The following is a 288,358-nucleotide window of genomic DNA, read 5'->3' on the forward strand; positions in this document are numbered from 1 at the left end:
TGGAGTCATTTCTCAAAAGGAGACACATATTTTACGTAATTATCAAGCAGCTAATTAAAAATTGATAAAACAAGTGAACCTAAATTTGTATCAAGTTGGTGGCATAACCACATAAGTAGGAACTGTTTCACATAGCTGTGACAGAGTAGTCTTACTATACATCGTTAAAGGAGATGCTGAAACCAGAAACTCTACCAATTCTTACGATGTTGTTATGATAGTTATTCTGAGATTATGGAGAATGTAGTGTTGAACAAAGTAAATAAATAATTTTTGCTTTGAGAATTGAGATTTTTGGTATGACAGAGATTTAAGGTTAATAGGGTCCAAAGTATCTGTATGATCTACTGAGATAATTTTTACTAAAAAAAATTTCTAGTTTTGTGCGTCGAAAGTTGTAGAAACAATGATCATCAGCCTAGTACCAGTAAATGTTACAGGTGTCCAGATTGTGGACTCTAAATACCATTTTCCACCAAAAAGAAACAGAGCACCTGGAGAAACAACAGATTACAGGTCTGGGTTAGAAAATGTACAAGTTTAGCTTAGCAACTCTTTTTACACTACAAAGTAAGAATAATATATGACTAATCTGATCATGTCTAAAGGATGAAAAAGATCATCCAAATACATTTCCATTGGTCAAAGAAGGTACACCATGAAGTTAAACACACTAAATATATATTTTTAAGTTACTATTAATTAATCTATTAACAACATATATTACGCTTTCGGATTTCAAAATCTTTCTATACAGCTATACAGTAATCAAGACAGTAAACTACTGTCGTAAGAATAGCCATATAGATCAATGGAATAGAATTGAGAGTTCCAAAGTAAAATTGTACGTCTATAGTCAATTGGTTTTCCACAAGGGTGCCAAGACAATTCAATGGGAAAAGAAGAGTCTTCAACAAGTACTGCTGTGACAACTCGATATCCATCTGAAAAAAATGAATTTGGTCTAATACAATATTTAAAAAACTCAAACATGTTAAAAAAAACTTAACTGTAAGACCCCAAAGGATAAAACTCTTAAAAGAAAACATGCATATAATTCTCTGTCATCTGGCATAAACCAATGGTTCCTTGCTATGAAACCAAAGAACAAGGAACCCAAATAAAAATAGAAGAACTGGGATTCATCAAAATTGAAAACTTTTGTGATTCAATGTATACTGTCAAGAAAGTGAAGACAACCCACAAACTAGCAGAAAATATTTAACAATCATATATTTAAAAAGGGCCTTGTATCTATAATATATAAAGAACAATTACAACACAATAATTAAAAGTCAAATAACCCGATGTTTTAAAAAAATTGGCAATATGATCTAGCACTTTCATTTCTAGGTAAAGATCCAAAGAAATTGAAATCAATATGTTGAAGAGAGACCTGCATACCCATGTCCATTGCACTATTATTAACAATAGCCGAGATATGAAATCAACACCTGTTTCCATCAACAGATGAATGAAAAGAAAATGTCACACACACCCCCCACACACACACGAATACAATTCAGCAGTCTGTCACTCGTGACAACATGGATGAACCTGGAGGACATTATGGTAAATGACATAGGCCAGGCATAGAAAGACAAATACTGCATGATCTGACTTATAAGTGGAATCTAAGAAAGTTGAATTTATAAAAGTAGAGAATAGAATGCTGGTACTGGAGGGTTGGGGGTGGAGGAAATGGGGAGATATTGCTCAAAGGATATAAAGTTTTGGTTAGACAGGAGGAAAACGTTTTTGAGATCTACTGCACAGCAGGGTGACTCTAGTCAATAATAATACATCCTATATTTCAAAATAGCCTAGTAAATTTCAAGTGTCTCATCACAAAAAATGATAAGTAAATGAGGTGATGGATATATTGATTCGCTTGATTTAATCATTCCACATTATGTACATATGTCAAAAAATCACACTATACCCCATAAGTGTATACAATTGAGATTTGTCAATTAAAAATAATATTAATAAAGAATAAAAATTTTAAATGCATAAGATATTTGAAAAGTAATTTCTGTAGAGAAAATATACAAATGGCCAACAAACAAATGAAAAGATACTAAAAGATGACATCATTAGTCACTAGGTTAATGCAATTTGAAAACACAATGAGATACCACTTTCTACCCACTAGAATGGCTAGAATAAAAACCAGGGACAATAACACGTGTTAATGAGAATGTGGAGAAATTGAAATCTTCATACATTTCTGGATAAAATATATTGCTAGTGAAAATGTAAAACAGCGCAGGCACTTTAAAAAATGGCTTTGCTTTCCTAAAGAACCTAAACATAGTTACCACGTGACCTAGCAATTCGACTCCTAGTATATATCTAGAGAACTGAAAAAACATGGTCACACAAAAACTTGTACAAAATGTTCATAGTAACAGTATTTATAATAGCTAAGAGGTAGAAACAGCTCAAAGTCCATGAACTGACGAATGAATGAACAAAATGATGTACAGTCATATGATGAAATATTGTCAGCTATAAAAAGAACAAAGTTTTGATACATGCTACAACATGGATGGAACTTGAAAGCATCATGTTAAGTGAAAGAAACCAGTCGCAAAGGGCTACATATTATATAAATCTATTTTTAATATAATTTTTATTGATACATAATAGATGTACACATTTTGGGAGTATTGTAATAATTAGATACATTCATATAATGTGTAAAATAATGTGTAAAAATTAGGATATCATAGGTAATCATGATATCCATCACCTAAAATATTTATCTTTACTTTATGCTAAAAACAATTAAATTATTCTCTCCTGGCTATTTTGAAGTTTACAATCGATTGATGTTCACTGTATCACCCTTCTGATTTATTGAACACTAGGCTTTATTTTTCCTAATTTACTGTGTATTTGTGCCCATTAATCAACTTCTATTTATCCTCTACCTCCCCTCTACCTTTCTGGCCTCTGGTAACCATTAATCTACTCTCAATCTTAATAAGATCTGCTTTTGTTTTAGCTCTCACATGTGAGTGAGAACATGCGATATTTATCTTTCAGTGATTGACATATTTCAAGTAAAAACCTCCAGTTCCATTCATATTGCTGCAAATGACAGGATTTCATTATTTTTACATCTAAATAACATTCCATTGTATATATGTATCAATTTTCTTTATCCATTCATCCATTGATGGGCACTTAGATTGATTCCCTATCTTGGCTATCATGAATAGTGCTGCAATAAACATTGGAGTGCAGATGTCTCTTTGATACACCAGTTTTCTTTCTTTTGGATATACACCCTGTAGTGGAATTGCTGGGTTATATATGGTAGTTCTATTTTTAGTCTTTTGAGGAACCTCCACATCATTCTCCATAGTGGCTGTACTGATCTACATTTCCACCAACAGTGTATAAGAGTTCTCCTTTTGCTTCACCCTTGTTAGCATCCATTATTGCCAGACTTTTTGATAAAAGTCATTTTTATTGGAGTGAGATAATATCTTGAGGTGGTTTTGATTTACATTTCTCTGATGATTAGTGATGTTGAGCACTTTTTTAGTATATTTGTTGCTCATTTGTTGGTCTTCTGAGAAATTTATATTCAGAACTTTTGCTCATTTTAAACTAGATTATTTGTGTTTTCACTATTGAGTTGAGCTCCTTACATATTCTGGTTATTAGTAGTACCTTGTCAAATGGATTGTTTGCATTTTTTTCTCTCATTATGTGGGTTGTCTATTCATTTTGTTCATTGTTTCCTTTGCAGTGCAGAAGCTTTTTAGCTTGATGTAATCTCATTTGTCTATCTTTGCTTTTGTTGCCCATGCTTTTGAGCTCTTACTCAAGAAATTTTTGCCCAGACCAATGTCCTAGAGCATTATCCCAATGTTTTATTCTAGTTGGTTCATAGTTTCAAGCCTTAGATTTAAGTCTTTAGTCCATTTTGATTTGATTTTTAAATAAGGTGAGAGATAGGAGCCTAGTTTCATTCTTCTGCATATGGTTGCATAATTTTTCCACCGCTGTTTACTGAAGACTTTCCCTTCCCCATTTTTGTATTCTTGGCGCCTTTGTCAAAAATGAGTTGGCTTTAAATATGTGAATTTATATCTGTGTTCTCAATTCTGTTCCATTGGTGTATGTGTCTGTTTTTATGCCATTACCATGCTCTTTTGGTTACTACAGCTTTGTAATAAATTTTGAAGTCAATGATGACTTCCAGCTTTGGACTTTTTGCTCAGGACTGCTCTGGCTACTTGGGGTCTTTTGTGGTTCTACATAAATTTTAAATTTTTTTCCAATTCTGGGAAGAAGATAAATAGTATTTTGATAGAGATTACATTGAATCTGTAAACTATTTTGGGTGGTATTGTCATTTTAGCAATACTAATTTTTCTAATCTATGAGCGTGGAATGCCTTTCTATTTTTTTGTATTCTGTTCAATTTCTTTTTTCAGAGTTTTATAGTTTTCCTTGTACAGGGCTTTCACTTCTTTGATTAAATTGATTCCTAGATATTTTGCATTTTATATTCTTTGTAGCTATTATAAGTGGGTTTCTTTTCTTAATTTCTTTTTCAGATTGTTCACCATTGGTGTATATAAATGCTACTAATTTTTTTGTTTATTTTGTATCCTGCAACTATATTATATTTCTTAATCAGTTCTAACAATTTTTTTTGGTGGTATCTTTAGGTTTTTCTAAATATAAAATCACATCACCTGCAAATAAGGCTAACTTGACTTCTTTTCTTCCAACCTGATGCCCTTTCTTTTTTTTTTTTTTGCTTAATTGTTCAGGTCAGGAATTTCAGTATTATGTTAAATAAAAGTGGTAAAAATTGGCATTCTTGTATTGTTTCAGATCTTAGAGGAAAGGCTTTCAGTGTTTACCTATTTAGTATGATGTTGGCTGTGGGTTTTCCATATATGGCTTTTAATATTTTGAGGTTTCTCCCTCTATACCCAGTTTGTTGAGTTTTTTTTTTTTTAAATCACAATGAGGTGTTGAATTTTATTGAATGCTTTTTCAGCATCTATTGAAATAATTATATGTTTTTTGTTCTTGGTTCTATTAATGTAATATGTCACATTTATTGAGCTGCATATGTTGAGCCATCCTTCCCATCCCTAAGATAAATCCCACTTGGTCATGATGAATGATATTTTTAATGTAATGTTGAATTCAGTTTTCTAGGATTTTGTTAAGGATTTTTACATCTATGGTCATCAGTGCAATTAGCCTGCAGTTATCTTTGTGTGTGTGTGTATTTTTGTCTGGTTTTGGTATCAGCATATTCAATATTTTTGAAGAGTTTGAGTAGAATTTGTGTTAGTTCTTTAAATGTTTGGTAGATTTCAGCAGTGAAGTCATTAGATCCTGGGATTTTCTTTGATGGGAGACTTTTTATTATGGCTTTGATCTTGTTACACAGTATTAATTTATTGAGATTTTCTATTTTTTCATGGTTCAATATTGATAGATTGTATGTATCCAGGAATTTACCCATTTCTTCTAGGTTTTCTGATTTTTTGGTGTATAGATATTCATGACATTAAAAACCACAATTACTTTTGCACCAACCTAATAATCTCTGATGATTATTTGTATTTCTGTAGTCTCAGCTGTTATGTCTACTTTTTAATTTTTCATTTTATTATTTGGGCTTCCTGTCTCTTTTTTCATGTTAGTTCAGATAAAAGTTTGTTGATTTCATTTACATTTTCAAAAACCAACTTTTCTTTTTATTGTTCTGTGTTGGTTTTGCTGTCACAATCTCATTTACTTTTGCTCTGATGTTTATTGTTTCTTTATTTCTACTAATTTTGGTTTGGTTGTTGTTGCTTTCCTAGCTACCTGAGGTGCAATATTATTTGAAGTCTTCCTGCTTTTCTGATATAGGTGTTTATTGTTATAAACTTCCTTCCTAGGAAGCTTTTGCTGTGTGTTCCATAGATTTTGGTATGTGTGTTTACATTTTTATTTGTTTCAAGAAAGTTGTTTTCTTTCTAATTTCTTCATGGATTTATTGGTCATTCGGAAGCATGTTTAATCTTCATGTGTTTGTACATTTTCTGTTTTTATTGATTTCTACTTCTAGTCCATTATGGTCGAAAAAGATACTTGAGAGAAAATGGAGCAGGATAGTCAAATAGAAGGCTCCACTGACTGCCTCCCCAGTAAAAACACCAAAAAGGACCAGAATAGCCAAAGCTATCCTAAGCAAAAAGAAAAAAAAATACTGTAGGAATAACATTACTTGACTTCAGTTTATACTACAGAGTTATAGTAACCGAAATGTCATTGTACTGGCATAAAAACAGACACATAGACTGGTGGAACAGAATAGAAAATTCAGAAATAAATTCATACATCTATAGTGGTGGAGAAGAATGAAATTAGACCCTTATCTCTCACCATGTACAAAAATCAAATCAAAATGGAACAGAGACTTAAATCTAATACCTCAAACTGAAACTATTATGAGAAAACTTTGGGAAAACTCTCTAGGACATTGGACCAGGCAAAGATTTTTTTAGTAGTACCTCACAAGCACAGGTAGCCAAGGCAAAAATGGACAAGTGGGATCATGTCAAGTTAAAAAGTTGCACAGCAAAAGAAACAATCAACAAAACGAAGAAACAACCCACAGAAGGAAAAAATATTTGCAAATTACCCATCTGACAAGGGACTAACAACCAGAATATATAAAGAGCTCAAACAACTCTATAGGAAAATATCTAATAATCCGATTAAAAAAGGGACAAAAGACATTTCTTGAAAGGAGACACACAAATGCCAAACAGGTATATGAAAAGATGCTCAACATAATTGATCATCAGAGAAATGCAAATCAAAACTATAATATCATCTCACCCCTATTAAAATAAATTTCATTCAAAAAACAGGCAATAACAAATGCTGTGAGGATGTGGGAAAGAGAACCCTGGTATGCTGTTGGCGGAGATGTAAATTAGCACAACCACTATGGAGAACAGTTTGGAAGTTTCTCAAAATACTAAAAATAGATCTACCATGCGACCCTGCAATCCCACTGCTAGGTATATACCCAAAGGATGGAAAATCAGTATATCAGAGACATCTGCACTGCCATGTTTATTGAAGCATTATTCACAATGGCCAATATTTGGAAGCAACCTGAGTCCACAAATAGATGAATTGAAGAGAAAATATGGTACATATATACAATCGAGTACTGTTCAGCCACAAAAAGAATGAGATCCTGTCATTTGCAACAACATAGAACTGGAGGTCACTATATTAAGCGAAATAAGACAGGTGCAGAAAGACAAATGTTTCATGGTCTCACTTATTTTGTGATTTTGTGGAAGCCAAAAATGAAAACAGTTGTACTCATAAAGACAGAAAGTAGAAGGATGGTTACCAAAGGATAGGAAGGGTAGTGAGTGGCTGCGGGAGATGTCGAGATGGTTAATGTGTACTAAAAAAAAGTTAGAAATAATGAGTAAGACGTAACATTTGCCAGCACAACAGGGTGACTATAGTAAAAAATAATGTAGCTGTACATTAAAAAATAACTGAAAGAGTAAAATTGGATTGTTTGTAATATAAAGGATAAATTGGGTGATGGATATCCCATTTGCCCTGATGTGATTATTATGCATTGCCTGCCTGTATCAATATATTTCATGTAACCCATACATATACACAGTCACTATGTACCCACAAAAGTTAAACATTTAAAAAGATACTTGATAGAATTTCTACTTTTAAAAATTTGTTGCAACTTGTTTTGTAGCCCAAGGTATGGTCTATCCTGGAGAATGTTTTATGAGCTGATGAAAAGTATGTGTATTCTGTAGCAGTGGAGTGAAATATTTTGTAAATGTGTATTAGGTCCCTTTGATCTAGTGTGTAGTGTAAATCTGATGTTTCTTTGTTTATTTTCTCTCTGAATGATGTCTTCATTACTGCAAATGGGGTGTTAAATGCCCCTACTATTATTGCATTACAGTCTGTCTCTCCCCTTATATATATTAATGTTTGCTTTATATACTTGGGTGTTCCCTTGATGGGAGCGTATGTACTTATAATTGTTATATCCTCTTACTTGTAATATCCTTCATGATAACATAATGACCTTTTTCGTCTCTTTTACAGTCTTCGACTTGTAATCTATTTCATTTAATATAAGTTTAGCTATTACTGCTCTTTTGTAGTTTCTACTTCCATGGAATATCTTCTTCCATACCTTCCCTTTCAGTCTATGTGTGTCTTCATATGTGACGTGTGTTTCTTGGAGGCAGTATATAGTTGGGTCTTGTTTCTTTGCCTATTCAGCCACCCTATGCATTTTAATTAGAGAATCCTGCTCATTTACATTGCAATGTTATTGATAAGTAAGGACTTATTATTGCTTTTTTTTTTCTGGTTATTTTGTAACTCCTCACTTCCTGTCTTCCTTTTTTACTGTCTTCCTTTGGGGATACTTTTTTTTCCTGGTAGTTCTTTTAATTTGTTGCTTTTTATGTTTAGTATATAAATATGTATTAGTCTGTTCTCACGCTGCTATAAGGATATACCTGAGACTAGGTAATTTATAAAGAAAAAGAGGTTTAATAGACTCACAGTTTTACATGGCTGGGAAGGCCTCACAGGGCAGAAAGCAAAGGAGTAGCAAAGGCGTGTCTTACATGCAGGCAGGCAAGTGAGTGTGTGCAGGGGAACCGACCTTTATAAAACCATCAGATCTTGTGAGACTTATTCACTATCACGAGAACAGCATGGAAAAAACTTTCCCCCATGATTCAATTATCTCCCACCAGCTTCCTCCCATGACACTGGGGATTATGGGTGCTACAATTCAAAATGAGATTTGGGTGGGGAAAACCAAGCCATATCAATGCATATTGTTGGTTTTTGTACTGTGGTTACCACGAGGCTTACAGAATACATCTTATAGATATAAAAAGTTATTTCAAAGAGATGACAGCTTATATTTGATGAGAAAAAAGGGAAAAACAAAAGAACTTAAAAATACCTCTACACTTTAACTCTATTTTTCCTACGATTTGACTTTTGGTTGTCTCAATTTATATATTTTTGCTGTTTATCTCTTAAGAGGTTGCTATAGCTATTGTTTTTGAGATATTTGTCTTTTATATGTCATAGTAGAATTATACGTGAATTGCAAACCACAATTACAGTATTAGATAATTCTGGGTTTGTCTGTGTACTTAATTTTCCCACTGAGTTTTATACCTTCAAATGTTTTCTTTTTGCAAATTAATATTTTCTTTCTTTCAGATTGAAGAATTCCCTTTAGCATTTCTTGTAGAACAAGTCTGGTGGTGGTGAATTATCTCAGCTTTTGTTTGCCTTGGAAAGACTTTATCTCTCCCTCATATTTGGAGAGCTTTTCTGGATATAGTATTCTTAGATAGAGTTTTTTTTTTTCCTTTCAGCACCTTGATAATGTGATCACTCCCTCCTAGCATGTATGGTTTCTGTTGAGAAGCTGGTTGTCAGAAAAATTGGAACTACTTTACATGTTAATTTTTATATGTTATTTGTCTTTTCTCTTGTTGCCTTTAAGATCCTCTCCAACCCCTTGACCTTTGAGAGTGTGATTATTAAATGCCTTAGAGTAGTCTCATTTGGGTCAAATCTGTTTGGTGTTCTCTGGCTTTCCTGTACCTGGATATTTATGTCCTTCTCAAGTTTTGGAAAGTTTTCTATTAATATTCCTTTGAATAATATTTTTACTCCTTGCTCTCAGTCAGCTTCCTCTTGAATACCAATAATTCCCACATTTGGTCTTTTGAGGTGATTTTCTATATGTTGTAGGTAATTTTTGTTGCTTTCCATTCTCTTTTTGTTTTTCTTCTCTGACTATATTTTCAAATAGCCTTCTTCAAGTGCATCAATTCATTCCCATAATCAATCCGTTTCTGCTGCTGAGAGTCTCTAATGAATTTTTCAGCTGAGTAATTCTGAGTATTTCTCAGGTCCAAGACTTCTGTTTGATTTTTAAAACTTATTTTAATCTCTTTGTTAAACTGCCCTGACAAACTTCTGCATTGTTTTTTCTGTGCTATTTTGGCAGTTATTGACTTTCCTTAACACTTCTATTTTGAATTATTGGTCAGAGAGGTCACATACCACCACTTCATTGGGGTCAGTTACTGGTTCCTTGCCTTGTCTATTTAACGAGGTCGTGGCTCCCTGGTTGCTGTTTTTTTTTTGTGTGTGTGTATGTAAATATACATTGTTGCTTGGAGGGTTTATTCCAGTCTGTCTGGCTTGTTGTTTTTCTTTTTTGGATATAGTTGCTTAGAGATTCTTTGTAATTTACTTGAATTTATTTTACTTTTCCCACTAGGTGTCTGCCTCTTGTTGCCACTAGAAGGCGCTGTAGGTTCAGGCTTGCCTTGTCTACAGTAAAGGATCGGAGTACTGGCCCTCCTGAATGGGGGAGGTCGCAAAAGGGACATCCTGGCAGTGTGGGAAGGCTGGCTAGGGATTTCCAGGGGGATTTCTGAAGTGTACCTCCTACATTGTGGTGCTGCTAAAATATCAGTCTGATTTGGTAACTTCTTTTACGTAGCAGAGTTTCCAGGCCTGAGGATAGTAGTCCGACCTCCCTTCTTTGTCTCCGACTGTCCTCAGGGCTTTTTCTCCCTTCAGGTACTTGCATGCTTTCTGTGTGCTGAGGCAGGGACAGGTCTCCTGTCAGGGAGCCCAGGGTGGTATAGAAGCTGGTTGTCCATCTCAATCTCATTTTTTTTCCAGTGTAGAAACTGGAATTGGGGGAATATTTTCCATACACTTGTTGCTGACCAAATTGCAGGAAGAGGCCTCACGGATGTGGAAGTCTGATTTTCTTACCAGGAGTTTTTTTTATTCCCTGTAGCCCCAGGATCTGTTTTATCATCATATTTGAATTCTGGGACATTACCGGTGGTAATCTCAGTGCTGTATCTTTGTTTTTGGTTTTCAGTGTGAGGAAGTTAAGCTAGTTTGCTTATCCGCTACCATATGAATCTATTTATATGAAATGTTCAGAAAAGGCAAATCTATGGAGACAGAAAATTGATCTGTGGTTTCCAGAGCTGGAGGAAGGAGGGACTGGACTGGAAAATAACTACTAATGGTTTCTTTGGGGGGATGATGAAAATGTTCCTGAATTAGTGACAGTGGTTGCACAGCCTTGTGGATATATTAAAAACCACATTGTACACTTGGGAAGGGTGAGTTTTATGGCATATGAATTATAACTCTATGATATCTATCTATAATATCTATTTACCTGCCTATCTTTCATAACAATACTAAAAAAGAAACCCTCAGTCATTTTTAGAGATGCCAAATTACTCTGTAAGCAGATATATAAGAAAAAGATCAGGAAAAACAATTTAAGATGGAAATTCAACAAGCCATGTCTATCATACATTTGACAGACATTACACAGTATTGAAAAGACTATTTTGTAAAAAGGATTGAAGTTGGGGGGATATTTTTCCTGTCAAATATTAAAATTCCATTTTATTTACATAATTGAAACAGAGTGGTATTAGTAAAAGTTCGTAGAAATAAATCAATAAAATGATTTACAAAGCTAAGTAGATATAAACATGAATATTCATATATATGAAAAATATAAATATATAAAGTATAATGTATTACATATTTTATAGAACAAAAAATATATAAATACATATAATTATATCATATAAAATATATTTATAACATTTTTATGAAAGTTTAGTTTGTAATTTCAATGCAGTGAAGAAATTATTCATCCTTCACTCCTGAAAGGTAGTATTTATTTTATTTATTTTAATTTTAAGTTCAGAGGTACATGTGCAGGATGTGCACATTTGTTACATAAGTAAATGCATGCCATGGTGGTTTGCTGCATAGATCGTGCCATCACCTAGGTATTAAGCCCAGCATCCATTAGCTATCCTTCTTGATGCTCTCCCTCTTCCCCCACCACCCACAGATAGGCCTTAGTGTGTGTTGTTGTTCCCTACCATGTGTCCATGTGTTCTCATTGTTCAGCTTCTACTTATAAGTGAGAACATGCAGTGTTTGGCTTTCTGATCCCGCGTTAGTTTGCTGAGGATAATGGGATCTAGCTCCATCCATGTCCCTGCAAAGGACTTGATCTCATTCTTTTTTATGGCTGCATAGTATTCTGTGATGTATATGTATCATATTTTCTTTATCCAATCTATCATTCATGGGCATTTTGGTTGATATCATGTCTTTGTTATTGTAAAGGGCATTGCAGTGAACATATGTGTACATGTGTCTTCATAATAGAATGATTCATATTCCTTTGGGTAATGGGATTGCTGAGTCAAATAGTATTTCTGTTTCTAGGTCTTTGAGGAATTGCCACATTGTATTCCACAATCGTGAAACTAATTTACACTCCTACCAAAGTGTAAAAGCATTCCTTTTTCTCCACAACCACGTCAGCATCTGTTGTTTTTTGACTTTTTAATGATAACCATTCTGATTGCTATGAGATGGCATCTCATTATGGTTTTGATTTGCATTTCTCCAATGATAAGAGATGGCATGCTATTTTTCATATTTTTTTGGTCACATGTATGTCTTCTTTTGTTAAGTGTCTGTTCATATCATTTTCCCACTTTTTAATGTTTTTTGTTCTTGTAAATTTGTTTAAGTTCCTTGTATATGATGAATATTAGAACTTTGTCACTTGGATCGATTGCAAACATTTTCTCCCATTCTGTGTGTTGTCTGTTCACTCTGATGATAGTTTTTGGCTGTGCAGAACCTCTTTAGTTTAACTAGACCCCATTTGTCAATTTTTGCCTTTGTTGTGATTGATTTTGGTGTCTTTGTCATGAAAACTTTCCCTATACCTATGTCCTAAATGGCATTGCCTAGGTTGTCTTTCAGGATTTTTATAGTTGTTGGGTTTTACTTTTAAGTCTTTAACCCATCTTGAGTTGATTTTTGTATACAGTGTAAGGAATGAGTCCAGTTTCATTCAGTCTCCATGTGGCTAACCAGTTATCCCAGCAGCATTTATTGAATAGAGAATCCTTTCCCAATTGCTTGTTTTTGTCAGGTTTGTTGAAAATCAGATAGCTGTAGGTGTATGGTGTTATTTCTGGGCTCTCTGTTCTGTTCCATTGGTCTATGTGTCTGTTTTTGTACAAGTACCATGTTGTTTTGGTCACGGTAGCTCTGTTGCATAGTTTGAAGTCTGGTAACATGATGCCTTCAGCTTTGTTCTTTTTGCTTCCGATTGTCTTGGCTATTCGTTCTCTTGTTTGGTTCCACAGGAATTTTAAAATGGCTTTTTCTAATTCTGTGAAGAATGTCAATGGTAGTTTAATGGGAATAGCATTGAATCTATAAATTACCTTGGGTAGTATGGCCATTTTCACAATACTAATTCTTCCTATACATGAGCATGGAATGTTTTTCCATTTGTTTGTGTTATCTCTGATTTCTTTGAGCAGTAGTTTGTAGTTCTCCTTGAAGAGGTTCTTCCCTTCCTTTGTTAGCTGTATTTCTAGGTATTTGATTCTTTTTGTGGCAACTGTGAATGGGAGTTCATTCATGATTCACCTCTTGGCTTGCCTATTGTTGGAGTATAGAAATGCTAACAATTTTTGCACACTGATTTTGTATCCTGAGACTTTGCTGCAGTTGTATACCAACTTAAGAAGCTTTTGGGCTGAGACAATGGGGTTTTCTAGCTATGGGATCATGTCATCTGCAAACAAAGATAGTTTGACTTGAAATGGAGCATTTAAAAAAACAAAAAATAAAGTATTCATTAATGTTAGTACAATTACCATGGATTTTAAAAATAAAAGTAGACCCTTACTTCAAACCACACACAATACATTTTAGATAAAAGAACTAAATGTAAACCATAAACAAACCAAAATCAAATAAATGCTAACTATAGCCATATCATAACAAAAGCACAAAAAATTAACATAGGATTGTGATGAGGAAAGCCCACTTCACCAACACTCGCTTGTTTTGTTAAGTCATTAAGGAAAAGTCTAATCAATATAATCTCATTAAAACAAACACTGCTTATGGAAAACAAATAAATGTTGGGAAAATATTTGCAACATGGAAGTAAAAAGAAATTTAAAAAATTACTACACATCATTGAGAAAAGCTCATCAAAAGATGATATGCAGACTAGGGAATTCAGTATCAAATGTAAGAATAAGGAATATTCAGGACAGACAATTGGAATACTAAAGGGATTATGGAATCAGGTTTTTGGCAGCGACATCACTCTTTTTAAAATGACATCTATTCTTAGAACAAAGAAGCTAATTTTAAATAAGAAGCGCAAATTATCTTTCAAAAAAGCCTTATTCTCCACCTTTGTCAATGGTCAAACGAGGGAATTGACCAAATCCTATTTAATGCAACCAAAATTTGATATGAAAAAACAAAAGTGTAAAGCTGTTAGAAGAGGCTTCTGGAAATTCCATTCCAGGAAGATTTTTAAGAAGATAATTTATAACCATTTATGCATTATAATAGATCTTTAAAATGGAACTAAAAATATATTTTTTCCAGTGCATGACATGTTTACAGGTAAGGAGTTATATAGATTGTATCTCAAGATCCCTCCAAGACATCGTCATATCAATAATCTTTATTCCCAGATTCTGGCCTACACGATCAAGTGTCAATTTTCCAATCTAATGGAAGTCTACATGTGTGCATATGTGCAAAGATAACAATAGCTTCACTATCCAAATTATATTTTATTCATGTTATTAACATTAGTTTATACTCCTACAGCTAACCACTGGTAATAAATGTACCTTAAACTATTACCTATCAAAGCATGATCTCATTCTATGTAAAGAAGAAATGAGCTAGATGCATCCTGATGGAATGAGACATGAACATGCAATATTATGTTTTTCTTGGAAAATTCTAAGGAAATGTATTTGAGTTGGAAGTGCTTAGCATTGGGGCTTAATATATGCAAGGTTTAAAAAATGTTTTTTATTAGAGACAGGGTCTCTCTCTGTTACCCAGGCCTAAGTGCAATGGCATGACCACAGCTCGCTGCTGCCTTAGACTTCTGGGCTCAAGGTATCCTCCTGCCTCAGTCTCCTGAGTAGCTGGAACTAACTACAGACACTTGCTACCATGCCTGGCTAATATTTTATTTTTTGTAGAGATGGGGTCTCACTATGTTGCCCAGACTGGTCTCAAATTCCTGGGCTGAAGTGATGCTCCTGCCTTGGCCTCCCAAAGTGCTGGGATTACAGGTGTGAGATAACATGTCCAGCTCAAGTTTCAATTATAGCATTACCATTGACTAACTTGGAATTTTCACTACCTATAAATAAAATTGAAGTCATTTTCCTCTTTGAAGAAAATACTTATATCTTAATGTAGAGAACTGTATTTTTTTTTCAATAGTTGTATTTTAGTGTGAACTAACACATATTTGACTTTTCAAAAGGTTTTTATGCCTTTCAAATATTGAAAACGAGATTTAGAATGAAACTGAGTAAGTCAATTAAAGCTTTATTAAGGAAAGACTTGGGAAAACCTTGAAATGCCAGAAAGCCCTGTAAGAAAAAGTGCATAAATGGAATGGAAATCTGCAGAAGAGCATCTGCCACTGTCATGAATAAATTTTCTTTGGCATAATCAAATAAAGTTTTCAATACAGCTTTGTTCGTGTCATTGTGCTTGGCACTGAATAAGTCAGACTGAACAGCCTCTTGTTTGTGTCTCTCTAGTCTTGCAATCAGAGTTGACCATACTGTCTACAAAGGACATCAAAGTACGTTAATTGGAACATATCTATAGTAAATTAGTAAATGCCATATGTATTTGATACAAGTAAAAATAGTTAACCCATTACTTTCAACATGATCATGTTTGGTCTTTTTTTTAAAAAAAAAACTTCAGCTTTTATTTTAGATACAGGGGTACGTGTGCAGGTTTTTACATGGGTATATTGCATCCAGATAGTGAGCATAATATCCAATAGGTAGTTTTTCAACAATTGACCTCCTCTCCCCTACCTGTAGTCTGTAGTGTCTACTATCCCCATGTTTATGTCTCTGTGTGCTAAATGTTTAGCTCCCACTAATAAGTAATAACATGAGGTATTTAGTTTTCTGTTGCTGCATTAGTTCGCCTAAGATTATGGACTGTAGCTCCAAACATGTTGCTGCAAAAGGCATGATTTCACTCTTTTTTATGGCTGCATAATATTTCATGTTGTATATATACCACATTTTCTTTGTCCAATCCATCATAGGCACCTAGGTTGTTTCTATATCTTTGATATTGTGAATAGCACTGTGATGAACATAACAGTGCATGTGTCTTTTTGGTAAAATGGTCTATTCTCCTTTGGATATATACACAGAAATTGGATTGCTGAGTTGAATGGTAGTTCTGTTTTAAGTTCTTTAAGAAATGTTCAAACTGCTTTCCACAGTGTGCATCGCGTCCTTTCCTTTACAAAGCTTTCTCAACAGAGTGAGGCACTTTTTATTTTTCAGATAAGCTCCTAACAAGTTACCGAGTATTAAGAAAATCACATTGCTATCCTCATTTGTTTATGAAGTACCAAGAAAGTTGGAAATCTTTTTCTTTTTTCTTTTTATTATACTTTAAGTTCTAGGGTACATGTATACAACGTGCAGGAAATCTTTTTCTAAGAAAATCTATTATTTCTACAATGACTTTGACACAATTGAACAACCCTATTTAGTTTAATTGAGGAAACTATGTCATATGGTTTGGCTCTGTGTCCCCACATCTCATGTTGATTTGTCATCCCCAGTGTTGGAGGTAGGGCCTGGTGGGAGGTGATTGGATCATGGGGGTGGTTTCTGATGGTTTAACACCATCCCCTAGTCCTATCTTGTGATAGAATTCTCACAAGATCTGGTTGTTTAAAAGTGTGTGACGTCTCCCTCTGTACTCTCTGTCTTCCTCCTACTCCAACCATTTAGGACATGCTGGTTTTCCATTTGCCTTCTGCTCTGGTTGTAAGTTTCCTAAGTCCTCTCCAGCCATGCTTCCTGTACAACCTGTGGAACTGTAAGCCAATTAAAACCTGTTTCTTCATAAATTATGCAGTCTCAAGTAGGTCTCTATAGCAATGTGAAAATGAACTAATACATAGGTATTAAAATATGTGACTATTTATAATGCCATAGACATTTTCTCTTTACAATTGTGTATAGTAAGCTTATTAATATATTTGATTACCATGGAATTGAACTAGGGTGAAGTCTGTTTTAGGACTATAAAAAAATATGTTTCACTACCTATAAATAAACTAAAACACTAAATGTGTGTGAGGAAGTTAGCTCATTGATTTTTTATTTGACAGTGAAGACTGACCACCTTAGGTCTCTAATGACTGCCAAAGTATAATGGTTCCTGTCCTCTGGGAAGTTCTTCAATTTAAGTCAGAGGAGCTCCTTTCGTGGTAGTTCCTTTCATAAACTGCCTGTGACTGAACCTGACCCAAACCACAAAGAACATATACATCACTCTCCTGTCCACCTCCAGTGACAGTTTTCTAGCCAGTTAGGTAATACCATCCAGTTTACTGTTCAGGTTTCTGCATCTTTCACAACACTTAAATTGTCCACCTACTTTTCATTTAGGGTTGCCACATTATTTTCAGTGAAAGGTGAAATGTTTAATAATTTCTTTCAGTAATATTTAACCTGCAATTATCCTTCAGCCAGAATCAAACTGTTTCTCAAATAGAGTCTTATTATATGTGTTTAACTTTCCACAGACTACTTGATTTCTTTCTTGTAATTCTGTAGAGCAGTGTAAGCACAAGTACACAGAACTCTCACTGCATCATTTATGCGTAAATATAATAGGTTATGAAAGGCTGGCCTAATGTAGTGAAACATCCCTTCACCCTCCAGGTGGTTCTAGAGCATTTAACATGCTTTATCTTAGGTGGTCTAGTGGCTTGTTTGAAGGCTAACACTGTAAGGTACCAGATATATAGATACTTACGTCACTTTTTTAACAATGAAGAAAGAATTAACTCAAGAATATATGATTATTAAGAAGCCAAATTTAGCCTTTAATAATCGTAAGAAGATTGCTGTAAGTCCGGTTGAATTCTTTGAAAACTTAGAACTCATAGAATTCTTACTTAATTTAAAAAAGGAATCACAATACAAAATGAAATCTAGTCAAGATTTGTCTCTAAACCAATGAGTATGATGAGTACCTCTCAGAATTCCTGAGAGATTTGGGATATGTCTATCCTTTGAAACTCCCAATATCTTAAAAATAGGGAGCTACCAAACCAGGGTAGCCAACAACATTGTGATATGCTTTACATACTTATATTTGTCAAATGAAGACTTTTAATACATATACAAGTCTCTGACTATGTCTATGAAAACCCCTTTGGTAATAATGGCAAAAGGCTACATCTGAGGCTCCTTGACCCTGTGGTTGTGTTTAGCACGAAACCTAGCACCCAGGCTTAATGTCCTCTGCTGCTTGCTCAGAATATATCAATAGGCAAGGGGCCTTGTTTATCTTGCTTTCTGCTGGTGTAAGAGTGAACTTGGAATAAAATACTTGACATTCTTGAAAAGAACTGAACCATTTGAACCATGTGTGGCATATGATCATTCTTATACAAAGACTCTAGGACCCTGGGCACTTAGCCTTTCCCTTCTGATTTCCGTCCAAATGACTATGTTTGAGTAAAAGAGGTAAGGCCATTCCAATTAGGAAGTTATATGATTTATTTGAATTGAAAGTGTTTAGTATTGGGGCTTAATATATATTTATATATTTTAAGAATAGATTTTCTCATAATGGATAGTTTATGACTAAAAATAAGAATAATAGGATCATGTAGGATAATAAATAAATAATAATATATAGGATAATTTTTTGGAAATATTATTTAATTGATGTCTCAAGAAAACAAGATTAAAATTACTTCAGCACAAGGCATTGATGTTCTGTTTGGTTGTTTGCTTATTAATTTAATTATAAGCAATATAGTTAGGGAAGCAAATTTATCACCGTATTTAAAGAGCTGACATTAAAATATAGCGTTTATAATAAAAGTAATCATCAGTCTAGAAGTGAGAGTAAAATTAATCTTTTATAAGGGATTTTCAGCAGCCATGACCATCACTGCTACGTAGAAAAATTTCTACGTATTTATAATGAAATTAGAAATACACAACCAATGAACCACAAAAGTTAACCTCATTGGCTCAGTGTCCCCTTGGCCAATCACTTCCTGAGAGGACAGTAGAGTTTGCAAGGACACCGTAAAAGTATTCCTTATGAACAATATTAAGTACTGATTTAGAGGTGTTCTGCAGATAAGAGGTTAAACTAGATTAGCCTACTTGAAATCTGTTTTAGAGAAATATGTTTAATCATTGAATACCTTCTATGGTCAATGGCACATTTTTTCAAACTAGAATAAATTTTAGAATGTGCACTATGTAATATCAAAAATTTGAAAAATGTTTTCTTTCTTCTGTTTTTAATTAGTCTGGGTGTTAAGACAAAGAGGAAAGTATAGTAGTCCTTGTTTAAGTAACTCTAGATTGTCTAAGCTATGGCAAAATCCAAGTTATATCTCCAATGAAGGAATATAAATGAAGGAAATAAAACATACATCTCACCTCCTACAAATGAAGCTTAGATATGTTTAGTTATTATATTGTCCTTTACGTTCCTTTTAATGACCAGGAGGGTTATATGTAACAAAAACATAATTGGTGCAATGAATAAAATTGAGGCTAAATATTTGGGTATATTGATTATCATTTCCTTGGAGTAATTTTTAGAAACAGAGTTGATGCATCCAAAATATGCATATTTTAAAACAGTAAATCCAAATGGATAAACCATACTTCTGAGAATTTTAATCATTTTATGTTCTCTCCAGATTGTGTGAGATAGCCATCTCTCTGGACAAAGTGTGGGCATTTTTTGATCATATTAATTTAAATTTGGACAGTATATAAAAAGATAAATAACAGAAAACTGGCTGGCCACATGCAGAAAACAGAAACTGGACACCTTTTTTACACCATATACAAAAATTAACTCAAGATGGATTAAAGACTTAAACATAAGACCTAAAACTACAAAAACCCTAGAAGAAAACCTAGGCAATATCATTCAGGACATAGACATGAGCAAAGACTTCATGACTAAAACACCAAAAGCAATGGCAACAAAAGCCAAAATTGACAAATGAGATCTAATTAAACTACAAAGCTTCTGCACAGCAAAAGAAACTATCATCAGAGTGAACAGCAACTTACAGAATGGGAGAAAATTTGTGCAATCTACCCACCTGACAAAGGGCTAATATCCAGAATCTACAAAGAACTTAAACAAATTTACAAGAAAAAAACAACCCCATCAAAAGTAGGCAAAGGATATAAACAGACACTTCTCAAAAGAAGGCATTCACATGGCCAATGAGCATACAAAAAAAGCTCATCGTCACTGCTTATTAGAGAAATGCAAATCAAAACCACAATGAGATACCATCTCATGCCAGTTAGAATGGTGATCATTAAAAAGTCAGAAAACAACTGATGCTGGAGAGAATGTGGAGAAATAGGAACGCTTTTACACTGTTGGTTGGAGTGTAAATTAGTTCAACCATTGTGGAAGACAATGTGGCAATTACCCAAGGATCTAGAACCAGAAATACCATTTGATCCGACAATCCCATTACTGGGTACATACCCAAAGGATTATAAATCATTCTACTATAAAGACACATGCACATGTATGTTTATTGCAGCACTATTCACAATAGCAAAGACTTGGAACTAACCCAAATGTCCATCAATGATACACTGGATAAAGGAAATGTGGCACATACATACCATGGAATATTATACAGTCATAAAAAAGGATGAGTTCATGCCCTTTGCAGGGACATGGATGAAACTGGAAACCCTCATTCTCAGCAAACTATCACAAGGACAGAAAACCAAACACCACATGTTCTCACTGATAAGTGGGAGTTGAATAGTGAGAACACATGGACACAGGGAGGGGAACATCACACACTGGGGCCTGTTAGGGGGTTGGGGGCTAGGGGAGGGATAGCATTAGGAGAAATACTTAATGTAGATGACAGGTTAATGGGTGCAGCAAACCACCGTGGCATGTGTATAACTATGTAACAAACCTGCACGTTCTGCACATGTATCCCAGAACTTAAAGTATAATTTTAAAAATGTTTTTAAAAGAAGAGAACAGAAAAAAAGATGTTTTACCATTGTTAGTAATATATTATACCTCAGGGAAAAGAGATGTATTGAAGAGAATATTCAATGCACTCAGAGGATGTGCTAATGACTATAAAATGTTCATAAGAAGCTAAAGGAGAAAAATCACTCATTTTAATGGATTTGCTATATTGCATCTACCTGGAAAGAGACAGCGGTACTCCTTACTTTGTTTTATGTTAATACATGAGTACCCTTTAATGAATGAAATAGCCTCTGCTAAATATCATAAGCATAAAATATTAAAAATAGAGATATTTACTGTTTGCTTCAGAGCTATGAAAATGACATTTCATTGCTGGCTATTATCTGGTTTTATATGATAGAAGTAAACCAAATATGAGACTATAAATACTGAATTGTGTTAATGTGAAGAGAATAGAAAAATTTGTGCTTTTAATTCACAGATATGCAGCTCTGTTAAAGACTGCATTTTAGTTTTAGGTGGCTTATTATTCAGAGCTTAATGCTGAAAACTAGAAAATCTTTCTTGTTATCTTAGTTTGGCAAAAATCAACACTTCCCTTACTTTTCAGTTCTTCTTCCATTGAAATAAGTATGGGAGTTGTGTGATGTGGGGCAGTAAAAAGATGCCGGGATTTGGAATCAGAAAATCTTGGGTACAAATTTTGAACCTGGTATTTATTAAATGTGTAAATTTTATCAATCTTGTATGTAAATAGCACATTAATACATACTGATTTACCAAGATTTGTTTGTAAATCAGAATAGGTAAAAGTTTATGATTCTTAAGTGATGCAAAATTGACTATATTAATCAAGGTAGGGTAACTTATATAAATAGAAAATCCTAAAATTTCGGTTACTTAATACAATAAAAGCTTGTGGTATGGTTTAACTCTGTGTCCCCACCCAAATCTCATCTCAAATTATGATCCCCATAATCTCCACATGTCAAGGTGGGAAGTGGTTGGATCATAGGGGCGGCTTCTCCCATGCTGTTCTTGTGACGGTGAGTGAGTTATCATGAGATCTGGTTGTTTTGTAAAACAATTTCTCTGCTCTTGCTTGCTTTCTCTTTCCTGCCACCATGTAAGAAGTGCCTGCTTTTCCTCCCACCAAGATTGTAAGTTTCCCGAGGCCTCCCCAGCCATGTGGAACTGTGAGTCAACTAAACCTCATCTCTTTATAAATTACCCAGTCCCAGGTAGTTCTTAGAGCAGTGTGATAATGGACTAATACAGCTTATTTCTTGGTTATGTGATGGATGTAAACCACTAGGTTGAGGGAGGCATCTGTTGGCTCTGTCGTTCCCTGAAAACATGGAATCAGGTGGGAGGTTTTCGTGGGCCAAGCCTGAATGTTGCATGTATCACATGCATTTATCTTCCATTAGCCAAATTCAGTCACATGGCCATACAAATAGACTAGCTGTGTACTCAATAAAAAGATGAAATAATTTCAGTCTCTGCTCATTGACTAAGTGACCTGAGCAAATTTAACTGATGTAAGTAATCTAAGGTGATTGACCTAAACTAGTTTAGCTATTCACAAATATTAGTTTTCTCCCTTCCCTTCCCTTCCCTTCCCTCCCCTTCCCTTCCCTTCCCTTCCCTTCCCCTCCCTTCCCTTCCCCTTCCCTTCCCCTCCCCTCCCCTCCCCTCCCCTCCCCTCCCCTCCCCTCCCCTCCCCTCCCCTCCCCTCCCCTCCCCTCCCCTCCCCTCCCCTCCCCTCCCCTCCCCTCCCCTCCCCTCCCCTCCCCTCCCCTCCCCTTCCCTTCCCTTCCCTTCCCTTCCCTTCCCTTCCCTTCCCTCCCCTCCCCTCCCCTCCCCTCCCCTCCCCTCCCCTCCCCTTCCCTTCCCTTCCCTTCCCTTCCCTTCCCTTCCCTTCCCTTCCCTTCCCTTCCCTTCCCTTCCCTTCCCTTCCCTTCCCTTCCCTTCCCTTCCCTTCCCTTCCCTTCCCTTCCCTTCCCTTCCCTTCCCTTCCCTTCCCTTCCCTTCCCTTCCCTTCCCTTCCCTTCTTTCTTGTCAGCAGAGTTTCACTGTCGCCCAGGCTGGCATGATATCAGCTCACTGCAACCTCTGCCTCCCGGGTTCAAGCGATCCTCCCACTTCAGTCTCCCTAGTAGCTGGGATTACAGGCACTGGCCACCATGCCCAGTTAATTTTTGTATTTTTAGTATAGTCGGGATTTCACCATGTTGGCCAGGATAATCTCGAACTCCTGACCTCAGGTGATCCTCCCACCTCAGCCTCCCAAAGTGCTGGGATTACAGGTGTGAGCCACCACGCCTGGCTAGTTTTCTTAAAATTAGATGTTACTAGTCTATAATCATAGTGATTATAAGTGAGAACAGGTGGTATAGGTTTTCTGTTCCTATGTGAATTAGCTTAGGACGATGGCCTGCTAAGCTAGAGAGCTGCATCCATGTTGCTGCAAAGAACATGATTTAGCATTTCGTATGGCTGCATAGCATTCCATTTTTTATATATATCACATGTTTTTTATCCAATCCACTGTTGATGGGCATCTAGGTTGATTTACTGGAGTTAATTCTTAAAAGATGTATTTCTATATCTTCTGGTTTTAATGTTCTGGAGACCTGATTCAGATAAAGATTTGCTAGTTTGTATTTATTTCTTTGTACTCCTTCTACTTTCCCCCAAATTTCAAGTAATTAATATCAGGTATTAGATTATGTTACATACTGCTATTTGAAAGCACTAATCTTGTCATTAATTTTTTTACTTTTTCTTCCTAATGAAAGAATATGTGAAAAAGAATCATAAATTCAACAACTATTTATTGAGTGCCTACTGTGTGGTAGGAATTGCTTTATATGCTGGGAAGTTAGCAATGAGCAAGAGAGTGAAGAATTTTACTTTCATGGGGCTCACTTTCTACTGACAGGAGGTGGAAAAGGAACAGCATATAAGTGAGCAGGCATGAGCACTAAATGCTAGAACATAAAATGCTAGAACATAAAATAAAATACAGTGAAGTGTCAAAGGAACTTGTTGAAGGTGAATGCTGCTTGAGGAAGAAATAATTAACCTGAGACGTGCATGATAAGAAGTCAGGTATGTGAAGGTAGATGGGGGAAACCGCTAATGCAAAAGCTATAAGGGAGGCATAGTACAGGAATGACAGTCATCCCTTTTCTCAAGCGAAAAGGGGTAGAAAGTAAAAAACAGAAATGTGGCTGAGTGGAGCAATGTAGGAGATGCATTGGAAGCAGGTGTCAGATGATATAAGAGCATTGTAATCTATCTTCCAAAACACTCTTCTGGACAATTGCACAATTTAACCAACACTTCCTTTTTAGGATATGTTAATGTGAATGCTTTCACTGTTCCTTGTGCACTTTATAGATACCATTATCTCCTTATGGCTGCATTTTCTTGGATTGTTAATTTATGTCCAGTTTTGAATGTCTGAAAGCTCTGTGACCTGATGAACACATTTACATATCATTCCCAGTCACTTCTTGGCTCATTTACACCTATCAAAAGATGGTGAGCATTAGACATCTGTGCACCTTATTGATACATATTATACATATTATCATAATCACTTTTCACACTGAGTTGAAAGGTTCGTGATGTGACACTGGTTCTTTAGTCTATAAGCAAAGTTTGGCTCTTGTACTTAAATAAATGCATGACTGGCTAGATTCTATGCATATTACATATGTTCATTGGCAGTCTTAAGCTCCTAAAGGATTGAGACAGTTTAGCTCTGACTACCCTTAATATTACTGCCTTAATAGCAGGTGTGAATATGCATATTATGCTGTAGCTGATGATGAAAAACAGAGACGGTTAACATCTGAAGTGTAACACCAGCTGTAAGTGCCTCTATATTAAGAAAGTGTTTCTTTTCTAGAACAACTATGAATGGGAAAACAGAACACATTTTTGTGTCCATCTGTTTGTGACACAGCTTAGAAAAATATTGTTAAGAGATTTGAGCCTCTTCCACACTGTTTCATGTATTTCATAATTTGGCAGCTATTTAGAATACTTTGAATGTTATTGGCTTAAATAGCTAATTTATACTTGTTCTAGAATATCGAACTATTCCAAAGAGCAACATTCTATTCCTATAGTCATACTTCATAACCCCTCTTGTTAATTCCAAGAAACAAACTCCCACATGCTGAACAGTCTGAGCTATTTGCATCATTATACTCTGAAGCTTGCAGTAAATTTTCTTCCTCTCAGCTAACAAAACAAATACATTTTTATTGATGATGTGAACAATTAAAGAGATAAATTTAGAGATAAATAAAGTAAATTAAAATAAATATTTTAAAGGAATGCTACCTTCTAGATAAAACTATTAGTGAGGTTCTCAAAATCCTCATTCTATCAACATCGTTCAAGATTGGACAGAAATTCCAGAAGTTGAATCTCTCATACTTAACTGCCAAAAGGTAAATATTGGCTTGAAAAAATGTGTTTAAAGTTTTACAGAGGCAATGATGCTTCTAGAAGGATTCCTTATTCTGTCCTAAGTATTATAGAACAAATGTAAAAGCTCACAGTCTGACTCTGCCAAGATTCCTCATTTGTGAAATTTACTTTACTTCACAGAATGAACAAAAATGCTTTCCAAAAGATTATCTGCAAATGATCCAAAAATGCCTTTGTGAGTACTTTTATTTAATTTTTGAGATCACCACTCATAGCTGTGATTTGGCAAGTGTTTCTCTTTTCCAAATACCTCATCATCTTTCACAGGTTGTGAAAAATGAGTTTGAGACCAATCTTAGCTGTGAATTTTGTTACCTTTCTTTAATGTTAAGAGCAACTTTTTGTGAGAACAACTGGCTGAGACTCTAGATGAGGGTTTTTTTTTTCAAAAAAGCTAAGAGTAGTGAAAGATTATTTGTTGATATCCTATTACATGGTAGACATGTTGAATGAGATAATATTCTTGCCCTCAGGTAGTTTATACTATATTGAAGGACTGGAGCATATAAAAAGGAAATTCAATATAATCTTATGTTTGTGTATTAGAGGCTGGGAGAGGGGAAATGCAATCAGAGAAAAGATTTCCTGAAGGAAATAATATCTAAGTTGAGATATGAATAATATACATGGTTGCCCAGAAGAATAGGGATATTGAAAGGAAAGATGTCTCAGGTAAAGGGCCTAGCATTTGTAGAGCCCTTGGGTTGAGAGAACACAGTCCATTCTGAGAACTGAAAATAAATAGTTCAATATGATTAAATCATCAACTGTGCTTTGTTAAGACACAATGGTGTCTTAGTCAGCTTGGGCTGCTATAACAAAACCCCATATATTGGTGTCTCAATCAATAGACACTTCTTTGTCACAGTTCTGGAGCCTGGGAAGTCCAAGATCAAGGCACTGGCAAATTTGCGTCTTGGTGAAACCCTTTTCCTGACTTGCAAAGTTGTAGCCTTTTTGTTGTATCATTACATGGCAGTGAGGGGAAGCTCTGGTATCTCCTCCTTTTATTATGAGGGCACTAATCCCATCATGGGGGTTCTACCTTCATGACCTTATCTAAACCTGATTACTTCTCAAAGGTCTTACTCCTAATACCATCACTTTTAGGGATAGGGCTTTACTGTATGAATTTTGGGGCAGAGCACAAACATATAGTCCACACAAATGCAATTTTTCTTAAGATATAATATATATTAAATTTCAAATTTTTGTTAAATTATTAATTTGTATTAACTTAACAATAGTGTATAGGACTTCATTCCTAAGTGCTTCCTAAAAATCTTCAGGTGGAATAAGAAACCTATAAAATGATTTTTATATCCAGTTCTCCCCAGAAACCTTGAAACTGGTATTTCTAAAAGGACTTTCTTAGTATTTCCTCTGGACAAAATATATTTCGATTTTGACTGAAAAGAACGTGCAAACTCTGGAGAGGGGTGTTTTGTTGAGCTAGAATTCTTCTTAGTAGACACAGGCCAGGACCAGAAACAAACCACTTTTAACTGCTCGACTTTTATATTAGTCAAATAAAGATAATTATCCTTAGCTGTCTCCTTTCCTGCTTCCTTCCAAACTCAATTTTCTTAGTAGTGAGGAAAGTCACATTAAAATTCTACTTTATGAAGGCTAGATGGCATAGTCTAGATATGCTTTATTTGAAAAATAACAAAGAGATTGAATCAGTGAGAGTCCAAGAGGAGACAGAGAGAAGCCACAAAATAATTTGAAGAAGAAAAGTTTAATATAAGAACCAACTATAAATTATAACTATAATTATTAATTATGACTCATAACTATTAACTATAACTTAATAGTTTGGGAACTAACTATTAAGATGTCAAGAGAACCCTGAAGCCTATCCTAGGGTTTAGAGAGTATAAGGAAGAAATAAACTTGGAAGGGTGGCCTCTCCCTGTGTCTGGGATTCAGGCCTCATTAGAGAAGGTGTGGTTGTAGCCCAGTAGATGACAGAGAAGTTCATGGGGGTTGCGTGGCCCAAGCTGGTCTACAGTCTCGAGGCAGTAGGGCCGATGTTGCACAGGGGGTACACAGAGGAGCTGAGATGTTAGAGTCAGCAGATGTGTGATGCCTGTGTATGGAGCGCTGCAGCAAAGCAGTCACCAGACTGGACTTGGGACTGAGAGTGCACCAAGTGGTCGCATGTTATGGGCCAGCGGTAGGATGTCCACTGCATATCCCCACCCATACTCCTCTGGCTGCCAGTGGTAGGGACAAGAAGAAAAAAACAGGCCATATAAGCAACAGAACGAGAAGCTCTTTTTTCCTGTAATGTCCTTCTAGCCCTCTCTACTGAAAAAAACATAACTGAACTGTTATGTAACTGTAGTTACTGAAAAGGAGATTGCTTAAATAGATTCACTCCATTGTCACAGAGCAGATCATAAAGCATGTATTTGGATCTGAGAAGCAATGATTTGATAAATGACACAGAAAAAAATGGAAGATAAGTTGGCAAAGGCAAATTGTAATCTTAACTAAGGGAAATATGTAGATGCCTGTACAACTTCTTGCACTCTCTAGAACAACATACTTAGAATTCGATCCTGAAGAAATATTGCAGTAGTGAAAACTTCATTGATTTGGCCCTTATTTTTCTTCATTCTGCCACCCCCACCTACATATATGCATGTGGGTGCGCGCGCACACACACACACACACACACACACACACACACACACACACACACACCTTACCTGAATTCTGATTCCTGATCTGCCAAATCATAAATCTCTAAAACAATCTGCCTATTTGTAAAGTAGCAATTAAAATATGTCTTCACAGTATTGTAAGGGTTCAAAAATGATGTTTGTGAAAACTCAGCCCATTGCAGACACTAAGAAAATGTTTGTTAAATTCAAATCCTTTGTAATTTTTGACTCAAGGACTTTTTTAACAGAATACAAATGAGAAGGACTAGAGCTGGTGTTTCATTTCATATATGTGGAGGAAACTTCACAGAAGATCCTGATGGAAACAGTTCCAAGAAAACATTAGAATAATATCTATGCTCTACAATTAAATTGATTTAGACTTTGTAAACTGAAATTACAAACTCATTTTGTAAAGGTCTCAGACTTCTATACTTCTGTGAGAAGATAACAATTATTAATTGCTACCCTACTTACACAGATGTTTGAAAGTTACAATTGTAGGGTTGATCAATCAATGTGGTTATTTTTAATAAAGTTTCTCCTTTCTGCTGCATGATTACTTTTCACATTCAATATGTATTCCTAGCTAAACACACTTCCACGTGTGTGTGCAGACGCCCACACATTTATTTATTTATTCCAGCTAGCAGAAAATACTCTTAGTTGAAACATGAATAAAGCTACTTACTTCCAAACTCCAGCATTAGTCATATTTTGTGCTCTTTTATGCCTTACAGTTCTTGGTGTTTCCCAATCATATACCATTTTATGTCGTCAAATCATAACATTTCTGCTACCTGGAATGTTTTTGAAAGGTAATGCATCATTCAAGGCTTTACTGAGTGTAAACAAGAATTGGTCTTTCTGTCCTTCGATCTATCCCACTGCCAACCCCTCCACCCACCCCAGCATGTGGTCTACGTACACCTTTCATGGTGTATTTTCGTGTGTTGCAGGCTTGTATATGTCTGCTGTATCCAAATAAATGCTCTTGAATGAGAGGTGCAATATCTCCTTTGTGTATTATGTAGGGGAGGGGAGATGTCTTTTTCTCACCAATCCTAGGTTCATGGCTAAGTCCCCTATTACAAAAACAGATTAACAAGAGAAAGCATACAGATTTATTTAATATAAATTTCATGGAACACAAAGCCTTCATAGGAAATACAAAATAAAGACCAGAAGAAACAGTTAAACCTGTTTTTGTTGTTGTTGTTTTTTGTTTGTTTGTTTTTCTGATACAGAGTCTCTCTCTGTCGCCCAGGCTGGAGTGCAGTGGTGTGAAGTTAGCTTACTGTAACCTCTGCCTCCCAGATTCAAGTCATTGTCCTGTCTCAGCCTCCTGAGTAGCTGAGACTACAGGGGCACACCACCACACCCGGCTAATTTTTTTATTTTTAGTATAGACGGGGTTTCACCATGTTGGCCAGGCTGGTCTTGAATTCCTGACCTCAGATGGTCCACCGGCCTCGGCTCCCAAAATTCTGGGATTACAGGCATGAGCCACCGCACCGGGCCCTGAGTGTGTTTTTTATACCAAGTTTGATAAAGAGTGGATTGTCATGGAGAAAGGGCAAAGAGTACATCCTAGTGGTGGTAAACTGGGGGGAAACTTAGCGAAGCCTTTTTTTCAGATTCTTCTCTGTGCTGTGTGTCTTCAGAGGTAAGAATACTCCTTTCCTCCGCATATGGGATGGGAAGGCATATCTCACATGAAGGCCTTACAACCTTCTTCAGCAGAAGGTCAGAAATCCTTCCTAGTTATTATGACCTGCTTCAGGGGAGAAGGATGGGGGAAAGGTCAGAGACACCTTTTCATAAATCCTGTTTCTCAAATTTCTTCATCTTAAAATATTCAATATGCCAAGGTGCCATATTTTTGGATAACATGTCTTGAACCCCACTGAATACATTGTGTATTATGGTATATCATAATTGCTACCCAATATTTGATTAGGATAATAATAGCAATAAGGTAAGTGATATCAATTTGATTGTAATAATAATATTAACTCTATCTTAAAATTTAATTGCTGAACAGTTAATACATTTGGAAGACTCAAAATTCAAAAAAGCATGAAGAGTCCTACAATGAAAACTCTCTCTCCACCTTCGACTCAATTCCCCTCCAGCTAGGTAATTAATGTTATTAGTTTCTTAGCAATTCTTGCAGAGAAATTTTATATGTGTGTAAGTAAAAATAAAATGTGAAATTCCCCTATATGTTTCAGGTATGCAGCACTTTGCTTTTTCACCTTAACAACACATTTAGGATAGCTTTTTACATAACCTGTAAATAATTATAGCTAACAAGTTTATTGTTTTCTATGTACCAGATTTTGTTCCCAATGTTTTATATATATTAACTTATTTAATGCTTACAATAGCCCTAAAAAGTAAGTACTATTATTATCCCCCTTTCACTAATGAAGAAACTCAAGCACCAAAAGTAAAATAAACTGCCCATGGTCACATGATAGTAAGCACATGACTCAATATTAGAATACTGGTAGTCTGGCTCTATCATTCATGTTTTTACCCCTATGCTACACTGACATTTGTAGAACTTCCTCATTCTTGTTTACAGCAGAGGATGGGACATTGACTATTTAACAACTGCCATTTTTAATCTCACTGTATACCAAGCACAGGGCTAGTCACATTATTGACTGAAGGAGGCACAATTTATATGGAGTTCTGTGTGACTAGATCATCCCTGGTATTATTTGATATGAGTATTCTGGAGGCCCTTTCAATAATGCGAAGAAGATGAGATATAGATTGGCAATTTGGTCAAGATTACATAAAGCTCTGTTAAGTGGCCGAATTGGGATTTACTTGTGAATCTACCTGACATCAATGTTTGAATACCAATGTTTGCCCTTTCTCCATGACAATCCAGTCTTTATCAAATTTGGTATAAAAAACACACTGAGGGCTGGGTGTGGTGGTTCATGCTTGTAATCCCAGTACTTTGGGAACCTAGGTGGGTGGATCATCTGAGGTCAGGAATTCAAGACCAGCTTGGCTAACATGGTGAAACCCTGTCTACACTAAAAATTAAAAAATTAGCCGGGTGTGATGGTGTGCCCCTATAGTCTCAGCTACTCAGGAGGCTGAGACAGGACAATCACTTGAATCTGGGAGGCAGAGGTTACAGTAGTCAAATCTGAAAGCACTTCCTCAGATGCTCTTAGGCTTAAAATCCATAGCAAAGGGAAAATGTACCTTTTAGCTCCTAGGTGGTATTGCAACTGCCTGTAACAGAAATCTAACCTCACTTACTCCATCTTGCTTACAACTTCCAAACTGCCCTAGTACATTCCTGGGTGTGAGTAGGCCAAGTTAACTATTCGAAGAATTTAGTTTAGAGTGTAACTTTAAAACAAAGATAATAAGAGCTCCTTCCCAAAGCCAGCCCCCTCCTTGCTCAGAGACCAAAACCTCTTTGTAAAACTAACAAATTAGCCAGAAGGTTAAAATTAGGCTTCAGGAGCCATGTAGCCGGAGGTCACAAGATGTGTAACCTCCTGCCTTGCTCCTATAGATAACATCATTATTGTAAAACCTAAGATTGGTAGTTTCCAGACCCTGTACTCTGATGGGCCAGCTGCCTCCACCCGAACCGGGAACCCATACCAAAAAACTGGCTCATCTTGTCATGTGGTCCCCAGCCAGGAACCAACTTAGTGCAAGAAGACAGCTTTGACAACCTATGATTTCATCCCCAATACAACCGGTCAGAATTCTTCATTCCCTAGTCCCCTGCCTACCAACCGTCCTTGGAAAACCCTAGTCTCAAAGTATTCAGGGAGGCTGATTTGCGTAATTAGTCCCATCCTTTCATTTGGCTAACCCTGGGATTATAAAAGTCTCTCTACTGCAATATTGCTATCTCAGTGAACTGGTTTTATCTGTGCAGTGGGCAAGAAGAACCGACTGGCCAATTACAGTTTTGAAGAAAAAACAGTGATGCCGTCTCTGCTGAGCTTTCTTTTTGATACACCTATGGATTCTCTGCAAATACTTACTTTCTTGTCCACCACCCCTTTCCCAAACTTGCCTTATCTATTTCATTCAAACATAAGAGGAGGCATAACAGGAATTCCTATGGGTAACATAAATGTTCAGCTTATGATATGGATTGTGGTTGACTCAGTCTTCAGAAAGAAAGTACAAAAGAAATAATGACAAACTGTATTAATTTGCTTTTTAATCTTTTTTTTCCCATCCAGCTCAAATCTGATGGCCCTTACCCTTATGATGTTGGTTTTTCTTTGCATTTCATTTGAGTGACTCACAATTCTGGAAATTGGTGAAAATTTGTGAAGTGTCTGAACAGGCTTTTTAACTCTCCCTTTAACCTTTGAAAAGGGATTACTCTTCTGGGGGAAGATGAGCAGATGGTACCTAAAACAGTTGGCCAAATATCTGTAACAACTCTGTTACTTGACTGTATGTTATCAGCTGGAGCATCTGTCAGGAAGAAGAGTTACGCTTCTGTGCTTCTCTGTCTTGACAATTAATCACACCACTCCTCCATTTCTCACTGTTCAACATGTTGTCTTTTTCAGAACCTGGTGCCAAGAGATTTCAGTGACTCTGACATAATTCAAAAAAGATACCACAACAATAGCATTATTGCAAGTCCTATGAGACAGAGACTTCACTAGAAGAGAGGCTGACATTTGTTCAGTTATTTCTGACAAGACTATATAGAATCAGTCACTTAATCTCAAGCGAATTATGATCTATGATGATATCTCAGTAAGGAAAAAAATCTAATATGCTATGGAAACTCTACAACTTCATTCTCCTTCATCATTCTGACTTATTTCCAGTCAGCCTATATTCAAACGTATACATGGTGAAGAAAATCCATCATTAATCCTCATGGTGATAATATGTCATTATTACCACTCGAGATGCCTGAGTCAAAGATCAAGTGTCTGAATGCAATAGTATATATAATATTGTCTGTGTCAGTGTATTAGTCAGGGTTCTCCAGAGCAACACCGCAAATAGGATATATGAAAAAATATGTATCCATATATCCTATTGGCTCTGTTTCATATATCCAATTGGCTCTGTTGCTCTGGAGAACCCTGAATAATACATTGACATATATATATATATATATATATATATATATATATATATATATATATATACACAACCACACATATATATATGTATATTTATATAAGGAGATTTATTATAGGAATTGGCTTACATAATTATGGAGACTGAGGTATCCTATAATATGTCATATTTAAGCTGGAGAACAGGGAAAGCTGGCAATGTAATTTAGTCTGAGTCAGAAGTCCTGTGTAGCAGAGAAGGGGTTGATGGTGTCAGTCCTGGCTTGAGTCCAAAGACCTGAGAACCAGGAGCACAGATGTCTGAGGACAGGAGAAGATAGATATCCCAGCACAAGCAGAGAGAGCAAATTCGCTCTTCTTCTGCCTTTTTGTTCTATTCAGGTCCTCAACAGATTAGATCATGCCCAATCACCCTGGTGAGGGCAATCTTATTTGTTCAGTATCCATATTCAAATGCTAACCTTGTTCAGAAACACCCTCACAGACACACCCAGAAATAATGTTTACCAGCTATCTGGACATCCCTTAGCCCAGCAAAGTGGACACATAAAATTAACTAACACAATCAGATAGAGGTTGTTAATGTCCATGACTGTACTTTGGCCAAAGTAACAAAAGAAAGAACAGGATAGGTGTACTAAGCTGGAGGAGTCATAGTCATAATAATAAAACCACTGGTCATAGATGTTTATTGAAGTAGAATATTGCAGGTATGTAAGGCCCTTTAAAGGTAGAATGAATAAGTTCCATTTCATAGGTAAAAAACAGGTTTTATGCTGCATCCCAGGCATACACCAGTTCTTATGACTTTCCAGACACCATCTCAATTGCTCCAAGCTCTTTAGCCAAAGTCATGATATTTTGAATGTTTTTGCTCAACACTGGTCCAGCCCAGTGGAGGCTGTTTATGAATTAGGCTAAGCCAATGGGCCCTTCCACCTACATCAGAACAAGAAACTCACATACGGGTCCAGGGGATGAGGCAAGACAGAGGACTCAGTTCTATTTTTCTTCTTTCTTTTGCCAAACCTTGTGGTTGCTTTTTCTTTCTTTCTTTTTGAGATGCATTTTATGATTTTTAGCTGATTCTGGAATAGGGGGTATATTTATGGGAACAGAGAAATAAGAACAGAGACTGTCCATGGAAAAACTAATTTAAGAGTGCTACGTTAGAAAGTAAGTGAACCTGCCACCTATTCCTTAGTTCTTAGAGGCTACCATAATAATGTGGAATTGTACCCTCTCTTCCACAAATTGTGGAGGCTGTAGACTTCTTTATAAAAGGGGATCAAGGGCACAACTGGAATTAGCAGAAGTAGGAAAGCTGGAGATCCTGACTTGAAATTGTATTTGTTTAATGTGATATCCTTAGATTACATATTATAGATGAATAAAGTCTCAGATGCCTTTAGTTCATAGTTTAATATTTAAAAAGTCAATTGTTTATAACAATATTATCTGATATTATGATTACAATTATTGTTTTTATTTAAAACAGTTTTAAAGGACAGTGGGTCTAGCAGAGCTAAAGCTTACCCAGGTTATCCTTGGATTCTAAAACTTTTCGTGGGATCTTCCATGTTGTTTCCACCTCCACCCTCAAAGCTGTCAAATACTCCTTTGGGCTTCCTTTGTAGTTTATATACTTTTCAATTCCAGCTTTTATCATTTAGAGTTGTAATTATTTATTTGTACCTTTCACTAGATCATTTGCTTTTCAAGAGCAGGGATATTATACCTATGGCACTGGGTACTGGTACATAGTCTATGCTCAACATCAGTGTTAATTGAACCACAGATATAGGAAAAGAATAAACAGTTTGAGTCAATCAATCTGTGCCATGACATCGTCAATAGATCCACTGACTCATTCCTCAGTGGAACTGGTGAAAAGTATTTTAAAACAACCATTCAAAGCTTCTGGAAATGGCCCTAAGTACAAACTGCAAATTCAAAAACATCTATTCGAGAGAATCTATGAAAGATTGGTATGAAAGGTGAGAGTCTGTGACATTTGGACCAAGACTGCTTTTTTGTTCTGCCTTCCCAGTTCAACAAGGTAGACTCTACTCCAAACTGCTGTCGTCAAGAACATGAGACTGCTGCAGCTCCAGTCCCTGGAGGACTTCAGCCTTTCTCATTCTGCCCTAGCTATCTGTTGCTGAGGCTAAATTTCAGGTGATTGCTAATAAGAGGTGGAAGACTGAAAATACTGGGCTCCTTAATGCACTTCCCATAGGCTCATGAGGCAATTGTTCCATGACAGGACAGGCAAGCTGAAAGGATCTCTGGCTGTTTCCTCCCCTCCCATCACTGAATGCACAGTTCCTAGAGTAGCGTGGTCATGCAGAGAAAAGCTTTCCATTGTTCCCACACCCAGTTCTTGAGCCCAGCTCAGCAAGTTCACCTGGGAGAAGAATCGGGCCATAAAACAGTTCCTAATCTCATCTCAAAGGAATTGACTTCACTGCAACACAGCATGGAGAAGTTCAAGTTTAAGAATACTCTCTGGAATAGTGGAGATTGTGGTGAAAGGCAGTTGGGAGGAGATTCTTGGATTTAATGACAATGCAGTTTAGACTGTAGGCTAGCAGGTTTGCAGGAGAGAATCAGAAATGAGACCACTAGGAGTCCTCCTCACAGGTCAGGACAAATATCAAACACTGACCTCAAAATCCATTTTTTTCCTAAAAGCCACAGTTTGGTTGGATTAATTTGCAGGGAAATTTCTGCCTTAGGATATTGTTGAAAATAATAGAACAACCAGCTGGCAATTATGGTTAGGGAAAGAAAGGAAGAAAAACCCTACAAATACCACTGTCATTATGTCACATCACAGGGTAACTGTAGGCGTATCTGTGCTTCACTGAGAAGCATTAACGGAGATTGAACACTTTGTGTGTGTTTTGAAGGGCAGGGGAGTGGGCACAGGGAATAGACTTCACTAAAATAATCTAGCCAGTCTCTAACAAATAAACAAATAAGTGACAATAACAAGCCTGGCAAGCAGGACATCAGTACTTGGAGTTTCTACAATATATTATCTGAAATTTCCAGTTTTCAGCAAAGAATTTCAAGACATTAAAACAAACAAACAAACAAACAAACAAACAAACAAAAACTGGTAACAGAAAGTCCTGTGAGAATGACCAGAGATCAAGTTTCATAGAAAAATCTTTCAAAGTAGCCACTACGAAAAAGCTCACATCACTAAAGGAAATCATGATTAAAGAAATAAAAGAAGGTATGATGCCAGTGTTGCACCAGATAATAGCAATAGAAATAGGAGGGTGATAAATGGTACTGGGCTTCTTTTTGAGGTGATAAAAATATTCCGTAATTGACTGTGGTGATTGCACATATTTGTGAACATACTAAAAATCACTAAATTGGCTGAATTTCATCTCAAGAAAACTACTAACAATTAAAAACAAAACAAAACTGACAAGAGAAATAAAGTTTGCTGTAGGCAGGGCCTGTAACTCATATATCTCTGGTTCTCCTATAGTATATATCTTGGATTTGTGTATGGTGGATTCTCAATAAATACGTGTTGTTAAATATTTGAACAGAAATAATCTGAATTGTCCACATGCTATGATGTCAGGAGTTACTGGAGAGTTCTACATATCAAAGTTCTGTATAAAGAATCTCAGAAGTTCTCAGGATCGTCACATATAAAAAAATCCATTTTTATCTGATAGAAAATTGCCCCTATTTTGCTACTCTCTGCAACCTTTCAAAATATAGAGCCAAGAAGAAGGTAGAGTACTGTAATTAGAATCTGACCAGAAGAATTCATAGACATGCTAGTACTCTGTTACTTTATAGCTATTAGTCTGCTTTATAACCTTGTATACCCTTCTATGAAGCTGAAGACTATAATTTTATTACAATTCCCAATGCCAAATTCAGTCAAAAATATTTTTGTATTTCTTCACATTATGTTTCACATTGTTGACTATTTTCTGCCAGCCGTCTTTCTTGGTCTCCTCATAGGCTACAAAATTTTGAGTTTTCTCACTACACTAATTAAATATGAGATTTTACTGTATATACTTTAAGAAGTGCTAATAAAGCATGATTTTTTTCAGATATACTAGATGTTATTCCTTTAGAAAACCCAGTAATTGTAAATAAAATAAATCTCATCTTTAAATATGTTCTATAGAAAACAGAGTTTTCAGGGTTTCTATTTCTGTAGTAAGAGTAAAGTTAGAACTATATTTATTATGTAATTTCTAATTAGAGATATTTTTGTCTGACTTAAGAAGAATACATAATTTATATATGTATATGTATATTACATATATACACTTACAAATGTATAGATATTTATAAGTCGGAATGATCTGCTAATAGTTACTTGATTTTTCATATTTAATAGTAAAATAATTTTCACATATATGTAAAAGAGAGAAAGTATCTAATGATTCAAGAACAGTATATAATGATACTTGATTTCTGTAAACCTCCAAGATGGCCTATGATGTTATTTCCCGGCTTATAGTTAGATTATTTATTATAAAACAAACATTACCCTCTCATATTAGAGTTACTGAGATTCTCAAATAAATACATTTTTTAAGAATCAATGCACATTTAAAATATGTTAAGAAAGAGAAATAAATGTTAAGATTTACCTGTTAATAGAGACTTTTACAAAATCTACCAGAATTATTCAGAATATTTATCATCTTAATTACTTCCTCTCAGGCAATTTTTGGCATGTCAGGTTAATTAAACGTTAAAATATTCAGTATCGAGAAAACAAAAACCCAAAACTAATTATACAAAGGATTTGAACAGTAAAAATTAGTCTTTTTAGGTATGCCGTCAATGACTTTTGACAAATGTACATAATGTGTAATCGTGACAACAAACAAGCTATGAAATACTTGAATCTCAAAAGGTGTATGTATGTCCCTTTGCATGCAGTCTCTTCTCCTCAATCCCAGTCCATGGCAACCACTGATTCAGTTTCAGTCTGAAGGTTTCCTTTCAAGAACGTCAGATGACTGTAGTCATATAGAATGTTGCCTTTTGTGTCTGGCTTCTTACAGTCCACATTATACTTTTAAGATTCATCTTTGTTGTTGCACATAGTTCATTCCTTTTTACTGCTAAGTACTATGTCACTGTATGGTTATACCACAGCTTATTCATCCATCCCGCAATTGATAGACTGTTTTCAGTTTGGGGAATATAAGGTTGTTATGAACATTTACATATTGAAATTTGTATGGATATAGATTTTCATTTATCTTGAAAAATTTAAAGGAGTGGAATTTCTGGGTAGTACAGCAATATAAAGAGCACTCACAACTCAGCATTAAGAAAACAAACAACCCAATAAACATTGGGTGAAAGATTTGAATAAACATTTCAACAAAGAAGATATAAAGCAAGCAAATAAGCATGTGAAAAGATACTTGACATTATTTGTCATTAAGGAAATGCAAATTAAATTTATAATGAGATACTACTACACAGCAGTTAGAGTGACGAAAATAAATGGGTGGCCAAGTGACGATAAGGATACGAAGAAATTGAACTTCTATATGTTGCCAATGGGAATGTAAAATGGGACAGCTACTTTGGAAAAAAAGTTTGGAAGTGTCTTACAAGATTAAACATACAGTCTGTCAAGTTTCCTACAACTAGCTTAAGCAAATGGCTCCACCTAGTGTATATGTAAGACAACTGTTTATAAAATTTACATTTACATTTGAATTGGAGGAATTACAAATCAATTTTCACCCTACTTTTTGTTTGAACATTCTTATTTTATTTTGAATCATATTTCTGAATAGTAGTTTATGCTCTCAAGGTAAGAATATCCCAAAGAATAATCAAATGCATAAAACAAAATCTAATTCAATGTGTAAAACAAAAACAGAAAATAACATGAAACCAGAGTAGGAGAAAAATAGTAGGAGAAAATTGCCTTTCTCTCAGGCGATTTTTGGCATGTCAGGTTAATTGAACATTAAAATATTCAATATTAAGGAAACAAAAATCCAAAACCAATTAGACAAAGGTTTGAACAGTAAAAGTCAGTCTTTTTAGGGGTACAATACAAAATGACTTTTGACAAATGTGCATAATGTGTAATCATGACAACAAACAAGATATGGAATACTTTAATCTCAAAAGGTTTATGTGTGCCTCTTTGCATTTCGTTCCTTCTGTTCACTCCCAGTCCATGGCAATCACTGATCCAGTTCCTGTCTGAAGTTGGATCAGGTGCTGTATAATCTTGTGTGAACTTAAGACACTAACTAGTGAAAAATCTGTTTTCTTAAAGGTAAAATGATATGTTAAAACAGAGTACTGAGAAAGCAAGAAATCCCTATAATTTCAAATTATCTTTTTTTGTATGTTAGTAGTAGAATTAGTATGTAAAATGAATATATAAAGAGATGATTATGCAGCTCTTTGACTTTAAATCATTCACTACATCTACCTATTTATCCTTCAACTTTAATTCAGTATTGAATATATGGCACACACAACACTAGGTTCAGCAGATGCAAAGATAAATAAAGCATGGTTTCCATCTTCTAGGAGTTCACATATATTCTGGGACTGACAGTAACATTATATAAAAGTAAAAGCAGAAAAATTTTAAAAGCACAAAAGGTAAAACCTCATTCTACACACAGTGGTGTAGATACATTAATTTTCAAAGTTATTTTCCTGATAAAATTTCATTTATTTTACATGAAATTTATGTCTCTTTTCAGATATGTGCAATTATAGGAAAGCCTACTTTAATTTAGAAGAGGGTTAAATTTTTCCTTTGCAAAATTATAAGAAGGATTTTAAATTGCCTTGAGAATCCATTGTTTTCAAGTGATTTGGTAGAATCAGTTTCAAGATAAGCATTTACTATAGAATGCAAGGCCCTAAGTGCTATTAGTACTTACCATACCATGCTACATGTAATTTGACAGTAATAAAACTGTATTTTATAAAATTCTTTAATAAGACTTTATGAATTTAAGTTATTCTAAACTAGCAATGTTAAGAATTAGAAATATAGTTTATCTCATTGTGCTTCTTTGATTCATTTGATGAAACCCTCTTTCACTCACTAAGTAGAGAATATTTTCTTAAACGGCTTAGATTACATCTATAAAACAGAAACATTTGGGTAGTAGAAAATATTGGGAAATTGGTTCATTCAGGACCATGTCATTATTTTCTCCCATATTTTTACTATAAAAATACATTTCAGAGGATATCCATCTTTGAAAAAATCAAGGCATTTTACATTTTATATTCTACACCAGAAAATTAAAATAAATATTCAATGGGTTTTGTAAATTGTACTAATCACTTTCCGAGAAGACCAGGACACAAAATTCTCTCATGTAAATAGTGGATGTCAAAAAGTCATTAATGTAAGATTTTGGAAAGCCATTCTTAGTTTGGGCAGACTCTTATCAGTGGTCAGATGTTCTATTGTTTTTCTAAGGCATGCTGCAACTAGGAACTGTTTTTATTCTCAATTTAGAATGGTCATCCCAAATGGCTGGAAAGCTTCATGTTTCTCATGTTTCCTAGCAGCATCGGTCCCTGAAGAGTGGAACCGGCCAAGATCATGATGTCATTCCCACTGTGGCGATGAGTATTCAAGGGCTAAATTGTTTCTCATCTTATATAAATATCTATTGTTTATACTAGTGAATATATTGCCCATGTTTAATGTTACAGAGCTATACTAGTATTTACAGGAAATTAAGAAAATTCACCTTGTTTAGAAATTTATAGAATATTTCCTTTCTATAGTATGGCAATTTATGTAATAAACTATTCACTGCAGTTTGATTCAACTCTTAAGATAGCTAAAAGATGCAATTCTAAATTCTTTAGAGAAAAATTTCTGTAACCTATTAACACAAGAAACTTTCCATGCACATTAAACTTGGTTAGCTATAAATTATAAAAGAGTTTAACTATAAACTTTTAACCTATGGTATATAATAATTTGTCTGTTTTGTGGCAAAAATTCTATATAAGAACAATACATGGCTTCTAATGGGCTATAGAGCCATGCTTCCTGTGTGCCTGCACCAGCGATCTCTGCTTTTTGAAACTGTGGCTTATTCAGGACTGTATCCCATTTCAGCTCTTCTAACGGAAAGAGGTTTGTGTAGTGAATTTATGTTTTACAAAGTTCTTCCCTCAAAGGAAGTCAATGTACATTTTATTACAACACCCTTACAACATTCTAGTGATGTAAGAGGCAAAAGTTGATTTCTACAACTTAGTACTGAGGAAACCAGTGTTTACGGAAGTTAAGCGGTTTAACAGGAGTCATTTGGAGGTACAGAATAGACTCTCTTACCTCCATTTTTAAAAAACTAACTCAGATCATATTTTTCACACAATTTATAGTCATAGTACTAGAGTATGTCTTCAAGTCAATATGCGATACAGATGCTGCTGTGAAGAGAGTGAGTTTTCTGCACATGTTTGATAGTGTCACATTTCAGAGGTAATCAGCATTTTCCTAAAGCTTTCTGTTTAAATTACTCTTGCTAAACATGACTTTTAAAAATATTGTGTCTGCTTGATCATCAAAATGATCATTTATATTTTTTTCTGCCAGTGACAGGGAAAGGACATCATATTAAATGGGTTGAGTAAGATAATTATTATTTAAAGAAAAGCTTATTTTTTAAATTTTGTTTAGAGATGAGGTCTCACTCTTGTCACCCAGGCTGAGTACAGTGGTGTGACCATAGCTCATTGTAGCTTGGAACTCCTGGGCTCAAGCAATCCTTCCACCTTGGCCTCCCAAAGCACTGGGATTACAGACAAAAGCCACTATATCCAGCCTTAAAGAAAAGTCCTTTATTGCACAGATTTGTGCAATAGCAATAGGAACAAATAAAGTAGTTCATGGACAGTTGGTAACTGTTTGTGGTTGAAGCAAATCTGAACTCTGACTGGTATCTGACCAGTCACTGGTATCTGACAGAGGCTGGCGCTGCTCTGTAGTGATAGGAAGAAAACGGCTCAGCCGACATGATCCATTTCTGGTTCTCCAGAAAAGGGCACCATGTTTCAAAGATATAAATAGAAGAGAGAAAAGAAACTAAGACTGTGCCAAGACCAGGACCAAGTCCATTCTCTAGACTTTGATGACTAAGGCTTTCTTCAAGAAAGGAAAGATTGAAAATTAATTCCAAATTATAGATTATACAGCTATAATTTACTTCAGGTTTGTTAAAGCACATGTGTTGTGAAATTTAAGATATTAAGAGGTCTTGTTATAAATATCAGCCTTTTGTTGTTGCCTCCAAAAGCCCTAATTAAAGTACTACAAAACATTTACTAATAAATAGTCAAAACCAGGTAGATCAGGCATTAAGGTTTCACAGCACTTTCACAGGCACTGGCTTGGCATAATAAACCCATCATGAAAGAAATAATTTTATTAGCTATTTTGATTAGCTTTAACACATGTGTACTCATTTTATAGGGGGTTCTTATATAGTTACTAAAATTCTTTTAATAATGTCTCTCTCATTTTAAAAGATTTGATAATAATGAATAATTGAGTGATTATTATTTTGAAACATTCTAAACATTATGAATGTGTCCATGTTATTAAATTTGGCCTATTGTATTCCAGAACCTAAAATATCTTTTGACGTCTTCTCTCTGTCATTTAAAAGGGATCTCAATATTGACCAGGTACTGCTTGACGAAACACGACGTCTTTGTAGCAATATTCACCATGCATTTATGGAAAACCAACACATTTAAGCCATTGTCCTAAGAGCTTGGGTGAAGTGCTAAGAGTATTAAGATATTTGAATAACTTTATCCAGATACATGCAGCTCTGGTTTGATTATTTTTGACCAAAATTGTCAAAGTTCAGTCAAACACAAGTTAGTTCAGCCTTACAATCAGGCGGTCTCTCTCTCTCTCTCTCGTTTTAAAATGATTAACTAGTTGACTGAATTGATCTGGTATTTTTAGGAAAGTAGTTAAACTGGGTGTTGTGTGTAAGCACATCTTCAATTGTCAGAACTTTAATTCTGATTAACTCAATTGAATCAGATTATCTAGGAACACAGACAATATATTTTTTCCTTTATGTTACCTTCTACTAGTTGTTGCTTTTCTTTCCTACTTGAATGGTGGATTTTAGCTTTGCAGCAGCCTAGTGACTATGCCTGAGTTTACAGATGGCTGTGCATCTTACGCAGAACTCAGGTTCCAGCTGGTAAATGCTGTAGCAAAAATATAGTGAGAAATATAAGACATGGAAGTTATATTATGATTTTAGAAAGATCCAAGTGAAATTCCCTGAGGTGTATTTGAATTTAAGGGCTATTAAAATATACATTTGTTGTGGTTTCATTTTTGTTTTCTTGTGTGATATTAGGGAAAGTATTTTTCATTTCCCCTCTCTCTCTTTTAGTTCATGTTCCATGATAGCTATTTCAGCTTTATCTTTCCTTTTCACTCCAACAAGTCAGGCCTAATTGAATATGTCCTTCAATTCATAAGTTTTAGTCTGTGTATGTTGCTGTAATTTACTAGAGGTTTTTTTAGCTTCATTTGCTACAGACTTTTGCCTTGCAAAAAACAAAACCGAAAAACATAAACAACAAGAGCCTTATCAAAACTTGTTCCCTGAGGCATAATTTACTGCATAATAGGAATTATGAAATGCAAGAGAACTTGGTAAAATTTCAAATTATCTTCTCAGTCCTAACAAGTAATAGTAACCATTCCATAAATTTAGTTGCTCCCTTTTCGCAGGAAACAAGAGGCCAACATCAGTATCACTGTGGAAATTTAAAGAGGAAATATGCTAATCTTCCAGTATCACAGTTCGCCAGATTGATTTTTATAAAGCAAAAAATTGCTTGGTTTAGGGCATAATACATAGACTATGTAAAATAACACACAGCAGCCATTTAGTAAACACTCTTAATTATCTTGTTTTGAAAATAAAAGTTGGGCAGTCTCTGTTGGCCTGTTGTTTTCCTTGCCCAACTCAGTGCAGCTAATCAGGAGCTTGCTCAGCCCTTTGTCCTTTCTTCTAGGAGATAATTCACTTTCCATCTCTCCACAGTGCTTACCAATGCAGTAAGGCACACCAAGTACAAGGGAGTTTAAAATACTCCCCTGTCAATGACGAAGACCCACTGACTTGCTCCTCCCCTTCTTCCCTCAGTATATTATAGTTCAGTTTAATCAGGTGTATAGATTCCATGGACTAGAGAAAACCCAGATAAAAGTCTGGAGATTATACCTGAAAGAAGTCAAACAGAAGAAGAAAGTTTTCAAGAATCCAGTATTTATCATTCCATATCTTGAAGGTGTGGGTAGAGGAACCTGGATAAAATCTAGTGACTGAGAAATTGCAGCAGAGGATTTAGTACAACAAAAACAAATGGTAAGATAACAACTGGTTACTTTAAGCAAAACAAAACTGGCACACTAGGGACAAGATTAGCAAGCATAGCACAGTAGTTAAACATTAAGGATAATGTACACAGACACACACACACACATACATATATATATAATTCATAGTAAGAAGATAAAATGTTTTCCTAAAAGTTTTCCAAGATAATTATACTGCAATATTAGCACATTAGTTCTAAACATACTCAAAAGAGGAAAAAAATGGAATTTGCTGGTGAAACTCAAATAGAATTAACGACTTCATGAACTTGGTATTTATATCACATTTAAGGAGACGAAGTTGCATTGGTTAGGAATCCGTAAGTTGTAAGAAATAAAAGCACAAATTAAACCAGCTAAAGAAAACAAAAACAAAGGGATTCGTTGGCCCACAATACTGGAATTGAAGATATGTGCTTCAGTTGTAAGAGATTTAAATAATCTCATCAGAATTCTGTCATTCTGTCTGTATTCCTTCTTTCTGTATGTTGGCTTCATTCTGAAGATAAGCTCTTTTCAGATGACATGGAAGAAGATTTCTGTTAGCTGAAGCTTATCTACATTCATCTTAGAATCTTAGTGGAAAAACTCTTAATAAATCTAGATTAGTAAAAACTTGCTTTTGCTTAAGTCATGAGACCAGCCTTGTGTCAATTACTGTGCTAGGAGATGAGGTGCTATGATTGGTTCAGAGTGGGTCATGTGACCACCCCATAGTTGAGAAGTAGTTCTGAACACTATGTGGGAGCAGTCCAAATCAGAATGAATTGGAGAAAACTTCCTGTTGTTACAATAGACAGGAGAAGAAATTCATGGCAGGCAAACCAACAAAAGTTCCCTATTGTAGTAATATTTTTAATTGGGAATGGTGGAAAAAATTATTTATGAGAATTGATTTTTAAAAAATCAAGTGAAACCATTTTACTGTCAAAACATCATAAAAATATGTTTTATACTTATAGGTAAAGTATAAGAGGGTATAGTCTACTTATCAGAGTTAATGCTCTTCGTGCTCAATTTTCTTTACAAATTTTAGCCAGTTGAAAAGTGAAACCTGATTGTAACTATTATATTTGCAAGCCTTATAGGCAAACTAGACTGAAAGAAGTGTATGGTATTTGTAGTTAACTCTGACTTGAGTGACAGAACTATATAAATAAAGTTGTTGTAACAGAAGGTTAATGATTCTGATTGTGGTATGGTACACTTACATTCAGTATAGAAAACAATATGTGATATGAAACTTATAATAGCTGTGACTGTTGGAGTGCACAAAACGAAGGTAATTCCTTAGAGCAAGCAATTCCCCTTTAAAATTCATGTGTGGCTAACTTAATAATTATTAAAAGTTTTAAAAAGAATTTTGAAGTCTGCAGTTCTATCTGCATTAGATAGATTTGACATATCTTCCATTTATAGGTTATATAACCTTTAATTATGTAGAATGTAAGTTAATAAATTTATTAAACCTTTGCAGAGAAGATCTGTCAGCAAGTTCACATACAACATACAGTATTGCCAGTTCATGGTTTTGTCATTCTCAGTAGCTACAACCAATCTTCAACTGTCGAATAAGTTATTTCTAACCATGGTATCTAGAAGTTAATAATAAACTCAAACTTTGGCAAAGTTTTCTGGTGTTAACTTAAAATATAAATACTAAGATTCAACAGAGATTTTTGAAATGGTAATCCAAATATTTTGTGTTAACTTGTTCTGAAAGTCTGGAAGGAACCTGGCCCATCTGAATAATTCTAATTTGAAAATTAGTTTGTGAGTTAACAAAAAGGGGCAGAGAGAAAGGAAAACTCAAACTTGCTTTCTGCTTACTCTCTTACTTCCATGAAAAAACAAACTCATGAAAAGTTGAAAACTGATGACTATAAAACATATATATGTACATAAAACTCATAGTAAGAAAATGTTTTTCTAAAAGTTGTCTCATTTGATGCAGATAAAACAAAAACTATCTAGAATCTCACATTTATCATTAACATTAGTTGAATTAAAATGTATGTTCTGTAATAAAGAAAACTCTCAGAATAATAAATGTGCTTTTGTAGTCACATGAACCTTTAAAAATTACTTTATCTTAGTATTCCTTCTAGATCCACCTAATAATATTGTAAACAGATTGCTAAAATATCTATGATGAATGTGTTGAACTAGAAATTATTTTTCCCAGTGACTCCTGAGATCCTATCAAATTATTTTTCTTGCTCCCTTGTAGCTGCAAAAAAAGGCAAAATTTTAGTAAGTGCTTCTTTAAAATTTATGTACTTTGCAATAATGAAATTGATATTTAGTTGAGTTCTGAAGACTATTTAAGATTATCTAAAACGTATATGATTATATTATCTATCAGCTTACTTCAAAAAGTCTTTCTAATCAATAAGTTAAATCAAATTACAAGATTACATAAATATTTTTACTAATTGATTCAACAGATTGTCATTGTGCACCTACTGCCTGATACATGCTATTCTAGATGGCACACTGAGATTGCGGTTATGAATATCTGTTCTCTTGAATCCTATTTTTCTTTCCTTTTTTAGCTTTCATTTTAGGTGCAGGGGTACATATGCAGGTTTGTTAATGAGGCAAACATGTATCATGGGGGTTTGTGGTACAGATTATTTTGTCACCCAGATATTAAGCCTAGTACACATTAGTTATTTTTCCTGGCCCTCTCCCTTCTTATTGGAAATCAAATGGTTGTAGGTGTGCAGCAATATTTTTGGGCTCTCTATTCTGTTCCATTGGCTAATGTGCCTGTTTCTGTATCAGTACCATGCTGCTTTGGTTACTGTAACCCTGTAGAACAGTTTGAAGTTGGGTAACATGAGGTCTCCAGCTTTGTTCTTTTTGCTTAGGATTGTCTTGGCTATTTGGGCTCTTTTTTGGATTCATATGAATTTTAAAATAGTTTCTTCCAGTTCTGTGAAAACATGTTATTGGTAGTTTGATAGGAATAGCATTGAATCTGTAAACTGCTTTGGGCAGTATGGCCATTTTAACAATAATTTATTTTTTTCTACCCATAAGCATAGAATGTGTTTTCATTTTGTCATCTCTGATTTCTTTGAGTGGTGGTTTGTAGTTCTCCTTGAAAAGGCCCTTCACTTCCCTTGTTAGCTGTATTCCTAGGTGTTGCATTCTTTTCGTGAAATTGTGAATGGGAGCTCATTCATGATTTGGCTCTCACCTTGGCTGCTGTTGGTGTATAGGAATGCTACTGATTTTTGTATGTTGATTTTTGTGTCCTGAAAGTTTCCTGAAATTATTTATCAGTTCAAGGAGCTTTTGCACTGAGACTATGAGGTTTTCTAGATACGGAATCATGTCGTCTGCAAACAGGGATAGTTTGACTTTCTTAGATGCCCTTTATTTCTTTCTCTTGGCTTATTGCTATGGCCAGGACTTCTAATACTATGTTGAATGGGAGTGGTAAAAAACAAGACAAGGTGCCCTCTTTTACCATCATACTGAATGGGCAAAAACCGGATGCGTTCCCCTTGAAAATGTCAGTTGGGCTTTTGCCCATTCTGTCAAATGGGCTTTTCCCCATTCAGTATGAAGCTAATTTTGGGTTTGTCATAGATGGCTCTTATTATTTTGAGGCATGTTCCTTCTATGCATAGTTTATTAAGAGTTTTTAACATGAAGGGATGTTGAATTATATCAAAAGCCCTTTCTGCATCTATAGAGATAATCATGTGGTTTGTGTTTAGTTCTGTTTATATGATGAATCACATTTATTGATTTGTGTATGTCGAACCAACCTTGCATTTCAGGGATAAAGCCTATTTGATCATGGTGGATAAGCTTTTTGATGTGCTGCTGAATTTAGTTTGCTAGTATTTTGTTGGAGATTTTTGCATCTATGTTCATCAAGGATATTAGCGTGAAGTTTTTTGTTGTTGTTGTTGCGTTTCTGCCAGCTTTTGGTATCAGGATGATTCTGGCCTCATAGAATGAGTTGGGGAGGAGTCCCTCCTGCTCAGTTTTTTGGAATAGTTTCAGTAAGTATGGTATCTGCTTTTCTTTGCACATCTGGTAGAATTCGTCTGTGAATCTGCCTGTTTCTGGGTTTGTTCTTGGTTTGTAGGCAATTTATTACTGATTCAATTTCAGAGCTCATTATTGGTCTTTTCAGGGACTCAATTTCTTTCCGGTTCAGTCTTGGGAGGATATATGTATGCAATAATTTATCTATTTCTTCCAGATCTTCTGGTTTGTGTGCATAGAGGTGTTCGTAGTAGTCTCTGGTTGTTGTTTGTATTTCTGTGACATACTCTTTTTCAAGATAATACATAGATCAATAAATAAGATAATTTCAAGTAGTGATTAATTCTATAGGGACAATATAATTGAGTGATGGGAAAGTGTGCACTCATGTTTGAGTTTCATGTTGTAGGTTTAAGAAATGAGTTCGTCTAGACAGGATAATTTGCAAACCCATTATGCTGAGGAAGCACTTAATTTAAATCTTTCATTAATTTTTTTGCAATGTACAATGTCTAATATCCATAGAGGAGATTAGAAATGTAATTAAAGCTCTACCATAGAACAACCAGCAAGCAAGATGTTTATACAACTAACATATTTATAGTGAAAAATGTCTTTGCTGACAACTAGTCTGTTAGAGTGGGAACTGAGAATTGAAACAGAAACCACAACTTTTCAAAGCATATTGTGCCATGCCTTGCAAAACAGATAAATTTTACTGAATGATATCCATTGTAGACTTATTGCACTAGTTTGCTCAGACCCATATATTTCAAGGTAATACCATAAATAGATTGACGTTACAGTAACTTCTCAAGGATTCTCTAAAGAGAACACTGACTGCTCCAGCAATTCCCTAGTTTGCAAACTGTGACCATTTGACCTAGACTACTCTATTTCTCACTCCAGGCCCCCAACTCCGTGTGTTTCTCCCCTTACTCCCCAATTTGTACGTACCCATTACTCCATGGTATGCTGTCTTCCTTGCTGCAAGTAATGAACCTAACTTTGTTGACTACAGGTGTGTTCCAAGTAATCTTTGGTTGGTGAGAACTGATAAAGAACTACTTTTAGATTATTTGAACTATTTCAAATCACACCACCTTTTTTGAAAGTGGAAATTAAATAGGGAGAAAGAGATGAAAATATCTGAATAAACTTTCTTACGTTAATCAGCCACCTGAAGAAATTAGAAAGGATATACTTTTTCAATTTAGTTTTCTGAAACAATAAGCAACTGTGTATGATTACAGAAATATTAAATTACTATCGTGTATTTGATATGTTCTAAGACTCTGAAGATATGCCTTAAACTCAAATCATTATAAAATCAATGTCTTCTATCACAGGGCATTATTCTCCAAATTAAAAACTCTTAGAATCTGTTAATACACATTATAAAATTATAGAGATGTAGGATTTTCACTGTTTAGAATATATTCTATTGCTGTAAGAAACCCAGGTATTTCAACCAAAGCACCTTATTTTTATCACGATATTTTGTATTTAGGAGACTTGTCCCTTTGTATTCAATTTATTCTGAAGAATAGTATCTGGGTGGTTTAAGTGGCCTTCTAAATTGGTAGAATATTTGCTTGGTGAGCAAAGAAAAGTTGCAAGCAGTTCTGTCTCATGTCTCATGTGGTGAAGCAGCATACATCTCTTTAGAGCCCCTTTGGGACCAAGCAGAGTTTCTAGCAGGTTGTCACACAGACCAGCAAACAGAGCAACAGTTCTGCATAGTGAGCAGCTCCTCAAGTACACTTTGAGAGTAATTCTAGGTTATCTAGAGTTTTATTTTCCAAAAAGCATCAAGATAGAGGTATGGGAAATGTATAGTCCCTGTAATAGGTCTTAGGACAGTTGTCCTCCATTCTTACTGCATATTAGAAGCATCTGGGGAGCTTTAAAAAAAATCCTGATACCCTGATCATAGCCCAAACCAATTAAATCAGAATCCCTGAGGATGGGACCCAGACATCAGGGTTTTGTAAAGCTCTCTGGATGATTACCGTGTGTGGCCATGATTGAGAACCACTACTTTAGGAATAAACTGAGTTACTGGCAGTAGTATGTCACTTGGAAAAACAATTTAATGTTCTAAGAAGGGTAAAACAAACAAACAAAAAAGTAAGCATTATCTCTTAGACTTCCTTGTTAAGGAGACATTTCCTTGTGAATGTGCTAAGGGTTACATTAACCCATTTAAAACCAATTTAGTTGTTCAGATGACAGTTAATGTCCCGCCAGCTCTCCATTCGTCCTGTTTTTCTGCCAGAAATACTTGGTTAATTTTGAGCTTCAAGTTTTATGATATTTCTAATAGGTAAAACATCTACATTGATTAAGACTACTGAGTAGTCGATATTTATTAAAAAACAGAATTTCTAGTTAATTTGATAGAATGCTCTAGCTTGACTCTCTAATAGTGGTTAGTGATTATCCGTGGACTATTTTTCATTAGACCTTTTGTTAAATCTTTAATCAACTAATAGTATAGTGATATTTATATACTTATAAATATCTATGTGGTTCAGAGCTCAGACTTTTGTTTTAGACCTAGTTTGAATTCTGGCTAGCTGTATAATCTTAGTAAATTAGATGAATCTCTGGACTTTTATCTTTATCTGTGAAATAGCGATAATGTGTGTATTAAGTATAGGACTAATGACAGAGCACAGAGCACATAGAAAATACTTTCCACAGTACTTGATGAATAATAAGTACTAAGTGATAGCTATTATTATATCATTTTAGTAATATCCACATTGGTATAATCTGGAGTCAGTAAAGGGTATCCTTTCCATGTATGGAAGAAAGGAATGATTTTTGCTTTTTTGTTTGTTTGTTTGTTTGTTTGTTCCTGCAACTAGAGTATATCAAACATTGAGCCAGAGGCTTGTATAGATTTTTAATTTCATCCTCTATGTGTCAATTAGATCGCATCATCCTAGTTTTGCAAATGAGAGTACCGTGGCAAGACAGACTAAGAATGCTACAATTAGGCTAGGCGTGGTGGTGGCTCGCACCTGTAATCCCAGCACTTTGGGAGGCCGAGTTGGGCCGATCCCCTGAAATCAGGAGTTAGAAACCAGCCTGGCCGACATGACAAAACCCTGTCTTTACTAAAAATAGAAAAATTAACTGGGTGTGGTGGTGGGCGCCTGTAATCCCAGCTACTAGGGAGGCTGAGGCATGAGAATCACTTGAACCCGGGAGGCAGAGGTTGCAGTGAGCCAAGATCACTCCACTGTACTCCAGCCTGGGCAACAGAGAGAGATTCATCTCAAAAAACAAAGAAACAAAGAAACAAACAAACAAAACAATGCTACTATTTCAGTGGACCCTTTTAGTGATATTTAATAGAAATAATCTTAAGGAATACCCACAAACTTTGCTCTCATATTAATTTTAAACAGTAGAAAGTGGTCAGTATTGTAGTGTGGGGAATATTTCTTGTGGCTCTTTTTTTACTATTTAATCTTGGAGGCTGGGTAAGAGAAGTCATTCAAATGTTGGAATATCTTGACGTATAATACTAATTTTTTTTCCTTTGGAAAACAGAAGAGAAAGTGATACAGAAATGTTCAGAATCCAGAAAAGTGAACGTTTGGGGCTTCAAATATATAATAGCCCCAAGGTAACCCTGTATTGGTCAGCATGAACTAGTTTTTGATTTCTAATCTTAGTAAATATTTTTTTCCTAGTACAGCAATCCACATAGACCAAAGATAATTAGACCTGCTTTCTCCTTCAACTGGATTTTAAATGAGCAAAGAGAAGCAACACTCCCTTTGTACCTCATCTCCCTTTCTCTTTCTTTTTTCTTTTCTTTTTTTCCTTTCTTTTATTTAAAAAAAAAAAAAAAAAGATGAAATCTCTCTCTGTCACCAGACTGGAGGGCAACAGTGCAATCTCGGCTCACTGCAACCTCCGTCTCCTAGGTTTGAGTGATTCTCCTGCATCAGTCTCCTGAGTAGCTGGGCCTACAGGCACGTGCCACCATGCCCAGCTAATTTTTGAATTTTTAGTAGAGACGGGGTTTTGCCATGTTGGCCAGGATGGTCTCAATCTCTTGACCTCGTGATCTGCCCACCTTGGCGTACCAATGTGTTGGGAGTACAGGTGTGAGCCACCACACCTGGCCTCCCTCTTTCTTTCTATTCTGTCCACCTTAGAAGAAAGCATCCACCAGCAGTAGGCTTATTTTAATAAACAGAGCCAGGAGGGTGAATATGTGGTAGTGGAAGCACGACATGAGTCCAGTACCTGGGGCTGGTATGGAGAATTTTTTGCTTGGTCTAATTATGCTTTGAGGCCCCCTACTTGTTTGCCTGTAGATTATGCTCTGTAAAAACAAGATTAACTATAAATATGGAAGCCCAATGGGGACTAGTTTTTGTCTTAAGGGCTCATAAACATAGTATTCATTACTACCCCATGGGTCCTGAGGAAGAATATACAGATGGTGAAATTCTTTCTCCTTGTGGCCACAACGGTGAATACTTTCTCCTGTGTCTAACTTTTTGTTTTGTTCACAAGATGTGAAATAATGAAGCTCTTTCCTTTATTAGTGCTTGATATTAAGAGTTCTTAATTTAGTTGAAACTTGCTCACCTGTAATTCTTTGGGTTAGTTCACTTAATTGAGGTCCTCCAGAAAGCAAAGCCTGGAAAAAGAACTTGTGTGCCAGTAGTTATTTGGGAGGCAGTTACAGATAGCCGCAGTGAGGGTGAAGTCAAACAGGATGGCAAGAGAAGCCAAGACCAAGGTAAGTTACTGAGCTGGTCATTTCTGTCAGTAATAGAAGCTCCATCCATCCAAGGAGGGCCCTGAATACCTTCTAGAATTGTCCACCTGAGGATGGAAAGGAAGAGGTGTCTGGCCTTGGGCTCTCATTCACCACTCACTGAGGGTTACTACACCTAGCTACCATTGTGTGTATGCTGAATGGGACCATTCAGGACTCTCAGGGCACAGAACTGAAAAAGCCTGACCAGTTGCTTGGGGTGAGACACTGTCAGCACCAAGAGAATTAAAGCAAACACCTAACTGATCACCACAGCCATGGCTGAAATCAGAGGTGAAGCCAAGGGAAAAGGAGACTGGGTAGCTGATAAAACACAGAAGCCATTTTGGGTTAGACGTAATTGAAATATATTTATAATAGATCTACCTGTGTTTGAATCTGGACTCTCTCATGTGCTGTGTGGGTCATTTTTTTTACCAGTTTCTCAATGTTTTCATTTCCCTGTATCTCACTTTTTGTTTCTTCATGTATTCATTATAAAATGGAAGTGATATGTGCTTCATAGCAAGGATTTAATAATTAGCACCATTACAGGAAAAGTGTTTGGTCCATATTATCTGGAAGATACTAAGTTATATAGAAGAAGAGGAGGCTTGCAATCTCATCTCATAACTTTAAAAACACTTTGATAAAAATTATTTCTGCTGAACTATAGAGCAATATAGCAATCCTTGAGTTAATCAGGGCAAGAATTATATTTATTTCATAAGTAAGGCCTTGAGTCACAGAGAGATTATGTTTTAATAAAAATCTCTTACCTGGTAAGGAGCAGTGCCAGTTTTCTGCCTCCTTTTCTCAATGCTTAATCTCTTTTCTTCATTTTTAGCAAATATTAAACTAAGTTGGTTTAATTTCCACATACTTACCTACAAATACAAGTAATGGATCCCAGGCGTAATTGCAGTAGACTAATAACTGTTTACTTACTGAACTTGGTGAGTAGCTCATTCCTTATCATTGATTTTACTGTTGAAAATTGGACAAGGACTTGCCAAGTCATTTTCCCATGTCAGAGTTCACTATAGAAGGGCCTGTGTAATTATCTCCACTGACTTCTAGCTCTTAATTAAATTGGTGATTTCTGTTGTCTTCCTTAAAGTTCTTAGGAAGCAATTGACTTGTTCAGTAATTCTGATTAAGCATGCACACTGGATGTTATTTTTTTTAAAAAAACCTAGGTAACTCTTAAAAAGCATACAAAGGAGTTTCTAATTCAAAGAGCCAGAACCAGAGTTATATAAAATATATTAATCCAAAATTCATCATTAACAGAAATGTTAGTGACAATAATTTAACAACGGTTATTACTGTCATTTATTTATTTAACAGAAAGTATATTGCAGTTTTACACAACATCTTAAAACCTATCACTACGGCTGGGTGCGGTGGCTCACGCTTGTATCCCAGCACTTTGGGAGCTGAGGCAGGCAGATCACGAGGTCAGGAGATCGAGACCATCCTGGCTAACACAGTGAAACCACGTCTCTACTAAAAATACAAAAAATTAGCTGGGCGTGGTGGCGGCTACTGTAGTCCCTGCTACTCAGGAGGCTGAGGCAGGAGAATGGTGTGAACCTGGAAGGTGGAGCTTGCAGTGAGCCGAGATCCTGCCACTGCTCTACAGCCTGGGTGGCAGAGTGAGACTCCATCTCAAAAAAAAACAAAACAAAACAAAACAAAACAAAAAAAACCACAAAACTATCACTGTATGTTCTCTTTTCAATAGTTGTATAATATTTATTATGTGCCTAGCATTTCTCTAAGCCTCTTACATATACTAACCCATTTATTTAATCCTCACAGTAGCCTAATGAGGTAGGAACAATTATTATCTCCATTTTATAGAGGAGAAAACTGAAGCACACAGAGGTTATGTCATTTGCTCAAGGTCCCATCACTAGCAAGTGGCAAAACCTAGCTGCAAACCCTTGTGGAGGGGTCTCAACATCTATACCCTTAAATCACCTTACCTATTTCCTGTGGTTCATGTGGATCCTCAAAAAATAATAGCTTCTAGTGATTTTAGAAAACACAGATGAGTTTTATTAGAGCCAGGATTTTTGTTTTTTGATTCTCCCAAGACCTTTTAAAGTAAACATATATAGTAAAACTACCTCTTGAAGAATTTAACAAGATATATGAAATGGACTACCATAGACAAAATGTGCAGCGATGTCTGTGTTTATTCTGTCTACTCAGTTTTCTTGATACAAGTTTTCATATCCCATATTATATGTGATCTATCTTTAGTTGCTAAAGTCAGAAATCTAATTAAGTTAGTTTAACAAAAAATAAAATTTATTGGTAGTTACAACTGAGCACTCTAAATGTTAGTGCCAGTTTGGGAGTTTACTTTTTCAAGACATATTTAAAAAAAAAAAATCCCTCTCCATCTCTTGTCTTTGCTTAACTCTTTATTGGATTCAGGTAGGCTGCCTGCATGTGACATCAATGTTGACCCTAAAAATGACAAAATTACATAATCGTTAGGGCTCTCAATCTCTGAAGGAGATCTTCTTTCATGCAGAATGTACATTAATTTCCGGAAAAGAACTGCTTGGCTCTGCTTGGGTCATGTGTCTGCTCCTGGAGTAATCATTAATTCCAGAAGCATCTGGTGCTTGATTGGTCAACCTGGGATCAACACATTATTAGAACCACATCAAATAGGTAAAGAGCAATTCCCAAAAGAAAAAGAGGATTCAGTTAGCAGAAGAGAAAAAGCAATCTATGTCACTGATAAGTTATTGTTTCTTGGGGTTCTAAAGTGTTCAGGTCTCTTTGAGACTCTTCATGATGAGAACAATGGTAATAGACATTGCTGGGCCCTGTTTTCTTATTTCCTCGGAGAGCAAGACGATGAATATTAATCATAAAGACATTGCCTATTATTTATCATCTCACTTAAAGGAAAACATACTTTTTCATTATTTATGATGAGCCATAAATTGCTTCTTGTGATTAATAAAAGTTATTCAATTTAAAATGAACACATTGGATGGGTGCAGTGCCTCACGCCTGTAATCCCAGCATTTTGGGAGGCTGAGGTGGGAGGATAGCTTGAGCTCAGGAGTTAGAAACAAGCCTGGGCAACATGGTGAAATCCTGTCTCTACAAAAAATACAAAAATAATTAGCTGAGTGTGGTGGGGCACACTTGTAGTCTCAACTACCAGGGAGGGTGAGGTGGGAGGATTACCTGAGCCTAGAGAGTTTGAGGGCTCAGTGAACCATGATTGTGCCACTGTACTCCAGCCTGGGGGACAGAGTGAGATCCTGTTCCAAAAAAATAAATACATAAATAAAATGAAATTATTATAGTCTAAGCTCTCTGTCGTGAATGTAGTACTGTATAATAAAACATGCCTGATAACACGTGAGTTCATCCTTTCTTCTCCAGTTTTATCTTCCACTATTCCTTTAGATTTATTTTTATTCCAGCCATAGCAAAGTATTGGAAACTCCCAAAATGTGCTGTCTTTTTACATGGTATTATGCTTTTACATGCATTGTCGTTTCCTGGAATGCCAGTACTTGTCCGCCACATACTCTTGGTTCCAAGGAAATCTACCCAGTCCATAGTCCTTATAGCTTTGCACTGACCTAACTCTCATTCCTATCCTTTCCTCCTATAACATTTTAGGCTAGGAATGATGCATCCCTCAATTAATACAGCAAGCCCTCTTAAGATAAATAGTATTGTTATCCTTTAATTACATTTGAGGAAACCAAGGCACTAAAACACTGCATAGAACTGGTAAATAATGGAGTCAAGAAACAAAGCCAGGCAGATGGATTTTCAAACCCATATTCTTAATTACTGTAATATATTGTAATATATTGGCTTTTATGTAAAAGATGCTTATTGAATGAATAGATAAGTGATTATTAAGAATCATAACCAATGGGTAAAAGAAGAGTTAAAAAGAAACTAAAACCGGTATCAGTTTACTTAAAAACAAGACAGAGAAGCCAACTCTTTCACATTTCATGAGTGTGATGTCGATTGGACAGAGGCTTTAGAAAAATGTGAGGATATTTTTGCAGAACAAGATAACATGTTTCTGAGAGGAATTTTTCATCTATTAGAACCATAGCATTTAATACACCACACACACACACACACATACACACAGACACACACACACACACACCCCTTTCCAGTATGACCTGTTAATTCAATATATACATTTAATATTTATTTTTTCCTTTTGTCAAGAGTTAAACTTGTTAAACTCATGGTAACCCACATGCACTTATTTGTCCTTTCACAAAATATCGCTAATGTTTGTCCTTTGACATTCCAGAAGTGAAACCTTCTGACAGTGCTGCTGAAACACTGCCTGCTATAGTTTGAAATTCACCTGGGTTTAGTGAGGTATGACATGCAGGTATTGGGAAACTGTCAGTATGAAATTTGTTTTGCCTGATTAGCACTGGCTTCCAAAGCAAACACTTTAATTAGGTTAGATTATAATAAGATTCCAGGGAATGCAAATAAACGAGAGATGATGGGTTCATGCAAAAACAAACAAAAAGAAACGTTTAAAAGCAATATGTAGCCTCTGTAGAAGCAGAATTCTGTCCAAAAGTTAATAAGCTTTAGACCTTAAATAACAGAATAGACAGCATGTTCCATATCCAAGGGAACCTTCCCCTATTCTCATTTAACAATTATATGAAATCTAAATTTAATCTCATTTAAAAGATCATTATTCATCTTAATTTGTTGACTTCTCCCTAGCTGAAGCTAAATGTTCCTATTTTTATCTGAACTCTGTCAATTACCTGATAAACCTTTCACTGTCATTTAGAATATATTATTTACTACCAGAAACTTCCTTGCCTTTCCTTTATTCTTTAGATGAAACTGCTATTTGGGATTCTTCATATTGTATATTTTAAGATAAATTGCAAATAAGTAGTCAGAGAAAAAATCATTTTATCTTAAAGTTAAATGCTTTTTTTCATTATCTTCCTCGAATACTTAACATCAGGTGTTTAGAGTCATGCTTCTATACCCTTAATTTGTTTAAACCCTTCAATGTGTTCATTTCATATAAGATATGCAGAAATGAGACAGACCCAAGGAGATTTGTCTTCCAACATTCAGGGCCCCTTATATACTAAGGTCTCCAACTAATCCCTGATCATTTAGGCTAATTCACTCCTATTTAAAAGATATACTAGTACTGGTTGCCTACAATATACTCACACACATATTTCTACTCTAGTACATTCACACTCCTTTCTCCACAGCTTCATGGATTTGCGTAGAGGACCACAGCAACCGGTGATGATCCAAAGGACTCCCACTCTCTTTTGGAAGACTTGATTTTTAATGTGTATTGACACCTGATAGGTTTTCCTAAAGCCCTTCTCCAACTTGAGCTCATATCAATACCCCCTGATGAGGTCTTACCATTTGGTGGCTCACCCCAACCCAGCAAACCCTGCACCTAGAACCCAAGAGCAAGAAAGAGTATCACTAATATTGAATGGTATTTTTAATGCTGGTATTTACTTCTGAAAAACAATTCTTGAGATCTGAACTATTAATATTATTACTTATGCCTCTCCTGAACTCCAGACCAAGCTCTTGTAAGCCTCAGTCTGTCACAACTCTGCCCACTACATTTCGTTCCTGGCTTCGATCTACTGGACTGTTCCTAAACCTTGCCTTAGTCCATATCATTATGCCCATCTTCACAGTGAGATCTGTGGCCCTGGTTCTATGATCTGTACATGAATAAGACACTGGAGTGCACATGCTAGAGAGCTGACAAGGTGGGAGACTCACTTTTTTCCCTTCACAGCGGAACAATGATTTCCAATACATGGGTTCACATTAGTGTATCCTTTGTGTCCAAATTAAAACTTGACCAGGAAGTGCCCTGCCTCTTGAATAACAACACACATATGTATGCCTATACTGAGTTCCAACCCTGTGCCGTGTACTGCATGAGGGACTTGGCCTATAGATTTCTAGCTGATTCTAGTTATGACCATTATCATCATTATTTATGAGTCCTTTGCACTATAGTAGATGTTTCATACACTTAATTTTAATTCATACCCAGTACAAAGTCATAGTAAGGCATTACTGTTCATATGGTAGAGATAAAAAACACAGGTTGTGATATGTTAAAAATTAATAGCAGCAGAACAGGAATTTCAACTGACAGTATTAATGCTCTGACATTGTAGGAAAAATTACAAACATAAATAGACAAAAAATAGAAATTTAAATAGCAATACATATCTCAATGTTGTTTATAGGTAAAAAGATTTATTACCCTGTTGGACACACAAGTAAACAATAGCATCCCAAATCTGAAAGTAATGGAATAATGAGCCTGATTCTCACTACATGCAATGTACCAGCCTTTTAAACTCACTGTCCCCTCACTTTAGGCCCAAAATGTCCTGGTCTCTTTCTTACTCTCCTTCTCTTTCTCTTTCTTCATTGACAAGCATGGGTATGGGCAGAAATCGTGGTGACAAAATCAGGCACAGTATATAAGCAATACTTACCATGCTGTGGCTCATACCATTATTGACCAATTAGTGAGACTTTACCTGAGCTCTCAGTGAGAGCTGCTTTGCAACAAAAAATTGCAATAGTCTGTTGAATAGATATTGAGATGCACTAGATTGTGGCTAAATCTACTGTCTTTGAGACTGTGGATAATGGAGTTTCCCTATGCTCGTAAGGTTAATATTATTTACAGGAAGATGGTTTCCCTAGAGATGCTATTTTACTGTGGAATACGCTAGATTCATAGTACAGTTTCAGCTAAGGTTCTGGATTTGTTATACCAATGCCATCTAATAAATTCATGAATCAAAACACAGATTCAAACATTAATGAAAGCATGAACCTGAAGATTCCCTTTTTCAAAACCAAATTATTTTTTACTGTGGTACAGAAAAAATATTACTCCAACTGAGAGTTTGGTTCAATTTACTACTCAAATATTAAATTTTAAAGATTATTGGCACTTTAAAATGAACTATTTTTGAAGTCTTTTTTTAAAAGAAAGAACAGATTGCTAAGAAAAACTAGCAAATTAGGAAAATGTAAGTAAAATTGCCATTTCCTATCTGAGGAAAAAAAATGGCAAGGAGCTAATCCACTTCTTTCCTTGTGAGTAAAGGAAAACATCTTCCATGATTTGCAATTACATTAATTCAGGGTTTTCATCTCCCAAAGGACACTAATTGTACTTTTTCTTTAGTTCTGCTCTTGGGACAATAAGACAGATGAGATCTCAGAGCAACAACAGGGAAAGAAAGATGCTGATTTGTGGCTGTCCCTTCTTTCCTGACAGTTGTAATTTCCTTTATTTTCACTTAACATCCATTATTTTCTTCCTACCTTTTCTTTTATTCTGATATGTAGTTTTGTGAACTGAATGCTTGTGTATCCTCAACCCTCAATTAATATGTTGAAGCCCTAACCCACAGTGTGATGATATTTGGGGACAGAACTTTTAGGAGGTGATTAAGATTAAATAAGGTCATAAGCAGGGGGAAGGGCATGTCCTAATGCAGCAGGACTTTGGGATTTATAAGAAGAGGAAGAGAGAAAGATCTCTTTATTCTTCATGTGCATCTACTAATCTCTTTATTCTTCATGTTCACAAAAGGCCATGTGAGGGCACAGTGAGAATATGGGCATCTGCAAGCCAGGAAGAGAGGCCTCACCAGAAACAGAGTATGCTGGCACCGGAATCTTGGACATGCCAGTCTCCAAAACAATGAGAAATAAATTTCTGTTGCTTAAGCCACCCAGTCTGTGGTACTTTGTTATACTGTCCTGAGCAGACTAAGATATGTGGTTTGTATTGTTAGTGTTTTTGGGGCACACTGGATAATGCCGGAGAATGTGGGCTTTAGAAATAACTTGGATGTATATCCTGGCTCTGCCAGTTGGTAAGTTTGTGACCGTGGGCAAGTAATGTAACATTGTCTTTGTCTAAATGTTCTCATCTGTAAAATAAATTAAAAGCAGCTACTTCATGGCATTGTTTTAAGAATAAAATAAGTTAATACAGCAGCCTAAACCTGGGACATGAACATTTTTAAAGTTGTGGACTGTTTGAAGGAAATCCATTTTCTGAACCTGCACTCCGCGTGTACTGTTCCTGAGAACCTGAGGCTGGAGGAGGGGTCATGCCAGAGTGTCATACCTGTTTTCCTCTCTCTTTTCACAGCCTTTCTTTTCCACACTCCAATGTAAGGCACACTTCTTACTCATCCGGGATCTTACTGTGCTGTTTTCACTAAATGCATAAATGTTCCTATGCCAAACAAAGGAACTACATGAAATGGTGTTGTCAGTGTTGAAATAATGAATGATGGTAATAATTAAAAATATTTTTGCAAGTTTGGCAATTTCCAATATTTTGCTTTCAACAAAATTGAAGGAGAACCTAATTGAATTTTCAGGTGAAAGTATTAAGAATAATTAGGGATGGTTAGAGCCAAGAAATCTTTTATTCATATTTACTTCTGTATGTGAACACAATTCTTAGCTTGTCATGTCTGTGTCACAATTTTTAAAAATTATTTTTGAATTTATGTGTATATATTTTTAATTGAGGATGGTGGGTCTCAAATCCCTTTATGACCTAGCATCAGAAGGCAGAGTGCATCACACTGGCTGTAGTCACAAGGCAGCCCAGATTCAAGGGGAAGACACACAGATGCCACCTTTTGATGGGGAGCTATCAATGTCACATCATGAGAGAACATGACGGGCAGGTTATATTATTACGGCCATCTTTGAAAAATACAAATTACCACATATTAAGTGGGGGAAAATTCTGCAACTTCAAAACTGCAAGGAATTTTTTGTCTCTATAAGTGGAGAAACTTAAATTTACCTTTGAGATCAGTTATATTCTTTGTTTTAGGGGAGAAATACAAATATTTTAATAGGGCTTTTCCTAAGGTAAGCTAATATCCCATTCTGGAATAGAAATATACCATAATAAAAAGTGGAATTATTCCACATTATAAATAAACTTTTTTCTTACTTAGCAATGAAGCCAGCTCTCTGAAATTTGTTTTCTTTCAGAATAATAATAATAATAATAACTCCCCATTTTATCTCCTTCTAGAGTCCTTGGGAGTCCTGGTTCTGAATCTTAGTCCAGACAATTATGCGGAAGGATACTCCTGTATGTGGAGAAGTTAAATCTAATGTGGCAAAAGTTTGGAGACCAGGGGCAGAGATATCCTCAAGGAGTTCCATTGGAATGCTTTGACCCAGAGGGTGCTGGGAGTATGTAATGTCTGGTTTTGAGTTTTCCTCTTCTTCTTGATACGGTAATTCTATATTGTAATATCCCAAAGGTTTAAGTAAAATTTAGCTTTATGTTACATTACATTTTGGGGTTCCTTGTTCTTTGTGGAATTAAGGAAGAGGCTTGTATTAGGATGACCAACTTGTCCTGGTTTGCCTGGGATTTCCCACTTTTGTATTGAAAAATCTCATATTTCAGGAAATCGCTCACACCTGGACAAATCAAAATGGTAGACTACTTTGGTTAGACTCTACACTTAGGATTAACTTGTTGGGAGAGACGGGTAACAACCTGGTCATGGCTAGTTTCAGGTCAGTTAGTGGCAACCTTCAGAAGATGTGTGCTGTGTCTTTCTTACTGGAATCAGCAGCTCTGATGTTAAGCAAATGTTAAGAAAAAGTATCAAAATCTTGGAAACAGGCAAATAAGATTATCGGGTATTCTCTCAGGTTCGTGCTGGGTACTGTCCAGCAGAGGCTACATGGTATTATCTGATTCTCTAGGGGTTAGTACTTTTCTTTGACTTTCTATTTAGAAATGAACAGAATTTTTTTGCCTCTGTGAAGGTAACATAACTTATAACACTAACTTATGAAAACTGATACAAATGGTTCTTTTTTGATAGTAATAGAAATGAATTTTATTCAAGATATGCAAGTGATTTCCTGTAAAAAAAGATGACTCCTGATAGTTACAGTTGTATTGCCTGATAAGATATTAACCAATTAATATTAGCATTAGCCAATTTAAATTAGAATTCTTATTCGACTCTTTTGTCTTTAAGTCACTATAAATACTTTGCTTTCCCGAATTACTTTTGAATCTGTCTCATGATCTTGCTGATACCCTAATTAATGTGATAAATAAATATTTGACCCTACTGATTTTTTTGTATGGGTGGTGATTGTATCATTTAAAAAAAATCATAGATTCACATTAGGGATTTATAAAATGCATTAATATCCTTCAGAAACATCCAAGAAATTCATGGAGAAAGTGAAACTGGCAAAGCTGTGGGTCCTACATCCAAGCAGGGTGGAGACTTGGATTACTTATATTGAAGACTAGTGATGTACATAGCCTTTATATAATGGACCACTACATGGTAGTGAGGGGGGAGGGCATATTAGATTTAAACTTTGTAGTAAAAGAAGCATCTAAATCAATGATTTCTGCACAGTGGAGGATGTTTTTGAGATCATATCCAATAAAAAGTTGTAGTCCTAAGAAACATGGCTAGAAAACTCTTCCACTGCAATGAGAGAACACTTTATAGAATATACCTAGAAGAAGATGACTTTCATAATATCTAGTTTTTTAAAGGTTTGAGACAGGTATGTTTATAGGGCTAGAGGTATTGAAATGCACTTGATAATGCCTTGGTTCTTAAAACGTGAGTTTATAAAAAATTATAGGTAAAGAACATGGAAATTCTAAACTCTGGGTCAAACTGTATACAAATGACTCTTTTTTAGATGACAAAAAATGTATAGCAGCAATTTTATGCCATTCAGTTGTGTACGTTTGTCTTAAGACTTCTATTATTTAAATAAGAATTGGAATTCATTATCAGAACCATACTATTTATGTTTGAAGTTTGTTGAATATATAGAATTATCTATACTTGGATGACACTTTTGTAATAGCCAATAAATACTGGTATATTTTCCTCCCTTTCTTATTCCCATAAAAGGAAAAATCTTGCTCTTTACTCATTACCACAGAGGAAAGTTATGAGGAGGTTAACATGCTGACAGAATAAATTGAGTTTTCCTGGCTTTAGTTTCAAAAGGCCTGAAAGCCTCACAGTTATGCAAGGTGACTGCATAAACATTAAGAGTTTCTCTGAGGAGAACATTTAGAGAACAATATGTGTTCTCTCCCTCCTAGGGTTGGAGAAAGGGAAAATAAATGTAATGAAGAGGTTTAGATATTCCTAGAGGGAGGCTTGAATATACAATATAGTTATCTTCATAGAGTATGTATGAAATCTTAGTAAGATAACTATATCACCCTGTATGTTTTCTTGATCCATGTCAATCCTCTTACTGGTTGCTCACTACAGCTAGAATAATGCAAGATAATACATATGTTGTGTGATTGTGTCATCAGTGACTGATGAATTTCCATTGCTCTGCCTCTAATGTTTACATGACCAATGGTCGTGCACATTTGACTCTAACGACATTGGTCTTTTCTCAATTCCTTGAAGGTGCAATGTTCTTTTCTGCCATATAAGCTGTTCCCTCTGTTCTTCTTATACCTAGTCCTTGGCTTAGAAAATTCTTAATCATTCGATGGCTCTTAGCTTAAATGATTACTGAGGGAATCTTTTTTAATCCTCTGGCTTAGGGCAGATCTTCTTGTATATTCTCATTGCATTCTGTATTTCTCTTTATTTAGCAAATTTGTAGTTGCAATTAAATAATCTTTGGATTTTTTAAATGTTATTTTTTAAATATATATATATATATATATTTCTACTCCGTTCCTGCATTTGTGTCAATACTTTTTCAGTATTTCTCTCTTCCTTGACCTTCCAAAGATCTTTCTCTATTCATGACTCATCCCTAAATTCTGCAAAAAGGAGACCTTTTCCCATGAACCCCATTTCATTTTGCTTTTGAAATCGTTTTACAAATATACTGTGCACAGTTAAAAAGTTACCACAGGCTGGGCACGGTGGCTCACGCCTGTAATCCCAGCACTTTGGGAGGCCGAGGTGGGCAGATCATGAGCTCAGGAGTTCGAGACCAGCCTGATCATCATGGTGAAACCCCATCTCTACTAAAAATACAAAAATTAGCTGGACGTGGTAGTGTGCGCCTGTAATCCCAGCTACTCAGGGGCTGAGGCAGGAGAATCGCTTGAACCCGGGAGGCAGAGGTTGCAATGAGCTGAGATCCGGCCACTACACTCCAGCCTGGGCTACAGAGTGAGACTCTGTTTCAAAAAAAAAAAAAAAAGAAAAGTTACCACAATATAAACAAAGATACATTGTTGTATACTGTTCATAATCAATAACACTAGTTCAATTCTCATAGAGTACTGGAAACAAAATTGGGAATGTTAAATAACTTTATGATTAAAAACAATTGAAAATATTTTCTAGAAAGAAAACATAAGTAACATAAGTAACAGAAGATGAAATCTACTTTAAATGTGGAAATCCATTTCTTTTAGACTTAGTCTAAAACTAAAAATATATGCCCTCTAGATGGCAGCAAATTAATTTTTATTATTTATTTATTTATTTATTTATTTATTTATTTATTTTGAGAGTGAGTCTCGCTCTGTCACCCAGGCTGGAGTACAGTGGCACTATCTTGGCTCACTGCAAGCTCCGCCTCCGGGGTTCACGCCATTCTCCTGCCTGAGCCTCCCCAGTAGCTGAGACTACAGGCGCCCGCCACCTCGCCTGGCTAATTTTTTGTATTTTTAGTAGAGATAGCGTTTCACCTTGTTAGCCAGGATGGTCTCGATTTCCTGACCGCATGATCCGCCTGCCTCAGCCTCCCAGAGTGCTGGGATTACAGGCGTGAGCCACCGTGTCTGGCCGCAATTTAAATCTTTGAAAACATTCCTACCTCTGATAAAGTAGAGGAAATGGGGAATCCCTACTGGCAGCTAATTTGTAAGGGAGGGCTAAGGACATCCACAGAAATCACAACTTGCAAAATGCACTAGCAAATCAGATAAACTTACCCAAACAAACCGTGACTACAGACCACATTGATCTCTTAAAGTCAATCTCTTCTAACATCTATTCTTTAGGACCCATATGTCTGTAGGTCTTGTACCCTGATACATGCAAACTGATCCAACAGTAACTCCCCATACTCTTAACGTGTTTTGAAAATTCAATCACTTAATGTGCCAAAACCTGCATAGTTCACAAGTTCTAACCAATCCCTGACATGACTACCCTGTGACTAACTCTAGCACCCAAAACCCTTTAAGTATACTTCCCTGACTCCCTTTGCTGTCCGTTTTCCCTTACTGCTATGAAGGTGTTAGCAGTGGTATTGGCTGATGAGCTTTATTAAATAAATTTATTATTTGGCTGATAAGCTTTTCAACACATCAATGAGACATGTTATTTTCAAAACTTGTTAAGGTATTATCTTCAAAAGTATCTGTATATTGAAACATTTATTTCAGGTACCATAAACCTAATGTTAACAGTGCAAAAAGCAAACCATTAAATATACATACTGACAAAAACTCTTTGATTAAACTTTAAACAGACTCTATTGAGCCCTCTTTTTGTGTAGGCCTCACCCTTGGGCTCTGTCTTCAGCCTGTCTAAATCAGACTTAGCAAAGGATCCTGCTAAGTCATCAGATCTTCAATGTCTGATCAACCTTCATAACTGATCAAGTTCCTCATCCCACACCCTTGATATCTAAGTTCTTGGCCTGCCTTTAGCAAGAATCCTGTTAAGTCAGTTTAGAAAGAATCCCCCTACCTTTGATATCTCCTGTTAATAATTTTCCATCCACTGACACCCTCAATCTGCTGTTTAGCTTATAAATCCTTGCTTGTTTTTGTTGTATTCATGAGAGTTGAGGGCAGTTTCTCTCCTATATTATGATAGTCTTCAGTAAAATCTTCCTTACTGCTGTAAGAAGTGTCAGAAGACTCTCTCTTCAAAAATACTTATTTTTTAAAGCTTTACTTGTTTTAAAACTTTAGCATTCCACTTAGCAATCATTGTAAATGGCTTTAAATCACATTTTTTTTTTAAAAAAATGTAACTCTAAGAGAAATATACCTCTAAAGGTCCTCTTCATCATCAGTCTTCTCATTCACCTGTTTATTACTTCATTTATTGACCTCTTAAATGATCTAATATCTTCAACTTCAATCCACTCTACCATTTTACACACTGAATTTCTAGGCTTCACTACCTAATGAGTAAAAATAGTTTTGTGCTTTGAATTAGTCCATTTTCATGCTGCTGATAAAGATGTACCTGAGACTGGGAAGGAAAATAGGTTTAATGGACTTACAGTTCCACATGGCTGGAGAGGCCTCACAATCACAGTGGAAGGCAAAACGCACTTTTTACATAGCAGCAGCAAGACAGAATGAGAGAGAAGTGAAAGTGGAAACCCCTTATAAAACCATCAGATCTCATGAGACTTATTCACTACCACAAGAACAGTATAAGGAAAACTGCCCCCATGATTCAATTATCTCCCACCTGGTCCCTCACACAACACATGGGAATTCAAGAAGAAATCTGTGTGGGGACAGAACCAAACCATATCTTTCCGCCCCAGCCCCTCCCAAATCTCATGTCCTTACATTTCAAAACCAATCATGCCTTCCCAACAGTACCTCAAAGTCTTAACTCACTTCAGCATTAACTCAAAAGGCCACAGTCCAAAGTCTCATCTGAGAGAAGGGAAGTCCCTTCCACCTATAAGTCTGTAAAATCAAAAGCAAGTTAGTTACTTTCCAGATACAATGGGGGTACAGGTATGAGGTAAATAAAGTCATTCCAAATGGAAGAAATTGGCCAGAACAAAGGGGCCACAGGCCCCAGAAAAATCTGAAATCCAGTGGGGCAGTCAAATCTTTAAGCTCCAAAATGATTTTCTTTGACTCCATGTCTCACATCCAGGTCATGCAGATGCAAGAGGTGGGCTCCCACAGCTTTGGGCAACTTTCTTCCCAGTCTTGGGTATGTCTTTATCAGCAGCATGAAAATGGACTAATTCAAAACATGAAACTATTTTTACTCATTAGGTAGTGAAGCCTAGAAATTCAGTGTGTAAAATGGTAGAGTGGATTGAAGTTGAAGATATTAGATCATTTAAGAGGTCAATAAATGAAGTAATAAACAGGTGAATGAGAAGACAGATAATGAAGAGGACCTTTAGAAGTATACTTCTGTTAGAGTTATCTTTTTTAAAAATGTGATTTAAAGCCATTTAAATGCTTTTTTTTTAATGCATTGCAGGGTATAGCCCCCCTCTCGGCTACTTCCATGGGCTGGCATTGAGTATCTGTGGCTTTTCCAGGCACACGGTGCATGTTCTTAATAGATCTACTATTCTGGAGGCTGGAGGACTGTGGCCCTCTTCTTACATGTCCACTAGGCAGTATCCCAGTAGGGATTCTGTGTGGGAGCTCCAACTCCACATTTTCCTTCTGTACCTAGCAGAGGTTCTCCATGAGGCACCCCTCACTGCAGCAAGCTTTACCTGGGCATCCAGGTGTTTCCATACATCCTCTGAAATCTAGGCAGAGGTTCCCAAACCTCAATTCTTGACTTCTGTGTATCTGTAGGCTTAACACTACATGGACATTTCCAAGGCTTAGAGCTCCCACCCTCTGAAGCAACAGCTTGAGCTGTATGTTGGCCACTTTTAGTCATGGCTGGAGCAGCTGGGGCACAGAGCACCAAGTCTCTAGACTGCACACAGCATGGGGACCCTGGGCCTGGCCCACAAAGCCATTTCTTCCTCCTAAACCTCTGGGCCTGTGATGGGAGGGGCTTTCACAAAGGTCTCTGACTTTCCCTAGAGATATTTTCCCCATTGTCTTGGTGATTGATATTTGCCTCCTCGTTACTTTTGCAAATTTCTGCAGCTGGCTTGAATTTCTCCCCAGAAAATGGGATTTTCTTTTCTATCACATTGTTGGGCTGCAAATTTTCCAAACTTTTATGCTCTGTTTCCCTTTTGAAACTGAATGCCTTTAACACACCCAAGTCATCTCTTGAATACTTTGCTGCTTAGAAATTTCTTCTGCCAGATACTCTAAATCATCTCTCTTAAGTTCAAAATTCCACAAACCTCTAGGGCAGGGGCAAAATGTCACTACTTTCTTTGCTAAAACATAACAAGAGTCACCTTTGCTCCAGTCCCCAACAAGTTCCTCATCTCCAACTGACAGCACCTCAGTCTGGATTTTATTGTCCATATCATTATCAGCAATTTTGTCAAAGCTATTCGACAAGTCTCTAGGGAGTTCCAAACTTTCCCACTTCTTTTTGTCTTCTTCTGAGCCCTCCAAACTGTTCCAACCTCTGCCTGTTACCCAGTTCCAAAGTTGCTTCCACATTTTAGGGTATCTTTTCACCAGTGCCCCACTCTACTGGTACCAATTTACTGTATTAGTTTGTTTTCACACTGGTGATAAAGACATACTGAGACTGGGTAAATTACAAAAGAAAGAGGTTTAGTGGACTTACAGTTCCACGTGGCTGGGGAGGCCTCACAATCATGGCAGAACGTGAAAGGCACTTCTTACATGGTGGTGGCAAGAGAGAATGAGGGAGAAGTGAAAGCAGAAACTCCTTATAAAACCATTAGATCTTGTGAAACTTATTCACTGCCATGGAACAGTAAGGGGGAAACTGCCCCACCAGGTCCCTCCCATGACACATGGGAAATCAAGATGAGATTTGGATGGGGACACAGCCAAACCATAAAATGTTTATTTCAATGTTTACACATTTCTTAATTGTAAGACCCCAGATCTCCTAGTTTCTTCTGAGTGCCCTCTGCTTCCATAAAGGTCTCAGGTAGGAAACCATTTATTGGCATCTAAATATTATTCCACTTTTGATTCTAGCTCTCTCCTCATCAGGGTAATTTGTTGTCCCTGAAGCTACTCCACGAAGCTTTACAACTTATTGTCATAGCACTTGATTTGCTTTCTAAGTGTCTTAAACATCACCTCTAATGGGCCAGGTGTGGTGGCTCACACCTCTAATCTCAGCACTTTGGGAGGCCAAGGCAGGTGGATCATAAGGTCAGGAGATTGAGACCATCCTGACTAACATTGTGAAATCCCATCTCTACAAAAATACAAAAAAAAAAAAGTCAGGTGTGGTGTTACGCACCTGTAGTCCCAGCTACTCAGGAGGCTGAGGCAGGAGAATCACTAGAACCCAGGAGGCAGAGGTTGCAGTGAGCTGAGATTGGTTCACTGCACTCCAGCCTGGGTGACAGAGTGAGACTCCATGTCAAAATAAATAAATAAATAAATAAATAAATAAATAAATAAATAAACAAACAAACAAACCTCTAATGTACCTCACAAGAAACATCAACTTACGCTGTTATGCCTCTTGCAAATATTGTTACTTATGTGACTTCTACCAGTTCATTACAGATAATCTGAAGTGTTGCCCTCTCTCTACAGCCTTTTTTGAGAACATTTGCTGATAGGTTTTCCCCCTCAGTTGGTAAATCTGTACCCACCAATGAAGGTCTGACTTGTAGGGAGGTATATATAACCGTAGTTGCTTTTTAATATAGTGGCTCATTATTCTAATAAGTTGAAACATAACAATCTTTGTTTAAGCATATGCCAAAAATGAGTTAGATACTTTTAATACATTGCTTCTAATCTTCACAGTAATTTTTCAAATGGGATAATTATTATTCTAATTTTACAAATGAAGAATTAAGGATCAGAATGTTTAAAAGACTTACCCCAAATCACATATCAACTAAGCAAAGTCTGTACTTTATTCGTTACATGTAATACTTTCTCTCATGCCCCCCCCCCTTTCCTCCAGCTGCCTTTGTTTTCTTCTGGACTTAAAAAATTATGCAGCATTTTACTTATCTAGCAATTAAACTTCTAATCTCAATAAACTAGAAAGATTCACAGAAAGCAAAACATAAAGTAAAATAAAAAGCCTGTAGTCATCAAGAAAAATAGTAATTATAGCAACCAGATATCTAACATTAGTTTCAACACAGAACCTGTACATCTTATATTGTATAGGAAAGATGTAATAAGCGTCACTACATAATTATAGGTGGTAGCATATTAGAAGTTGTAGAAAAATGTCATTATTGTCTATCAGGGAGGAAGTAAAAATCATTTACCAGGAAAGCAAAGCAAATGAGGACCATTCACTAAAAGAGAAAACAGTTCTATATTTCTTAATAGTTGAGGTCATCTTATATAAAGCCACATTAAAATAATTTGTGCCATCATGTTGTTTATCTACTTTATAGGCTCATTTGCTTAAAGGATTATATGAATTATCATCAATATGTTACTTTAGTGAGTAGTTCTTCCTACATGTTTAGAGCTTTTAGCTGAAATAGATATTACATAGAGAATATAAAAGAGCACCTCATAAACATTCATTGTTTAGTTTAAGCTGGTTTCTTGAATATCTTAAGCACTTGGATTGCTGAACTCATCAGGGAATGCTTTAGTTGGTAGCTATATTTCATTGCCTGTATTGAAATGTTATACGATAATTACTCGCTAACTTTTAGGAAACATGTAATTAATATGCATATATTTTAAGATTCAAAGATAATTTTTTTCACATTTAATATTTCTGTAATTGGGATAGTTTTATAACTCTGATCGACATCTTCTATAAAAAGTTTTTTTTTTTTAAATCAGTGATCTGTCTTTCAGGAAAATACATACAACCATGTTAATTTCAGTCTGGTCAGAGCAAAAATTGAAAAACAACCCAAGAGCCATCAATATAAAAGAAAGTGGTTAAATTACAGTAAATTCATACCATGAAATTCTATCATGCATGGTACTATCATAAAGGTAGCCAACATGAATTAAGTGTGATGTTTACTAAGTTTAAATGAGCAAGGTAAACAAATATCCACAATTTCTACTTAAATACTTAGACTACAATTTTTGTAGCTGGATGTTAGTGTCCTATATTATGTAATAAAAATATGCTGACCAAAGAGTGTGGAAGGTATGTTTGTCAGTGTTTCCACTCCACCCTTAGCTTTCAGCAGGTCCTCTATGCTTGCACCACAGGTAGGGTTTTCCTCTGCTCTCTTGACTCACCTATATTGGTGGAGTGCTGTTGTTTTTTCACTCATGCAAAACTCCTCATCGAGGCAGAGGCTAGGTTGCCCCTGGTCCAGCCTCAATTTTGCACAGGCCCCGAATGCCTGAACCTCAAGGTTTGGGCTTTGCCTTGTTTCAGTGGGGTTGTTGGGAAGAAATGAAGTTCCTGTTCCTCTCTTTTTGGCAGACTGTTTTTATTTCTATCCCTCTCTCTGGTGGCAGTCAATCTTAAGGTAGGCCATAGGACGGGATGGTTTGCTGCTCCTCCTTCAGTGGGTTTTTTCTTCTGTAACAGATAAACTTTGTCACAGACTGGAGGGCATGAGAGTTTCCTGCCTCAATCCCAGAGGCAAAACTGCTTTTGCTTTGGATAGCAGAAGGGTCAGTGGAGGTGGGAGGGTAAGTATTCCTTCTTTCTCAGTGACAGTCTACCACCACCAAAGGCTTTCTTCTCTTAAGCAAAGATCTGGTAAATGGGTATAGACTCCCTTTGTTTCTTAGGCTTCTAGGGTTTCTAAACTGTTAAACTTCCCCTGGTCTTTAAGAATTCATTAAAATTTTAAGTGTTTCTATCTTCCTTTACTACTGCTCTTTTTTCCTTCTGTGCTCTTTGAAAAGCAAAATGGTTTGTGTGTCCCATCCCTTTTCTGAGGGGCTTGTTGTCCTTTAGAATCAATTTGCCTAGTTGCTTTACAGCAACCATAGCTATAGAAATGTAGCTCTCTGATGAAAGAAATATTTTTTCATATTATCCAGCTTTGTTGTTGTTGTTATTATTGGGGTGGGGGTTACATTTTATTTGGCTTTCTATATTCTGGGTAGAAGCAAAATTCCCAGTACCACTCATTTTTAATGGAGTTGTCTTTTCCTCTCTCCACCCAAGCAGTACCCATTCTGGTTTTGAAGCACAAAAGTAAGAGTCCACCACTCCCCACTGTCTTTCCTACCTCCTAGGAATCCTACGGTTTTTGTTTGTTTGTTTATATTTATTGTCATGAAGCAATGTAGAGTCAAGATCAGGCTTCAGGTCCGTGGTTCTTAATTCTTCGTTCCCTGGTCTACCAGGCCAGCACTATTGGAGCAGCACAGAATCTTGTTGAAGAGCTGAATTGGTTTTGGCAACACAATGTCCAATCCATAGGAGAGAAGATAGTGCCACCTATCCTGGAAAGTCACCCTCCACATATACATGGCCTAAAGAGCTTATATATCAGCCTAAGAAAAGAAAACCAATAAGAAGTTGCATTTTCCTTAAAAAAAAAAAAAAAAAAGCCACGTTTCATATCCTACTACTCTTCTACCCTTCACTTACATTCTTTCTCTTCTATAAACATTTTTTACCTGAAAAAATAATCCTCTGGTTCTCATGCCCTCATTTAAGGTGGAAAATAATAATCTTTTCTGTTCTTGAGTTGGGATAGGGTTTCTAGGACAATCATTTCTATGTGTAAAACACTTCACTTAAGGACATTCATTTGGACATTGATTTCTGATATTTGTGCCTCCAAATCTTTTACTGTGGTGAAATTTTTTGTTTGTTTGTTTGTTTGTTTTTCCAATGTCTTCTGCTCTCTCCTGGTCCTTCAACAATTTTCAGGTTGTTTCTAGTGAGATATTTCCGTTGGAAAGCCACCACAATAAAGTAATTCTGGGGAAACCGGGGACAGACAGTTCCACTTTTTTTTCCATGCTTCGTAATGAGTATTATTTAATAAATAAGTACTGGCAATCTTTGACTGCCATTAAAATTACTCTGGTGCTCCTTGTCTGTGTTAGCAGTTATCAAAACCTACTTGTAGCATTTTTTTTTTTTTTTTCCCTTTCGCACGTGGAAGAAAAGAAGGAAAAAAGCCTTGGAAGTTCTCAACTGTCAACCCCCTGCGAGGACGTTTGCCTCCTGCCCTAGGAGAAACGTTCGCTCCGGAGGCTTGGGCTGCGGAGCCCGTTGTGGCCACTGAGTCCTTCGACGCCCTCGCCAGGCTGGCCTTTGGGTTGGCCCAGACAGGACGGGCTGCAGAGAGCACTTGGGCCGCGTCGCCAGGAGGCGCCCAAAGTGAGCCATGCCCGAAGACGTCGCCCGGCGCTCTGAGGACCAGTATGAAGTCCCAGGAAGAGTAGAGCCGCGGGAGGCCGCACGGGCCCGGCCTGCTAAGGACTGGAGGGCCAGGGAATCCCCGAAGTCCTCGAAGTCCTCAAAGTCCTCGAAGAAGTTGGGGAAAAAATACCGGTATCTGAGACTACTTCCAGAGGCCTTGATAAGGTTCGGCGGTTTCCGAAAAAGGAAAAAAGACAAGTCCTCAGTTTCCAAGAAGCCGGGAGAACTGGATGACAGTTCGGAGCAGCCCTGTGGTTTGGGCTGTCTAGTCAGCCCCTGCTGTGAGTGTTGCAATAACATTTGCTGCTTCATGGTTTTCTACTGCATCCTCGTCTTATGTCAAGGTGAGCCTGAAGGACGCGGGGTGTTGTGGCGAGGGCAGCAGGGGGCCGCACCGGAGGAGGTGGGAGAGGGAGGATGGCAGAGGACGCCCTGGGGTGGCCCAGCCTGAGGCTGCTGTCTGACTTCTCAAGGCGTTGTCAGATCAAAGTTTAGCCACCAATGGGTTTACCTTGCCCGCTGCCTAGACAGAGCAGATTTATCAAGAAAGGGAAATTGCCATGGAGAAAGAGTAAGACACGCAGAACCGGCTGTGCGGGAGACCAGAGTTTTATTATTGCTCACATTAGTCTCTCCAGCATTCTGGGATGGGATCAGAGTTTTTAAAGATAATTTGTCAGGCAGCTGCTCGGAAACTGGGGAGTGCTGATTGGTCAGGTTGGTCAGGAACCTGTCTAAGGTTCCTGGGGATGTCCTAGTGGGGCCGAAGTCAGGTTTTCTTGCCATCTTCTGTTCCTGGGTGGAATGGCAGAAGTAGCTGACCCAGATTGCCAGTCTGGGTGGTATCAGTTCATCCATCCAGTGCAGGGTCTGCAAAATATCTCAAGCACCAATCTCGGGTCTTACAATAGTGATGTTTTCCCTGGGAGCAATTTGGGGAGGTTCCGACTCTTGGCGCCAGAGGCTGCATGACCCCTAACCTTAATTTCTAATCTTATAGCTGATTTGTTAGTCCTGCAAAGGCAGATTAGTCCCCAGGCAAGAAGGGGATCTTTTCACAAAAGGGTTATTATCAATTTTGTTTCAGAGTCAAACCATGAAATGAATTCCTTCCCAAAGTTAGTTCGACCTAAGCTCAGGAATGAACAAGGAGTTTAAATCCCAGGAATGAACAAGGAGTTTAAAGGTTAGAAGCAAGGAGGAGTGGATTAGGTCTGATCTCTTTCACTGTCATAATTTCTTCAGTTACAATTTTTGCAAAGGTGGTTTCAAAAACAGGTTAACCGGCTGGGAGGAGCTTCGGTGCCTCACCTCCTCCAGTACCTGATTTGGCACAGTCCATCCTACACATTGTGGGTGATGAGGGCCAGGCTTCCAGATAGCCGGCTGCAGAGAGGTGTTGTTGAGTCATTTATCGTTGTTTGTCACCAACTCTGAGAAGTTCTGGGCTGAATCACCTGGAGTTTAAAATAAAGTTGAAAACGGTGTCTATGATCATTGAATGGTTTCTGCTCCTGCTCATAAATTTGAGACATTCTGACTCAGCCACTGTGTATTGGATCTTGTTTCCTCATCTATGAATTTATACCAGAGAACCTAAACTTGAGGGTGTTATTTTTGCTTATATATTTTGAAGAAGGTGAATTTGAACACCTTTAGACCCGGCATGCTTCTCTACTTGGCCACAGCTCTCACCTCCCCTATTACATCAAGATTCTTTACTAGCCTCTTTTCAATGATGGCATTGGAATTTGACAAACCTGTTCTCTTTTTTGCTCTAAGATGCTAGGTCTAAGTAAGTGCAATCAGAAGGCTGTACGTGGTAAGACCCATATTAGAAAAACAAACACATAGTCATCGAGTTTGTCTTGAGATCATCAAAGAAGTTTCTTAGAAGAACAAGCATTTGAACCTTGCCTTTATAGTTAGGTACAGTTTTGAAAGTCAGAATGAAGTTAAAGAGTATTTGTTGAATAGGGAAGCGAGTTAATGAATCAGTGTTTTGTTTTAGAAAGGCTTGTTTCACAACGGTGAATGACAAGTTTGGCCAGATAATGGTTTCATCTAGGCACCATAAGGGGGTAATTATATTTATATTATCCATCATGTCTCCTTAGTGCTGAGGTATAGAAGACACTCAATAAATACGTATTCAGTGCATAAATGAATTTTAAAAGGAAGGAAAAGACAGATTATGCCTAGATTATGAAGGCCTTTAAATACCAGACAGAATTCTGAAAGGATATAAAAGGTATTTACTTCCCACTCTGTTGGATCATGAGTAAGGTGCTTTGCAAGTATTATCTAATTTAGTGTAATCCCCTTATTATATGGGTAATGAGGAGCCATTGAAGGTTTCTGAACAAGTGATTGACAGTATATGGTTTTAGCTCTGTAACTTAACTGACTTCATATAGGTAGTTAGCTCAGTTTGGTATAATATTGAGTCTTCCATTCATAAAAATGGTATATTTCTTCATTTTTCTATTTGTCAATTGATCTATTTTTAGTTACATTGTAAACAATTTTAAAATCATTTCAAACACGCAAAAGGAATGCAAAGGCAGTACAAACAATACCTGCTTCCCTGCGAGTGAACCAGATTCTTCATCTGTTAACATTTTACCACATTTGTTCCTTTACCTTCTCTTTCCCTATACATGTCCACTTTTTCAGACATGGTGCACCATTACTGCTAACTACTCCAGTGTGCAACTTCCCAAAGTGAGACACTCTCTTACATAACCATCATACACTCCTCACAGACAGGAATATCAGTACAATACTACCATCCAATTATGAACTGGTGGTCCCATCCAGATATTGCCAGCTGTCTCAATATTGTCTTCTTTTCATTTTGAGGCCAAAATTCTATACAGGGACATATGTTGCATTAAGTTGTCATATTTTAGAAGTGTTCTTTAATCTGTAACACTTCCTCATATTTTCTTCTTGTGTCTTATGTCCTTGGAAGTCTTACAGAGTATGGCTTTGTTTGTAGTGCAGGATGAACTTCAATCTGGGTCTATTTGATGTTTCCTTATGACCAGACTCAGACCTTTCTTCCCTCCCTTCCTCTCTTCTTCTCCCTCTCCCTCCATCCTTCCTTCTCCTTTATTTAGATACACTTTACATATAATAAAATTCACACTTTTCGAAGTATGTCATTCAATGAGTTTTAGTAAATATGTACAGACATGCAACCACCAATGCAATCAATTTTATTATTTATTTATTTAATTAATTTTGAGACTGAGTCTACTGAGTCTTGCTCTTGTTGCCAGGCTGTAGTGCAATGATGTGATCTTGGCTCACTGCAACCTCTGCCTCCCTGTAGTTGGGATTACAGGTGCCTGCCACAATGCCCGGCTAATTTTTTTGTATTTTTAGTAGAGACGGGATTTCACTATGTTGGCCACGCTGGTCTCAAACTCCTGACTTCAGATGATCCACCCACCTTTGCCTCCCAAAGTGCTGGGATAACAGGCATAAGCCACCGTGCCTGGCCAATGCAATCAATTTTAGAACTTTTCCATCACACTAAAAGTTTTTTCATACTCCTTTGCAGTCACTTGCTGCTCCTACCTCCTGCCTTAGGTGACATTAACCTGCTTTCTGTCATTAGAGTTTTGCATTTCCTAAAATTTAATATACATGGAATCATACAGTTTCTAGTTTTTTTTTTTTTTTATTTCTGGCTTCTTTTAATAGCTTTATGGTTTTGAGATTCATTCATGTTGTTGTGTGTATTAACAGTTTGTTCTTTTTTATTGTGAATAGTATTATCGAATGGAATTTTATCCACTATATCCACTCAGTAGTTGATGGACAGTTGGTTTGTTTCTATATTTTTTTGACTACTATAAATAATGCTGTTAAGAGGAATTGCATATGCATATTTGTGTGGACATATGTTTTTGTTTCTGTTGGATAGATAACTAGGAATAGAGTTGCTGGGCTATATAAGTATTTAAGTGTACCTGCTAGAAACTGCCAAATTACAAAGTGGCTGTACCATTTGCAATCCTACCAGTCAGCAATATATGAGTTCCAGTTCCACATTCTTATTAATAGTTAGTATTGTCAGTTCTTAACATTTTAGCTATTCCAGTGATTGTCTAATGGGATCTCACTGTGATTTTTTTGTTTTTTTGTTTTTTTTGTTTGTTTGTTTTTTTGAGACGGAGTCTCGCTCCGTCGCCCAGGCTGGAGTGCAGTGGCCGGATCTCAGTTCACTGCAAGCTCCGCCTCCTGGGTTCACGCCATTCTCCTGCCTCAGCCTCCCGAGTAGCTGGGACTACAGGCACCTGCCACCTCGCCCAGCTAATTTTTTGTATTTTTTAGTAGAGACGGGGTTTCACCGTGTTAGCCAGCATGGTCTCGATCTCCTGACCTCGTGATCTGCCCATCTGGGTCTCCCATAGTGCTGGGACTCACTGTGATTTTAATTTCATTTCCCCAATGACCAATTGTCTTGAACATCTGTTTATATGCTTTTTATCCATTTGTGTGTCTTTGCTTGTGAAGTGCCCTTTAATAAATTGGGTTGTTTCTCTTATTACTGAGTGTAGTGTTCTTTATACAATCTGGATGCAAGCCTTTTGTTGAATAAATATTTACAAATATTTTCTCCCAATCCGTGGTTTGCTTTTGAATATTTTTCTGTGTCTTTTTGATGAAACAAGGATTCAACTTTCAACTTTGATGAAGTATAACTTATTAATCTTTTCAGTGATTCATTCTTTTTGGCTTTTATCATGGAAACTATTGCCTAACTCAATGTCATGAAGGTTTTCTACTTTGCTTTTTTCTAGAAGTTTTACTGTTTAACTCTCATGTTTAGGTCTCTGATCCATTTTGAATGAATTGTTTTAGTGTATGAAAGGATCAAGTTTAAAATTTTTTTCATATAGAAAAAAATGCTTTATTCCAGTATAGTTTACTGAAAACAGTGCCGTTTAATCCATTAAATTATCTTGGTAGTTTTGTGGAAGCTCTGATCTCTTTCTGAGTCTATTTAGAGGCTTTCTATTCTGTTCTATTTTCCTAATACATCTATACTTATGCAAATACTATATTGCATTGGTTACTGTAGCTTTATTATATGCATTAAAATCAGGTATCCTTTTGACTTCATTCTTTTTAAAAGTTGTTTTGGCTATTCTAGATCTTTGCTTTTTCATATAAATTTTAGAATAAATTTGTCAGTTTCTATAAAAAAGTTACTGAGATTTTGTTGACTCTATAAATTTGGAGAAAATTGACTTCTTAACGATAGTAAGAGTCCTGGTGACTGAACTTGCTGGATATATCATCTTCATTTACATCTTCTATCCTGCATCTTTGTTCAATTAACCTATTAAGTTACAGAAGCCATTTTTTTGCAGACTCCTTAGGATTTTTTAATATATATGAATTCTGTGAATAAGGACAGTTTTACTTCTTCCCAATCTGTTTGTTATTTTTGTTGTTGTTGTTACGATTTGTTATTTTATTCCACGGGCTAGGCTCCCTGGTACAATGGTCAATAGAAATTAGGAAAAGCAATGTTCATTGATATTTTTCTGATTTTTAGATAGAAAAAATTCAGCCTTTCACAGTTAAATGTGTTAACTGTAGGTTTTATTTTTTAAGATTCCTTTTGTCAATTTAAGGATATCTCTTCTTTTATTAGTTTACTGAGAATTTTTTGTCATTAATTGGTGTTGAATTTTATCACATGCTTGTTCCTGCCTCTATTGAGATATTCATAGGAAAAATTTGTTCTATTAATATGATATATTGCATTTTTTGATATTTGTATATTTGACAACCCTTGCATTCCTAGGATAAGCCCTTTTTATTGGATTATTGTCTTTTTCTGCATATTGCTAGATTTAATTTGCCAAAATTTTGTTAAAATTTTTTGTTTCTATGAGAGTATTGTTCTGCAGTTTTCTTAGAGTATTTTTGTCTGTCTTCAGTAGCAGGTAATAGTAGCTTCACTAAATTAATTGGGATGTTTTTCCCCTTCTTATCTTTCCTCCTCATTTTTTCTGAAAGAATTTGTGCAGCATTATGTACCCTTTGTGTAGTATATTTTTTAAATACACTTTAAGTTCTAGGGTACATGTGCACAATGTGCAGGTTTGTTACATAGGTATACATGTGTCACGTTGGTTTGCTGCACCCATCAACTCATCATTAACATTAAATATTTCTCTTAATGCTATCCCTCCCCCAGTCCCCCACCTCCCCACTGGCCCAGGTGTGTGATATTCCCCACCCTGTGTCCAAGTGTTCTCATTGTTCAGTTCCCACCTATGAGTGTTTGGTTTTCTGTCCTTGTGATAGTTTGCTGAGAATGATGGTTTCCAGCTTTGTCCATGTCCCTGCAAAGGACATGAACTCATCCTTTTTTATGGCTGCATAGTATTCCATGGTGTATATGTACCACATTTTCTTAATCCAGTCTAGCACTGATGGACATTTGGGTTGGTTCCAAGTCTTTGCTATTGTGAATAGTGCCACAATAAACATACGTGTGCATGTGTCTTTATAGAAGCATGATTTATAATGCTTTGGGTATATGCCCAGTAATGGGATGGCTGGGTCAAATGGTGTTTCTAGTTCTATATCCTTGAGGAATCTTCCACAATGGTTGAACTAATTTACACTCCCACCAAAAATGGAATGCATTCCTATTTGTGCACATCCTCTCCAGCATCTGTTGTTTACTGACTTTTTAATGATCGCCATTCTAACTGGTGTGAGATGGTATTTCATTGTGGTTTTGATTTGCATTTCTCTGATTACCAGTGATAATGAGCATTTTTTCATGTGTCTGTTGGTTGAATAAATGTGTTCTTTTGAAAAGTATCTGTTCATATATCCTTTGCCCACTTTTTGATGGGGTTGTTTGTGTTTTTTCTTATAAATTTGTTTAAGTTCCTTGTAAATTCTGAATAATAGCCCTTTGCAGATGGGTAGATTGCAAAAATTTTCTCCCATTCTGTAGGTTGCCTGTTCACTCTGATGGTAGTTTCTTTTGCTGTGCAGAAGCTTTTTAGTTTAATTAGATCCCATTTGTCAATTTTGGCTTTTGTTGCCATTGCTTTTGGTGTTTTAGTCATGAAGTCCTTGCCCATGCCTATGTCCTGAATGGTATTACCTAGGTTTTCTTCTAGAGTTTTTATGGTTTTAGTTCTAACATTTAAGTCTTTGATCCATCTTGAATTAATTTTTGTACAAGGTGTAAGCAAGGGATCCAGTTTCAGTTTTCTACATATGGCTAGCCAGTTTTCTCAGCACCATTTATTAAATAGGGAATCCTTTCTTGTTTTTGTCAGGTTTGTCAAAGATCAGATGGTTGTAGATGTGTGGTGTTATTTCTGAGTGCTCTGTTCTGTTCCATTGGTCTTACATCTCAGGGATAGAGCTGACTTGACTATGGTGGATAAGGTTTTTGATATGCTGCTGGATTTGCTTTGCCAGTATTTTATTGAGGATTTTCGCATCGATGTTCATCAGGGATAATGGTCTAAAATTGTCTTTTTTGTTGTGCCTCTGCCAGGCTTTGGTATCAGGATGATGCTGGCCTTATAAAATGAGTTGGGGAGGATTCCCTCTTTTTCTATTGATTGGAATAGTTTCAGAAGGACTGGTACCAGCTCTTCTTTGTACCTCTAGTAGAATTCAGCTGTGACTCTGTCTGGTCTTGGACTTGTTTGTGTTGGTAGGCTATTAATTATTGCCTCAATTTAAGAGCCTGTTATTTGCCTATTCAGATATTCAAATTCTTCCTGGTTTAGTCTTGGGAGAGTGTAAGTGTCTAGGAATTTATCCATTTCTTCTAGATTTTCTAGTTTATTTGTGTAGAGGAGTTTATAGTATTCTCTGATGATAGTTTGTATTTCTGTGGGGTCGGTGGTGATATCCCCTTTATCATTTTTTATTGCGTCTATTTGATTCTTCTCTCTTTTATTCTTTATTAGTCTTGCTAGCGGTCTATCAATTTTGTTGATCTTTTCAAAAAACCAACTCCTGGATTCATTGATTTTTTGGAGGGTTTTTTGTGTCTCTATCTCCTTCAGTTCTGCTCTGATCTTAGTTATTTCTTGCCTTCTGCTAGCTTTTGAATGTGTTTGCTCTTGCTTCTCTAATTCTTTTAATTGTGATGTTAGAGTGTCAATTTTAGATCTTTCCAGCTTTGTCTTGTGGGCATTTAGTGCTATAAATTTCCCTCTACACACTGCTTTAAATGTGTCCCAGAGATTCTCGTATGTTGTATCTTTGTTCTCATTGGTTTCAAAGGTTTCAAAGAACATCTTTATTTCTGCCTTCATTTCGTTATGTACCCAGTAGTCATTCAGGAGCAGGTTATTCAGTTTCCATGTAGTTGAGCAGTTTTGATTGAGTTTCTTAGTCCTGAGTTCTAGTTTGATTGCACTGTGGTCTGAGAGACAGTTGGTTATAATTTCTGTTCTTGTACATTTGCTGAGGAGTTCTTTACTTCCAATTATGTGGTCTATTTTGGAATAAGTGTGATGTGGTGCTGAGAAGAATGTATATTCTGTTGATTTGGGGTAGAGAGTTCTGTAGATGTCTATTAGGTCCGCTTGGTGCAGAGCTGAATTCAAGTCCTGGATCTCTTTCTTAACCTTCTGTCCCGTTGATCTATCTAATATTGACAGTGGGGTGTTAAAGTCTTTCATTATTATTGTGTGGGAGTCTAAGTTTCCTTGTAGGTATCTAAGGACTTCCTTTATGAATCTGGCTGTTCCTGTTTGGGCGCATACATGTTTAGGATAGTTAGTTCTTGTTGCATTAATCCCTTTACCAATATGTAATGCCCTTCTTTGTCTTTTTTAATCTTTGTTGGTTTAAAGTCTTTTTATTCAGAGACTAGGTTTGTAACCACTGCTTTTTTTTTTTTTTTCTTTCCATTTGCTTGGTAAATATTCCTCTATCCCTTTATTTTGAGCCTATGTGTGTCTCTGCATGTGAGATGGGTCTCCTGAATACAGCACACTGATGGGTCTTGACTCTTTATCCAATTTGCCACTCTGTGTCTTTTAATTGGGACATTTAGCCCATTTACATTTAAGGTTAATATTGTTATGTGTGAATTTGATCCTGTCATTATGATGTTAGCTGGTTATTTTGCCCACTAATTGATGCAGTTTCTTCACAGCATCAATGATCTTTACAACTTGGCATGTTTTTGCAGTGGCTGGTACTGGTTTTCCTTTTCATGTTTAGTGCTTCCTTCAGGAGCTCTTTTAAAGCAGGCCTGGTAGTGACACAAAATCTCTCAGCATTTACTTGTCTGTAAAGGATTTTATTTCTCCTTCACTTAGTTTAGCTAAGCTTAGTTTGGCTGGATATGAAATTCTGGGTTGAAAATTCTTTTCTTAAAGAATGCTAAATATTGGCCCCCACTCTCTTTTGACTTGTAGGGTTTCAGCCGAGAGATCTGCTGTTAGTCAAATGGGCTTCCCTTTGTGGGTAACCTGACCTTTCTCTCTGGCTGCCCTTAACATTATTTCCCTCATTTCAACCTTGGTGAATCTGACAATTATGTGTCTTGGGGTTGCTCTTCTCATGGAATATCTTTATGGTGTTCTCTATATTTCCTGAATTTGAATGTTGGCCTGTCTCAATAAAATACTGGCAAACTGAATCCAGCAGCACATCAAAAAGTTTATCCACGACGATCAAGTTGGCTTCATCCCTGGGATGTAAGGCTGGTTCAACATATGCAAATCAATAAGTGTAATCCATCATATAAACAGAACCAAAGACAAAAACCACATGATTATCTCAATAGATGCAGAAAAGGCCTGTGACAAAATTCAACAGCCCTTCATGCTAAAAACTCTCAATAACTAGGTGTTGATGGAACATATCTCAAAATAATAAGAGCAATTTCTGAAAAACCCATAGCCAATATCATACTGAATATGCAAAAACTGGAAGCATTCCCTTTGAAAACTGGCACATGACAAGGATGCCCTCTCTCACCACTCCTATTCAATATAGTATTGGAAGTTCTGGCCAGGGCAATCAGGCAAGAGAAAGAATTAAAGGGTATTCAATTAGGAAAAGAGGAAGTCTAAGTGTCCCTGATTGCAGATGACATGATTGTATATTTAGGAAACCCCATCATCTCAGCCCAAAATCTCCTTAAGCTGATAAGCAACTGCAGCAAAGTCTCAGGATACAAAATCAATGTGCAAAAATCACCAGCATTCGTATACACCAAGAACAGACAAACAGAGAATCAAATTATGAGTGAACTCCCTTTCACAATTGCTTCAAAGAGAATAAAATACCTAGGAATCCAACTTACAAAGGAAGTGGAGGACCTCTTCAAGGAGAACTACAAACCACTGCTCAATGAAATAAAAGAGGACTCAAACAAATGGAAGAACATTCCATGCTCGTGGATAGGAGGAATCAATATTGTGAAAATGGCCATACTGCCCAAGGTAATTTATAGATTCAATGCCATCCCCTTCAAGCTACCAATGACTTTCTTCATGGAATTGGAAAAAACTACTTTAAAGTTCATATGGAACCAAAAAAGCCTGCATTGCCAAGACAATCCTAAGCCAAAAGAACAAAGCTGGAGGCATCACGCTACCTGACTTCAAGCTATACTACAAGGCTACAGTAACCAAAACAGCATTATACTGATACCAAAACAGAGATATAGACCAACGGAACAGAATGGAGCCCTCAGAAAAATTACCACACATCTATGGCCATATGATCTTTGACAAACTTGACAAAAACAAGAAATGGGGAAAGGATTCCCTATTTAATAAATGGTTCTGGGAAAACTGGCTAGCCATATGTAGAAAACTGAAACTGGATCCCTTGCTTACACCTTATACAAAAATTAATTCAAGATGGATCAAAGACTTAAATGTTAGAACTAAAACCATAAAAACCCTAGAAGAAAACCTAGGTAATACCATTCAGGACATAGGCATGGACAAGGACTTCACGACTAAAACACCAAAAGCAATGGCAACAAAAGCCAATATTGACAATTGGGATCTAATTAAACTAAAACGCTTCTGCACAGCAAAAGAAACTACCATCAGAGTGAACAGGCAACCTACAGAATGGGAGAAAATTTTTGCAATCTACCCATCTGACAAAGGGCTAATATCCAGAACTTACAAGAAACTTAAAAAAATTTACAAGAAAAAAATCAAACAACCCCATTAAAAAGTGGGCGAAGGATATGAATAGACGCTTCTCAAAAGAAGACATTTATTCAACCAACAGACACATGAAAAAATGCTCATCATCACTCGCCATCAGAGAAATGCAAATCAAAACCACAATAAGATACCATCTCACAGCAGTCAGAATGGCGATCATTAAAAAGTCAGTAAAGAACAGGTGCTGGAGAGGATGTGGAGAAATTGGAATGGTTTTACACTGTTAGTGGGACTGTAAACTACTTCAACCATTGTGGAAGACAGTGTGGTGATTCCTCAAGGATCTAGAACTGGAAACATCATTAGACCCAGCCATCTCATTACTGGGCATATACCCAAAGCATTATAAATCATGTGGCTATAAAGACACATGCACATGTATGTTTATTGTGGCACTATTTACAATAGCAAAGACTTGGAACCAACCCAAATGTCCATCAATGCTAGACTGGATTAAGAAAATGTGGTACATATACACCATGGAATACTATGCAGCCATATAAAAGGAAGGGTTCATGTCCTTTATAGGGATATGGATGAAGCTGGAAACCATCATTCTGAGCCAACTATTACAAGGTCAGAAAACCAAACACCGCATGTTCTCACTCATAGGTGGGAACTGAACAATGAGAACACTTGGACGCAGGGTGGGGAACACCACACACTGGGGCCTGTCATGGAATTGGGGGAGTGGGGAGGGATAGCATTAGGAGATATACTTAATGTAAATGACGAGTTAGTGGGTGCAGCACACCAACATGGCACATGTATACATGTGTAACAAACCTGCACGTTGTGCACATGTACCCTAGGACTTCAAGTAAAATAATAAAAATAAATAAGTAAATATGTAAATAAAACAAACAAGAAAAAACGAAGTACCTCCTCCCAAAACACTTTTTAATTACAAGTGCATATGGGGAGAGTACAGTGGAGAAGCTTGGATGATACCATCTTAATTAAATGATCAAAGTTAACATTACCAGTAGTGGGCCAAATAAATAATGGGTACTACCTGATAGGATATAATGCAAACACACATTAATTTTGTGATATTCTTGCCAAAGATGTACAATCTGAATCTAAGTATGAGGAAACATCAGAAAACCCCCAAATTGAGAGACTTTGTATAAAATAACTGGTATATAATCTTTAGGAGTATCAGTCATGACAGTTAAGGAAAGATTGAGATAATCTTCCAACCTGAAGGAGACTAGAGGGCTTGACAACTAAAATGTAGTGCTTTATTCCGAACCAGTTCCTTTTGCTATAAGGGATGTTGCTGGGATATGTGATAAAATATGAATAGAATCTAAGCATTAGATGTGAGTAATGTATGAATGTTAATTCCCTGCTTTCTATAGCTGTATTATGGTTATGTAGAATAATGCCTTTAATTTTAGGAAATACACAATAAAGAATTTGGGAGGAAAAAATTACTAATTCAATTACATGTATAGATATGCAGAAATTCAGATTTTAAAAGTTCCTCCTTGAGTCATTTTAGTAATTGTATCTTTCAAGAATGTATTTATTTCATCTAAGCTGTTAAATTTTTGGCATATAGTTGTTCATAATGGTCTTTATTATTATTTTAATGTCTGTAGGAGCTGTTGTGATGTCCACTCTATCATTCATTCTTGGTCTTCTCTTCTTTATTCTTGATCAATTTGGCTTAACCAATGATATGCCGTGGCTGTGTCCACACCCAAATCTCATCTTGAATGGTAGCTCCCATCATTCCCATGTGTTGTAGGGAGGACCCAGTGGGAGGTAATTGAATCATGGCGGTGGATCTTTCCTGTGCTGGTCTCATGACAGTGAATATGTCTCACAAGATCTGATGGTTTTATAATGGGGAGTTCCCCTGCTCACTCTCTCTTGCCTGATGCCATGTAAGATGTGATTTTGCTCCTCATTCACCTTTCATCATGATTGTGAGACCTCCCCGGCCATGTGGAACTGTGAGTCAATTAAACCTGTTGCCTTTATAAATTACCCAGTATCGGGTATGTCTCTATTAGCAGTGTGAGAACAGACTAATACAATACATCCATGTCCCTGCAAAAGACATAAATTCATCCTATTTTACGACTGTATAGTATTCCATGGTGTGTATGTGCCACATTTTTATGATTTTCTAAAGGACCAGTGTGCACAACAGTGTCAACATAGCAGACCTGAGAGAGGTCTATCTTCATGGTTGGCTCTTGACTGCCATCTTGGCTGTTGGATTTTTGCAGTGTCCCCACAGTTCCCTAACTGGTTAGAAAACACTTCACATAGGTTGTCACAGTTTAAACTTAAAAGAATTAAATGTGTACTGTTTGACTCCAGTGGCAGAGATTCTTGACTTGCACCTGGTTTCTTTCTGACCTTGCCCCATGTGCCTTTTCCCTTTACTGCTGTTGTTTTGTAAGTCATAGCTATGAGTGAAACTATATCCAGAGACTTTTGAATCCTTCTAGTGAACTACTGAACCAGTGATGGTCTTTGAGACCTCCTACAGAAAAAGAGTTGTTTTGTTTTTTTCATTGTGGGGTTAAAGTTGGCCTCTTTACATGCAACTTTTCTTTTATAAAATAAAAACCAATATAATTTACATACCATAAAATTTTCCTTTTGAAGTGAACAATTTAGTGTACTTTTAATATATCTACCAAGTTGTGCAACTGCTATTACTGATTCCAAAACATTTTCCTCATGCAAATTAGAAAATCCACTCTAATTGACTCTATATGTGTGAATTTAATTATGGACTCTCAGTTACACTCCATTGATTTATACATCTATCCTTATTCCAGTACCACACATAGCTTTGTAGTCGATTTTAAATTTAGAAAGGAAGTATGAGTCTTTCATCTTTGTTTTTTTTTTTTCAAGATTGTTTGGGCTATTGTGGGTTCCTTGTATTTTCATCTGAATTTTAGAATAAGCTTGTCAATTTCTGCACAATGCCAGCTGGGATTTTGTAGAGATTTTGAGGAATCTGTAGGTTAATTAGGAGATTATTGCCACTTAAGCAATGTTAAATCTCCCAATCCATGACATGCAATGTTTTACCATTTATTTCGGCCTTTGGTTTCTTTCAGTGATGTTTTGCCATTTCCATCATATTTGTATATCAGTCTTGTATGCTGAATCTTGCTGAATTGTTTTATTAGATCTAGTGTGTTGTTTTGTATGTGTGTGGATTCTTTACACTTTTATGTGTACCAGATCATGTCATTTGTGAATAGTTTTACTTCTTCATTTCCAATATGGATAACTTTTATTTCCTTTACTTGCCTGACTTCCCTGGCAAGCACTTCCAATACGATGTTGAATAGAAGTAGTACAAGTGGACAACCTTGTCTAGTTCCTTATCTTGGGAAAGCTTTCAGTCTCTCAACATTAAGTATACTGAGGGTTTTTCATGTATAAAGTTATCAGTGTGAGGAAGTTGCTTTCTATTCCTAGTTCTTGGAGTGTTTTTATTATGAAATTGTGCTGGATTTTGTGAAATGCTTGGCATTTTGATGATACTGTGGTTTTTATCCTTTATTAATATAGTGATTTACACTAATTTCATATATTGGACTAACTTTGCATTAATGGGATAAATCCCACTTTATCAGGTTTACCATCATTTTTCTAATATGCTGGATTCAGTTTGCTAGTGTTGTGTCAAAAATCTTTACATCTATAGTCAAAGTGATATTGTTTTGTAGTTTATGTTTTTTTGGTCAGGATTTGTTGTCAAGGTAATACTGGTCTAATAGTATAAATAGGGAACTGGGGTGGGGTAGTTAAACAAAAAAAGAAAGAAAAAGAATAAGTAGGGAAATATTCTGTCCTTTTATTTTCTGAGAATATTTGGGAAATAACATTTGGTAAAATGTACCAGTGAAGCCATCTGGCCCTGAATTTTCTTATGGGAAGTTTTATGATCAAGCTGTATATTTGTTGTAGATCTATTCAATTTTTCTGTTTTTTTTTTTTCCTGAGCCAGTTTCTATGGCTTGTGTCTTGCTAGGTAGGGATATTTCCTTTGCATCTAGATTTCTAACTGTTGCTCTACAATTGTTTAACAGTATAATCTTTCCAATTTCCATAAAATCAGTAGTAATATTCCTTATTTCATGCCTGTGTTTGTGAAGCTGGAGTCTTCTCTCTTTTCTCTTGACCAGTGTAGCTAAAGGTTTGTCAACTTTGTTGATCTTTACCAAGAATCAACCTTTTATTTCATTGATTTTTCTCTATTGTTTCTATTTTATATTCTATCTATTCACGTTCTAATAATTCTTCTTCTTCTTGATTTGGGTTTAGTTTTTTTTTTTTTTTTTTTTTTTTTTTCGTATGGTGGAAGATTATGTTACTGATTTGAACTCTTCATTCTATTTTTCTTTAGTCAGGATCTTGCTCTGTCACCCAGGTTGGAGTGCAGTGGTGCAGTCATAGCTCACTGCAGCCTCGAAATCCTGGGCTTAAGTGATCCTCTTGCATCAGCCTCCCAAGGAGCAAGGACTACAGGTGTGTGCCACCATACTGGGCTTTTTCTTCTCTTTATATAGGCTTTCATTGCTATGCATTTTCTCTAAGTATTAACTTTGACTGCATCCCACTATATTTTGACATATTGCGATTTTATTTTTGCTCATCTCAACATATTTTCTGATTTCACTTTTTCTTTTTCTTTTTTTTTTTTTTTTTAAGACAGAGCTTCGCTCCCATTGCCTGGAGTGGAGTACAATAGCATGACCTCAACTCACTACACCCTCTACCTCCTGCGCTCAAGTGGTTCTCCTATCTCAGCTTCCTGAGTAGCTGGGACTACAAACACACACCACTGCAGTCAGCTAGTTTTTGTATCTTTTGTAGATGGGGTTTCACCATATTACCTGGGCTGATCTTGAACTCCTGAGCTCAAGTGATCAGCCTGTCTCAGCCTCCCAAAGTTCTGGGATTATAGGCGTGAGCCACCGCACCCAGCCTAATTCATTTTTGATTTCTTGTTTGACCCATTGATTATGAATGTATTGTTTAATTTTTCACATATTTGTGGACTTTTCTAATTTGTGTTTGTTATTTTTGGTTTTATTTTGTTTTGGTCAGAGATAATACTTTTATGATTCCAATCTTTTTACATTTATTGAGACTGGCCAGCTGTGGTGGCTCACACCTGTAATCTTAGCACTTTGGGAGATTGAGACAATAAAATAAAGGCACATTTTAGAATTAAGGACCTTGCCTTTTAAAAGGATTACTCTAGATCCCCACCTTCTTCCAAAAAGAAAACCTAAAACAAAGCATTAACAGGACAAAGGAAAGTTATAAGTAAATTAACTGTCTTCAGAACAACATTCAGCACTTTTTAAAGGAAGAAAACATAAGGCAAACTCTTCTCAACATACTGTACACATGTCTGGCATACAATATCCAGCATGCAAGAATAAATACAATTGTGACCCATAATTTAGAAATAACTAAATGTTTGTGGCAGCAAACATTAAACATTGTCTAGAGGCAAGAGGATTGCTTGAGTCCAGGAGATTGAGACCAGTCTTCTCAACATAGTGAGACCCAGTCTCTACAAAAAATTTGTAAAAATTGGCTGCTTGTGGTGTGTGCCTGTAGTCCCTGGGAGGCTGAGGTGGAAAGATTCCTTGGGCCCAATAGTTTGAAGCTGCAGTGAGCTATGATCATGCTATTGTACTCTAGCCTGAGTGATAGATAAAGACCACGTTTCAAAAAGAAAAAAATTATTAAACCTTATTTTGTGGCCTAACATATGGTCTATCCTGCAGCAAGTGCCAAGTGTGCTTGAGAAAAATGTTTATTCTACTTTTATTCGGTAGAATTGATGTCTGTTAGGTCTTGTTGATTTGTGGCATCTAAAAAGTATTTTTGGCTGGGCACGGTGGCTCACGCCTGTAACCCCAGCACTTTGGGAGGCCAAGGCAGGCGAATCACAAGGTCAGGAGATTGAGACCATCCTGGCTAACATGGTGAAACCCTATTTCTACTAAAAATACAAAAAAATTAGCTGGGCGTGGTGGCGGGCGCCTGTAGTCCCAGCTACTTGGGAGGCTGAGGCAGAAGAATGGTGTGAACCTGGGAGATGGAGTTCGCAGTGAGCCGAGATCACACCACTGCACTCCAGCCTGGGTGACCAAGCAAGACTCCGTCCAGAAAAATAAATAAATAAATAAATAAAAAGTCTTTTATTTTCTTACTAATCTTCTGTCTAGTTTTTCTATTCATTATAAAAAGCAGGATATTGAAGTCTCCAAATATTATTGTTGGCTTGTCTATTTGTTCTTAAAATTCTGTATTTGTTTTACATCTTTTGGAGTGGTTTTACATTTATAATTGCTATATCTTCTTGATGGATTGACCCTTTTTATTGACCTTTTTCTGTAGTAATAATCGCATACTTTGAGTTCATTTTTTTCTTAAACTTCTAGCTTCCTCAGATGGCAGCTTAGATCATTGATTACATAATTTTCTGATATTCTATTTTTGACTCTTAACGTTATAATTTTCTGTATAAGCACAGTTCAGCTGCATTATAAACTTTTAAAGATGTTGTGTTTTTATTTTTCTTCAGTCATTTATTTAACTTATCCATGAGCTATAATCACAATATATTGTTGCATTATTAGTGTGAACCAGTAGTTATATATTACATCAATTAAGAATAAGAAAAATAAAGGATTTCATTATTTATTTATTTTTCTTTATATAGAAGTAATTTTGTAACATAAAATTTTCTTTTTTTCTGAAGAAATTCTTTAAACATTTCTTGTAAGGCAGGTCTACTACTGACAAGATCCTCAATTTTTGCTTGTCTGAGAACATCTTTCTTTCTCTTTGGTTTGAAGAATAATGTCACTGGATAAAGAATACTAGATTAGTGGGGATTTTTTTCCTCTTCTTTCAACACTTTAAATACTTCTTTCCACTTTTTTCTTGCTTGCATAGTTTGTGAAGAGAAGTCTAGTGTAATTCTTATTTTTGATTCTTCACAGGTAAGGTATTATTTTTTCCTCTGACTTTTTTCAATATTTTCTTTGATTTTCCACAGTTTGAATATGATATGTGTAGGTGTAGATTTTGTGGTGTTTGTCCTTCTTGGTCTTTTATGAGCTTCCTGAATTTTTGGTTTGTTATCTGTCTGTCATTAATTTTGGAAAATCATCAGCCATTTTACTTCAAATTATTTATTCTCTTTCTTTTTCTCCTTCCCATTCTGATATTCCCTTTTTGTATGTTACAGCTGTTGTAATTGTTGCACAGTTCTTAGATACTCTGTTCTTTTTCTTTCATTTTTCTCTTTGCTTCTAGTTTGGTAAGTTTCTACTAACACATTTTCAAGCTTGTGGATTATTTTCTTGACCCTATCCAGTCTATTGAGGAGGTCATCAAAGACTTTTTTTTTTCATTTCTGCTGCAATGTTTCTGATTTCTCACATTTTATTTTGATTCTTTCTTAGAGTTTCCATCTCTCTCCTTACATTACTTACCTGCTGTTGCATATTGTCCATTCTTTCCAATAGAGTCCTGATATGGTTTGGATTTGCATCCCTGCCCAAATCTTATGTTGAATTGTCATCCCCAGTGTTGGAGGAGGGTCCTGGTGGGAAGTGATTGGATCATGGGGGCAGACTTCCCCTTTGCTGTTCTTGTGATAGTGAGTTCTCATGAGATCTGGTTGTTTAAAAGTGTATAGCACTTTGCCCTTCGCTCTATTCCTCCTTCTCTGGCCATGTAAGATGTGACTGCTTTCGCTTCACTTTCCACAATGATTGTAAGCTTCCTGAGGCCTTCCCAGCCATGCTTTCTGTAGAGCCTGCAGAACTGTGAGTCAATTAAACCTCCTTTCCTTATAAATTATCCAGTCTCAGGTAGTTCTTTATAGCAATGTGAAAATGGACTAATACAAGTCCTTTGCATATTGATCATGGTTATTTTATTTTTTAATTGACACATAATAATTGTACATACATATGGGATAAAATGTGGCATTTCAATATATGTTTATATTGTGTAATGATCAAATCAGTATAATTAGCAAATCCATCACCTCACATAGTTATCATTTCTTTGTGTTGAGAACATTCAAAATGCTCTCTTACAGCTATTTTGAAGTATACAATACATTATTGTTAATAGGGTGACTCTAGTCATCCTACTGTGCAACAGAGCACCAGAATTGATATTTCCTATCTAACTGTAACTTAGTACTCATTGACAAACCTCTGTGCATCCCTCCTTCCACCCTCTCCAACCTCTGGTAACCATTATTCTACTCTTTACTTCTATAAAATCAACTTTTTTAGATTCTACATATGAGTGAGATCATGCAGTACTCGTCTTTCCATGTCTGGCTTATTTTACTTAACATGATGTTCTTTATCCATGTTGTAGTAAATAACAGGATTTTATTCTTTTTTATGGATGAACAATATTCCATTATGTATATATACCACATTTTCTTCATCCATTCATCCATCAATGGACACTTACGTTGGTCCATATTTTAGCTATTATGAATATTGCTTCAATAAACATTGGGGTGCAAATACTTCTTTGACATACTGTTTTTATTTCATTTGAATATATGTCCAGTAGTGGGATTGCTGGATCATTTGGTAGTTCTATTTTTAAGTTTTTGAGGAACCTCCATACTGTTTTTATAATGGCTATTCTAATATAAATTTCCACCAACATCGTATAAAGGCTTCCTTTTCTATACATCCTTGCTAATACATATCTTCTGTCTTTTTGATAAAAGCCATTCTAACTGAATATCTTATTATTTTGATTTGCATTTCCCTGATGATTAGTGATGTTGAGCATTAAAAAAATAGATCTGATGATCATTTGTGTGTCTTCTTTTGAGAAATGCCTATTCAGGGCTTTTGCCCATTTCTAAATTGGATTATTATTTTTTTTTTCTTTTGAATTGTTTGAGTTACTTATGTATTCTGGATAATAATTTAAATTTCTGGAAAGCCACCTTTTCCATATGATTCTCTTTTAGAGTTTTCCACTGAGGGTAACTTATGTGATATTTGGAAGGTTGAAGAGAAGGAGAGGAGAGTCCTCCTTCTCCAGAGATGTTTGCAAGCAGATCCTTGCAGGTCTGAGGTTGCATGTATCCTGCTGAACACTTAAAAACCACCCACTTTGCTCCTGTAGACTGATGCAGTTCTTGGGAACTATTGCAGAGACTCTTGAGCATTGCATCAGTTTCTTGGCGACTTTTTGAAGAAAATAAAGAGGAGAGATAGCAGTGGGGCATACCCCTAACAAATGGGACTCTAACTTTTATGCTTCTATGCTTCCTATGCTTCTGTCTCCTCAGGCCTACTGGCTGTAACTTCCTGACATTTTAAGTGACTTCCTCAATCTTCTGTCTCTCAGTTCTCCCAATATTCGAATGCAAGCCCTAATTCTTAAATCCTTATTTTCTAGCATTTTTAGAGTGGATCTTCTTTTATATTTGAATGAAAAATGATCAATTTTTGATATATGAAATTATTCCTTAAAAATGGGAAATCTGGAATTTTTTCTCTGATGTGACTAGATTTAAGACAGTAATGACCTTGTTTCCAGTGAAAATATGGAACACTGATATCTCTAGGATGCAGTAACAACATTATTGCTTAAATTAAATTGACTGAACTGTCAAGTGTCTGTGTTAGGAAAGGATTACCTGTTTGGATTTTCTTCTCCTGAATCTTGTTCCCATAATTTCTCATCTCTTAGTTAGCTCTTGTATGTCTTCAGACAGATCTAAAAGTATCTTTTAACTTTCATATTCTCGGCAGAATGAGAGAATTGAATTATTTAGTCTACTATTAATGGAAGTGTAATCAATAGGTCAGGGAACTATATCAAAGACAGTTGTTCAAGTGTATCTTAATATGTTACTTTTTAAAATAGAATATTTGGAAACTCATGTGAAAATATAACAAAACATTAACATTTGATAAATCTAGGAGAATTGTATATTTCTATTTTCTGTGATTTTACTGATTTTTGCTCACCTGATATGTAACAGTTTGAAAACATTGAGATTTGTTTTGATTTATTTCTCTTTATGTTTTCTTTGTTTTCTCATTTTATTTATTTAACCTTATATCAGTTAATACTTAATATAATGATAGTTATTGTATTGGAATTATACTCTTTATCATTATAAAATTTTCCTTTGCTTTGTTTAATTAATTGCCTTATTGTAGGGGAACATATTTACTACTTAACTGGTTGACTATATGCTTTAATTTACCTGAAACAGTTCCAGTTTATGCCTGCTGTACCATTTTTCATTGCAGTTTTCTCCCTCTTTTGCTAAGTATTATTATTAATAGTTTGTTTAAACAAACTGGGATGGATTTAGTTGGCCCTAACTTTATGCTTTTAGATTCTTCCTGGTCTTGTTTTACAGTGGTTAAAAAACTTGTGTGCTGAACACAATTCTTACTTTGATGTAGAGTTAGATCTAAAAGACAACACAGCAATAACCTTTCTTTCTTTCTAGACCTTGTCCACATGTAGTGTTAATGAAAATTCCTTTCGGCCAGGCGCGGTGGCTCAAGCCTGTAATCCCAGCGCTTTGGGAGGCCGAGATGGGTGGATCACGAGGTCAGGAGATCGAGACCATCCTGGCAAACACGGTGAAACCCCGTCTCTACTAAAAAATACAAAAACCTAGCCTGGCGAGGTGGCGGGTGCCTGTAGTCCCAGCTACTCGGGAGGCTGAGGCAGGAGAATGGCGTGAACCGAAGAGGCGGAGCTTGCAGTGAGCTGAGATCTACCACTGCACTCCAGTCTGGGCAACAAAGCGAGACTCTGTCTCAACAACAACAACAAAAAAACAAACAAACAAACAAACAAAATAGAAAATTCCTTTCAGGGACAGTGTGATGCATTTCTTGAAAAATGAAGTAATCTTGTATCTAGTCTCCAGATTTAACTCCACTCAATTTTGAGTGGTTGGGCAAGTATTTGATGTGGCTGGTTCTGCCACCCACTTGGTATATTAGCCAGTTTGTGATGGTCCATGCTGCAACTTGCAAGAGGCATGAAGTCACCAGCCTACCTGTTGGTAAGGTCAGTGGGAAGCATTAGACATAATAGATTAGCTTTGCTTGAAGTATCTGTAGGAAATAGTGGCCGAAGAGTAAAGTCATAGAGTGCATAATAGTCTAAGCACACTTTGTACACAGTATTTTCATTTATCATATAGTGCATATCACCATCATTTTATGATTTTATTATTTGGTAAAGCTTTTTTACTTTCTAGTATACCTTTTTTGGCACAATGACATCAAAAATGCCATGTGCTATTCTTAAGCAAATTGATGAAGACTTGTACATTGTTTACATTTACTATTTATCAAAGGCCATAGTGATATTACTGACCACATAAAAATCTGAAGACATAAATCTGCTGAAGTTAATGGTGATTTTAGAAGACTATGGCTGAAAAAGATAACACATGCAGCTGCAAAAGGCTTATTTACAAAACATTTTGTGAAAGCATGATTTATTCATCTAGATTTAACTGTTCTAGTTTAATCTTACTCATTTTCAATTCCAAATTTTTATATCCACATATGAAAATTAAAATAATAGCTATAAATGAATTCACCCCATTAGCAGAAGGACAATTTTTCAAATTGTTAAATAATGCCAGCTTTGTATCAGTGCCATTGGGAACTTCAAATAGAAAATAAATAAACTCAAATAATAATTTGTTTTTTGTGAAATTAAATGAAAATTTTGGAAGTTCATTCTGTTGAAGATAAACACCTGATATTAATGTGAATACTGTATTTTTAAATTGTCATTTTTGTAGATAAAATTATTTATTTCTGTAACAATGTTATTTACACGAATTTTTGTGTAAAGTATCATAGTAAAGACAATGTATTTATCGTACTAGGAAAGCAGTGAAGCAGAAATGTGCTTGGAATTGGTACACAAACAATTCGTAATTGTATCCTAACAAAATATAATATTTAACATCAACATTTACAAACATTTATTCATGTTCAAGTTTTTATGTATTAATACTTCCTCTTATTGGTATACATTGCCTTTCTTTGTCTCCTGGAAACAATAGATTTTACAAATGTTGGACTTTTCTTTCATTATTTTATAAAGTAACCTCAGTTGATTTATGATTTTGAACTGTTTTATAAACAAATTCTCTAATTTACAGTTGTACTTTTATTTAAAAGCGGCCGAAAATCTTCCATTAAAGTATTCAATAAATGAATCATCATACTTCTAAAATATTAGAAGCTTTTGTTGAATTTTAATTATTGAAAACAAAGCTTAAAGATGGGAAGATACTAAAGTACATCCTTCCAAAACTAAGAGAGGAACTAAGCAGACTATGAGAGCTTGAGTAGCATACAAGATTTATTTTAGAAATCCTTTAATTGTGCTTTGTACAAATATTTATTTTGGGAAAGAATCTTTGGATAGTTTATTCTAATTAGGCAAATTTATACTTTGTAAATTGAATTGCATGAACTTAAGTAAACCTATAGTTTTACATAGCTAAATTTGGTGAAACAAAGTATAATAAATAGAGACAACTTATTTGAAGAGTTTTGTCTTGTAAAATATTTTTCAAAGAAATATTATCTGAATGAAATATTTTGGTTTAAATAGTTTAATATGAAAATATAATTGAGAATATCCTTCATTTAACAGTGCTTGTTTTGAGCTTACTAGACACTTACACACTTGTAGAGAGTTTTTATCAATTAAAATATCATTTTCTACAGTGACATGTCAATAGAGGTTGTAATAACTTCAAATTTATTAACTCTGTACTGGAAGCCCCTAAGACCAGAGTCAGGCTAAATGTTTCCCTAGGACTTCACAGGACTTAGAATAAGCTCATGGTTGTGGTTTATTACAGTGAAAGGATATAGATTAAAATCAACTGAGGCAAAAGGCACATGGGATGAAGTCTGGAAAAAAACAGGCGCAAGTTTTCATGTGTCCTCTCCCAGTGGAATCACATGGACATGCTTATTTCTCCCAACATGTGTTACTAACCAGGGAAGCACACCCAAAGTGTTACTAACCAGGGAAGCTTATGTGAGCCTTCATGTTCAGGGTTTTCTGTCAGTCATGTAGGCATGCAGCACCTCTGTGACTAACCTCAGATACTCAGACTCCACACCCACACCCCATGACAAGAAAGATCTTCACCATAAATCACATCATCAGCATAAACTGTGTGATCAAACTGGTACAATATGGCCCAAGGCCTCTGCCATATAAAAACATTGTTATCGGACAGAATATTCCAAGGGCTTAGAGCTTTTCTCCTGGGAGCTACCAAACAGCCAGTCTTGAAGTCAGGCCTTTATTTTATTTGTTTGTTTGTTTGTTTATTTATTTATTTATTTATTTTGAGATGGAGTTTCACTCTTGTTGCCCAGATTGGAATGCAATGGCGCAATCTCAGCTCACCAAAACCTCCACTTCCCGGGTTCAAGCGATTCTCCTGCCTCAGTCTCCCGAATAGCTGGGATTACAGGCAGACGCCACCAAGTCTGGCTAATTTTGTATTTTTAGTAGAGACGGATTTCTGCATGCTGATCAGGCTGGTCTCGAACTCGCAACCTCAGGTGATCCACCCACCTTGGCCTCCCAAATTTCTGTGATTACAACCATGAGTCACCGCTCCCGGCCAGGTCTTTTTAAAACAACCCAGTCCTGTTCAGTTAACCCTTCACTGCAAAACTGTGAAAAGCAACTTTAATATATTGCACCTAACTTTGTAAAAACTATTAAAACATATTTTTCAGAAAAGATATTAATCACATTTTATTAAGGATAGTTTGGCTAAGAAACTGGTTAAAGTATGTGCGTGTTTATTAATATTCTTATTTTAAAAAACATTGTGATATATAACATAAAAATGCTTGGAAATGTTTTAAGTAAACTTTTTCAGCTTCACCATTGTAATAAAAGTAATTTGTCTATAATTACAAAAATAATATGACGTTTTTATTTGACGGAGTCTCCCTCTGTCGCCCAGGCTGGAGTGCAGTGGTGCAATCTTGGCTCACTGTAAGCCTTTGCCTTCTGGGTTCAAGCAATTCTCGTGCCTCAGACTCCCTGAGTAGCTGGGATTACAGGCTTCTGCCACCAGGCCTGGCTAATTTTTGTATTTTTAGTAGATATAGGGTTTCACCCTGTTGATCAGGCTGGTTTAGAACTCCTGACCTCAGGTATCCACCCACCTCAGCCTCCCAAAGTGCAGGGATTACAGGTGTGAGCCACTGCACCCAGCCAATAATATGACTTTTGATATAATATTCTGTACCAGTCATTGAACCAGGAGAAACAAAGCAAAACAAACTAACAAACCCTCAAAGATGGAAATCTGGAATTGGTTCTCTGACATGATTGAGCTTGAAGCCAATGACAAAAGTGGTATTTGTGCCTGTGAATTATGGTTCACTAGAAATCCATGGCATGTAGCAACAAAAAGAGTCATTTAAATTATGCCTAGGATAAAGTTCTTATTGAAGGCAAGACATTGAAAGACAAAACAGCTGCTGCAATTGACTCCTGTGGTGGAAACTTTAACTGCATTGAAAAGTTTACAGAAGGAAAATGAAAAGTTTAGTGTATGGTTAGAAAACGTGTGAGCTTCTCTCATAGTCTCATAAGAAACTCTTATTATTTTTAGCCACATATTTTTGGTCAATACTAACTCTTATTCACAGGCGGCAGAATTGCAACATAAGTTGAACTCAAACTCACCAGATCACTTCTGTGGGAGTTGGGGCATTGATTTGAGAAAAAAGAAACCCTGTGAATTAGGATAAAGGCATCTGGGTGAAATTTGGTGAACCTGAGAACCATGAAACCCCAAATCCTGTACCTTCTTTGCCAGTAGAAACAGTTATTCCTCTTATATCTTAAGAGAAACAATTCCTTGCTTGAAGACATTGAATTGACCTCACCTGAGTTAAAGGAATGCTAATTCCCCTTATAACCCATCCCATACCCCATTGCTGCCAGACTCATAACTCAAATCAGATTCAGCCTTCCCAGAATGATAAAATCTATCCTATGAGAAAATATTCTATATACCAAAATTTGCTTGCCACTTCAGTAGTGGTTCAAGACACCAATCAGTTTAGAGTATATGGAACACTCTGTCTTCCAAAATGAAGGAAAATTTGTGCTACTGTACCACTCACTATTAAGAAAGAGGCACAAATTTTGGTGAGCCTCTGTGATTTTTCAATGGTAGAAGTATGCTATGGTAGCATTATATACTTAGTCAGGGGAGGCCTTGAAAAGTAGAGGAAAAAGGAAATCCTCCCCGTGGAAAGAACATTGAGCGGTACATCTGATTGTCCATATTGTCAAACATTGCCCAGTGGTTTGACCATTTGGTAATTAGGAAGGCTGTGTAAGTGGTATGTCTCTCCATATAAGTAGAGTTATCCTATCTGAATGAATATTCACCAAAAGAAAGCCATTGCACAAGAGGGTCTCAATAATGAAGTACATAGACAGATATGAATATTAGCCAACCTCTTTCCCTAGCCATTCTATCTCTTGTTCAATGGGGTCTTATTTATAGTGACAATTACATCAAGGATGGAGGTTATATGAGAGGTGATAGACAGCCTTACCTTCACCAGAGCTCGTCTGGTTATTGCACTGCTGAATGCCTGACTTGCTACCAGGAAGAGTCAATATAATCTAGGTACTGGCCCCATTCCTTAGTGAAACCAACCAGTTACCTGGAGGCAGGTATTATATAGTTCTGGTTCTGTTATGAAGTGGGCAATAATTTCCCCTCACTAAATTAGACATTTATTTTGGATATAGGTTCTTCTTTTGTCATCATGGTCCCGCTAACACTACCATAACTGGACTTAATGAATGCCATATAAAGCATTATAATCATATTTATCAACACGTTGCTTCTAATCAAGGAACTCATTTTACAGTAAAGAAGTATAGCAGAAGGCTCATGTTCATGTAATTCACTGATTTTACTTCATGTCTCAATAATCAGAAACTTTTGGTCTTATAGATAATTATGATGTCTTATTGAAGACTCGGATAAGACTCCTAGTAGTAGACAACATTCAACCACTCCCAGTAGTAGACAACAAGTTTGTAGTGCTGTTCTATGTGCTTTGAGAGAACAATCTATGTATATTATCTGGGATCAAGGGGTAGAAGAGGGAGTGAATAGTAGAAGAAGGAAGTTATGAATATCAACTATAGTCTCATAACCATTTAGAGAAATAAAACTTGTGGCAGCTCTGCATTTCCTCTTACTTGCTTGTCTTGTGTATTCACACACAAATATGTTATATGTACATTTGTGTGTGTATATGTTTATATATATATGTTCTGGTTTTTTATTTTCTCTCTTCCTCTTTTTTCCTATTGTATTTTTCTATTAATACTTTATGGAAGGTATAAAACCATATAAATTAATCTCTAGGTTATAGAATATGCCTCAATTAGAAGGGAAATTAATAACCCCACCTTAGAGATAAACTTAATTACTGACAGGACTTATTTCCTACATTGGCTATTATCCTCCTTGGCCACATCTAATGTAAAAGTTAAAGAAAATTCTTATCCTGGGTGCAGCAAAGCTTTTATAGGTTGTTTCCTACTGGTATTGCTCTGCTAAAACTAGTTGTGGCTCCAAATCTAGCTCGTGGTTTCTTTGGCAATATATTTCCCCTCAAATATTTAGTTAGTGCTGTGATATATTTGCTTAACTATTGGTGGTTAACTTTGCAATTTGGTTTTTAGGTCAAAGAAAATCCATTCAGGTTTGTGATTAAACTGAAGGATTAGCATTACACTGAGATAGATATGGTGATTGATTAGACTATGTATCTCTGTTTTTTGGGGGAAAGAGTAACAGCATCTCTGTAAAATGATCATTGTGATACATTAGGCAGAAGCATGATGATATTGCTACTTATTTGATATTAAAATTTAAATATGGGAGGAAAAGTGAAAATGTATACCAAATAGTCTAAAAGATAAACTCTGTAAGTTATTTGTCTGTTGGCCATGAACTCCATTACTCCTATTTGCAAGGGAATGGGAAGTCTGAAACTACACTTCCCAGAGTTGCTGGGGCCCAGCTGACTTCGACTTACATGTTGCCAATGAATCTGTGGCAGTAGATTTGAAAAAGGGCAAAGGGAAGACTTTCTTTTCCTTTCTGTTTCTGGTGGTGTTTTTGGCATCAGGAGCAATGCTGAGTGATTAAAGGCTCCTGGATTTATGCTCAGGAATAAATGTGATGCTATCAGTACTATAGAGCCCATGAGCTCTGGGTATCAGAATCAGCAGTTGAGCTCCCTGTCGTAGGAAGACTGTGGGCTCCTGGCTTCCTGCAAAAAAAAGGTAGTGATTACAGTTCTAACAGCAGCAGCAGCAGCAGCAGCAGTAGTAGTAGCAACCTAGGCACTGGTAACTTTGGTTGCATAGATAACATGAATTTTGATTAGTAACCGTTTGGACTCCAACTAATGTACTACTTTGTAATCAATCCCTACATCAATTAATTTTGTTTCAAATTCTTAGTGTGATTATAATTACTTTTTTCCTAGTTGGATGTTGAGTGATAGAAACATACATAACGTGGTACCATTTATTTCACATTCAAGAACATGAAAAACAATACTTGATATTGTCTAAGGACATATGCATTGTCAAAAATGTTAAAAAGGCTAACAACTGGTAAACTTTAAATACAGGATACTGATTATGGAGGGAAGGGAGACAAATGAGTTTGGGAAGTATGCATTGGGCTTTAACTATTTCGATAATGTTTTATTTTCTATTCTAGATGGTAGATAAATATTATATTAGTAATAGTTTTTAATTTTTTATAATGTGAAATGCAATATATTAAAATAAAGATCAGTACTAAGTGCGATGACACAGCAATCACTATTCTTTAGGAAATTACTCATAGAAGTAGTTAAAAAATAGCTTCAAAAATTCAATTAGCGAATATTTTGTAGAGGTTAAGGCCTATTTGTGTTTTAGAAAAGGAATTGTTACATGCTTATAGCTTTTAAACATTCAGAATAATGTAAAATAAACTTACATCATGTAATTTAAATTTTGCTTTGTAATAATCATAATAATGCCTTCTTAAAATGCATATCATTGCTTTCTCTTTTTCTTTTTACATTTTAGGTGTGGTGTTTGGTCTTACAGATGTCAGCATTGGCAATGTTCAGAGGGAATATTCTCTGAAAACCATTGAAAAGTTGGCATTGGAATTGAGTTATGATATTTCATCTGGCCTGGTAGCAATGTTTATAGCATTCTATGGAGACAGAAAAAAAGTAACATGGTTTGTAGCTTCCTCCTTTCTTATAGGACTTGGATCACTTTTATGTGCTCTTCCATTCATTAATGAAGAAAAAAATAAAAGTAAGGTAGGAATTGAAGGTAAGGTTTTAAAATATACTGTCATATATCAAATCAACATTCATTCAAATCTTGGCTCAAGGAACTTAAAATAGACTGTGATAATTGTTTGTCTGTATATCTATCCAGTCATCCATACTGATTTATGTGACCAAGTTTGCTAATTAACTAACTGTAGCATCCTAGTGGACATACATGTCATCATAGAGGAAGTTAATGATTAGTTTTAGTCTCTTGATAGAAAACATTTATTTTCAGATGTTGGTCAGTAGGAAGCTCAGTACTGCGATCCCTAGGAGAAGGGAAATAAACAACTTGAATTTTCTTTGAGAAGGCAAGAGTGAATCGATTAGGGGCATGTTTTATGATTATCAGGAGCATGAAGGACCTCCTCGAGTTTATTAATCATGAAATCAAAGTGGGATTTGCATGGTTGTGCAGCTACATCAAGCTTTAAAAGTACAGGTAGGGAGTGGGAAGCAGAGTTATTTTGAGTAGGGTTGCAGTTTGACCATGGGGTTGCATGATTTGAAAGAAAGCAAGGGAATTAAAAGTATTTAGATGATAGTGAAAGAAGTAAGGACATGAAGGGGACATTGGGATAGTGAAAAGGAGCAGAATCAATGGATTATATGCCCTGATGAATTTTTAAGGATTGTTGGAATTGGGTTGCTAGAAAGAGTGAGTGGAAAGATAGGGGTGGTTAGAATGTAGATGTTTGAAATTATCATTGAGAAAGGTTTGTAGTTATTATTTGTGACATTTTAAATGACTAGCTGTATTTGTCTGTTCTCAGTCTGCTATAAAGAACTACCTGAGACTGGGTAATTTATAAAGAAAGAACATTTAATTATTTCTCAACATTATTAATTAAATGTTCTTTCTTTATAAATTACCCAGTCTCAGGTAGTTCTTTATAGCAGACTGAGAACAGACAAATACAGCTAGTCATTTAAAATGTCACAAATAATAACTACAAACCTTTCTCAGGACATGGATGCAGCTGGAAACCATCATTCTTAGCAAACTATCACAAGAACAGAAAACCAAACACCGCATGTTCTCACTCATAGGTGGGAACTGAACAATGAGATCACTTGGACTCAGGAAGGGGAACATCACACACCGGGGCCTATCATGGGGAGGGGGGAAGGGGGAGGGATTGCATTGGGAGTTATACCTGATGTAAATGACGAGTTGATGGGTGCAGCACACCAACATGGCACAAATATACATATGTAACAAACCTGCACGTTATGCACATGTACCCTACAACTTAAAGTATATTAATAATAAATAAATTTAAAAAAAAAAAAAAAGAAAGAACATTTAATTGACTCACACTGCTTCAGCCTGTACAAGAGGGCTGGGGAGGCCTCAGGAAACTTACAATGATAGTGGAAGTTGAAGGGGAAGCAAGCATATCTTCACATTGTAGCAGGAGAGAGCAAGCAAAGTGGGGAGTGTTACACACTTTCAAACAACCTGATCATATGAGAACTCACTCACTATCACGAGAAGAGCAAGGGGGAAATCTGCTCCCGTGATCCAGTCACCTCCCACCAGGTCCCTCCTGCAACACTGGGAATTACAATTCGACATGAGATTAGGGTGGGGACACAGAGCCAAACCATATCACTAGCTAAGGTAGGTGGAATACAGTGCATAACAGGAAAAATGTTCAAGGAACTAAGAGGTCAGGGCGTTGGAAATATCACATTGACACTGATATCACAAGTTAATATGTCTGTACAAAATTGAACCTTCAGCATTTGAATCACAGTTCTAGAGACTACCTCCTACTTTATATGGAGTCAAAATCATTTCACATGGATACTAAACCAGCTGAAAATTTCATTTGTATACTATATTGCAATATGCACTTTAATAGTGTTTCCACAATATGATTTTAAGAGCATTTTGTTAAATGTCAACCCGAATGACCATGGCCAATATAGTCTAATAGTATTGCCTAGATCTACCAATCTACAAACAAATTTAATTACACAAGCATTTACTTAATATTGTTATATAACCATGTAAATAAAAAAAGTATAAGAAATACACTATGGCCTGAAAGACATTAAAATCTAGTGGATGACCACATAATGACTAACTCTAATGGAAAGAAATGTTCACTGTATAATGCCTTGTCCTTATGAACATATGTTCTGAAAGTTAGTGGGTCTAAAATGGGAAATTATTTAATCAGAGTGAGACAAAGTGAATATAAAGATTGTTAAAGAGGTGAACATAAAACTAAACTCAGAAGGTACTCTTTGATAACGCAGATAATCTAGAACATTAGAAATACTTTTAGCCTAGGGTCAAAAGTCAGGGGAACTAGATGTCAAATTTAAGAGGAATATGTGTATGTGTAAATGCATATATATAAATACACAAACATATCTGTGCACACATACATACAATCATGCATGCACATTTATGTTTTGGTTTATAATATATGTATCTTTTGCAAGATTCCCACACAATTTCTTCCTTTTTTTTTTTTATCTTTTATTTTGGAGACGGGGTCACAATATGTTGCCCAGGCTTGTCACAATCTTCTCACTTCACCTTTCCGAGTAGCTGGTACTACAGGTGTGTGCTGTGTCTGGTCCAAATGTGTGATGGCATTTTTCTGAGAACCTGATGATTGATTGCAGTACATTCAATGTAAATGAAATGTTAACTTAAAGAAAAAAGCTTAATTTTGGAAATAGCTTGTAAAATATTTGATAAAGAATGCTGCACATTTGTTTTATGTTTGAGTTCAATTAACAAAAATGTAATCATTGTCTTTTCAAAAGATATTTGCACAGAAATAAAGGTTGTCAGTGGTTGCCAGAGCAGTGATGCATCGTTCCAATCAAAATACCTGTATTTCATCACCCTTGGGCAGACTATGCAGGGAATAGCAGGAATGCCTCTTTATATCCTTGGAACAACCTTTATTGATGAGAACGTTGCTACACACTCAGCTGGTATCTATGTAGGCAAGTTTTACCTCCTCTATTATGATTGACCCATTTTGATTTTCCTTGAATTTTGGTATGCATATCTAAGCTGATACAAAAGTACTATTGGCCCTTATGATAACGTTGTAATAAATAACTAGTATACCAAACCTCCAAATCACATTGATTCACATAATTCTGAGGAATTGTTTGAGATTTGGGTTTCTAGACATGTCACCTGAATGTCACCGAAAATACATAGAGCAATTGAAATAATACATACTTTCGGCCAGGCATGGTGGCTCATGCCTGTAATCCTAGAACTTTGAGAGGCTGAGGCAGGCAGATCACTTGAGTTCAGGAGTTCAAAACCAGCCTGGTCAACATAGTGAAACCCTGTCTCTACTAAAAATACAAAAAAATTAGCCAGGTATGGTGGCGAGCACCTGTAATCTCAGCTACTCTGCAGGCTGAGTCAGGAGACTTGCTTAAACCCAGGAGGTTGAGATTGCAGTGAGCTAAGATCGCACCACTGCTGCCTGGGTGACAGAGCAAGACTCTCAAACAAAAAAACAAACAAAAAATACCTTCTTAAGTAATAAAAATTATACTCTTTATGTATATGTGTATGCACATTTATAAACATGTATATTCATATATATGTACACTTAATTAATAATAGCATACTATCCCTATTTACAATGTCTATGCTACTGTATCCCATAAGAAGTAATCCTGGCTATATCTCAGAATAATCTGTACTCTCTTATATTGCAATAGATTCTGGTCCTGGTAGATCATCTATTTGTACAGGGTTATCTAACTATCACTTTTGAAAATAAATTTAAAGTTGTTTTTATATACTTATTGTGAAGGTGTATTGACACATCCTGGTAGCTAAGGTGAAGGGTGCAGAAGTAATGATAACTTTAAAGGATCACCTTGCTAGAGCACCCCAAATTAAATAAAATAAGACATTTTGAATTTCTAGTTAAATATATTTTATGTATATTACACTAAATATATATATTAAATAAGGTATAATGAATTATATACTGAGTTTCTGTACTACATGCATTGGATAATACGTATGATGGTTAGTTTTATGTGTTTGCTTGGTTAGGTTATGACACCTGGTTGTATGGGTAAACACTACTCTAGATGTTTTGGTGATGGTTGTTTTTAGATGCGATGAACATTTACAATCCTCAGAATTTGAGCAAAACTGATTTCATAATGTGGGTGGGCCTCATTCAATCAGTTGAAGGTTCTATGAGCAAACACTGAGGTTTTCTGAAGAAGCAATTCTACCTAAAGACTGTAACATCAACTGCAACATCCAGCCTGCTGCTCTGCCCTATGAATTTGGTACTTGCTAGGCCTCACAATTGTATTTTGTATGAACCAGTTCCTCAAAATGAATCTCTCTATTCTCTCTCTCTTTGTTTTTTGAAGGTGATTATTATTTTTGTGTTTAAAATTTTTTTTTTAATTTCAGTAGTTTCAGGGGGAACAGGTGGTATCTGGTTACATAGATAAGCTCTTTAATGGTGATTTATGATATTTTGATGCACCCATCCTCCAAGCAGTGTACACTATACCCAATGTGCAGTCTTTTATCCCTCACCCACCTCTCACCATTACCCCCGAGTCCCCAAAGTCAATTATATCATTCTTATGCTTTTGCATTCTCATAGCATGGCTCCCACTTGTGAGAACATAATGATGTTTGGTTTTCCATTACTGTTTTTCTCTCTCTTTTACTGGTTTTGTTTCTCTGGAGAACTCTGACTAATACAGAATGCTATGAAAAGCTTTCAGAAATAATCGATTTCAGTGCTTTTTTATCATAACAAAGGTGGCTTATGAAATTGCTTGATGTTCATTGTTTATTTTACAGGTATTGCAGAGTGTACATCAATGATTGGATATGGTATGGGTTATGTGATAGGAGCACCACTAGTTAAAGTTCCTGAGAATAGTACTTCTGCAACAAAGTAAGGCATTATTTTTTCTTTCTTTTGTTTACATTGTATAAAACATTTACTAAATAGCTACCATAGCTTACAAATAAACACACATATTTAATTTGTAATAACTATAATTTTAGAAGAAGTATATGCAAATGTGACTTACATGCACATATTTGTACACATAAATACATCTAAAGTATACATCTTAAACATTTTTAAGTGTATAGTACAGCACTGTTAACTATGTGCACATTGTTTTTCAATATATATCTAGAATTTTTGCATCTTACAAAAATGCAGTCATTGTTTTACTTTCTGTTTCTGAGAGTTTGACTGTTTCAGACACCTTATAAAACTGGAATCATGCGGTATTTGTCTTTTTGTGATTGACTTATTTCACTTTAAATAATATTTTGAAGTTTCATGCATGTTGTAGCATATAACAGGATATCCTTCTTAATTTAAGGCTGAATAATACTCCACTGTATTATTGTACATACCACATTGGCTTTATTCATTCATTTTTCATGGACATTTAAGTTGCTTCCAGCTCTTTACTATTGTGAATAATGCTGCAATTAATACAGGTGTACAAATATCCCACAGATATCCTGTTGTCAATTCTTTTGTATATATACTCAGAAATTGGATTGCTAGATCATAAGGTAAGTCTATTTTTCCAATTTTATTTTTTTGAAAAACTTTTATACCATTTTTTAAAAAACTGCACCATTTTACATTCCTGCAGTGCACAGGGTTCCAATTTCTCCACATCCTCACCAATACTTGTTTTTTCTGTTTGTTTGTTTTTCTGATAGTGACCATCCTAATGGATCCAAGGTGATACCTTATTATGGTTTTGATTTGCATTTCCCTGATTATTAGTGGTGTTGAGTATCTTTTCAATGCTTCTTGGCCATTTGTATACCTTCTTTTATCAATCCAAGTCCTTTGGCCATTTTTAATTCAGATTGCTTTTTTGTTGTTGTTGTGTTGAAGTTCTTTATATATTCTGCATATTAGCCTCTTTTCAATACACGGTTTGCAAATGTTTTCTGCCATTCTGCAGGTTGCCTTTTCACTTCACCAATTGTTTCTTTTACTGCAAAAAAGTTTTTAAGTTCTGTGTAGTGCATTCATCTGTTTTTGGTTTGCTGCCTAGGCTTTTGGTGTAATATCCTAAAAATAATCGTCAAATCCAATGTCACGAAGCATTCTCCCTATGCTTTCCTCTAAGAATTTTATGGTTTCAGGCCTTGTGTTTAGATGTCTAATCCATTTTGAGTTAATTTTTGTATATGGTGTAAGGTAAGGGTCCAGCTTCATTTTTTGCATGTGGATATCCAGTTTTCCCAACATTGTTTTTTGAAGACAATTCTTTGCACATTGTGTAGCCTTGGCACCCCGTCAAAGATCATTTGACCATATATATGAGGGGTTATTTCTGGGTTCTCTGTTCTATTTCATTGGTCTATGTGTTGGTCTTTATACCAGTACCCTACTGTTTTGAGGACTGTAGCTTTGCAATATATTTGAAATCAGGAAGTGTTATGCCTCCAACTTTGTTTTTCTTTTTCAAGACTGATTTGGCTGTTCAGGGTCTTTTCTGATTCCACATGAATTTTTCCTATTTTTGTAAAAAATGCCATTGGAGTTTTGATAGGGATTGCATTAAATCTGTGTTTCATTTTGGGCTGTATAAGCATTTTAGCAATATTCTAATTCTAAGAATATTAATATTAACTCTCGTGTTTAATCCATAAACATGGGATAGCTTTACATCTATTTGTGTCTTTACTTTTTTTCAGCAATGTTTTATAGTTTGCAATGTGCAAGTCTTTCTCCTTGTACACTGTTCATTGTTAGTGTATGGAAATGCAACTGATATTTTTGTGTTGATATTGTATCCTGCAATGAATTACTGTATCCTAAATGAATTACTAAATTCATTTAGTAGTTCTAATAGTTAGGCATACGGTATGTGTATGCATGTATGTATGATCCTTAGGGTTTTCTATATATAAGATCATGTCATCTGAGAACAGAGATAATTTTACTTCTTCTTCTCCAATTTGGATGCCTTTTATTTCTTTTTCTTCTCCAATTTTTCTGGCTAGGACCTTCCAGTACTGTGTTGAACATGGGGAGAACAAACTATGGATTTGTTCCTGATCTTAGAAAACTTGCTGATTTTCACCATTGAGCATGATGTTAACTGTAGGCTTTTAATATAAGACCTTTACTAGGTTAAGGTGTAATTTCCTTGTATTCCTAGTTTTCTCAGTGTTTTTGTCATAAAAGGGCATTGAATTTTGTCAAATGCTTTTTCTGAATCAATTGATATGATCATGTGGTTTTTCTCTATTATGTTAATGTGGTGTATTATACTGATTTATTTTCATATGCTGAACCATCTTTATATTCCAGGAATAAATCCCACTTGATTATGATGTATAATCCCTTTAATATGCTGTTACATTCAATTTGCTTGTGTTTTGATTATAATTTTTTCATCAGTATTCATCAGAGATATTAGTCTGTAGTTTTCTTGTAGTAGCTTTGTCTAGGTTTAGTATTAGAGTAGGTTGGCCACATAGAAAGAATTTGAAGTATTCCCTCCTCTTCAATTACTTGGAGGATTTTGAGGAGGATTATTGTTAATGCTTATTGAAATATTTGGTACGGTTCTCCAGTGAAGCTATTTGGCCCTGGGCTTCCCTTTTTTGGGAGGTTTTTGACAGTTGATTCAATCACCTTACTAGTTACAGGTCTGTTCAGATATTTTGTTTCTTCATCATTTTGTTGGTAGGTTGAATGTTTCTAGAAATGTATCCATGTCTTCTAAGTTATCTAATTTGTTGGGATAAAATTATTCATAGTAGTTTCTTGTGATTCTTCTTATTTCTGTGGCATTTAGTTGTAAAGTCTTCCGCTCATTTCTGATTTTTGTTATTTCAGTCTTATCTCCTTTTTCTTAATTTCTCTGGCCAAGGTTTGTCAATTTTGTTAATCTCTTTTAAAAAACCATCTCTCTGTTTTGTTTATTTTCTCTATGGTTTTCCCAGGCTCTGTTTCATTTACAATAATTCTGCTGTAATTCTGCTATTTCCTTGCAACAGTTTTATAAATATATATTTTAAAACTGTATTTTAATTATATATTGGGAACTAGTACCATCAGTTACCTCCTCCTCAACTTTTCTTGTTCTCTTTTTGAGATGATGGAGTTAATTAAGGAGCTATTCCTACCACTTTAAGAAAATAGTGAAGTAAACCTTCCATTTCTGAAATTCTGAGTTCATATGAAGGAAGAACTAGTAGAAACTGAGATACCAAAGAATGGTTCCATGGTTGTTTATTGCTACAGATACTACCTGGAAACTATCCTGCTAGGTCCCCTGGCAACTCACTTGGGTTCTTACCGAGCTAGTATAAATTTTTGGTAACTACCAGACAAATATCATAAAAGGGAATAGATAAGTTTTCAGGGAATAAGCTATGTGCTGAATATATTTTGTTTGCCTCTCTAAATTTACTCTTCATCTTTCTAACATCTTCTCCATCCTCCTCTGCTCAGGGAGGCTGACCTGTATTGACAGCCTCAATGTATTCCTCTGTACTCTAGATTTCACTTAGGTTTTGCCACTGAGAGTCACTGGCAGATGAGAAGGCAGGGGAAGCTTAAGATTACGGCATTTATTCTTTCAGGTTCTTCCTGAAGGCTTGTACCTAGATTGGTTGTATTTCTCTTCTGAAGGTCATGGCTATCAGCAGGATACCATCAACATTTATTAAGCACTGTTCCAATGACATTCAGGGCTGTGATAAGAGGTTGCTACTATTGCTAGCCCCAGAATGTTATACTATGCCTTGTTATTTTCCCTGAAGTCTGCCCACATTACTAAAAATAGTTCCCTTATCCCTCTTCAGATGATCTAGTGTGAGTTAAGTATACATTTTCTACCAGGATTCTGAGTGATATTAGAAGCAGTATCAGAAGTAGCAATAATAGGGTTCCAGAACTATGTTGAATGTTCGTGTGCACAGATATTCTTGCTAGTGATAAATTGGACATAGTTATTAAAATTATCACAGGTTGTGGATTGTGATTAAGGCTTTAGGAAATTAAGTGGGCATAGCATTTAATTCAAATGACAAAGTAATTTTAAAAAATTCTGGGTTGTATGGGTTATTTTAACAATGCTAGAGAATATTTCCAGAGAAAAAGAAACATTTAAGTGTGTGAATGTTCAGAAAGGAATGGCCACTCCATTATGGCTTCACTAAACAGTGGCCTTAAGATACAGGAAATCCTTCTAGCAGTTAGAACTTCAGGCTGTCCCGTATTAAGGTTGTCCACTTAATATAGGAGAGATGGCCTGAAGTATAAATATCTAATGATTTATATTCAGCTTGTTTGGGTAGTTAGAGACTTAGAGCAAGATTGGAAAATAGGTGGTAAGAAGAATATGTGATTGAACTTCTCTGAAGGGGCACATGAAGCAGGGATTTACTTTGGAAGGTTCTCAGGTCAGTTGAACAATATGACCAATCCTGTTAATATCAGTGAGCCTCCGTCTCTTTTTTAAAAACCAACCTAGGTCTTCATTAATGGGCTCATGTGAAAAATGACCATGGAGAAATCATTACAACAACTCATGAAAGAACAACCATGCCCCAAGAAAGGAGAAAACAACAGTTAACTCCACTGCCTATAACATCCTGACTAACAGAGGTCCTGAGTCTCTCTGACACTTTTATTACAAGCACAAACGACAATCGAGAAAACCAGTGCAGTAAACAAAACTACAACCAAGGACCTTAACAGAGTCCACTGCATTCCCCTGCTACCTCCACCAGAACAGGTGCCGGATTCCATGGCTGACAGGCCTTAAGAAAATCACATTATAGGACTCTTTAGAGACACTCCCCAGTACCAGCCTGAAGCCTGGTAATTCCACTGGGTAGCTAGACCAGAAGAGAAATAATAATTGCAACAATCCAGCTTTCAGGAAGCCCAATCCCTAAGGGAAGCAGGAGAGTAACACATCTCCTGCTCAAGGGAACACTCCATGAGACAAAAAACCCTTCAAAAAATTAGTGAATCCAGGAGCTGGTTTTTTGAAAAGATTAACAAAATAGATAGACTGCGAGTAAGACTAATAAAGAAGAAAAGAGAGAAGAATCAAATACACACAATAAAAAATGATAAAGGGGATATCACCACTGATCCCACAGAAATATAAACTACCATCAGAGAATACTATAAACTCCTCTATGCAAATAAACTAGAAAATCTAGAAGAAATGGATAAATTCCTGGTCACATAGACCTTCTCAAGACTAAACCAGGAAGAAGTTGAATCTCTGAATAGACCAGTAACAGGCTCTGAAATTGAGGCAATATTTAATAGCCTGCCAACGAAAAAAAGTTCAAGACCAGACAGATTGACAACTGAATTCTACCAGAGGTACAAAGAAGAGTTGGTACCATTCCTTCTGAAACTATTCCAAACAATAGAAAGGGGGAGGGAATCCTCCTTAACTCATTTTATGAGGCAAGCATCATCCTGATACCAAAGGGCCAATATCCCTGATGAACATCAATGCGAAAATCCTCAAGAAAATACTGGCAAACCGAATCCAGCAGTTCATCAAAAAGCTTATCCACCATGATCAAGTCGGCTTCATCCCTGGGATGCAAGGCTGGTTCAGCATATGCAAATCAATGAACAAAATCCATCAGATAACAGAACTGATGACAAAAACCACAATTATCTCAATAGATTCAGAAAAGACCTTCGACAAAATTCAACAGCCTTTCATGCTAAAAACTCTCAATAAACTAGGGATTGATGGAACGTATCTCAAAATAACTATTTATGACAAACCCACAGCCAATATCATACTGAATATGCAAAACCTGGAAGCATTCCCTTTGAAAACTGGCACAAGACAAGGATGACCTCTCTCACCACTCCTATTCAACATAGTATTGGAAGTTCTGGCCAGGGCAATCAGGAAAGAGAAAGAATTAAAGGGTATTCAATTAGGAAAAGAGGAAGTCTAATTGTCCCTGTTTGCAGATGACATGACTGTATACTTAGAAAACCCCATCATTTCAGCCCAAAATCTCCTAAAGCTGATAAGCAACTTCAGCAAAGTCTCAGGATACAAAATAAATGTGCAAAAATCACAAACATTCCTATACACCAAGAACAGACAGAGAGCAAAATCATGAGTGAACTCCCATTCACAATTACTACAAAGAGAATAAAATACCTAGGAATCCAACTTACAAGGGATATGAAGGACCTCTTCAAGGAAAACTACAAACCACTGCTCAACGAAATAAAAAAGGACACAAACAAACGGAAGAATATTCCATGCTCATGGATACGAAGAATCAATATCGTGAAAATGGCCATACTGCCCAAAGTAATTTATAGATTCAGTGCCATCCCCATCAAGCTACCAATGACTTTCTTCACAGAATTGGAAAAAACTACTTTAAACTTCATGTGAAACCAAAAAAAAAGCCTGCACAGGCAAGGCAATCCTAAACCAAAAGAACAAAGCTGGAGGCATCGAGCTACCTGACTTGAAACTATACTGCAATGCTACAGTAACCAAAATGGCATGGTACTGGTACCAAAACAGACATATAGTACAATGGAACAGAACAGAGGCCTCAGAAATAGTACCACACATCTACAACCATCTGATCTTTGACAAACCTGATAAAAACAAGCAATGGGGAAAGGATTTCCTATTTAATAAATGGTGCTGGGAAAACTGGCTAGCCATATGTAGAAAGCTGAAACTGGATCTTTTCCTTACACCTTATACAAAAATTAACTCAAGATGGATTAAAGACTTAAACATAAGACCTGAAACCATAAAAGCCCTAGAAGAAAACCAAGTACCTGCTGTCTTCAAGAGACTCACATAATACATAAGGACTCACATAAACTTAAAGTGAAAGGGTAAAAAAAGATATTCCATGCAAATGGTAACTAAAAGTGAGCAGGAGTAGCTTATATCAGACAAAACAGACTTTAAAGCAACAACAGTTAAAAAAGAAAAAGAGGGATGTTATAAAATGATAAAAAGTCTAGTTCAACAGGAAAATGTCACAATCCTAAATATATATGCACTTAATGCTGGAGCTCCTAAACTTTTAAAATAATTACTACTCGATGTAAGAAATGAGATAGATGACAACACAGTAATAGTGGGGACTTCAATACTCCACTGACAATACTAGATAGGTCATCAAGACAGAAAGTCAACAAAGAAACAATGGACTTAAAATATACCCTAGAACAAATGGACTTAACAGATATTTACAGAACATTTTACCCAACAACTGCAGGATATATTCTTTTCATCAACACATGAAACATTCTCTAAGATAGACTGTATGATAGGCCACAAAATATGTCTCGATAAATTTAAGACAATTGAAAGCATATCAAGTATCCTCTCAGACCACAGTGGAATGAAATTGGAAATCTACTCCAAAAGGAAACCTCAAAACCATGCAAATACATGGAAATTAAACAACCTGCTCCTGAATGATTACTGGATCAATAATGAAATCAATATGGAAATTAAACATTTCTTTGAACTGAACGATAATAGTGACACAAACCTATCAAAACCCCTGGGATACAGCAAAAGCAATGCTAAAAGGAAAGTTTATAACATTAAATGCCTACATAAAAAACTCTGAAAGAGCATGATTAGACCATCTAAGGTCACACTTCAAGGAACTAGAGAAACAAGAATGAACCAAACACAAAATCAGCAGAAGAAAAGAAATAACAAAGATCAGAGCAGAACTAAATGAAATTGAAACAAAAAATACAAAAGATAAATGAAACACAAAGCTGGTTCTTTGAAAAGATAAACAAAATATATAGACCATTAGTGAGATTAACCAGGAAAGAAAGAAAGATGATTCAAATAATCTCAATTAGAAATGAAATGGGAGATATTACTACTGATACCATACAAATACAAAAGAACATTCAAGGACACTGATACGGTTTGGCTGTGTCCTTACCCAAATCTCACCTTCAATGTAATAATCCCCACATGGTAAGGGTGGGGCCAAGTGGAGATAATTGAATTGTAGGGGCAGTTTTCCTCATACTGTACTCACATGTAGTGAATAAGTCTCATGAGATTTGATGGTTTTATAAATGGAAGTTCCCCTGCAAAAGATCTCTTGCCTGCCACCAGTTTTGTTATTTTTTTTAAAGAGATTCTCACCCAGGCTGGAGTGCAGTGGTGTAATCACAGCTCACTAAAGCCTCGATTCCTGGACTCAGGTGATCTTCCCACCTCTGGAGTAGCTGGGACTACAGGCATGCATCATCATACCAGGATAATGTTTTTGTATTTTTGGTAAAGACGAGGTTTACAAAGGAATCAGAACTTCATATACACCATATGCAAAAAATCACAATATACAAAAATCAACTCAAGATGGATTAAAGACTTAAATGTAAAACCCAAAGCTATAAAAACCCTAAAAGAAAACCTAGGCTGTATCACTCAGGAATAGGCATGGGCAAAGATTTCATGGTGAAGACACCAAAACAATTGCAACAAAAGCAAAAATTGATGATTGAGATCTAATTAAACTAAAGAGCTACTGAACAGCCAAAAGAAACTATCAACAGAGTAAACAGACAACCTACAGAATGGGAGAAAATTTTGACAAGCTATGCATCTGACCAAAGTCTAATAATATCCAGCATTGATAAGGAGTATAAATTTACAAGGAAAAAAAGAAAAAAACAACTCCATTAAAAAGTGGCCAAAGGACATGAACAGACACTTCTCAAAAGAAGACTTACATGTGGCCCACAATTATATGAAAAAAGTCTCAACATCACTAATCATTAGAGAAATACAAATCAAAACCACAATGAGGTACTATTTCACATAAGTCACATTAAAAAGTCAAAAATTTACAGATGCTGGTGAAGCTGTGGAGAAAAAGGAACTCTTTTACACTCTTGGTAGGAGTATAAATTAGTTCAACCATTGTGGAAGACAGTGCGGTAATTCCTGAAAGACCTAGAGACTGAAATACCATTCAACCTAGCAATCCTATTACTGGGTATATACCCAAAGATAAACATCATCCAATTAGAAAGACACATGCTGGTTGTTCATGGTATGTTCATTGCAGCATTATTCACAATAGCAAATAAATAGAATTGATCTAAATGCCCATCAATGATAGACTAGACAAAGAAAATGTGGTAAATATACACCATGGAATATTATGCAGCCATAAAAAGGAACGAGATTGTGTCCTTTGGAGGGATATGAATGGAGCCGGAGGCCATCATCCTTAGTAAACTAATACAGGAATAGAAAACCAAATACCATATTTTCTCTCTTACAAGTGGGAGCTAAATTACGAGAACACATAGATACATAGATGGGAAAAACAGCTGGGGCCCACTGGAGGGCAGAGGGTGGGGTGGGGGGAGGAAGAGGATCAGAAAAAGTATCTAATTGATACTAGACTTAATAGCTGGTTGATGAAATAATCTGTAAAACAACCCCCCCGACACACATTTACTTATTTAACAAACCTTCACATCCTGCACTTGTACCCATGAACTTAAAATAAAAGTTAAAAAGAAAAAAGAGAATCACAGTACTAACTAATGTGAATATTCTGAGTTACTGGTTGGGGAGGAATGGGTTTCTGCTATATAGCAGAGACAGGCATAACTTTGTTTGAAATCCAGGGGATTTATTTGATTCTTAGTATTCACATTGTCCAGTGGTTCTTTTTAATGAATAACTGCCTCAAGTCATTAAAGAAAATACCACTAAGGCTCAGATCTTATAGGAATGATAGTTTGGGTCACCTCACCAGATGAAGTATTCTTTCCAACCAAGGTACTAGCTGAGGGTAAGGTATTCATAAAATAGATGGTGAATGAAGGAAGATGTGATGGTAACCTCAGACCTTGTCACTACTAATGATGCAGGGACAGTAGCAACTAGGTTTTTGTGTTAATTTTCTTCTAATTTTTATTCTTCTAGGTTATATGATGAGCCCTGGTAATGGTAACTATTTTAGACATAATACCTTTCTCTCAACGTACTTGAGACAAAGAATTGAGATAAATACGTGAGGGCACACTATTAATTTGAGAAATGATACTAGGAAGCATGATAGGGTAGTGTGGAAATAAGCACAGGAAGTTAAAAAAGACAATAAAGTGTTCGTTATATTGAGCAATTTACTGCTTGGGGCAACTAGGACTCAATCCCACTGGAGAACTCTGGTGGACAGTGTAAGATAAGAGTTATCACATATATATATATGTGATATATATATATATATGTGATATATATATATATATATCTCCACTAACTCTTGGAAATTGTTGGTCAAGCGATGCTCCTCGAGTTAATATTAAGCCCTAGGATTTCTGACCTGCTCTCTGAGAACTGGGCCAAGCATAGAGTTCCTGCTATTCAAAGTTATTCATTTGCTATATATGGGAGTGATGAATGCCTAGGTGACATAATACAAATGGGACACTAACAACGTCTTCTATAACAATGTTTTAGTTTTCAGTTGCAAATATATTTGAATTGTTATAATGCCATAATTGTATAATAGCTAACAGGATTCGGTGTAGTTATCTCAAGAATTTTCTCACCCAAGAATTTTATTTTTTCCAGCAAAGAGCACTGATAGATTCTGAGGTACAAAAGTGATGGGGTGTGTTGGATATCATCAGTTTGCTGCCATAGTTCCACTCTCTACTTTTCTCCACTCTGCTCTGTACCTAAAGAGGCTGATCTATTATAGACGACATCATTGGTCTCCTTTACAATCTAGCTTAGTTTTAGGCTTGGCTTGTGAAGAGCACTGGCAAGAGATCTGAGAGCTTGAGGAAACTTAAATCTGGATATTTATTCTTTCCTCTCCTTTCCTGATGAATCTCAATGGCTTGGTGGTGTCTCTTTAATAAAGGCTACATTTGTCTTATGACCCTCTGATACAACCACCTGTAGAGTTCACTTAACTTCTGTCTCCTCTTGCCTCTTCAGGCACCTTTTCAGGTGGTAATGGCTGTCTTCTGTTGCAAGACCCAGGATACCATCTCTTCCTATTCAGATTTCTTTAAACTTTCCTTATGTCCCTTAAATAGTCCCTTTTATTAAATTACTCAAAGAGAATGTATTATTAGAACTCAGTATGTATGTTAGCCTTCTGTATTTTTTTGAAATTGCTGCTTATATTCTGTCTTATTTTTATATTGGTTCATTATTTCTTATAGATTTATAAAAATTCTTCACTTATTATGGATATGAATTGTTTGCTAGACCTATGACAAATAATTTCTCCCAATCTGTCCTTAAATTTTGTATATGGTATATTATACAAACTTTAAAAGTTTTTATATCATCAAATATATCAATATTTTTCTTTCCATAAACTTTGAATGTTCTTTCTTTCTTAAGAAGTTCTGTTTTTTTTATTTCGATAGTTTTGGGGGAACAGGTGTTATGTGAATAAGTTCTTTAGTGGTTATTTCTGAGATTTTGGTGCACCTACCACCTGAGAAGTGTGCACTGTACTCAATGTGTAGTCTTTTATCCCTCACCCCCCATCCTACCCTCCCCTGCAAGTCCCCAAAGTCCATTACATTTCTTCTTATGCCTTTACATCCTCATAGCTTAGCTCCCACTAATGAGTGAGAACATGCGCAATTCCGTCCAGTTGCTGCAAATGCCATTATTTTGTTCCTTTTTTTTTTTTTTTTGAGACTGAATTTTGCTCTTGTCGCCCAGGCTGTAGTGCAATGGTGCGATCTCAACTCACTGTAACCTTCGCCTCCCGGGTTTAAGCAATTCTCCTGCCTCAGCCTCCCAAGTAACTGCGATTACAGGCATGTGTCACCACGCCCGGATAATTTTCTATTTTTAGTAGAGATGGGGTTTCTCCACGTTGGTCAGGCTGGTCTTGAACTCCCGAGCTCAGGTGATCCCCCTGCCTCGGCCTCCCAAAGTGCTGGGATTACAGGTGAGCCACCGTGCCCGGAGTATTTTGTTCCTTTTTATGGCGGAGTAGTATTCCATGGTGTATATATACCACATTTTCTTTATCCACTCATTTGTTGATGGGCTTTTAGGCTGGTTCCATATTTTTGCAATTGCAAGTTGTACTACTATAAACATGTATGTGCAAGCGTCTTTTTCATATAATGACTTATTTTGTTCTGGGTGGATACCCAGCAGTGAGATTGTTTGATCAAATGGTAGTTCTACTTTCAGTTCTTTATAAAATCTCCATACTGTTTTCCACAGTGATCGTACTAGTTTACATTTCCACCAGCAGTGTAAAAGTATTCCTTTCTCACCACATCCACACCAACATCTACTAATTTTTATTTTTTAATTATGGGCATTCTTGCAGGAGTAAGGTAGTATCTCATTGTGGTTTTAACTTGTCTTTCCTTGCTAATTAGTGATATTGAGCATTTTTTCATATGTTTGTTGGGCATTTATATATTGCCTTTAGAGAATTTGATGTCGTTTGCCCACTTTTTGATGGGATTGTTTTTTTTTCTTGCTGATTTGTTTGAATTCCTAGTTGATTCTGGATATTAGTCCTCTGTCATACGCATAGTTTGCAAATATTTTCTCCCACAATGTGGGTTGTCTGTTTTCTCTGCTGATTATTTCTTTTGCTCTGCAGAAGCTTTTCTGTTTAATTAGGTCTCATCTTTATTTTTGCTTTTAGGATTTGCTTTGGGATTCTTGTTCATTAACTCTTTGCCTAAGCCAATATCTAGAAGAGTTTCTATAATGTTATTTTCTAGAATTTTTATGATGTCAAGTCTTAAATTTAAGTCTTTGATCCATTTTGAGTTGATTTTTGTATAAGGTAAGACAATAAGGTAAGACTTGAGTCAATTTTTATATAAATGGGTAATGAGTATCCAGTTTCATTCTTCTATATGTTGCTTGCCAATTATCCAAGCACCATTTGTTGAATAGGATGCCCTTTTCCCAATTAAAGTTTTTGTTTGCTTTGTCAAAGATCAGTTGGTTGCAAGTATTTGGCTTTATTTATAGGTTCTCTATTCTGTCCCATTGGTCTATGTGCCTATTTTAATACCAGTAGCATGCTGTTTTGCTGACTACAGCCTTGTAGTATATTTTGAAGTCAGGTAGTGTGATGCCTCTAGATTTGTTATTTTTCCTTAGTCTTGCTTTGGCTATGCAGGCTCTTTTTCAGTTCCATGTGAATTTTAGGATTGTTTTTTCTAGTTCTGTGAAAAATGATGTTGGTACTTTGATGGAAATTGCATTGAATTAATAGATTGCTTTTGGCAGTATGGTCATTTTCACAATATTGATTCTATCCATTCATAAGCATGGAATGTGCTTCCATTCATTTGTGTCACCTATGATTTCCTTCAGCAGTGCTTTGTAGTTTTCCTGGTAGTGGTTTTTCACCTCCTTGGTTGGGTATGTTCCTAAGTATTTTATTTTATTTTATTTTATTTTATTTTATTTTATTGCAGCTGTTGTAAAAAAGATTGAGTTCTTGATTTGTTTATCAGGTTGGTCACTGTTGGTGTATAGCAGTGCTACTGATTTATGTACATTGATACATTATCCTGAAACTTTACTGAATTCATCAGTTCTTGGAGCTTTTTGAATGGGTCTTTATGGTTTTCTAGGTATATGATCATATCATTGGTGAACAGTAACAGTTTGACTTCCTCTTTACTGATTTGGATGCCTTTTATTTCTTTCTCTTGTTTAATTGCTCTGGCTAGGACAAGAAGTTCTTATGCTCCATAAACTTATTAAAATATTTGACTATATTTTTTCTAGTACTTTTGTAAATGTGTTTGTATGTTGATATTTAACATTCAATTTCAGTTTATTTTTGCATATAAGAGGCATGGGCCAAGCTTCTCTTTTTTCTTCAAGAGGATATCTGATTGTACTGATGACATTTATCTATCATTATGTGTTTTTTATTGATATTAAATACCATCTTCGTCATAAATTAAAGTTACCTGTATCTGTAAATTTCCTTCTTGTCACATTTAATCTATTCCCTGATACATATTTCTATTCCCATGCCAATGTTACAATATTTTAGTTACTAAAGCTTTATTGTATAGTTTGCTATTTGGTAGGAGAAATATCCATTTATTACTGTTTTTCATGCAACATTGGGGCTATGTTTGCAAAATGACTCTTCAATCTAAATTTTATAATCTAAGGTTTTAATCAAAGCATTTTGATTTGAATTACTTGAATTTATGGACCACATTAGGACTGTTATCTTTTCATGCATATGGTATGTTACTTTCTTTCCTCTGTTCTTTTATACCCTTCAATAAAGATTTATAATTTCCTTTATTGAACATATTCCATTAAACCTATTCCTAGGCATTTCATACATTTTTTTAGTATTGTGAATGGAATATCTATATTTTATATGTAACCATTATATTGTTTATCACAATTGATAGTTTTTTTAGTTGATTTCCCTACCTCTTTTGGGTACACAATTATATACACATATGTAATAATCACATGTAATATAATGTATATAGTTAGAATACATAGCTGGGTTCAAAAGTGAAAAAAACTCCTGACTATTATAAACAATGAGGAAACATACTCCCCTAGTGACAATATGGAATTGAAACTCCCTGAGTGTAGCATATGCAGATATATATATATATATATATATATATATATATATATATATATATATGACAAGTGGGTAATGACAATCAAGACTGCAACCCTAGGAAAATTGGATTTTCTACCCTTAATAATGAGCTGTCCCATCAGTGAATAAGACAGTGTACATTCTCTACATTCCTATGAAATACAAGGTCTGCAAGCAAGTTATTCACCAGATCTTGGTTGGTATAGAAACACCAATGAAAAACCAGCACTTCCAGAACTATGGTTCCCATGGATGTGAGCATTCTCCCACAGCGGCTGTTTGGAGGGGATGTTAAATGTGTGTGGAGTAGAAGACAATGGTGTCTATGTATTAATCAACTCCCCCTAATCTACTCCTTAAATGACAGAATAGCTTCACAACTATGAAAACTCTCCACAAATCCATGGCTTCAGCATTAATCGAAGACAAAGTATGCTTAAACTACAAAATAATTATGAGTAAATCTAGAATAATAACAAATCCCAGCATAGAATCCTTGACTTTCCCATATAACCTTCCCCACTGTAAGGCTTTATGGTGAGCAAAGGCAGATGAAGAAAAATTGCACAGAAGACAGAAGACAGCAAAGGGTCCCTAAGGGTGATTTGGAATAATAACTAGAAGGATACATTCACACTAAATCTGAAAGTTCACAGAAGGGACTAGAAGAAAGGGATTTCAAAATATTTGTGATTGAAAGGATTAAATGCCATAAAAAGCTTCACTTGTGCAACATAAAGGGCCAGGTGTGTCATAAAGGTCTAAGTGCTTGATTTTTAAGAATGTTTTTAAAGGACAGGTGAGATTTTAAAAGATAGTGTTCCAAATACATAGCTTCTGGTGGAGAAAAAAAGTTAACTAGGAACAAACAAGTACCTTTTGCTACCTAAGTGGTGCCAAGAAAAAGAAGGAAAAGGGAAAAGATTAGGATCCTATAAGACAAAACAAGCACATAATTGGGGACTCACAATTACTCCCTCTCAACAAAACAAACAATAGTGACAAATTAACCAAAAAAAATCCATTTCTGTCTCACTTTCCAACCCTCCCTCTCTCACTCTCACTTTCTCCACTCTGTTTGATTATGGTTTTGTTGTAATCAAATACCTAAAGTTGATTATTCTTTTCATTTTTCTCTATTAAAGCACTATAGGCACAAATGGTAGTACAGAATGGCTATGGACTTGGTGGATTCGTTTTCTTTCTGCCGCTCTCGTTGCATGGTTTACATTAATACCATTGTCATGCTTTCCACACAATATGCCAGGTGACTATAAAATGTAATTTATTAAATTGGAGGATAGTAGTTTCTTCCACTATGGTTCTTATTCTCATAGAATGACTATACTACATTTTTTATGAAATGGGTATGCCTCTCGCTGTAGTGGTTTGTCATAGAGATACAGTGTCAAGTGCTAGTGTTATTGAAGCAAATAAATCAGGATTACAGCCAAATATTACTGGATTTATGTACCAGAATGTCTTCTTTTTATTTAGTTTTGAGACAGGGCCTTCCTCTGTCACTCAGGCTAAGTACAGTGGTATGATCACAGATCATTGCGGCCTCAAACTTCTGGGCTCAAGTCATCCTCCTGCCTCACCTCCAGAGTAGCTTGGACTACAGGTGCATGCCACCATGCTCAGCAAGTTTTTAAAATTTTTGCTTTTCTTTCTAGGGATAGAGTCTTGTTATGTTGCCCAGACTGGTCTTAAACTCCTGGTCTTAAGCTATCCTTCCACCTTAGCTTCACAACGCGTTGAGATTACAGGTGTAAGCCACCACAACTGGCCCAGAATTTCATTGTAATTAGTGCATATTTTTGTTTCTCATTATTTCCTTTTAATAATGCTTTATATGTATAGTTCTTCCAGTGTCTTGAAAACTGAAGCATATTTAAATCTAGTTACCTAGCATTTAATGTATTGACTACCTTAGAATTGTTGTAAGATAAAATAATAACTGTTAAAATTTTCTTAGAAACACTGAAAAATACATCTAAAGTCAACGAAATCAAATACTCTCCTGATTATAGTACATTTCATTGGCACAAAATAGTTTTAGCTATATCCAAAGATTATTTCCTCATATTTTAGAGCAAATCAAGTGTGGCTAAATTTTAAAATAAATTAAAATTTTATTTACTCAGTCATAGGAGCTACATTTCAAGTATTTAATAACCACATGTAGACAGTGGCTACAGTATTGGACTGTGCAGATATGGAAAGTTTTCATTATTACAGAATGTTCTTCAGGACAACACTGTTTTAGAAGATTGTGTCTTTTAATTAATGAGATTGACTTTAGCTTGTCCAAAAATAACTCATTTGCCATTTCAGGATCAACTAAATGTATTAGGGTGTGTATGTATGTTTTATGTATGGGTTTTAGTTATTTGAATATGTCATAAGTTTTTTTACTTGTTTATATATAGGTTCAACACGGATAAAAGCTGCGAAACATAAACAGCGTCATTGGTTTGACAGCAAACTTAAAGATCTGCAAGTTGGAACTAGTATCAAGGATTTATGTGCTGTTGTTTGGGTAAAGTAAAATAGTTTGCTTGAACAAGCCAACTAAGTTGACCTGTGTAATTTTCTAATAGTGAACTTATTAAAATACCCGTAAAGGGTTCAATCTAAATCTGGGTGAGACTTTTGAAGTCTTTTAACTAACTTATTCACTTTACAGATAATAAAACATAGGGCTGGCTTTGCTAATAACTTGACTAGTGTCAGAGATTGGCACCAGATATTTTCCTTCCATTTCTTTTAGTTTTATATTATTTTGTGTTTATTTTTTCTCTGCAGAAATAAATAAGGCATTTAATGGGATGACATGTATGTATCAACGTTATCTTTTTTATTATGTTTAAGTGACTCAGAACTCTAGAAGTTGAAAAATAGTCCCACAAACATCATGTTTTGTGGAAAATATCTCAATATTAAATGAAGAAAATCTTTGTTTTTCTAAGTGAAACAAGGTCTACAATATAGATATTGTGGAGTTAAAAAACACCAACTTTTAAATAATGATTTGACTTTCCATTTGTTTTTTCTTCTGCTATTCATAACTTCATCCATTCTGTTGTTTGCAGAATTGTATCTCTCATATACAGATTTTATCAAGTCATTTCTCAGATTACTTGATAGATGAATTTCATACCTTTTAGTAGGACTTTGAAGATCCTTTGCAGTAGCATCCACTGAATTTTCTTATCCCATTTTCTTAGAATTTTAGCCCTGTCTCCTCTACATTCCAGCCACTTGGTCTTTCCTGGAAACATTAGGTAATTTTATAGTCCTGTATTTTGGTAGATGCCAATCTCTGTATTTAAAATGTCGTTCTCTCTCTTCTCTATTATCAAAAAAACTCTTTGTCAAATCTTACCTTATATTCCCAGGCAAAATGAGTTTCTCCCTCCTTAATGCTTTCATTGATCTTTGTTATAACATAATGAGATATATGTGTGTGTGTGTGTGTGTGTGTATTCTTTTTGTTATACTGGTTTAATCCTAAAACAAATGTATATGTTGTATAAAATCAGAAATATGTTTACTTGTTTCTATTCTGTGTTTATCTTTTAATCAAATCAAAAGCCATCCCTCCTAATTGGTTACATTTAATTCAGATTTTTATTTAGCTTTAATTTTTATCAAAATATTGCATGTATATATATTTTAACAATACAGAAGCCAATTAGTTATAATCTCTTTCATATTGTTAAAAATTAACACACAATTATTAAAAACACTTCAAAAAATTTAAACATGAGTGTTTTAAAGTTTTTTTGTTTTAAGTTTACTGCCAGAAAGGAAAAAAAAAAGCCAATTCCAATTCTTCTTACTTGGAAATGGAGGATTTTATTATTATTATTGTTAGACAGGATATAAAATAATATAATGCCTGGTAACAATCTTAGACTTCTGAATAACATCTATCTGAGTAGATAACTAGATGATATCTGATTTCTTTTCAAAGTTTATCAGAAGGTGGAACTTTTAGAATTTCAGAGTGAGAAACGTGGAAAATCCTGACCTCCAAAATGTGGTGGTAAAAGTGGCAGAATTGTCACCAACTATTTTGAAACTCTGGAAATTAAGCAAAGGCATACAGTAAATTGAAAGCACTTATTCAAGTGTTCTTGAACATCGGTTAGAAGAGTAGGGTCTGTGGCATTTAAATTTGGGACTGCATCCATTGTCTTTTCTTCCTTCCCTACCCTCCATGTCTTGGTAACAGTGAAGGCTAATGGTCTTCCTGCCACTTGACGTGGTTGATCTAGTTTGGAGCTCCATGGAAAAGTCCTGGAGCATTTAGTTAGCAATTACAATATTAGTGGCAAATCTTTGGAAAAGACAGGCATCACAGCCACTGAAGGCAGCAATACTGGTTAGGGTAAACAGTAAACCAGCCAAAAATGTAAAATATACATCTGGCCAATGATACTGGGCTTTGAAAGCCTTAATATATTCATGGGGATCTGAAAGGCTTCCCACACTCAGGAGAGGTCAGAGATGGCCCCAGTTACCTGCTGGTTCCTGGCTGAGCACAAGTCCCTACATAAACAGAAAGTGAAAGTCAAAGCAGCCTGTAAACTGCCTGAAACTTGAATATGTGATCCAATCCATGTACAGATCCCCTTAGCAAAAATTGGAAGCCCTACTGACTCAAGACATTTAAGTAAAACCCCTGCCCAATTATTGGGTGGCCATCAAGATATGCTGACCCTGGGCGACTCCTGGGAAGCCAGGCTTAAAAATGAAGAAAATAATTAAAAATAGAACAGAGGCGTCAGTGGCTGCACACTCTCAGGGAGATAGAATTTATTTAATTAGTCCTGAAAAGTAATAAACAAAAGACAGAAAATAGCAACAACGCAACTCCTGCGGGTGGAAGTCAGAATCCAGAAAAGCTACAATGTATTATTTGAAGTGTCCAGTTTTCAACAAAATCTCATGAAAAATGCGAAGAAAGAAGAACATGTGACTCATATAAAGAAAAAAGTCAGTACAAACTGTCTCTGAGGTCGCTCAGATGTTGGATGTGGTAAACAAAGACTTCATGTAAACTACTATCATAAGAATGTTAAAAAGAATTTTTAAAATGTTTGATTATTTTCCTTTTTTTTTTTTTTGAAACACGGTCTCACTCTGTCACCCAGGCTGGAATGTAGCAGCATGATCATGGCTCACTGCAACCTCAGTCTCCCTCAGTCTCCTGAGTAGCTGGGACTGTAGGTGCACATCACCATACCCAGCTAATTTTTAAATTTTATGTAGAGAAATCTCACTGTGTTGCCCAGGCTGATCTTGAATTCGGCTTATGTGAGATATCTCTGATTTTAGATTAGGGAAAGAATTGCACAAAAACTTAGGGGAAATTACATAACCAACGTTTCCTTTTATCTTAATAAAAGAGTGGAAAATTGACTGGAAAATAAGAAAACTAAAAAGGAGTAGTTTGAGGAACTTAATTTGCTAAAGGCCAATTGTCTTTCCCTATTAATTCTATAGTTCTATCCCTCCTGGTTCATGACATTTGGTTTGGATCATTTTCTTGAAATCCAATGGCTGTTTAGAAACTCTTGACACAAGGACTACTAGAAAATCCTTCCAACAAAGAAATCATGTATCACCATCATTATAAGACTTATTGACTAGAAGCTGGCTTAAACATACTTCTCCTGAGTGTCTAGGCATAGATTTTTTAAAAAATAGTCTTTTCTTGTAATGAATTTTTATTAAAATGAGACAGAAAATTAGCTATTTTTTGAATGGATTATCTACTCTTATCATGTTTCTTGCAGGTCATTATATTTTTTAAAACATTTTTCCAAAAAGGAAACGAAAGAGTTTATGAGAAATAGGAACACGTTCACACTGTTGGTGGGACTGTAAACTAGTTCAACCATTGTGGAAAACAGTGGCGATTCCTCAAGGATCTAGAACTAGAAGTACCATATGACCCAGCCATCCCATTACTGTGTATATACCCAAAGGATTATAAATCATACTGCTATAAAGACACATGCACACATATGTTTATTGCAGCACTATTCACAATAGCAAAGACTTGGAATTAACCCAAATGTCCATAAGTGACAGACTGGATTAAGAAAATGTGGCACATGTACACCATGGATACTATGCAGCCATAAAAAAGGATGAGTTCATGTCCTTTGTAGGGACATGGATGCAGCTGAAAACCATCATTCTCAGCAAACTATCGCAAGAACAGAAAACCAAACACCACAAGTTCTCACTCATAGGTGGGAATTGAACAATGAGATCACTTGGACACAGGAAGCGGAACATCACACACGGGGGCCTATTGTGGGGTGGGGTGGGGGGAGGGGGGAGGGGGGAGGGATAGCATTAGGAGATATACCTAATGTAAATGATGAGTTAATGGGTGCAGCACACCAACATGGCACATGTATACATATGTAACAAACCTGCACGTTGTGCACATGTACCCTAGAACATAAAGTATAATTAAAAAAAGAAAATGTCAGTAATTTTAATAGTTTTAAAGTAGATAAAATAGATGCAAGTAAAATAAAATATAAAAGCTAAAACAAATACAAAATATTTAATGTTTTTATGAAGTTGTAATATCCACGAGGTTAAAAGTTATAAATGTAAAAGTAGTTGGAATTAGACTTTAAGAACAGAATGTAGAACAGAGGATAAGAACAAAAGCTACCTCTCTATAACTATAAGAATAAAATGGATTAGAAACGTTTAAAAAAGAATAAAAACATAAAGTTTGGAGGTTAGGAAAGGTCACGGAAAAGCAAAAAGCAAAAAAAAAAAAAAAAAGAAGAAGAAAAGAAAAATCCTGTATGGAATTTGGTGGTAAGGAATAAGATTTTATTGAGGAAAGCCTCCCTCTAAATGTGTGGAACAGAGAGCTTGACCCTCTTATCCTTTTTCTTCATCTCACATGTAAGTTTCTTGCCTTATTAGAGGGACTATATATTTGCATAATAGGAGTCAGATGAACAAGGAAGTGTCAATGAATATTATGATATTAAAAATCTTGTCAACTGTAAAAGACAAAATGAATGTGAGCTATTATTGCTATGTGACTGTTAATTGTTGACAAAATAAATCAAAAAAGCTGTTGTCCAAATTATTTAGTCATCTTCCTATTGCTATCGTAGAAAGAAGAATCAATATAAATCCTATTTAAATAACACGATGTTCAAAACTCTATTAGAGAGTGCCCAGATGTCTGACTAGAAGCAGCTAGTGTATGCTGCTTTCACGGAGAGGAGATAGAGTGGCAAATAAACACTAGCTTATCAACTGGCTTGTCCAGGAGGACACATTGGGATTCATATAGGAAGTAACATGACCCATGGAGAAGAGGGAAGTCTGAGACAGGACAGTTGCCCACCTGGGATTGGTGTAGAGCCATGGTAGGTTCCCCACGGAGGGGAAACAGCAAGTGAGTGAGAGCTCCCAGGGTCCCACACTTCTGCCACAGATCTTTGCAACCCTGGGCACAGGAGATTCCCCCAACCCACTCCATCCAGGGTCTCCAGACTGACATGAAGAGCTACATGGAGCCTGTGAGAGCTGCTGTTCAGGCACGGGAAGAGCTGCTGTTCAGGCACATGCTAAATCCCGGGGCAGAGGACTCCTGAATACCCCTATGCTAGCAGCTGTGTTTCTGCCAATAAAGGAGGCCAGGTTCTCTCACAAGCCCCCAGGATAGGGGCCATATCCACAGTGCTGATAAGCAGATGAACTGAGGGCCTAGCCTCCACTACACCTTGCCAGACAAAGCCCACTGGTGTGGGATGCTAGCACAGCCAACCCACCTCTGCCTGAGCTCTCAGACTGGTAGCAGCTCTGTTTATCCCTGGGATGGGGCTCCCAGAGGTAACAGACAGGCCTGCCATTTTTGACACTCTGTTGCCCTCAGGCTCGATAGGGAGCAGTGAGCTTAAGAACTATTGCAGGCCTCCTGCGCAGTGAAGCTTCCTTATATAAAAGCGACCAGATTGTTTTCCACATGGAATCCTGCCCCTGTGACTTCTCGCTGGGCAGGGTCTTTCTGCACGGTCACCCTGCCCCAACCTGAGCCCTTCGGTTGATGATGGCTCTGCATTTCTCTGGGGAGGAAATTCCAGAGACAACTCACAGCCCCTCTGCCCTTGCTGCTGCAGTGGTACCACGGTTACTATCTTTGGGCTAGGAAAGAGATAAAGGGTCTGAGTGCTTTACTCACACCTCCAGCATGCCATGGCTGCCCTGTGGAGAAAAGGCCTGTCTTTCTTGCCTGTGAGCCCCCTGCCCACTACTAGGCAGGGCACCTCATCTTGGGCCTGCAACATAGCTGCTACACCTTGGGCTAATCATACCAATTGGCTACTGCTCTGTGTTTCTCTGGAGTGGAGCCCCAAGAGATTAGTGAAAGGCCCTCTGCCATTGCCACTGGCAAGATCCTTGCCCCCGGTGCCTCCAAGCCAGGGAGGGAAGAAAAAGCATGAGCTTGCCCCAGGGCTATGGTGCACAGCCCAGAAATGCCAAGCTGAGATCTGCAGCCAGTGCTTGTGGGAAAGGAGCCCACACTCTCAGAGCACTGAGAGAGCATGGCTGCCAATACAAGGAAATACAGAGGAGCCGCATGGCTGAGCAAGAGCCCACCTACAGGCCACGATGCTTAAGTGCCATCTACTGGATTGCAGCCCAAACTTCAACACCAAAAATACTTGGCTAATACATCCTGCTGTGAAACCAAGCACAGGAATTCTGTCACAAATAAAGATGCTGCACAAAGCCTTGGCCCCCTGAAAACATCCAGAAATGAAGTCAATTGACTCTAGTCAAATTACACCATGGTTAAAGGAACATAGCCCACACACTCTTTTTACTTCCAAACAACTTCACTAGCTCCCCAGCAATGCTTATTCACAAGGATGAAATGGCTGAAATGACAGAATTCAGAATCTGCATGGAAATGAAGATTTTAGATATTCAGAAGAATGCTGAAACCCATCCCAAGGAATATAAGGAATCCAGTAAAATGATGGAAGTGATGAAAGATGAAGTAGCAATTTTAAGAAAGAACCAAATCCAGATGATATAGCTGAAAAATTCACTACAAGAATTTCATAACATAATCTGGAGTATTATTGGTTGAGGAAAGAATCTCAGAGCTTGAAGACCAGTGGTTTGAATTAATTCAGACAAAAACGAAAAAGAATTTTACAAAATGAACAAAACCTCAAAGAAATATGAGGTTATGTTAATAGACCAAATCTATGACTCACTGGCATCCCTGAAAGACAGGGAGAAATAACAAGCAACTTGGAAAACATATTTGAGGATATTGTCCACAAAAATTTCCCCAATCTCACTAGGGAGGTCAATATAAAGATCTGGAAATTCAGAGTACTCTTGTGAGATATTATACAAGATAACTATCCCCAAGAGGCATAGTTATCAGATCCTCCAAGGTCAATGCAAAATAAAAAAACTAAAGGCAGCTAGAGTGAAGGGAAAGATCACGTACAAAGGGAACCCCATCAGGCTAACAGTAGACCTGTCAGCAGATACTCTACAACCAGAAGAGACAGGGGGTCTATATTCAGGAATTTTAAAGAAAAGAAATTAGAACCAAGAATTTCATACCCAACCAAACTAAGTGTCGTAAGCCAAGGAGAAATAAAATCCATTTTAGACAAACAAATGCTAAGGGAATTTGTTACCAGCAGGCCTGCCTTAGAAGAAGTTCCTAAGGGGATGCTAAACATGGACACGAAACACCATTACTGACCACCACAAAAGTACACTCAAGTACATAGACTATTGACACTATAAAGCAAATACACAATCAAGTCTACACAACAACCAGCTAACCACACAATGATAGGATCAAATCCACACATGTGAATATTAACCTTGAACAGAAATGGATTATAGCTCCCACTTAAAAGGCACAGACTGTCAAGTTGGATAATGAAGCAAGACCTAACTGTATGCTATCTTCAAGAGACCCATCTCACATGCAAGGACACCCATAGGCTCAAGTAAAAGGATGGAGAAATATCTATCAAGCAAATGGAAAGCAAAAAAGAGCAGGGATTGCTGTTCTTATTTCAGACAAAACCAACTTTAAACCAACAATAATCAAAAAGGACAAAGTAGGGCATTACATAATGATAAAGGGTACAATTCATCAAGAAGATCTAACTCCCCTAAATATATATGCAAACAACACTGGAATGCCCAGACTCATAAAAAAGAAGTTCTTAGAGACTTATGAAGAGACTCAGATAACTACACAATAATAGTGGGAGACTTCAACACTCCACTGACAGTATTGGACAGATCACTGACGCAGAACACTAACAAAGATATTTGGGATCTAAACTTGACACTTGACCAAATGTACCTAATGGACATCTATGGAACACTCCATCTAACCAAAACAAAATATACATTCTTCTCATCTGCACATGGTACATCCTCTAAAATTGACCATACAATCAGCCATAAAGCAATTCTTAACAAATTCAAATAAAATGAAATCATACCAACTGCACTGTCAAACAACAGTGCAATGAAAATAGAAATCGACATCAAGAAGATCTCTCAAAACCATACAATTACATGGAAATTAAACAATCTGCTCCTGAATGACTTTTGGGTAAACAATAAAATTAAGGCAGAAATCAAGAAATTCTTTGAAAGTAATGAAAACAAAGATACAACATACCAGAATCTCTGGAACACAACTAAAACATTGTTAAGAAGGAAGTTTATAGTGCTAAACACTCACATAAAAAAAGTTACAATATCTCAAATTAACAATCTAACATCACACCTAGGGAAACTTTAAAAACAAGAACAAACCAACTCCAAAAGTAGCAGAAGAAAAGAAGGAAACAAAATCAGAGCTGAACTGAACAAAACAAAGATGAGAAAAACCATAAAAAGATCAATGAAACAAAACGTTTGTTCTTAGAAAGAATAAATAAGATTGATAGACCATTAACTAGAAAAATAAAGAAGAAAAGAGACAAGATATAAATAAACACCATCAGAAATGACAAAGGGGAAATTACCACCAACCTCCCAGTTATACAAAAACCCTCAGAAACTATTACAAACACCGCTATGTACATAGACTAGAAAATCTGGAAGAAACGGATAAATTTCAGGAAGTATACAACCTCCTAAGATTGAACCAGGAAAAAAATGAAACCTTGAACAGACAAGTATTGAGATCCAAAATTGAATCAATTATAAAAAAAACACCAATGAACCAGAAAAGACTGCATGAGACAGATTGACAGCCAAATTCTACTAGACACATAAAGAAGAGCTGATAACCAATCCTACTGAAACCAGTCTAAAAAATCAAGGGGGAGGGACTCCTCCTTAACACATTCTATGAGGCCAAAATCATTCTGATACCAAAACCTGGCAGAGACACAAATGAAATAAGAATGCTTCAGGCCAATATCCCTGATGAACATAGATGCAAACATTGTCAACAAAATACTAGCACATCAAAAAACGAAACCACCACAATTGAGTAGGCTTTATTTCTGGGATGCGAGGTTGGTTCAACATACACAAATCACTAAACATGATTCATCACATAAACAGAACTAAAAACAAAAGCACGTGATCATCTCAATAGATGCAGAAAATCCTTTTGATAAAGTTCAATATCCTTTTGGGTTAAAAACTTTCAACAGGGCCGGGCGTGGTGGCTCACGCCTATAATCCCAGCACTTTGGGAGGCCGAGTTGGCGAATCACGAGGTCAGGAGTTTGAGACCAGTCTGGCCAACATGGTGAAACTCTATCTCCACCAAAAATACAGAAAATTAGCAGGGCGTAGTGGCTGGTGCCTGTAATCCCAGTCACTCAGGAGACAGGCAGGAGAATCACTCGAACCCAGAAGGTAGAGGTTGCAGTGAGCCAAGATCACTTCACTGTGATCTCCAGCCCGGGTGACAGACTAAGACTCTGTCTCAAGGCAGAAAGAAAAAAAAAAAGAAACAACTTTCAACAAACTAGGCATTTAAGGTACATACCTCAAAATAATAAGAGTCATCTATGACAAACCCATAACCAACATCATACTGAATGGGCAAAAGCTAGAAATATTCCCCTTTGAAAACTGGAACAAGACAAGGATGTCCTTTCTTACCACTCTTATTCAACGCAGTATTGGAAGTCCTGGCCAGAGCAATCAGACAAGAGAAAGAAATAAAGGGCATCCAAATAGGAAGAGAGGAAGTCAAACTGATTTTCTTTACAGATAATATAATACTATACCTAGAAAGCCCCATAGTATCTTCCCAGTGGCTCCTAGATTTCATAAACAACTTCAGCAAAGTTTCAGGATACAAAATCAGTGTACAGAAATCAGTAGCATTTCTCTACACCAATAATGTCCAAGCTGAGAGCCAAATCAAGAATGCAATCCCATTCACGATAGCCACAAAAAGACTAAATACCTAGGAATACAACTAACCAGGATGTTGAAAGATCCATACAAGGAGAACTATAAAACGCTGCTGAAAGAAATCAAAGACAACACAAACAAACGGAAAAATATTTCATACTCATGAATAGGAAGAATCAATATAGTTAAAATGGCCATTCTGCCCCAAGCTATTTACAGATTTAATACTATTCCTAATGAACTATCAATGACATTTTTCACAGAATTAGTAAAAAAAAAAAAAAAAAAAAAAAAATTATAGAATTCATTTGGAACATCATCAAAAACAAAAACCCTGAAGAGCAAAAGCAATCCTAAGCAAAAAGAGCAAAGCTGGAGGATGACACTACCCAACTTCAGAATATACTACAAGGCTCCTAAAACAACATGGTACTGGCACATAAACAGACACATAGACCAATGGAACAGAATAGAGAACACAGAAATAAAGATGCACACCTACAACCATCTGATCTCCAACAAAGCCACCAAAAACAAGCAATGGGCAAATTACTCCCTGTTCAATAAATGATGCTGGAATAACTGGCTAGCTATATGTGGAATTGAAACTGGACCCCTACCTTTCACCATATAAAAAAATCAACTCAAGATGGATTAAAGATTTACATGTAAGATCTAAAGTATAAAAACCATAGAAGAAAATCTAGGAAATACCATTCTGGATGTTGGCCCAGGAAAAGACATGACCGAGACTCTGAAAGCAATCATGACAAAAACAAAAATTGACAAGCGAAACTTAACTAAACTAAAGTGTTCTGCACAGCAAAAGAAACTATCAACAGAGTACACAGACAACCTACAGAATAGGGGAAAATATTTACAAACTGTACATCTGACAAAGGTCTATTAAGAACTCAAACAAATCAGCAAGCAAAGCAATCCCAAACAACCCCACTATAAAATGGGCAAAGGACATAAACAGACACTTTTTCAAAAGTATCTTTTCAAACGAAAACATACATGTGGTCAACAAATATATGAAAAATGCTCAATGTCACTCATTATTAGGGAAAATCAAATCAAAACTACAATGAGATACCGTTGCACAGCAGCAAAAGCAGCTATTTTAAAAAGTGAAAAAATTACAGATGCTGGTGTGGTTACAGAGAAAAGGAACTCTTAAACACCACTAGAGGGAATATAAATTACTTCAGCCATTGTGGAAAGCAGTGTGGCAATTCCTCAAAGAAGTTAAAACAGAACTACCATTAGACCCAGCAATTCTATTACTGGATATAAAACCAAAGGAATGTAAATTGTTCTATCATAAAGACATATGCATGCGTAGTTCATAACAGTACTATTCACAACAGCAAAGACATGGAATCCACCTAGATGCTCATTAGTGGTGTAATGGATAAAGAAAATGGAGTATATATACACCATGGAATACTATGCTGCTATACAAATATGAGATTTTAGTTTTCACTGGAACATGGAAAGAGGTGGAGGTTATTATCCTAAGCAAATTGACGCAAAAACAGAAAATAAAATACCTCATGTCCTCACTTATAAGTGGGAGCTAAACAATGAGTACACATGGACACAAAGAAGGGAACAATAGTCACTGGGGTCTATTTGAAGGTACAGGGTGAGAGATGGGTGAGCACTGAAAAAACCTACCTATTGAGTATTATTCTGATTATCTAAGTGACAAAATTTTCTGAAACTACACCCTCTTATGACATGCAATTTACCCATGTAACAAACCTAAAATGAAAGCTGAAAACAAAATGAAAGAAAACAAAATTAGAGTTATCACTTGTATTTAAGTCAGAACATTTTGTAGTAGTTTTAGTCTCTGAATCATCTCCTAGGTGTGACTCTAAATAAACTGGTTTTTCTGAAAATAAAGGAGGTGAAATGCCAGCAGAGCTAGTCAACAAAAAATTTAAATTTGCAATTAGCAGCATTTTCTAAAGGAGATATTTTATTCTGATGGACAGACTGATGAGCCATTACTTATTTTCCATGGCTAATTATGGGTATTTAGCATAAAGAATCAAAAACAGGTCAAATAAGAAGTTAAATTACACAGTAAAACAAAGACAGCAAAGTGACTTGTTGGTCTCCTCTTTAACTTACGTTTTCCTCCTTTTTGTCTCTAAGGAAAGGTCTTTTACTGGCAGAATCATTGTCTTCTGCCATGCAAACTTGATTAGGATAGGCAGTAAATCAATGCTTGAAAGATAAAATTCTAGAATTAGTTGGAACACTATATGTCCCACCTTCAATGAACCCTGGTTGAGACTCTACAAACCCTTTCCTCCCTACAACATTCCTCTGCTCTTATTTCCTCCTCATTTGTTTCTGACTTCTATTAGAGGATTATCCTGAACTTAAAACTACTTTTCTGCAGCCTTTATACCTTATACTTTATATATTTGCAGATCCTACTCTTATTTTAGACTCTTACTAAGTAAGCACATGTAGGAGTACCTACTCCTAGACCAGAATGAACCTCTTCTCACCTGGAAAAAACCTTGGTTGTAGACAAATTCTGTGATTAACAAGGGCTACCTAATAGCCACAGTACTGTGAGATAGGGATGGTTGAATAGAACTGTCTGCTACTGTACAACACTATTCTGATTTCTCCCTTTGTATATCAACAGCTGTCAGAATTGAGCCTGAGTTCACTGCATAAAACTCTTTGTACATTTATTTGTATATCTATCTGGCTTTCACCTTTGCCTCTCATATTTATATCAAAGAAAAGAAATAGACTTTTAAAAATGCAGGAAATCCTGGGTATTTTATTGGAAGGGAATCCGTGGCATTCTTAATATTTGCTGTTCTCACAGTCCCTTTCAGAATACAGTGCCCAGAAATATTTCCTTGTGCATCGGTTACCATGCTGTGTATAATGTAGTCTAAATGTTTTAGTCAAAACTGTTATAGTTTTTGGCATTAGCACTTGAGCCCAATAAAGCAATTTTTAGATTACCCCTAAACCTGGGAAATGTCCTAATTTGAGAAAAATGTCCAGTAAGGACACCTTGTTGAAGAGTGACTAATCTAGTCAATTCCTCTTTTGGGAGAAAGTATAAATAAGAGGAAGAGTGGGAAACTCAGACAACACAACTTTGATAAATTGACAGCAAAAGTAAAAGTACAAATGCCATTGAGAAAGAGAAGTAAATATGAAGAAAATAGTCACTAGCTAAAATAGACCTAGATGAATACACAATAAGGAAACAGAAGTAAGTTGAATATCTGGGTCTTTGAAGCAATTAAGATTTACTCTGAATGATGTCTCATTTCTTTTTTTCTTTCTTTTTTTGAGACGGAGTTGCACTCTGTCACCAGGCTGGAGTGCAGTGGCGCGATCTCGGCTCACTGCAACCTCTGCCGTCTGGGTTCACACCATTCTCCTGCCTCAGCCTCCCGAGTAGCTGGGACTACAGGTGCCCGCCACCACGCCTGGCTAATTTTTTGTATTTTTAGTAGAGACGAGGTTTCACAGTGTTAGCCAGGATTGTCTCCATCTCCTGACCTTGTGATCCGCCCGCCTTGACCTCTCAAAGTGCTGGGATTACAGGTGTGAGCCACCGCGCCCGGCCTAATTTTTGTATTTTTAGTAGAGACGGGGTTTCTCTACCATGTTGGCCAGGCTGGTCTCGAACTCCGGACCTCGTGATCCACCCGCCTCGGCCTGCCAAAGTGCTGGGATGACAGCCGTGAGCCACTGCGCCCAACCTGTTGTCTCATTTTTTTATGAATACTGAATTGTTTAGCTACTGAGAAAGTGTATTAGTTTTCTTACTTTTATATTTAACCTTATGATAAATTGCATCAGTGGAATTAACAGTGTCTGTTCCTTTTAATCTAAAAGAGCTTAAACACAAAAGTTATCTAGTGCAGTGATTCTGTGTGATTTCCAGACCAATAACGTCAACATCACGTGGGAATTTATTAGAAATGCAAATTCTCAGGCCCTACTCCAGACTCCAGATTCAGACATCTGGAATGGGAGCTGCGATCTGTGTTTTATACCACGCAGATAATTCAAGGCACGCTAAAGTTTGCGAACAACAAATCTCGTAATCCAGTGCAATCCTTTAATTGTATAAATTAAGAAATTAATGTATATTTTCACTGGACACTTGCTATGTGCCAGAAGTTGTATTAAACCACTACAAATATTCAATTATCATAACCACTCAGAAAAAATAGACATTATTGTTTCTATTTTACAGGTAGTGAACCAGTAATTTAAAGAGAATGAGTAGTTTTTCCAAAAAAAAAAAAAAAAAATGCTATGCACACACATACACACACAGACACACATATCTGTTACTGGTGGCTTAACTGAGGCTAAGAGCATAAGAATAAGTGTTGTATTTGACTCTAAATCCAGAAATCTGCCTAGGGTAATATAATATTTCCTAAAAATGAGATACGGAGAAACTGTGATTTGCTTGTTGATGCTCCAAAAATCAGTTCCAGGGCCAAGATTAAAAACTAGATTTGTTTCTTATTCTGCCTGTTGCAGCTAGTACAGACCGATATTTTTATATAAAATCATAGAATATAGCTATAACTCTCATTAGGGTAGGTGTGCTTAATATTCAGTTCTCAATAATTATTTTAAAATAAATGAATAAATAACATTTGTGAATTAGAAGAACCTATGAAAAAAAAGCTGTAATTCTCTAGTTAATATTTGAATCTACTACATAAAATAATAGAAAATAAAGGTAAAGTAAAAAACTATAGAATAAATAAAAATAATCACCTACACTTAAAATTAGATAATAAAGTAAAAAGTAATCACAAAACTCTAATTCAGAAATTTATTCAGAGATGCTAAAAATCTTCATGAAAAAATTAAAACTTTATACAACATTATTAAAGATGACTGGGATAAATTGATAGATAAACCATGATAATGTTTAAAATGACAGTCTTCATACAGGTTAGTTTTTCCTTAAATAATCTATGAATCCAATGCAAGTATAATCAACACTACGGCAAAAAAAATTTTTTTTTAAGAAAATGAGAAACTGATTATAAAATTTGTATGTCAGAATAAGGGAAGGGATAGCTAAAATGAAGCGCACTGGGCCAATTTCACTACAAAAACCACAGTAGTAAAAACACTGTAGCATTTCCTTAATAAAGATTAATAGATCAATGTAACAGAACTGAGAATTCAGCAACAGATTAAATATTATACATAAGAACTTGCTATGTGATAAAAGAGTCACTGCAAAGATAATTGTTCAGTAGATGTGATAGCCAATTTGGCTATTTATGAAAAAATGACCATGGATTTCTACCTCATATTATGTACAAAGGTAATTTCCAGGTTAATAAAATGTGATTAGATAAAACAAAGTTCATGTTAAAAATGAAAGAAATACCTTTGTGGCATAGACGTGGGAAAATGTTAAGCAAGATTGCAATAGTATTAAATATGAATTCAAACTTTATGGATTAGATATATCAGGTCAAGGATTTCTGTTCTGTGAAAGAAACTGTAGACCACATTAATAAATGGGTGACAGATATCTAAATCCAAGTGATTAATGTTTAGAATTAACAAGGAATTTTTAGAAAATCTACCCCCGAATTTCAGGAAGCCTAACAGATAGAAAGAGCCAGTTCATGCACACAAAAAGAATCCCAAATAGCTAAAAATTGTGCAAAGAAAGTTTCAATTAGATTTGAAATTAGAGAAATAGGAAATAAAGCATAGCGGTACTACTTTATACTTGTTACCATGGCAACATTTTGGAAGCCAGCTAATAATATCAAGTGTTTGTGATTATTTGAGGTATACTAGTTATCTACTGCTGCATAATAAACTACCCTATAACTTAGTAGCTTAAAACAATATAAAATATATTTTGCTCATGAAAATGCAATTTGGACAGGACTTGTCCTTCTCAACTATACTTGGGGTCAACTAGAGCAGCAGTCCCCAACATTTTTGGCACCAGGGACCAGTTTTGTGGAAAACATTTTTTCCAGGGTGGAGGCGCTGGTTTTGGGATGATTCAAACTCATGGCCTTTATTGTGCACTTTATTTCTATTTATTATTACATACTCACCATAATGTAGAATCAGTGGGAACCCTGAACTTGTTTTCCTGCCACTAGACCATCCCATCTGGGGGTGATGGGAGACAGTGACAGATAAACAGGTATTAGATTCTCATTGGGATCGCACAACCTAAATCCCTCGCATGTGCAGTTCACAATAGGGTTTGTGCTCCTTCGAGAATTTAATGCCGCTGCTGATCTAACAGGAGGCAGAGCGCAGCTTGGCCCCCTCGCCTGCCACTCACCTCCTGCTGCACGGTTTGTTTCCTAACAGGCCATGGATCAGACTCTTACTCTTTCTACAGAGGCTGGGAATCCCTGAGCTAGAGTGATCAAAGTCTGGAGAATGGAACCATCTGAAGGTGTGTTTGCTCTATAGTTTTTTGATACTGTCTGTTTGCTAGAATACCCACACATCTCGTCTGCATCTCTCTTGGGCTTTTTTACAACATGGTGACTGAGTCCCAAGGCAAGGGTTCTGAGAGTGTGAAAGATCCCAGCAAAAGTCATATTTTCATTTTATGACCCAACCTCAGAAGTCATGTAGCATTATTCGTTTTGTTGTGACAATTAGAAGGCCTTTCCAAGTTTAATGACCTTTTTATGCGGAAATGACATAGTTCTGGATGGGCATGCTAAACCATAAAGATTTCTTTGATAACTTTTAGAAAGCACAAGCTAAATGAAGAAAATGAAACACTACCATCATCGTGGTGGTATAGTCACTGTAGTGAAACCTGATACATTCTGGAGAACAATCTGGAGAAATAGTGGAATAAAGTATGCTAAATCCTTATGTCCTAGGAATTCCTTTCTTGGATATATATTTCTAGAGACACTCCATCATTGGATCTTAAGGTACATACACAGCGATGTTTAATATAGCCTAGTTTGTGATAGTAGGGAGTTGAAGGCAAGACGAATATTTAATCCTATGTGAATTAATAAATATGGAAGAATCACACTATGTAAAATTAGATAGCATTCAGAAGTTGAACTAGTTGAGTTTGCAGACTATGATCACACCTAACAGGGATGTTTAGGGCCAGAAAAAGAAAATTTAAATAAATTAAAAATATATAAACATAAAATAGCACTAAATATATTTTCAATGAGATATGCATAAACAAGGAAATACAGAAACTAATTTGAAAGTTAGTATTTTACTATCTTTTTAATTACTCTGTGTAGTATAATAGATAATGATAAACCATCACATCTTAATAAGTCTTCTAAATAATTTCCACAAGTTTACCAAAATGCAAAATTTAAATAACTTAATTCTTTGTATAGGTAGATTTCCAGGAGTAAAATATAAAACATTTTCTGCAGCCCTACTGGTTTTTCATGAGTATTGCTTAAATTTTCTTTGTTTTGTGTTTTAGTTGAATAAAAAAGACTTGCTTAAAACAATAAGTAGACAAGAAAAAGTAAAGATAAAATTCTAGATATATGGTTAATAATTTACCTATTTTTCTCTAATCTTTACAAAAAAAATTCCAAGCCCATAAATAAAAATTAAAGTAGTATGAAGAGCAAATCAAAATTTAAATTGTCAAAAATAACCTTACTTTCATAGAATTTGTATATTGATGAATCATAGATTGCTGTTTGGATCTATCTTATCTATCTATCTATCCATCTATCATCTATCATCTATCTATCATCTATCATTAATATTTGATTCTGTCTGTCTCTTTCTCTTTATCTAACAAAATAAAATAATTGATACATAACTTATTTTTATTTCAGATTCTGATGAAAAATCCAGTGCTAATATGCCTATCTCTGTCAAAAGCTACAGAATTTTTAGTTATTATTGGAGCTGCTGAATTTTTGCCTATATATTTAGAAAATCAGTTTATGTTAACACCCCCTGTGGCAACTATACTTGCAGGTAGAGTTACCTTCTTATTGTGTCATTTCAAAAATTTTTCATTGTCTTATTTATGTACCTATGAAATATGAAATATATGAAATAAATAAAAATATAAAGAATTATATACCTAGGTATGATTTGTGCAAATTTTACAAATATGAGCACTCTGCCATCATAGTGTCAATATTTTTGACATATAAATCCTAGTAAAACCTCTGTATTTCTCCTTCATCCCATTTATCTTCATTGCTTTTCACAGGTAATCACTCTTCTGAAGTCAGAGTGAATCATTCCCATGTATGTTTGTACATCTTTACTGCGTCTGTGCTTGTCTATATACATCTATTTCTAAAATTTATATATCACTTTATACATACTCTTCTGCAGCTTATTTTTCATCAGAAATTATGTTCTTTAGATTTGTGTTGATCTATATATATTTAATGCATTTCAGTTTGCTATTTTATTTTATGATTCTATTTTATGAGTATACTATTGTTTATTTATTATCCAGTTAATGGATATGTTGTTGCCTCCCACTTTTTCTCTCTTCCAACCAATGCAGTAATGAATAGGTTTGTTGATATCTCCTTCTGTACATTTGTAAAAGTTGATCTAAGTTTAGACATTGAAGGGAAATTGCTATTGTGTACATTTACAATCTTATGAGATATCGAGAATTGGCTCTCCAAAATAGGTTGCAAATAGAATTAAATGTTTTAACGTTTTAGCATTAATGAGAAAGTTGTAAAGTAACGATTTATTTTAGGGTGTAAGAGGTAGAAGATGCATCCACTAATTTTTAGGATAACAAATAAAGTAGTAGTAAGAGACTATATTAATAGGAAAAATTTAATTAATTAAAAAAAGAAAGGAAAGACAGAAAACAAAAAGCATGTGGGCAAAATAGAAAAAAAATAAGATGTGCAGAAATCCTGAGTATAAATCTAAACCTTTTATGGAGTACATTTTTTTTTTTATAAAAGGCTGACTTTTTTATGACTGACTGAAAATTGTGCAAAAAGCCAAAATAGATCAGCTTTCAAGGGCCATAATGACATATCTTTTTTGTGAGCACACCAGGTTTGGGGCACTCTGATTAATAGAATTGGCAGAACTTGAGGAGTAAATTCATTCCATGTATTTCTTATTGTATTAAATAAGGCTATTATTAATGGATTCCAACCACCAGGGTAAGGCTACATGCTGTACTGACTTTAACCATCCCCTCAAGGTCCTGGATCTAGCCAGCTGAATAAATCCTTAAGCCATCAAGGTCTATCTTAAAAAATCAAGTGGCTTTCTCCGTAAGTTTCTCTACTGACCTTTCCACTTAGCCTGAGATATCAAAGTATAACAGAATACATTAGCAATTGCAAATTCTACCTTGGCAAGAATGAAATTTGCGGTAATTTTATCATCTATAATAATATTGATCAGTGAGTGAGGCTGACCAGAGTGCTTTCCAGGAATGAGGTGGTGCCATTGATTATTTCAAGTAAAGTCACAGATAAATTTTGCCCTATAGTTTCTAATTGCATTACCTATCATAAAGATGACTTCAGTAGGCTGCGTATGAATAACATACCACTAATCTTGCTGAGAAGCTCCCCTGAGTAACTGAGCATAACTTCATATTAGAGAAATTTCTAATCTTTGAAGAGTTATACGATCTGCTGGTGGTGATGTAAACACTTGATGATCTTTTATGACCACCCCTATGTTCTTGAATCTATCACTTCCATTTAACAAGTAAGGCTTGTCAAATAGTTATGAGCCTGATTTAGTTCATCCCAAAATGAGAATGTAAGTTCACAAAGTCAAAAGATTGCTGTAAGTTAGGACTTTGGTTTTGACAAGATGGCAGTAGTAAGCTAGTAGTTGCTTTTCAAATGGTAGCTGATTTAGGGAGTCAATGAGTGTTATACAACAGCTGTTTCTGAATGGAGCCTATATCTTTTATCTAGAGCCTCCAGTCCACGAAATTATCAGTCATGGAGATTTGTAGCTCATGGGGATCATTAAATTTCTAGCATCTCAAAGAAGAGAGTATGCCACAGCTTGCTTATCAGCTTCAATGTAGGTTTGTGAATTACACTCACTGTAAGTTAGCTGTTATAAAAGACAAGTAGAATGCCCATCTACCATCTCTGACACCCAGAGTCCAAAGTGACATTAAGTTCCCTTTTGGTTGGGGGGAAATGAGACATTTTTTTTTTGCTTGACTTCCAGAGTAATTGAGCCTTGTGAATCTGTTTGCATAGTCCCCCAGAAACTTGATGTGCAGTCTTTTGGATTTTGTTGGGATTTATCAGTTACCCTTGCAGGTGAAGGTATGATAATACCAAAGTTAGAGCCATTGAGTCTGAGACTTGAGATCCTCTAGCCAGCTGCATATCATCTATCAGTGAAATGTTTAGGCATCAGAAGGTAATGGGAATCACACTAAGTTCTTATGCACCTTCTTGTAGCAAATGGCAGAGCTTTAGCTACTCCTGAGGAATAACTAAAGAATATTACAGTATTCTTACTGTAAAGGTATATTTGTGGTTTTTAAGCATGAATGAGAATTAGTCTTTGTCCTTGGGTGCCAATTAGATATAAAGGAATGTCTTGGCAAAGTCCATTACAGTATATTAAATGTAATCAGTCTGTGTAGTAGATGTGGTTACATCACAATGTCTGAAACCGTCAAAGTTATGAGAGCAATAACTGAATTCAGCAGTAATTAATCCACTGTAAATCTCCAGCTCCAGCTCCTGATAACTTTTTTTTTTTGAGATGGAGTTTCACTCTTGTTGCCCAGGCTGGAGTGCAATGATGTAATCGAGGCTCACTGCAACCTCCACCTCCCAGGTTCAAGCGATTCTCCAGCCTCAGCCTTCCAAGTTGCAGGGATTACAGGCATGCACCACCTCGCCCAGCTAATTTTGTATTTTTTCAGTAGAGACAGGGTTTCTCCATGTTGCTCAGTCTGGTCGCAAACTCCTGACCTCAGGTGATCTACCTGCCTTGGCCTCCCAAAGTGCTGGGATTACAGGCCTGAGGCACCACATCTGGTCCTGATAACCTTTTACACTGGCCATGATGTGTGTTGAATGAAATTACTGCATCTCTTACTACCCCTGCTACCTTATATACTCAAAGCTAGGACTTTCCTTTCTCCTTCTGGGATTCTACATTGTTTCTGTTAGACCCTGTGAGAGGAAACAGGGAGGCATGTTGGGTAGCAATTCCTGTGTCCCATTATCACGTCTGGAGTTTAACAGCATTCATAGTATAATATTATAAAATATAAATACTAATTATACATTTAGAAATTGAAGCTACAGCATCAGTATATTAAGGCTATGACAAACATGCATTGAAATTGTCTGGAGTACCACCCACAAGCTTACTTCACATTCTTTCAGGAACGATGAGAGTTCAAAATCTATTCAATGCCTCATCTATGATTTCACACAGGAATTTTATTTGTCTTGGGAAAATCTTTCTAAGAGGGTCATAGCAAAGCTGCTTTATAGCAGTCAGGACACACTACAAAAAAATCTGAGGTCTTTTATTGTCTTAAAATGGATCCAAGATTGGCATGATAGACTGGAAGAGAAACTGGACCTCTAGTCAACCCAGCTATTGGCTGTTTTGTTTAAACAAGAAATTATGTACTGCACTTCATTATGTCCCAAGAAAATCAGCTAAAATGCTGATAATTCACCTGGTGTCTGCTCATGGTGGCTAGAATTTGTTTTTTCTTTTTACACTCAGGGTAATTGCACATTGCTGGAACTGTTATCTGTAACTTGAAAGCAGAAGGAATCTTCTAATAAGAAAAAAATTAGAAATAGTTTTTACAGTGAGGTAGTCCTGAAGCTGATGGCCAGATTGACAAGGAAGTTTACTTGCCTAGAGAAGAGTTGATAAGACCTATGGCACTTTCCATGGAGCTGTCTTTAAACCTACTTCAGCTTGCAGCTACAGAAAGCCATGCCTCTGTTAGCATCCCATCATTGTTGCCAAGAGTGCTCAGATCTGTAATGGGTTTGAATTTCATCCTATCTGTAAGCTAACAAGTTAATCTAACTTAGTTTCATGTGTGCTGGAAGAAGACACCAAACTTCTTGGTCAGAGATGAAATAAAGTTTATGACTCACAGCAATAGCAATAATGAGAGTTCCTGCTAGGTTTCTGAGCTCCAATTTCCAAAGGGTGATGTGAAAGGAGGCCAGGTGACATCTGTACACAAAATGAGTTGCATTACATGAAAGAAATCTTGAGGTTAGGGAACCCAAGTCTTTTACAGTAGGCAGTAATTATGTTTGTCTTTGGCTCCAGAGGGAGACATTATACTTGATAGAGATTGTCCAGAGGGGACACTCTCTCTGTCTTCCAAAATTCTAAGCAAAGTTTTCCTCTGCTCTAAGTGAAAATATTATCCTTATTATCCAAGGCTTCTCATCGTGTAAATATCCTTGAAAAGATAGTTCGGAACAAAGCAGTCAGTGCTTCTGCTTGCAGGATATACAGAAAGTTTTCACCCAATAAATATATTAGTAGTTATGTTAAATATAAATAGTCTAAAGAATGTCAGATTGGGAAAAAGTTTCAATATATGTTACTAACAAGAGGCACTCCTTAAATATGGGAACATGAAAAGGTTGAAAGTGAAAGGACGGACAAAAGATGCAAATGCTAACCAAAAGAGAAGCCTGTGCAACTATAATAATTTTAAATATTGTATCCTTTGAAGAACACAAGAACTATGACAACTCAAAAAGCTGGAATGTCTTCTTTCCTCCAAACAACCTCATTAACTCCCCCATGGAGGCCAGCACCCCAGTACTTGCTAGCACCCTGCCACAGTCAAAAAGCATGCACTCTGCCATGCTGTCACTGCTGCCGTTGCTGGTGTGTGCAAACAGGATGGATCCCATTGCCACTGCCCTACAAAGTGCTTTGGCTGCCACCATCCATTGGAGTGCTGTGACCAGCAGTCCAGGGGCATCTTGACCCCTCCAGCACAGCATGTTTCTACCTTGAGGAGCCAGAGAACAAAGCCAGTGCCCAATACTGGTCCCCTGGAGTTAGGCCACACAGTCCAGGAGTTCTGAGCTGAGCCTTTGCTTTCTAAAATCTTCCAGAAACAAAGCCAGTTGAATGAACCCACCTTCTACCACAAACAAACCCTCAAGGTCATCAAATAGAATAAAAAAAAAAAAAATCCAAAGGACAGGAACTTCAAGGATTAAAGGAGCATCAGCCCACAAAGATAAAAAAGAAACAGCACAAGAACTCTGACAACTCAAAAGGCCATAAGGTCTTCTTTCCTTCAAACAACCTCACTAGTTCTCCAGCAAGGGACCTTAACCAGCCTTAGATGGCTGAAATTACTGAAATAGAATTCAGAATATGGATAGGAACAAAAATCAAGATTCAGGGGAACATTGAAACTCATTCTAAGGAAGCTAGGAATCACAAAGTATACAGGATCTGGAAGACAAAGTAGCCAGTATAGAAAAGAACATAACTGACTTGATAGAGATAAAAACACACTATGAGAATTTCATAATGCAATCACAAGTATTAACAGGATAGATCAAGCTGAAGAAATAATCTCAGAGTTTGAAGATTGGGTTTCTGAAACAAGACAGAAAGAAAACATTAAAGAGAAAAGAATAAAAAGAAACAAACAAAATGAACAAAAATATGCAATTATGTAAAGAGACCAAATCTACAATTCATGATCATCCCTGAAAGAGATAGGGAGGATGGAAGCAACTTACAAAACATATTTCAGGATATCACCTATGAGAACTTTCACAACCTATGTAGAGAGGCCAACATTCAAATTTAGAAAATGCAGAGAACCCTCACAAAGTACTTCACAAAAAGATCGTCCCTAAGACATAACCATCAGATTCTCCAAGGTCAAAATGAAAAAAAAAAAAAAATGTTAAAGGCATCTAGAGAGAAAAGGCAGGCCACCTACAAAGGGAAGCTTATTAGCAGACCTATCAGCAGAAACCCTATAAGCGAGACCTCTTAGCAGAAACAGCAGACCTCTCAGCAGAAACCCTACAAGCCAGAAGAGACTGGGGGCATATGTTCAGCATTCTTAAAGAAAATAAATTCCAGTCAAGAAATCCATACCCAACCAAACTAAGCTTTATAAGTGAAGTAGAAATAAAATCATTTTCAAGCAAGAAAATTGTGAGGGAGTTTTTTACCACCAGACCTGCCTTACAAGAGCTCCTAAAAAAAGCACTAAATATGGAAAGGAAAGACCATTACCAGTCACTACAAAAATGCACTTAAGTATGTAAACCATCGACAGTATAAAGCAATTATGCAAACAAGTCAGCATAATAAACAGCTAACAACATGATGACAGGATCAAATCCGCATATAGCAGTAGTAACCTTGAATGTAAATGGGCTAAATGCCCCAATGAAAAGAAAGAGTGGCAAGCTGAATAGAGAAGCAAGACCCAATGATATGCTGTCTTCAAGAAATGTGTCTCACATACAATTACACTACTAGACTCAAAAATAGATGAAGAAAAATCTACCAAGCAAATGGAAACTGAAGGGGAAAATGAACGAAAAAAGAAGGGGTTGCAATTCTAATTTCAGATAAAACAAACTTTAAATAAACAAATATTTTAAAAAACAAAGAGGGGCATTACATAATGGTGAAAGGTTCAATTCAATGAGAAGACCTAACTATCCTGAATATATATGCATTCAACACAGAAACAACCAGATTTATAAATTAAATTCTTAGAGACCTTCAAAGAGCCTTAGACTCCCACCAAATAATAGTGGAAGGCTTCAACACCTCACTGACAGTGTTAGAAAGGTTATCAAGGCAGAAAATTAACAAAGATGTTCAAGACCTGAACTCAACACTACACCAAACAGACCTGAGAGGCACCAACAGACATCTTCACCAAAAAACACATGAATATACATTCTTCTCATTGCCACATGGCACACACTCTAAAATCAACCACAAAATCAGATATAAAACAATCCTCAGCAAATGTAAAATGACTGAAATCATACTAACCACTCTCTTGGACCACAGCACAATGAAAATAGAAATCAAACTAAATAAATTGCTCAGAACCATACAATTAAGTGGAAATTAAATGACCCACCCTGAATGACTTTTGGGTAAGTAATGAAATTAAGGTAGAATGAGAACAGAGATATAAAACACCAGAATCTCTGGGATATAGCTAAGGCAGTATGAAGAGGGAAATGTATAACACCACATGTGCTCACATCAAAAAGTTAGAAAAACCTCAATTTAAAAACTAACATCACAACAAAAAGGCTAGAGAAGTAACAGCAAACCAATTCTAAAACTAGAAGAAGACAAGAAATAACCAAATCAGAGATGAACTGAAGGAGATGGAGACACAAAAAAAATTCAAAAGAATGAATCCAATAGTTGATTTTTTGAAAATAAGATAGACTATTACCTAGACAAAGAAGAAAAGAGAGAAGATCCAAATAAACACAATCAGAAGTGATAGAAAGGATATTACCACTGCCCCACAGAAACACAAATAACAAGCAGAGACTCCTATGAGCACCTTTACAAACATGAACTAGAAAATCTAGAAAAAATGAATAAATTCCTGGACACATAAAGCCTCTCAAGACTGAACTAGGAAAATTAAATTCCTGAACAGACCAATATTGAGCTCCAAAACTGAAACAGCAATAAATAGCCTACAAACCAAAAAGCCCAGGATTAGATGGATTCACAGTCAAACTCTACCAAATGTACAAAGAAGAGCTGGTATCATTACTACCAAAACTATTCCAACAAATTGAGGAGGGGAGACTCCTCCCCATCTCATTCTATGAGGCCAGAATCATCCTGATTCCAAAACCTGGAAGAGACTCAACAACAATAACAAAAAATATTCAGGCCAATATCCTTGATGAACATATATGTAAAAATCTTCAATACACACTAGCAAATGAATCCAGCTGTACATCAAAAGCTAATCCACCGTGATTAAGTAGGATTTATTCCTCTAATGCAAGGTTGGTTAAACATACACAAGTTAATAAACATGATTTTTCACATAAATAGAACTAAAATCAAAACCACATGATCATCTCAGTAGATGAAAAAATGACTTTCAATAAAATTCAACATCCTTTCATGTTTAAAACTCTCAACAAACTAGGTATTGAAGGAACATACCCAAAAATAATAAGAGCCATCTACGACAAGCCCACAGCCAACATTATACTGAAGGGGGGAAAGCTGGAAGCATTCACCTTGAAAATCAGAACAAGGATGCCCCTCTCACCATTCCTATTTGACATAATATTAGAAGTCCTGGCCAGAACAATCAGGCAAAAGAAAGAAATAAAGGGCATCCACATAAAAAGAGAGGAAACCAAACTATCCCTGTTTGCAAACAACATGATTCTATATCTAGAAAACCCCATAATCTTGGCCTAAAAGCTTCTTAAGCTGATAAACAACATCAGCAAAGTTTCAGATAAAAAATCAACACACAAAAATCAATAATATTTCTATACGCCAACAACAGCCAGCTGAGAGCCAAATTAGAAATGCAATTCTATTCACAGTTTCCACAAAAATGACTTAAATACCTAGGAATACAGCTAACCAGGGAATTTACAGATCTTTACAATAAATTGCAAAACACTGCTCAAAGAAATAAGAGATGACACAAACAAATGGGAAAACATCCCATGCTTATGAATGGGAAGAATCAATGTCGTTAAAAATGGCCACACTGCCCAAAGCAGTTTACAGATTCAATGCTATTCCTATTAAACTACCAATGCAGTTCTTCACATAACTAGATAAAGACTATTTTAAAATTCATATGGATCCAAAAAGAGCTCGAATAGCCAACACAATCCTAAGCAAAAGAACAAAGCTGGAGGCAACACGCTACCCAACTTCAGACTATACTACAGTAACCAAAACAGCATCATACTGGTACAAAAACAGACACATAGACCAATGGAAAAGAATAGAGAGCCCAGAAGTAAGGTCATACACCTACAACCATCCGATCTTCAAGAAACCTGAGTAAAACAAGCAATGAAGAAAGGACTCCCTATTCAGTAAATTGTGCTGGTATAACTGGCAGGCCATATGCAGAAGGTTGAAACTGGACTCCCTCTTTATACGTATACAAAAAAATCAACTCGAGATGGATTAAAGACTTAAATGTAAAACCCAAAACTATAAAAACCCTAGAAGAAAACCTCGGGAATACCATTCTGCACATAGGAACTGGCAAAGATTTTAGGACAAAAACTCCAAAAGCCATTGCAACAAAAGTAAAAATTTACAAATGGGATCTAATTAAACTTATGAGCATCTACACAGCAAAAAAGCTATCAACAGAGTAAACCAGACAATCTACAGAATGGGAGAAAAAATTTCCAAGGTAAGCATCTGACAAAGGTCTAAAATCCAGCATCTATAAGGAGCTTAAACAAACTTAGAAGAAAAAGAAAGTCCCATAATAAAGGGGGTATAGGACATAAACAGACACTTCTCAAAAGAAGACATACATGTGGCCAACAGTCACATGAAAAAAAAACCTCAGTATTACTTATCATTAGAGAAATGCAAATCCAAACCACAACGAGATACCATCTCACACCATTCAGAATGGCTATTACTAAAAAGTCAAAACATAACAAGTGCTGACAAGGTTGAAGAGAAAAGGGAATGTTTATACACTGTTGGTGGGAGTGTAAATTAGTTCAACCATTGTGGAAAGCAGTGTGGTGATCCCTCAAAGAGCTAAAGACAAAACTACCATTTGATGCAGCAATCTCATTACTGGATATATACACAAAGGAATATACATTTTTCTATCAGAAAAACACATGCACACATATGTTCATCCTAGCACTATTCACAATAGCAGAGACATGGAAGCTAAATAAAAACCCATAGACACAAAGAGAACAACAGACACAGAAGCCTACCTGAGGTTGGGAGGTGGTAGGATGGAGATGATCAGAAAAATAACTATTGGGTACTAAGCTTTGTACCTAGGTGATGAGATAATCTGTATAACAAACCTTCGTGACACATTTACCTACATAACAACCTGCATATGTATCCCTGAACCTAAAATGAAAGTAATATGTCCTTTAGCAGCTTATACAATTATTTTCTTTATTCTTGATGTTATGAAGATTTCCTACCTTCTTATCTGTAAGGGTGACTTTTTTATTGCTTCTCAGTAGTTGGAGTGTACATTTATTTCCCAGGCTAAAATTTCATTAATTATGTAAATTTTTTATCCTCAGCTATAATTTTTCAAACATTGTTTTTCTGGTATTACTTGTATTGCTTTTTTCACAACTGCTATAAACCTTTTTGTGGAGCTTATTTATTTTTATTATCTTTTTTTCAAGAACTATTTTTTGAACAATTTTAGATTTACAGAAATATCTTGAAGACAGAAGATAATATAAAGAATTTCTGGCCAGGTGTGGTGGTTCATGCTTGTCATCTCAGCACTTTGGGAGGCTGAGGTGGGTGAATCACTTGTCAGGAGTTCGAGAGCAGCCTGGCCAACAAGGCAAAACCCAATCTCTACTAAAAATACAAAAATTAGTATGGTGGTACAGTGGGGCACGCCTGTAATCCCAGCTACTCAAGAGGCTAAGGCAGGAGAATAGCTTGAAACTGAGAGGCAGAGGTTGCAGTGAGCCAATACTGTGCCACTTCACTCCAACCTAGTGACAGAGCAAGACTCTCTCTCTCTCTCTCTCTAAATATATATATATGTATATATATTTATATATACACAGAGAGAGAGTTTCTGTATGCTGCACACTCAGTTTCCCCTTTTATAAACATCTTATATTAGCATGGTAGATTTGTCATAATTAATGAACCAAAATTAATACAATATTACTAACTAAAGTCAATAGTTTATGCAGATTTTTTTTTTCAATTTTTACCTAATGTCCTTTTTCTGTCCCAGGATCTCATTCAAGATACTACACTATAGTTAGTTGTCATGTCTCTTTGAAGTTCTCTTGGCTCTGACAATTTCTCAGTCTTTCCTTGTTTTTGATGACCTTACAGTTATTAGGAGTACTGGCCAGTTGTTCTGTAAGATGTCCCACTATAGAAAATTGCCCAATGTTTTTATCATGTTTAGACTGGGCTTTTAGTTTTTTAAAGGAAGACCCAGAGGTGAAGTATCATTTTCAAAACATCATATCAAGGGAATATACTATCCATGTGAGTGACTGCTTTTGAATTTGACTTTGATTACCTGGCTGAGGTAGCATTTGCCAGGTTTCTCCCCTGTACTCATTGCTTGTTTTGGTTATTCTTCTCTCACTCTTTTTTTTTTTTTTTTTTTTTTTTTTTAAGATGGAGTCTGGCTCTGTCACCTGGGCTGGAGTGCAGTGGTGCGATCTCGGCTTACTGCAGGCTCTGCCTCCCGGGTTCATGCCATTCTCCTGCCTCAGCCTCCCGAGTAACTGGGACTACAGGCGCCCGCCACCACACCCGGCTAATTTTTTGTATTTTTAGTAGAAACGGTGTTTCACCACATTAGCCAGGATGGTCTCAATCTCCTGACTTCGTTATTCACCCACTTCAGCCTCCCAAAGTGCTGGGATTACCGGCATGAGCCACCGTGCCTGGCCCTTCTCTCACTCTTTTATCTTTTTTTTAATACACACTATAATAACACAGTGTTCTTTTCCAATTTATCAATTTGCTTATAATTGTCTCTACTCTGAAGGTTATCCTGAGATTTGAGTTTTTAAGAATTATATTTTTTAATATCCAGGTTTCTTATTTTTTATTCACTTTTTTATTATCTCCTCTTTTTATTTTTCTTCTTTATTTATATCAACACTTTCATTTTTATGTCATTGTTCAACTCCCACTTATGAGTAAGAATATGTGATGTTTGGTTTCCTGTTCCTATGTTAGTTTGCTAAGAATGATGGTTTCCAGCTTCATCCAAGTCCCTGCAAAAGACGTAAACTCAATCTTCTTTATGGCTACATAATAGTCCATGGTGTAAATGTGCCACATTTTCTTTATCCAGTCTATCATTGATTGGCATTTGGGTTGCTTCCAAGTCTTTGCTATTGTAAGTAGTGCTGCAATAAACATACATGTGTATGTGTCTCTATAGTAGAATGATTTATAACACCTTTAAACACCTTTATAACACCTTTATAACACCTTTAAACACCTTTGCTTTTGGTGTTTTAGTCATAAAGTCTTTGCATATGCCTATGTGCTGAATGGTATTGCCTGGGTTTTCTTCTAGGGTTTTTATGGTTTTAGGTTTTATATTTAAGTCTTATATAAATCTTGAGTTAATTTTTTTATAATGTGTAAGGAAGGGGTCCAGTTTCAGTTTTCTGCATATGGCTAGTCAATTTTCCCAGTACCATTTATAAAATTGGGAATCATTTCCCCACTGCTTATTTTCATCAGGTTTGTTGAAGACCAGATTGTTGTAGATGTTTGGTGTTATTTCTGAGTCCTTTGTTCTGTTCCATTGGCCTATATATCTGTTTTGGTACCAGTACCATGCTGTTTTGGTTACTGTAGCCTTGTAGGATAGTTTCAAGTCATGTTCCGTGATGCTTCCAGTTTTGTTCAATTGGCTTAGGATTGTCTTGGCTATATGTGCTCTTTTTGTTTCCATATGAAGTTTAAATTAGTTTTTTCTAATTCTGTGAATGAAGTCAATGGCAGTTTGATGGGAATAGCTTAAATCTATAAATTACTTTGACAGTATGGCCATTTTCACAATATTGATTCTTCCTATCCATGAGCATGGAATGCTTTTCCATTTGTTTCTGTCCTCTCTTATTTCCTTGAGCAGTGGTTTGTAATTCTCCTTCAAGAAGTTCTTCACATCCCTCGTAAGTTGTATTCCTAGGTATTTTATTCTCTTTGTAGCAATTGTGAATGGGAGTTCACTCATGATTTGGTACTTTATTTGTCTATTAATGGTGTATACGGATGCGTGTGATTTTTGCACATTTATTTTGTATCCTGAGACTGCCAAAGTTCCTTATCCTCTTAAGGAGATTTTGGGCTGAGACGATGGGGTTTTCTAAATATACAATCATGTCATCTGCAAACAGAAACAACTTGACTTCCTCTCTTCCTATTTGAATACACTTTATTTCTTTCTCTTGCCTGATCACCCTGGCCAGAACTTCCAATACTATGCTGCATAGGAGTGGTGCAAGAGGGCATCTTTGTCTTGTGCCAGTTTTCAAAGGGAATGCTTCCTGCTTTTGCCCATTCGGTATGATATTGGCTGTGGGTTTATCATAAATAACTCTTATTATTTTGAGATATGCTCCATCAATACCTAGTTTATTGAATGCTTTAACATGAAGGGGTGTTAAATTTTATTGAAGGGATTTTCTGCATCTATTGAGATAATCATGTGGTTTTTGTCATTGGTTCTGTTTTTGTGATGGATTACGTTTATTGATTTGTGTATGTTGAACCAGTCTTGCATCCCAGGGATGAAGGTGACTTGATTATGGTGGATAAGCTTTCTAGTGTGCTGCTTGATTCGGTGTGCCAGGATTTTTGCAACACTGTTCATCAGGGATATTGGTCTGAAATTTCTTTGTTGTTGTGTCTATGCCAGGTTTTGGTATCAGGATGGTGCTGGCCTCCTAAACTCAGTTAGGGAGGAGTCCCTATGTTTATATTGTTTGGAATAGTTTCAGAAGGAATGGTACCAGCTCTTGTTTGTACCTCTTGTAGAGTTTGGCTGTCAATCTATCTGATCCTGTGCTTTTTTTTCATTGGTAGGCTACTAATTACTGCCTCATTTTCAGAACTTGTTACTGGCCTATTCAAGGATTCAACTTCTTCCTGGTTTAATCTTGGGAGGGTGTATGTGTCCAGGAATTTATCCATTTATTCTCGATTTTCTACTTTATTTGCATGGAAGTGTTTATGGTACTCTCTGACAGTAGTCTGCATTTTTGTTAGATCAGTAGTGACACCTTTTTATCATTTTTTATTGTGTCTATTTGATTCTTCCCTCTTTTCTTTTTTACTAGTCTGGCTAGCGGTCTATCTAGTTTGTTAATCTTTTCAAAAAACTAGCTTCTTGATTCATTGATTTTTTTGAAGGGCTTTTCATGTCTCTGTCTCCTTCAGTTCTGTTCTGATCTTAGTTATTTCTTGTCTTCTGCTAGCTTTTGAACTTGTTTGCTCTTGCTTCTCTAGTTCTTTTAATTGTGATGTTAGGGTGTCAATTTTAGATCTTTTGCACTTTCTCCTTTGGGCATTTAGTGCTATAAATTTTTCTCTAAATGCTGCTTTAGCTGTGTCCCAAACATTCTGGTACCCTGTCTTTGTTCTTATCAGTTTTAAAGAACTTATCTATTTCTGTCTTAATTTTGTTATTTACCCAGTAGTCAATAAGGAGCAGGTTGTTCAGTTTTGATGCAGTTATAGTTATGCAGTTTTGAGTGAGTTTCTTGACGGAGTCTCACTCTGTCACCCAGGCTGGAGTGCAATGGCGTGATCTAGGCTCACTGCAAGCTCCGTCCCCCGGGTTCACGCCATTCTCCTGCCTCAGCCTCCAAGTAGCTGGGACTGCAGGCGCCTGCCACCACGCCCAGCTAATTTTTTGTATTTTTAGTAGAGACGGGGTTTCACCGAGTTAGCCAGGATGGTCTCGATCTCCTGACCTTGTGACCTGCCCGCCTCGGCCTCCCAAAGTGCTGGGATTACAGGCGTGAGCCACTGCGCCCGGCCTAATCCTGAGTTCTAATTTGGTTGCACTTTGGTCTGAGAGATTGTTATGATTTCCATTCTTTTGCATTTGCTGAGGAGTGTTTTACTTCTAGTTATGTGGTCAATTTTAGATACGTGCTATGTGGTGCTGAGAATAATGCATATTCTATTGATTTGGGGTGAAGAGTTCTGTAGTTGTCTATTAGATCAGCTTGGTCCAGAGCTGAGTTCAATTCCTGAATATCCTCGTTAATTTTCTATCTGGTTGATCTGTCTAATATTGGCAGTGGGGTGTTAAAGTGTCCCACTATTATTGTGTGGGAGTCTGAGTCTCTTTGTAGGTCTCTACGAACTTGCTTTATGAATCTGTGTGCTCTTGTATTGGGTGCATATATATTTAGGATAGTTAGTTCTTGTTGCATTGATCCCTTTACCAATATGTAATGCCCTTCTTTGTCTTTTTTAATCTTTGTTGGTTTAAAGTCTGTTTATTCAGAGACTAGGTTTGTAACCACTGCTTTTTTTTTTCTTTCCATTTGCTTGGTAAATATTCCTCTATCCCTTTATTTTGAACCTATATGTGTCTTTGCTCATGAGATGGGTCTCCTGAATACAGCACACTGATAGATCTTGACTCTATCCAATTTACCATTCTGTGTCTTTTAATTTGGGTATTTAGCCCATTTAAATTTAAGGTTAATATTGTTATGTGTGAATTTGATCCTGTCATCATAATGCTAGCTGGTTATTTTGCACATTAGTTGATGGAGTTTCTTCATAGTGTTGTTGGTCATTATATTTGGGTGTTTCTGAAGTGGCTGCTACCAGTTTTTCCTTCCCATATTTAGTGCTTCCTGCAGGAGCTCTTGGACGGCGGGCCTGGTGGTGACAAAATCCTTCAGCATTTGCTTGTCTGTAAAGAATTTTATTTCTCCTTCACTTATGAAGCTTAGTTTGGCTGGATATGAAATTCTGGATTGAAAATTCTTTTCTTTAAGAATGTTGAATATTAGCCCCTACTCTCTTCTGGCTTGTAGGTTTCTGCAGAGAGATCTGCTCTTAGTCTAATGGGCTTCCCATGGTAGGTAATCTGACCTTTCTCTCTAGCCACCTTAACATTTTTTGCTTTGTTTCAACCTTGATGAATCTGGCAATTATGTGTCTTAGGGTTGCTCTTCTCATGGAGTATCTTAGTGGTGTTCTCTGTATTTCCTGAATTTGAATGTTGGCCTGTCTTGCTAGGTTGGGGAAGTTTTCTTGGATAATATCCTGAAGTGTGTGTTCCAACTTGGACTCATTCTCTCCATCACTTTCAGGTACACCAATCATAGGTTTGGTCTTTCCATATAGTCCCATATTTCTTTGAGGCATTCATTCCTTTTTATTCTTTTTTCTCTAATCTTGTCTTCATGCTTTATATCATTAAGTTGTTCTTCAACCTCTGATATCCTTTCTTCCACTTAATCAATTCAGCTATTGTTATTTGTATATGCTTCACAAAGTTCTCATGCTGTGTTTTTCAGCTCCATCACATCATTTATGTTCTTCTCTAAACTAATTATTCAGTTACAGCTCCTGTAACCATTTATCAAGGTTTTCAGCTTCCTTGCATTGGGTTAGAACATGCTTCTTTAGCTCAGAGGAGTTTGTTATTACCCACCTTCTGAAGCTTACTTCTGTCAATTCGTGAAACTCATTTTTTGTCCGTTGGTGTTCCCTTGCTGGTGAGGAGTTGTGATCCTTTGGAGAAGAGGCATTCTGGTTTGGGGAATTTTCAGACTTTTTGCACTGGTTTTTCCTCATCTTTGTGGGTTTATCTACCTTTGATCTTTGATGCTGATGACCTTTGGATAGGGTTTTTATGTGGGCATCTTTTTTGTTGATGTTGATGTTATTGCTTTCTGTTTGTTAGTTTTTCTTCTAATAGTAAGCCTCCTCTTCTACAGGTCTGCTGGAGTTTGCTGGAGGTACACTCCAGACCCTGTTTGCTTGGGTATCACCAGTGGAGACCGCAGAGCAGCAGAGATTGCTGCCTGCTCCTTTTCTGGAAACTTTGTCCCAGAGGGACACCTGCCAAATGCCAGCAGGAGCTCTCTTGTATGAAGTGTCTGCTGACCCCTGCTGGGAGGTGTCTTCCAGTCAAGAGACATGGGAGTCAGGGACCAACTTGAGGAAGCAGTCATTCCCTTAGTGGAGTTTGAGCACTGTGCTAGGAGATCTGCTGCTCTCTTCAGAGGCAGCAGACAGGACTGTGTAAGTCTGCTGAAGCTGCACCCACAGCTACCCCTTCCCCCAGGTGCTCTGTCCCAGGGAGATGGGAGTTTTATCTATAAGCTCCATACTGGGGCTGCTGCCTTTCTTTCAAGGATGCCCTGCCCAGTGAGGAGGAATCAAGAGAGGTAGTCTGGCTTTGCCCCACTCTGGTGGGTTCCACCAGTCCAAATTTCCCATCGGCTCTGTTTACACTGTGAGGGGAAAACTGCGTACTCAAGCCTCAGTAATGGCAGATGCCCCTCCCCCCACCAAGCTCGAGCATCTTAGGTTGACTTCAGACTGCTGTGCTTGCAGCAAGAATTTCAAGGTAGTGGATCTTAGCTTTCTGGGCTCCATGGGAGTGGGACCTGCTGAGCAAGACCATTTGGCTCTCTGACTTCAGCCCCCTTTCCAGGGGAGTGAACAGTTCTGTCACACTGGGGTTCCAGGTGTCACTGGGGTGTGAAAAAAAAAAAAAAAAAAACTCCTGCAGCTAGCTCATTGTCTGCCCAAATGGCAGCCCAGTTTTGTGCTTGAAACCCAGGGCTCTGGTGGTGTAGGCACCCGAGGGAATCTCCTTATCTGCGGGTTGCCAAAACCATGGGAAAAGCGTAGTATCTGGGCTGGATAGCACCATCCCTCACGGCACAGTCCCTCATGGCACAGTCCCTCACGACTTCACTTGGATAGGGGAGGGAGTTCCCCAGTCCCTTCTGCTTCTTGGGTGAAGTGATTCCCCACCCTGCTTCTGCTCAGCCTCCATGGGCTACACCCACTGTCTAATGAGTCCAGGTGAGATGAACCAGGTACCTCAGTTGTAAATGCCGAAATCACTCGCCTTCTGCGTTGGTCTCTGGGAGCTGCCGACTGGAGCTCTTTATGTCATTTATCTTTCTAAGCATTCTAAAATTGTTTATTTTCAAGTCTTTGTCAGGCACTTTTATAAATTTAGTCTAGTGTTAATGGGATTTATTTTGTTTTTAATCCTATGTTTTTATTGTTAAATTCATATTTAGATCTAACATTATTATATATTTGGATTAGAGGGAATTGCATCAATGTATGAATTTGCTGTGCTATCTCATCTGATTATTTTCTGACTATATTTCTCCTCCTCCTCCTCCTCCTTCTCCTCCCCCTCCTTTTCCTCTTTCTTTTGCTTACTTGTTTCTAATTCCTTACTCTTGAATAGAAAACAACGTCTTATAATGGTTCTTGTAGCATCCCACTTTATTGTGAGATTATTATTATTGGACGTCCATTTGTAGAACTAATGGGTGGCTTGGTTCAATTCTTGTTAACAAATCTCTGTGAACTTTTGTCAGTATAATCCTGTCTGTTGTGAGAAGCTATAAATCCAGGAAGCTTGTTAATAGCTCTCAATAAGACAGCCCTCATCTTCTGTTTTGCATGGAACGATTTGTCCTTGATAACATTACTATAAAGGACCAAAACTTCACCATCACTGCCCTAAAGTCAGTAGGCCTACGGCTTCAGTCCTACTGACAGGTTTTTGTTTCTATTAAGGTTCGGGTTTGCCAAGATACTTAGCATAACTGTACATTTTCTGTGTTTTATTTTAAATACATGTTTGCTATATGTTTAGAGCAAAGGAAATTATATCAATGTATGTATTATCTGTACTAACAGCTGATTCTTTTTAATTGTGTTTTTCCTCTCCTTTTTTTTTAGGACTTGTTTTAATTCCAGGAGGTGCACTTGGCCAGCTTCTGGGAGGTATCATTGCTTCCACATTAGAAATGTCTTGTAAAGCCCTTATGAGATTTATAATGGCTACATCTGTGATATCACTTATACTGCTCATGTTTATTTCTTTGGTACGCTGTAATCCACTGCAGTTTGCTGGGATCAATGAAGATTATGATGGGTAAATGTAATCTTGTATATTAGACTTTTACATCAAAATCCTCCAGCATATTCCTCAGGCAATTAATAATCATCTATCTAGAAACCCTTACATGTTCATATAATTATTGGAATTATTGAACACATACAAGAAATATAAAGTACAGTTTAAACTTTCATAGTAAGGCACAAATATTGTAATGGTATCTTTTTATATGACTGTTTATGCATTCATAAAGTAATGAAGAAAAAACACATTGAAGAGGTTCAGAACCTAGAAATAAAGTTTTGTATTAGAGTGAGTAGCAACTAGGAGACAGTACTAACTGTCTGTGCAAAGCCAATCTTACCTTGTGTTTCTGAATTGGTTTGTCTGCCTTCTTATAGACATCAAAGAATGGAACTAAAGTTCATCTGAAGGTATGTATGGGTAATATCTCCTTTAAGCTAAACGTGCCAAAATTCAAAGAACTAGGCAGACCTTGATATTAAATACTAAAGAACAAAACTGGAATTGGAAACCAAAGCACTGAACAAGTAAAGTAAGAGTTTAAGACTTCTACTTCCAGCAATAATGGATTAGCTTATGGCAGATCAATCTTCCCACTGAGAATAACTAGAAAAGCTGAATACAGTCTTAAAATATTTGGTAAAAGGAATCAAAGAGTTATTTAGGCAACTAGGAATTTAAAGGCCAAAATCCTGGGAAAAGGCAAACCATGGAGAGGAGGGGCAACTTTTTGCAGCCACTTTTTCCCTGAGGGTATTTACTGATTCTGAATATTGGCAGGAAGCTGAGAATTTGGATGAAGAGTTTGGGCAAAAGCATCTGGTAAGATTACAAGAATTTTAATAACATATTAGTCTAAAGAGAAAAAAATTAGGACATAGGCCATGGTATCAGAGAGAAGAGAAAGGTAAACAAATGATGCAACACTCTACCAGCTTATAACTCAAGAAATTTGCTATATTATGAAGCTAGGAGGCTAAAATCAAGCAGAAATCCCATGAAAATCAGGGAAGAATTCCAGCCATATTATGATGCTCTGTAGATAGGAGATAAAGTTTAGAGCGTGCTGGGTGAAGGAATCCTGGTAAATCCTGGTTCTCAATTAACATCTGTGTAAGGCTAGGATGTAGGAACAGGGGCCTTTCTAAAGTACTATGACCTGGCCAGGAGTTAATTTGGTTGCTTATTGGGTTAGTGTGGTCAGCCAACAAGCTGTGTCATAGAGAGATAATATGATCCAAAGCTATAAAATATAAATGATAAGTGATTCATATCAGTAGCAATAATTATCCAACAGAAAATGGAGAGAAAATAGAATTAACAAAAATAAACAAAACGTCAATGAATTGAACAACTTCAGGTGGCCATTGTATGTGTAACTGAAGTCCCCAAAGGAGGGCATCTGGAGAAAGAAAAATATTTCAAGATATTATGGCCAAAATTTTTCAAATTTCATGTAAAAATAAACCATAAACATGTTAAAAACTGAGCAAAACTTTGGTACAAGAAACATGAAAAAAATTACACCATAGTTCTTTGTATGTTCTGGATATTAGCCCTTTGTCAGATAAGTAGATTGCAAAAATTTTCTCCCATTCTGTAGGTTGCCTATTCACTGCTGGCAGTTTCTTTTGCTGTGCAGAAGCTCTTTAGTTTAATTAGATCCCATTTGTCAATTTTGGCTTTTGTTGCCGTTGCTTTTGGTATTTTAGACATGAAGTCCTTGCCCATTCCTATGTCCTGAATGGTATTACCTAGGTTTTCTTCTAGGGTTTTTATGGTATTAGGTCTAACATTTAAGTCTCTAATCCATCTTGAATTAATTTTCATATAAGGAGTAAGGAAAGGATCCAGTTTCAGCTTTCTACTTATGGCTAGCCAATTTTCCCAGCACCATTTATTAAATAGGGAATCCTTTCCCCATTTCTTGTTTTTCTCAGGTTTGTCAAAGATCAGATGGCTGTAAATGTGTGGTATTATTTCTGAGGACTCTGTTCTGTTCCATTGGTCTATATCTCTATTTTGGTACCAGTACCATGCTGTTTTGGTTACTGTAGCCTTGTAGTATAGTTTGAAGTCAGGTAGCGTGATGCCTCCAGTTTTGTTCTTTTGACTTAGGATTGTCTTGGCAATGCGGGCTCTTTTTTGGTTCCATATGAACTTTAAAGCAGTTTTTTCCAATTCTGTGAAGAAACTCATTGGTAGTTTGATGGGGATGGCATTAAATCTATAAATTACCTTGGGCAGTATGGCCATTATCACAATATTGATTCTTCCTATCCATGAGCATGGTATGTTCTTCCATTTGTTTGTGTCCTCTTTTATTTCACTGAGCAGTGGTTTGTAGTGTTCCTTGAAGAGGTCCTTTACATCCCTTGTAAGTTGGATTCTTAGGTATTTTATTCTCTTTGAAGCAACTGTGAATGGAAGTTCATTCATAATTTGGCTCTCAGTTTGTCTGTTACTGGCGTATAAGAATGCTTGTGATTTTTGCCATTAATTTTGCATCCTGAGACTTTGCTGAAGTTTCTTATCAGCTTAAGGAGATTTGGGGCTGAGATGATGGGGTTTTCTAAATATACAATCATGTCATCTGCAAACAGGGACAATTTGACTTCGTCTTTTCCTAACTGAATACCCTTGATTTCTTTCTCTTGCCTGATTGCCCTAGCCAGAACTTCCAACACTATGTTGAATAGGAGTGGTGAGAGAGGGCATCCCTGTCTTGTGCCAGTTTTCAAAGGGAATGCTTCCAGTTTTTACCCATTCAGTATGATATTGGCTGTAGGTTTGTCATAAATAGCTCTTAATATTTTGAGATATGTTCCATCAATACCAAATTTATTGATAGTTTTTAGCACGAAGGGCTGTTGAATTTTGTCAAAGGCCTTTTCTGCATCTATTGAGATGATCATGTGGTTTTTGTCTTTGGTTCTGTTTATATGCTGGATTACGTTTATTGATTTGCATATGTTGAACCAGCCTTGCATCCCAGGGTTGAAGCCCACTTGATAATGGTGCATAAGCTTTTTGATGTGCTGCTGGATTCAGTTTGCCAGTATTTTTTTGAGGATTTTTGCATCGATGTTCATCACGGATATTGGTCTAAAATTCTCTTTTTTCGTTGTGTAAAGAACTCAAACAAATTTACAAGAAAAAACAACCCCATCAAAAAGTGGGCAAGGGATATGAACAGACATTTCTCAAAAGAAGACATGTATACAGCCAACGGACACATGAAAAAATGCTCATCATCACTGGCCATCAGAGAAATGCAAATCAAAACCACAATGAGATACCATCTCACACCAGTTAGAATGGCAATCATTAAAAAGTCAGGAAACAACAGGTGCTGGAGAGGATGTGGAGAAATTGGAATGCTTTTACACTGTTGGTGGGACTGTAAACTACTTCAACCATTGTGGAAGACAGCATGGTGATTCCTCAAGGATCCAGAACTGGAAACACCATTTGACCCAGCCATCCCATTACTAAGTATATACCCAAAGGATTATAAATCATGCTGCTATAAAGACACATGCACACGTATGTTCATTGCGGCACTATTCACAATAGCAAAAACTTGGAATCAACCCAAATGTCCATCAGTGACAGACTGGATTAAGAAAATGTGGCACATATACACCATGGAATACTATACAGCCATAAAAAAGGATGAGTTTGTGTCCTTTGTAGGGACATGGATGCAGCTGGAAACCATCATTCTCAGCAAACTATCACAAGGACAGAAAACCAAACACCGCATGTTCTCACTCATAGGTGGGAACTGAACAATGAGATCACTTGGATTCGGGAAGGGGAACATCACAATCCGGGCCTATTATGGGGAGGGGGAAGGGGGAGGGATTGCACTGGGAGTTATACCTGATGTAAATGACGAGTTGATGGGTACTGACAAGTTGATGGGTGCAGCACACCGACATGGTACAAGTATACATATGTAACAAATCTGCACATTATGCACATGTACCCTAGAACTTAAAGTATAAAAAAAAAAAAAAAAAAAAAAAAGAATTGGGTAGGCAAAGCCTTAGGATCATGAAACAGATCTGACACCTATAAACAGAGAGTAGGGAGGAAATAGAACTGGACAGGGAAAGCCTCAGGCTATGTTTCATATCTGACCAAAGCATTGCCAATCCAACAGAGGATTTGGGAAGAAAAATTTACCCATTCTAGGAGTTTCATTTTGGGAAGCAATATGCAGGCATTAATCTTGAATATGTTCAACCATTACCTGGAAGATGTCTAGAAACAGCGTGGCCGCAACTCAAAAGATGAGGTGGATCCTAAAGACTGTGAACCTGGAGAGTCTCAGCTAAATCTCTGCAAATAAATGGGAAATTATTTATTGGAAGGAAATTCATTGGCAAGGCTTCATAGCTTCAACAGAACTAATAAGATAATTATGAATTCTCTTATTCATTCTCCATTAAAGAATTATGAGACATTTGTATCCTTCATAAGGAAAGAGGTTTACACGTAGTATTTTGAACATTTCTTAGGCCTTTTACTATTTTGTTCATATATTTACATTACGACAGTGATATAGGAACTCTGTTTTCATTTCTTTTCTCAAAATAAAGACAAATTGGCTCTACACCAACCAAGATTTACTCCCCTTCCCCACTTCAAAACAATGGAGATAGGAAAAAGGAATTATGTCTGACGATATCTCAGCAGCCACATCTCCTAACAGTTTAGAGATTAACTACTGCATTTAACATTTACTCTAAATCTAGATGAACTGACAGCCCAGGAAAGTCTAGCAAATTGAAGACAGAGATAATAAGTATGATCCCTCTCAGGGCTTTATGTAATTCAATGATTGAGAAATTGATTTTCAGTTAAAGCAATAACAATGCAGGTTGTACTCTAATCAGACAGCAATGATGTTAGAGTGATAATGTTGGTGTTTTGAGATGAACTTTCATTACATAATTGTAAATCATGTATTATCTGTGCTACTGGAAAGATTATTGAGTTAGAGGAATTAGTCTCTAAATTCTTAGTTAATTTGCCCAATACATGTCACCACAGACATTAATATATTTTAATAAAGAAGTAAGTATATAAACTAGGTTTTTAAATAATAGAAGTATGTCAAGGAGTGTTTGGAAGCTTTACTAGATTAGACTAATTAATAATTCCTAGGAACCATAGATGACTCCCAACTATTGTCCAACCAACATTTCTGCCACACTTTTTTTTTTTTTAATGAGACAGTCTTGCTCTGTCACTCAGGCTGGAATGCAGTGGCATGATCTCGGCTCACTGCAACCTCCACCCTCCATCTCCTGGGTTCAAGCAATTCTCCTGCCTCAGCCTCCCAAGTAGCTGGGACTACAGGTGCCTGCCACCACACCAGATTAATTTGTCCTTTTTTGTTTTTGTTTTTGTTTTTGTTTTTTTGGTATAGACAGGGTTTCACCATGTCTCGATCTCCTTACCTCTTGCTCTGCCTGCCTCAGCCTCCCGAAGTGCTGGGAATACAGGCATGAGCCACCATGCTCGGCCACCAAACTTCTAACTAATAAAAAATGTGGTTATAGGCTTTGTCTTGCTTCACATAAATGCATTTTGCATTAATGTCTATTTTTAAATTGGTCACTTATTAATTAGATGAACATTAGAATTTCTTTTATTATTATTATTATTATTATTATTAGAGACGGAGTCTCACTCTGTCGCCAGATTGGACTGCAGTGGCACAATCTTGGCTCACTATAACCTCCACCTCCCTGTTCAGGGGATTCTCCTGCCTCAGCCTCCCAAGTAGCTGGGACTACAGCCTGCCATCACACCTGGCTAATTTTTGTATTTTTTTTTTTTTAGTAAAGACAGGGTTTCACCATGTTGGCCAGATAGGTCTCGATCTCTTGACCTTGTGATCCACCTGCCTCGGCCTCCCAAAGTGCTGGGATCACAGGCGTGAGCCACCGCACCCGGCCAGAATTTCTATTATTTTTAATTATGAAAGTGTTTACACTCTATGTGTATTGCCTATGATATTATAGAGACACCACACATTACATAAACAGCAAAACAGCATGTAAACTATCTAGCGAGAATGTATTCTTCATTCTTCAAAATGATTTATGACAATTGACTATTAGAGAGTCCTATGTACAGCTACTGATTTGGATAATTCTGGTTGCCTATGATTGATTTATAACGATAAAGAGTCTTGCTTTACAATAAAAAAAATTATACCATAACACATAATAATCAAATTATGCAAAATAAGTGATACAAAGAAAATATTAAAATTAGCAAAAGCAGGAAAAATACTTTATGTATGAAGGTCCAGAGATAAGGGTAATGGCATATTTTTATCAGAAACAAATGCAGGTAAGAAGACAGTGGAATATTTTTAAAGTTCTAAAAAGACAAATCACCTGTAATTTTATATCAAGCCAGAATATCTGTCAAAAAATTGAGAAATAATTTTAGACAAAAAAAAGTAATTTTTTTTTTTTTTTTAACAGAGTTTTGCTCTTGTCACCCAAGCTGGAGTGCAGTGGCACAATCTCGGCCCACTGCAACCTCCACCTTCCAGGTTCAAGTCTTTCTCCCACCTCAGCCTCATAGTAGCTGGGATTACAGGCATGTAACCTCCACCACACCCAGCTAATTTTTGTATTTTTAGTAGAGACAGGGTTTCACCATGTTGGCCAGGCTGGTCTTGAACTGCTGACCTACACTACATAAAATGTTAAAGGAAGTCTTTCAGTCAGAAATGAAATGATACCAGACGTAAATATGAATCCTCATAAAGGAAAGAAGAACAATAAAAATGTTAACTATGTGGATAAATATACATTTTTAAAATTATTATTTAAGTCTCTTTGAAAATAATTATTTAAAACAGAAAAACATGTAATATGGGTTTACATGAAATGCCGTAATAGCACATGTTGGTAGACTGTGTTAAGTTAAAAATGTATACTATAAATCTTGAAACAATCACTAAAATAAGAGAGTCGCAACAAATAAATTAACATAGTTAAAATGAAATTATTAAAAAATAGATATTTAATCCCAAATTAGGCAGAAAAAGAGGAAAAAGTGAACAAAGAGAGAGGACAAATGGGAAACAAAAAGAGGGTAGATTTAACCCTAACCGTATTAGTAATCACATTAAATGTACATAGCTGAACATCAGTTAAAAGGGAGATAATCTTTATTTTGAAAAAAAAAAAAGAAGACCGAACTGTATATGCTGCATTTCATAAATGTATTTCAAATATAGATAGTAGTATATTAAGCAGAAAAGAATGGGAAAAGATGTATCTTATTAACAACAATCAAAAGAAAGCTGGAGTATAATACCAGATCAAGTAGTTTTGAGAGCAAAGAATATTAGCAGGAATAAAGAAGATCATTACATAATGATAAAATGACCAATTCATCAGGAATACATAACAATTCTAAATATATATTAACTGCATATAGAGCAAAAATGTGTACATTGCAAGGAGAAATGAAGACATTTATAGCTATAGTCAGATAATGAATAGAAGACTCAACAATAAATAGAAAAAGTAGACCAAAGAAATCAGTGGTCAGATGCAGATCAAAAAATTCTGGTTTGAACAATACTGCCAATTGTCCTAACTGACATTTGTAGAAATGGCCCACATAATAATATACACTTTATTCATGCGTGCATGTAATGGTTACCAAGTTGGAGCATACTCCAGGTTGCAAAACAAGTCTCAGTACATTTTTAATATATTTTTTATTTGCATAAGTTTGTGGGGTATGATTGCAATTTTGTTACATGCATAGGTGATATAAGTGGTCAAGTCAGGGCTTTTAGGGTGTCTATCACCCAAATAACATACATTATACCCATTAAATAATTTCTCATTATCTATCACCCTCTCACCTCCTTACCCTTCTGAGTCTCCATGGTCTATCATTCCACTCTCTACAATTATGGGTACACAAGTTTTAGCTCCCACTTATGAGTGAGAACATGTGCTATTTGTCTGTCTGTATCTGACTTGTTTCACTTAAGATAATGACTTCCCATTTCATCCATGTTGCCATAAAAGACATTATTTCATTCTCACGGCTAAATACTATTCAATGTGTGTGTATATATGTGTGTGTGTATATATATATATCTCACATTTTTTAATTCAATCATCTGTTGATGGATATTTAGGATGATTCCATCTTTGCTATTGTAAATATTACTGCTATAAATAAATGCAGATATCTTTTTGATATATTGTTTTATTTTTCTTTCGTTAGTTACCCAATAGTGAGACTACTAGATTGAATGGTAGTTATATTTTTTAGTTTTTGAGAAAACTTCATACTGTTTTTCATAGAAGTTGTACTAATTTACATTCCCACCAACAGTGTAGAAGCATTTCCTTTTCTCCATATCTTTGCTAACATCTGTTATTTTTTAACTTTTTAAAAATAGCCATTCTGACTAGAGTAAGATCATACTTTATTGTAGTTTGAATTTGCATTTGTTTGATGATTAATGATGTTGAGCATTTATCATACACCTGTTGGCTGTTTTTGTTTTCTTTTGAAAAATGTCTATTCATGTCATTTGCCCCCTTTCAGTGAAATTATTTGTGGGGGTTTTTGTTTAGCTGTTTGAGTTCCTTATATATTCTGGATATTAGTCTCTGTTGGATGGATAGCTTGAAAATATTTTCTCGCAAACTGCAGGTTGTTTGTTCACTCTGTGGGTTATATCTTTTGCTGTGCAAAAGCTTTTTAGTTTAATTAAGTCCCATTTGTGTATTTTTGTTTGGTTGCTGGTGCTTTTGAGGTATCAATCATGAATTCTTTGCCTAGACCAATGTCTGGAAGAATTTTTCCTATGTTTTCTTCTGGTATTTCTAGAGTTTAGAGACTTCTATTTGAGTCTTTAACCCATGTTGAGTGCTTTTTATGTAGGGTGACAGACAGGGATGGGTCCATTTTCATTCTCTTATACATAACAATCCAATTTTCCCAGCATCATATATTGAAAAGGGTGTCCTTTCCCCAAATGTATGTCCCAGTTAACTTTGTCAAAGATCAGTTGGCTGTAAATATGTGGCTTTTCTTCTGGGTTTTCTGTTCTATTTCATTGATATATAGGTCTATTTTTATACCAGTGCAATGCTGTTTTGGTTACTGTAGCCTTTTTTTTTTTTTTTTTTTTTTTTTTTTGAGACGGAGTCTCGCTCCCTCACCCAGGCTGGAGTGCAGTGGCCGGATCTCAGCTCACTGCAAGCTCCGCCTCCCGGGTTCACGCCATTCTCCTGCCTCAGCCTCCCGAGTAGCTGGGACTACAGGCGCCCGCCACCTCGCCCGGCTAGTTTTTTGTAGTTTTTAGTAAGACGGAGTTTCACCGTGTTAGCCAGGATAGTCTCGATTTCCTGACCTCGTGATCCGCCCGTCTTGGCCTCCCAAAGTGCTGGGATTACAGGCTTGAGCCACCACGCCCGGCCTACTGTAGCCTTAAAGTGTAATTTGAAATTGAATAATGTGATACCTCCAATTTTGTTCCTTTTGCTTAGAATTACATTTGCTATTTGGGCTTCTAGTTTTGCTTGTATGTGCATTTTACGATTTAAAAAATTCTATAAAAAATGATGCTGATATTTTGATAGGGATTTTATTGAATATGTAGATTGCTTTGGGCAGTAAAATCATTTTAACAAGATTAATTCTTCTGATCCATGAGCATGGAAAGTTTTTCCATTTGTTTGTGTCATCAGCAATTACTTTCTTGTAGTTTTCTTCTCTTATAGAAATCTTTCACCTTCTTAGTTTAATATATTCCTAGGCATTTTACTTTTTGGACCTATTGTAAACAGGCTTGCCTTTTTATTTTATTTATTTATTTATTTATTTTGAGATGGAGTTTTACTCTTTTTGCCCAGGCTGCAGTGTAGTAGTACAATCTCAGCTCTCTGCAACCTCCACTTTCCTGGTTCAATCAATTCTCCTACCTCAGCCTCCCAAGTAGCTGGGACTACAGTTGCATGCTGCCACGCCTGGCTAATTTTTTGTATTTTAAGTAGAGATGGGCTTTCACTGTGTTGCCTAGGCTGGTGGGAAACTCCTGAGTTCAGGCAATCCGCCTGCCCCAACCTCCCAAAGTGCTAGCATCACAGGCACAAGCCATCGCGCCCGGCCTGACTTGCCTTTTTAATTTTGTTCTCAGATAGATTTTTATTGGTGTATAAAAACGTTACTAATTTTGTATGTTAATTTTCTACACTGAAACTTTACTGGATTCATTTATCAAATCTAAGAAATTTTTGATGGAGTCTTTAGGTTTTTCTAGATCTAAGATTGTATCATCAATGATCAGGGATAATTTGACTTTCTCTTTTCCAATTTGGAAGCCTTTTATTTCTTTTTCTTTCCTGGTTGCTCTGGCTAGGACTTCCAGTACTATTTTGAATAGGACTGCTAAAAGTGGGCAATTTTATGTTGTTCCAATAATTTTAACAAATTATGCTGGATAATTAGATGTCTATATGCAAGTAAACTTAATTCACATCTTGTACCACATAAAATAGTTCAAAATGGATTATAGATGAAAATATAAAATATAAAACTCCAAAAATATAAGAGAATATATTTTTGATTTTGCATTTGGCACGTATCTTTTAGATGTGACACCAAACACATAATCCAAAAAAAAAAAAAAAGAATTAATAAATTGAAACTTGTCAAAAATTTAAAAACTACTGTTTGAAAGAACTTGTTTATGGTATGAAAAAGCAAGCCATATAATGTGCAAAACTATTGGAAAATCATATATCTAACAAAAAAATTACTTCCAGAATGTTAAAAAGTAAGCAATCCAACAAAATGGGCAAATGATTGGAACAGATATTTAATAAAAAATACAGACTGAAAATAAATATATGGAAAGATTATCAACATCATTTCTCACTAGCAAAATGCTTATTAAAACCCCAAATATGAAACTACTACACTCCTGTTAAAATGTCTAACATTTTTTTAAAAAGAGACCATACCAAGTGTTGGTGAGGAGAACAAACGAAACTCTTATACACTGCTGATGGAAATATGAAATGTCACAACAGTTCTAAAAAACCGACAGTTTCTTAAAAAGTTAAGTGAACGCCTACCGCATGATGCAAATATTCTATTTCTTAATATTTATCCAAGAGACATGGAAGCATATGACCATACAAAGACCAAATAAAGACCAGCTGCATGAAAGAAGCCAAAGAAACTTGACATATTGTATGATTCTATTTCATAAACTCTTAGGAAATTCAAACAAATGAATAGTAACAGTAAGTGGATCAGTGTATGCCAAGGAGTGGGGAAATTATAAAGGGGCACAAGGAAACTTTTGGTTTTTTTTTTTATTATTATTATATTTGTTATAAATAAACTTTTGATTATTATGTTTGTTGGCATGATTTTGGTGATGATTTCACAAGTGTATACATATATCAAAAATTTTCAAATTTTAATCTTAGTATGTGCAGGCTATTGTACCTCAGACCTCAGTAAAGTTGTTAAAAAAAGAAATTATTTCAATAAGCATATTTTATGGATCTCACTGATATCTTGACATTTGCTTCAATAATTATAAAATAATGGTAATATGATTACATTCCATCTTGTTTCTATAGAGAAGGGCAGTTGGGAAACCTCACGGCTCCTTGCAATGAAAAATGTAGATGCTCATCTTCAGTTTATTCTTCTATATGTGGAAGAGATGATATCGAATACTTTTCTCCCTGCTTTGCAGGGTGTATGTATTCTAAAGCACTAAACCGAAAAAAGGTAATTAGTTTTTATAATTATTACGTTTTGTTATACATTTATATTTTCATTATATTATAACTATTATTTTTTATGCTTCTTCCTCTTTAGTGAAATGTTCAACTTGTAAATGCTATTAACATTTTTCTTCCAACTCTCTATAAAACCTATTTTTTCTTATTTTCCCCTTTTACATGTTAAAGACAAGAAAATAAAATTTGTGGGTTTTTTGGTGTGTGTTTATTTTTTGAGACAAGGTCTGACTCTGTCACCTGGCTGGAGTGCAGTGGTAAGATCCCAGCTCACTGCAACCTCCACCTCTTGGGCTCAAGCTATCCTCCCATCTCAGCCTACAGGATAGTTGAAACTGCAGGTGCACACCACCACACCCAGCTAATTTTTGTAATTTTTTTAGAGACGGAGTTTTGTCACACTGCCCAAGCTGGTCTTGAATGCCTAAGTTCAAGTGATTCACCTGCCTTGGCCTCACCTCCAGAACTGCTGGGATTACAGCTGTGAGTCACCGTGCCTGGCCAAAAATTTGTTTTATATTGCCGCAATACAAAGAGCTTATGGAAATTGGGAGTGAAAGAGACATTCCTACATTAAAATGTCAATGAAAAGAGTCAAACTCTGTATTTGAAGTGATATATTCTGAGCCAAATATGAGTGACCATGGCCTGTGACACCTTGGGAGATCCTGAGAAATTGTGCCCAAAGTGGTCACAGTGAAGCTTGGTATTATACATTTTAGGGAGGCATGAAACATCAATCAAATACCTTTGAGAAATACATTGGTTTGATCCAGAAAGGCAGAACAATTTGAAGACAGGGGAGGGGAGGATGGTAGTTGGGGTAGGGTTTTGGGGTGGGGCTTCCAGGCTATAAGTAAATTTAAACATTTTCTTGTTGGTAATTGGTTGAGTTTGTCTAAAGACTTGGGATCAATAGAAAGGAAATGTCCAGGTTAAGAAAAAAGATTGTGGAGACCAAGGTTCTTTTGAAGTCTCATAGTGGCTGCCCTTAGAGACAACAGATGACAAATGTTTCCTATTCAGACCTTTTAAAAGGCGATAGACTCTCAGTTAACCTCTTCAGGATTAGAAAGGCCCCGAAGCAATGTTACGTTATTTGTTATGTTAATAGAGATTCTTTACAGATGCAAATTTCCCCCCCCCCACAAAGGACTGCTTTGCAGGACCATTTCAAAATATGGCAAATAAATATGTTATGAGGTAAAATATTTTGATTTTCTTCTTTGTCATCTAATGTTATGCCAGAGTCAGAATGGAAAGTTAGTCACGATATATGGGTTAAATAAAACCCATCTGATGAGAATTTATGGTTTGAAGGGCATGATTCCCCAGATCCCTTAGATAGGAGTTTGGGCAAGATTAAAAAAAAAAAAAAAAAAATCAGAGCTTAGTCCTCAATAACACATCTATGGGGCCAGGTGTAGTGGCTCATGCCTATAATCCCAGCACTTTGGGAGGCCTAAGAGGGTGCATCACTTGAGCCCAGGAGTTTGAGACCAGCCTGGGCAACATGGCGAAACCCTGTCTCTACAAAACATACAAAAATTAACTGTGCATGGTGGTGCATGACTGTAGCACCAGGTTCTCGGGAAGCTGAGTTGGGAGGATTGCCTGAGCCTGGGAGGTCAAGGCTGCAGTGAGTCATGATTGTGCCACTGCACTCCAGCCTGGGTGACAGAGTGAGAACACATCTCATAAAAACAAACGACAGCAACACACACACGCGCGCACACACACACACACACACACACACACACATATTACATCATCCCAACTTTATTGTTTTAAAGCAATGAGGAACTCTTATCTACCTCTTGCCATAGCAAAGGTGAATGAAACAGCCTGAGAGAACCTTCCCCTATGTAGTTTGTCTTAGCTCTATGCTACTTTACAGCAGCACCCAATCTCCTGAAACCTTGAGCCACAATCTTTTACACACCTAGAGATAGATGAATACTATCCTTTTGGTCACCTTTCACTGAGTTTTTTCTCCTACTGAAGAATTCAAATTGTTTGCTCTCTACCTTTTTGCTGTTTCTCTCTTTCTGCTCCACATTAATTTAGATGTGGAAATTAGTCCTATGGTTTATCAGAAGTCACCCTAACTTGTATGCTTTTGTTAGTACATCCAGGAAAGTGAGAGAGTTAGTTAGAATTTTACAGGGCAATAACATATGTGACTTGAATATATGTTATTTCTGTTTGCCCTTTGGCATTTAAGTAAATTGAGACTATTTAAAAATTCCCTTGTGTGCTCATCTGTGGGGCCATTACCATCCGAATCCCTTATTTTTCTGGGCTTTCTGCCACCCTGCTAACACATTTTCTTCTGTCATGGAGAACAGTTGACCACTCTACCACTTGTTGAGGTTAATTTTTTAATATCCCAAGTTGCATAAATAAGTTTTTAACTAAATGATGGACTATCTACTCCAACTTTTACCTTTTAAATAGCACAGAAGCATGGATCCATTCTTTGAAAATTCTGTTTATCTTTCCTTGCTCTGACTAGTCTTCGAGAATGGGAGAGAGCAACAAAGAGGTGTGGTGCCTTTTCTGGCCTGCCCATGGCCACCCATGGACAAACCAGCATGCACTACCTCCCCTCTGAGGTCCATAAAAGCCCAGGGATCAGCCAGAGCAGGCAGAGGATGGAGCAATGAAGGATGAACAGCTACAGAGAGGAGCTACCCTCTCTGCTTAGAGCTGCAGACATGGAGATGACCAGTTGCAGAGAGGAGCAACCCTCTCGAGGGACTCCTCTCTGCTGAGAGCTGAATACTGGACAGGATAACCTGTCTACAGAGAGGAGCTACCCACTGCAATTCTCCTCTGAGCTGTTGTAATACTCAGTAAAGCTCCTCTCCTTCTTGTTAACCTTCCACTTGTCTGCCTACCTCATTCTTCCTGGGCACAGGATAAGAACTTGGGCAAAGGCACATTAACTACAGAGATTTCTGGCCTCCAAAGTGACATCCCAAAGATCCCATAACACCACTTCTTCTCCTTCATTTTATTTTGCTATAAGTAAATTATTTTTAAATGCTCACTATGTCATCACAGTATACAGTAAAACTGTTTGACCTTGATGTTTTGATTCCATGGAATATTCAAGAGCTAAACATTCCATCAAGGATATAGCTCCAACCCCTGCTTCCTTTTTTCTAGGGAATCTCTTTTAGAGACTTTATTTATTTAATGAAACTCTTAATAGTTTTTTTTTATATATATATTTCTCTAAGGAGTAATTAATTTATGAGGAATAATAGTGATAGAAATAATCCACAAAATAGTCACTCAAACTGTGTGATAACATTTGATACTTAATGAAAACTGAAAGAAGAATAAAATCAATATGTCAGAAATTGCCTAGTAAGACAATTAGCCTTGCTAGAAAAAAATGGCTTTGATAGAAAACCTACAAAGTAGAAGCTGTTAGTAAAATGTGATATGGATGGAACTGATTAATGGATAGAATAAGCATCAATTTCAAATGGGAAAAGATCGATACCAATAAAAATAATCTCAACAAAATAAAAATTAAAATAAGATACACTATACAAAAAATGATCAAGTACCTATATACTGTTAATGGAATCCCCTTTGAAAAATATTTTCTCAATGAAAATATGACAAGTGTGAAAAAATTCTGATTAAATGTTCCTATTCAAAATACAATCAGGGCCAATATAAGTCAAAATTAGATGTTCTTCAATGAAGTTTATGCAAAAGTTTGTGAGAGGAGTAGTAGGAAATACTATACCTCTAACGATTTTTAGGTTTCTCTAGAAAAAGTACAGCTGTACTAAAACTGAAAATACATACCTGCTGCTGATATTGATAATATTCCTGAGGAGCTTTTCCTCATTGAGAACCACATGTATTCTTCTTATCCATGCTTCCAAAGATCTTCAAATTTCTTTATATAGATATTAAAGAAATCATGGGCTTTTTTTTGGTGATCTCCGCAGACTGATTCCTTTCAGTAGCTGATATAGTTTTCATTATAAAATAGCAATATGAATATTCTTCCAGAGGTTCAACAGAAACTTCATTCTATTTATCACTGAAGAGGAAAGTAAATCACATCCAAAGGATTAAGGATTATAGGAAGCAAGGCTTCAGGTTCTCATTCAGCTTAAATATCATTGGAATATTTTAATTTTATTTACTGACCCACTATCTTTGTGCTATTTTTAATATGTATTTTTATATGTTTTAAATGAAATATGCTATTATAATTTGGCTTTCGTACAGTCAATATTGACTTATATTTACCCTTTTCCTTGCATTTCCATTGTTTCATCTGGAATTATTTTTCTTCTGCCTGAAGAACTTTATTTCACCTTCATTTTGAACACTGTTTTCACTGGGTATGGAATTTTAGATTGGCAGTGATTCCCCCCACTCTTCATTCCCCCCACCACCAACATTTAAAAGACACCATATGTTGCCTTCTGTTTCTGGATGCTTTGGGATTTTCTCTTTGTTTTTGGTTATCAGATGTTTTCCTTTGATGTATATAGATGTGGCTTTGATTATGTTTATTTTGCTTGGGTTTCACAGAGTATCTTGAGTCTGTGGATTCTTGTCTATCAGTTGAAAACTTCTTAGCTATTAACCTCTCTCTCTCTTTCCTGTATTTTTGGGAACTATGTATTAGTTTATTATTGCTACATAATAAACTGCAGTAGCCCCTGCATCCGTAATTTAAATGACCTGCAATCAACTATGGTCTGAAAATATTAAAATATTTTGGGAGACACAGAAGAGAGAAAGAGAGAGAGAGAATCTTCACATAACTTTTATTGCAGTATTGCTATAATTGTTCTATTTTATTAATAGTGTTAATCTCTTACTGTGACTAATTTATAAATTAAACTTTATTATAGGTATGTATGTATAGGAAAAAAAAGAGTAGATATAGGGTTCAGTTCTATTCATGGTTTCGGACATACAGGGATCTTAGAATGTATTTCCCATGGATAAGGGGGGATTATTGTACCCCAGTTTTAGTGGATTTGAATAACACTCATTTATTAGCTCTCAATTCTAAGGTCAGCAATACAGACATGCTATGCATGACTGGATCCTCTGCTCCAAGTCTCACAAGCTGAAATCAGGGTGATGGCTGAGTTGTGCTCTTTCTGGAGGGCCTTGGAAAGAGTTCACTTGTAAGTTTCTTCAGGTTATTGACCAAATTTGGTTCCCTTGGGTTAAAAAAACAAGGCTCTAATTTTTTTTGCTAGCTGTCAGTTGGAGGCCAGTATTAGCTTTTATAGGCCACCCACATTCTTTCACAAATGACTCCCTCCATCTTCAGTGTTAGCAACAGAGAATCTCCCTTACATTGTATATTTTGTATCTCTGATTTCAAGAGGAGCTTAGTACATTTTAATTCTCACCTAATTAGGTGAGGTTTATCCAAGATAGTTTTCCTTTCTTAAACTATGCCATAGAATATAATTGAGTAAAACAGATTGATGCAGGCAGATGAGCTCCAAAATTGGGGCTTAGCCCAGGAAGGTTCTTGCCCAGGAAAGAATTCAAGGGCGTCATTAAAGGTCGCTATTACACAGAAACTTTTATTGAAGCACTGGTATACAGTAGCAGCAGAGAGGTACTACTCCTTGTGCAGTGGGGCTACCCAATAGGCAATGTGCCCACAGTAACAGCTCAGAGGCCGGTCTGCAGGTATATCTATATCCACTTTAATTACATGCTGATTAAGGGGTAGATTATACAGAAATTTCTAGGAAAAGGGTGAGGGGTAACTGGGATGTTGGGTCATTGCCATGGAAAGGGGTGGTAACTACTATTGTTGCCATGGCAATGGTAAACTGACATGGCACACTGGTGGACATGTCTTACGGAAAGCTGCTTCACCCTGTCCCTGTTTTAGCTAGTCCTCAATTTGGTCCAATGTTTGAGCCCCCACCTATGGAGTTGAGTCATGCCTTTTGCTTCCTTATCAACTTACAGTCCTAGGGATTATGTAGGATATACACAACAGAGGGAGAGAATCTTGGGTGCTGTTTTGGAATTCTGCTTAACCCAGACTACAAACAGTCATTTCCACTTCTGTTCCATAATCTTTTGCCACTTTTTCTCTTTTATATCCCTTTTCATCTGTTTATTTAAATATGGATATTTTCTGTTCATCTATCTTCCAGTTACGAATCCTCTATTTCACAGTGTCTGCTCTGCTGTTAAACCCATTTTCTGAGGTTCTAATTTCACTTGTATTTTTTATTTCTAGTATTAATGTTTTTTTTTTTAGAATATAAATCTCTGGTGAAATTCTACATAATTTAAGCTACGTTATTCATTTGTCTCCCGTACTTTCTGGAGCATATTAATCATAACTATTTTAACATTCTTACTATTAACTCTGCTATCTAGGTCACCTATGAATCTACTTATATTGTTTATTTTTCTCTAATTTTAAGTCAGTTTTTCATGTCACTTTGTGTGGCTTATAATGTTGTGTTAAATTCCGAACACTGTGTTTGAAAAATACCTAATATAGTTGTATAATTGTCTATTTCTTTTTTTATTTTTGTGTTGTGTATTTATTAATGTGTAGGTTCTGTTATATGCCTACATATTAGTAATTGTCACATCTTTTTGATGAACCATCCATTTTTCTAAAAGTTTCCTTTTCATCTCTGATAATAATATTCTTTGTCTTGAAGTGTATTTTGCATGATATTAAATCATTATTATAACATTATTTTGCTATTTTTATGGTATATTTTATTTCTATTCTTTTGTTTTCCACCTATCTGTGTCTTTACGTTTAGACTGTCTCCTGTAGCCAGCATAGAGTAAGTATGGGTTTACCTTTTCTCCAATTCTGTTATTCTGTCTTTTAATTGGAGTTCAAAAATTATTTATATTTAATAGAGTTATCAATATGGCTGAGTTTAGATCTACCTGCCAATTTTATTATTGGAATTGAATCCACTTTGCTATTTCATTTTAGTATACCTTGATATCTTGTTTTATCTCTTTGAATTGATTTTTAATTGATGGCTCTTAGATTATATAACATTTCACAGTCTATTTAGAATTAATATTATAGAACATAGTATAATATAAAACCATATAGGTAAAAAACTCACCATATATGTACCTTTACTTCTCCCCAGTAACACTTATGTTGCAGTTTGTAACATGTCTTATAGCTATACATATGTTCAAATTTGTGATAGATAATATTATGACTTGTTTAAAAAATAACCATACTTAAAATATCTTATGAAAATAATATAGTCTTATATTTACCCAGAAATTTAATATTCATCATTCATGAAGATGTGAGTTTCACTCAGCATCATCATTTGCCTTAAGTTTGAAGAACTTATTTTGGCATTTCTTGTAAAGAAGGTAGGCTGGTGACATCCTCTTAATGTTCTTTTAACTTAAGATATCTTTGTCTTGCCTTCATTCCTGAAGTATATTTTCACTAGACATTGAATTCTGGGGTGATCATTATTTTCTTTCAACACTGTAAATATGATGCTTCTCTGTCTTCCAGCACCCATCGTTTCTGATGATACAGCTACGGTGATTCAAATAATTGATTTACTTATATATAATATATATTGTTTTATCTAGCTATTTTCAGTATTTTTTTTTTAATTTTGCTTTTCATTAGTATGATGGTTTGGTTTTCTTTGAGTTTATCCTGTTTGTAATTCACTGACCTTTTTGAATCCATAAATTTATATTTTCACCAAATTTGGGTAGTTTTCAGCAATTTTTAATTTAAATGCCTTTTTCTACCCCAATATCTTTCTCTTCTCCTCCACAATTCAGCTGGTTTTCTTTCATTTAGAACTTCTATAGGTAGTTACTTTTTGCATATTTTAACCAGAGTTTTGATTTGTAATCAGTTGGAAGGATGAGACTTAGAGGACTTAAATCATGTCAGAAAAGGGACTCTCACTAATTATTTTAAATGCTGTAAAATTGCATAACAGATAATAATACAATAAATAATAATACAATAAATAATAATACAATAAATAATAAATATACAATAAATATAACAAATAATATTACAATAAAACAATGTTCCCATGTTGGAGAATTCTGTGAGATACCTCCAGTGTATGGAGTTACATGTATTTTCTTTTTATTTAGGTGACATTTTTCATATGTTTTGAATTAAAGTTGTGGCTGTTTTATTGTTTCATCAAATGTAGAACTTACTTCTCTCTTTTCATCCTTGCTCTTTGGTTTAATTTCTGCGATGCCAGTTGAGTAGTTGCTTCTTTACTCTATAGGTAATACAGCACAGGTATACATTCTCTAGTGTTCTCCCACAAAACTTGGATTTTTTTATGCCTCTAATAGTCTAACATTTTATACAAACATTGTGTACAGAAATCCATTATAGTAATACCAAGTTTATGAAAATAATATTTAACTCTAAAATTAAAACATAAATAAAAACAACACAGAGTACTCCCTTCTCTTTTTAAATGTGATAAATTTAAAAATGTTGATAGTTCAAATTAACACATAATCTTATATGTTTCTGGTGTTATAAACTTTTAAAATACATTTTTTTTTTTTTTCTTTTTGAGACTAAGTCTCACTCCATTGCCCAGGCTGGAGGGCAGTGGCACAGCAATGGTGCAATCTTGGCTCACTGCGAGCTCCGCCTCCTGGGTTCATGGCATTCTCCTGCCTCAGCCTCCCAAATAGCTGGGACTACAGGTGCCTGTCACCAGGCCCAGTTAATTTTTTGTAGTTTTAGTAGAGATGGGGTTTCACCATGTTAGCCAGGCTGGTATCGATCTCTTGACCTCGTGATCTGCCTGCCTCAGTGTCGTAAAGTGTTGGGGTTACAGGCGTGAGCCACCATGCCCAGCCTAAATTACATTCTTAAGCAATTTGGGGATACATATCAAACAACATTTAAAATGCTGATGTTCTTAGATGCAGTATTTTCCGTAGTGAGTCTCAATTCCAAGAAAATAAAATAGATATTGGACATCTAAGTAATACTTTAAAACTCAGAAGGAAATAAATTGGCAAGTTGTAGGAATGAGTTTATGTAAATGGTGATGTATGTACTTGAAAGAATAATATGAACCTTTCAGAGATGACTAGTCAAAAAATAAGAAAAATAAAAAGTAGAAAAATAATTAGAAAAAATAAGTAGAAAAATAGGAAAAAAAGTATATGTGTAATATAAAATTCAATTAAAAATCTTGATTTTATACTGTACTTGTTAAGAAATTTGTCTCTTTGTTTCACTATTATTTGCAGTATCTAGATTACTGCCTGTTTCTCTGCAGATGCTTAATAAATATTTGTCAGATGAATAATCATAAAACGCTACTTTAAATTTACATCTTTTTTGGGATAAAGTAGTAGTTTTTCACTGTAAATAATTCAAATAGTTTAAGCTGTACTGTTAAATATGTCTTCTTTTCTATCACAGGCCATTGATACCTTGTGCTCATATTCAGAAGCAACAAATTTTACTATCTCTTTTTATGCATCATTATAGAAATATACATGTTAAAGCATATAGAGCCTTTTCTATACAAATGGGAGCATATCATACATATTTTTATGCACTTTGTTCTTTTATTTAACATGATATCTTAGAAAATGAAAAAAATGCTTTAAGATAATATCCATCTTTGGGGACTTAACTATTTTTACTTTTTTCATTTTTCTTAAAAATGAAAATATCTTAGAAATATTTTCAGTGGTCATGAATTATTTTTATAATGAAAAGTAATGATGTTTAAGTTAGCACTGTACTTTCATCACCATTACTCTGCTCTTGTAACTGTGTAGAGACTACTCACGTCCTCTCAGCTGAGACAGTACATTTGGGTAAGAAAAATACTCCTGTTCAAGGCTCACAAGCTTTTATCCAAAATTCTTGCATTCAAATATCTCAATTGTTGGATTTTAAAAAGAAATGTAGTACATAATCATTGTATATCATATTCCACACTCAGCAGAGCAGCAACTGTAATCAAACATTAATATTTCTATACCAACACTTGTGATATTCTCATTTAGAGAGAGAAATGAAAACATTAAATAGCTTTACATTATTCTGGGTCGTATTTTTTCATCAAATAAGCTACAAAGAAAACTCTTTGGTTTTCAGAGTGCTCTTGACTTGAAAATTGTGTGTAGAGGACTTTGGGCCTATATTAGTAACTTAGAAACTAACATTATATAGTAATTAACAATGGCTTGCAAGCCATTTGCAAAAGTTGATTTTTTATAAGTTTTTTTCATGGTGTTCTAATTTAAATGAAGAAAAAAAGTCATTGAAATGTAATTGTCATTGTGATGGCATTAACAGGTGGGATCATTAAGAGGTGATTAGGCCATGAAGGCTTTGTCCTCATCAAGGGATTAATGTCATTTTTGCAGGGTCGGGTTTGTTACTGTGATTGTGGGTTGCTATAAAAACAGATTGGCCCTCTCTTATGCTCCTGTTCTCTTATCCTTTTGCTTTCTGTCATGAGATGATGCAGCACAAAGGCCCTCACTAGATGCCACCACCTTCATATTAAACTTGCCAGCCTTCAGAATTACGAGAAATAAATTACCCAGTTTGTGACATTCTGTTATAGCAACACAAAGTAGCTAAGACACTCATTAGTACTTTCAGACCATTTTCCCTTTACTTTTTCCCAATTCTCCATCATTGAAACTTACTTGAGCAGGCATTACTTCTACTATCCTTTTTGTTACAGTCATTCTCAGACTCAAGGATTCTTCCTCCCATTCCTTGAGGATTTTAGGCCCTGGTTCACTGGCATTCTCTCTAATCTGGAAATTCATCTTGAGGCTCTTTCTAATTCTCTAACCCTATAATTCCTTGACATATTCTTTCCTGGTAATCTTGTTTGCACCCTACCTCATGCAATGTCCCTCCATGGTCATACCCTAGGCCTTTACAAAGACTTTACTCCTTTCATGATCTCAATTTCAATTATTCTACTATTGATCTACAACTTCTTTTCTTTCAGCTCACTTTATCTAGTACGTGGACTCCTTAGTTCTTCAGCCCTTTTAGAGCCCAGTATCTTCTGATTCCATAATCTGTTCATGAACCCTTCTTTGCATTTTTTAATTTCTCCTTTTAGCCATCTTGTATGGCTAAAAGATTGTATGGCCTACAACTATTTGTTGTGCTAGATATCTTTCGTCTGTTCTCCAGATTCATTTTTTACATTTTTCTACCCTCCTCAATATCCCAGGAGATTGAATTATAGGATGAAAGTTTCTTTGCCCTCTGACTGTGGACTGGGTTAAGATGATAAGGAGTCCTAATACGAAATTAGGAAGACAGGGGAAACAAGTGAAATCATGGTGTTGATTTTCTTGGTTCTTTCCCTGAGCTGTGGATGACTGACTGCCTCCCTTGACTAAAAGTCATAGTTTCTCCTAGGAAGTCCTTCCCCATATGACCTTTTCTTTCTGGTGACCATTTTCACTCTAGAATCCTTCAGCAAATCCTTTCAAACCTATTTTCAAAGTAAACGCTGAAGTTGGCCGTTTTCATTTTCTCTGATTACCACCCTGGCCTCCCAAGCACTGTTGTCTTGTACCTTATTTTATAGACTTTTAACTGTTTCATCTGCTTTTACCCTTGCCTACATATTTCAAAAGTCTCAATATAGCAGTCACAATGATCTTTTAAAATATGTCATTTATATATCCATCGAATGACTTCATATCACTAAGAATAAAAACCAAAGTTCTTCACATTGCTCTTGCAATTGCCGCCCAATAGCTGTATAATCCTCCCTTTTCCTACCACCCTGATTTTATTTTCTCTTAGTCTCCTTCATGTTCATTCTGATCCAGCCTGTTCTGTTGTTGCTTTTCTTTAAACTTTTCAAGCAAGCTCTACCACAAAGCTTTTCAATTACCGTTCCTTTTTTTTTTTAATTGAAACATTTCTTTTAGATAACCATGTGGTCCACTCACTTACCTTTTTCAAATCTCAGCTCAAATATCACTTCATCATCGAAACATTCTCTGATCATGTTAAGTATTGTCCTATAGCCCCCCCCAATATTCCCTGTACTTGTCCTTGTTTTATTATTTTCTCCATAGCATTTGTCATTAAATACTCAAGTTCCTTTTTTTTTTTTAAATGTCCTGTCTCCCCAAATAGAAAGTTTCCTACACGGAACAGTGGTTTCTATAGTATTGTTTACTGTGTTTTCCCAAAACCTAGAATGATGTTTGGCATATAGGCACTCAAAAAAATAGTTGGTGGAATGAAGGAATTGATATTTGGATATTTGGGTATTTATATTATTTAACATATGTATTAACCTCTCAGCAACTTCACCCACCAAACTGACACAAATTTGTCTGAATTATAATTTTCTGAATCACTCAGATTCAAGTTATGTTTAATTTCTCTTATTTTTTCACTAGTAAAATCTAATTCAATATTTCTGCTAAATTTATTGTGTTGTTCTTTTCTTCGTCTTATTTTGTGGTTTAGAATATTTCCAATAAATTAATAAATTGTAAACTGGTCTCTGTGTCTTTAAATTCTGGTTAATTCTCCTTAGAAAATGTCACCAATTCATCTGCCTTAAATTATCCACCCTACAACCACAACTCCAAATTCTCATTGGCTTTCCATTCAGGGCTACAGTATGAATTTCATTGGCTCTAGACACTTCTGCCTTTGTGCTCTCCTTTCTTCACTGGAAAATTAATAATGATAAATTATTTTATCTACATCACATTGGTATGAAAAAAATACAATCCAAGCTGGATTCATCATTATATATTCATTTTATATAATTTATTATTATACTCATTTTTTCTTTGATTTTAAAATGCTTTAAAATTAAAATATTTTATGTGGTCCTGAATATGTTACAGATTCTAGGCATTGTGTCTGTTGTCCCAAATGGATAGCAGCCCTGTCATTATTACATACAAAATAAAGTCTTTTTAGTATGGTTTCAAAGCCTTTCACAATTGGGTAACTGTCCATATTTTAAATCTCAGCTAAAATTCCATTTTTTCATTACATTATTTTTAATTTCTCTCAATATATATATCCAACAATTTCTTATGCATTTGAATATAAATATTTTGAGGAAAATTTCTTAAATTAACTGAACTTTTTCTAAGTAATTATAATTACACACACACACACAGCCTTCCACACACACACACACACAGATTCTTTGCCATGTAAAATACCTCAGATTTATCATTAATGTGTCATTTCTAAATAATACATAGCAGGCTTAATATAAAAACATTTTGAAATAAAACTAACGAGTCTCCCTGCAGTTATTGATTTAATTCTTATTTTATGATAAGAGCTTTTGTTTATGACTATTTTTCTGAAAGATTGTTTCCTGTCTTCAATACTCACAGACATACTACAATTGTTCTTGCATTAAAGAAGGATTAATAACTGCAGATAAAGAAGGTGATTTTATTGATGCCAGACGTGGGAAATGTGATGCAAAGTGCTATAAATTACCTTTGTTCGTTGCTTTTATCTTTTCTACGCTTGTATTTTCTGGTTTTTCTGGTGTACCAATCGTCTTGACCATCATGCGGTATGTATATATTATTCATTATTATTATTTAATATATAAGAAATGTAATTTTGGAAAGATTTTAGAATATTGTAGCAAATAATTTCCTCTGTGTTTCATGGTAGCAAATGCAGAGGCAAAGTTGTTAAACTGTCACAATTCATGTGTATGATTATTTCTCTTTTAACTAGTTTATTTGCATAGAGTATGTAAAAATCACATTGTTTAACTTTAACTTAATGTATTTACCTAATTTAACACACATAGAAACATTATAAAATGTAGGAAAAATATTAATTTCAACACAGATTTGATTATAATGTTGACTCATTATAATTGGTTATAGGAATTTATTAACTATTTTCATCCATATTGGTTAATTTGACTATAAGAAAACATGAGTGTCATCAACAAAGGAGCATAACTTTTAGAATTTCAGTGTGTTATTATTTTATTTTATTATTATTCTAAACATAACCACCATTTATTATTTATGTGTTCTTCCTAAATATATGAAATCCATTTAATATTCATTTGTATTATAGTGCAGAATAATTTTTTGTTATTTTCAATTTTATTTTTTCAAGACGCTAACAAAAAACTTTAAGGCATGAAGAGCCTGCATAGGCTGACCAGGAAACAAAGAGAGGAAAATGGCAATTTCTATCTGAGTTGATTTGGAAGTACTATAAGATCTGTTCCAGAAAATGAATTATAAAGAAATGATTTCTCATAATACAAGCAGGCTGGAGGCAAGACCTTAGCAGGAAAAGTGAGCAGTGAAAGTGAAGCCAAAAAATGTGTGAAATATCCTGCCAAAAAGTTTGCTATGACAGGATAGCATGATGATGAATGAGACGAAGAGATTTGAGCTAGGTAAGGGCCCAATTCATGTTAACATGACCTTCTTTGCCATGTTGACGTGAATGTTGTTATTCTATGTACACACCTGGGAACCACTGAAAACTGCAAACCTCAGGAGCGAAAGTGATCAGATGGCATTTTAGATAGAATGCTTTGAAAAGTGTGAAAGATAGAGCTGAGGGGAAAACCTGGAGAAAAAGGAAAGCACTTGGAATTTAGTAGTGGTGGCCAGGAGCGGTGGCTCATGTCTATAATCCCAGAACTTTGGGAGACCGTTGAGGATGGATCACTTGAAGTCTGGAATTCGAGACCAGTCTGACCAACACGGCGAAATCCCGTCTCTACTAAAAATACAAAAATTAGCCAGGTGTTGTGACGAGGGCCTGTAATCCCAGTTACTCAGAAGGCTAAGGCAGGAAAATCACTTGAACCCGGGACTGAGGCTGCAATAAGCCAAGATCCATGCCACTGCACTCCAGACTGTGTGCCAGAGTGAGATTCCAAAAAAAAATAAATAAATAAATAAGAGGGTAAGGTTTATTAATTTGATATGCCTGGTACAAAATATGGAGAAATCTAGGATTATATCCAGACTTCTAGTTTGGAACTGAATGAATGATAATTCCATTAACTAAAATAGGAAATACAAGAAGAAAAGAAACCTCAGACTGAAGATGATCAGTACAATATTGAACATTTATGTGTTAGTGTTCTTTGAAACATTCAATGTTTCCAGCAGTGAGATGAAAGAGATGATAGTAATATTCTAGAATTTTAGTTCTGAATCTCACTTCTCTCCATAACTAGACAGAGATAAACAGAATAAAACACACACACACACACACTATAGTTTCAGTACAATTATGACATAGACCAAAGAAATGACAAAGTTGAAATTGCATATAAGTGTTGCCAAAATTTAAGCAGGACTGGAAACCAGCTTGTAGATTCAGAAGATGTTATAAGGAACAGAAAATATAGAGAGGACCCAAGGACTGACAGATCACACGTATCTCTAACATATATTTCTGCTCAGAAGGAGAGGGTTTGGTCTTGATATGGACCTTCTGGGAACAGGACTTATGTAGATAAGTTGAGGAAGAATCTCTCAGGAAAGAATGAGAAGGAGGCTTGAAAATTTCCCAGGAGGTCCAGACATGGCAGACCTCAAAAATAGCCAAGAAATACCCCTTCTGCAAATGAATGCATATAACCTCTGAAAGCAAGAACTGTGAAGAGATTTTAGAAACCCTGGGCTAACAGTAAAAGCTCTTTTGAACTAGGACAGATCTGGAGAGGCAGAGAAGTGTTACTACACATAGGAGTCATATTTAAGTCTACTGTATCAATAGAAGAGATAACCTATAGATTCAAAGCTTGGCCCATGTTCCACCCCTGGAAACTTCCTCAAGTTTAAGAAAATGTATCTCATTCAAAAACGAGTAAGTAGAACAGGAAAAGATTCTGCCTATGTACAAAATTACAAATAACTGCTACAAATGAAATGAAAATTATCAAACATTACTATAGACAATGAAAACTCATGGGGAAAAAAAAGTTACTGTGAATCAGATAAAAATATAAATGTAACTACATATGAGTTTAAACTTTAAAAGTGAAATAATCATGGCCACAGAACAGAAGAAAATAACTAGATCCTCTCTGAAACTTGTGTTGCAACTTAATCCACATTGTAACAGTATTAAGAGAGTAGACAATGGGACTGTTGTATTTGAGAGGTGGAACTTTTGGGAGGCAATTAGGATTAGATGAGGTCATGAGGGTGAAGCATTCATGGCTCTGGAAGAGGAGAAAGAGAGACCTGAGCTAGCACACTCAGCCCCGTGGACATGGGATGCCCTGTACTGCCTCAGGACCCTGCAGAGTACCCACCAGCCAGAAGGTATATATTGTGTTACATTTATATAAGATGTCACTACTGGAAGAAGTTGGGAGAAGATACACAGCATGCTTTGTACTATTTTTTACAATTTCCTGTGAGGCTATAACACTTTCAAAATAAAAGGAAATAACAAACCCCCCCCACCACCCCACCCCCATACACACCCAAATATCACACAAAAGCAGTCTGACTTGAACGAAGAGCAAAGATGTGTCTTGTGTGATTGAATAGGAAAGCCAAAACCACAAGTATATCAATTCTCCTTAAGTTAATTTATAATTTTAACATGATAATGAAAATACCAGTAGAATTGTGGAACTACATAATCTGATTCTAAAGTTCTTATGGAAATAAAATAAGCAAGAGTAAGCTTGGGAATCTAAAACAGAGAAGCACAATAATTGATGCCTAACCCCATAAGATAAAAGGCACCATAAAAGTCCCAATAATTAAAAAAAAAAAAGTAGTGACTTATAAGCAAATAGTAAGTATAGAAATAAACCCCAACTCATGTGGGAATTTAATATGTAATGAAAGTGAAATCTTAAACAAGTGCAGCAAAGATGGACTGTTGAAAAATGGTTCTGGTGTAACTTGATATATTTTTTTCCCCAAATTATTTCCATTTCAACCCATCTCCTAAAGATGACAATTTAAATTACTGTCTTTCTTATACTTTCAGTGTTTCTTTATGCATATACAAATAACTATAAATGTATATCTCTATATTTTATCCTTTCGTCACAGGAGGTAGCAAACTATGTTCACCATTCTCTATTTTGATTTTTAATGTAATAATATATTCTTAATATCTCTTTTCACGTAAACATAGAGATTCTCTCTATTTATTTTTTATAGTTGCATAATATTGTGTTGCTCAGAAGTGCAATCATTTATTCAACTAGTCTGTTCCTTCAAATTTAGTGTTTTCTCAGGTTTTTGTTATCTATTATCTATATGGCATTACATTGTATACTACATATATGGTATTGTATGTAATATGATATAGATAACCTTACAGAAATAAATTTACCTATTTGCAGATAAACAGAGGATAGTAATATAAGCAAGGAAATTCCTCCAGTGTGCCTTCTTTACATTGTTTTGCTTTCCAAAGCATGTAACGATATTACAAATTCAACAAAGTTTAATCTTTAAAAGTTCAATAAAAGTCAAAGCTAACCACATTAATTATTAAATTATTGTCAAATAAGTGATAATTAAAGCCACGGAAATGGGATAGCATTCAATGATTTGCAACAGGTCAATACTCATATAGAGGACAACTAGAAAGGCGGGTTAAATAATAAAAGTCAAAGAGGCAAAGGACTAAAAGGATCAAAATTCCAGAGAGAACAGAAGCTTGCAGAGGTGAACTGGGCATCTAAAACTGCCCCTGAGGTACTTGACAAATTCTTGGTGCACGCCAGATGCTTGCAATCTGCACTAGGCCCAGGTTGGGGGTCACAAGTGGAAGACAAGCAAACTGGCAGAATTGTCAGTGATCACATGGGGCTAAGAATGACAAAATAATTTTTCTTCTTGAGAAATTTGCTGAAATCTGAAGAAGAGAAGGGCTTCAGTATAAACAGAAAAGAATCATGATTTATCTGAATCTTTCTATCAAGTGGCTCATTAAGAAAACTGGTTCTTCAACGTTTTCCCTTCTGTCTTCATTATTTTAACATATTTATGTCTCCTTAATTGTGGTAGTCACTGTGGATTCAAACAAGAGAGTGGAGGAGCACTAAGGAAAAAAGTGGAATAAAAGAGGAACACAAATGATCAGGTCTCTGCTCCTCTGATGGATGTTAGATGTAACAAGGTAGACAGAAAAAAAAAAAATGTAGTTTTACTAATAAATATTTAATCGTAATATTAAAATATACTCCAAACAAAATGTGGAAAAACACAATGAGAAAATTACATGATAGTCTAACTTATTCTGGGGATTCAGGGAGGGTGTTCCTGAAGAAATTGCATTGGAATCAAACCCTGAAGGATGGAAGATCAGTATTTCACACAGTGGGAACAACAGATGCAAAAAGTCTGGAGGGAGAAGTAGCTTTGTAAGTGTTTCGTATCATAGCAAGGAGGGTGATGGGGGCAAAAGTTGAGAGGTGGCTTGAAATAATACTGATTAGATCAGGCTGACCATTTTAAATTTTCTTTGCAATTCTAGATTTAATTCTTAGAACAATGGGAAGCCACTGAAGGATCCTAATGTGAGGCATTAGAATAATCAGAATTTCATTTTAAAAAATCATTTTCCGCCGGGCGTGGTGGCTCAAGCCTGTAATCCTAGCACTTTGGGAGGCCGAGACGGGCAGATCACGAGGTCAGGGGATCGAGACCATCCTGGCTAATACCGTGAAACCCCGTCTCTACTAAAAAATACAAAAAACTAGCCGGGCGAGGTGGCGGGCGCCTGTAGTCCCAGCTACTCGGGAGGCTGAGGCAGGAGAATGGCGTGAACCCGGGAGGCGGAGCTTGCAGTGAGCTGAGATCCGGCCACTGCACTCCAGCCTGGGCTACAGAGCGAGACTCCGTCTCAAAAAAAAAAAAAAAAAATCATTTTCGTTCTTGTATGGAGAATGCACAGAAGGGATAAGGGTGGTTATTGGGAGAAAAATTGTTTCATTTATTTCATGAAGCTATAGGCTTGAAATTGGGCAGTGGTATTAGAGATTAAAAAAAGAGATATAAAAAAAATTTTAATGGCAATATTGGATCTACTGATGAGGTGTGGTGAATGAGAAAAAAATGATCTTTTTGAAAATGCCTTTTTCCAAAATCTGGGCTTGAGAAGTGCGTAAACACAGGTTCCTTTTTTTTTTTTTTTTTTTGAAACGGGAAGTTCTAGGGGAAGAACAAATTTTGTGCAAGACAGCAACTTACATTTAGAACCGATGTCTTATAAGAAAGATATGGACTAAAAATATAAATTTAGAGGCCATATAAAAGACAGTGAAAGCTTCTTTTTACATGTTGGGAGAGTATTGACAATTTTTTTTTTTGTTTGTTTATTTCATTAAATCCTTAACTATTCTATTATAGATTAGATTTAAAAATCTTAATACTTACTTTTTTGTTAAAGCACAATAGTTTTTCATTAAAACCTTAGTTTTATGTACATATCTCTTAGTTATTTTTGTGCTATTCACTGAACTAATTTTGGAAAATCCTGGAAATTATTAATCTTTTCATCTTGTTTTGTATGTTAGTTAAAAAGGCGCTTGCAATCAAACTGAAGATACATAAATACTGCTTAATGATTATACTTATGAATAATGGTCAGCTATATATGTACTTCAGATAGCTCCAATATTATATGACATAAAAGAAAATTACTTATGCTAAATAAAGGAGAACACTGAATTATAGTTAGGCAACATTTCCACTTTATATCAAAAACTACACTAAAGTGTGATTCGAAAACGTGACTTTTTTTTAAACTCTCTTTAGTGAATCTGCTCATAATGAAAGTGTAAATTAATTTGTATTTAAAAATTTGGTTATCATTTGAGAATTGGTTAGTTTGCTTTTATTTTTCTAGTAGTAAATATATGAGGAAGAAATATATATTTTTACCAGGTTGATATGGGTAGAATTACCTCACTTTTTGCAAAATATTACAAAATACTGTATATATGCTATATTTTTATAAATAGAATCATGTTGGATGAAATATTGGTCGTAATATAGTTTATTGTTCAAGTTCGAAGGCAAATAAACAGTGTTTTTATTTAAAATGTCCATTAATAATATAGTTCCTATTTTTTTAACTTTTTTAAATGTTCAAGGATTATTTTTAATTGTATTTTTATTTATTTTCCAAACTCCTAATATGTACAGTTATACATTTGTTTCTTTTTTAAACAAACGTTTGGTTTGATCAGTAGGAAATACTGAGATCTTCCTTCTTTATATTTGGAAAAGTTATTTTTCATTTATTTTAGCTTTTAAATAGTGAATGTAGTAGTCACAGGTCAAACACGAAAGGCACCCTCAAATTAGAACAATTTGAGTAAGGGTGAATGAAGTGACTACTTAAAATGTAGGTAAGGTGTAAGGATCCCAAGTAATAGTGCATTATCTCTGGTATCCTTCCACTTCAGGCCAGAAGAGAAACAAGGGCTGGGAAGGAAAAAGGAGTCCTGTAGAGAGGACTCCTTCACCCATGGAACACCGTCAGCCTGGGTAACGGCTGGGAAGGAGTCTTTGAGTACAGATCTTGACCTCACTTTCCTCACTCATTCAGAAGTGTCCCAATCAGTAACCAGAAGACAAAAGAGCCCACTGATATAGTCCATTTACCTCAGACTCCCGGGGCAGAGAGCAAGGTAGAAAAATGTGGAGAGTGAATCTCACAGGGGCAAAAGAACTCTAGAATAATGGGTGTACATGACAGAATGAAAACCAGTGAGTATAAAATCTAGTACTAAGTCTTTCCAGCAAAGGAATGGGAGCTGGGGAAGAGGATTTGGGCCATAAAAACCTTCTTTGGGAAGATCGAGGACCTTTGGAATTGGCTGGCCGGGGGCAGGATATGGAGAAATGGGGAGTTGTAGCCCTTTAATAGGCCTGTCAATTGGCTAAAGATTCTTAGTACAACTGATGCACCAGAAAAAAAAAAAAAAAAAAAAAAAAAAAAAGATTAGTCTTGAATCTAGCATACATTATTAGTCCTAACAACAATGATGTACTGATTATATCATTGCTATTTACTTTCAGGATTGTACCTGTCCAACTGCGTTCTCTGGCCTTGGGTATATGCTATGTGGTTTTGAGAATATTTGGTATGGATTTTTGGCAACCTCTTATTACATCAAAATGGTTTTTTTTTTTAATATGTGTATATGTCTACATGTGTATTTAGTATTACAAATAAATAATAGTAAATGACACAAAGCGAGTGAAAGGGGGAACTGCTTTGCAAAATTTCGGAGACAATGTAAAGAGGTAATACCTAATGCAAAGCTCATTCTAATTATCAAATTATCAAATAAAATATGCATATTATATTTGATCAGAAGAGACAACAAATTTGATTTGAAATATAGTAATTATCTCATATGAGTGGCTTGGTAGGCTCATACAAAACATTTGTAATACTTTACATTGCTTATGTGCTTCAGAAGTCACTAACCTAGACTAACATTTTTAAATGTTTTCATCCCCAAAGACACTGAATCTAATGTTTTCAAAGATTTATTTGTTTCTAAGAACAAATAAATGTTGGAGGGTAATGTACTATTTTCTTTGATTTTCTTAAATAGCAAAAACTAGATTTCACATGCACGTTATGACCATTTTAGAGCCCCTGATTTACTAAGTTCATGGATTAAAGACTGAATGGCATACAATCAAAAAATGTAGAAAAATCTAAGTGTGACTCTATTAGGGATCAGAGACATCATTCTATAGCTAGATCTACATGAGTGATTAATATTAGCTTTTTTAGCTGGGAAAAATTAGATAATGTTTTTGTTTTGGACAATGATTAACTAGATAAGAGATTTGTAATGGAAGAGGTAGCGTAGGAAACAGTCCGCACGCAGGAAGTTTACTGCATCGGAAAGGGAGCCAGTGAAGTTGATGTGTTTTTGAATGGGAGAGGGAGAATAAGATGATATTAAATATTATAGACATAAACTGTCTACAGATATTTTAGGGTTTTTCTGCCAGGTAATTTTAAGCAGATGATATATACTATTTGATTTACATTTAAAAGATAACCTTGGCTAGGCATAGTGCTCACATTTGTAATCCCAGCACTTTGGGAGGCTGAGGAGGGAGGATGGCTTGAGGCCAGGAGCTGGAGACCAGCCTCAGCAATATAACAAGGCTCTGTCTCTGAAAAAAAAAATAATAATTTTTAAAAATAAAAAGTAAAAGGTAACTCTGTTGATAGAAGAAAAAATACAGGAGATAAATGTGGAGGAAAAGAAACGGGGGGCTTTTGTTGAAGGCTAACAGTTACATTAAAGTAGATTCTAGGGTTTGTAGTACAAATAGAGAAAACAACATATCCAAAGCATGTTTGGAGTTAATGTTACAAAGACATATGATGGCTTGAAAGAAGATGGTAAAAAATGGAAAAAATGAATAGTAGTCAATTTTTTTTAACCTTGAACAATTGAAAAAAGAGTACTATCACTCACCAAGAAGAGTGAATCTAGATAATGCACATTAGCAAGAATCGAGAGTCATTTAGGCAAGAAGGTCCTGATATTTGCTTAAGAAAGATGATCCACCATCAGAGTTTTTAGTTCTGAGAATCTAGGTCTGGTGTGTTTGGGGGCAACTCCGTGTGTGTGTGTGTGTGTGTGTGTGTGTGTGTGTGTGTGTGAGACTGTTCACTCACTTTTGGCTGAAAGTAACATTGTTGCTGTGAAGATTTTGTCTGAGACTATGTAGAGGTTTCCCTCAGGCAGCACAGCTGGTCCTCTGGATCTGAGGTCATCTGAATCTGGGGCTACTATAAACAGGCCAGTGTATTTGCATTTTCAGTTATTTTTCTCAATGTCTTGGTAAATAACAGATATACATTTGCAAAGTCATTTTTCAGTCGTTGAAAATTTCACAATTAGAGATATTTGAAGACATACTAACTTCACAAAATCAGTATTTGGTATCTCTGTTTTAAGTACTTTCTCCTAAGTTTTTCACATAAAAGTCATTAAAAATATTGAGATGTCATTTAAATAGCAACATGTACAACATTCTAAACAGATGCAAAACTACTAATTGTATCATACCTATAGGGATATTGATTGTTTTTGAAAACTCACATTGTTTCCAGTGCTTAACAATCTTATCTATAAATAAATTATTAGATAATTTTAAGTGATATGTTTTCAATGATGATTCATCATTCATATATATTATGTGTGTGTACATTACATATTTAAGAGAAAATAATTTGGATCCTGACCTACAGTGTTTTCACAAAGAATTTACAATCATTGCATTTTTCATAGGGACTATTCCTGGACCGTCAATCTTTAAAATGTCAGGAGAAAATTCTTGTATTTTCCGGGATGTTAATGAATGTGGACACACAGGACGTTGTTGGATATATAACAAGACAAGAATGGCTTACCTATTGGTAGGAATATGTAAGTGATACTTATTAAAGAAATATAGAGAAATAAAATTATTTTTAAAACTTATGGTTGTTAATACTAATGTAGAATTATAATTATAAACCATGAATTAAATAAGTACTTTTATGAGTAAAGGAGGCTTAGCCTGCACAATAGAGACCACATCTCTACAAATGAAATTTTAAAAAATAAAAAAATAGCCGAGTATGGTGTCACATACTTGCCCCAGCTATTCAGAAGACTGAGGTGGGAGGGGTTGAGGCTACAGTGAGCAGGAGGGGTTGAAGCTACAGTGAGTCATCATTGTGCCAGCCTGCATGACAGAGTGAGACTCTCTCAAAAACAAAAGAAAAAACCAAGCATAAAAAAAGGTTTACCTAGTTATATAGTAAATATTTTAGAAACTGAAATACCATAGAATTTATGTATTTGAGTCAGTGAGTCAAATACATAATAGTTTCCAAATAAAGAATGACAATTAGCAGAATTTTAGTTTGGGAAATAATTTTGCCCATGTACATAAACAAAAAAAATTTCTTGACCTTGTAACCCTTTCTACCTCCGTAGTAAAAGATTGGATAAATCTGAAGAAAATTTTTGCACCATTAGAGAACATCAAGCTACTCTTATTTCAGTTAAATCTATACTTCATATTTTCTCTTTTGTTCAATGATATAACAGTGCCTAGAACACAGTAACCTTTCAGTATTTGTTGAATAAATAAGAGATATAGGGACTCGAGATGCCGTGGTGGTATGAGATGTAACCAAAGTGTTGGGAAAGTCTAGACATGTTTTTATTACTTTGGAAAACTTATCAAATCTTCCTGAATCATAATTTATTCATCTGTTAAATGAGGATATTGTACTGCCTATTTTCTGAAGTCTTAATTGGAGTAAACATTAAATGATTTTATTGTATATTATGTTTTGTGTGATATATACTTTAAAGTGTATATGTTTTGTGGTTTCACTGAGAAGATTCAATAAATAAAAAAAAAAACACATAATGATAGAGTCTAATATTTAAAAGCAACAAATATCTGTTTGATAAAAGTATAGAGCAATGCCTTCTAATTCCGAAGTCAAGTATTCAGCAAGCTTGACCTACATTGAAAACTGAGTAAAATAAAAAAAATAAAAAAAAATCAGAAAGTAAAAATGACACTTGAGAAGTCAAAATTAACTTGCTAGTGGCAATTCAATAAAAATAGGAAATATTCTTAAGGAAGTCTTAAAACTTTGCTGAGACTTTAAATTTTTATTTTAGATATAATTGTAACATGGTTACCTGTTTTCAACACAGTATGTACTTGACAAAGTTGGTGAGCTAGAAGAGATTCCAGTAGGGAGCTGTTGAAAGTTGATACGAATAATGAAAAACATAAACAGTCATAGTCAAACAGAAGAGGCAAAGATAGAAAACTGCAATATTATGCATGTGTGACAATTTAATATAAGCCAGTATGTTTTTAAATGTATTTCATTGGCTATATGACTCGGAATCACTTGGCGCTCTTATTAAAAATATACATTCTGAGGCCCTGGATTGGAATTCCAGGGATTGGAAGACATCAGCAAGACAGAGGAATAGGAGTTTTCAGCACTTCTTCCCTCACAGAAACATTTATTTGACCATCCATGTGTGAAAATACCTTCAGAAGAGCTAGAGAAATCACGTTGAGAGAATACAGCACCTGGATGTAGCGGAGAAATAAGAAAAGACACATTGAAGAGGGTAGAGCAGTATAATTTCACACGACCTGCATCACTCTTCTCCCAAGTCTGGCAGAACAGTGCAGAGAGATACCCTCCATGTGAAGGAATGAACTCTAAGCAAGAACCTGATTTTGCCTTTGACTCAAAGCCTGTCTCAGTAAATACAGCTCTAGGCTGACCTTCTTAACACCAGGCTCTAGGCAGACACCTGTGGAGGAATCTCTAGGCCTGCTGCCACTACAGGCTGAGTCCCACAGCCCTGCACTTCAGGCTGGCATCCACAGACTATGTCCCCAGTCCTGTGTTGCACAAGACTGGAACCCAAAAGCCTTAGTTTCAGGCCAGCATCTGCAGCCCTAGGCACTGGGCTGGGTACTTGCAGCCTGAGGCACCAGGCTGATACTCACAGACCCAACTTCCAGACCAGCCCTTGCAGTTACAGGTTCCAGACCTGTCCCCTGTGATCCCAGGCTCCAGAGTGGTCCCCATAGCCCTAGGTTCCAATGGACGTAGGGTCCAGGCTCACTCCACTAGACCCTGATGCTGTCTGGGCCCCTGCAGACCCATGCTTTAGTACCATCTCTGCAGATGTTGAGGTTGGCCACCACAAACTCAGGGTCCTGGCCTGCTCTCATGGGCTCAGTCAAAAAGTCCATCTCAGTGGACCTTGGCACCAGGCTAGCCAAGGTGAACACAGGATCCAGGCCTATCACAGTGGATCCAGGCTTTAGGCCAGCTCCTATAGACCAATGAATCAGGCCAGCCCATCTGCTGACCCAGGCACTGGGCCAGTCAAGTATGTAAGGACTGGAATAAATGTCTACTTCTTCAAAAGTGCAGATCCAAATGAATGCATGGGCACAAGGATTACAAATAATCAAGAAAACATGATACCACCAAAGGAATGAAATAAAACACCAGTAACTGATTCTAAAGAAATAGAGACTCACCAGGTATGGTATGTATTTGTAATTCTAGCTACTTGAGATGCTTGGCAGGCTGAGGAAGGAGGATCCTTTGAGCCCAGGAATTCAGGGCCAGCCTAGGCAACATAGTCAGATACCATCTCAAGAAAAAAAAAAAAAAAAAAAAAAAAGGAAAAAAGAAAAAGAAAGAAAGAAAAGAAAAACAGGAGAAAAATGGAGACTTATGAACTGCCTGACACGTGATTCAAATTAGTTGTCTTGAAGCTCAGTAAGCTACATGAGTACACAGACAGCTAAACAAAATCAGAAAAATAAGAAAAATAATACACAAAATGAGAATACAATAGAGATACAAGTCACAAAAAAGAAATAGCTAAATAACACAATAGTTGAACTGAAGAATTTTGTAAAGAACTTCAACTGCAGAGTATATCAAGCAGAAGAACCAATGAGCTTGAAGGCAGGGCATTCAAAATTATCCAGTCAGAGGAGTAAAAATAAAGAAGAATATAAAACAGTGGAGAAAGCCTATTAGAATTTTGGAACACCGTGAAGCAAACCAATCTATGCATTATGAGAATCCCAGAAGGAACAGAGAAAGATAAAGGGGTGGAAAGGTTATTTAAAGAAATAAAGATAGAAAGTTTCCCAAATCTGGAGAGAGAAATGAATATCCAGATCCATGAAGCACAAGGAACACCAAATAGTTAAGATGTAAGGAAGTCTTCACTGAGACATTATAATCAAATTCACGAAAGTCAAAGACAAGAGAGAATTTTAAAAGCAGTAAGAGAAAAGCCATTCATCACATATAGGGGAACCTCTATAATACTAGGAGCAGAAATTTTGCAGGCCAAGAGACAGTAGAATGATATATTTAACGTGCTGAAAGAAAGAAACTGCCAGCCAGGAATACTACACCTGAGAAGTCCATCCATCAGAAATAAAGAAAAAAGACTTTTCCAGAACAGTAAAAGCTGAGGGAATTCACCACAGCTATACCTGATTTACAAGAAATGCTAAAGGGAGGATCTTAAGCCATGATGCTTGGGCCTGCTCCCACACTGTGGAGTGTAATTTCATTTTCAATAAATCTCTGCTTTTTTTGCTTAAAAAAAGAGAGAAATGCTAAAGGGAGGTCTTAATGTTGAATTGAAAGGTTGCTAAGTAACCACATGAAAGTATAAAACTCAGTTGTAAAAGTAAATACATGGTCAAATACATAGTCAAATTTAGAATATTACTGTAATGGTGCTGATTAAGTCATTTTTAACTGTATTATACAACTCAAACAACAAAAGTATGAAAAAATAAACTATAGCTACAGTAATATGTTAAGTAAATGTGGGATGAAGAGAAGTTAAAATCTAGAGTTTCCATATGCAATGGAAGTTAAGTGGTTACCTGCATAAAACAAATAGTTATACCTATAAAATATTTCATGTACACCCTATGGTACCCAGAAATTGTAACAAATAAGGAGTACCTGATCAAAATATTAAAAAGTTAAAAAGATTTTTAAAAGCATACCACCACTACAACAAAAATATTCAAACCACAAAGGAAGACAGCAAGGAAAAAAGAATGGAATGTAGGAAAACAAATCAGAAAACAGTCAGAGAGCAATTTAAAAATGGCAATTGTGAGTCCTTAACTATCAATAATTACTTTAAATGTAAATATGTTAAAATCTCTAATCAAACATTACTGACTGACTGAATGTAATGTTACACCTCAAGGAGCAAGGGAAATAAAAGAACAAATTAACACCAAAGTCAGCAGAAGAAAAGAAGTAATAAAAATCAGAGCAAATGTCAATGAAATAGAGATTAGAAAAATAATAGAAAAAAAAAAACAAAATTAAGAGTTGGATTTTTGCTAAAATAAATTAAACTGGCAAGCCCTTAGCTAGACTAAGAAAAACAGAGAAAAGACTCAAATAAATAAAATTATAAATGAACATTGCAAGTTATGCAACAGAAATAAAAAGGATCATGAGACTGTTATGAAAAATTATACATCAAATTGGATGGCCTAGATAATATGAACGAATTCCTATAAACATAAAACTTCACAAAGACATAATCATGAATAAGTAGAAAATCTGACCAGACCAATAATGAACTAGGAGTTGAATTAGCAATCAAAATCAAGAAAAGCCCAGGAGTTGACGACTTCACTGGTGAATTCTGCTAAACATTTAAAGAAGAAATAATACTAACCTTTCTCAAACTTAAAAAAAAAAAAAACAAAACTGAAGAGAAAGGAGCACTCCTAAACTCATTTTATGAGACCAGAATTACCCTGATACCAAAGTTAGATGAAAACATTCCAAAGAAAATAAAATTAAGAGCCAATATCCCTGATGAACACAGATGTTGAAATACTCAAGAAAATACTATCAAACTGAATTCAACAGTACATTTAGAAGGATCATATATTATGATCATGAGGGATTTATCCCTAAGGTGCAAGAATGGCTCAACATACACAAATCAGTTAATGTGATATGCCATAATAAAATAACAGATAAAAATAATATGATAATTTCAATAGCTGAAGGAAAAGTATTTGACAAAACTTAGCATCATTTCGTAATAAAAATCCTTAAAAAATTAGATATAGAGGAATGTATCAACACAATAAAGCAAATATATTAGTTGTTCAGAACTAATATTGTGGTTGTGAAAAGCTGAAAGCTTTCTCTTTATGATCAGGAAAAAGACACAGATGTCTATCAGCTCTATTTACCTTTGCATGAAATCACAAAAGACTTTCAATGGCCAATACAATCTTTGGCAAAATCAACAAAGCTGGAAGTATAACCCTATATAATTTCAACATATACTACAAAGCTATAGTAATCAAAACAGCATGGTCCTGGCATAAAACAGACATAGGCCATTGAAACAGAATAGAGAACAAAGAAATAAGTTGTGCGTTTATAGACAACTGATCTTTAATACATGTGCCAAGAACACACAATGGGACAGTCTTTTCAATAAATGGCACAGGGAAAACAGGATAGCCACATGCAGAAGAATAAAATTGAACTCATGCTATATACAAAAATCAATTCAAAATGAATTAAAGCCTTAAGCATAATATATGTAACTATAAAACTACTAAAAGAAAACATAGTGAAAAGGCAATTTTTTTTATATGAACCCAAAAGCATAGGCAACAAAAGCAAAAATAGACAATAGGATTATATTAAACAAACAAAAAAGCTGCTTTTTTGCACAGCAATGGAAACAATCAACATAGTAAAGAGATAACCTATGGAATAAGATAAATATTTGCAATCCATATATCTAATAAGGATATATAAGGAACTCAGACATCATTAGTAAGTAAAGAAATAACCTGATTAAAAATATGAACAAAGGACCTGAAAGGATATTTCTTAAAGATGACATAAAAATGGCCAACAAATGTTTTTGAATGCTTAAATCACTAATCATCAGGAAAATGAAAGTGAAAATTACAATGAGATATCACTTCACATCTGTTAGAATGTGTATTACCAAAAAAAAAAAAAACCCAAAAAACAAAAAACAAAAAGATAAACATTGGTGAGGATGTGGAAAAAAGGGAACCCTGTACACTGTTGATGGGAATGCAAAATAGTACAGCCATTACTGAAAACAGGTTCTCAAAAAATTAGAAATAGAACTACCACATGATCCAGCAATTTCACTACTGGGTGTATATCCAAAGGTAATGAAATCAATATGTTTAAGAGATATCTGCACTCCCATGTTTATTGAAGCATTACTCACAATAGTCAAGGTATGGAAATAACCTAGATGCTCATTGACAGATAAATAGATAATGGAAATATGAGATACATACCTACAATGGAATACTATTCATCCTTAAAAAGAAAGAAAATTCTGTCTTTTGCAACAATATGGGTGAAACTACAGGACATCATGTTAAGCAAAACAAGCTAGGCATAGAGAAACAAATATAGCATGCTCTCGCTTATACATGGAATCTAAAAAACACCAAACAGAGGCAGAGAATAATAGTTGTTGACAGCGGCTGGTGATGGGAACGGGAAATGAGAGATGTTGGTCAAAGGGTATAAAATTTCAGTTAGACAGAAGTAATAAATTCTTGACATCTATTGTTCAATGTGGTGACTTGGGTTAATGTATTGTATACTTGAAAATTGCCAAGAGAATAGAACTTAAATGTTCTCACCACAAAAAAGTAAGCAAATAATATGATAAATATATTAACTACATTGATTTAATCATTTTACAGTGTATAGTTATCAAAAACTAATGTTTTATACTATAAATATGTACCCTATTTATTTATTTGTCAATTAAACCATTATAAAGCTTAGGGAAAAAAGAATTCCATGGGTTGGTGGTTGGCATGCTTACTCTAAATAAAGTACTCAGGTGATTTCAACCATAGTAAACTGCTGAAGATAGCTCTTAATATGTTAGAGGAGCTGGAGTTGTACTATCCAATATGGAAGACATTTGCCATATGTGGCTATTTAAATTTACATTTACATTAATTGAAATTCAATTCAATTAAAAATTTAGTTCCTTAGTCACAGTAGGCAAATTTTACATCTTTAATGATCACATTTGTCTAGTGGCTACTCTGTTGAATAGTGCAGATGTAGAAGACTGCCTTTATTGCTGAAGGTTCTATGCCTAGCACTACTCTGGAGCATGGGTTATTCAACAGTGATCTGTGAAATCTTAAGCACTAAGAATTAACTCCAGTATATTTGAAATGGAAAATTTGGGACACATATTTGTATGTTCAATGTTTTCCTCCTGGGGAAAAGGCTGTGACATTAATCAGATTCTCAAAATATTAATAAAATTTGTTGCATTAGTTTATGAGTTCTTTTTGTTGGCAAGGAAGTCTATCTGATTTTTCTTTTTTAAATCGAAAGTTTTAATTAGGATGACTCATCCAATGCCTTTACCTCAAATGAAGGATTCCATCAGCTCTAGTTCATTTGCAGTAGAGTAGATAAGCCTTTTGCAAACATTGTTTCTTAGTTTACCATTTTTACCCCTTCACATGGTTTGTCTCTTTGATAGCATTTTTATTGAAATATAATATATACATATATAAGAAAGAGCATATATAAATGTATGGCTCAACACATTTTTTAATAAATTGAACACACCTGTAATTAGCACCCATATCAGGGAACACAATGTATTAGAATTAATAAATGAATTCAGCAAAGTTGCTAAATATATAATCAATGTACCAAATCAATTTTGCTTCCAAATACCAGATGCAACCAAATTAGAATACAATACAATAAATACAATAACACCAAAAAATCAAATACCAATAAAAAATTTATTTAAGTTGTACAAAACGTCTACACTGACAACTACAAAATCAATTTGAGAAAAATTAAATAAAACCTAAATAAATGGAAAAAAGTTAACAGATAAGAACATTAATAAATGCCATTTGTCCTAAAATAATCTACAGTATGTGATCATGAATTAATCCCAAGAGATATTTTTCAAATTGACAAAATAACTAAAATTCATGTGGGAAGTTAAAGGGTAAGAATTGTTATTAGAATATTGAAGTTGAAACAAAATTGAGGAATATGTGCTAACAGATATAAAAACCTATTATAGAGCTATGATAATTAATACAATGTGGTAATGGTGCAAGCATCAACACATTGATTGATGGAACAGAATAGAAAATTCAGAAACAAACCCACATATGCACACTCAACTAATTTAGGATGAAGGGGACACTGCAATGGTTAAACAAACAAAAAATGTTATTGGCCATTTTATTTATGCATATCTAATAAAATGTGTTTTGATCCTTATCTCACATCTTATACAAACATCAGTTCTGGACACACTGCATATCTAAATATGAAAGATAAAACAATAAAGCCTTTTGAGAAAAATTGGAGAATATTTTCATGCCCTTGGAGTAGGAAGAACATAAACAGGACACATGAAGTAGTACCTAGAAAATAAATCAGACTGTAGTAAAATTAATAAATTATTACCAAAAAAAAAAAAGATAAAAGATAACAATGTGGAATACAGGGAACCAAAGTGAAAAAGATTGACCAGAATAAATAAAGCACTCCCCAAAATCAATAAATAAAGGATAACCTTACAAAAAAGTGGATAAAAAGCTTGAAAAAATTCTTCACAAAAGAAGATACCAAATACCCCAAAACAATAGAATGGGCCAGGCGCGGTTGCTCATGCCTGTAATCTCAGCACTTTGGGAGGCCAAAGTGGGCAGATTCCTTGAGGTCATGCATTCGAGACCATCCTGGCTAACATGGTGAAACCCTATCTCTACTAAAAACACAAAAATTAGCTAGGCGTGGTGGCGGGCACCTGTAACCCCAGCTACTCAGGAGGCTGAGACAGGAGGATCACTTGAACCTGGAGGCAGAGGTTGCAGTGAGCCAAGGTCATGCCACTGCACTCTGGCCTGGGTGACAAGCACAAAACTCCATCTCCAAAAAACTACAAACAAACAAACGAACAAAAACAACAATAGAATGGATAATATATTGTGGTAAATTCAACAATGGCATTCTATACAATGATGAAAATGAAAAGCGCTCAACTACATAAAATATGGATGAATCACACAAACATTATGCTGAATGAAAGAAACCAGACACAAATGAGTATGTAGGCACTGTATAATTCCACTTACATAATTTTGGCTTGCTATATAAATATATTCAAGGGCAAACGAAACTAACTTTTATCAGTTAGTGACCTTGAGGAATCATGAGTATGGTTGCTAGGGTGCTAATGATATTTCATTCATGATTCAGGTGATGGTCACACTGTTTGGTTTGTAAAAAATATATTAAGGTGGCTCATGCCTGTAATCCCAGCACTTTGGGAAGCCCAAGGTGGGCAGATAACTTGAGCTCACGAGTTTAAGACCAGCCTGGGCAATATGGCAAAACCGTGTCTGTAAAAAAACATGCAGAAATTAGCTGGAAGTGGTGGCTCATGCCTATAGTCCCAGCTACTCAGAAAGCTGAGGTAAGAGACTCACTTGAGCCTGGGAGGTGGAGGTTGCAGTGAGCTGACATTATGCCCCTGCACTCCAGCCTGGGTAACAGAGTGAGATTGTTTCTATATCTATATCTATCTATCTATATATATCTATATCTATGTCTATATCTATAGGTATATATATCAAACAATACTCTTTTTATTTAAAAAATCTGAGGTATAATTAATGCAATTAACATAGATTTTAGAAGTTCAACTTGATGGCTTTTGATAATTGAATACCCTTGTGGAAACAACACCCAAAACAAAATATGGAAATTTTTTCCATGACCTTTTCTAGTCATTTTCCCTCCTTTTCAGATAGACTCCTTTCAGATTTTTAAAAAATGTTTTAGTTTTATTTGGTCTAGAAATTTACATAAGTAGAAGACTGGACCCTTTTTCGTGTCTATCTTGCTTAATTTTATGCTCTTGGAAGATTCGTTAATGTTCTTTCTACAGCATTAGCTTGTGCTTTATAGAAATTGCTGAGTACTAAGCACTATCTCAATTTGTGAATATGCTATAGTTTATCCTTTCTCTTATTAATTAATACTTGGATTGTTTACAGTGTTTGGTTATTATAAATGAGGCTTCTGTGTACATATTTTTTTGAGACAATGTCTTGCTCTGTCACCCAGGCTGGAGTGCAGTGTCATGGGTCATTGTAACCTCGAACTAATGTGCTCAAGGAATCCTCCCACCTCAGTCTCCAGAGCAGCTAGAATTACAGGTCCATGCCACCATGCCCGGCTAATTTATTTACTTTTAATATAGAGGAAGTCTCACTGTGTTGCCCAGGCTGATCTTGAACCCCTGGCCTCAAGCGATCCTCCTGCCTCGCTTCCCAGTGTTTTAGAAGTACAGGTGCTAGCCACTGTGCCCAGCTCACATTTTTATACAAATGTTTTCATAGTCATATGTTTTTGTTTTTATTGGGTAAAAATCCCCAAAAGTGGAATTGGTGGGTCACAGAAGTTGAAATTCGTTGAAACGTCTCTTATGACCCATCAGATGCTCTGTCTCATGAATTATTCATGTACACCTAGAAATGCATATTTGGCAGTTATTTGGTATTGTTTTTGATAATATCAATTAGCTCACTTTGTATTATTCAGATCATGTTCAGATTGTATCTTTGTATTTGTGTTCTATTACTGACTTGAGGGATGCTAAAATTTTCAATTTGGTTAATACATCCATTTCTATTTTTAATTTTTCCATTTTTTTCTTTAGTTTTTTTGAAGCCCTATTGTTTGGCGCACACACATAGGATTTTTATGTCTGTTTGATGAATTGTTATTTTTATTATTACTTAATGCCCATTTCTCCCCCTCCATTAGTGATATTTTTCTTAAAATCTACCTCGTCTTTAATATTAATATGGTGTGTGTGTGTATGTGTATGTGTACATGTATTCTTCCAGGTTCATCTAAATATGTGCCATTTCTGCAGATCTGCAATATTCTATCTAGTATAGGTACCTGAAGAACATCTTTTTTAGCATTTCTTTTATACAGGAGATGAATTATTTTACCTTTTTGTTTATTGAGACTGTATTTTGGCTATGTTTACTTTTTGAAAGATATTTTTGCTTAATATGGAATCCTGTAACTCTCGGAACTTTAAAGATATTACATCACTTTCTGGTCTCCATTGTTTCTGGTGAGAAGTTAGTTATCATTTGTGATATTGCTTTCCAACTTGTAATATGTCTTTTTATTTGGATTTTATTCAAGATTTTCTCTTTGATTATGTTTGACTCTTGTTAAATTGACTACAATGAGCCTAAGTATGGTTTTCTGTGTATCGCTGCTTTTTTTTCCCCCTCTTTTGTGTATGCTGAGCTCCTTGGATCCATGGGTTGATGTCTTCTACGTTTTTGGAAAGTATTTGGATATCACTATTCAAAATATTTATTTTATCTCATTTTTCCTACTCTCCCCTTCTGGGGCTCCATTTAATATATGTCCGATCACTTGATATTACTTCATGTATCTTGGATGCTCTGTTATCTTTCCTTTTTTATTTCTAGTTATTTTACAAACTTCATTTTGTAGTTTCTAGTTCTATACTGAACATTTCTCATTTCTTCATGCACCCTATCAACCTTTTCCAGTAGATAAATAAACAGAAATATGTTTCACCATAATTATTATTATTTTAAAGTTTCCACCTGTTGATTCCAAGTGCTAGAACCTCTCTGAGTATGTTTTTATTGACTGCTTCCACTTTTAATGGGAAATAGTATTTCCTTGCTTTTTCATATGTTTTGCAACATATGATTGCATTCCAGGCCTTTTGTGTAATAGAATGATACAGACTGAAATAAATATTTACCTTCAGAGAGGGACAATTTCTTTCTGTTATTCTACCTAAGTGGAGGGTAAGTTATTAAATTTCTGACTCAACTGGTGACTAGTTTGCAGCTTTAGTTTGATTTGGTTCCCTACTGGCTTCAAAATTTCGAGGGGTAAGTGATTAGAACTTTGTCTTATAGTAGTGCTTTAGATGTGAACAATGGCAAAATTGTGTAGACCCACCTGTGCTTCACAACTAGGCTACATAACTGAGTGTTCTGACCTTCTTGGCTTTTGATATCCAGCATATATCTTGCTATTTGTTTGAAACCTTTGCTGTCTTCAACTTTGTCGCATCAGCCCTGTTAGACCAAATGAATCTTTGTTCTTCAGCAGCATTTTTTTGCCAGAGTAAAGGTTTGTATCTTAGCCCCTTGCCCCCATCCAATATAGAAAATAACCACAGAGAAAAAAACTGTTGCAAAAGTCGGATCACCTCCAGTTAAGTTCTGCCCTGCCTTGGATATTAATCTATTTCTTTTTCATTTCTTCATCAGCTCTATCAAGTCTTTAAAAGGAAGACTTTAATCTAGCTTTTCCTATCATTTTCAGATAATTTGCCTGCTGCAACAATTCCCTTTTTCTTGGAAGCATTACTGGGTTGTGGTTGTTGTTCAAAATTGCCCAATTTTTCTTCACAAGCTATACACTCAAGAGAATAATTTACAATAATTATTTACTGTGTTATTTACTATGTTACAATTGCTTAATGTTACAACTATGTCAGATATAACTATCATTAAAAAATGGTATTTTTCCCCTTAAAATGTGTAAAATGTTATTGTTTCATTAAAAATGGCATAGAATCATTAATGTTTCCTTTTTATCTTGAAACCATTATGTCAGATAATTGATATTGTGGCTGTAAAATATTTTACACTTAAGGAGGCCAAAACGAGATGATCACTTGAGGCCAGGAGTTCAAGATCAGCCTGGGCAACCTAGCAAGATCCCATTTCTACAAAATAAAAAATTAGCCAGGTGTGGTATCAGCCCCTGTAGTCTCAGCTACTCAGGAGGCTGAGGCCAGAGAATCCCCTGAGCCCAGCAGTTCAGGCTGCAGTAAGCTATGATAGTGGCACCCCTGCCTGAACAATAAAAGGAGGTCTTGTTTCAGGAAAAAGATAAAAAGGCCAAGCGTGGTGGTGGCTCATGTCTGTAATCCCAGCACTTTGGGACTCGAAGACAGGCAGATTCCCTGAGCTCAGGAGTTTGAGAGAGCACCCTGGGCAACATGGCAAAACCCCATCTCTACAAAACCTATAAAAATTAGAAAGGTGTGGTGGCACATGCTGAAGTGGGAGGATTGCTTGAGCCGGGGAGGTCAAGGCTGCTGTAAGCCAAGATCGCACAACTGCACTCCAGTCTGGGTGACAGAGTAAGACCCTGTTTCAAAAGAAAAAAAAAAGAATTAATTAAAAAAAAATTGAAAAAAGTAAATATTGCATCCAATATTCAAGTATGTTTATATAATGCTTGGAATGTTGTAATGTATAAACCTTCTGCAACTTGAAACATGAAAATGATTTAAAAACCTACATAATTAACTTTTCTGTAATATTTGTTGTATTTCAGAAATGATGAATATTTCAAAAAGAGCAAAGCTGCATGAAATGACTTAGCTTTAGTTCCTATTGATAGTTAAGTTTTGAAAGTCAGAATTTACATTTTATGTTTCAGAATTAACACGTTCTATGTGGTAATAGCGCACCTTGCATTTGGGAAGAGGGTTTAAGAAATATGTCTAAGAAATCTAAAATATGTTATAAACATTTAAAAATCTCCTTTAAGTAACAATATAATTTTATGGCATTAATTACATTCTACAGTTTGGGGATTTATACCTTTATAGGTGAAATATATTTAACCTTTCTTTGGTAAATAGCATTTTTGCTTACATTTTTGTTCTAAATACATGGATATATCTGATCATTGCATTTTTTTAATTTAGCTTTTCTCTGCAAACTATGCACTATCATCTTCACTACTACTGCATTTTTTATGTACAAACGTCAGGTAAATGAGAGCACTGACATCCCAAATATAACTGTGAAGAATCCAAAAGTTAAGAAAGAAAGAAACTGACTTGTAACTGGATCATCATCGTGTAAGAATTACACATTGTCAATCAATGAAATATTTTATTAATATTAATAAAATTTAAAATAATAGTAATGTAATTACATGTTTAACAAACAAATGTACTTCATATAATTCTATATATTTTATTATATTTTGAGTGCAAATATAATAATATAGCCTTTGTGTTTAAAATTTTTAAAAATATACAATACAAATTTAATACTTTCAATAAAAGATAATACTTTGATTGAAAGAGATTGAGTGAAAATAGGAAAATACACCTAGGTTAATTTTGACTGAAGTGATATCCCATTAGTTGTTGACTTTTGCTATTTAGAATTAATTAGGTTCCCTTTTTATTCTTAGTACTTTTGATTTGGGCTGTAGATATTTATTTCTCCATTTTTCTAAATAAAAGTATATTTGCCACTTAAGTTCATATGATTATAGTTGAAATTAAAATTGTATTTATTTTCCAAAAAGGACTATTTTAAACCTTTTGAAAATTAACATTTTATTTATCTATGATTTGACATATAGCAGTTTCCTCAGAAAATTTCTTTGGTTAATTGACTAGTTTACAATAAATATTTTCATGCTTCTTTAATCTTAGTAAACATAAAATTCAATATACTTCTACTTAATTTGTTTTTACCTTTTTACATTTGCTTTTTTACCTTCACTTGAATTTTGTTGATAAAGACTAACTGATAATCTGAGTTGAAACCCACTTTTGTGCTTACTTTTACACTTTGTTTTATAATTAATCATAATTATTTAATGTGAAGAAATATTTAAATGTAGAAAATGTGTCAGCTATTTATAGATTTTTTAAGCTAAAATGCATTTGTATAGAGATTTTTAAAATAATTTTTATACATTATTGTACATCAATTGAAATTATATTTTCCAAATATTGTATACAAATCAGATTGTTGTGAAACAAAGTTCTCTACAATGTTTCTTTGTTCTCTTGGGAGAAGTGATAATAGCTGACAAAATTTCTCCTGTTATTAACATTAGTCAGTGTCCCTATGTAGATTCAGGGTCGTGGCTAGCAGAAGAAAATGTGAAGCAGGGAATATTCATATCCTACTCTACTTTTTTATTTCCTGCTATACATTTTATTTCAACATGCATTTTAAAAGTCTATAAACTAGTCTTCATGTAAAACCCTGCTTGATTGCTTGACACTTCTCTGTTTGAACCAGCAGGATGCAGATCGTTTGAGGATCAGAGTGTGAAAATGAGTTTCTCTTTTAAAGATTCTCCAACATTTGTTTCTGTGCCCAACTTTCAGAAGAGGAAAATCACAAATGATGTTGACATAAGTAGCAAAAATGTATTTATGGTGATCTGCATTTTCATAATAAAGTGCCCTATTATGAAACATTTCTGATAAAGTTTTTAATGTATGTAGAATTTTTAGGGGTTACTGGGAGAATTAAAGTTTAATAATTTTAGATTATTTACATCTCTTCTTAATATTCTGCTGTCTAGAAATATCATGTTAAAAATTATACAACTAGGAAATAAAGTAAAATAATAACATTCAAAGCCACTTTGAACATGCTTGTAAGGTATGTTTGTAGGGAGGGGAGGTGTGTATAGATACATATTACCTGTTTATGCTTCTCTTGCTTTCTTTTTTTTCAGAAAATAGATCAGTGAAGGTATAATAAAAATTCTAGGTTAGGAAGTACTGTTAAAACTTTAAATTTAAATGTAGATTTTTGCTGTAACAGGATATGTGTTTCTGTATCACAAACTAATTCATGGAGGATTGATAAACAGGGAAGTAATGTAAATGTAACTCAGAAGTTCTATTGGTTAATTCCAATTTAATACCTCTTTAAATAATCAGGGGAAGGTTTTCACTATTCTAGAGAAGAACTTAGCAATAAATTAAATCTTAAAAAATGCTAAAAATCCCACAGAAGTGCCTTCCTTTGGAGTCAGTTTTGAATGAGGTAATGCCATCAGGGATCATTATACTTTGGAGAGTATTAATGTACATTAGGATACTGCAAGTGCAAATGGAGAAGCTAGAAAGATACTTCTAGATACTGGAATTCTAACTTTGATGAAACTGGCCTCTTTTTGGAGTTCATATCCTCAAGGATCTACGTTTTAAAGGAGGAAGGTGAGCCCCAGCATTTAATCCTACAGAGGACTGAGTATGGTAGTGGATAGAAAAGATAGTGGAGGTTTAACTGTGCTAAGATGTGTTAAGATTCTAATTGTTTTTGTTAGAGCTCTGGTTACAAAGTTGAATATTTTTGAGTGGTTTAATCTTACAATATTTTCTCCATAAGCCTACTCAGTCCAGGTGCTTAATTTTGCCTAAAGGGACACTGTAAAGGAATGCATGCAAGATATTATAGTGGAAATGCTCATATTTTAAAATTGATGATAATTTATTTGTGCTCCTCAAGTTGCACTTGTTCTGAGTTCTTAAAATGATTGTTATGAAAACCCCAGGTTCTTACTCTTTTTCTTTTCTGGATTCTTTTTTTATATTAGATTGAAATTTTACTGCTTGTAACATCTAGCAGTAAATCTGATGTTAACTGTAGTCTAGAAATGCAATATGTAGCTGGGAAAGTGTCAATTTGGCATACTAGTCAGTTTTCAGCACTATAAAGAGTTTACTCCCATTTTTATATTTATTTTGTTATTTCAATTTGGCAGACATAGAGAAGTAAGGGTGTGGCCAATTTAATATTTTTTAAAAGCACACTTCATATTTTTAACATTGTATAATATATTTTATTTGGGTATCACATATAGCACAACATGGGTTTTCAAACTAATGTGAGACTACTTTGTGAATATCTGCTATTGAAAGTACTGGTGATGAATTTATTAATCTGTTGTTGACTCTTGATACAGGAGGTTTCTACTAGCTATAAACATTAATTGTAGTCCTTCCCTGTTGATTATACACACACACACACACACACACACACACACACACATATATATATATACCTTTTATTTTAAGTTCAGGGTACATGTGCAGGTTTGTTATATAGGTAAACTGCATGTCATGAGAGTTTGCTGTACAGATTATTTTGTCACCCAGGTAATAAGCATAGTAATGAATAGGTAGTTTTTCCATCCTCACCCTGCTCTCCCGCTCCAACTTCAAGTACGCCCTGATGTCTGTTGCTCCTCTCTTTGTGGCCATGTGTTCTCACAATTTAGCTTCCAGTTGTGAGAACATGTGTTTGGTTTTCTGTTCTTGGGTTTGTTAGTTAGCTTAAGATAATGGCCTCCAGCTCCATCCATGTTGCTCCAAAGGAGATGATCTCATTCTTTTTATGGCTGTGTAGCATTTTATGGTGTATATGTACCATATTTTCTTCCTCCAGTCTACTGTTGATGGGCATTTAGGTTGATTTCATACCTTTGTTATTGTGAATAGGGCTGCAATGCACATCTCTGTCCATGTGTTGTTATGGCAGGATGAATTGCATTCCTTTGGATATATACCCAATAATGACATCACTGGTAAAATGGTAATTCTGTGTGAAGTTCTTTGGGAAATTGCCACATTGCTTTCCACAATGGCAGAACTAATTTACATTCCTACCAGCAGTGTATAAGCATTCCTTTTTCTTCACAACTTTATCAGCATCTATTATTTTTGGCCTTTTTATAATTGCCATTCTTACTGGTATGAGATAGTATCTCATTGTGGTTTTTATTTGCATTTCTCTAATGACCGTATTGAAATTTTAATACTTGCAAGCTATGCATCTGACAAGAGTCTAATATCCAGAATATATAATGAACTTAAACAAATTTATAAGCAAGAAACAAATAATTCTACTAAAAATTGGGCAAAGGACATGATATTTTAATCAACCCCAACCTCTAATTCGGTCACCTATCTTCCAAGTTGAAAATCCTACATAAGAAAATAATAGAAAACATAAACTTGTTTCTATCTAAATGCAAGACATAACACAAAGAGTTGAATTTTACAATAATTATTTGAAAAGAAGTCTCTAGTATTTTGTATTAACAGTCATTGGCTGCATAATGATGTTTCAGTTAATGACAGATTGCATATACAAAGGTGGTTTATCCTTATACAATCCATAAGACTATAATAGGCCAATGATAGAATGTCATAATACAACACATTACTCATGTGTTTGTGGTGATGCTGCTGTTAATAAATCCACTGTGCTGCCAGTCGTATAAAAGTATAGCACATACAATTATTATACATACAGTACATAATATTTGATAATAATAATGATAAATGACTATGTTACTGGTTTATGTATTTACAATACCATACTATAATTTTTATTGTTATTTCATAGTGTACTCCTTCTATTCATAAAAAAGTTTGCTTTAAAACAATATGCCCCGACACATCATGATGCAGGAGCAGCAGCTTCCTAATTGCATTATTTTCTCTTGTGCTTTATTGAATCTTGTGTTGTTTTGTTCAAGATGGCCTCTAAGCACACAAAATCCACAGCTTATATGGTCAGTAAGGAGCTACAAGTGATTGGATAGCATGTACAATGACAATATACTCTAGTTTGTGTAAGTACTCTATGATATTTGCACACCAACAAAATTGCTAACAATACATTTCTCACAATGAACATATCCCCATTGTTAAGTGACACATGACTATTTTTTCATATCAAAATTCAGCTTATGTTTCCAATTATGTGTTAGCACAGCATACATTTTTCTAATAGGTACTGTTCTGTTATTCATCCAGAGTAGAATACTGGATTTATAAAAAGGTAAAGTTTTGGTATACCTCCTTATACACTCATATGTCAACTCAAACCGGGGATATATTTTAAGAAGTGTTGTGCAGGCATCATAGAGTGTACTTATGCAAACCTAGATGGCATAGCTTAGGCATACCAACCTAGGCTATATGGTATAGTCTATTATTCCTAGACTGCAAACTTGTTCAGCTTATTACTGTACTGAATACTGGAGGCAATTGTATTATAACACAATGGCAGGTGTTGATGTATGTAGACGTATCTAAATATAGAAAAGGAATAGTAAGAGTATGGCATATAAAATTTAAAAAATCATACACTTGTATAGAATACTTACCATGAATACAGTTTACAGAACTGGAAATTGCTCTGGATAAATCAGTGAGTGACTGCTGAGTGAATGTAAAGGCCTAGGACATTACATTACTGTAGACTTTGTAAGCACGGTATATTTAGGCTACCCTGAATTTATAAAAGATATTTTTCTTCAATAGTGAATTAATCTTAGCTCAATGTACCTTTTTTACTTTATAAAATTAAAATTTTAAATTTTAAAAAACGTATTAACTTTTATATAAGTTTCAAACAAAATGAATATTCTCAGGGAATTAAGAACAACAACAAAAATGATTTCATTATAACCTTATTGTATAAGCTTTTTTCTGTTTTTAATTTTTTAATTTTTATTTTTTTACTTTGGAAACTTTTATGTTAAAAAGTAAGACACAAAAATTCACATTAATCTAGTCCTTCACAGGGTCGGGATCATTGATATTACTGTCTTCCACCATCACAACTTGTCCCACTGGAAGGTCTTCAGGGGCAATGACAGGCATGGAGTTGTCATCTTTTATGATAATAATGCCTTTTTCTGGAATAACTTCTGAAGGACCTGCCTGAGGCTTTTCTTGAGAAAGTGGCACTTTTTCCAGAAATATGTCTATGATGGTTTGCTTGGTTAATTTTTTAAAATAAAAATTTTCTCCCATTCTGTAGGTTGCCTGCTCACTCTGACAGTGTTTTCCTTTGCTGTGCAGAAGCTGTTTAGTTTAATTAGATCCCATTTGTCAATTTTGGCTTTTGTTGCCATTGCTTTTGGTGTTTTAGTCATGAAGTCCTTGCCCATGCCTATGCCCTGAATGGTATTGCCTAAGTTTTCTTCTAGGGTTTTTATGGTCTTAGGTCTAACATTTAAGTCTTTATTCCATCTTGATTTAATTTTTGTATAAGGTGTAAGAAAGGGATCCAGTTTTAGCTTTCTACATATGGCTAGCCAGTTTTCCCAGCATCATTTATTAAAGAGGGAATAATTTCCCCATTTCTTGTTTTTGTCAGGTTTGTCAAAGATCAGATGGTTGTAGATGTGTGGTATTATTTCTGAGGGCTCTATTCTGTTCCATTGGTCTATCTCTCTGTTTCGGTGCCAGTGTCATGCTGTTTTGGTTACTATAGCCTTGTAGTATAGTTAGAAGTCAGATAGCATGATGCCTCCAGCTTTCTTCTTTTTGCTTAGGATTGTCTTGGCAATGCGGGCTCTTTTTTGGTTCCATATGAACTCTAAAGTAGTTTTATCCAATTATGTGAAGAAAGTCATTGGTAGTTTGATGAGGATGGCATTGAATCTATAAATTACCTTGTATGGTATGGCTATTTTCATGATATTGATTCTTCCTATCCATGAGCATGGAATGTTATTCCATTTGTTCATGTCCTCCTTTATTCTGTTGAGCAGTGGTTTGTAGTTCTCCTTGAAGAGGTCCTTCACATCTCTTGTAAGTTGGATTCCTAGATATTTTATTCTCTTTGTAGTAATTGTGAATGGGAATTCACTCCTGATTTGTCTCTCTGTTTGTCTGTTACTGATGTATAAGAATGCTTGTGATTTTTGCACATTGATTTTGTATCCTGAGACTTTGCTGAAGTCGCTTATCAGCTTAAGGAGATTTGGGGCTGAGATGATGGGGTTTTCTAAATATGCACTCATGTCATCTGCAAGCAGGGACAATTTGACTTCGTCTTTTCCTAATTGAATACCCTTTATTTCTTTCTTTTACCTGATTACCTTAGCCAGAACTTCCAACACTATGTTGAATAGGAGTGGTGAGAGAGGGCATCCCTGTCTTGTGCCAGTTTTCAAAGGGAATGCTTCCAGTTTTTGCCCATTCAATATGATATTGGCTGTGGTTTGTCATAAATAGCTCTTATTATTTTGATATATATTTCATCAATACCTAGTTTATTGAGCGTTCCTAGCATGAAGGCTGTTGAATTTTGTCAAAGGCCTTTTCTGCATCTATTGAGATAATCATATAGTTTTGTCATTGGTTCTGTTTATGTGATGGATTACGTTTATTGATTTGCATATGTTAAGCCAGCCTTGCATTGCAGGGATTAAGCCGGCTTGATCATCAGCTTGATCATGGTGGATAAGGTTTTTAATGTGCTGCTGGATTTGGTTTTCCAGTATTATATTGAGGATTTTCGCATCGATGTTCATCAGGGATATTGGTCTAAAATTCTCTTTTTTTGTTGGGTCTCTGCCAGACTTTAGTATCAGGATGATGCTGGCCTCATAAAATGAGTTAGGGAGGATTCTCTCTTTTTCTATTGATTGGAATAGTTTCAGAAGGAATGGTACCAGCTCCTCTTTGTACCTCTGGTAGAATTCGGCCGTGAATCCATCTGGTCCTGGACTTTTTTTGGTTGGTAGGCTATTAATTATGGCCTCAATTTCAGAGCCTATTATTGGTCTATTAAGAGATTCAACTTCTTCCTGGTTTAATGTTGGGAGGGTGTATGTGTCCAGGAATTCATCCATTTCTTCCAGATTTTCTAGTTTATTTGAATAGAGGTGTTTATAGTATTCTCTGATGGTAGTTGGTATTTCTGTGGGATTGTTGGTGATATCCCGTTTATCATTTTTTCTTGCATCTATTTGATTCTTCTCTCTTTTCTTCTTTATTAGTCTTGCTAGTGGTCTATCAATTTTGTTGATCTTTTCGAAAAACCAGTTCCTGGATTCACTGATTTTTTGAAGGTTTTTTTGTGTCTCTATCTCCTTCAGTTCTGCTCTGATCTTAGTTATTTCTTGCCTTCTGCTAGCTTTTGAATATGTTTGCTCTTACTTCTCTTGTTCTTTTCATTGTGATGTTAGGGTGTCAATTTTAGATCTTTCCTGCTTTCTCTTGTAGGCTTTTAGTGCTTTGAATTTCTCTCTACACACTGCTGTAAATGTGTCCCAGAGATTCTGGTACATTGTGTCTTTGATCTTATTGGTTTCACAGAACGTCTTTATTTCTGCCTTCATTTTGTTATTTACCTAGTAGTCATTCAGGAACAGGTTGTTCAGTTTCCACATAATTGTGTGGTTTTGAGTGAGTTTCTTAATCCTGAGTTTTAATTTGATTGCACTGTGGTCTGAAAGATAGTTTATTGTGATTTCTGTTTTCTTACATTTGCTGAGGAGGGCTTTACTTCCAACTATGTGGTCAATTTTGGAATAAGTGCCATGTGGTGCTAAGAAGAATGTATATTCTGTTGGTTTGGGCTGGAGAGTTCTGTAGATGTCTATTAGGTGCAGAACTGAGTTCAAGACCTGGATATCCTTGTTAACCTTCTGTATCATTGATCTGTCTAATATTGACAGTGTGGGATGTTAAAGTCTCCCATTATTATTGTTTGGGAGTCTAAGTGTCTTATTAGGTCTCTCAGGACTTGCTTTATGAATCTAGATGCTCCTGTATTGGGTGAATATATATTTAGCATAGTTAGTTCTTCTTATTTAATTGATCCATTTACCATTATGTAATGGCCTTCTTTGTCTCTTTTGATCTTTGTTTGTTTAAAGTCTGTTTTATCAAAGACTAGGATTGTAATTGCTGCATTATTATTATTATTATTATTATTATTATTTTTAGCTTTCCATTTGCTTGGTAGGTCTTCCTCCATACCTTTATTTTGAGCCTATGTGTGTCTCTGCAGTGAGATGGGTCTCCTGAATACAGCACACTGATGACTCTTTACTCTTCATCCAATTTGCCAGTCTGTGTCTTTTAATTGGGGCATTTAGGCCATTTACATTTAAGATTAATATTGTTATGTGTGAATTTGATCCTGTCATTATGATGTTAGCTGGTTATTTTGCCCGTTAGTTGATGCAGTTTCTTTCTAGCATCAATGGTCTTTACAATTTGGCATGTTTTTGCAGTGCCTGGTACTGGTTGTTCCTTTCCATGTTTAGTTCTTCCTTTAGTAGCTCTTGTAAGGGAGGTGTGGTGGTGACAAAATCTCTCACGATCTGCTCACCTGTAAAGGATTTTATTTCTCCTTCACTTATGAAGCTCAGTTTGGCTGGATATAAAATCCTGGGTTGAAAATTCTTTTCTTTAAGAATGTTAAATATTGTCTCCCACTGTCTTCTGGCTTGTAGAGTTTCTGCTGAGAGATCTGCTGTTAGTGTAACGGGATTGCCTTTGTGGGTAACCAGAACTTTCTCTCTGGCCTTAATATTTTTCCTTCATTTCAACCTTGGTGAATCTGACAATTATGTGTCTTGGGGTTGCTCTTCTTGAGGGGTATCTTTGCGGTGTTCTCTGTCTTTCCTGAATTTGATGTTGGCCTGCCTTGCTAGGTTGGGGAAGTTCTCCTGGATAATATCCAGAAGAGGGTTTTCCAATTTGGTTCTATTCCCCTGTCACTTTCAGGCACACCAATCAAATGTAGATTTGGTCTTTTCCCATAGTCTCATATTTCTTGGAGGCTTTGTTTGTTTCTTTTTACTCTTTTTTCTCTAATCTTCTCCTATCACTTTATTTCATTAATTTCATCTTCAGTCATTGATATCTTTTCTTCCACTTGATTAAATCGGCTACTGAAGCTTGTGTATGTGTGACGTAGTTCTCCTGCCATGGCTTTCAGCTCCATCAGGTCATTTAAGGTCTTCTCTACACTTTTTATTCTAGTTAGCTCTTCATCTAATCTTTTTTCAAGGTTTTTAGCCTCCTTGCAATGGGTTCGAACATCCTTCTTTAGCTCGAAGAAGTTTGTTATCACTGACCTTCTGAAGCCTACTTCTGTCAAATTGTCAAAGTCATTCTCCATCCAGCTTTCTTCTGTTGCTGGTGAGGAACTGTGATCCTTTGGAGGAAAAGAAACGCTCTGGTTTTTAGAATTTTCAGCTTTTCTTCTCTGCTTTCTCCCCATCTTTGTGGTTTTATCTACTTTTAGTCTTTGATGTTGGTGACCTACAGATGGGGTTTTGGTGTGGATGACCTTTTTGTTGATGTTGATGCCTTTCCTTTCTGTTTGTTAGTTTTCCCCCTAATAATCAGGTCCCTCAGCTGCAGGTCTGTTGGAGTTTGCTGGAGGTCCACTCCAGACCCTGTTTGCCTGGGTATCACCAGCAGAGGCTGCAGAACAGCAAATATTGCTGCCTGATCCCTCCTATGGAAGCTTCCCAGAGAGGCACCCACCTGTATGAGGTGTCACTTGGCCCCTACTGGGAGGTGTCTCTCAGTTAGGCTACACGGGTGTCAGGGACCCACTTGAGGAGGCAGTCTGTTTGTTCTCAGAACTCAAACAGTGTGCTGGGAGAGCCACTGCTCTCTTCAGAGCCGTCAGACAGGGAAGTTTAAGTCTGCAGAAGTTTCTACTGCCTTTTGTTCACCTATGCCCTGCCCCCAGAGGTGGTGTCAACAGAGGCAGTAGACCTTGCTGAGCTGCATTGGGCTCCGCCCAATTAGAGCTTCTAGGCTGCTTTGTTTACCCACTCAAGCCTCAGCATGGCGGACACCCCTCCCCCACCAGGCTGCTGCCTCATAGCTCATCTCAGTTTGCTGCGCTAGCAGTGAGCAAGGCTCCATGGGCATGGGACCAGTCTAGCCAGGTGCAGGGTATAATCTCCTGGTGTGCCATTTGCTAAGACCATTGGAAAAGTGCGGTATTTAGGTGGGACTGTCTCATTTTTCCAGGTACAGTCTGTCACGGCTTCCCTTGGCTAGAAAAGGGACATCCCCTGACCCCTTGTGCTTCCGGGGTGAGGCAATACTCTGCCCTGCTTTGGCTCCCCTTCCATGGGCTGCACCCACTGTCCAACCAGTCCCAGTGAGATGAACCAGGTACCTCAGTTGGAAATGCAGAAATCACCTGTCTTCCGCATTGATCACGCTGGGAGTTGCAGACTGGAGCTGTTCCTATTCAGCCGTCCTGGAACAGACCTACCCCGTTGTATCATTCTTATGCCTTTGCATCCTCATAGCTTAGCTCCCACTTATAAGTGAGAATATACGATATTTGGTTTCCAATCCTGAGTTACTTCACTTAGAATAATGGTCTCCAACTCCATCCAGGTTGCTGCAAATGCCATTATTTCATTTCTTTTTATGGCTTAGTAGTATTCCATGGTATATACATAGCATCTTTTCATTATCCACATGTTGGTTATTGGGAATGTAGGCTTGTTCTGTATTTTCACAATTGCGAATTGTGGTGCTATAAACATGCATGTGCAAATATCTTTTTTATATAATAATTTATTTTCCTTTGGGTGGATACCCAGTAGTGAGACTACTAGATCAAATGGTAGTTCTACTTTTAGTTCTTTAAGGAATCTCCTTTCTGTTTTCCACAAGGGTTGTGCTAGGTTACATTCTCACCAGCAGTGTAAAAGTGTTCCCTTTTGAAAATCCATGCCAACATCTGTTATGTTTTTACTTTTTAATTATGCTCATTCTTGCAGGAATGAGGTATATCTCACTGTAATTTCAATTTGCATTTCCCTGATGATTAATAATGTTGAATTTTTTTTCATATGCTTGTTGGCTATTTTATATCTTTTTTTGAGAATTGTCTATTCATGTCCTCAGACCACTTTATGATGGTATTATTATTATTGTTTTTTTTTGCTGATTTGAGTTCCTTGTAGATCTGGAAATTAGTTCCTTGTTAGATGCATAATTTGTGAATGTTTTCTCTCACTCTGTGAGTTGTCTGTTTACTCTGCTAGTTATTTCTTTTGCTGTGCAGAAGCTGTTTAGTTTAATTGGGTCTCATCTACTTATTTTTCTTTTTGTTGCATTTGCTTTTGTGTTCTTGGTCATGAAGTCTTTGCCTAAGCTAACATCTAGAAGAGTTTTTCCAATGTTATCTCTGGAATTTTGATGGTTTCAGATCTTAGATTTAAGTCTTTTATCCATCTTGAGTTGATTTTTGTATAAGGTGAAAGATGAGCATCCAGTTTAATTTGCTTATGTGTGGCTTGCCAATTATCCCAGCACTATTTGTTAAATAGGGTGTTTTTTCCCCAGCTTATGTTTTTGTTTGCTTTGCTGAAGATCAGTTGATTGTAAGTAACTGGCCTTATTTCTGGGTTCTTTATTCTGTTCCATTGGTCTCCGTGCCTATTTTTATATTAGTACCATGCTATTTGATAACTATAGCCTTGCAGTATAGTTTGAAGTTGGGTAATGTAATGCCTCCTGAATTGTTCTTTTTGCTTAGTCTTGCTTTGGCTATGCAGGCTCTTTTTTTGTTTCATATGAATTTTAGGATTTTTTTTTCTAGTTCTGTGAAGAATATTGATGGTATTTTGATGGGAATTGCATTGAATCTGTAGATTTTTTTTTGGCAGTATAGTCATTTTCACAATGTTGATTCTACCCATCCATGAGCATGAGATGTGTTTCCATTTGTGTCATTTGTGATTTCTTTCAACAGTGTTTTATAGTATTCTTTACAGAGATCTTTCACCTCTTTGGTTAAGTATATTCCTAAGTGTTTTTTGGTTTTGAAGCTGTTGTAAAAGGGATTAAGTTCTTGCTTTGTTTCTCAGCTTTGTCATTGTTGGTGTATAGCAGTATTACTGATTTGTGTATATTGATTTTGCATCCTGAAATTATACTGAATTTATCTGTCAGATCTGGGAGCTTTTTGCATAAGTCTTCAGGGTTTTCTAGATATATAATTATATCATTGGCAAACAGCAACAGTTTGACTTCTGTTTCACTGATTTGGATGTCCTTTACTTCTTTCTCTCGTCTGATTGCTCTGGCTATTACTTCTAGTACTGGATTGAACAGAGTGGTGAAAGTGGGCATCTCTGCCTTGTTTCCATTCTCAGAGGGAATGCTTTCAACTTTTGCCTGTTCAGGATGATGTTGGCTATGGATTTGTCATAGATACCTTTTATTATCTTGTGGTTTGCCCCTTATATGTCAATTTTGTTGAGAGTTTTTATTATAAATTGATGCTGGATTTTGTCAAATGTATTTTCTGCATCTATTGAGGTTATTACATAACTTTTATTTTTAGTTCTGTTAGTTCTGTTTATGTGATGCATCACATTATTGACTTGAGTATGTTAAACCATCCCTGCATCCTTGGCATGAAACCCACTTGATCATGATGTGTTATCTTTTTGATATGCTGTTGGATTCAGTTAGCTAGTATTTTTTTGAGGATTTCTGTATGTATGTTCATCAGTGATATTGGTCTGTAGTTTTCTTTTTTGTTATGTCTTTTCCTGGTTTCAGTATTATGGTGACATTGGCTTCACAGAATGATTTAGGGAGAATTCCCTCTTTTTCTCTCTTTTGGAATAATTTCAGTAGGATTGGTATCAATTCTTTCTTGAATGTCTGACAGAATTTAGCTGTGAATTTATCTGGTCCTAGACTTTTTTTTTTGTGGGCAATTTTTCTATCACTGTTTCAATCTCACTACTTGTTGGTCTGTTCAGAGTTTTTATTTCTTCCTTATTTAATCTAGGAGGGCTGTATATTTCCAGGAATTTATTCTTCTCCTCTAGATTTTCTAGTTTGGGTACATAAAAGTGTTCATAGTAACCTTAAATTATCTTTTGTATTTCTGCAGTATTGGTAGTAATATCTTCCCCTTTCATTTGTAATGGAGCTTATTTGTATCTTCTCTCTTCTTTTCTTGGTTAATCTCCCTAATCTATAAATTTTTTGTCTTCAAAACACCAGCTTTTTGTTATTTACCTTTTGTATTTTTTTTGTTTGTTTCGATTTCATTTAGTTCTGCTCTGATCTTTGCTATTTCTCTTCTTCTGCTGGTTTCAGGTTTGGTTTGTTCTTGTTTCTCTGGTTCCTTGAGGTGTGACCTTAGATTGTCTATTTGTATTCTTTCAGACTTTCTGATGTAGGCATTTAATTCTATAAACTTTTCTCTTAGCACCGCTTTTGCTATATCCCAAAGGTTTTGATAAGTTGTGTCACTATTATCATTCAGTTTAAAGAATGTATTAATTGTCATCTTGATTTTATTGTTGACCCAAAGATCATTCAAGAGCAGATTAATTTCCATGTGTTTGTATTGTTTTGAGGGTTCCTTCTGGAGTGAATTTCCAGTTTTATTCCACTGTGGTCTGAGAGGATTGTTGATATGACTTTGATTGTCTTAAATTTATTGAGACTTGTTTTGTGGCCTATTATTTGGTCTGTCTTGGAGAGTGTTTCACGTGCTGATGAAAAGAATGTATATGCTGCAGTTGTTGGGTAGAATGTTCTGCAAATATCTGTTAAGATCATTTGTTCTAAGGTATAGTTTAAGTCCATTTTTTTTTTGTTGACTTTCTGTCTCGATGATCTATCTAGTACTATCAGTGGAGTATTGAAATCCCCCACTATTATTGTGTTGTTGTCGATCTCATTTCCTAAGTCTAGTTGTAATTGTTTTATGGACTTGGGAGCTCCAGTGTTAGGTGCATATATTTAAAATTATGATATTTTCTTTTTTGATGAATCCTTTTTATCATTGTATAATGTCCTTCTCTGTCTTTTTTTTTTTTTTTTTTTTTTTGCCATTGTTGCTTTAAAGTGTGTTTTATCTGATATAAGAATAGCTACTCCCCTGAGGCAGGAGAACGACGTAAACCTGGGAGGTGGAGCTTGCAGTGAGCCGAGATCACGCCACTGCACTCCAGCCTGGGCGACAGAGCGAGATTCCGTCTCAAAAAAAAAAAAAAAGAAAGAAAAAAGAATAGCTACTCCTGCTTGCTTTTGGTTTCCATTTGCATGGAATATCTTTCGACACTTTTTTACCTTAAGTTTATGTGAGTCCTCATGTGTCAGGTCAGTCTCTTGAAGATAGAAGACATTTGGTTGGTGAATTTTTATCCATTCTGCCAGTCTGTATGGTTTTCACTGGAGCATTTAGGCCACTCACTTTCAACATTAGCGTTGAGATGTGAGGTACTGTTCTATTCATCATGTTAGCTGTTGCCTAAATAGTATGCTTTTTTAAAATTGTTTTATTGTTTTATTGGCCTTGTGAGATTTATGTCCTAAGAAGATTCTATTTTGCTGTATTTTCAGATTTTGTTTCAAGATTTCAGACTTCTTTTAGCATTTCTTGTAGTGCTGGTCTGGTAGTGATTAATTCTCTTAGCATTTGTTTGAAAAAAGACTATTTTTCCTTCATTTATGATGCTTAGTTTGAATGGATACAAAATTCTTGTCTGACAATTATTTTGTTTCAGGAGACTAAAGATAGGACCACAATCCCTTCTGGCTTGAGAGGTTTCTGCTGAGATATCAGCTGTAAATCTTAAAGGTTTTCCTTCATAGGTTACCTGATGTTTTTGTCTCACAGCTTTTAAGATTTTTTTCTTCACCTTAATTTTAGATAACATCATGACTATCTGTCTGGGTGATAATCTTTTCATGAAAAATTTTCAGGAATTCTTTGAGCTTCTTGTATTTGGATATCTAGATCTCTAGCAAGGCTGGGGAAGTTTTCTTCGATTTTTCCCTCAACTAAGTTTTCCAAACATTTAGATTTCTCTTCTTCTCCAACCCAGAGCCTGGTAGCCCTGCTGGGTGGCTAGACCCAGAAGAGTAATAACAATCACTGCAATCTGGCTCTTAGGAAGCTTAATCCCTAGGGAAGGTGGAGAGTACCACATCAAGGGATCACACCATGGGATAAAAGAATCTGAACAGCAGGCCATGCGTTTCAGATCTTTCTAATTTTGAGTAGTTTTTCACAGCATAGACACAATTGCAGTGCTGGGTGCAGTAGGGAAAGTCCACACTTATACCACAACAGGCAGGTAGCATCTCTGATCATGAAGGATCTTGGAGAGGGGGTTCTTGTTTCCCCTGGCACTCCACAGAAGACATAGCTGGGGCTTCCCCCATAGGAATTTAGTGTGGAAGCACCTGTAGACAGCCTTTCTGGAACAATCTAGGGTGACTGCAGCCCCACAGAAGGTGCATACTCCAGATTCTAACTCCTTTCTGGCCATATCTTTCTGATGAACCTTGGAAGGGATGATACTGAAGAAACCCCTCGGACTCAAAGGAAATAGACTGCAACACTGATTTGCTGACTTTTGATAAGTGTTAGGGTACCCAAGTAAAGGATGGGATTGGGTTAGAGACCCAACTTAGAGGTTAGAGTCTCTCCTAAGACAGAGAGGGTTAAAGACTCTTCTCATTTAAGGCAAGGGTACTGGACTGACCTTGGGTTCAAGGCCCAACTTAGGAAGGTTAGAGTCCTTACTAAGATTTAGGGGGTTAGATGCCCCTCTCAGTAAAGTCCCTCTCACCTAAGAATGGGTTTGGCACCATGGGATGTTAACTGTTATGCTCTTTGTATTAATCTGCCTTGTCCTCTTTGTTGCATGAGTCAATGAGTCAACTCCTGGCTACTGTTTCAGTTTCACTGTCATTTTCAGAAGACTTCATTTAGCTGGTCTTACTAATTTTAAATTACTGTTTCCCTGTGTGCCTACTAATTTCTGTCCATTTGCTTGTGAAACATTGGGAACAAAAAGCATTGAAGTCTCTGTCTCTAAAATTGCTGACTGAGATTAGATATTTAACAGCTATGAGCAATAAGATTAGATAGATGTGGTTATGTTTTGTTGCAGCTATGCCCACTATGTATGATCTAGAGGCATTAGGATGGAAATCATGGAACTCTTCTCTTTGCTGTGTCATTACATTTACATGCCATAAATAAATAAATAAATAAATAAATAAATAAATAAATAAAATATTTTTTAAAGCCCTTCTTCTCTGTCTTTGATTCAGGCAAATCAGCTTTGCTTATCTAATCCATGCTGTCACTATTGCCCAGAACCTACTTGCTCTGGTCATTCCCATCTAAATCCTCTTCATTTCCTTTGCTTTATTCAACATTTATTTATTGGATTCCATGTTGTGGTTTATCTAAAATTCATGGCTCAGCTCATTTATATCACTCAGATAGTGTGAATAAGAGAATTCAATTTTTGGCAGGGATCCCCTCATTAATGAAGCTGGCCTTTAAAACCACTTTTATCCTTTTTAGTGGAACTTGGCCAGTGGCAATACAATCTTACAGGTTTGGAACTATTTTTTTAACATCAACTGCCTCCTTCATGGGAACCACAGCATTGATCCCAAAGGACTCACAGCTAGGACGTTTTCTAGAATATTTGGAACAGTTTAAACTAAATAGACTTAAGAAGAGAAAGCTGGTGTTTCTGTGTAATACTGTTTAGTCTCAGTGTTATTTGGAAAAACAAGAGAAATGACCTCCTACTGGAACTACAGCCTTTAATACTATTCTTAAACTTGATTTGTTTTGTAAGTGGGTGGAAAATGGGATAAAATATCATATGTTCAAGCGTTTTTGTTGCTCAGTCAGGATAAAACCTGGCAGCAAACATGTGCATCTTTGATGAAAGGAAAGGAAGAAAAAAAAACTAGAAATACTAGATGATCCTTTGATGCAAGCACCCCCAGTTCAATATGCATTTTTCGATGGAGCAGAACCTCCTTCTGTCAGCTTTGAAGGTTCAGATGTGTTGGTCCTTTCTCCCTCTAGTCCAGGTAAGGACCTGTCTAATTCCACTCTATACCCACCACTCCCTGAGAAACCTAGCCTTGTGAGTATACTTATAGTAGAGCCTCTTATCAACCTCCAGAGGGAAATCTTTGTCCACTTAGAGAAGTGGCAAGTGAGGAAAAAGGCACTGTAAGAATACATATCCCCTTTTCCATGTCTGATGTTGTTATACGTAAAGAGAAGTTTGGTCATTTCTCTGAAAATCCAGGAAAATTCGTTGATGAATTTGAGGAATTAACTCTGACATATAGTTTAACTTGGCAGGATCTTCATGTTTTGTTGCCTCTGTGTTGTACAGTGGAAGAGAAACAACACATTTTGGGGACAGCTAAGACCCACGTAGATGAAGTATTGGCTCACAACACTAATCATAATATATATTAGGCAGGAGGTATAGCAGTTCCAAATCAAGATCTAGAATGAAATTATCAAAGGTACAGGGGACTTGGGGAGGAGAGATCATATCATCGCTTGTTTGTTGGAAGGGATGAAGAAATGTATGAAAAAACCTGTTAACTATGAAGAGGTTAAGGAAGTTTCTCAGGGTAAAGATGAGAATCCAGCATTGTTTCTAGAGTGTTTAGTTGAGGCAATTAGGAAATATACTAACACGATCCTGCCTCAAGGGAAGGAAAGACCCTTTTGGGAGTACCTCTTATAAGCCAGTCTGCCCCTTGTATCAGTAGGAAACTACAAAAAGCAATGATCGGTCCCCAGACTCCTATGGAACAGCTTTTGGATATGGTGTTTTTAGTTTTTAATAACAGGGACAGAGTAGAAAGAGCCAGAAGGACTTCCAACGAGGTGTAGTTCTTGGCTTCAGCCTTAAGCTCACCTCCCACATGGAGTTGCCCTCCTGAGTCTTGGCCTAAATAAGGGATGCAGAAAGGTGGAAAGCCCAAAGCTGGGCATCCAAGTCACCATGCCTTGGGCATAAATCAATGTGCATACTGCAAATAAACTGGCCATTGGAAGAGAGACTGCCTAGCACTCCTAAGGGAGCCATCAGCACCCTCATCAATAATGGCTGAAATAGCCAGTCAAGCCCAAGAGTGAGAGGGCCTGGGACCTTCTGCCACAGCTCCCATTGGACAACTAGTCATATCTTGGGAGGAGCCTTGGGTAACCCTTGACATGGCAGGTAAGAATATTAACTTCCTTCTGGATATAGAAGCTGTTTACTCTGTTTTGACCAATTATAATGGGCCTCTGTCACCCAAAAACTGAATGGTCACAGGAATAGATAGACAAGCTCATGGAAGCCATTTCACCTATTCTTTAAGCTGGTCTTCAGGGACCTCGGTTTACTCATATGCCTTCCTTATTATGCCTGAATGCACAACCCCCTTGTTGGAAAGGGATTTGTTAACTCAGCTGCAAACGGTGGTATAGTTTGGAAATCATAAAGCAGATGAGGGATTGCTCTTTTTCCTTTTCTGTGATAAGGGAGCTAAATCAATATGGGACTTATCTAGTTTACCTATTGAAGTAACGTCCAAGTAAATCCTATAGTATGAGACACTGAGATTCCAGGCAAAGTGTTAAACATTCCTCCAGTTTGCATCTAACTTAGGCTTGGTGTCCCATACGCCTGGTAAGAGACACTACCCCTTAAAGTCAGAGGCACAAAGAGGGATCAAACCATTAATAGCTAAGTTTTTGCAGTTTGGGTTATTAAGGCCCCATGAATCTCCTCATAATATGCCAATCTTGCTAGTTAAAAAGCCAAATGGAGACTTTAGATTTGTTCAAGATCTTCAAGCTGTCAAAGAGGCTGTTGTTTCCATACATTTTATAGTCCCCAATCCCTGCATGCTGTTAGCCCAGGTCCTTGGGGATGCTGATTGGTTTATGGTCTTAGATCTTAAGGATGCCAGGGCTTTTTTGTTTGTTTGGTTGGTTGGTTTTGTTTTTGTCATTGCTATTTGAGACAGAGTCTCACTTTTTCACCCAGGCTGGAGTGCAGTGGTGCAATCTCGGCTCACTGCAAGCTCTGTCTCCCGGGTTCATGCCATTATCCTGCTTCAGCCTCCCGAGTAGCTGGGACTACAGGCGCCCGCCACCATGCCCGGCTAAATTTTTGTATTTTTAGTAGAGTTTCACCTCTACTAAAGGTGATTTCACCCTGTTAGCCAGGATGATCTCGATCTCCTGACCTCGTGATCTGCTCACCTCGGCCTCCCAAAGTGCTGGGATTACATGTGTGAGCCACCACGCCTGGCCAAGGATGCCGTTTTTTTTGCCTTCCAGTACACCCTGATTCACAATTCATCTTTGCTTTTGAATAGACTGATTCTGATAGTCATTCACTTGGACAGTTCTTCCGTAGGAATTTAGAGATAGCCCTCATTTGTTTGGAAATGCATTGGCTAAAGAATTAAGAATGTTACAATTAAATAAGGCACTATTATCCAACACGTGGATGACTTATTGGCAACTAGCTCCACCAAAAGAGATTCAGATGAAAATACCATTAAGATGCTAAATTTTCTGGGAACTAATGAGTATAGGGTCTTGCTGCATAAGGTTCAGATTTCAACTCAAAGGGTTAAATACTTAGGATATGTCCTAACCCTTGGCACCCAGACGATAGCACCAGAAAGGAAAGCTATCTTGGGTATTCCAGAATACCAAACTAGAAAGCAGCTGTGGGTTTTCCTAGGGATGGCAAGCTTTTGCAATTTGAGTGCCTGGATTTGGGCTTATAGCCAACTTTTATAGGAGGCCCTGAAAGGAGAAGATGTAGATCCTGTTGAATCGGATAGTAATTGTAACATTATTTTAATGATGTTTAAATAATAATAAAACATTATTCTGATGATGTGAGAGTAATTTAAGGCTCTCAAAAGATAATTAGGATCAGCTCCTGCCCTAGGAATTCCTAATCTTGATAAGTCATTTTTAGTTTATGCGGCTGAAAAACAAGGAACAGCCCTAGGAGTCCTTGTTCAGAAGCTGGGAGATATCCCCCAAGCAGTGGTATATTTCTCTAAATAATTAGACCATGTCATTTCAGAATGGCCTGGATGCCTCAGGGTAGTTGCAGCAACTGCTCTTTAAGTAAATGAAGCTAATAAACCGGCTTTAGGACATCTGGAAGTTTTAATCCCACACCAAGTACAAGGGTCCAAGTTTAAGTCATCCACACATTGGATAAGAGTGCCTTATTTAATTGTAACATTCTTAATTCTCTAGCCAATGCATTTCCAAACAGAAGCTAAAGGACACCAGTGGATGACAGGGGGATGCTTACTGAAATATCAGGCTTTGCTGCTAGACACTCCTGATGTAACTCTTAAAGTATGCCTGACTTTGAATCCAGCTACCTTTTAGCCTGAACACACAGGTACCCTAGATCATTCTTGCATACAAGTCATGGAACAAGTTTACTGCAACCAACCAGATTTACAGGATGAGCCTCTAGATAAACCTGAGGTCGAATGGTTTACTATAGAGGTAGCTTTGTTCACCAGGGAAACGGGAAAGCTGGGCATGCTGTTGTCAGTTAACAGAAGGTATTTGAATCTCAGGCCTTACTAGCTTCAACCTTGGTTTAAAAGGCTGAATTAATAGCTCATAGTAGAGCCCTGGAATAGGGAAAGGACTTGAGAATCAACATTTACACTGATTCTAAGTATGCCTTTCTGATACTTCATGTTCATGTGCTATCTGGAAAGAACGGGAACTCCTAACTGCTAAGGGTTCCCCTGTAAAACATTACTGGGAAATTCTGAATCTATTGGATGCTGTTTTGCTGTCCAAGGAAGTAGCCGTAATTCATTGCAGAGGGCATCAAAAAGGAGACTGTAGTGTGGCAAAGGGAAACTTCTTTGCAGATGTGGCAGCTAAGGCAGCTGCATTAAAGGAGCCAGTTGCACTTGTAGGCATATTAGTGTCCTCTGCCCCAGTAACGAAGAACTAGGATATACTAAAGAGGAAGAAGAATGGGCTAAAGGTCAGGGTTTAATTCAAGATTCTTCTGAATGGCTTATCAATGACAACAAACTGTTGATACCAGGTGCTAATCAGTGGGAAATAGTTACGCATTTGCATGACTCCACTCATTTGGGAAGAGATTTCCTGTTACAGTTGATGTCTTGGCTTTTTATAGGAAAAGGCTTAGAACAGTAAAGCAGGTAACTCAGGCCTGTGAATTCTGTGCCTAGAATAACCCAAATAACCAATCTTTACCGCTTCCTTTAGTAGGTCCTGTTCAGCATAGGGGGCTGTTTCCTGGTGAAGATTAGCAAGTAGATTATACTCAGATGCCCCAATATAAAGAGTTTAATTATTTATTAGTATTCTCAACACCTTTACCTGTTGGATCTAGGCTTTTCCTACCAGATGTGAAAAGGAAATTGAGGTTTCTAACCTATTAAAAGAACTAATTCCTAGATTTGGGCTGCCTAAGAGCTTGAAGAGTAATAACGGCGCATCTTTCACAGCAATTACCCAAAACATATCTTCACCCCTAGGAATTCAGTGCTGCCTTCACTTGGCATGGAGGCCACAGTCTTCAGGGAAAGTAGAAAGAGCCCATGAAACTCTAAAAAGGACTTGTGCTAAACTATGCCAAGATTCATCAGAAACCTGGCTGTCTTTACTGCTTGTAGCCTTGTTGCATGTTTGAGTAGTTTCCAGAGCAATCTCCAGCCCAGCCCTTTTGAAATAATGTATGGAAGGCCTTTCTTAACCACAAACTTCCTAATAGACATAGATACTTTCAAGCTACAAAATTCTGTAATCAACGTAGGACAAGTGCAAAAGGCACTCCTTGAATACGGAAATCAAAGACTCCCTTCCTCTAATAAGGAAGAGAATCTTTTTACAACCCAGCAGGGAAATTGGCTCTTATTAAAAACTTGGAAATTTCCCCAGCAGGTCAACTTTCCCCCAAATGGAAGGTACTCTATCAAGTTTTCCATGGTACTCCAACTGCAGTTAAACTTCTGGGATTAAACAACTGGGTCCACTTATCTTGAGTTAAACCTGTCTCTGATGAGGTCCCACAAGCTGACAGAACAAAAGAGATTGATCCCACGTATTGCTGTGAGCCAAGCAGGGACCTCCAGCTCCTGTTCAGAAGAATTGAAAGAGACAGGTAACATAGAGATATAGATTGGCATTCTACTTTTGGGTATAAGTTGAAATCATACAGTAACTTATGTGCTGAGTGGGCACAGACTTTAGCCTCTCTACATAATCAGACAAACTGCTGAGTATGTGGAGAATTGCCACTTTCCTCCACTTCCGAGTTGCCCTGGCATATTCAATTGGCCAACCTAAGTTTGTGGGGATTTTGTTATGATTGAGAAACTGCACATTGTAAAAATAGCCCCTCTTTTCCCATGTATCATAGCCACATACACCTTAGCCTATTCCTCTCCTACTGTGAGACAAGAAGACACCTTTTCATCTAATTAGGAAACAGCTAAACTTCATCCCAAATTTAGGTTCTACTGCTCACGATGGACTTGGGCAGATGACAGCTGTTCAAGTACAGGTACCAGGCAAAGAGTCTCTGTTTACAAAATCACAATAATAGTCATCACCAGACTAGAACTCGTGATATGGGATGGTTATCACCTCAACAATGTAATTAGATCCTTCTTTCAACAGGGCCGATGTGGATGGGATGGCAACATAATTTGCCGAAAATGGGTGTCTACCGTTCTCCTTGGGAGTGGTTATGGGCTTGTGGAACTCATGGCTGGCCATACTTACCTTATAACTGGACTGGAAGGTGTACTTGGGGTTGTCCTTATCTCCTGGGATGTAACTTCAACCTCACTAAACAGGACTCTCTTCCATCTAACTGGGATATTGTAAAGGTTCTCCATAGGTGACAAAAACAGAAATTTTGGTCGTTCTACCCAATGGCTATATTTTCCCCACAGGCAGCTACAATCAGTATTGAGTTACAAGTTGAAACCTTAGACAAGTACATGAGTGCAGCTTTCAATAATAATGCCATGCCCTTACCCTCTTAATTGAGGAAACTTCTCAGATTAGGCAGTAGCCTTACAAAATCATACGGCTTTGGACATTTGAACAGCAGCCCAAGGAGGAACACGTGCTTTGATCAAAACCAAATATTGTGTGTATGTTCCAGATTATTCACATAATATTACTCAGGCTATGAAAGCTTTAGACACTAATTTCTGCCATTAACATACTGTCAATAGACTCTATAGCTGCTTGGTTCCAATGACTAGCCAGTTCTTGGAAAGCCTTCCTGTTTAGTTTACTTGGAATGATTTTACTTAGTTTGCTTTGCTATTGTGGACTATATTGTGGTTGTACTCTGTGGAGGGTTGCAAGACAAGCTTACTCAATATTTTCTTAAATTGGACACTTATTAATTTTCCAGATATCACCTTTTGTTGAAACTCAGAGTTCTCAACAACCCTCACCATACTGACACTTTTTGACTGTGCTCCTCTCTACCCACTTACTGGGCTGCATTCCTAAAAAGTTAGGCATTCCTAGCCTCTAGATGTTTATGGCTAAGGGAACAGACAGATAACATTTACTAAACAGACCCAGACTTAGGAGTGTCCTGATATCTTGATATCCTGAGAACAGAAGCATTCCTAATTTTGCTTTAAAGATAACAATATCGATTCTTACAAAATACAGTAATTAAGAAAATTAATTTTTAAATTGTTCTTTTCTCTTTTATTAATTCCTATGAAATAGTAGGATGACTCATAGTGTCTCATATCTTTTGTATTTTGTACTGTGAACACAAACTACCCATGCAGCAAACTGACTTAATTTTTAAAATTCTGTATTTTCCTTCACATATAAAAAATAAGGAAAATCAATTTTTTTATCACAAACCCTTGAAGTAGAGCACATCTATCCATGATCTTTTTTTAATCCTATATATAAACAAGTATCATACCTAGGGTGGGCATGTTCCTCCTCTTACTTTTGGGAACACCCTACTGTGTCTATGGAGTAGCTATTCTTCCACCACTGTACTTTCTTAATAAACTTGCTTTTCACTACGGACTCATCCTGAATTCTTTCTTGTGTGAGATCCAAGAACCCTCTCTTAGAGTCTGGATCAAGACCACTTTCCAGTGTCAATGGTATTTTTAATATGCTGTTGAGTTTTATTTGCCAGTGTTTTCTTGAGGATTTTTGCCTCAATATTTATGAGGGATATTGGTCTGTAGTTTCATCTTCTTGTAGTTTCTTTGACTTAGTATCAGAGTCTTGCTGGCCTAATAGAATGAGTGAGAAAGTGTTCCTTCCTCTGCAATTTTTTTTTTTTTTTTTTTTGGAAAACTTCGGAAGCATTGGTGTTAATCATTCTTTAAATGTTTGATAGAAATTACCATTGAAGGCACCAGGTCCAGAGCTTTTCTGCATTGGAGAGTATTGATTACTAATTCAATTTCCTTACTAATTACAAATCTATTAAGATTTTCTAGTTATTTGTGATGAAACTTAGTAGGTTTTGCATTTCTAACAATTTATTTCATTCACATTATCCAATTTGTTAGCATATAATTGTTCATAGTACTTTCTTATAACCTCTTTTCCCTGTAGAACTGGTAGTAAGGTCTCTATTTTCATTTCTGATTTTAGTTTTTATTAGGTTATCTAGCTTTCATTTTATTTATCTAGTTTTTATTAGGTTTTGTCAGTTTTGTTGATCTTTTCAAAGAAACAACTTTTGGTTTAATTGATCTTCTGTAACACTTTTCTATTCTCTATTTTGTTTATCTCTGTTCTAGTTTTTACAATTTCCTTTCTTTGACTAGCTTTGAATTTAGTTTGTTCTTTTTTTACTTTCTTATGTTGTAAAGTTAGGTTGCTGATTTGAGTTCTTTTTTAATAAAAAAAAATTATGGTTATAAATTTCCCCCTTAGCACTGCTTTTGCTTTGCCCCATAAGTTTTGGTATGTTATGTTTTTAATTTCATGCATCTCTAAGTATTTACTAATTTCTCTTGTAATTTTTAAAAAATTCATTGGTTGTTTAAGCCTGTGCTGTTTTATTTTTATAATTTTGTGCACTTTCCAGTTTTGCTTCTGTTTTTAATTTCTAACTTTATTCTGTTGTCATTAGAGAGAAAAAGATTGTATATCTATATTTTTAAATTTATTAAGACTTAATTTGTGGTCTAATAGATGGTCTATCCTGGAAAATGTCCATATGGATTTGAAAAAAAAAATATGTATGCTGTCATTGTGTTCTGTATATGTCTGTTAGATCTAGTTGGTTTGTTGTGTTAAATTCTCTATTTCTCATTTGTCTCTGTCTGATTGTTCTATTTGTTATTGAGAATGGCATTAAATTCTCCACCTATTATTTTAGAACTTTGTTTCTCCCTCGATTCTGTCAGTTTTTGCTTTATATATTTTGATAGCCTGTTATTAGGTACATAAATGTTTATAATTATGATATCTTTTTGCAGTATTGAAACTTTTATTAACATATAATGTCCTCTTTGTCTCTTGTAAACTTTTTAAAGTTAAAGTTTATTTTGTGTAATATTAGTATAGCCACTCATTTGTTTACTATTTGCATGGAATATATTTTTCTATCATTTTGCTTTTAATCTGTGTCTGGATCTAAAGTAAGTCTCCTGTAGACAGCATATATGAATGCTTGACTTACACTGAAGTTGTGTTCCAATAAATCCAGAGTAAGATGAAAATAATGCAAATGAAAAAATACATTTAATACACCTGATTTACTTAACATCATAGTTTAGCTTAGCCTACCTTAAAGGTGAAGGTGCTGAGAACACTTACATTAGCCTCCAGTTGGGCAAAATGTTCTAATACAAAGCCTGTTTTAAAATAGTGTTAAATGTCTTATATAATTTTTTGAACACAGTGCACTACTGTTGTTTACTCTCATGATTTTGTGGATTACTGGAAACATCACAGGAGAATATCAGAGAGTATTGTACCACATACTGCTAGCCCAGGAAAAAAAAAAATTCAAAATTCAAAGTACACTTGTCACTTAATACGTGTCACTTACACACTGTCATAAAGTTCAAAAATCATAAATTGAACCATTTTAAGTCAAGGGCTGTTTGTAACTGGATCATGATTTTTATCCACTTTCCCAATCTCTATCTTTTGATTAAATAATTTGTTACATTTACAATTAAAGTAATTAAGTAGGAATTAACTTTTGTCATTTTGTGATTTCCATATCTCTTACAACTTTTTTTTCTTTCATTTCCTGCATTATTATTCTCTCGTGTTTTTTTTTTTTTTTCGTTGTTGTTGTGAAACATTTAAATTCCATATATATATTTCCTTTCCTTTGCGGCTACCATGGAAATAGTACTTAACATCCTAAAATTACAACACTCTAATTTGAAGTTATACCAGCTTAACATCAATAATATACTAAATCTTTGCTCCTTTAATGAATTCATCCCCTACCTTTGTGGTTGTTGGTGTCACAAAATTACATCTTTATACACTGTGTACCCCAAAACATAAACGAATAATTCTTTCTAAGTATATTAGTCTCTAAAATTATGTTAAAAAAATGTGAAGTCACAAATCAAAGTTACAATAATAGTAATTTTTAGATTAATAGTTGTTTTTAAAAATGTATGTCTGTTAAATCTAGTAGAAAACAAGAGGAGGAGGTTTAAACTGTTGTTACAATAATACTACCTTTAAAACTTTTTCATTTATTTAGCTTTATTGACATATTTATTTCTTAATACAGTTTTTAGTTACTGTTTAGTGTGTTTTCATTTCGTTATGCAGGATTTCATTGAGTGTTTCTTGCAGGGCAGGCCTACTGGTAATGAATGAGCTCTATCTGCTTTTGTTTATTTGAGAATGCCTTAATTTCTCCCTCACTTGCGAAGGACAATATTGCTGGATAAAGAATTCATAGTTGACTTTTTTCTTTGAGTATTTTGAATATATCACCCCATTGCCTTCTGGCTTTTAAGGTTTCTGATTAAAAAAAAAATCGATTTATAAGTATATTGAGAAGCCCTCATATGTAGTGAGTTGTTTCTGTTTTCCTGATGTCAAGATTCTCTCTTCATCTTCGTCTTTTAAAAGTTTGATAAAAATGTGTCTCAATGTGCATCTGTTTCAGAGTTCATCTTTTTTGGAGTTCATTAGGCTTCTTGAATGCTTATATTTGTGTCTTTCATCAAATTTGAAAACTTTTCAGCCATTGTTTTTTCAAATATTCTCTCTGCTCCTTTCTCCCTCTCTTCTTCTGAGAGTCTCACTATCTGTACATTGGTCCACTTGATGGGGTCCCATAGGTCCCTTTGACTCTGTTCACTTTTCTCCAATCTTTTTATCTTTCTATTATTTAGCATCCATATTTTTATTGTCCTATTTTCAAGTTTACTGATATTTTATTCTGCCTGCTCAAATTTGCTTTGGAATTCTTCTAGTAAATTTTCATTTTAGTTACAATTTTCAGCTCCAGAATTTCTTTTTGGCTTCTTATAGGTTTTCTATCTTTCCATTGATATTTTCATTTTTTTGTATATTACTTTTTTTTTTACTTTCTTCGCATCTTTTTTTTTCTCTTTAAGCATCATCTCTAAGAGATTTGTTTTAAAATCATTTTTTCAGTAGATCTGCCATCTCTCTTTTTTTTTTTTTTTTTTTTTTTTCAGGGAAAATTTCTCCCAATCTACTTTTTTTCCTTGGAATGGGTCTTGAGGTCCTATTCTTTTGTATGATTTATAGTTTTTTAGTTGAAAACTGGACAATTTCATAATGTGGTAACACTGGAGATCAGGTTATCCACCTTACACTAAGCTTTGTTTTTATTGATTGTCATTTTTGTTTATTGCAGTAAAAATTGTTTTAGGCTGTCTGTGCAAAGAAGCTGCCTGAGGTGTAAACTTAAGGCCTCCTCAGGTCTTTTCTGAGCCTGCATCTTTCCCTGGACATATGCAGCCACTTTCTAATTTTCTCTCTTTATGCAGTTGCTTTTGAATGTTTTACTCGCTAATGCCTTGCTACCAAAAGGGAATAACAAGAGGTAACTGAAGAAGAAAAAGAGTTCCAATCATTTAAATTTTATAAAAGACACTTCAGCTGGAAAAAGAGGAGCTTGAAACAATATGGCAGGAGGTGTAGCAACCATGGTTTTCTGCCTCTTTGTCTACACCTCTGTGATTAGAAGCAGCAATGAGGGATAAGAATACAGATCCCACATATTTACAGGAATTGGTGTTTTTTTTTTTTTTTTTTCTCACCATGGTTCACGGTAACTGTGTGCACGTCTTTCCAGGAACACATGCATAGGTGCCTGGGGTTGGGAGTGAGGGAGGGGTTGCTGCTACTATGCTAAGAGATGAAATTGAACAGAATCAACTGCAATTTACTGTCCAAGTCTTCCCCCAAGCCTACTTAATAGCCTTTTACTCAATTCCTTATTTTTCGTGGCAGAGCCCCTAATTGATTGTTCATCTTCCCATACAGGGAAGCAACACAATAAATAAAATATTGAAATTTAACTTAAATAACCTTAACATAGAGCACAAGGGAATCTGAGCTGTGCAAGGGGCAAACTTTCTCACATGTTGATGTATTACCGATATATTCTCGATGTTCACTGTTCTACTACATGTTGAAAGCATCCTAGCACAAGCTCCTATGATTCTCCACCTGAGAAGTTTCTTTCAACCTGTGAATGAAGGTAGGCCAAAAATATCAGGAAATTGGTTATTTGATGTGACTCCATGAGTGTACTTCAGCTGTGGGGAACTGGAGAATAAACACAAAATATTCTTTGTCATTCAGGTGAGAAAATTTTCAGGCATGCTTCACATGGTCTCCCACAGGTTTTCAGAAGAATTAGGCCCCATGTACCTTTAGTAATAATCTATTCATTAGTGCACTATCTATGGGCTTCTTTCCACTCCCTATTTCACTTTCCATTCCTCCTCTAATACATCTTCCAAAATAAACCACTCATACTCAAATCCTTATCCCAGACTCTTTCTAGGGGAAAGCCTATAACAAAGCCACAGGAAAATTACTTAAAGTGGTAATAAAATTGAACTGTTTGCCAGACTCTGAACTCTGTAAGCAATTGTATGCTACATGCCTTTAAAAGATATTCTTTATTTTTGAGTTAGAGTGAGAAGAGGTGACTACAAATAAAACTTCTAGTCTAAATAATCTGAAAAATATGAAAAAGCATCTCAATATTTTGGTTTAAATACAACAAATATTCCATTAAGTGTATAAATGAGCTTACAATAATGTAAAGGAATCGATGACAAGGCTTTGGACTAGCACAATATTTGTAGATAGAATGGAAATTTCTTCATCTCTGTGAAACCAGAATCACTGAAGGGCGATAACATCAGTGAAAAGCAGGTCAGCATTTTTTAATCCTGTCTTCTAGCAAAGGGAGAGGGCACAGTAACTTGCCTTTTTGACCTTACATTCTTGTGAAGAACAAAATATTCCCTTCAGAAGTGGTCCTCATAGTCCTTCTATCATGTGGGGCTGTGGTCAGAATTTGTATTACCTGTATATTCCAGAAATTCTAAGCCAACCCATTAATTTAAAGTGTTTTCAGATATCAAAGTAAGCTTCCAGTCATAAGCAAAACAAATCCTCATGGGCCTTCAATCCAGACTTCTTAGATCCCCACAGATTTGAACCAAATAAACATTCATATACAATAAAAAAATTACAAAACACGTGATGAGATAAGCCATTATAAGTGAGAGTCAGCAGAAACAATTAACAGCAGAATTGTATATCTCCTTCCAACATCTAACATCATTAAATATTGGAACTATATAAAATTTTAAACAAACAAAAACATAACTAAATAAATGAGTAAAGAATAAAAGTATCAAAATATCTAGGAAGATTTGAAAGTAAATAAAAATTTGCATTAGAAAGGAAAAATAATATAATTAAAATAAAAAAATTCAATGTATGGATTGAAGAACTATCAAGACACAGTTGATCAGAGAATTGATGAACAGGAGAAGAGACTGGAAGAAATTACCCAAGAATCATAGAAAAGAAAAAAAGGGAAAATGTTTAACAGAGTAAAAAAATGTGGAAGCTTGAAGTAAAAGAACAAACATAGTAATAATTTTAGTTTTGGAGTTAAATAACATAAAGAATGAGAGAAAATATTAAGACAGTTAATGATTGAAATTTTTCATTTAATCATGAAAGACATGAATCCCAAAATTCCAATTTATGCCTATATACCTTAAAATAAAATTGCATAATATAAAAATAAAAATGTTTTTAAGTATCAGAAAGACAGATTAGATACAAATGAATGATAAATTTGATTACAATAGGCTTTTCAAAGTGAAAGCTAAAAAACGGTGGAATGTTATCTTCAAATTTATGGTTAAAAAATAACTGTCTTCAGAACTATTTGGTTTGGAAAAAAAATAACTGTCAACCTGAAATTACACACTAATCAAAAAATATCTTACTTGTATGAAGATTAAAAAAGGCTTTTTCAGACAAACAAAAATGAGAATTTTACTTAAAAATGACTGTCACTTCTGGAAACGTACTTCAGGAATAGGAAAATAATTCCAGGACAGTATAAGAGGCAAGAAGAAGTTATAAACAAAGGAAAACCTGGCTCAATCTCAGAAAACTTGGCTGATTAAAGAGTAGTAATAATAGTTACAGTAATTGCAGTGCTGTTATTAGTAGCAGTAATAAAACAATAATAATAGTGGAGGAGAAAATAATAAAACCTTACATTTTTACATCACATATAGTATTCTTTGCTTTAAATTATCTTTTGTTTTGCAATATTTTATAATTAATAGTTTTATTTGTTTTTTATTTGCCTGCTATAACTTTTTTCCATATTTTAATTTTAATATTTTCTGTCTTAATATTTTAAATATATTTGTCTATAACATGTGATTAATGTCTATTTTGTACAAATTTAACCCAAATACTTTCAACATAATTATTGATATACACTTAATAATATTTACTACCTTGATGTTGTTCTTTATGTATTCCGAATTTTCTACTTTTTTAAAGTAAAATGTTGGCTTAAGTGTTTTCTGCACTGTATAGTTATGGGCACATCAGTCCTCATGTCAAGAGTCTCTTGTGTAACCCCCACCTTCTCTGGGTTGTCCCTTGGCCACCCTGTGGGATTAAGAGTGTGCACACTAGAGATGTGGCATAACCTCCAGCTGATGAAACTAGGGAAGAGGAAAAGGTCAGTGTGGGTTAAAGAAGCAGGCTTAGAGCTGCTTGATCAGAAAACTCCGAGTTCCTGGAGGTGTTAGTGTAGCCTCTAGGCCTAATTGACTCCTCATCCAGTGGTAAAGGGTGCGGCTGGAGTAGAGTGAGATTAAGCTGGGCCTTATAAAGCACAAATCTGGAGACAAGGGTACTCCTTCCCTGAGTCTAGGGAAATACCAAATATATTAATATAAATAAAATAATAAAACTTTAAAGTTTACTAAGCAAAAGACAAACCCCAAAAGAAAAAAGAGGGGCCATTTTATAGGAAAGGAAGCATAATTGTCTAAGAATAATATGAAAAGATGTTCAAGCTAGTTAGCAATTATGAAAGTACACAAATCTAAATATACCACAAAGATATTATTTCATACTCATTAAAACAACAAAAAGTAAAACAGCATGACAAAATTTATTATTTAGAATTTGGCAGAACGAGACTTCTCTTAGACTTCTGGTGGAAATGTAAAATGGAGCAGGCATTTTGAATAGCCATTCAGTTTTATCTTGTAAGTTGAAAGAGTCTTTCTCACAATCCAGAAATTCCATTCATGGGAATTTATGTCTTGGAAAATTCTCACATATGTCCAAAAAGAGACAAGTTCAAAAATGTTTATAAAAGCATTTGGTTTGTATTGGCAAATAAAGGAAACAACATACATAATAATAAATGAGATTATACATAAATACATTGTTTCTATTTTTTGTAATGGAAACAATATCAATATGAAAATGAATGAAATTGAGGTGTAGCTATTAAAATGAATAAGTCTTTAAATAAAATTTTGAGAAAAAATGTCAAATTGCAGATCATATATATAAATGTACATAACATTTAATAAAATTCTAAATATCATTTATAGGTATTCTAGTACAAATGTTTGTAAATACGATATATGTAATAAAAATTACAAAGAAGTTTAAGAAAAAAATAAAACATCTAGTTGCAGCAGAAGCAACATGCTGCATTGCTTACAGTGGGAGATAAATAATTTTCTTCCTAACTCTGAAAATGAATTTTGTTTTTGCCTCAGTCTGGTTGGACAAATTTTGGTTACCTGCCCACTCCACAACAATAAGAATTGTAGACGTAATAACCAGATTGACTTAAATTTGTGTTTCTAAATTAATAATTGCCAAGAGGGACATGATTGCTATAACTGGATGATTTAATTAGATCTTATCTCCAAACATGAAGACAGAGTCAGCTTCCTTTAGGTCACCTGGCAGTTTTCAAGAGACAGAAATAAAATAGATTCTTTTTTAGGAAAGAGAAATTTGCAGGAGTTAGTATTGTAGTGCCCAGGACTATACTGGCAACAGTGGGATTAGGGGTAGAATGTGGGTGATGAGCTACGAGAGAGATAAAGAGAAGAGGGAAGAGGATAGAATAAAAAAGAGAAAAAGAGAGGAATTAAGTTTGGTACTCTGGTAGCTGGATTGTATATTTTCATAGAGAATATTACCAAGAATTAAATATGGGGAACACAGGAGGAACAGAAGATTTAAAGAGGATGCGTTCAGTTTTGGACACACTAAGTTTGTGGTAGCAATGAGGCAGCCAAGTAGCATTTGGCAGTTCAAAATACATATTTGAGGGCGCGGTGGCTCACGCCTGTAATCCCAGCACTTTGGGAAGCCAAGGCGGGCAGATCTTGAGGTCAGGAGATCAAGACCATCCTGGCTAACACGGTGAAACCCCGTCTCTACTAAAAATACAAAAAATTAGCCAGGCGTGGTAGCAGGCGCCTATAGTCCCAGCTACTCTGGAGGCTGAGGCAGGAGAATGGCGTGAACCCTGGAGGTGGAGCTTGCAGTGAGCCGAGATGGCGCCACTGCACTCCAGCCTGGGCAACAGAGCAAGACTCTGCCTCAAAAAAAAAAAAAAAAAAAAAAGTGGGGGGCATATATGAAGTTCAAGAGAAATCTCAATGGAGCAGCAATTGGGAATCATATGTATAAAAATCGTAATTTGAGACATGGAAAAAATACATTTGCCTAAGAAGAGAAAAGGGCCTAGTATATAGTGATTTTGAGGAACATAGCATGTAAGAAATGGTCAGAGGGAAAAATTAAGAAGGTGAAGAAAGAAAGAAAAGGAAAGAAAGGAAGGAAGGAAGAAAGAAAAAGAAAGAAAGAGAGAAAGAAGGAGAGATTAAAGTGGATACAATAAAAGCCAAGGCAGAAGAGTATATGAAGAAAGTGGGAGTAGTCAAAATTGTCACATGTTGCTGAGCATCAGGGGGAAGTAAGTGAGCTAAGTGCCTACTAGATTTATGATGAGCAAAATGGTTGTTGTAAAAATAGGATAAAAGCAATTTTCGAGGAATTGTAGTTACAGAAGTCAAATGGCAGAGGATCAAGGAATGCATTTGAGAAGAGCAATTGGAGATATCAAATGTAAACAACTTCTATAAATATGGCTGTCAACAGAAAATATCAGACTAACTGGCTGGAGTACTGATGTCCATAGAGGGTGGTAGATATGAGGGCTGTTGCTATTACTGTTGTGTTGAGCTTGAGCATGTTCAGAGGTTGGTGTCAGGGAGCAAATAGCAGGTTGTTGTTTATAAGGAAAAGTATAACTAATAGAGCTAGATTGCTCAGAAGACAGAGGGGATAAGGTGGAGTCCAAAACACAGGAAGAAAAAATCACTGTAGTAAAGACAGGATTTCCTCCATTGCCAGAGAGGGCATGAAGAAAAGGATGGGCACAATTGAAGGTAATTTTGCAGTTTTCGTAGCTGGAATTTGAGAGAATTCCTCAACACACAGGATCTTCTGAATGTGTCTCTTCTCTCTGCCCTTACCATCATTTTATCACGACCTAATCTTTGCAACCTTCTCTATTTTCTGTCATAAAATCAGCATGATATCTCTTTAACTGATCTCTTGACATTTTCTTCTTCCAACTCACTCTCCTCTCTGCTGTGAAAGAAATCTTTTAAAAATTTCTCTCTGATGAGGATACAAAAGTTGTTGTAACTGTCTGGCTTTTTTCTAAATTATGAGCCTTTGAAAGAAAGTCTGTTGTTCATCACTCTGTACCAACTGTTTTTTTATATAATAAATGTTTAAAAATAGTTGAAGAAATTAGTGTTCAACTATTTTTAATCCCACTGGCACCAAAGTCTTTGCTTTTTATAGAGGTTTCCAGGTGATAGCTTGCTAGATATAGGTATAAAATTTTCTGTGGATCTTAGAGGATTCACAAGTAAGGTCTTTGGAACTTCTTTTCAAAGCCATTTTCCAACTTGTCTCAGCCTCCCTAATCTACATATCTCCCATTTAGAGGCCTATTTCAGCAAAGTTTTTTCAATTGTAAGTTGAAATGTATCTTCCAAAAAGATCATTCCAATCAGAACCCCTAGTTCCAGTAAATGTGGCCTTATATGGAAATATAATCTCTGACGATGTGATAAAGTTGAGTTCATACTGGATTCGGGTGTGCCCTAATTCAATGACCAGTATCCTTATAAGAAGAGAAAAATGTGGACATCGAACATAAAGAAGATAACACCATGTGAAGATGGAGGCAGAGATTGGAGTGATGTGCGCATCAACCAGGGAACACCAAGAGTTGTAGGTAATCACCAGAAGCTAGGAAGAGGAAAGGAAGGGTTTCCCAGTAGATTACAGAGAAGACACAGCCCTGCCAACACCTTTACTTCTACTAGTACTTCTAGCCTCCAGAACTGTGAGAAAACAAAGTTACGTTGTTTTAAATGACATAGCTGTGCTACTTTGTTAAAACAACCCTAGGAAACTGTATATGATGATGATGATGATGATGATGATGATGATGATGATGATGATTTTGCTTGCTTAGATTTATTTCAAGAATGTTATATAAAAGTTCCAACTAGACAAATCTCACTTTTTTAATCAAAGTTTTTCACTCTTTCATCCAGGAAGTTACTTTTTCCAATTACCATCTGTAATTTATACAGTAATCTTGCCCTTATCTTATGGTCTTTAGAACAAAAATGCACTTACTCTTGGCTTTTTTTTTTTTTTAAATTTCCTCTGTGATTTTTTGGTTTTCTTTTTAACTTCTGTGTTGTTTTTTGACTAAGAGGAAAGATCTGAAATGACATTAATCTGTTGAAGTTGCTATGAATCACACTTAGGAGACAAAAACAACTAAGTAGGTGGTAGGACAGATTTGGCACCAGTTAAATACTTCACAGAAGAAATTTCGTAGGAGAAAAATCTCCTTGCCAAATGATTTCTGGAGGATCACCAAAACCTAAACACCGAAATGTTTCAGCTGTAAAACTGCTTCACAACTGACAAAAAGTAAACTCACATGGGAGTTTGTTTTTAAAATATACAGGTACACCTCTTCTTACTCTTTTTTGAAACTGGAAGTAGCAAAAATGCAGCTTAGTATTTCTTTAAACATGCTTTATCATCTTAAAGTCAGTGAACATTTAAATCATTTTTCAAAAGTAAACATTTAGAATGATATTAGAGTAAAAAAATACAGTGTTATACTAGATTGCAATAGGTACATTTATCTCAATTTATGCAAAAGTCTTTCACAAATGTGTATGTAAATTGCATTTTTATGTCATGATCTGATAGATGACACTACCGTTTAGTTCATCATGTATTATGAACCAAGACAAGTGAAAGTAAAAAAAAAAAGATACGAGATGTAGCTTCTGTTTTTCATTTCCTTTGAAATATCGCAACTCGTTAATTTCTTTTCTTCTTATATGTGATAGATTTGTTATATGATGATGCTATCTAAAGTGATTATTGTCATATTACTTTTTTTTTTTTTTTGCTTATGCTCAGTGACAAGAATATATTAGTATTTTTAACATGCGATTTTGCCTTGTTTAAGCAAGTCCAGGCCCAAAGATTTCCAGTTATTTAAGGAAAATATCTTTTGGTTTACTTAGCTCAGGAGTAAAGGAGAGAGATAAAGAGAATGACAGCAATTAATTCCTTGTGCAAGAGTTGTAGATTATGGTAGTGACTTCTGGCTGTACATTCTTTCCCCATAGAGAATTTATTTTTTCTTTTTTATGGGGAGGTGGTCAGTATGGCAGAAGAGAAAAGGCAAGGGTTATGCCCTTAAGTCTGTGTGGTCTAAACTTTGTCATTTGCCATAAAAAAAGACAACAGATAGTACTATTTTACCTATTACAAGGACACTGGTGGAAATCTTGTTCTTTGCTTGCAAGTGTGTATCTGTCAGCATTCCCTAGCCCTGGATATACAATCTTTATTAATCGTTGCATATGGTTCTTTGGCACATGTTATCATTTAAAAATATTGCTGTAACTCTATTTACATTTAGAAACACACATGAAATAAATACTGAGTGCAAATTCAAAATATGCGTGCTTAGGAAGCAACTTATTAGAATTTAAACAAGATTTTCACTCTTAGGAGAAATATATAATGTTTTCCCACATTGTAATAAAAATCCATCTCAAGACCATCTAGAAATGTAATTTACGAACTAGCAGTATCTTTGACGAGACAGACTGAGTTTAACAACTGCTTACATGAGCAGATCTTTCAATATTTTTCTTCCTAGAACATTCAAGTGCTAACTAACCAGTAATGTTGATTTCCTTTTTTCTTGTGTGGTCTGTTATTTGGGAAGATTTTTTGTTCAAAAAATAGACTGCATTTATTAAAGAAAATCTTACACAGTTTTGTTGGGGCCAAATATGTTGTTTTTATTAGTCTCTCTGGTGTATTGTACATAGCTTTGGTATCTCCATTACTGTCTTTGAAGATCCCAGATAGTGTACAACAGACCTAAAAAATTACCCCCTCCCTGCCCCCACAAATATATAAATCCCTCTTTTCTACACACGAAGAGTGTGTGTCTCCTAGTATAAAGCACAGAAAATGTACATTGGAGCAGTGACTATGAGAAACATCATTGCTTTTTATTTCAGAAGTGTGAGTAAAGAGAGAGAAATATATTTTTAAAATCCTAGTTTAGAAATTAAAACTAATTTCCTCTCTGAAACAATGTTTATCTTAATAATTAGGAATGGTTGGAATTCTATTATTTCTTCTAGAAGTCAGATTGACTAAGGGCTAAACACACTGTTTTGATATGGTCTAAGAATTTGGTCACCAATTAAATGTTCTTATCTATTCTTTTTTTTTTTTTTTTTTTTTTTTTTGAGACGGAGTCTCATTCTGTCACCAGGCTGGAGTGCAGTGGTGCAATCTCGGCTCACTACAAACTCCGACTTCCTGGTTCAAGCAATTCTCCTGCCTCAGCCTCCCGAGTAGCTGGGATTACAGGCTCGCGCCAGCACAACCAGCTAATTTTTATATTTTTAGTAGAGACGGAGTTTCACCATGTTGGCCAGGATGGTCTCTATCTACTGACTTCGTGATCTGCCTGCCTCACCCTCCCAAAGTGCTGGGATTACGGCCATGAGCCACCGCGCCCTGCCTCTTATCTATTCTTCTGAAAAAAGTCTGGATTTCCAAAATTAAGTGAATCACTCAGAGTACTACAAACTATACTATTCTTTTGTGCTCATCAGTATCAAAGAAATAAAAACAGAGCTTATAAAACTATCTGGAGCTGCAATCATTTACATCAGAGCTTTTTGCACTTTGTTTACATTACTCGGATTGGTATGTACCTGAGACACGCCTCTCATTCTCATTATGATTGGAGGTTTATATTATGAAAATTGTCACCCTTTCAGAGCTTGAACTATTACCTATTTTATAGATATCTACAAATGTCAGATACATAATTTACATGTATCATGTGTTATGTGAAGATTTTTAAATTAGAACAATGATGCAATTAACTAAAAGTTTGTGTGTCAGTTAGGGTTCTCTACAGGGACAGAACTAATGGAAAGATGTGTGTATGAAGGGGAGTTTATTAAGGAATATTGATTCTCATGATCACAAGGTGAAGTCCCACAATAGGCCCTCTGCAAGCTGAGGAGCAAGGAAGCTAGTTCTAGTCCCCAAACCTCAAAAGCAGGGAAGCCCACAGTTCAGACTTCAGTCTGTGGACGAAGGCCCAAGAGTCCCTAGCAAATCACTGATATAATTCAAAAGTTCAAAAGCTGAAGAACTTGGAGTCTGATGTTTTAGGACAAGAAGCATCCGGCATGCGAGAAAGATGATGGCTGGAAGACTTAGTAAATCTGCATCATTCTAGCCATATTGGCAATCGATTAGTTGGTGCCCACTCACATAGATGGTGGGTCTGTGTCTCCCAGGCCACTGACAAATGTTAATCTCCTTTGGCAAAACCCTCACAGACACACCCAGGAACAATACTTTGCCTGCTTCAATCAAGTTGACAGTGTTAACCATCACAAGTCCACTCCTTGTCAACTTGAACCCATACACATCTCCTGAAATCATAATCTCCAAATAAATATAATAATGTCAAAATTACACCCAATATAATACAGCTATCACTTGTACAACCGTAAGCGCACTAATCTTAACCTAAACACTATTACATAAAGTTAACACTTAAAACACTAATATGAAGTCAATAAATCTTTTGCCACATGATAAAGGAAAGAGAAAGAAAATAAAATGAAAGATATTTTCTTAGTACAAGTGTATACATACACAAAGATATTCTTAACAAAATATTCATGACAATTACAGTCCTTGTTTCTGCAACTGGTTACTTAGTAGTAGGTGGTATTGATGACTACCTCCTTCTACTACCCATTCTGTATTCCCTTTGCCTTCAGAAAGCCTCTCAGCAGGTCGTGATATTTTAGGTGGTGGAGTGACCCAAATCTTGATCCCTGAAGGGTCTGAACCAGTTGTAGTCCTGGCTGGACTGGGTTGCTGTAGTTTCCCATTCACCTTTTCACAGGGCATGGTAATACTAAGACACCCTAAAGGATTCCCTGTATTCCACGCATACTATTCCTTTCCTCTATTGGGGAGTAGTAAACTGATTTCATCTTGATAGTCTGGGCCAATCACTCCAGCTAACATTGTAACTCCCTTCTTAGCCTGTTGACTTAGAGGTAGGAGGATCCCAAAGTGGCCAGGTAGCAATTTTAACTTCTGGTTTAATGGAGTAATTGTGTGTCCTGGTGGCAGCATTCTTCCCTCTGGAACTAAGACCTCTGGGCCAGCAGAACAGAACATAATGTCACAGGAACAGGAAGCAAAAATTTTGCTAGTGGGTCACTAGGGGTGATGGTGAGTGCTGTGACTTCCACTTCCGCCCCTCGATTCCTGGACCCATGAATCATGGCTGTGGGAGAAAGAGTACCATATATTGAACACTGAGTCAGAGTATACACAGTGTTCTGGAGAACTTTGCCCCAGCCCTGCAAAGTATTGTCACCTATTTGGCATTGTAATTGTGACTTCAAAAGGCTATTCCACCATTCTATCAATCCAACTGCTTCAGGATAATGAGGAACACGGTAAGATCAATTTGATGAGCATGAGCCCACTGCCACACTTATTTAGTTGTGAAGTGAGTTCTTGGTCAGAAGTGATGCTATGTGGAATACCATGATGGTGGTTAAGGCATTCTGTGAGTCCACAGATAATAGTCATGGCAGAAGCATTGTATGCAGAATAGGCAAACCTCTATTTGGAGTAAGTGTCTATTCCAGTGAGGACAAATCACTGCCCTTTCCATGATGGAAGAGGTCCAATATAATAAACCTGTCACCAAGTAGCTGGCTGATCACCCCAAGGAATGGTGCCATATTGAGCAGTGTTGGTCCCTGCTGCTGGCAAATTGGGTACTCAGTGGTGGCCGTAGCCAGGTCAGCCTTGGTGACTGGAAGTCCATGTTGCAGATCCCATGTATAACCTCCATCCCTGCCAGCATGGGCTTTTTGTTCATGGGTCCATTGGGTGATGACAGGGGTGGCTGGGGAAAGAGGCTGAGTGATGTCCACAGAAGGAGTCATCCTATTCACTTGATTATTAAAATCCTCCCCTGCTGAGCTCACCTTTTGGTGACCATTTGGTGAGCATTCACATGAGACCCAAATATCTTCACAGGTCTTGATCATTCAGAGAGGTCCATCCACATACCTCTTTCCCAAATTTATTTGTCACCAATTTTCCAATAATGCTTCTTCCAAGTCCCTGACTATCCAGCCAAACCATTGGCTATAGCCCATGAATCAGTATGTAATCAAGGTGCACTGTTCAAAGTTCTGCCCATTGGGAATATTTCCCTTTGTCAATGTCCTTCAGGGAAATCCTAGAAAGGGTTGGTAGTGTGCAGAGCCATCTGTAAACTAGACCCTAGTATTCTCTTCCTCTGTCAACTGATTGTAGGAACTCTCCATGAAGCTATCAGTGAATGCTGGAGGAGAGAAGGCAGGGTGGTAGGAATGGAGACGATGGGGATTTGCACCACTTCCTTATGTAACTTACTTTTGCCTTCAGAATTGGCTTGAGCCCAATCACATATATACCACTTCCATTTGATGATGGAATGCTGCTGTGCATGAGCCACTTTATGGATAGATGAGTCAGAAAGCACCTAGTTCATGATAGGCAGTTCAAGTCACATGCTGACTTGATGACCCATAGTCAAACGTTCAGTTTCCACCAAAGTCCAGTAATAGGCCAAAAGCTATCTCTCAAAAGCAGAGTGGTTATCTACAGAAGATGTCAGGGACTTGCTTCAAAATCCTGGAGGTCTCTGCTGTGTGTGATTCACCTGTGGGGGCCTGCTAAAGGCTCCAAACAGCATCCCCATCTGCCACTGACACCTCGAGCACCATTGGATCTGCTGGGTCATATGGCCCAAGTGGCAGAGCAACTTGCACAATAGCCTGGACCTGTTGCAGAGCCTTCTCCTGTTCTGGACCCCACTCAAAACTGCCAGCCTTTCCAGTCATCCATTAAATGAGCGGGAGAAACACACCCAAATCAGGAATGTGTTACCTCCAAAATCCAAATAGGCCCACTAGGTTTTGTTCCTCTTTCTTAGTTGTAGGAGGGGTCAAATTCAGCAACTTATTTTTCACCTTAGAATGAATATTTCAACAGGCCCCACACCACTGCACCCCTGGAAATTTTACTTTTGCCTTCAGAATTGGCTTGAGCCCAATCACATATATACCACTTCCAAGTAGAAGGTCTCTAATTTTAGTTGTATTTATTCCCCATCTCCTGGCATGCAAATGCACCACCAATAAGTCTAGCGTGTTTGCTACTTCTTGCTCACTGGATCCAATCAGCATAATGTCATCAACATAATGGACCAGTCTGATATCTTATGGAACAGAAAAGCAATCAAAGTATTTCCAAATAAGATTATGGTGCAAAGCTGGAGAGTTGATATACTCCTGAAGTAGGACAGTGAAGGTAAATTGCTGTCCTTTTCAGCTGAAGGCAAATTGCTTCTGGTGGGCCGTATGGACAGGAATGGAGAAAAAGACATTTGTGAAATCAATGGCTGCACACCAGGTACCAGGAGATTTGTTCAAGCAATGAAACCACATCTGGTACAGCAGCTGCAATTGGAGTCACTACTTGATTAACCTTACAATAATCCACTGTCATTTTCCAAGATCCATTTATCTTCTGCACAGGTCAAATAAGAGAGTTGAATGGGGATGTGGTGGAAATCACTTGCCCTGTGTCTTTCAAGTTCTTGATGGTGACACTAATCTCTGCAATCCCTCCAGGGATATAATATTGTTTTTGATTTACTATTTTTCTAGGTAAAGTCAGCTCTGATGGCTTCCATTTGGCCTTTCCCACCATGATAGCCCTCATCCTACCAGTCAGGGAGCCAATGTGGGGATTCTGCCAGCTGCAAAGTATGTCTATGCAAATTATGCATTCTGGCACTGGGGAAATGATGCAGGATGAGTCCGAAGAACCAATGGACCCACTGTAGGTTGGACCTGAGCTAAAACTCCATTAATTTCCTGACCTCCATAAGCCCCTACTATAACTGGAGGACCACAGTAACATTTTGGGTTCCTTGCAGTCAATGTCAGCTCAGAGCCAGTGTCCAGTAGTCCCTGAAAAGTCTGATCATTCTCTTTTCCCCAATGCACAGTTATTCTGGTAAAAGGCCCGAGGTCTTCTTGGAGAAGGAAGGGAGAAAGATTAACAGTATAAATTGTTGGTAGTGTAGTAGGGTCCTTCCTCAAGGGGACACAGGCTCTCCTTCATTCAAGGAGTTCTGGGTCAGTAAACTGGTTCAAGTCTGAAAATTGAGAGGCTGTGATTCTCTATTTTTATAATTCAAATTTGTCTTTTGTCCACTCGGCCTGCAAGTTTTCTGCTTATACAATTTAAGTAAGACTGTAGCAGGCTTCCTATCAATTTCACTTCTAGGAACACTGTGATTAATTAACCAATGCCAGAGCTTTACATGAACCAGACTATTTTGATTGCTGCTTTCCCTCTGCTGTCCTTTATGGTAACTATGCCCACCTTGTGTTTGATGGTTGAGTGCCGCCACTTGGCCCCTGCCATCTCAGGATCCAATTATTATCATTGTATTTAAATTTTCTCATTGAATGACTGCAGTTCCTACTGTAAGATCTGGCATACAAAGAAGAGCAATCAGAGAACTCTTCAAGGTTGCAGGTGTTCCTCTCACAAATCTATTTTACAAAGTATTGGTAAAGGGTATGTCTTCTGGACCCTCTCATCTGGGATGAGTAGGTCCAAAGTGACTAATCTATGCTAGCATTCCAATCTCCTTAAGCCTTAGGATCCCTTCCTCTACATTAAACTAAGGGAGAGCAGGCATTTCCAGTTCACTCACGGTGGGCCATCTTTTGATCCATATTTCAGCTAAACGAGCAAATAAATGCTTAGAATCTTTTTAAACACTCAAGTTGCAACATTAAATGCAGGATCCCTGCTTAGTGGGCCCATATCAATAAATTCAACCTGATTCAACTTTAAGTTCCTTCCACCACTATCCCACACCCTTAATATCTCTTCCCATACCTGTTCCCCAGATTTCTGCTTATATAAATTAGAAAATGCAAGCAGTTCTTTTGGAGTGTAGTATACCTCCTCATGGGTTGCACTCTGTACATCACCTCTAGGGGCCTGACAGGACTTGACTGTAGTTATAGGTCTAGAAGCAAATAAGAATCAGTAATGTCTTGCCTGTCAACTGACTCAGGGGAGGCCATTACTGTTGCCTCAGGCAGTACAGACTTAATCTCCTCAGACAAAGGTGGAAAGGCTGATGGCAGCTGGGTGGGGGAGGGTATGCTGCCACCACCAAAGGTGGGGAGGCTATTTCCTTTGGCAAAAAAGGCTTCTCAGAACTAAGGAGCCCAACCTCATCAGAGTCCTCCCACATGTCCCCATTCCAAGTTGCAGGATCCCATTCCTTTCCAGTCAATGCCCACACTTGGTGAGGCTGAGTGTGCACTTTTCATTGCAGGTCAGCCACTGACATGATAGAGCTTGCATCTGATTTTCCAGTTTCAGCCATTTCTCTGCAGAAGATAAGACTCTCACTCAGGGCAGTCTTAGATGATTTCAGGCTCGGTATGTGCTTCTGGAGCCAGGAGTTAGCAACCCTGAGCTCATTATTTTCTTTCATCATTTTGTTCCGTGAACTTAGGAGCAATCAACCAACTTCATTATATTCCTTGTTTCTCCACATATGGTTGAAGGTATTATGTATAGAGTCAATAAACTCCTTGCCTCTCCCGAGCACTGAATCAGGAGTATCAAATGCATTTGTTTTGCATAACTCTCTAAACAGTTCATGCCAAGGACTATCAGTGTTCTCCATACTATTAGAAGTCGGGCATTTTGGGTCTAATCATATTAAGCAGCCAACTCCAGAAACCCCAAAACCAACTAAAGAAATTCATCCTTAAAATTCTGTTCCTCTAGAACGCTTTCTGGTACCAAAATTTGAATTAGGGTTCTCTAGAGGGACAGAACTAATAGGATATATGTATATATGAAACAGAGTTTATTAAGAAGTATTGACTCACATGATCACCAGGTTAAGTCCCACAATAGGCTGCCTATAAGCTGAGGAGCAAGGAAGCCAGCCTGTTGTCCCAAAACCTCAGAAGTAGAAAAGCCAACAGTGCAGCCTTCAGTCTGTGGCTGAAGGCCTGAGAACGCCTGTCAAATTACTGGTGTAAGTCTATGAGCCCAAAAGCTGAGGAACTTGGAGTCTGATGTTTGAGGGCGGGAGCCACTCAGTTTGAATGCTCACATGGCCTTGGGTAACTCCGCCCCTGTGGGTTTGCAGTGTACATTTTCCTTCCTGGCTGCTTTCACAGCTGGCACTGAGTGTCTGTGGCTTTTCTAGGCACATGGTTCAAGTTGTAGGTGGGTCTACCACTCTAGGGTCTAGAGGACAGTGACCTTCTTCTCACAGCTCCACTAGGCAGTGCTCCAGGGGAACCCTGTATCGGAGGTTCAACCCCACTTTTCCCTTCTGAACTTCCTGCAGAGGTTCTCCATGAGGGTTCCACCCCTGTAGCAGACATCCGCTTGGACATTCAGGGATTTCTGTACATCCTCTGTAACCTAGGCAGAGGTTCCCAAACCTCATTTCCTGTCTTCTGTGCACCTGCAGAATCAACTCCATGTGGAAGCTGCCAACACTTGTGGCTTGCACGCTCTGAAACAATGGCTTGAGTTATACCTTGGCCCCTTTTAGCCACGGCTGGAGTGGCTGGAATGTAGGGGCTGCACACAGCAGAGGGGTCCTGGACTCCACCCAGGAAATTATTTTTCCTTCTAGGCCTCTGGACCTGTGATGGGAGGGGCTGCTGTGAAGACCTCTGACATGCCCTGGAGACATTCACATTGCCAGCCTACAAATTTTCCAAACTTTTATGCTCTGCTGCTTCTCGAATGCTTTGCTACTTAAAAATTTCTTCCACCAGATACCCTAAATTATCTCTCTCAAGTTCAAAGTTCCACAGATCTCTAGGGCAGGGGCAAAATGCCACCACTCTCTGCTAAAGCATAGCAGGAGTCACCTTTACTCCAGTTCCCAATAAGTTCCTCATCTCCATCTGAGACCACCTCAGCCTGGACTTCATTGACCATATTAAGGGAGGAGACCACCCCTCATATTGTCTTATGCCCAATTTCTGCCTCCAAAGAAAGAAGAAGTAAAAACTAAAAGGCAGAGATGAAATCCACAAGCAGACAGCCCGGTGCCACACTCTGGGCCTGGTAGTTAAATATCCACCCCTGAACTAATCGGTTATTTATATAAAAAAGCACTGTGAAGATCTCTGTCCTGTTCTGTTCTGTTCTAGTTACTGGTGTATGCAGCCCTCAGTCACGTACCCTCTGCTTGCTCAATGATCACAACCCTCTCACGCAGATCCCCCTTAGAGTGGTGAGCCCTTAAAAAGGACAGTAATTGCTCACTCATGGAGCTCAGTTGTTGGAGACGTGAGTCTTGCTGAAGTTCCCTGCCAAATAAAGCCCTTCCTTCTTTAACTTGGTGTTGAGGGGTTTGGTCTGCAGCTTGTCCTGCTACAACATCACTATCAGCATTTTGGCCAAAGTCATTCAACAAGTCTCTAGGAAGTTCCAAACTTTCCCACATATTCCTATCTTCTTCTGAGCCCTCCAAAGTGTTCCAATCTCTGCCTCATTTTCCAAAGTCACTTCCGCATATTTGGGTATTTTTACAGCAGCACCCCACTCTCTGGGGTATAAATTTATCGTATTAGTCCATTCTCATGCTACTATGAAGAAATACCCAAGACTCAGTAATTTATGATGATTAGAGGTTTAATTGACTCACAGTTCTGCATGGCTGCACAGGCCTCAGGAAACTTACAATCACGGTGGAAGGCACCTCTTCATAGGGTGGCAGCGGGGAGAATGAGGGCCAGCAGGGGAACTGTCAGATTCTTATAAAATCATCAGATCTAGTGAGAACTCACTCACTATAATGAGAATAGCATGGGGAAAACTGCCCCCATGATTCAATAACCACCCACCAGATCCCTCCCATGACACGTGGGGATTATGGGAACTACAACTGAAGATGAGATTTGGGTGAAGCTACAAAGGCTAACCATATCAGTACTGGAAGGGTTTTGTTTTTTCAAATTTAGATTTTTTGAGAGAAGGGTTTAGACATAGATAATTGTGTCATATGTAAATAGAAGACATTTCATTTCTCCTTTTCTAATGTAACGCTTTTAATTTTATTTTCTTGCCTTGATCACGCTGGCTAGAACGTCTTCAATGCCAGGCAAGAGTGGCAAGAAATGAGATCCTTGCCTTGTGCTCCAACTGTTTCACAAATGAGTGTGAAATAGGCTTTTCATTGAAGCTGTTTATTAGATCTAATAAGTAGAGAGAATGATAGTTTGGATGGCTCAACATAGGGTTTAGGTTGCTTTAGGATTTTAAATAAACTTGGAAACTCATCCATGAGCCATCTTTATACTTACTTATCAACAAGAAATACAGATAATTTAGCCAACATTATTATCTTAACAAAATGGTAATTAAGAACCACTCTTAACTATATGACTGTCTGGTAGTTAATGCCTTTTTGTAGCATTTTTAAAAACCTCATAAAATAGAAATTTTGATGACAGACTCAAGGTATTCATGGCCTGAATTTTAGCCTAAATACAAGGATACAAATCAGTGAAGTAGATAAATCTGACTGGAAAAAAAGAAGACATATCGTTATTTTCTAATCATTCCTTCTTCCGTGAAAGGAAAGCTTCTTTTAACTTTAACTTCTACTCTTGTTGATAAAGTAATGTTTATTTTTATTTAGATTATAATTGAACAAAATCCTGTCATAAATTTGTTGTGGGAAATATTCTCAAGATAAACTTACAAATACAGAGCTCTTCTCCATACCCTTCTGGGGATCCCCTAATTTGTCACTTTGCTGGTAATCCCTTAATATGTTTCTCAGTTAGGTTTAAGAGGGAACACAACTCCTTTGTTATCTTGAGCTCGACTCTGTGGCAACCTTTCGTGAGGAAACTTGTTTGAATTTTCCCATGTTGAAGTATGGTTTTAAGTATTTGGTATCGCACTTGCATAAATCTCTTATCCAGTAAAATTTTATTACAGACTTTATATTTATAGACATTATATTTGGTTCCTAAAATTGGATTTGATACATCAAGTTACATATAATTTTAGACAGCTTGCTTACTTAAATTAGGGTGTTAAATTATCTGCTTACTTTAGGAAGATTTTTAAATAAATTTATTATAAGTTCACTTGTGGAAAGAAAGACATTCAAATACTAGATAGGTGAATTTCAGTTTCTTTCATCTCTCTTCAATTTTTAAAATTATTATATTGCTAGAAACAGTAGTTTGGTCAATATTGTTCAAAGGTATAATGCTCCTGTTATTATGTATTCTTCCTTGGAATATAAGGGTATCAGTACTTTCTCCTATTTAGTTTATTATCCTATCACAGTTGCTGATTAAAATCTTGAATGTTACTTTAAGTTTGTCTTGTTTTAAAAGACTACTTCAAAATCTGAAAGCTCATTTCTCTCTGGCTCAGCCCAGCTCTTAACAGTAATGTTTTTCTCCTAAATTAATGACATTTCCCCACGCTGTGCCCCGTGGTAAACTGCTTAGATTCCCATCTTTTACATTAAGAAGTAGATATGCTCAAATACGATTTTCAGACATCATAATCTTTGTTCACAAGAGAGGCATAGTACAGGATCCAATATTCTGTAAGCCATGAGAGCAATCAATTATATTATGCACTTTGAACAAAAGCTGAAGCAAAGCAGAAGCAAAACGGAAGTCAGAATCTGATGGACAACTCAAGGTATTATTATTTAACTACCCACTTAATCCCAGAAATCTAAATCCAGGAGGTTAGGTAAAGGTTCTTATTGGAAAAGAGTCCATGAGAAAACCAAGGCAATAGTGTAGTAGAGGGTTCCTAAAACATTTAATACCTGTGTAGGTGCATGAATGTCTTTGGGATATCAGTCTCAAACAAGAATTTGGGAACACTGGCTATTTTCTTTCGGACAACTACTAATTACATATTGGTGATGCCATGAACTAACTGAAAACATCTGGTCCAGCTGGGAGCAAAGTCAGGAGTCCACTTTCTGTAAACGAAATTTTATTAAAGAGAACATAGGATGTATATGATCCTAAAACGAAAAGGTCAGACAGAGAATGGTGATGATGACAGAAATGGCACCAATTAGGGACTGACTTTTCTCACAAAGCAGAAAGTCTTGAGCATACCGTTTGGAGTTGGTTCAGAGGCTCAAAAATTAAGGACTCAGTATTTTTCTGTCTTTCTCTTTTGCCATCCTCAACATTTGACTTCCCTTGTCATAGTCACAGATGCTCCAGGCTTTTTTTCTCCTCATTATAGGCATAAAGAAAGGGAGAAAGGAGAAGAGCCAAAGACAACCATGAAAAAAGTCACATGTTAAAAGTCCCATCCAGTGGCTTTGTTTACATGCTTAAACTCATTGTCCTAAACTGTCACTTGAAGTTCCCTAGTGACAATGAAACTAGAAATGTACTTTTGAAGTATACGTGTCATCATTGTAAAACAACAACAACAACAACAACAAGAAAAACACTGGGGTTACTTTAAAAAAAAAGGGAATACATGGTGGATAATCAACAAACAATATCTGCCACAATTATGGAAATTTTGTTTTCTAAAAGTTGGTAAGAAATAGTCATATTGGTCACGTGACAGGCATTTAAAAAGTGTGTAAATTTCAGGGACAGAAGAAAAAAATTTTGCTTGAAAGAAAATGTGTGGTGCAGAGAGAAGGAACACTTAATTTCAAAATGCTTAATTACCAAAGAATTAAGGATCAGTCCCAGCACTTTGGGAGGCCAAGGCAGACGTTTGAATCCAGGATTCAAGGGCAATATGGCAAAACCCAGTATGTACAAAAAAAAATACAAAAATTAACTGGGAATCGTGGCTCCTACCAGTTGCTTGGGAGGCTGAGGTGGGAGAATCACTTGAATCTGGAAGGTCGAGGCTGCAGTGAGCTGTGATTGTGCTACTGCACTCCAGCCTGGACAACAGAGCAAAACTCTGTTCAAAAAAAAAAAAAAAAAAAAAAATTGGCAAGTTCAAAAGGAAGTGTTTACTTGTAATAGAGTAGCCCTTGGAGTGGTAGGAAAAAATATTTATTTATTTACTTAATTTATAACATTGTCTTACTAGAAAATAATTTGTTATCAAAATTCCAAACTTCAACAAGAATAAAAGGAAGAAATGCAAATGATTTTATCTTTGACATCATATATCCTTTCTAGATAAAAGCTAGTGCAAAAGGATTATAGCTAATCAGATGATCATACAACAAACACTATATGTGAAAAATGCACAACTATTTCTGATACTTAGACTTGAGAAAATAAATTCCCATTTATTATTAAAGAAAATAATATTGACAATAATAATACTGAGTGCTTGCTGACTGTTAAAAATTGTTCTATGCATTTCATATGAATTAGCACAATTAATTTTAACATCAATCATGTTATATAAATACTCTAATTTCTTTCATTTGTACAAATAAATAATGATGCACATATCAAGGTCACCAAACTAGAAAACATGCAATTTAAAGAAACACTTCAGCAGCAACAGTCTTATAATGAATAGGAGTTTCATCCCCCAATGTGTACTGATAACGTACGTCTAGAGAGCAGTTCAATAAAACCAATTATATATCAGGTGAAAGCAACGTCTTGAGGTCCACAGTTTCTGGTGGTCTGGCCTAATGCATTTTAAAGTCTTTAAAGGAATAAATGACTCCATATCTGGCAAGCATGCCAGATACACAATTATTTCAAACAAGTTTTAAGTAAATATTGTGGCACAGTGATTTTGAAGACATATCTTAAGAAATATTCCTGTTCTGCCTATGTTGCCAATTAAGTAAGATTCATATCCTTTGTTAGCTAACTAGGCTAATGAAGCATGATATAGATGAGTGGTTGACAATTTGGCAGCCAGGAGACCCCTGATGAACCAAGATGTGAGACACAGATGTCCCCTGAGGTTTGAAAAATCCATGTATTCACTAAGCATTTTCATTTGACTTTTAAATTTAGATCCCCTAATATTGAAGCATAAAAAACTCATGTGGATACTATTTTAATTAATAAAATAAAAATAATTTTAAAAGTTGAATTAACAGCAGGTTCTTAATAACGATAAATTTTCCCAATGAAAATTGTCATCAAAATTTATGATATTAGTTTTTATATTTAAAAAGATAAGGAACTACTGATATTAACACCTAGATTTCAATCAAGTTGACATCTTAGAATATCCTTGTATAGTCAGGACAATAAACAAATTGATTCATTTCTCAGAATTTAAAACATATAAAATGTTTAAAGACTATTAATATCCATATATAAAATAAGTAACCATTTGTTCACCACTTAAACAAATTATATTTTACTGATACCCATTCCTCTTAGCTCAGAGACACTCTCTGTTCTGAATTTGAGTATATTGTCTATTACTTTAAACTCTACCATATATGTTTGTGTCTTTAGGTAACAGATGAAATGTTCCATGTTCTTAAATATTACATAAGTGATGTCAGATGAATCATGTTACGGAATTTGTCAGTAAACATTTCTTTGACATACATCCATTTTGATATGTGTAGCTCTAGTTTATTAATTTTGATTGTTGTATTGTATTTCCACTTCATAAATTTAAAATTATTTATGTATTTTCTATTGATGCACATTTCAATTCTATTTTTTTTTTTTTTAATGGAGTCTCGCTCTGTCAACCAGGCTGGAGTGCAGCGGCGCCATCTCGGCTCACTGCAAGCTCCACCTCCCAGGTTCACGCCATTCTCCTGCCTCAGCCTCTCGAGGAACTGGAACTACAGGTGCCCGCCACCACGCCCGGCTAAGTTTTTGTATTTTTAGTAGAGAGGGAGTTTCACCGTGTTAGCCAGGATGGTCTGGATCTCCTGACGTTGCGATACACCCGCCTCGGCCTCCCAAAGTGCTGGGATTACAAGTGTGAGTCACCACGCCTGGCCATTCTTAAAAATATCTTGCTGTAAAAAACAATTCTGTTATGAATTTTCTCCTATAACTCTTTTGAAATTCATGAGTAAATGCTTTGAGAGAAAACACATCCAGTCATACATCCATGCACAAATACATACATACTACTACACACATACATATATCCATATAAGAGTTCCTGTGTAATAAGATATGCATCTCTTCAATGTTATAAACTATTTCCAAAATGCTCTTGAAAATTGAATTATCAGGGGAGGAATATCAAGATAAGGAAATAGAAAACTCCACCGATTGTTCCTGCAAGTATAGCAAGTTAACTATCCACACAGAAGAAAACGTGCTGATAAGAAGCAGAAATCAGGTCAGCACTCGTAGTACCTTGTTTTAACTTCACATTCACCAAAAGAGTCACGGAAGAGATAGAAAAAACAATCCTGAATCCTGGACACCACCCCTCCCCAACCTCGGGCAGTGGCCACATTTTGCAGAGAGCATCTCGGTGCTGGGAGAGGGAGAATACAAGAAACCAGACCAAACTCATCTGACACCCACCCAAGGAAGGGTTATTTAAACCAGCATTAGCCAGAGGGAAATCATCAATCCCACCTGTCCAAACTTGATTGCGTGCAAGGCCTGCAGCATTCTGTGTCTCAAAGTAAACTTTAAAGCCAGTCTAGGCCATAAGAACTGCAACTCTTAGGCTAGTCCTAGGGCTGAGCTAAGCCCAAAGACAGTGGACTGAGGGGGCACAGGACATACTGAGACACCAGCTGGGGCAGACAAGGGAGTGCTGGCATCACCCCTCCACTAATCCCAGGCTGCACAGCTCCAGGTTCCAAAGAGACTCATTCCTGCCACTTGAGGAGAGGAGAGGAAGAGTGGGGAGGATTTTGTCTTGCATGTAGGATACCAACTCAGCTACAGGAGGATACAGCACCAGTCAGACTTGTGAGGCCTTCGCATTCCAGGCCCTAGGTCCTAGACAACATTTCTAGACACACTGGGCCAGATAGGAGCCCACTGCCTTGAAGGAAATAATCCAGTCCTGACAGCATTCATCACCTGTTAACTGAAGACCACTTGGGCCTGAATAACCAGCACCAATACCCAGGTACTACACTGAGGGTCTTGGTTGAGACTCTGAGACTTGCTGGCTTCAGATAAGACTCAGCACATTCCAGCTGTGGTGGCTACAGGGCAAAACTCGCTCTGCTTCAGAAAAGCAGAAGGAAAAGTAAAGGGGACTTTCTCTTGGACCTTAGGTACCAGAACTGCCACAGGGGGCAAATCACCAAGCAGGCTCTGGGGTCCCCAGTTCCAAAACCTGACTCTTGGACAGCATTTCTGGAACTATCCTGGGCCAGGTGGGAGTCCACTACCCTGAGACTTGAGTCCCAGGCCAGGCAGCATTCATGACAAGCTGACTTAAGAGATCTTGGGCCTTAAGGGAACATTAGTGGTAGTCTGTCAATATTCCTCATGGTCTGGGATGGTGGTGTCTACAGAGTGAGGCTCCTCTGCCTTTGGAAAAAGGAGAGAAGAATGGTAAGGACTGTGTCCTGCAGTTTGAGGGCCAGCTAAGCTGAAACACAGTTTGACTCTAGTCCCTGAATCCTGGATGGCACTTCTGAACCCACCCAGGGCCTGAGGGACCTCACTGCCCTGAAGGGTAGAATGTAGGCCTGGCTGACTTTGCCATCTGGTGATTGATGTACCCCAGACCCTTGAGCAAAAATAGGCAGTAGCCAGGAAGTGGTTACAACAGGCCTTGAATGAGACTCAGTGTTTCACTGGCTACAGGTCTGACCCAGTGCAGTCTTTTTTTTTTTTTTTTTTTGAGACAGAGTCTCGCTCTGTTGCCCAGGCTGAAGTGCAGTGGTGTGATCTCAGCTTACTGCAAGTTCTGCCTCCCAGGTTCATGACATTCTCCTGCCTCAGCCTCCCAAGAAGCTGGGACTACAGGTGCCTGACACCATGCCTGGCTAATTTTTTGTATTTTTAGTAGAGATGGGATTTCACCATGTTAGCCAGGATGGGCTGGATCTCCTGACCTTGTGATCCGCCTGTCTCAGCCTCCCAAAGTGCTGGGATTACAGGCATGAGCCACTGTGCCTGGCCCCCCAGTGCAGTCTTAGTAGTAGCCACAAGGGTCCTTGTGTCACTCTGCCACTAGCTTTAGATTGCTCAGAACAGAGAGAGAGAGACTCTGTTATGTTTGGGAGAATGTAAGAGAAGAGAACAAGAACAAGAGTCTCTTCCTAGTAATCCAGAAAATTCTCCCAGATCTAGCAAAGACCATCAAGCCAGTCCCCTTACGAGTTCACAAGAACCACAGTGTTACTGGGGTTGGGGTGCCCTCTAAAGTAGATACAGTTTAGATCACAATACCCAAGACTGTCCAAATATCTGGAAAGCCTTCCCAAGAAAGATGGGATGGATGCAAAAAAGACCAGACAGTGAAGACTAGAATCCCTAACACTTCAATGCCCAGATATTGAAGAACATCTACTAGCACCAACATCATCCAGGAAAACATGAACTCAAAAAATGAACCAATTCTAGAGAAACAGAGATAGGCAACCTTTCAGACAGAGAATTCAAAATAGCTATGTTGAGGAAACTCAAAGAAATTCAAGAAACGAGGGAAGGAATTCAGAATTCTATCAGATGTATTTAACAAAAAGATTGAAATAATTAAAAAGAATGAAGCAGAAATTCTAGAGCTGAAAAATGCAATTGGCATAACAAATAATGTATCAGAGTCCTTTAATAACAGAATCAGTCAAGGAGAAGAAAGAAATATTGAGCTTGAAAACAGGCTACTGGAAAATATGCAGTTAGAAAAGACAAAAGAATAAAAAAAAATGTAAAACAATGAAGCCCACCTACAGGATCTACAAAATAGCCTGAAAGGGGCAAATCTAGAGTTATTGGCCTTAAAAAGGAGGTAGAAAGAGAGATAGGGGTAGAAGTTTCACTCAAAAGGATAATAACAGGAAACTTCCCAAACCTAGAGAAAGAAACTCACAAAGGTCAAGGATAAAAAAAGGATCCTAGGCTGGGCATGGTGGCTCATGCCTGTAATCCAAGCACTTTGGGAGGCTGAGGCTGGAAATCACTTGAGGTCAGGAGTTCGAGAACAGCCTGGCCAGCATGGTGAAACCCCATCTACTAAAAACACAAAAATTAGCTGGGTGTGGTGGCAGGCACCTGTAACCCCAGCTACTCAGGAGGCTGAGGCAGGAGGATCACTTAAACCCAGGAGGCTGAGGCTTCTGTGAGCTAAGATCGCACCACTGCACTCCAGCCTGGGTGACAGAGCAAGAGCAAGACTCTGTCTCAAAGCAAAAAAAAAAAAAAAAAGAAGAAGAAGAAGGAAAAAACCCTTGCACAAAGTCATTTCACAAGTCATTTCACAATGGCAAGAATACAAGTTCAAAATCTTCCCTCACTAGAGTAAAGAAAAAAATTTCCTTGGGGGCTCAGAAAACTCAAAATAACACAACTACAAACTCAAAAAAAATATATATATATATATACACACACACACACACACGCACATATATATCCTAAAATTAGAAACAAATAACATACAATGGAGCGCCAAAGTCTGACTATAGACTGTAGACTTTTTAAGTGGAAATCTTACAGGCCAGGAGAGAGTGGCATGACATATTTGAAGTACTGAAGGAAAAAACCTTTTACCCTAGAATAGCATATCTGATTAAAATATCCTTTATACTTGAAAAAAAAAATACTTTTCCAGACAAACCAAAGCTAAAGGATTTCATCAATGTTAGGCCAGTCCTACAAGCAATGCTAAAGGGAGTAAGTACTTCAGTGAAAAAGCAAAGGACATTAATGTGTAGTAAGTAATCACCTGAAGGTACAAAACTAACTGGTAATAGAAAGTACACAGAAAAACAAAGACTATTATAACACTGTAACTGTGATGTGTCAACTACTCTTATTCTAAGCAGAAAGACTAAATGACGAATAAATCAAAAATAATAACTACAACAGCTTTTTTAAAACAGTCAGTACAGTAAGAAATAAATGGAAATAACAAAAAGTTAAAAAGTGGAGGGACGAAGGTAAGCATAGATTTTTTATTAGTTTTCCTTTTGCTTGTTTTTTGATACAAATAGTGTAAGTTGTTATCAGGTTGAAATAACGGGTTATAAGATAATATTTGCAAGCCTCATGGTAACTTCAAACCAAAATCACAATAGATATATAAAAAATAAAAATACAATGGATAAACAACAAATAAAAAGCAAGAAACTAAATCATACCACCAGAGAAAAATCACCTTATCTAGAGGAAGACAGGAAGGAAAGAAAGAAGAAGGGTAAAACCAGAAAACAACCAGAAAACAAATAACAAAATGGCAGGAGTAGGTCCTTACTTATTAATAATAACATTGAATCTAAACGGACTAAACTCTCCAGTCAAAAAACACATCCTGGCTGAATGTATTTAAAAAAAAAAAAAAAAAAAAAAGACTTATTGATTTGTTGCTTACAAGAAACACACTTCCTCTATAAAGAAACACATAGACTGAAAATAAAAGGATGGTAAGACATATCTCATGCCAATGGAAACTGGAAAAGAGTAGACATCATTATACCTAGACAAAACAGATTTCAAGACAAAAGCTGTAAGAAGAGACAAAGAAGGTCACTATATAACAATAAAGTGATCAATTCAGCAAGAAGATACAACAATTTTAAATATATATGTACCAAACACTGGAGCACCCAGATATATAAAGCAACTATTATTAGAGCTATGGAGAGAGATAGGCCCTGAGACCATAATAGCTGGAGACTTCAACACCCTACGTTCAGCATTGGACAGATCCTCCAAACAGAATATCAAGAAATAAAGTGCAGACTTAATCTGCACTACAGACCATATGGATCTAACAGATATTTACAGAACATTTCATCCAAGAGCTTCAGAATACACATTCGATTACTCAGTATATGGATCATTCTCAAGGATAGATCATATGTTAGGTTACAAAACAAGTTTTAAAGCATTCAGAAAAATTGAAATAATATCAAGCATCTTCCCTAACCACAACAAAATAAAACTGAAAATTAATAACAAGAGGAATTTTGGAAACTATACAAATAAATGAAAATTAATCAATATGCTTCTGAATGACCAGTGGGGTCACTGAAGAAATTAAGAAGAAAATTGAACAATTTCTTGAAACAAATAATAATGGAAACACAACATACCCAAACCTATGGGATACAGCATCAGCATTGCTAAGTGGGAAATTTTAGCTATAAGTGCCTACGTCAAAAAGGTGAAAAATCTTCAAATGAACAATCTAATGATGCATCTTAAAGAACTGGAAAAACAAGAGCAAATCAAACCCAAATTTAGTAGAAGAAAAGAAATAATAAAGATCAGAGCAGAAATAAGTGAAATTGAAATAAAAAAATGCAACAGATGAATGAAACAAGAAGTTGTTTTTTTCAATGGTTAAACAAAACTGACAAACCTGAAAAAAGAACAAAACTGGGGGAATCACATTACCTGACTTCAAATTACACTACAGAGCTGTAGTAACCAAAACAGCATGGTACTGGAATAAAAACAGACACATAGACCAATGGAACACACTAAAGAACCCAGAAACAAATCCATACATCTGCAGCAAACTCATTTTTAACAAAGGTGACAAGAATATAAGCTGGGGAAAAGACAGTATCTTCAATAAATGGTGCTGGGAATACTGGATATCCATATGCAGAAGAATAAAACTAGATCCCTACCTTTCACCATATACAAAAATCAAATCAAAATGGATTAAAGACTTAAATACAAGACCTCAATCTATGAAATTACTATAGGAAAGCATTGGGAAAAGTCTCCAGGACATTGGTATGGGCAAAGATTTCTCGAGCAATATCCCACCAGCACAGCAAACCACAGCAAACATGTACAAATGGGATCACATAAGGTTAAAAAGCTTCTGTACAGCAAAAGATACAATCAACAAAGTGAAGAGACAACCCACAGAATGGGAGATAATATTTGCAAACTACTCAACTCTTATAGCATTTATTTATAAGACACTTTTCTGCTTATTTCCTGCTAGATGTAGCTAGTTATGCCTTTATTATATGTTTTTGTCACTTGAAATAAATATTATGCTCCTTGAGGGAGGGAACACTATTTTATTCCTCTGAATAGTCTCTCCTTCAACTACGTATGTGCCTTTCTCTCTGTTGTAAATAAAATATAAGATCAAGTTTATTCTTCAGAATAATGTTCAATATTTATTTTTTCTTTTACTTTGCATCAAGTATTCTATAATTTGTCTGATTCCATAGTGCCAATATTAATATTCTATTTTTTTATGAATGTATTTTACAATGCCTTTTGTTTCTAACAGCATTCGAAATAGCAGGGACCTTTTCTTTTTTTTAAAGGTGAAAGAAATTGGATGACCTAGGGAAACAGGATTTACTTGTTTCACAAACTGATACTGAATTGCCTATGCCAATGCGTTATTCCTTGTCTCTTCCTTGTCTTCTTCCTTGTCTCTAAGACAAAAGGAAAACAGATTGTGTTACTTCTTTCCTATGAACTAATGAAAGGAAGCTTATCAGTTCTTACAGTTTTTTAAATGTGAATTTTATAGGAAAATAATTGCAAAACATAATAAGCATTATCCTTAATAGCAGGTATGCAGAAGCTGTACAAATGGTTTTCGTACCATATTGTAGTTGGCAAAAAAAAAAAATGACCCCCCAAATCTGTCTGTGCCTTAATTCCCAGAACCAACGAATATGTTCCATTAAATGGCAAAAACCATTTCTGCCTTTGAAGATAGAAGACTAGGAGCCAAGTAATAGCGACACCTTGATTTTAGTCCAGTGAGACACATTTGAACTTCTGACCTTCAGAACTGTAAGATAATAATTTTTTTTTTTTTTAAGTCACTAGTTTGTGGTCATTTGCTGAAGCAGCAATAAGAAGTCAATACAATTGTCATATTTGTTTTACAAAATTTAGGGAAACGGCACTGTCACAGAGATAGTATTCATCAAATACTCTATTTGCATCCTCCACTTAACATTTTCCATTCCTTTTGAAGTAAGATATTACTAATTCTGGTGAATGAAATGTGAGCAGAAGTGAAATGGGTCACTCTTCAGATTCACTTTTTCTGCTACTGCATCTGTAATGTCTCAGATAGTACAACTACAAGAAGATAGATCCTGACTCAACCTGAGCTTCTAAGTGAAAATATATAGCATACCAACCACCCTTAAACCCTTATTGAACTTGCACTGGAGCTAGAAATTGTTTGTTTGTTTGTTTCATTATTATGTTAAGGCAACTCAATGTTAAGGCATTGAGGAGTAATGTGTTACCGTAATGTGACATAATATAGCATGTCCTAAAAAATACAGACACTAAATTATAGCTTAGTAAAGATATTTTACTCAGGAGCTGATTTCTCTCATTTCTAGAGTTCTGGCCTGGAGACAGGGCTTAAAAAATTTAGAATACTTCATGGCAATCATTCCCTTTAAACTGCTATATTTCATCTGTATTTAGAGCGCACAGATTTGTAATTCTAAATTGTGTTTTCTGGTTAGTACCTGAAGTTAAAAATGTGTATCTGATTTATAATAAAAGAGTCTTTTTTAAAAATAGAAGATGCAACTATATGTATTTTTTTGTTATACTTTAAGTTCTGGGGTACATATGCACAACGTGCAGGTTTGTTATATATGTATACATGATGCAACTATATGTATTAAATAGGCTGTTTATTTTTGTCTCAAGGTAATCCCATCTCCTCTTGGAAGTGCCCAGGGCAGTCTATGACAATGCCTGGCAAGGGGCCAATAATTTTCTGTTTTGAGCCTCTCATGCCGAAACAAATACTTTTTGACAATTCAGAGTTACCTGCCAGAGAACTAAAAGTTATTATTTTATATTAGTCTAGCTTTTAAAGGCAAGTTGTTGTCATTTGACCAAGTCAATTGTGGATGAACTTTAGTGTGAATCTGTTACATGAATGAGTAAAGATGACCCTTAGCTTGTTTATTTCTTCACAGCAGTCTACAATCTGTGAACTCAAAAGCCTACCAGTGGCAAACTCAAATTTTTACATATCCAGTTGTTTTCAACATAAGCCAAATGTTTAGCCATTTAGAGCCTGCCTGCTTTGCATATCTCAGGAAACTGCCCAACATCTGCTAGCCATAGATAAGATCAACCGTGTAGCTACAAAATATCCCAAGCTGCTTCTGCCTTTTGCAGCTCTCTGACCCAGACTCACTGCTGGAGTGCTGCGTAGCATTACCCACACATGCAATATTTCTCTATGATCCCCTCTCCCCAATGAGTTTCCTTGCCCTCATCCCTTACCCTCGTAAATGCTATATAGCCTTTGGATGGTATCATGCTGTGGGGGACTTTGCACACATGAAATCCTGTCAAAATGTTGCCTAAATAAAGCTCATGTCATATCATTTGCCTTGATCAGCCCTGAAATTCCTCTAAATCACTACCGACTCTTACAGAATGATTTTATCTATCATTAGGCCCACTAAATGCTAATTTTCAAAAGTACCTCAAAGTAGCTGAAATAATTTACTAGTTAAATATGATTACTTAATATTATTATTTGGATTATGGTGAATAACCACCCCCCAAAATGTGGTATCACTTTGACATAGATGTTAAGAAGTATTTTTTTCGTATTGTTTTATTTTTATTCTTTTTTAAAGATGGGGTCCCTGTCACCAAGGTTGAAGTGCAATGGCGTGATCGTAGTTCCCTGCAGCCTCAAACTCCTGGATGCAAACAATCCTCCCGCCTCAGCCTCTTGAGTCGCTGGGACCACAGGCGTGAGCCACTGCACCTGGCTAATTCATTTTTATTTTTACTTATGTATAGTGGAGCCTTGCTTAGTTACCCAGGTTGGTCTCAAACTCTTGGCTTCAAGAGATCCTTCCTTCTTGGCATTCCAAAGTGTTGGTGTGAGCCACTGTGCCCAGCTGCATTTTTTTCTTAAATTTATTTGGCAATAGGTTCAGATGCTTTGTAAAAGTTTATCCTGGCTTAGAACTATTTCATTAGTAAAAATATAACTACTATTTTACAGGGCTTTTTGAGTGCATTATAGTGCAGTGACTAGGACCATAGACTGTGTCTGAGAGTCCAGGGTTTAAATTCCAGTTTGTCACTTAATTATGTAACTTTGGGCTAGTTATCTAACTTCTTTAAACCACTTCCCTCATTGTAAAAATAAAGATAATAATTGTACAGAACCATGTGTATTAGTTATCTATTACTGTATAAGAAATTAATCTAAAACTTAGTAGCTTAAAACAACAAGTATCACTGTGCAACAAGTTAACCCAAAATTTGGTGGTTTAAAACAACATTTATCATCCCAGATTCTGTGGATTAGGAATCTGGATGCAGTCTATCTGAGTTCTGCGGCTCAGGGTGTCCCAGGAATGGAATCAATGTGTCACCTATAAATGTAGTCAACTTAATGTTTAAGTAGGGAAGAATCTTCTTCCTCGCCCACTAATACGGTTGTTGGAAGGATTCAGTTCCTCAGGGTTGTTGGACAAAGGGCCTCAGCTCCTCACTGGCTGTTGACTGGAGGCCTCCTTCAGTTCTTTGCCATGTGGGCCTCTCCATAGGACAGTTCATATGGCAGTTGCTTCATCAGAGCCTTAAGCAACAAGAGCCACAGGCCAGGAGCAGTAGCTCATGCCTATAATCCTAGCACTTTGGAAAATCAAGGTAGGAAGATTGCTTGAGCCAGGAGAGCCAAGATCACACAACTGTACTTCAGCCTAGATGACAAAGTGAGACTCTGTCTCAAAAACTAAAACTAAAAGTAAAAATAAAAAAGAAAATTAACTTCCCATAATTTTTTTATAAAACTAAATTACAACTTTACTCAGATTTCACTGTTTTCTCTACCAGTGGAAATATTTTTTCTGTTCCAAGGATCCAGTCCACAACATCACATTGCATTTAGTTGTCATGTCTTCCTAGTCTTTTTGATCTACAAACATTCCTGAGGTTTGTTTTTTTTTTTTTTTTTTTTTTTGCATTTCAAAATCTTGATACTTTTGAGAAGGACTGGTAGTTACTTTGTAAAATGCCTCTCAATTTAGGTTTGCTTTATATTTTTTTCAGGATTAGGCTGAAATTTCACATTACAGGAAGGATAACACAGAAGTGGTTTGCCCTTTGTATCATATCATGGAGTACATGATGTCAATATGTATTACTAGTGCTGTTGACTTTGACGATGGTCAAGGTTATATCTACCCATTTTCACTTCAATAAAGTTACTATTTTTTTTTCATCTCACCAAGTTTGACATATTCTGTTTGTTAGAAATAAGTCACTAGGTCCAGCCAGCACACACAAGGGGAGAGGATGACAGAGGGCATGAGTGCCAGGAGGCATGTTTCATTGAAAGCCATTTTAGAAACTGTTTGCCACATCATGGAAGGTGTTGGGGGAAGGTTAGGACACAATAATACAGATCAAGGACTTAGGGTGTTACTGTTGAAATAAACGGTAGCTATTATAATGATTTGTACAATGATATCTGTTTTATGGATCACTTTCACACTGATTCATTTTATTTAACACATGTTTATCGAACCCTAACTGTGCTAGAACTGGAAGTATAAAGCTATTCTGGTTTAGGAAAGAGATAATAATAAATAAGTAAAAAAAAATCTAAATTATTTTAAAAGATACAAGTAAGAAAAGTAAGCAGGACAAGATGACAGAGAGAGAGAGTGAGTGAGTGTGTGTGTGTGTGTGTGTGTGTGTGTGTGTGTGTGTGTATGGGTATGACCATTTCAATCAAGTCAGAGAAAGCCTCCGTTTTACAACATCCTGAGAGAAGAGCAAATTCAAAGTCTACAAGACAGGAAAGAGTTTGTCATGTTGAAGGAAGGAACAGAAGATCCTTATAATAATGTATATTGAGAAAAGGGTAAGGTAGTATGAGATAAGGTTGGAGAGGTAGGCAAGGGCTAAATATATAGGGCTTTGTAGGCCATAGGCATGGCATTTTATTTTATTCTGTGTATGATGGAAAGGATCGGATGGTTTTATGAAAGGTCTTATTTTTTTCAAATTTTATATTTTCAAATTTTGGTCTAATTGAAAAATTACACAAAAGCTGCAAGAATAGTACAAGGAAATTTCACATATCATTTACTTGGTCTTTCTAATTATTTATATTTTGTCACATTGATAGTTTCCTATTCTTTATCTATGTATTGAGAGTAAATTTGAGCTATCACGTCTCTTTACTTAAAAGACTTATGTGTTTCCTAATAATATAAACATTCTTTTACATTATCACAGTATAATTATCAAAATCAGAAAACTTAATATAATAATTCTATTACTTAATCCACTGTCTATATTCAAATTTTGTCAAATTTCCCACTAATATATTTTAGAGCTGCTTTTCCTGGTTCAGCATTCATAACAGAATTCTGGTTTTGGATTTAGCTGTGACGTTACTTTAGTTGCCTTCAATCTGAACAGTTTTTCCGTCTTTCTTTGCTTGTCCTTGACCTAAACAATTTTGAAGAATACAGGACAGTTATTTTGCAGAATGCTTCTTAATTTTAGTTTGATAATTTCTTATTATTTGATTCAGGCTACACATTTTTGTCAAGAATGCCACACAGAAGCATGGTATCCTTCTCAGTGCATATCAAGACTCATCGATATCAGTTTGTTCCAATACTGTGGTGTTAATTTTGGTTCCTTGATTAAGATAATCACTATAGTATTTTTCCACTGTTATTGTTATTTTTTCTTTTATAATTATATACAATTTGTGAAGGGATATTTTGAGACTATGTAATATCCTGTTCATCAATCTTTCACCCACTAGTTGTAGCATCTTCTAAGTCTATTTTTTTCTGTATTATTAATTGGCATTTTATTGTGCAGAAAGGCTTGTTTATTTACTTATTTTTATTGGTATATATTTATATTGGTATATATACACAGATTTTATTTTTTATTGAATTATAACCCATTGTTAGAATTTTTATATTGATACTTAAATGTTTCTCATGTTTTAAATGAATCACTGTGAGTTCAATGTGCAACAACAACAACAACAACAAAATGTGGAATTTAAGGAGCCATAGAAGGCTATTAGAGTAGTTTAAACAGAAGATGGGTAACTTAAAGAGTGTAATGGCAGTAAAGAGGGAACAAAGTATATAGATACAGGACATACTTCGGAGCTAGTATAAAAAGTGCTTATTGATGGATTAATATAATATATTAGTCAGGGTTCTCTAGACAAACCATACCAATAGGATCTCTCTCTCTCTCTCTCTGTCTCGCTCTCTCTCTCGGTGTGTGTGTGTATATAAAGAGGTTTATTATCAGGAATTGGCTCACACATTACGGAGGCTGGCAAGTCCCACATCGGCAGGGTGGGTTCAGCAGGCTGGAGACCCAGGAGAGCTGATGTCCAGTTCAAGTACAAAGGCAGTCTACTGGAGAATTCTCTGTTGCTTAAGATAGGACAGTCTTTTTGTTCTATTCAGGCTTTCATCTGATTGGATGAGGCCGACCCACGTTGGGAATGCCAATCTGCTTTACTCAGTCTACTGATTCAAATATTAATCTCATCCAGAAACACTTTCACAGACACGCTAAAATATTGTTTTTCCAAATATTTTGGCACCCCTTGGCCCAGTCAAGTTAGGCCATGAGGTCTCATAAAATTAACCATCACGTATGAGATATGAGGAAACATGAATAGTCAAAGGTTTCTTATCAGCTTTCTGGCTTTAGTGAGGCCATTTACCAAGATGAGGCTACTGAGGGAAGACTTCATCAAATTGACTGTTCAGCTGAAGCTATTTTCTTATTGAAACAGGAAATGTAAAGAAGATGCTATTTTAAAATAAAGTGCCTAACAAATACTAGTTAAATCTTCTTGATTTTTAAAAGACTGAATTTATGGCTCTTTGGGCCTGACCTTTATTCATGTATTTAAAAAGTAAATACTGAGTGTCCTTTTCTAGGAGTTTTAGTTCATGGGCCAAAGTCATTTGCACATCTGTACTCCTGGTTTCACACTATTTTGGTTGGGACATACTGTAAAACCTTAAGAACCTGATAGAAAAAGGCAATATCCAAAAACTCCAAAGAAGTTCTTTCACCTGGAGGAAACTTTTCACTTCTTTATTCTTTCTTTCCTTCTTCGAAATGATGTTTTGGATGAGAACATTTAGCAAAGAGCCTTTGGGGGTTTTGAAGTACCTTCCTCTTGAGAAATCTCAGAAATCCAGAATGAGATACAGAAAAGTTTGATTTTATCTCAAAACTGGTTCTAAACCAATAAATTTTAATTTTTGGGGAGTAGAGATATAATCAAACTTTTCTGTATCTCATTCTGGATTTCAACACTTAAAAGTTTTAATGATAGGTACAAACCTGTTTTGAAAAAATTCACATAAATACAGTTTTTTATGTGACTTCAGGTATTTCCCAGACTTCTTGAATGCCTCTATGTACCTTGGTTACATGAGTCCATCAAAGGAAGGTGGAAGGCCTTGGAGCTAGGGTCAGCAGGAGGGCCTCACCGCTAGGAAGCCTGAAGGATAATAGAGCCAGTACTGGTAGAAACCTGCTAGGGCATGTGGCTGTTAGAAGGGCTACCGATAGGAACTGCATCCTTGGGTAGAGAAATGCATTTGAATCCCAATCCTTGTTGTGGCAGGGAGGAAATTGACCTTGCCATCCTCTCTAAAAATATATTTTTGATGAAAGAGATCATTGTCAAAACCACTATTTATAGAAAAGGCTGGCCCAGCAAGATGGCTTATGGCTGTCCCAACACTTTGGGAGACTGAGACAGGCAGATCACTTAAGCCCAGGAATTTGAGATTTGCCTGGGCAACACGGTGCAACCCTATTTCTACAAAAAAATTAAAAGTTAGCTGGTTGTGGTGGTGCAGACCTGTAGTCTCAGCTACTCGGGAGGCTGAGGTGGGAGGATCACCTGAACCTGGGGTGGATGAGGCTGCAGTGAGCAGAGATTATGCCACTATACTCCAGCGTGGGTACAGAGTGAGACTCTGTCTCAAAAAAAAAAAAGTGGGGGTGCAATCTGCTCTATAACACTATACAATCCCAAAGGAGAAATCTGCACACTACAGCATAATTCCATTAGAACGAAGAGGCCCACCCAGCAATCTTTTTTTCACCACCACTGTGAATCCTCCTCTTTTAGTCTAAGTTATTGTTATTTATCACCATCTTCCAAATATAATTTATACTTTTTTCATTTGTAATTGAAATCTAGATTATTAATGAGCCACATGTCTGCTTATAATAAACACTATCTTACAGGCTTTGCTTTAGACAGGTGTGACTGATTTCTGGCTTAAGCGATGTAAACAAATGTGGTGTGTGCAACTTCCAGGTAGTGTACTTTTTCATTCTTTTCCTTCTTCCTGTTGGATGAAATTCAGATGTAATTTAACAGCAGGAGCTTCAGGAGTCATTCTGGGCCAAAAAATTAATTTGGCAAGTGGAAACTACATATGGTAGAACAATAGACTAGAAGGAGCATGAATCTCTGACTTCTTGGACTACCATACCATCATGAACTGGTTACATCTGGACCTCTTCAAAAGAAAATAAACTTACATTGTGTTCAAAATAATATTATTTTGTTTCTTTTTTGTAACTCACAGCTGAACCTAATACAATTTCCTGATAGGTTTTTGGGCTTCCCAAATCCAGTGCCACACAGGAGCCGTGTTAGTATTTTAAAGCAAGAATTAGTCATTTGTCTGTTTAAAAGCTTCCAAATGTTCCTGTGACCCTAATGGACAAAAATACAGTTTGCCATGGCTAACGAATCCCTTCAGGTTTTGCAGGCTATCTTTAAATTTTCCCCATTCAGATCTCAGTTTCAATGTTAGTTCCTAGACAGGCCTTTCCTTACCACTGGGACTAAAGAAACCATCTGGTCTCTATCTACCATGTGCACCTATTTTGATTGCCTGCCAAGCAGATACAGTTATCTTCAGGTACTTTCATTTTTACTATGAATAGTTTCCCCTAAGTTAGGATATAGAGCTCCATAGGTGCAAGGATGTATCCATTTTATCCTCCTCTGTATACCAAGGCCTTGGTAAAAGAATTTCCATGTAATAGATCCTGAATTTGAGTGTGTGTGAATAACTGAGTGGAGTCCTTCTTATGTGCCAGATACTCTGCCAGGCATATTAATGAATTAACTCATTTAATTGTCACACCACAGCCCTATACCACAGCTGCTATCTTCTCCATTTTACAGAAAAGGAAATTAAGAGAAGTGGAATAACTTGCCCAATGTCACAAAGCCAAGAAATGGCAAGGCATCAATATTGTAGATATTGAGATACTTCATTAAGACCTTTTGAAATATATGGTGCCTAGTTTGCTCTTTTACTAAATTCAAACAGATTTTTAAAAATCTATTTTATTTAGGTGTAATTTACACACAAAGCTCACCAAAATTATGGGTATAATTTGATGAAATTTGCAAGAATACAGCAGATCCTCGAATAATGTCACTTTGTTCACCATCATTTTGTTATGACATTGATGAGAAAAAAAGAAAAAATAACTCCCTGCTGGACCCCCTGTGTGGAGTTTGCACATTCTCCCCATATCTGTGTGAGTTTTCTCTGGCTACCTCTGTTTCCTTCCACATCTGAAAGCCGTGCTGGTTAGGTGAACTGGAGTGTCTCAGTGGTGCCTGTCTGAGAGAGTGTGAGTGAACCTGCAAGCGCATTCTGTGGGGGGGATGGGGTCCTGTCCAGAGCTGCTTCCTGCTTTGCCCCTGTGCTGTCAGGACAGGTTCTGCCCACTCACTACCCTGAACTGGAACAAGCTATAAATAATTATCTTTTGTTTTTATTAATCTTTCTTATACATATGTATAACTCACTTTTTTTTTCAGTATTTAACATTAGAAATATTTTGGTCTTTATTTAGAAGTTTGTTGATGTTTCTGTAATCAGAAACATGCGCAGGAACTTATCACTTGTTTATATCAACTAGCCTAAGGTAAAACTGATTTCCTTATACCTCGTTTGGCTTACAGTCACGGTTTCCAAGGGCCCATGGACAACCCTAATTGAGGATTTACTGTACAGTCATGTAACCACAATTATGACACAGAACATTTCCAACACTTAAGTGTACTGGTGAGTATTGGTAAGGGTACAACTGACAAATAAGTGTGTATTATTGAATAGCTAGGTACAATGATATGAAATTTCTTTCCTCTCTCCTTTCTTTATTGTTTAATTTTATTTATTTTAAGTTGAAAATCAGTGAAATTGCTGTTTCAGTCAGTGGTATATTTTAGGTTCCTCGTGCAAGTAGATCTGAGATTAAAAGAAAATTTTATTTACTAAAAGTTTTAAGTATTTGTGTTTTGCCTTCTATCAAAACAGCCATATTTTTAAAATCTTGACATTTTTATGTGAGGTTCAAATTATATGACAACGCCAGGTTTGTGTTATTCTCTTTGTTCAATCTGTGCTCTTAAAAATTTCCAAACTGGTATTCTGGTCCTTACTCTTTTAGGACTCAAAAAACCCCACAACATTTCTGTATCTACTATGTAAGAAGCAGGGATTATAATAAATGGGTCCTTTCCTTTCTAAATATTCAGATACAAAGTGCAAACATGTTTGGAGATTATTGAAATTTTCTCCAGGGCACCTATTGGCAGCAGGAAACCATCTTCCAGATCAGCCTCTACTGCCTGCTATCATCCTAGGTATCCAGTAGGCAGTTTTATTTTGCTGCCTTAATTTCACTTCAGAATTTCGGCTACAGCCTTGATTATTTCTCCCCCCAAGGAAATACAGGTATAAACTTCTGAACCATGAAAATCTTAAAACAGTATGTAATTGATTCCAAAACATTGAGACAACAATCATGCTTGAATATTACGACAAATACATCACAGCAACTAATTAATATCCATGCTTACAACATTTTTTGTGCTTATAAAATTCTACACTCACTGATTTCTTTAGGAAGTCTTGCAGGACATCTATTTAGTATACCTTTTATATTCAGGCCTGTTATTTGGGAAAGTCTTGTTGGTGTCCAATTGTATGTGCCTTAGTGTTTTATGACATCTCATCCAACAGATCAGGGTCCCCAACCCCAGGCCAGAGACTAGTACTGGTCCGTGGCCTATTAGGAACAGGGCTGCACGGGAGGTGGTAGTGGTGGGAGACCTAGCATTATTGTCTGAGCTCCACTTCCTGTCCAATCAGCAGGTCATTAGATTCTCCTAAGAGCAGGAACCCTGAACCCTGTTGTGAACTGTGGGCAAGATTGTGCACTCCTTATGAGAACCTCATGCCTGATGATCTGAGGTGGAACAGTTTAATCTTCAAACCATCATCTGCACCCCCACCCCTGCCCACGTCCATGGAAAAGTTGTCTTCCACAAAACTGGTCCCTGGTGCCAAAACAGTTGGGGACTTGGGGACGGCTGCCATAGACGATCTCAAAATTAGGTATTATTTTCATTTGCTTCATTCTTGTTTTCTTACTTCCCACCCACAGGACTGAATCTTTGTCTTTCTTCGCTAATACATACTTTGAATGCCTTGGACATACATGGAGAGCAAGAGTCAAGGTAAATAAACAGCACATTAGAAGACTGAGAGGTCTATGTTCTATTCAGTCAAGGAGTGCTGAGAAAGGAAGGTGGTGGAAACCAACAATATCTTAGACGCTGAGCTCATGACTGGTTCCAGTTAGGATAGAACACAGTCCATTCGTTTGCCTGGCCAAGGCCTAGAGGTGGATGTAAGGTTGATAACTGAAGGAATAGGAATTGGGGAAGGAATTTAGTGGTGTAGTGGAAAGACAAGATAATTCTAATTATGGCTCTGACACAGTAGATTTTTGACAAAAATTTTAACTAACTTTATGTTCTTATCAGTATTTTATAAAATTGATCAATGATTATAGAGTTTAAGCTTCACTGAATTTTAGTTTTGGAGGAGGCTTCACTGGCTGTCCAACCCAATTCCTATGGTTTGCATGCCTCACACAATATCCCTAATAACTGACCAGCTAGCTATGATAGATAACTCATTATGTATTCAGGCAATCAATCCTATTTTGTATAGCTTTACTTCACTGGATCTTAGACTTTTTGGTCTCCATACCCCTTTTTACTCTTAGAACTTACTGAGTCTTTCCTAGCTCATGTTTTGTAAAGAAACAAACAACAACAAAAAAACTAAGCCAAAACTTGTTGAAGATTCCAAATAACTTTTGTTTAATGGAATATAACCTTTGATATTTATTATATTAGAAATTAAATGAGTTGTTTTAATACTAAATTAATTCACTACCAGTAATAAACTCAAAATACATTAACACTTTTTAAATTAAAAAATTATATTTTCAAAAATTATAGTGAGAAGAATGGAATGGTTTATCTCTTTAAATATCTTTTGAATTTCTGTCTTAATAAAGGGTTCTTATGTTTTCTTTTTTGTGACACAACATGTTAAGCAGTCCCTGGAAAACTCCACTGCACACTTGTAAGAAAATGATGGTTTTGTTGTTTCTTAAAATTTTTTATTGCAGATACTACAGCCACTTATTTAAGAAAATGAGAGTCTAAAAGGCAAATAACATCCTAATACTATTTTTAATATAGTTATGAACTTGCAGACCCCTTGAAGGTCTTAGTTGCCTCAGGGGTTCCTGGATCACATTTTGAGAAAAATTGCTCTATTTATAAAGTAATTTTCTTTATATTGAGCCCATATTTTCCTTCTATATGCAAGGTACTCATAATCTTAAGATCCATAAAAAAAAAGTCTGATCACTGTATTAAATGATGCCCCCTACTCAAATATTTTATGACAACTATTATGTTAACCACTACACATTTTCTTCAAGATAAAATTTCAAGTTATTTCAACTAATTTTCATATGACAAATTTCATTTTTTTTCATTTTAACTATGTTATTAATGGGCTTGCTCGCATTAGCCAATGGTTCTTTTAGTGCAATATTTATAATTCAATATAATATTTTGGGATAGTCTGAATGGTACAGACAGAGAGAAAAACATTAACCTGGACTTGATACTTCAATTAATGTCCTTCATGTTTATTTATTTTTGACCTATGTTTTAATTTGCTGATGTTTAGATAAATCTCTCTTACCTTACAGTTTTGATATAAGTTGACTGTAAATTTTTTTTTAACCTATATCAGCTTGTTAGATATGGATCATAGTTTTAGCTTGTTTGGTTCTAATGCTGTTATACAAAGTATTCGTAATATTTATGGCAGATACATTGCTATGTGTTTACCAAGTTATTTTACTTTCCTCCTGGCATACAGGACAACTACATAACCGAACCCTCTCATATGTTGGCAGGGCAAGGGACTAAGTTTTGGTCAGTGGCATATGGGCAAAAATACCATATGATATATTTCAATGCTGGGCAGAAACATCTGGCATGAAGATCTTCACCCTGTCCTCACTTTACTTGCAGGAAGAAAATAACCATGAAATGAGAGAATCAGAAAATGGGAGGAACATGGATCTGTGAATTCATAATTTGCAGGAAAACTTTTCAGGAGAGTCATTATTTATTGTTTTTACCTCATGGGATTGTTTGATAGTCTGTCCTTGAGAGCTTGTTTGGAGGTTCTAGCAGGGAAGTACAGCTACTCGTATACTCTTGAGGGAAGATCCATCCTCCTCTACTGGAGATGGTTGTCTTCTTAGACCCAGGGCACAGCTTCCAGAGCAACGCACATGGAGTGGTGAGGGAGGAAGGGGACACCCCCCGTAGCCAGTCACATCAGCTGAATCAACTGTGGAGATGAATGGGTTGAAAGATGTTGCAGCCAGATGGCCCTCATATTCTTGACAGTTTATCCTAATACATGTTCTCAGCGTTTATTAAAGTTCTTTCTCTGTGTTGACACTAATCTGTTATTCAGTCATTGTTTTGATATAGTCATGAAGTCAAAAAGAATTTTCTGTCTCAACTGTACTAACAGTTACTGTCATTTAGCACACGTTTATTTATCATAACCACAAGGATAAAAGGTAATTTTGGGTGGATACTATGATGAAGTCTAGCCAAATGATGAGTAATTCTGGCACCATAGAATGAGTTGGAATCACTTCTGATTTTCTGAAAGAATTTGTTAGAATTGGTATTAGGTCTTTCTTAAATGCTTGGTAGAATTCACCACTAAAGTCATCTAGCCTAAGACTTTCTTTATGGGAAGGTTTTAAACCAAAAGTTCAATTTCCTTAGTAGATAAAGTCTTCTTTAGATTCTCTATTACCTCCAGAGATCTTTGTGTCTTGTCTTATAAGAAATTTGACCATTTCATCTAACTATCAAATTTCTAGGCCATTTTTAGTGTAAGCATGATTTCCCACTTTTTTTTTACTTTTAGTGTATTAGCCTTTATATATAATAATTATATTTATTTATTTATTTATTTATTTATTTATTTATTTATTTATTTTTGTGATGGAGTCTTGCTGTGTCATCCAGGCTGGAATGCAGTGGTGCCATTTCGGCTCACTGCAACCTCGGCCTCCCGGGTTCATGCAATTTTCCTGTCTCAGACTCCCGAGTACCTGGGATTACGGGCATGTGCCAACACCCTGGGTAACTTTTGTATTTTTAGTAGAGACAAGGTTTCACCATGTTGGCCAGGCTGGTCTCGAATTCCTGACCTCAAGCAATCCACCGGCCTCAGCCTCCCAAAGTGCTGGAATTGCAGGTGTGAGCCACTGTGCCTGGATTAAAATGTGTTTCTTATTGGTAGTATTTGACTGGTTCTTGCATTTTATATCAGATCTGATAATCCTTTCCTTTTAAACAAAATGTTTACACTGTTTACATTTAGTGTGATTATTAAAATGGTTAGGCCCAACTATTTTCTGTTTATCCCATACAGTTTTTTCCCCTTTGTCCTTCTTTTTGGATTACCTGAATATCTTTCAAGACTCCACTTTATCTCCTTTTCTGGCTGTTTTTTATCATAGCCATTTTAGAGGTTGCTCTAAGGCTTATATATAAATCATTATCATATTCTACCTTTGATATTACATCACTTCACTTATGAGACACATATATCACTTTCTGTAAAAGACATTTACAATAGCATACTTCTATTTCTCTTTTCCTGGCCTTTGCACTATTGTTGTCACACGTTTTACTTTTACATATCTTATAAACCCTGCACTACTTTATTATTATTTTTAAACAGTGAATTATCTTTTTAAAGAGATGGAAATAATAAGAAAAAAATCTTACATATTTCTCTATGCATCTTAAGCTCTATCTCCTCATTTCTGGTGCTCTTCATTCCTTCATATAGAAAAATATTTCTACCTGGTATCATTTTCCTTCTGCCTGAAGGACTTCTTTTTAACATTTCTTGGTTGTAGGTGCTTTTGGTTATTTCATTTTTTTTCAATATCTGAAAACTTCTTTATTCCACCTTTCTTAGGCCCTGTGTGAGCGAGCACTAGCTACTATTCCTCTGATCCCTTCAGATGATTCTTTCCTTGGACTAGAACAGTTTCTTCACACCCATATGCTATGCATATCTGCTGAATACAAGAGGGGACACTCTGCACATCACCTCTATACAGCTTTCTCCTTTTCGGTATTCTACTCTGCAAATTCCAGTTGTCTCAGTCTTGTTGGACTTTCAGCTCCGTCTCCTCAACTCAGAGAGTCTTCTGGGCCTTCTGTAATTTTTACATTAGTGTTTTACCATCTACTTTGTTTGCTTTCTTATAGGAGTACTGTATTAAATGTGGACATGTTTTTGTTTCAAATAATTATTATCAGCCATGTTTATGTATGTGTTTCTTTTTCTTTCTTCTCTTTTCTTTTTTTTTCTTTTAGAGATGGTGTCTCGCTCTATCACCCAGGCTGGAGTGCAGTGGCGTGATCTTGGCTCACTGCAACCTCCGTCTCCCGGGTTCTAGCAATTCTCCTGCCTTAGCCTCCTGAGTAGCTGGGACTACAGGCAAACGCCACCACTAATTTCTTATATTTCAGTAGAGACGGGTTTTTACCGTGTTGCCCAGGCTGGTCTCGAACTCCTGAGCTCAGGCAATCTTCCTGCCTTGGCCTCCCAAAGTGCTGGGATTACAGGCGTGGGCCACTGTGCGTGGCTTATGTATGTATTTCTTAATGATTTATGATTAATAAGATGAAAAGAAAAAGTATAGTTGCATTTCTTCTCAATATGATTGGGTATTTATGTGTAATTGCAATTTAAAACAGTGTTAAGAATAACACAGTTCAGTGTTAATTTTTCTTAGATTTAACTTATTTTTAACTATATGTTTTGTGAAACATTTAAAATTGAAAAGATAAATCAATAATACTAAGATGGTCACTTAGATTGTCTGGTTGCTTTTATTTAGTTAATATAAGATGCTGTGATATTAATAAACCTTTAATACTAGGATTTGTAATTAACTTCAACAATATTCACATTTGACCATGTTTGTAATCAGCCACTGTCAAGATCCCTCTAATTTTAATTTTCTATGAGCTCATAGTGTTATACTGCTAAAGGGTTCATATTTAGTCTAAACCCGGAAGGGAACTAATAAAGCATTAACAACACAGAGGGGAAAATGATAAAGTACTCAAGATAGGCATATCAAAACATTTTCATCCAGTATACGTATCTACATGACAGGCCCAAATCATAAGATCACTCTTAAGCATGGAATCAGAGCAAGGGGAGTTAGTAGGACAATCTTGATGACTTCTGTCATTAAGCCACTTCATCTTGTTTCATCCAGTTCCTGAAAGGAAAGATCTACTGTACATCCCAGAGAATGATATCCAGAGGCAGGGACTGCTTCTGTTTACAGTGTTGAAGCCTTACAATAATTTTTGGACATTGTTCTTTCTCCCATTCTCCACCCATGAAAAACATAGCAAATAAAATGCAAACATAAACATAAAAAACATAGCAAATAAGAAGAGTAAACTATCAATTACCTTCTGAAATTTAACATGGTATATTTTGACTGTGTTCATTAGAGGCAGATTTAACCTAGATTGATAATTAATTTTAAAATGGACATTTTTCCATAGAATTATTCAGAGATGAAAACTACCAAGTTTTTGTGTTTTGGTTTTTGTTGCAAACCTGAGTCCTTTCCTTTCATCACCGCAGCGTAGAGAATGTAAGGGAACAGGAAATTGAAACTTTCAGTAAGAGCAAGATGTATTTAAGATGAAGCAATAGTAATTTCGCTAATCTTTAACCAAAATTCTCTCTCTAACACTGTGACAGTGGAGATTTCTTCT

At 36.1% G+C, this 288,358-nt stretch overlaps 1 protein-coding gene across 2 annotated transcripts; it reads left to right on the plus strand.

Annotated features, from left to right (window-relative positions):
- Window positions 1-74,771: 74,771 nt before the first annotated feature.
- Window positions 74,772-214,487, plus strand: LOC105471064 (solute carrier organic anion transporter family member 6A1). 2 transcript variants are annotated; one of them, XM_011723402.3, is made up of 14 exons: window positions 74,772-75,331; window positions 104,426-104,683; window positions 107,473-107,658; window positions 109,520-109,616; window positions 125,488-125,609; window positions 126,775-126,884; window positions 144,637-144,781; window positions 163,487-163,682; window positions 175,334-175,487; window positions 188,909-189,096; window positions 196,577-196,641; window positions 198,826-198,963; window positions 212,965-213,120; window positions 214,307-214,487. In XM_011723402.3, the coding sequence occupies exons 1-13, from the start codon at window positions 74,953-74,955 to the stop codon at window positions 213,096-213,098; spliced, it is 2,172 nt and encodes a 723-aa protein (XP_011721704.2). In that variant the 5' UTR covers window positions 74,772-74,952; the 3' UTR covers window positions 213,099-213,120; window positions 214,307-214,487. The 2 variants fall into 2 exon arrangements, with proteins under 2 accessions (XP_011721704.2, XP_011721703.2); XM_011723401.3 differs by having other exon boundaries at window positions 74,773-75,331; window positions 214,310-214,487.
- The last annotated feature ends 73,871 nt before the right edge of the window (window positions 214,488-288,358 follow it).

The sequence above is a fragment of the Macaca nemestrina genome, chromosome 6 (assembly GCF_043159975.1).
Source record: "Macaca nemestrina isolate mMacNem1 chromosome 6, mMacNem.hap1, whole genome shotgun sequence".
NCBI classification, from domain to species: Eukaryota; Metazoa; Chordata; class Mammalia; order Primates; family Cercopithecidae; genus Macaca; species Macaca nemestrina.

What these genes read in the sequence shown, in the direction of transcription:
- LOC105471064 (XM_011723402.3), top strand. Translation starts at nt 74,953, where the DNA reads ATGCCCGAAGACGTCGCCCGGCGCTCTGAGGACCAGTATGAAGTCCCA. An exon ending in AATAGTACTTCTGCAACAAA is followed by an intron (nt 109,617 to 125,487) that starts GTAAGGCATTAT and finishes TCTCTATTAAAG; the next exon opens with CACTATAGGCACAAATGGTA. An exon ending in TGTGGCAACTATACTTGCAG is followed by an intron (nt 144,782 to 163,486) that starts GTAGAGTTACCT and finishes CTTTTTTTTTAG; the next exon opens with GACTTGTTTTAATTCCAGGA.